General features: G+C 43.6%; 11 protein-coding genes, 2 long non-coding RNA genes and 1 pseudogene across 36 annotated transcripts; 7 read left to right on the forward strand and 7 right to left on the reverse strand.

The window, feature by feature from the left end:
• Positions 1–22,617: 22,617 nt before the first annotated feature.
• LOC120721359 (annexin A2-B-like) lies at positions 22,618–37,493 on the reverse strand. 2 transcript variants are annotated; one of them, XM_040011635.1, is made up of 16 exons: positions 37,490–37,493; positions 34,205–34,209; positions 31,113–31,124; positions 30,771–30,773; positions 28,938–28,999; positions 28,292–28,385; positions 26,640–26,734; positions 25,462–25,575; positions 25,244–25,334; positions 25,058–25,137; positions 24,553–24,612; positions 23,992–24,085; positions 23,542–23,637; positions 23,285–23,343; positions 23,070–23,192; positions 22,618–22,961 (listed from the first exon to the last, which is right to left on the reverse strand). In XM_040011635.1, the coding sequence occupies exons 5-16, from the start codon at positions 28,986–28,988 to the stop codon at positions 22,902–22,904; spliced, it is 1,017 nt and encodes a 338-aa protein (XP_039867569.1). In that variant the 5' UTR covers positions 28,989–28,999; positions 30,771–30,773; positions 31,113–31,124; positions 34,205–34,209; positions 37,490–37,493; the 3' UTR covers positions 22,618–22,901. The 2 variants fall into 2 exon arrangements, with proteins under 2 accessions (XP_039867569.1, XP_039867568.1); XM_040011634.1 differs by lacking the exons at positions 30,771–30,773; positions 31,113–31,124; positions 34,205–34,209; positions 37,490–37,493 and adding an exon at positions 31,764–31,902.
• Positions 36,276–72,928, forward strand: cngb1a (cyclic nucleotide gated channel subunit beta 1a). 2 transcript variants are annotated; one of them, XM_040011632.1, is made up of 40 exons: positions 36,276–36,846; positions 39,288–39,432; positions 39,992–40,031; positions 40,130–40,181; positions 42,217–42,319; positions 43,505–43,524; positions 43,640–43,654; positions 43,956–44,055; positions 44,553–44,577; positions 44,662–44,734; positions 45,317–45,423; positions 45,994–46,051; positions 46,402–46,431; positions 46,624–46,684; positions 46,783–46,810; positions 49,288–49,421; positions 50,364–50,461; positions 50,613–50,750; positions 50,939–50,980; positions 52,552–52,671; positions 54,193–54,207; positions 55,069–55,282; positions 57,254–57,290; positions 58,720–58,861; positions 60,985–61,086; positions 61,174–61,322; positions 61,571–61,795; positions 62,949–63,157; positions 63,246–63,296; positions 64,242–64,328; positions 64,408–64,472; positions 66,485–66,607; positions 67,463–67,604; positions 67,699–67,858; positions 67,956–68,053; positions 68,134–68,217; positions 68,301–68,419; positions 68,759–68,905; positions 69,847–70,039; positions 71,383–72,928. In XM_040011632.1, exons 2-40 carry the CDS (start codon positions 39,289–39,291, stop codon positions 71,641–71,643), a joined length of 4,011 nt encoding a protein of 1,336 aa, XP_039867566.1. In that variant the 5' UTR covers positions 36,276–36,846; position 39,288; the 3' UTR covers positions 71,644–72,928. The 2 variants fall into 2 exon arrangements, with proteins under 2 accessions (XP_039867566.1, XP_039867567.1); XM_040011633.1 differs by lacking the exons at positions 52,552–52,671; positions 54,193–54,207.
• A 6,873-nt stretch (positions 72,929–79,801) lies between these two features.
• On the forward strand, positions 79,802–118,145 carry kifc3 (kinesin family member C3). 12 transcript variants are annotated; one of them, XM_040011907.1, is made up of 22 exons: positions 79,802–80,075; positions 98,983–99,362; positions 100,771–100,891; positions 104,399–104,541; positions 105,216–105,372; positions 105,487–105,572; positions 105,997–106,062; positions 106,925–107,068; positions 107,150–107,431; positions 107,592–107,765; positions 109,687–109,834; positions 110,356–110,486; positions 110,681–110,792; positions 111,327–111,508; positions 111,684–111,788; positions 111,928–112,058; positions 112,599–112,722; positions 112,979–113,108; positions 113,551–113,780; positions 113,872–114,018; positions 114,155–114,284; positions 114,839–118,145. In XM_040011907.1, exons 2-22 carry the CDS (start codon positions 99,222–99,224, stop codon positions 115,015–115,017), a joined length of 3,063 nt encoding a protein of 1,020 aa, XP_039867841.1. In that variant the 5' UTR covers positions 79,802–80,075; positions 98,983–99,221; the 3' UTR covers positions 115,018–118,145. The 12 variants fall into 12 exon arrangements, 10 of the variants coding, with proteins under 10 accessions (XP_039867841.1, XP_039867846.1, XP_039867839.1 ...); XR_005693184.1 differs by lacking the exons at positions 79,802–80,075; positions 98,983–99,362 and adding an exon at positions 92,092–92,113 and having other exon boundaries at positions 114,839–116,275; positions 117,011–118,145; XR_005693185.1 differs by lacking the exons at positions 79,802–80,075; positions 98,983–99,362 and adding an exon at positions 92,092–92,113 and having other exon boundaries at positions 114,839–116,198; positions 117,011–118,145.
• Positions 83,723–88,323, reverse strand: LOC120721538. The gene is made up of 2 exons (XR_005693187.1): positions 86,301–88,323; positions 83,723–85,506 (listed from the first exon to the last, which is right to left on the reverse strand). It is a non-coding gene; the product is annotated as an uncharacterized LOC120721538 (long non-coding RNA).
• katnb1 (katanin p80 (WD repeat containing) subunit B 1) lies at positions 117,634–137,494 on the reverse strand. 3 transcript variants are annotated; one of them, XM_040011923.1, is made up of 21 exons: positions 136,030–136,859; positions 135,848–135,931; positions 130,913–131,065; positions 130,690–130,820; positions 129,806–129,923; positions 129,130–129,230; positions 129,002–129,043; positions 128,226–128,309; positions 127,254–127,369; positions 126,143–126,214; positions 125,915–126,065; positions 125,637–125,830; positions 125,040–125,188; positions 124,550–124,600; positions 124,257–124,321; positions 123,629–123,847; positions 123,398–123,547; positions 123,140–123,216; positions 121,791–121,865; positions 121,226–121,342; positions 117,634–120,460 (listed from the first exon to the last, which is right to left on the reverse strand). In XM_040011923.1, the coding sequence occupies exons 3-21, from the start codon at positions 130,959–130,961 to the stop codon at positions 120,319–120,321; spliced, it is 2,103 nt and encodes a 700-aa protein (XP_039867857.1). In that variant the 5' UTR covers positions 130,962–131,065; positions 135,848–135,931; positions 136,030–136,859; the 3' UTR covers positions 117,634–120,318. The 3 variants fall into 3 exon arrangements, with proteins under 3 accessions (XP_039867857.1, XP_039867855.1, XP_039867856.1); XM_040011921.1 differs by lacking the exons at positions 135,848–135,931; positions 136,030–136,859 and adding an exon at positions 136,908–137,494; XM_040011922.1 differs by having other exon boundaries at positions 135,848–136,859.
• Positions 137,495–138,792: 1,298 nt separating this feature from the next.
• On the forward strand, positions 138,793–142,876 carry cog8 (component of oligomeric golgi complex 8). The gene is made up of 5 exons (XM_040011925.1): positions 138,793–139,295; positions 139,780–139,987; positions 140,521–141,345; positions 141,433–141,601; positions 142,124–142,876. Exons 1-5 carry the CDS (start codon positions 138,967–138,969, stop codon positions 142,399–142,401), a joined length of 1,809 nt encoding a protein of 602 aa, XP_039867859.1. The 5' UTR covers positions 138,793–138,966; the 3' UTR covers positions 142,402–142,876.
• A 1,256-nt stretch (positions 142,877–144,132) lies between these two features.
• nob1 (NIN1 (RPN12) binding protein 1 homolog) lies at positions 144,133–149,871 on the reverse strand. 2 transcript variants are annotated; one of them, XM_040011926.1, is made up of 10 exons: positions 149,742–149,871; positions 149,071–149,203; positions 148,869–149,002; positions 148,534–148,605; positions 148,313–148,453; positions 146,894–147,034; positions 146,053–146,292; positions 145,813–145,910; positions 144,865–145,009; positions 144,133–144,726 (listed from the first exon to the last, which is right to left on the reverse strand). In XM_040011926.1, the coding sequence occupies exons 1-10, from the start codon at positions 149,808–149,810 to the stop codon at positions 144,457–144,459; spliced, it is 1,443 nt and encodes a 480-aa protein (XP_039867860.1). In that variant the 5' UTR covers positions 149,811–149,871; the 3' UTR covers positions 144,133–144,456. The 2 variants fall into 2 exon arrangements, with proteins under 2 accessions (XP_039867860.1, XP_039867861.1); XM_040011927.1 differs by lacking the exon at positions 146,894–147,034.
• Positions 149,872–150,066: 195 nt separating this feature from the next.
• Positions 150,067–166,313, forward strand: wdr59 (WD repeat domain 59). 3 transcript variants are annotated; one of them, XM_040011916.1, is made up of 27 exons: positions 150,067–150,181; positions 150,978–151,027; positions 152,426–152,561; positions 152,690–152,775; positions 152,853–152,933; positions 153,174–153,211; positions 154,909–154,997; positions 155,090–155,206; positions 155,555–155,632; positions 156,245–156,401; positions 156,497–156,576; positions 156,656–156,785; positions 157,015–157,136; positions 157,252–157,416; positions 157,577–157,672; positions 158,266–158,370; positions 158,548–158,669; positions 159,224–159,377; positions 160,989–161,042; positions 162,687–162,820; positions 163,269–163,350; positions 163,642–163,754; positions 163,867–164,023; positions 164,325–164,406; positions 164,499–164,619; positions 164,700–164,842; positions 165,278–166,313. In XM_040011916.1, exons 1-27 carry the CDS (start codon positions 150,128–150,130, stop codon positions 165,511–165,513), a joined length of 2,982 nt encoding a protein of 993 aa, XP_039867850.1. In that variant the 5' UTR covers positions 150,067–150,127; the 3' UTR covers positions 165,514–166,313. The 3 variants fall into 3 exon arrangements, with proteins under 3 accessions (XP_039867850.1, XP_039867849.1, XP_039867851.1); XM_040011915.1 differs by having other exon boundaries at positions 158,266–158,366; positions 158,544–158,669; XM_040011917.1 differs by lacking the exon at positions 160,989–161,042 and having other exon boundaries at positions 150,068–150,181; positions 158,266–158,366; positions 158,544–158,669.
• Positions 166,314–166,349: 36 nt separating this feature from the next.
• LOC120721536 (WD repeat-containing protein 88-like) lies at positions 166,350–173,448 on the reverse strand. Of its 4 annotated transcripts, XM_040011929.1 has the most exons (12): positions 173,161–173,448; positions 171,895–172,005; positions 170,769–170,857; positions 169,994–170,057; positions 169,692–169,830; positions 169,486–169,615; positions 169,092–169,279; positions 168,523–168,605; positions 168,362–168,430; positions 167,148–167,246; positions 166,876–167,041; positions 166,350–166,731 (listed from the first exon to the last, which is right to left on the reverse strand). In XM_040011929.1, exons 1-11 carry the CDS (start codon positions 173,248–173,250, stop codon positions 166,916–166,918), a joined length of 1,188 nt encoding a protein of 395 aa, XP_039867863.1. In that variant the 5' UTR covers positions 173,251–173,448; the 3' UTR covers positions 166,350–166,731; positions 166,876–166,915. The 4 variants fall into 4 exon arrangements, 3 of the variants coding, with proteins under 3 accessions (XP_039867863.1, XP_039867862.1, XP_039867864.1); XM_040011928.1 differs by having other exon boundaries at positions 166,350–167,041; XM_040011930.1 differs by lacking the exons at positions 166,350–166,731; positions 166,876–167,041 and having other exon boundaries at positions 167,134–167,992.
• A 25,414-nt stretch (positions 173,449–198,862) lies between these two features.
• LOC120721531 lies at positions 198,863–211,018 on the forward strand. Of its 2 annotated transcripts, none has more exons than XM_040011919.1 (2): positions 198,863–198,904; positions 207,835–211,018. In XM_040011919.1, the coding sequence occupies exons 1-2, from the start codon at positions 198,875–198,877 to the stop codon at positions 210,502–210,504; spliced, it is 2,700 nt and encodes an 899-aa protein (XP_039867853.1). In that variant the 5' UTR covers positions 198,863–198,874; the 3' UTR covers positions 210,505–211,018. The 2 variants fall into 2 exon arrangements, with proteins under 2 accessions (XP_039867853.1, XP_039867854.1); XM_040011920.1 differs by lacking the exon at positions 198,863–198,904 and adding an exon at positions 207,111–207,241 and having other exon boundaries at positions 207,842–211,018.
• On the reverse strand, positions 204,305–207,073 carry LOC120721539. Its single transcript, XR_005693188.1, has 2 exons — positions 206,725–207,073; positions 204,305–205,704 (listed from the first exon to the last, which is right to left on the reverse strand). It is a non-coding gene; the product is annotated as an uncharacterized LOC120721539 (long non-coding RNA).
• Positions 211,019–215,012: 3,994 nt separating the features above from the next.
• LOC120721252 lies at positions 215,013–216,949 on the forward strand (annotated as a pseudogene).
• Positions 216,950–219,825: 2,876 nt separating this feature from the next.
• Positions 219,826–221,546, forward strand: LOC120721537 (deoxyribonuclease-2-alpha-like). Of its 2 annotated transcripts, XM_040011932.1 has the most exons (4): positions 219,826–219,946; positions 220,040–220,213; positions 220,841–221,234; positions 221,265–221,546. In XM_040011932.1, exons 1-4 carry the CDS (start codon positions 219,907–219,909, stop codon positions 221,302–221,304), a joined length of 648 nt encoding a protein of 215 aa, XP_039867866.1. In that variant the 5' UTR covers positions 219,826–219,906; the 3' UTR covers positions 221,305–221,546. The 2 variants fall into 2 exon arrangements, with proteins under 2 accessions (XP_039867866.1, XP_039867865.1); XM_040011931.1 differs by having other exon boundaries at positions 220,841–221,546.
• A 1,037-nt stretch (positions 221,547–222,583) lies between these two features.
• Positions 222,584–232,677, reverse strand: gpatch1 (G patch domain containing 1). Its single transcript, XM_040011918.1, has 20 exons — positions 232,547–232,677; positions 231,226–231,360; positions 230,800–230,885; positions 230,347–230,507; positions 230,114–230,211; positions 229,564–229,622; positions 229,191–229,433; positions 228,963–229,110; positions 228,715–228,794; positions 228,418–228,634; positions 227,926–228,222; positions 226,403–226,581; positions 226,188–226,315; positions 226,005–226,093; positions 225,112–225,332; positions 224,629–225,034; positions 224,452–224,526; positions 224,056–224,171; positions 223,858–223,973; positions 222,584–223,431 (listed from the first exon to the last, which is right to left on the reverse strand). Exons 1-20 carry the CDS (start codon positions 232,614–232,616, stop codon positions 223,398–223,400), a joined length of 2,958 nt encoding a protein of 985 aa, XP_039867852.1. The 5' UTR covers positions 232,617–232,677; the 3' UTR covers positions 222,584–223,397.
• Positions 232,678–283,916: the final 51,239 nt, after the last annotated feature.

Consider the following 283,916-nt stretch of genomic DNA (forward strand, 5'->3'; position numbering starts at 1 on the left):
CAGTCTCTTATTTAACATTTTTTGCATGCTGGCCCGTTGATCACACTATCACACAGTGCTTTTTGCAAACTACCGGGTTAAAAAAATGCACATGAGAAATGTCACAACACTGTCCAGGGTAAAGGTACCAGCATGGATAATTCATTTTGAATATAATGACTAACTTTGCATTATGTTGTTGTGTTGCTGAACTTTGTAAGCAGTCCCCGAACACTTGTGTCACACCCATGTGACCATGTTAGAGGGCGCCTCAGTGGAATAAAATATGATTTAGTAGTTTGTTGTTGTTGGTCTGACTGAGCAGGTGTGGTGAGTTCAGCTCTATTAAAGGTTTGACTGGAGCTGAATATGTTTAACTAAAAACTACTTTTCAGTTTAACTACTCGGGTAATTTAAACAACGTGGTTAGGTTAAAGAAAAGGTTTGGGTTGACATGAAACAGTTCCCAGTTCTTTAAAAGATGATTTTCTTGGTTGCCATGGTGATGCGTCCCTGATGAAGAGCTGGATAAAATACGTTCTCCAGCCGTGAAATGTAATTATTAGAATGCGTTGCATCAACGCAGACAAACAGATTCACTCTTTTGTGACCGTTTAAATTTTGCTCTCAGCTCCGGTTGGAAATGCGACGCTGTGATGTCAGCTTCCTGTACCCGCATCTTCTTCTCCTCAGTGAGGACTGAGACTAAAAAAAGACATCTTCAGATCTGATTTTGTTGCAGAGACTCGTTATTCCTCCGTCTGTCCGTCTGCACATCACTGACAGACATGGAAAAATCCTCTTTCCCTCCAAACTGTGGAGGAAACATCCCTCCTCCTCCTCTTCCTCCTCCTCTCTCTGCAGGAAAGTGACAGCCCGTCTAATTGGGATTAATCAACTGGCAGCTCCAGTTGAGTGGCGGCGTCACGATCTGAAGAGAAATGGCATTGACCCAAAGAGAGAGGTGTATACCGCCCCGGGGCCGGCGCTTGTACCGATTCATCTTCCTCAGCATAACATTATTATTCCCAACTCCACCACAGAAGAAGAAGAAGGAGCCTCTTTAGCATTCCTGGGTCAAGAACAAAAAGCCAGAGTGGGAGAAAAGAAACTGAACTAATCAAAAAAGAAAGAAAAAGAGCAGCTCTTGACTTTTTTTTACCACCAAAAACAAAAAGAGAGGAAGCAGCAGCAGCAGGCGGCAGCGCTACATTATTCTTTTTTATTCTTTCTCTCGCAGCCATCGCTTTGAATTTCAGAGAGAATCTTTTTGCTGAGAGTCAGACGGTGAGGAGGAAAAAATCAAAAATTCATCTGAGAGACTTTCACGAGCGAAAAAGGGAGAGGAGGAGGAGGAGGAGGAGGAGTTTTTCATGCTGGAACCAACATTTGCAGAAAGTTCCAGCTCCTTAAGCAATTATTAGCGGTGATAGTTTGACATGTTCAAGAGTTGTCAACAACTGGCTTTAAACAAAAGTACAAAGCAGAAATAAACACGGCCCGCGGTGGAATTAACTTGAGGGACGCACGGGGCCGATGAATTAAACATGTGCTGCTGCTCTTCTTCTGCTGTGTTACAGCCGAGTGCGGCGTGCTGTTAGCGGGAGGATGAAGAGCAGAGAAAACACTGCGATAAAACCTGATCACAGGATATCGTGCTCAGTCCACGACACTTTCTGTATTATGTTATGTGTCACAGAATGTCCTCTACGTAATATTAGCTCAGAAAACCTAATGTTGTGGTGTCAGTCCAGCCTTTGCAGCTATAACAGCTTCAGCGCTTCTGGAAAGACTTTCCACAGATTTAGGAGTATTTATAGGAAGTTTTAACCATTCTTCCACGAGCACATTTGTGCGGTCACAGTCTCTAATTCATCCCAAAGATGTTCTGTCAGGACTCTGTGCAGGCCAGTCAAGTTCTTCCACACCAGCCTGGCTCATCCATGTCTTTATGGACCTGCTTTGTGCGCTGGTGTGCAGCCATGTTGGAACAGGAAGTGCCATCTCCAAACTGTTCTCACGGAGCTGGGAACATGAAATTGTCCAAAAAGTCTCAGTCTGCTGAAGCATGAAGAGCTCCTTTCACTGGAGCTAAGAGCTGAGCCCAGCTCCTGAAGAACACCCCCACACCATAATCCCTCCTCCACCAAACTTTACACTTGGCACAGTGAGGTCAGATAGATACGGTTCCCCTGGCAACCACCAAACCCAGACTCATCCATCGGATTGCCAGACCACGCGTCCCCACTGCTGTCCATGTGACAGCGTGCTTCACAACACTCCATCCAACACTTTGCACGGTGCTTGGCTTGGCACTGTTCTCGAGCAGATCTGAAGGCCACATTAAGTTCAGTAGTGATTGATTCCCCTCTCTGAGGTTCTTCTCCAGAGGTTTCTTCCTGTTAAAAGGGAGTTTTTCTTTTCCAGAGTTACCAAGTGCTTGCTCATAGGAGGTCATCTGATTGTTGAGGTTTTCTCTCTATCATTGTTGGGGCTTTACCTTGAAATATAAAGTGCGGTGAGGCAACTGGTGTTGTCATTTGGTATTATATAGATAAAGTAATTGAACTTAATAGAAGTGAATTTGTGGTTGAGTTGCTGTCAGTCCCGATCGCTTAGCAATGAACTTGAATGTGTTATTACACATTCCAATACTGCTTTTTTCACCTTTTCAAATCATATCGACCCTCACAAAGCATTCATGACTTCAGAGTGCCAAATAGGTCTGCAGACATTCTTAAAGACGTTATGATGTGGATGAGGTAATCCAGATCTCTTTCCAGGTGCAAGAACTTAATTGATTATTAATTTACTATCTCTGCGGATATCTGAAATTTATTTTGGTGACTGGTGTGTCGTACAAAGCTGTGTCCCTGACGCGGACAACAGTTTTTCAATAGGGTTGAGGTTGGAGCTTTGGGGAGCCCATCCACCAATCAGCTTTCGTCCACTTATCCTCTCTGCATGGAAGGTTTCGTCCCAGAAAAGCTGAAAGGTTAGGCACCTGTGACCTTATTCCTTCAGGTGGTACCCACAGCTCATGGCCATAGGTGAGATCAGTGTGTAAGTCCAGAAGACCAGTGCATCTCTTCTGCATATCTTCCCAGATATGTTTCATCTCTTATTCCCTTGTAGTTCAGCTTAGTACAGCGTATGTTCAGATAGTAGCCGAGTCCATCCGTCTCAGTATTTTTTATTATTTGATGGAAACCCTTATTTAAAACATCTCCTTATCAGAGGTTCAGTGTTTGGCGTGTTCTGTTATTAATAACAGTTCTTATTTAGTTGTTTAAATGACAAAAACAGCTCCATAATGGTTGGTTGTAATGTCAGCCACAGGTAGTTTAAATTTATTGACATTTGCTCAAATCTGTTCCGTTAAAAACGGCTTTATTATCTGCTGTAGCTGATGTGTTTTTGTAGTGTAGCAACTGGATTACTGTGATATTAAAGAAAATATAAAAAATTCTCAAGCAAATTAAAAGCTCAAGACTTGTTTTTGGTTTCCATGCAGGTTTACAGACCTGTAATCCTGAATGAGTGTTACACTTTAATAAGTTTAAAATGGTTTAGATCAGCGGTCCCCAACCCCCGGGCCTCGGACCGGTACCGGTCCGTGAGTCGTTTGGTACCGGGCCGCGAGAGTTGAGGCTCAGGTGTGAAATGTATAGTTTTCAGGGTTTTTATCGGTTTTCAGCGTTATTTTGTTATCGTTTTTATCGTTAACTCGGTTTTCCTGGGTCTTTTCACGTGTGTTATGAATAAATCTTCTTTTTTTCGGTACCGGTACTAGTTTTATTTTGTTGCATTTATCCGCGACACCTTAAAGGCCGGTCCGTGAAAATATTGTCGGGCATAAACCGGTCCGTGGCGCAAAAAAGGTTGGAGACCGCTGGTTTAGATTAGCTGTTAGATGTTAGTACAATGTTATGCACGTGACAACGTTTGTACTTTCGTATGAGTCGTCTCACACTGTGGTTAGTCCAGAAGCTCCCACCACGCAAAGCTTCACGATGTCTTGGCTCAGTGTCTCTGTAGTTGTGTTTGCAGTCGGACAGTTGTTTTTTGTAACACTCGTCACTTTGTAGTTGGTTTCACTCTACGTAGTAAATTTGTCTTTTTGGAGCAGTTTCATGTTTTTTCCTTTTGAAATTTTGTCACTTTGTAGTTGGTTTGTCATTTTTGTAGTTTGTATTTTTGTGCATCTTTGAAGTTTTTGTGTTTCCTTGAAGTTGGTTTGTGTCGCTTTTCAGTAGATTTTCTTTCACAGTTTTGTATTTTTATAGTTCTTCAGTCACTTAAATGAAGACAGCATTCCTTAACAAGCACAAGCTGGTTATTCACTGACAGCGGCCCTCCACATCTCCTAATCTCTGCATTCACTTACACTATGCTTATTATTTCAAGCACAAACACTGATGCCATTGTGATTTCTTTTTTCTTTCATGTGTGAATTGTAACCTGCACCTGTGTTCACACACACACAGTACTTCACGTGATGAGTGCTTCTTTAATCCTGTCAAGTTGCTTCTTTGGTGGTAGGAGGGTTAATTCAGGCGGCGCTGAGCGGAACAATTCGAGATCGGCGCTCTCTCGCTGCCCAGGAGTCACATCATTAACAGGAAGTGCTGGAGCAGTGGCGTCTCCTCCTCTGTGTGGCGTTCAGGTCTGGATTAATCCCACAGAGTCTGAGAGGAGTTATTATCTCAGCAGCGTCGTCTCTGCCTCTCTGCTCGTCAACCTTCGCTCTTCATAATCCATTACGCTGTGATCAGAATGCGCGCTGTGTTGATTGATTCAAATGTGTATTAGATCAGGGGAGCGGAGGTAGATTTAGAGTAATGGAGTCTCAGACCTCGTTCACTCAGCAGATGGATGACGGCAGCATCAGCGCTCCATCAGTCCCGACGCTATGAGATAATATTTGAAGTGCAATGGATGTTCACGTCCACCGCTCTGCGTTTCCCCGCGCCACCTTTATTTTTACCCCCCGCTTCTTCAGGTGATGTCGGCAGGCCGCGTTGTTGCTGAATCGCTGCAGGATATGACAGTAATGGCTTCTCACATCAGTACACGCTCAGCGCATCTTATGTTAACTCGCAGTGCTGCAGAGGAAGCATAGTTTGAGGTTCAGAGTCAAAATAAAGCACTTTGTGATGTGCGAAAATGTACATTTGGTGTCAATCCAATACCAAGTAAATACGGGGCCGGTATTGCTGATACCGAAACCAATACTGACGCTTTTAACCTGTAAAAGTAGCTTATGTTGGGGAGAGCAGTGTCTCATGTCCCTTATTTCCACTGGCTGAGATTTTTATTTTCCACAGTAATTAGTTAATTAGGTGTGGGTTTTGATAATCGATTTTCCGATTTAAAATCGATTCTAGCTTGAGTAACGCGATATCGATTCATTAAAATCCTGAATTCATTTTTAAATATAAATGTATTTTGCCCGAAACGTCACAATCTCAGGATAAATCCCACAAAATTTCAACAACCACTGAACAGCTAAAACAGTAAACGAGAGCAGGTACACGGATTCTGCACAAAGACATAAACACAGCGCGCGGACCCGACGCATCTTTTTTTGCGCTGGATTCTGGAGCTGCAGGTTTTGTGTCTCTCCAACCAAAATATCAGTCTGTACATGCAGAGAGCTTTTCTTCTAGTGATGGGTCGTTCACGAACGAAATGGCTCTTAGAGCCGGTTCTTTCTGCACACGAGCCTTGTGCTTTACGCTTGGCAGAGGGGGGAGGGGCAGTAGTTACACTCAGTAGCACCAGTGTTGCCAACTTAGCGACTTTGTCGCTATATTTAGCGAGTTTTCGGACCCCTTAGCGACTTTTTTTTAGAAAAAAAGTCGCTAAAAAAAGACGTGAAAGCGCGTATCGCTTTTACTCTCAACAAGCAGCGGGTGCTGTAACGCAGTCAGTTCTTCTTTTACTCTTTTACTCTTATGCTGTTTTGTGGATCACAAGGTTTAAAACTACTTATAAACACAAACACAAAGTAACTCCACCAGAGCGCCAATTTCGGGTCACTTTTGCCGGTCCAAGCCCGGGTAAAGGAGCAGGGTTGGAATTGTGACATTAAAAAAAACAATAATTGCTAAAAGAAATTTAATTTGTAGTTCTAAATAAACTCTAAATGCATTTAGGACGTTTTTTACTCACTTTATGTCTCTTCCACGATGTTATTTCTCTCTCCAACAACATAGGTTACAATTAGATTAGCATGACCAATTATGCAAATTAGGCGATGACGTCATTTAGCGACTTCTAGCGACTTTTAGGACAGCCAATAGCGATTTTCCTTACTGAGGAGTTGGCAACACTGAGTAGCACAGGAACAGAGCTGGAGGGAGACAGAGAGAAAGAGAGCCAGGGACAACAACGTCACATTAGAAAGGTATAGTAATCATCCACAACTATATTTCAGTTGCAGATGATAAAGGATTCAGAAAGTTCATGCAGGTCCATATGACAGAGAATATGCATGTTCTTTTTGTTTTCATATTATAATTTATATTTAATTGTGTTGTGGTTTGCAGTGTTTTGTGTTGTTTCACTTTAAATTTGTAAAAGGAAAAAGCTGAAAATTTAAATAGTTAAAAGTTGAAATGTGAATAGTTGATTTTTGTATTATGATTTATTTATTACATTTTATGTGGAGTGAATAAATAAAAGTATATTTACGGTGGCCCCTAGAGACAAAGCACGTAAAAACTCCAAAACACGTACAAACTCCAAAACACGTACAAAATCAACAGAAGTGCTCCAGGATGCTGGGCGCAGTGTTGAGCTTTTGTTACCTACTGGCTACACAAGCCAGCAAGTACCAACGACCGGATTTGGTGTGTGGTAGTAACAGGTAAATGAACTTTTTTTTTTAAATTATTTGAATATATATGAGTGCCTGTGTATAAATACACAAACAATACACACATGCTTTCAATTGTGTAATTTAAGTGATCTAGTAGCTCTGCTTTGGAAGTTCAGTTCATGCTAGAAATGTAAGCGTTTTCGGCTGTTTCAATGTGGACGCACAACTCTGTGAAAACAACTGAAAACACTAGTGTGGACGCGTTTTCAAATCTATCCAGGCTAGCTAGCTATCTAGGCTCAACTTTTTAAATTATGCAAAATGTTTAACTGTATCTCTAATAGAAACTTCTTTAACTTTGCTCTGCTTCACTTCAGCAGCATCAGGTAATGTTCAGATGTTGATTCATGGTTTTCTTCCGTTTCTGTTCGTCTGCAGAATATTTTTAAGGTTATCTGTTAGAAAAAGCCAGACCAGGAAAATTTCCTTCATGTTTTTCTGTTTTATCCTCAGTTACTTTGACACAAAGGCATCTGCTGTGATGCTCACAGCTCTGATAAAGTCTCACAAATGTCAGCTTTCTCTTTATATATGTAAAATATGTATATGTACTGATGAGTGATCAGAATTATAATATTTCTGACTGTCTGAGGCAAAATTTCCCAGATTCAAATCCAATTGAATTGAATTGATTCAAGAAATCAGTGATGATACCCAGCCCTATAGTTAATATAATAAAATACGCCTTTCAGCTTTTTATATATTTAGTTTTTTAGGAGAGCTGGAATGTAATTGTGCCCGCCTCTGAAGTACTCTGGGTCAAATGTGCTATAAACAAAACAGATGTAACAGTCAACACAAAAAGGTTCAGACGCTTTTCATGGCAATGTTTCATTTAAAAAAAACCAAAACGTATTTAACCCACTCAGTGGGCTACATCTGTTCATGCCAGTATCGATATCATCGATATTTGGCTCAATCTCTCCACCTCGAGTCTCGAGTTGAAAGATAGAGGAAATCCCCAAACAGCAACAACACACAAATGTTTTTATGTTTAACAGCCTGACGTCTGTCCAGTCATCAGGTTAGCATTAGCTGTAATCTAACCTACGTTTTTGAGAAATGCTAGTATTTTTTCGTGCTTTAATTAAAACGATCACAGAGGCCGAAGTTCAGGCTTCAGAGCGATGTTGTTTGACGTCAGATTAGCTCCAGTCGTCTTTTTATATACACTCTGTAGCACTGATTTCCTGGGTGAATCAAAACCCAACCTTGGACGAGTCACTAATGAGCTGCTGGTGTTGAGATTAACCACGTCAGGATTCCTCTTCTTCTGTGTGCAAACTCAAAGAAGGTGAAAAGCCATAAACTAGAACTGTTGGTGTTTAGGAAATTTGTATTGAATTTATATGTTGAGAGGAGCAGAGACTGGGCCAATAATCCAACACAGCAAAGAATCACGAACTCGTGTTTCTGGGTACAAACGGTCACGTTTGAGTTCGTTTTTTTCGTCCTGCTGGAGAGTCCAGAGAGCATAAATGCTGCAGACACAGAGTATACTTACTTTAGAAGTACATCCATTTCTGTGTTGGTGTCACTGATAGAAAAAAACTTGACATATCTGTGAAATCGATTTTCTTTTGTGGATGGTTTGATGTATAATTGATTATTTTTCCTCTTATGTACACAAATGCTACTCTAAAAACCTGATGTGTAACTCCAGGGGAAGAGGTGTGAAACTAAACCTGAACTGATTGGAGAATTTAATAGAGTTGGATGTCTAGAGACCACTTTTACGTGGTCTTGGTCTCGGCGGACTTTGGTCTTGGTCTTGTCTTCGTCTCACTGTCTCGGTCTCGCTGTCTCAGATCGACATAGTGTTCGGGAGATTTGGAGTCAACCATCGGCGGAGCGGTGCTCACTTGACCCATATTACGTTACTTGCTCTTCGAGTGAATCAACAAAAGGCGAAATGAAAAGCCGAACAACAACAATGCTGTTTTTTAGAGTCTTAGCTCACATGTGTTTGTTTCATATTTTCAGTTGTTTCCCTCCACGGCTGAACGAAACTCTCTAAATCGGTTTCAGTTATGTACTGGTGAACACAATGATGGACATAAGGAGCTTCTTTCAAAGAAAAAACTCTGGTAGATGTTATTTTATATATTATGCTTTGTATGTTGTTCAGTATATTTCTATGCAAAACAAGAGGAACTTCGATACACAGCAAGTATATTCACAGCTGAAACCAGATATTTACACTTTAGGGAAAAAACATAAAAACATTTTTTTTTTTTACTGTTGAACATCAATTTAGAGTAAACTTGTTTGTTTCAGATAAATAAATATTGAAATGTCTTTTGAATTAGTTAAATGTCAGAATAAAGAGAGAGAGAGCTGTCTATTTTTACCACTTTCATCAAATTTAGGTTTACATGTATACTAAGTTTATTGTTAATTAATAAGAAATCTCCGGACGATTCCATTCTGAGCTGAAGAAGCTTCTGATAGGTTCGTAGACTCCATGTGAGTAAATTGGTGGCTGCAGTTTAAAGACTCTCTTGTCTTGGTCTTGACTCGGTCTGTCTTGGTCTCGATAGCCTCTGGTCTTGGTATTGTCTTGGTCTTGGTTTAGGCGGTCTTGACTACAAGTCTAGAATTTAATAACAACAAAAACTCTTTGACTGTCAAATAACATCTAACTCTATAACCGGTTGATTTATATCGATGGTTTTAAGCTTTAAGAAATGAGAGTTCCTTCTAATCTATGCGGACGCTTTTATTAGTTTCTTTTCTGCTGCTGCTGTTTCCTGATAATTTCCTAAAAATGACAAATAATAATTTCCCCAGGGAGGGAAAACAATTAAAGCTGTTCAAAACAAAACCACATCTTCACTCCTGTCAGTCGGTAAATTAATATTTGTGGAGGCAGAAAATAAACCCAAGGATCCGGCGAGGAGTTTAGCTGCCGGGCTGCGTCTCCCATCGATCAGCAGAGCTAATTCGCACCCAGGATGAAGCAGTGCTGGCTGAAAAACAGCCATAATTTTGACCGTCCTTATGTATTTATCAAGATGAATAATCAGGATGAAATACCCCCCCACCACCACCACCCAAGCCCAGGAGCTGAGAGCGGAGGATCCTTCACTGCCGATCGCTCCGCCACATCAATATTCAGACGATCAGCGGCCCATGAGTAAACAGGAAGAAGCGCTGGCCTCGGCATATTTAAACGCAGCCAGTTTAGCGCGGCAGCTATTAACTGATCTGCCCGTTATTTATTTCCTTTCCTTGTTATTAACGCCGGACGTGATATTATTCTAATTATATCCGGCCCAATCAGCAGTATGGCCTGTCTGTGGCTCATTTCCATTAGCTTTGTCTTTCACACTGTGATACTAATTCAATGAGACATCAAACATTTAAATGGAGCTGAGATGCAGAGGTCAGGAGTTTCTCACTGGGTTTTTTTCCTCTCTTATTGCTTCGCTGTAATTGTGTTTGTCCCCCCGCCGGATGACTGATCGCTTCGAGCGGCCCGTCCCATCAGATGAGCCGCACACTAATGTGTTAGTTTGCTCTCTAATGCTAATATGTGTTTTGTTGTGGAAGAGGTGCTGCCGGACTCCGAGCACCATCCAAGGCTTCGGGTTCGACAACAGGACGGGAAGAAAAGCGAGAAGGAAAAGTTTCAGAGAAAAACGCCAAACCAGAGGATGGACGCTCAAAAGACACAGCGAGCCACAAGAGGGTTCGGGAGAAAAACTAAAACCAGGTTTTCCATCAGAGTGCTTCACAAGTTTCACCATCTAACTTGAATTAAAGCCCGTTTTCCTATCCTATAAATATTAGCTCGGTGGCCAATAGTCACGTTGATTTAAATGGCACTTTTAAGCACACCAAAGAGCAGCACAACAATCAAGAAAACAATCAAGGAAATGCAATTTTAAAAAAAAATGCAATTTAAAGCAAAATGAAAACATGAATAATTACAGATAACACCCTGTACAGTTCACAGAATGAGAGTGAGCTTTGGTGAAGCAGACGACCTGATTCGGAGGCTGTTCAAGGATGATTGTTGGTTGGCCTGGTCTGCATCAGGACGATTCGACAGAAAATAGAAGCTCAGCTGCAGAATTTATTCTGCAGAACGTAGCGCTACGGGGGTTTTATGTTCCTCATCAGCTCTATGTTGCAGGTAGTGACATCTCTGAGTCCTGGGACGGTAACAAAAAGAGCTAAATTGGAGTACTTAAAGAAACAATAAAATAGACGAATACTGGAGTGGCTACTTTTTAAGTCTACTTATTATCAACTAAATCAACTATTGTCCCCATGGCTTTTAAATATGGATTAAAAAGATGGTTTTACGTCTCGTATATACACATATTTGTCTCGATTCGACTCAGTTTTGGTTGTTTTCCATTACAGTGGTATTCCACCTCAATGTGCACGGGGTTGTTATAGCAACGTGGGACAAAAGTCTCGTAATGTCATTTGTATGCAAAATAAACACAACACAACAATGGAGGACATCAAAACAACGGTGTACCTGCTGCTAAACTGAGGTAAGTGTCTGCACCTTGGTATTGGACCATGGCGTTGGTTTGTGTGCAGCCTTTCACCTCATTGTGGGTGTCAGGAATGTCGGGTTGGACTCTTGTGAAGGAGTCGCTCTCATGATTCATCCAGTGATGCCACTCCCTGACCAATCAGTGGCATGCAGTCTGCTGACATCACATTCACAGCATTCATTGGAACCCCAATAGAGTAGGTGCTAAAAATGACTAGGTACAAGGTCCTGTCATTCAATTCAATTTTATTTATACAGCACCAAATGACAACAACAATCGCCTCAAGGCGCTTTATATTGTAAGGTATAAAGTACAGTAATACATACAGAGAAAAACCCAACAATCATATATCCCCTTATGAGCAAGCACTTTGGTGACAGTAGGAAGGAAAAACTCCCTTTTAATAGGAAGAAACCTCTGAAGAAGAACCAGGCACAGAGAGGGGCGGGGCCATCTGCCACGACTCACAGGGGACTGTTGTTGTGATTTGGCGATATATAAATAAAATTGAATTGAATTGAAAAAATTCGAACACGTGGTTTTAAAGGCAGACTGCATGGCTAGGAGCTCGAGTCCGTGACAAGAAGTTGTTGTGATTTTTCAGGCCAGATCTTTAAAAAAGTTACTTGTGAAGAACAAAGTCAAAATTCTGCAGTTACGTAGAAATCACTCCCACATGTGAAATGCTCGCCTGGCTTGTGGTCATGATAAGTGCTGGCGTGTTCGGTTTTCCTGTGTAGCGATGAAGCTGAAATGAGTGAGGAGGAAAAGGTGGGGGAGGAGTCCTGATAATAGTATTTAATTTATCACTTAAAGTGGTGGTCGACCTCTGGGTGTCCCGGTCCCTCCATCACCTCCTCAGCTGCTCCTTTTAATTGTTGAAGCCCAGAGAGTAAATGAAAATCAACTGGCCTCATAATGAATAGAGGCCATTACTCTACTGAAACCACACACACACACGCACAGAGCAGCAGCACAAAGCCAACCGAAGGCTTTCAGTCTGAGATCCAAGAAAACATTAAACACAAAGTTGTTGGTGAAACCTGTAACGTTACACTGAGTTATCGAGATGACTGAAATACAAAAATGAAGCCAAACTGTAGAGACTACTACTCCCATGATTCATAAAGGGTTTTGCGTCAGATCTTGTACCAAAAGCAGGAACAAATCAGTCATAAAGAGAATGGCCGATTTTACCTAGCAACAGCAAGCTTCCGCAACCACTCGCCGACTGGATAGCGGTGGGCGGATACCAATTCTGTTGCTGAAGAGCCAAAGGTAACACGACACTAAAAGGTACCGTCATTCATTTTTGAGGTTACTTAACAGAAAAAAATAATACTGTACTCATGAATATGCACTTGTTGGTGCATAATTACATCTTAAAATGAACTGAATTCCAGTTAACTAACAATGAAACTATTTAAAGTACCTAAGCGCGAGATTGCAGTTTGTGGTAGCCGTCATGTTCGGTCTTCCAACTAATCGCAGTTTGCGTATGTACCTAGAGACCAGCCACATATGTATGACACAGGCTGAGCAGAAGAGAAATCACAGGGTTTCACGTGGCGTGACATTTAAATTCATGGCTGCACCTTCAGGCTCAACATACGAAAGATCGTACCTATATTTTATTGTTGAAGAAGCGGTTCCCTTTACCAAAGAAACGAAAATGATCATGATAAAACATAATCCTCTTCCTCCTCACCTCAAGCTGCATCTCTTAAACTGCAGTCAGGACTCTAATACACGGAAAGATGCATAAACATGATTATTTATTCCCAATAATATCACAATTACTTATTCTCACAGATGTGTGACCCTCCAGTCTCTGAACAGCCTACAAGAGCTAAACAAACAACAACAAAAGCTGGTTATAGAGATAAGACAACAGTTTATTGTCATTGCACAGTGATGCCTAGTACAACAGCGGGCACTAGGCACAACTAAACACGAAACACAGTAACTTAAATTGTTTGGGGTTTTTTTAAGTGCAAGAAAGATATGAGCAAAAATAAATAAAAGAATGAGTGAATGTTTATTGCACATTATCATTATTGTTATTGCCCCCCCAAAAGTAAATCAACATTATGCCAGCTAACGTTAGGCTAACTTTCCCTCTCATAAACAGCAGTTTGATTACATACAAGCATCAGAGTCCAACAAAGTTACTAACGGAGGCTAACAGCAGAGCTTACCAGCAGTTCAGCATATCCTCAGCAAGCTTCACTGACACATCGACTCATATCGCACTCCTTTCACACAGTTTTACAGCCAAGTGAAAACTTCTCACCCGGCTTTGACAGCTGAGGTAAACAGCAGACTGACACGGATGGGGAAAAAGTCTGGGGTCGCGGTCATTTCGGGGTGCAGTCTAAATGTTTTTGATTTCTCTTGGCTGACTGAAACATGTTTGTCCTCTAGGCAACACTGTAGGGTTATGCTTGAATTGGGGGGGATAGAAAACAGAGCTGCAATCTACTGACATCTAGTAATAAAGACGGTGCACACTATACCTTTAAAGAAAACATAGCCAAATCTTAACTTCACTAATTATTCTGACCGTTATGTCAGGATGTGAAAAATGCTGCGTGGGTCTCATTTGTCAGTATTTAAGTTTTAAATGCTTTAGAGAATATTTATTTGTCTGTTTCTGTGTTTTTACGAGCTGTAAAAGTATATTTATTGTTATTAAATTCCTATTTAAATACAAGATATTATTCTTATTTAGGTGATGTACAATTATGGTTGCAAAGTCTCTGATTCAAATACAGTTTATAATCGTTGCTGTTCTGAGTGTGGGAGTCAAAATTATGGAGGCGAGGCTGAGATGGTTTGGACATGTGCAGAGAGGGAGAGTAGATTAAAAAAAAAGGATGATGAAGATGGAGCTGCCAGCCAGGAGAAAAAGAAGAAGACCTCTGAGAAGATTCATGGATGTAGTGACGGAGGACATGCAGAGGGTTGGCGTGACAGAGGAGGATGCTGGGATAGAGTGAGAGGGAGGGAGATAAGGAAGAAGAGGCAACAGTTGACACAAAGATACATACATCGCCTTTTCTCTCCCCGCGCACTGATGGAGCTCGTAAAAACACGATCACATGTGTGTATATAAACAGACTCTTCTCCCCGTGCAGACCGGGACCTGGACCAGAGGTTCATCGGTGAGCCGGTCAGGACAGATCCGTGGATCCCGAGCGTCTTCGCTCAGGACGGTGTAATGAAAAGCCTGCGAGCTTCCACGTGCTAAAGAGTTCATTACGCCCCGTCATCAATCCTTCCTCTTTCTGAAGACTTACATTCATCAGGAAAATTAAAAAAGTGTCATGTCTGCAGTGATTTGTATTCTTCCATCAAAAATACACACCGTCGCTCTGCCTCAATTTGCATATTCTCAGGATGTAATAATAACTCATTGGGGCCTGGCTCAGCCTGAAGAGCGCCAGGGACGAGATGGCGTCCCAGCAGGCGGCGAGACCAGGAGAGTCTCGTAAACCATCAAGATTGTAGAGCTAAAAAACCCCGAAATAAAGTCTGGTAAACACTGTGGTTAGTTCCGTTATTTACATGCTGTTTTTTTAACAGAATAGTTTAGTATACCCTGTGTTTTTTTCTTTGTACCGTGAAATTTAAATTTGGTAAGAAATAATGGATGAGCTGCTGCGAGTCCTCTGACCTTTTTCCTCAACACTACACCAAATAAACTAATCTTAAATCAAAGAAGCAGAGCTGGCCGAGATGTCAGAATCTTACGTCGTCGACGTGGGTTAGTGACATCCTGTAATGAAGCCTGTGCTGGATCCCCTCCATGCCTTTGGTAATAAATCCCAGTGGTGCTGCCAGTGCCTGAAGGTGGGTGGAGTCCTGTGGTCACCCAGGGGCGGGTGAGGGTGGATGAGGGTTATTATGTTGATGATATATATATAGGAGAGGAGGATCAGAGATGGAGGACACAGCTGACTGAGTCCATTTACATGACGGCTTTGTTAGGAAGTTCGGTGACAGATGACGATGAGGGTCTTGGAGTGAAAAGCTGTTTCTCAGAGACGAAGAGCGAGCACGTGGGAGAGAATCGCCATCTTCTGTGGAGATGGGCTGGACATACAAAGTATATACAAAACAAAAGTGAGAACTGTGACGATAGAGGAGGTGAAAACTGCCAACAGAGTCGGATCAAAGCTCAGCTCTGAATCACATCATTACCCGTTTCTTCTTTAAAGTGGCCGCACGGTGACACTCCCGTTAGCCATCATGCTGTGATGATGATGCCTTTGTTTGACTTTACATTCTGCATTTGTCAGATAGCGACACCGTGTTTCATAATCCATGAAGAAGAAGGCCCACGGACACACGGAGGCCTTCGGGACTGATCGTTACCAACGCTTCTGTTCAAAGGTTTTAATAATGAAACATTAAAGAAGACCAGAAACAGTCAACAGTGCTGAAGTTACTGTGTGATTTCCAATGTAAGTGTCGTAAACCTGCATCCTTTTAACGTCCAGCGGGGGCGGTGTCTCTGGTTGTAGTCACCAGTAATCACTCATCACATCAAAAGGCCAAGATGGAAAAATGCTCGTGCTGGGTTTTTAAAGCAGGATGTCTCAAACCATTGGTTGATGTCACAGTGACTACTGGGGATGGTCATGATTTAGAAATATAAATAATCTATTTGTTAGATCAAAATAGTTTGTAAAACTCTTTCTTGTCTTACAGTATATTTTTTGGTTTGTTGTTACTGATCACCAGACTCCATCGTGCCACTCTAAGAGTCCTGAGATGAAATCGATCGATGACTCTGTGAAGGCGGTTGTTGTTCCACCACTTTCCCCAAAGAACCAATCAACAGCCAAAGCTGGAATCATATCGACCATTCACACTGTTATGCATGGCAGGGCTTCACAAGAGTTTTATCTGTGTGGTGGCAGCAAGCTCGAGTGCCAAAAGCTGCAGTTCCTCTAATGTCCACCAGAGGCTCCAGCAGTGAGTCAGACCCCATAGACTCATGTTATAACCTTATATCATGAATATGTTAACGTTTAGGGAGCAGTTAATAACACACCAGTTTAAACTGTTTTAAGGCATATCGTTTTAGGGGTTATTAGGGGCGTGGCCTGTGACTGACAGGTGGCTGTAGCTGCTAATAGTGAGCTAGGTAATTGTTAAAAATACACAGAACCGCTCACGGTGTATATCACTCTGTGTATTTGGTTAAAATGCCAATTCCTACAGGCTACAGCCATCTTTTATATCCAGTCTATGATTCTGGAGTATTGCTCCTGCCTCGTGGCGGGACACCGACATTCTGGTTTCTGCACTCGTGGGATTTCTCTGGGTCACACGATGAGCCTCGATAAACTGGATTAGTCCAAACAAATCGGGGCCTCCGGTCGTATCTCAGGCTGCGTGTTTCTCTCGAGTTTTCGCCTTTTTCTTCTCGTTTTCTTTCGGTGAATGTTTCACTGGGGAGATAATCAGCTCCGATCCAACAGACGGCATCAAATAGTGAACGAAGAGCGTTTGACTGGAGTCGGCGGGCCGCGCGGTTTGTTTTGAAGTGCTGAGCGGTAGCCAGCGGCGGCGACTGGTAAAATTCTGTGCCTGCCTTTAATTTTAATGATGCTCTTCCTCCAGCTTAAGTAAAGTCTTCCACAGTGGGCACCGGGTTTCCACCCCCTTTGAAATCACATGTGAGTATATATTTAATTTTGCTGCTGGTGGCTGCGGGCGCTCGCAGACACAGAAATTAATTGGCACAACATAATGTGGCCTTATCACGTTCCTGCCTTCGTTTTCTCGCCGCCAACAACTGACGGAAAAGTTGCTCTGTGAGTTTTCTGCACTACTTACCTGAAAGTTTCTTGACTCTCTGTCGGCAGGGGAGCCGCGATTCCCTCGGTAAACTTCCAGCCGATTGCTTTCCATCTAGAATGTAAATAAGTTGGTGTGAAATACATAACGCGTACAAGTGTGGGGAGATTTGCATTTGCCTCGTAATCAAACTCTGCTCTCTTTGCTCCCAAATATGTTCAATAAAAGATTCCACAAAGGGTACATATGTTTGGCTGTTTGCCTCCCTCGCTTCATCTTTGTATGTTAACGGGGAGAAAAGTACACTTTACAAAGGTTTGCCGTTTTCCGGCAGCCTTTCAGCCGGATCCCATTTCAGCAGCAGCAGCATCAGGGCGGAAGGAGATCAAATATTTATGCTAATTGTTGCAAAACTTCCCACAAAAGACGACAAGAGGCGCGTGACGAGGAGCTGTCAGCAGCGCTGTCATTATGACGAGCTGAAAGCGGCGGAGGCGCGGGAATCAAAGGCCAACACAGGCGGGCGCCGGGTCCCGCAGAAGGTCGGAGCTCCTTTAAAGGAGCTTCTAATGAAGGGCTGCCATCAGGAGCACGTCAGCGCCGATTAGCAGACACGGGCGTCACGCGGCCCTGCAGGCGAACTCTGCTCCTACCTGACTCCTCAATCTCTGTCAGCGGCGCCGTCGACGTGCTGAGGCCCGACATGAAAGCCGGGACGCAGGCCCTGCTGATAAACTTTGCATGTTCCCCAAGAACAAGAGCAGAAGAAAAGGAATGAGGAACATTAAACATGCGCGAATCAAACTTTTACAGCTGCTCCATTTGCATTTGGCTTCGGAGAGCAGAGTTGCAGAGAGCAGCGGGCCTCTTTGTTTTCACTCATGATGATTCAACAAGCCGCGGCTTTCATGGATCCTTCAGCAGGAAATATTTGTTGTGTTTTCTGCCTCTGTCGGTTTTTGCTCCTCTCTCTTCTGAGTGCTAATCCGCGTTTAGCCAGCGGGGGAAACGCGCCGTCGCGGGGCTCGATCGCCGCTCGGGGCCTCGCTTTGATCAAAGTGGGCCCGGTGGAAGAAGCTCCTCGAGGGCGGGGAGAGAAAGGCGCTTGATCTCTGCGCTTAATTAGCAACGCGCTTCTTAATTGTTCATTTTCCAGATCGCGGCCGCCTGGTGCGCTCATCAGAATTCAGGACTTGAAGCTTTGATTCGAGCTGAAAAGACACTAAATGGTTTCAGTGAAATCTGCTGCTCTGCATTATGCATGAATCGTTTGTCTTTTTATCTCTCAAATCTTCTGTAATTGCTTCTTCCTGTAAATTATCCACGTTCACAGCTGGAAGAACGACTCAGGTGTCCACCTTTTTTTTTCTAATCTGGGAACATTTTGGTTGCTCAGTGACAATAAAAAAGAAATCCAGGAGAGACCGGTCTGAGACGAAGCAGCCGAGAGCAACGCCACCATTAAAACCAAACCTGCGGCGGGACCACGACCGAGGGGAGTCAGAGGTAAACCCGCCCCCCAGCAGAGAGCGGCTCCTTGTGAATCAGGGTTATGACTGAAAAACAGATGATTGAAAACACCTCAAATCATCAGTCATTCAAACATTATTCATTCAGCTGCTTCCACAGACATACAAGAAAAATATCAAAAATAAATATTTTAAACAGAATAAATTCAAATACATTTTTCTTTCAGAAATTATCTGAAGAACGTCATCTGAACAATTATATAATTATATAATTAGAAGATGAAGGAACAATGGCTATGACCTCATGACTTTACGTCATCTTTGAATGTGTTTAAGAGATATTGGCTTGAGCTGAATCAGAGCAGGGGCTGTACTTTCATGTAATACCAGCTTGTACCACACGATGGTGCAGTGAGTTAACCAGGCAAAGTACATATTTACACTGAGTACAGTTTCCTGTTAAAGGTAGAGCCTGGGAAAAGGAAAGATGAGTAAAAGAAACATTAAACATTAAAACCAGCTGCACACATCGAAAACACTCATCAGTAAAATGTCGTCGAAGTTTTCAACTACACAACGTATCTTTAAAATGCACATGAAACACCACATGTATAATGATACCGTCCACTGCACTGACTCGAGATGTTTAACGCCGTCTTGTGTCAGTACAGAACATGACATCACCGGGTTATAAGCAGATGATAGATAGATTTATATTAGTTTATGTTAGCCAAGCAGTCTAAGCGGCGTTTATTTTGTACTGCCCCGTCTGAGTTTTATGTTGAAAGACCAAAGATGTCCACTTTCACTCCGTCTCTGCTTTGGTACACTTGATCTTGTCTGATGATCTTGTCACAAACAGGTTGTCCTCCGCATTGCACTATTATCTACAAATCTCCACGTTAAGGCTAACAGGTGGATTTTCCTGTTGTAGTTTAGGTTACCAACAACGAATAACCACTTCCTGTTTAAGAGTAGGCGAGTGAAAGTGGACAGAATCTCGATGATTTTAGCCAGAGCTCCCTTAGACTGAGTTTTACTTTTAGTTTCTTTGTTTTGCTGTTTGCTGATCTTTTAGTTCTGCCTCCTGTTTCTAGTTTACCCGTTAACCCAACCATCGCCACAGGACAGCCGCTGTTGGACAGTAAAGGTAGAAGGTGTGTTGGTCTAAGAGTTTTTACTTTTAATTTTTCACTCTGGACCAAAATTAAAGGTCAGAGGTAGAAACAGAAGTGGTTAAACATGGTCACCATCTTTCTTTAATCTCAGCACAGGTTGTTTGTTTTTTATTAACCCCGCCTCCTCTGCTAGTTTCCCCTCCTCAGTCCTCCACATACATTTGATGAGCTGTGACCTATGGTAGAGCGGCGGCTATAATTTGAGGCTGACATTTGGTTCATGTTGGAGTGGCGGTCGTGGTGATTTCTGAAGTCTGTGTGTGAGGAGAAAGGGGGGAGGCAGTGGGATTCAGAAGGAAGGCCAGCGATGGGATTAGAGGAGCGTGACAATCGAGGATTAGCCGGGCTCTAAACAAATAATGCTCGCAGAGGTCAGCAGAGCGACACTCGGTCTGGAGAGCTGCTGCCGACTTCATTATCACAAAAACTCCCCACGGCTTTGATCCACGTTTGAACGAAGAGGTGATCTAAGAGTGGAAAGTGACACCTGTGAGCTGTTACTGTAGCTCGTGGCTGTTCACAGGTTGGAGAATCTGTGTTAGCAGCTCTGACTGTGATGAGCCAGTGAACGTTCAACAACTCCCACTGCAGTACTGAAGAAAGCATTAAAACCTTGGGATTCTCAGCCAGGTGCTGCCTAAGAATCCCTAAACCACCTTTTCCTCCACATTTACCTGTGGGAGGAAAGGTGTGCCTTAATTAAAAGCAGCGTAAGAGTCATTTTTGCATTTATTACCTTATGTGTGGCACTAGGGGTCACTTTTAGTGTTTGTAAACACTGATATTTAAGGTAGGCAGATTTCATTAGCGTCAAGTGTTGTTGGTTGGAAGGAGCAAAGAGTTTGTGACAGTTGTGATTCATGTTGGACGCTAAGAGAAACTGTCGAACAACTAATGCAACCGATGGTGAGCAATAAATGTGTTAAACGGACCAGATAAGTGCGGTTGGAGTTATTGGACTTCCTCTGTAGTTTCATTCATAACGGTGGCATCGCGTCAACGCCGCCTCAAACACCTCAGTGGCTTCAAGCGTAGCCTCTACAAGCAGTTTACTATTCACTTAAATTTGATCATTCTCACACCAGCATCACCTGCTGGTTAGAAACAGGTCATGCTATTAAATTATTAATTACTCTTAAAGAAAGTGACTCCGTGTGCATGAATGTGAGACGCCAGAGGCTCTGATAAAATGTCCGAGCATAAACCGTAACAGCAAAACCTATAAAAAGCCTTTATAATTTGTATGTCTGCCATCTTGGTTTTTAGATCTAATGGAGCTAATGCTAGCAAGCTTGGTTAGCAACCACAGACTGTCTGAGAGCTTGTTAATGCTCAGTGACATCATGCTCCGCCTTCTCAGACAGTACGGTGACCTCACAGCAGCCATATTATTGGTCACATGATATCCTTACAAATGCCCCCAAAGGCTCCAACAGCACAAACACAGTGCAGAGGTCCAGGAATCATAATTCGGAGATTTCTGCTAATTATGACATTTTAACATTGCAGTCTGTGGACACTGACTCACTGCTGGAGCTTCCAGTGGACATTAGAGGAACTGCAGCTATAGGTGCATAAACAAAAAAAGAATATCATTATTGCTTAGATGCTAAATTATATTCCTTGGAATGGAAGTTGGAAGTTGAACTGTTTGACTTCTTAGTTCAGGTCAGATTTCTTCACAATGAACATGGAGATTCAAATCTTTTTCTCAGCTCTCTGCTCTCTCTTTCTTCCTCCTCTTCTTCCTCTCTCTCTACACAGCAAAAGCTTTTTTTCCTCAGCTCCACAAATGCAAATCGGCGAGTGTTGCTCGAGGTAAAATCAGCATCTTTAATTAAAAAATTAGCAGCAAACAAACAACAGAAAACCTACGAACGATTAAAGGAAAAACAAGCCGCAGGAGCAGCGGAGCTGTACAAACACAAACACACACCACAAATATGTGTCTACGTCAGTCTGCCGGGGACTAATTAATAACCAATATTTTGACATCAAATACAGACTTTGATCCTACAAACACTGATCAATCGTCAGGAGAGCCAGCTTCGGATTTTATTTTCAGCGCGGCAGCCTGACAGAATCCAAACCAACGTGTTCGTGGACCAAACCGCATAATAACAGCGAAAACAGCTCAGAGTTATCCTGCTCTGTGAGTTAAAGGATCATTCAGGATGTTTATGGCTCAGTGGTTAACTTAAACCTGCTGCACATCAAGTCTCTCCACACGGCAGACAACCACGAACGAGCCATCGCTGATTTACACGAAGATGAAAAGCAGTGACTGTAATTTTATTGTCTATAAAACCTGAATACGAATAACTGCATAAATCAGATCTGATAAACGTGGCTCCAGAATAAAGGTCAGACACTTTGGTCCCCTTTCCAGAAAAAGAGTCAAATGGAATTTTTAAAAAAAAATAAAAGGACAGTAATTATCTGATGTCTTTATTTCAGTGACAAAAAATCAGCATGTCAGAGTATAAGAACAGTTTAATCCATAACCTGATTTGAGAACTGAGAGATGGACTTAAAAGGAAGTGATTTTTTTTCTAATTTTTATTAGAAAAAATAATTTTCTGTTTTTTATTTTTGGCGTTTTTATTTAAACTTTTATTTTTTTTTAGATTTTATTCTCAATGTGATTCTTCTAAACGAGGCCATCTGTGTGTGTTTAACACGGAGTTTGATCCTTCGTGGTTTCCTGTACTGCGGCCTGCGCAGTGTTAAACATGCCTCTGCTGCCCCCTGGTGTTCTTTCACTCAAACAACACAAAGACAAATCATTTCCTTTCCCGTTTTTTTATTCCACAAACTGACGTCGATCACAGAGACAAACATGTTTAACCCTCTCGAGGCAGGCGTTGCCGATTTGCAACAGTTAAAAACTAACAACCTGATTACCCCACATACATATTTTATGAGTTTTTTTACTCAGAAGTACCACTGCAGGTATTCTTTTGTGCATTAGCAACAAAAACTTAATTTGAGCCTGAGAGGGTTAATCTGAGCACCGTGAAGGATTTCATCTGACGGTTGAAGGCCCTGCGGCCCTCTGGGAAATGTAGTTTCAGTCGTCTCCTCCGCACAGACTGAGCAGAGCTTTCTGGTAGTCTCCTTTAGTGTGCTCCTAAACACAAACGCACACACAAAATTATCCATCGGCAATAAACACAAAAATGCCCTCTCCGTGGTGTGTTCGATGCCCTCCGTGTGTGTGGGATATTGCAGGACTCACAGTGATGGTCTGGTACAGCGACCTCTTGAAATGCTTCTTGAACTCTGTTCTGATCTTGATCAGGTCGACTTCACAGCGAGAAACGATGATCCTGGTCACCACCTTCTCCTTCGCTCCTTTACTCTGAGACACAAAATGTCAGCATGGACGGAGAAGGAGGAGGTGTTATGTTTAGTTCCAGGTGGAAACGTTGGACAGAAACGTGGGAAACTCACCTTCATGGCTTCGTTGAGTCTGCTGGCGAAGTACAGCTGCCTGTTTTCAAAGCACTCCACTGTGGACAAACGATACACACCTGCTTAATGTGTCCTGTCACCGTGAAGTAGAATTTCACTCTTACTTTGTTCTGATGGCGTCTATTTCTTTTAACGTGTGGCTGAAAATGAAAACGAGACTTGCCCTCGTGCTCGGTTTCCCCGTTAAAACTGGGTCTAAATCTGTGACTTGAATATTTGATGTTTCTTAGACGTACCCAGAGTGAGGAAGGACTTCTCCAGATCCCCCTTCACCTCCTTCCTGATGCTCTCCTTCATGTCGTAGGGGCTGTAGCTCTTATACCTCTCAAACACTGACACACAACACACACATTAAACGTAAGACTTTGCTTCAAACACAAGCTATGCTTTTTCACAGCACTGGTTTCTTTCAAGTATACAAATATAATTCCATATTATTTGTACATTTGTTGGTTTCATGGGTCTTATTTTGTAGGTTTCATTACATTTCCTGTTGTTTAGTATTTCATTTCATCTGTCCTGCTTATATTTATAGTTCTCGTGTTTTCTGGCCTATTGTTGGTGTCGTTTGCCTTTTTGTTTTGTTTTTATTGCTCTTAGTTATTGACTGAGTTTTACATTAGCACTGTAATGTGCTGTCTGTATAAATAAAGCTTTGTTGCATCAGTGTTGAGGATGCAGTTCACCTTTCTGCAGGTGGGGGACGCTTCTCTGAGACATGATTTCGATCCAGGTCACCACGTCGGTTCCCTTCCTCTTCACTCCGGCTTCATACAGAGCCTGGGAGGTTCACACAGGAGGACGGTTTAATGAAGAAATTGTGAAAAAAAAGGTCAGGTTTACATAAAAAAGAGAAAAAGCACATGTACAAAACTAACAGTTATACCTCTGAATAGATTATCCCCTCAGAGGACACCAAACCTCGTTTCAAGTCTTTAAAGGTGCTTTTTGTAATCATGTCCTGTAAGCTTTAACTTTCACCACCAGGGGGCACCGAGATGTTTTCAGACACGTTGCTTTAAAGTTTCATCATTATTTTTGGTCCTTCCCCATTTCCACCCCCGTTTATTTTACGCCATCGCTGTAACAATGATTACTCTTCTACCCCGTTCAATAACGGTCACTTTCTTTTGTTTTTTCATATTCTTTTGATAACTTTAACTCTTAGAAGGTTTCAAAGCATTTTTAAGTCACGTGAATTTACAAAAAAGTACCTTTAAAGAAAAAAAAAGTATATTTTGACCTACTCTGGCATCCTCATCAATCTTCTCATAGTCGACGACATTCGAAGGTTCATCTCGTCTCGTCTGTGAAAAAAAGAACAGATTAAATAAAAACAGGTTTTTGTCGACTAAAATAAATCAAAGCTCATTTTCTTATCCAAGCATCAAAACTATAAATATCCTAGAAAAGCATTCGTGTTTTCAGAGTGTCGGTGAGAAACCAGTGTAACTGACACTGTCTGACAAAGTCTATCAACTTATTATTAAATATTGTGAAAGTAGTTTCTGTAGGTTTTTTCGTATCTGTCTGGATATTTAACTGTTCTTAGAAAATATTTAGTTCTCTGAAATATTTTTACCAAATCCACTAAAGTCAAAATGAAGTCAGATGTGTTATTGCAGTTAAACACAGACCCGATACTCACAATAACATTTCCTGTGTTGTATGTGAAACATCATTTTTAGGATTTTATGGGAACCTGTCAGAGTTCTTATATTTCCTGCTTTGTGAAGATAAATGAAGTCCTACCTGAACCAGAGCCAGCAGCAGTTTAGCAAAGTTTCCCGACGTGTCTCCTGCGACGTCTTTCTCTAAGTCCTTCTTAAACACTGCAGAGAAAGTCAAAGTCACATTTTCTCACTTTTTGCCTTTAGCTCATGAAAACCTCTGTTATATATTTATTTAGTATTTTCAGGTTCCTGAAACGTGACTCACTGTCTCTGTAAACCGTCTTGATCTCAGCTAGTTCTTCATTGTTCCTGGAGCAGACGATCTCGATTAAGGTCTCCTCGTCGGTCCCCAGTCCCTGCATGAAAAAACCCCAAACTGCGTGAAACATCCAACAGCAGCTCTCAGCTATCAGAGTGAGTCTTTTCTGGAACGTTCAGATACCCGGTGAGCCATGTTTATTTGCTCTTTAGCGTGACACTGACCTTCATGGAGGCTTTGAGCTCCGAGGCGTCATACTGAGCGGTGCTTTTCATCAGACCCAAAATCAGAGCCTCCAGAGAACCGGATAGCGCCCCCTTCAGGGCACTGACCAGATCCTGACACAACCACAGACACAGGGTTAAAAATCACTTTAGAAATAATCATTTGTACAAAAGCAAAAAGTTCAGGATCTGTTGTATTTCTCACTGCCTTTTCTGTTTGTCAGTTTCCCTCATTTTTCCATCGACCTTCAGAGTAAAAGTTCTATTTTTGGCTCATGATTCGAAGCATGAGATGTTAGCTGTTGGCTGGATTACCACCATGGCTGCTTCACGGCCTTTGGGTTTACATCAGGCTCCAAATGGAAGGTTGTCTGTGGACTTCAGGTTTGTGCAAGTTTGGTTTGTGTACAGTTATTTTCCTGTCATTACAGAAATCTCCATTTTATTTATGATAATAATAATATCCCATTTATTAAAACAAGATTTAAAAAATAATCTCAGTGTTGCTGACTTTTGTTGTTCACCAAAAGTTTGTCGGTTCATGAAAAACTCTGAAGATAATTTATGAAATTATAAGTTTGCCAAAAATTAAAAGTAGTGGCAGTCGTGATTTGTTTTTATATTAAAATGAATGTAAATTACATCATCCAGCTGATTGATCTGTGCGATAATCTCTAGATCATGTTTAGCAAATTTCTTTTTCATGTTTCTTTTATTTCCTTATTTTTATCCTTATAAGTTATTATCCAAGATCATTGTTATTATCAATCAATCAGGGTCGATTTATTTCGAATGATTTATTGTTTAATTTATATTTAAAAGTTACTGAGTAAAAACTGGGAAAAAAAACAACAAATTTTTACGTTTATTTTTCATATTTAGGGAAATTACCAGAAACATTTTGGTGATTATTTTTTAATTATTCTATAAGACTACCCTTAAAAATTCTAAGCTATTTGGTCAATGATTATATAACATTTTCACTCACAACGAACAAAATGCAACAGAAATAATTTGACCTCAGTTATCTGGTTTTAATAATCACTGGAAGCCAAGATTTAAATTAAAACGTGATTAACTGATGGCCCTGATTAGTTTCTGTATATTGATTGAAATAATGAAAGTAACGTATACGTTAAAGGTTCATTTTTGTTCGTTAACAGAGAAGCATCTCTGACCTTCTTGGCAAATCGTTCGTATTCAAAGGCGATCTCTCTGCGCTGCTCGCAGCTCCGTCTCGTCAGGATGTCGATGATGGTCTGTTCGTCCACACCTGCAAATTTGTCAAAGAAACTAAGTTACTTACTGTTTTCAACTACCAAATACCATATACAGACGTCAAAACAACTTTCGCCTGTTGATTGCATACATGTCTTTATTATTTTTCTAAAGAATCAGAGATCACACATTCTCACAGGGCCAGTGGTTCAGGTATCCGTCATCATTACCAGTGACTTTGACCCTGATAAACTGTTCCTCTGATTATCTCCAGCAGTTTCTTTTGTTCTGATGCTGGAAGTCTCTCTGCCGAGGGACATCCTGCTTTTCCAGCAGCTCTCACAAAGGAAGCTGGAAAATGGAGGCCGAGCCTCGCTCAGCAAGTCCTCTGCAGCGTCTGAGTGAGTCACTTTCCAGGCAGATGAAATTATGTTGTACTTTGAAGAGGACAGATATGAACAGATGTGTTACCCTGTGATTCAGAGTGCTGGGAGCTTTTATTTGTTCAGATTTTATGTCCCCGTGTTCTTCCTTCTTTCCATCAGGATTTTTTTTTTTGTTGCTCAACCTTTTTGCTGTTTTAATATTACAATAATTAACCTCAGAACAAATTTGTTATTAACAAGACAAACACTCCTTTGCATTTACTGTAATGAGCATATTGACAGTGTAATGACTCCGAAGCTGACGTGGACGTGATGAGGCTACCTGTGTCTGATTCATGATGTGTGGCTCAGTTATAGCTGTAGGCATGTTGGATGTTACTGTAGAAGCTACATATTATACATTATGCATTTTGCTTTCTACCTGTACACATTTATTGATCATTAAAATCACTACTGTTTCACATTGTGCATGAATTTGCACAAATTAGCATTATGGGTCATATTAGCTGCTGAACAAATTTGGCAAACTAGCTAACGTTAGCTGATAAACTAATCTGAAAATGAGCAGCTAAGTTACTAGATCAGTTTGGTTGAATTAGTCACTCAGATCTATTCTAGACACCATTTTCCTGAGATAGCTTTAAGTTGATTTATGTTTGCAGGAAAGCTAGCATTAAGCTAGCAAAAAAAAAACTTTTCAAAATAAAGGTTTTTATTTAAATAACTTAAAAAACAACAACAACAACAACACTTTTTAAAATAACTTTTAAATAAAAAGATATATAAAATGTGCAGCTTTAAGGTCATGATTTAAAGTGCCTACTTTTTTTCTTCTCATGGTTGGTTATGGTGAAATCTCCTTAAAACTCGTTACCATAGCATTAATAAACCATTAGGCCCATTACAATACCAGTAAAACAGTAGCTAGTATCCACTTGAGCAAAGCCCTGAACCCCTGACTGTTGGCTATACCGATATCTTTTCCTCTTTTTGTAATCCGTTAATTGCTAAAAACCGGTTAAGAAGCTGAAACACCATCAGAAAACTCTGTTGCTGCAGTGTCGGTGATGTCCGAGTCGTGGACACTGTGTTTCCTGTGCACAGTTGAACAGTTAAACTCGGAGAGAGAAGTGGTGGGATCACAGTTACATAACTCAGTGGAAACTTCCTGACCGGTGGGCTTGGCAGGGAAATATCAGGGAGGAAGTTTTCCTGGACTCGCTCACCTTTGGTTTTAATGGCCGTGTCGATCCTGGCAGCATCACGGGCCGGGTCGAAGTCTCGGGCCGGAACCACGGTGGGGTATTTGGCCTCTGGTTCCTACAGAGGACAGAAACTGACCATTAGCTCCTGTTAGCTGCTTGACAGAAAGCACCGGACGAAATGCTGCTGCTGTGATTTAACCTCGTGATGCCCAACAGACTGTTAGAGACACACGCAGGGGTACGGGAGGAGTTCTCCATCAGGCAGCTTTCTGAGGTTGGAGTAATTCGTCTGTCAGCATCTGAATGAAGCACTGATCCGTCATCAGTTTATCTGCTTTCTAACTGTACAGATGAACTCCAGGTGGAGAACGACTCTTGTTCTCTGTTTATTGTTGACTTCTTTATTCTTGTGCTAATTTAATGAATCTGAGGTGGTGAAAATATGTCAGTTCACTGCTTTGTTTTTGTTTGGATTTTTTCAGGTGTGCAGGAAACATTGAATAACACAGAAATGCCTCCAGTACCTGAGACCTGTGTTATGGTACAGTACCAGTAGTGTGATGTAATGCTGCTCTAATTAGGGCACAGTTGGGTTCATCAGTAATTGGAGGAATAACCTGATATATCAAAATCATTTATGGTGATTGCTGTGTTATCGGTGACTCACCCCACTGTACGACAGCGTCAGCTGACCCAGAAACTCAGACACCAGCGCCATGATGGATTCACCTGCAACACACAGTTCAAGCAGCTTAAAGGTGAGTTTACATCATTTTCTGCAGTCATACAGTTTCTGTTATCGCTTACTTGATAGTTAAGAAAAAGGCAGTGAGAAAAGGTTCAGGATCAGAAAGTCTGCTGGCAGTCGAGCTTCTCTGGAGGAGTCTCTGGAGCTGTGATATGTCCTCTTTAACCTTTGAGTGGAAACACTGGGTTTCCTCCTCTGACTGTCTAAAAACAGACCAACAATGGCCTTCAGACTCCAGCAGGCTGTAAACACTCATACGCTGGAGGGGTGTTTGATTTATTGAGCGGGACGTGCCAGCGGAGGGCGTGTGTGCAGATAAGGAGCATGAATCAAACAGATCTGCAGGAATCTCGAGTGCGTTGTGTAACACGGTGAAGCTGAAGCTGTAAAGTGATTACTGCAGAGTTTCCTCCACCTTTGACCCTCTTACAGACTCTGCCAGCATCTCATCTCGCAGCTGCTACAAACAGTCCTGAAGTCTCGGCTCGTCCCGTCGTCTGCTTGCTGCCGTTCAAAGAGGAATTCCACATATCGAAATAAATCATGGAGCACAGAGAGAACACGTCCCGATTAACCTCCTCAGGGAACCAACCAGATTAATAGTTGAAGAGAAATTAATTTACAACAATCTGACAATTTCTACTTTCCCAGTTTTCTGTAGCAGCGTCTAAGAGACACCAAAAATAATCTGAATGTGTAAACTTCAAAGTTTTTTTTCTATCACTTCACACAAAAATGTATTTATTAAAGGTACTTTTTGTAGATCTCATCGCCATGTGTAACTAAGACATTCACCACCAGGGGGCAGTGTTTTACCCATCAGTGCATTGAAATTTGGGGGTGTTTTGTTAATATTTGTATAGTTTCTTAGTATTTGTAAAACTCGTAGTGATTTCTGTTTCTGCTGGTGTCTAATGGCCCAACATGGCAAAAGCATCTTTACATGAAGAAACAATATTATGGTTGTTTACAGATTCATAATTATATTTCCAGAGTCTCCTTCAACTCAACATCCAAAACTAGTTGATCAATCATTATTATCCTCAAATACTCAAAACTCCCTGAAAAGCCTTCAGTTAATCCAAAATGCTGCAGCAAGAGTCCTGACAGGGACTAGAAAGAGAGAGCAGATTTCTCCTGTGTTGGCTTCCCTTCATTGGCTTCCTGTTAAATCCAGAATTCAAAATCCTGCTCCTCACATACAAGGTCTTAAATAATCAGGCCCCACCTTATCTTAATGACCTCATAGTGACCTATCACCCCAATAGAGCACTTTGCTCTCAAACTGGGAGAGCCTTCAGCTGGAAACCAGCTCCCAGTTTGGATAGAGAAAACAATGCCGCTAGTTTTAAGCTTTCCTTTTTGATAAAGCGTATAGTTAGAGCTGGATCAGCTGACCCCGATGGCCCTGAACCTCTGCTTAGTGGAGCGATAGGCTCAGGGGGACTTCCAGTGATGCACTGAGAACTTCTCCTTATTTGTGTTCTTTAGATTTTGGTCTTTTCTGTCCCTCAGTTAGTTTTTTCTTGTTTGTTATTCATGGTTTCCTCTTTTTCTCCCCTCACCCTCAGCCAGTCGTTGCAGATGGTTACCGCTTCATCAGCCTGGTTACATTGGAGGTTTCTTCCTCTCTGATTGGTGGGTTTTCTCTCTGATACTGTAGTATCTTTACTGTACTGTATGTAGGACTGCTGTCATGTTTAAAGTCCATATCATTTTAACCCTTTTTCACTCCTGTGTCTTTAAGGTTACCAGCTTAATTTAGTCTTCAGGAGCTCCCACTGTCTGGAAAGCCTGTCCCATAGGGGGTGCTCTTGAGCTGGTCCAAAATGATTGGGGCTCTTTGGGGCTGCAGAAAAAGTAAAAGTCCTGGGAGAAATGTTGTTTTCACCTTAGATACAACAGATATAGCTCCGATTTTTAGATATTTTACAGGTTTATATTGTTGTAAAACAAGCTGTAGTTTCTACGACCCAAGTGTAAAATAAGAGCTTCCCTGAGCCTGAGGGTACATCTGTCATAGATAAAGAGCAGTGTGGAGATGATGGTCAGAGCTCCCGATGTTTCCCTGTGAAGCTGTTTTTACTTCCAAACATCTGGAAGAACCTAAAACTACCTGTTGAACCAAACTCAGGGTCAGAAATGAGCCCACGCACTCACTTTAGTTGCTAACATAAGTTGAGCAGCTTGAAGAATGAAAGGCGACATGAAAGCACAGCGAACTGCAGCCAGTCCTCATTTATCGCTCCGAGGCGGCGGCTCGGCTCCATGCACGACAGAACGACTCCATCTGCAGCGGACTTTGAGCTTTATAACCCCGCAGACATTTTACATCAACAAAGCACTTCAGCTTTATAAAATCACTGTTGTTTGCAGCTTCTCTGTCCAGCATTAATCACCGGTGGCTTTAGGTTTCACTCATTTCACTCTTATTTTGGCGGATTTTAGAGGAAGCGTTTGTAAAAACTGCTCATGCTGCTTAAAAAATTACAAACAAACACTTGAATTGATGGTTTTGTTTCTGAATGTTTGGTTAAAAAATACTTTAAAAGTAAGTGAAACTACTTCTCCATCCTCCAGGCTTCAAAATAAAAGCCTCCAGTCATTGCTAAGTAAGGAAACAAACACGATTCGTTCTTTTTTGACTCTTTGAAGTAGAAAAAAGAAGAAAAGTCGTAAATCGTTCCTGCTGCTAAAGCTCTCTGATATCCCGATATCCCCGCTCTCACTCTGATGAGTTCTTACCTTTAGAGACGCAGCAGCAGCTCCGTTATGAGCCAGGACGAGGCTGGGTGTGGTGTTTAAATACAGGCTGACTCACACACACACACGCACACACACACACACTCTGCCTTCTGACTGCCTGCATGACTCACTGAGTTTTACACATCAGGCTGAACACATGGGCAGAAATTCCTCAGCGAGGCTCAAATCGCCTCGCCAGGGGCCGAGAAAACACTCGATTCTTATTGGCTGGCTGGCTGGTGGGAGGCTTTAAAAGTTAGATACGAATTTTTTCTTAAATTCAATCTGAGCTCATGATTTAACTCCTTCCTGCATCGTCTGTGAGTGAAGTTCATGAAACAAAGCAAAGTGAACGAGGGCGATTCAGAAAGGTTTCTGCTCCGTGATCAGTCAGGTGAAGTCAGGCTGCTAGTTTTATATCATCCGATGGGCCTAACAAGCTGGTTATATAACCACAGAGTCAGTCTGCCTTTCTCAAGTGTCGTGGCAGAGCAGGGTCCACAGGAGGTCACCGACTTTAGTTTGTTATCTTTGTCGTCACCCCGTCGGGCTGGTGGGCAGAAGATGTGAACACCTAAGCTTTAAATGCAATAACTCGAGAAGGAAGTCACCTAAGATTTTCAGATTGATACCATAGATGCATCTGCTAAAAACCTCAAGGTCAGAGGTCAGGTTTTCTAAAAGTCTTCTGAATGCACTAACTTGAGAACAAGGTGACGTAGGATTTTGAATCCTACCAGGGCTACCAGCCAGCCCACTCAGGCTGTGCAGGTAGTCCTGCTCCTCTGTGATGGCACATCCACATCCAAGTGTCATCAGAAGTAGGTTTGCTGTGTCTGTCAGCCCAGCAGCACAGGTATCATCTTCTTTGTGCAAGGAGGAACAAGAAGAGCAGTACTCAAGGTCCAGTAGTGACCTCTAACTCATGTGCATGCTTCTAAAACATCCAGGGTCCATCTATCTGCTGATTGATGGACCTTGAAGAGACAGGAGCTAAAACAGCTTGTTTCATGGAGATGATGAATTAAGGAACTTAAAGATTTTTTTAAAATCTTTTTTTTATCGTGTTATTATGCAAAGCTGCTCTGATGCACTCCCACAATAAAAATACTAAACTCAAACTGAGCAGAATGGGTCGCCTTTAAATACAAAATCAATTTATACTTGCACACTTTTAATTATGAGTATTTTTTACAGTGTGGTGTCAGATCAGATTTAAGAGTCTGTATGTCATGATCACTCTTCAGCAGTGACACTTCCCGACTTTCTGTCCTCTTCTAAAGTTTATCGACAGGTTCACTGACAGTTTCTACGGCCCGAGTGAGACACAGCGTGGTTCAGCCCTGCTAATATTTATCCAGACAGTGTGTGATAAAGCAGGTGCGGCGGGGTGGAGCGGGACAGTGACGGAGTTTTATTGATCGTAACAGGGCCACGTGGTCTCAGGTGTGTCCCAGCAGGAAGTGACCTCCCTGTGGAGGGAGGGGGTGATGGTGGCCAGAGAAATCGGGGCCTTGACGGGTTAGTTTGTCTAAACGAGCTGCTATGGTGATGCTGAGCGAGTCATCACACTCATTCAGCAGTCATCCATGAGTCAGCCTTTCTGATCCCAACAGTTTTAATCCTCCCTGCATGAACAGAAACAGGCACATTCATCGTTACCACAGACGGTCACAGACGGTGACAGCTGGAGCAGGATCAGCAGGAAACCCTCCTGGAGAACAGTTAACAGCTGGAAAAGGTGACCAGGATTCAGGGAGGATTCAGGGTTACCTGAATTATGCTGCAATAGGTCTAAGATGCTGGAAGATTCCCATGATGCACTGGGTGTTTCTTCTTCACTCACTATGTGTTAATAGACCTCTCTGCACTGAATCATACCTGTTATTAATCTCTGTCTCTCTTCCTTCTCTCACCCCAACCAATCACAGCAGATGGCCCCGCCCCTCCCTGAGCCTGGTTCTGCTGCAGGTTTCTTCCTGTTAAAAGGGAGTTTTTCCAACTGTCGCCAAAGTGATTGCTCATAGGGGGTCATATGATTGTTGGTTTTTCTCTGTATATTATTGTAGGGTCTACCTTAGAATATAAAGCTCCTTAAGGCGACTGTTGTTGCGATTTGGTGCTGTGTAAATAAAATTGAATTGACTTGAAATTGAAAATATCTGATGCAGGAGTGCAGACAAAACAAAATGAATTAACTGTTGAGAAATTACATTTTTATCCCTCAGAGTCTCAAATGTAATTGGACAAACTAACATCATTTTTTTGCCCTGCATTTCTTTCCTTTGAGAAATTCTTGGGTTGTTTTTGCAGTTTTCTTTGACTCCTTGTCAGTTGGCATATGAAGCTCTGTCTGATCATCTTTGCAGCATTTGTCTGAGTCTGAGCAGAGACTACAGCCCCGTAGATTTCACAGCTCATCAGTGACCCACTGCAGCCACACACGCTCATGCCACAACAATACCTCCACCATGTTAGACACATGATATGGATGCTTCTAGATCATGAGGTGTTTCTCTCCTTCTGCATACTTTTCTCTTCTCATTATCCTGGTAAAAGTTCATCTTGGTTTCCTCCACCAAACAATTTTTTTTTCAGCGCTGTGTCGGCTCTTCTAGATTTTTTCGACTTCCTGTTCTTGAGTGTAATCCGTGGCTTGCACCTCGTTATAAACTCTTGATTGTAGACCTCGTTAATGACACCACAGTAAAACCTGAAAAAGAAGCTAAAGTTTTATCTTCCTTTTTATCTGCTTCTCTTTTATAAAAAGCTTTTATGTGAGAAAAGTTAATAAAAGAAAAAACAGACACAAAGCCCACAGAGCTTCATGCTGTAAGCAGTTTCACAGTCTGTGGTCGATCCTTTTAGTTTATCCCTTTCTGTTGAAATCTGTATGGCTTGTAATTTTGTGCATAGCACAGGCAGGTTGACCTGCACGGTGATGACACCATCCTCGGCTTTCTCCACAGCTGCTGGATAAAATCCAGACTCAAAGCCATGAGTCAGTGCTCGATTGGGAAACCCTGGGATGATTTACTGAACCACCCTGATGATCCTGACAATGTTGTTGGGATGTGACAAGTCAGATAAGAAAAAGATATCCTGGGAATGCTGGACTGGATTCACGGTACAGGGTTTGGCTTCTGTGTATTGGGGCTATAAAAACGAGGTGTGCAGTATGGGGTCATGAGTGAGATTAGCTTCTCTGAATAAGTTGTGCAAAAGATTTCTTTCTTTAAAGGTTTCATACCGCTGCATGCGTTTTATCTACAGTAATCTGTGCAGGTGTAAAACTCCCCTTTTTTTGGCTGCAGATATATTTTGTTTAGATAAACAACGTCTCTGAATATTACTTGTTCTAGAAAAATGTAAACATGTTATTCCTCCTTTGAAAGCTGTTCTCTAAAAGTGAAGAGTCCTGATGAAGGGTGTTTACTTGCTGGGAGGTGAGGAGCTTTACACAGTGGTGTAATGCAGAGGAATGCGAGCTGAGTTCAAGCTGCCCTCAAAGGGACGAGCTGAACTCTGAGGGGCAGAAAAAGAAAATAAGGGCTGTCTGCGTGGCGCTGATAACACAATCAGAAACTCAATGTCGTCAGAGATATGAGAGCTGAGAAACGAGAGCCAGGTCTGCTCGGTGTGGAACTGAGGGCGACGCAGATCATCCACAAGAGGGCAGCAAAGGCCCAGTTCACCCGAGTCCACTGCAGAGCATAAAGGCTCATTGTGTGACTGTTATTACACTTCATGACACAACACAAAGAAAAATGAAGCAAACAGGATGAAATTTTTATGATGCAGCAGAAATGAAGGTCAAACATCTGCCGGGTGCAGGAAAGGAGACAAGGGAAGGACAGAAGAGAAGATTACATTAAAAACAGAATGGAGACGGGAAAAGCAAAAGAAGCAGAGAAGAAGGAAGGAAGGACAGAAAAATGTCCGACCCTTATTTAAGGTGCACTCTGAGATGGCGCTCAGGTATCTGCAGTGCCTCATCCGATCCTCTGTTTTGCTGACACTGGACTTAACCTCGTTAGCAGCTAATCCTCAGGGCCACATTAACAGCTTTAACACGGAGTCGCCACAGTGTGCTGCAGCCCAGAGCTGTAAACAAGCTCCAGAACCAAAACCAGGCCCTTACCAAACCACCTTTATCCAAACCAGAGACAAAAAAGGCAGTGAAACGTCCACGGCTCTGAGGACAAACGAGGCCTCTGACTTGTGGAATCAAACCTGTAAATTAGAGTTATTAACAGCTTTATTACAACAAGTCAGCGACAGTGATGGTACTGAACTCGACATGTTAGTCACCGTTGGACCTGGAAGCTTTTTCCCTGACGTAGATTCAGTCATATGGAGCAGGTGGGATTCTAATAACAGAGAAATAAATCAGTGGATCGTTTCATTAAAAACAGAACCTCAAAAGAAAGCTTTTTAATTTTCTGCCCCTTCTCTGTTCTATGCCCAAAACACCTCAACTAGGAGTCATTCAGGACGTGTCCCAGTCAGATGGTCAAGCCGCCTTAACTGGCTCCTTTCGATATAGAGGAATAGCAGGTCTGCACCTCCTCAGCCCTCTAAGCCCAGAGGAAGCTTGTTTCTCGTGGCCATAGGTGAGGCAGGAACATAGACTGATCATCCCCAGTCCCATCAGCACTTCGGGCTCTTTGTTGTTCAGTGAGCTCTTCCTTAGCAAAGAGTGACTGACTGGGGGTCGGCTGTTGCCATTTGCACAGAGGGGATGTTCTTGGTCGGGGATAATGTTTACATCGATGGTACCCAAGGTTTCCCATCGGAAGATTGTTTTTCAGTTATTTATTTGGTGTCTGATTGCTGGATAGATCTGAACTTTATTAATAAACCATTGTGGTTTGGTTTGAGGACTGTGGTTCCCTTCATGGTTCAGCTTCTGAAAGTGTAACCCGATTCCATGTCTTGCCCTGCTCTGCCTTTCATCGGCTTAGTAATCTTGTTAGCAGAGTTCCTGCGTAATCCTCCCACAGTGTTCAGATCCCTGCAGGTCTACACGGCTTCTTCCCTGCAGCTCTGTGGGATGCTGCTGGACCCCAACTGAGCAACTCAGGTAGGACAGGAGACGCCCAACACTTTGACCACTGACACCTCCATGGATGCTGCGTAGCTTTGAGAACAATGAAATAAAGTCGATTAGGTGCCGTGTTTCGCTTACAGTTCAGGTGCATGCCCTGGTTTCGAATGGTAGTAGCTGGTGATTTGTACTCTTTAAATTTGTTTATACTTATAGTTCAATTTGAGCTTCCTGAACCAACGAATCAGGGCAGGAGACACAAGGCTGAACCATAACTATTGTTTTCTTCTTGGTCTGTGGTTTTATCAGGTTGTCCTGTAAATTTGATAAACTTGATTGCTGCTGATGCCGTGAACTTCTGCTAACACACACTCATTTGTTTGATATTGATCCCCAGTTTGGGGTCTTGAGGAGGTCTAACTGAGGCAGAGATTAATTAAACGTGGTTTCTGTTGAATTTTCAAAAGATGTTTTTCTTTTTTAACATTTTAGCATAAGCATCAACAGGAGAGCTCCCAAAGTCGCAAAATTGAACCGGGTGAGGGGTATATTTAAGTAACTTTGAGCACATGAAGTCAAAATGGTTTAAAACTCCGAGTCATGTCTGCTGTAAACTCACCAGAGGTGCTCTTCTGTGAGTTTTTCTTTACCTGAACTGAAGCTGGAGGGTGTTGGTGACTCTGAAATCCTTTGAGAGCAATTTGTAATTTGGGATGACAGAGTTAAAACTGACTTAACACAAATAATGAGCTGCAGTGTGTGAAAACAAAAATCGAATCTTTTAGTAAAAAGTGGCACTACAATAATTTTAAAATCCAAAAAATCAGCCTATATTAAAAATATATTTGTGTGAAAGTATTAATTAACCCAAAATATAAAGTGCAAAAGTAAAAATATCATTTATGCACTAATTCAATGTGTAAGTGTTCTGTTTTTAAATATTACACTCCTGAAATATAATAATGTCTTTTTATATGGTTAGTTGGTTAAGTTTACGGTTTGTGTAACGCATCATTATGAAACAAAAGGTAGAATATTTACCTCATAAATAAGGAGGTGATGATGCATAAAGAAGCATAAAATGAAAGTAACTTAAAAAATATACTTAGTTACTTTACAGGATGAAAACAATGGTCCAGATTAGTTTTGATAAATCTGGTTTAACCTGAGGGTTCGATCAGTTAGGAAGCTCTCTCTTTTGGCAGTTATCTGAAAGTCTAAAAAGAATAACCAGTCAATTCGAAAAGCTCTACTGCTTTCCTAAACCAGCTGATTCGCTCACCTGGCGAAAGAGCCAACTAGCTTAGCCGCTACTTTATAGACAAAAACAAAAAGTGAGAGAGACACAGACACCATGAAGACACAGACAGATGAATCCTTAAGTTTTACTTTTTAAAGCTAGACTTGCTTATATTTAAAAAAACAAACAAACATGGTGAGTCTGTGATGTTATCTGCTAATACAACCCGGCTTGATTAGCTTTGCGACGGTAATCAAGATGCTAATTGTAGCATATGAAACCAGGCTAGCTAACCTAGCTAAATATATTAAAACTAAATATAAATATAAAAAATAAACAGCTGATTCTTTAGTGTGACTTAGTCCAACTAAACACTGAAAAAGACATTTTTAGTCAACCAACCTTTAAAGTCCAGAAAAACAAAGAGACTTCAGGCTGTTAGATGAGTCCATTATTTCAATGCATGCAACATACTTTCACATTGCTGCGCCTTGATCCTGATGCCAGGTCGTCATGAGTCAGTCGGTGGTTTTTGTGGGACAGCCCTAAAATGGTAACATCTGTACTCTAAAAACACATTGCATAATGCTAACGTTGCATTTTATCACAATAATCATGCAGCTTTACCAGTTAACGCGTCAACTTTGTTCTGTGGTTGAAAACAAGCCAAATAGAGACTAATAACGTAAACACAATATACTTCAGTGTTAAATTTATGGTAATGTTGTTGTATTTCATTATCAAATGCAGTGTTTTAGAATATAAATATAACATGTTCACATCTTTCCATGTTGGCTTTCCTTTTTTAGAACTGGAAAAAAGGAAAACTGACTAACAAATTAGTCAGCTTCCCAACTGGTTAATTGGCACATACCCCAATTAGAAAGTAAAAGTGCCAAACTGGAGACCAGTGTAAATGAACGTATGGCTGCAGTGAAAAGCCGTTTTGTGCTGCCAGGCCTCCTGTGGAGGATTAGGGTCAGCATCGGTCTGATCTAATTCGGACTGACACTCAGCCAGACATGATCTAAACACCGTTAAGTGCAGCGGGAAGCGGGTCAGTTGTAAACTTAGCAGTGATACAGCTAATTGTGTTTGGTTTCCATGTGTCCTCATATCCACAGGCGTTTCCGTAGTGATTGTAAACACAGAGCCTGCCCTGACATGAAGAAGACGATAATATTTAGAAATAGGTTCACACTGTAATGGCTGACAGTGTCTGTTCTTCTTCTTTGAGGATGTTGAGCTGGGTGGTCAAAGTTGTTCCCCAGCCGCCTGAGCCCAAAAAATCAGAAGAACAGAAGGATGCTGCCCCGCCCCCTGCTCCTGCCCCGCCCCCTGCTCCTGCCCCGCCCCCTGCAGCTGCTCCGCCTCCAGTTACTGTAAGCTTTGCCCAACTAAAAAATGTTTTATTGTGTCATGTTTACGGAGCATTGTGAGGCAGAATGGGTTGTTTGCCTTAATAACTCAAATTTTTGTGCTGTTCTGGAAACCACAAGTCTGTGTGGTACGGCCACACTTTAACAAAAACACATGTTATTAACAATGTCTAATATTAAACTGAAACAACAATGTTGGTGATTGGCGGAGGTTACCGTTACTATGGAAATGTTGAGACCCATCATTTGAACCTGAAACTCATATCATCAAAATCAAATAATTTTTTTTAATAATCTTGATTCAGCTTGGAGCTAATTGGCTTGTTTCAAGGCTTAAAACTCTTTTTTCTGAAACTGATCAGAGAAAATGAACAGGAAATTCACTACGGTCACTGTTAAATCCATATGGACTATCATGATTCTGTAAACTATGGTGTTGAAGTGTGTGTGCTAAATGTCCATCATGATACTAATACTTTTATCCAGAAGTAGTATTTGCACTGTTACTTTTTATGCATTATTTTAGTTAAATATATATAAGATGACTTTGTGTGTTAAACAGGAGAAGAAAGTGAAGTTTCAAGATGAAGTCAAAAGTGAAAGTAAGATCATTCACATGCAAATCGTTTAACTTTGTGTAGCTCAGTTGGCATCTTTGTTTTTTAAAAATATTAAACATATATCAATGTTTGACGGACAGCACCAAAAGCTGAAAAACCAATGCAGGAACCTCAGACAGGAGCGGAGAATGGGTAAGTTATAACCTACAAATATACCACACAAGACACAATGTTTAAACTTAAACACAATGTTAAACCTAAACTATACAAAAGGAGCCAGCAGTGCAGCTCATATGTTCCTCCTTATTTCCTGAAACCTTTCCTCATAGTTGCATAAAAATGAGTTGTTATTTATACGCAAGTTACAACTGTATTTCCAGCAAATCCCAACACACACTGGTTTTATTTATAAGGACAAATATTTTTCCAAATGAGTTTATTTGTTTGGAAAAGTACACATGAACAGTATTATAACAAACATTATGGTACAACTGATAAATATACAACTCGGAGTTCCCAGTTCAAGCTATGGCTGATAGCTACAATAGCCTAAACTTCTGCTAAATTAGCTGAAATCTAATGCTAACCTAGTCCTTCAAAGATAACTGAAAAACTAATTTTCCTCTGAATTTTCTTAATACTTCTATAGAAAAAATAGCTGGATATTTATGACATTTTATAAAATGTTTTTTTTTTATTGTTTTTATTTTTATTATTATTTTTCAGTAAAACCTAACTTAAAGGTTTTATTAATCCTAAAACCTAATATTATACAGATTTACTAATGAGTACTAATAGCTCTAAAATTCCTGTTTGATTCAGCTGTTAGACTTTATTAACAGTTACCGTATTTTTCGGCCTATAAGGCGCACTTAAAATCCTTTAATTTTCTCAAAAATCAACAGTGCCCCTTATAATCCGGTGCGCCTTATATAAGAATTCTGGTTGTGCTTACTGACCTCGAACTGATTTTATGTGCTACACGGCACTCAAAAATCTTTCAAAAAAATGTTTTAGTACGACTTTGGTAAGCTATGAAGCCGCACCGCTTGATGGATTGTTGGAGCATTACGGCTGTCATAGTCAGGAGCCTCGCAGAGTACTCTGGATCCAAAACTCCGTCCGCTTCAGGTCCCAAAGTCAAACGAACACTGCAGCATCACTGAGAGTTACAAACTGTCTAAATTCTTTCATCTTTAATAAAATGATCAGCGTTGCTGCTTTACCAGGTGTAACAATTAAGTTTAAAATCCAGGCATCCATGAAAACAGAATTTATTAAATGTAAACATGTAAATTAAATGTATGAGTTAGAAGTTAGCAGGAAGTTAGCTCGCTAGTTTCCACCTAAACATGATATAGCATGTTCTGACTGAGAGATTTCTGAAACAGTTCAAACGTACAGCTCTGCTATCACTTCCAACATAAATGAAGACAGAAAACTAAACAGCAGTGACGTTTGTAGGGTTACTGAAGTTGGGCTAGCTGGTATATAATGATGTGCTACGTGGTGGCTAGCAGCACAGCTATGTTAGCATAACATAAACACCGTGAAGCTGGTGGATAAATGCTAACTTTTTTCCATTCAATAAAAGTTAACGTGAGGGTTCCCGATCATTAGGGACAAATGCCAAACTTCAGTCAGGAGAACAACTGAGATAATCCATCCACAATACGAGTTAGTCATTAATATACTGCAACAACATGGAATAGAGCAGCTGTTAGGGAATTCAATATTAATGAATCATTGGTACGGAAGTGGAGGAAGCAAGAAGAACTAGTTGAGTAAAGTGTTTTGTTTTGTTCCTTATAATCCGGTGCGCCTTATGGTCCAAAAATACGGTACTACACGATGGAAACATGATGTTAATGATGGATTCTTCACTGTGAATGTCTCATAGTTTAATTTTATCTGTGATAATACTCCCCTGGAGAATGCACCGTTAGCTTGCTAAGAGACTTTTCCCTTCTTAATGATTTTAGTACCTTTTTTCTTACCTCTGACTCCAGTGAGGGAAGTAACCAGTGACATTTTCCTTGTACACACTAAAGATTAAATATCTCTTTATGTTTTTCAGCCTTTAAACAAGCTGCATAGTTTCAGTAGCATTTTTGATTTTGAGCCCTGATTATATTTTGGTTCAGTGTTACTTTAGAAGGGAAAAAAATCTTTGCTTTGTTCCAGGAGAGTGAATAAAAAGCCTGAATTTAAACGTTTACATCCTCAGCCCAGCAGCTGGGTCTCAGAGCGGCATGCTGACGTGGATCAGCGGCGCTTTGCCTCAACCCGCAGTCTCACCGAAAATGAGCCGAGCAAACTCCACTGCCAAGGTGAGGTCCTGATAAACGACCCTGGGTCTGACGCAGAGTCAGACTCAAGCTACATTTTTCAAAAAGATAAGTCTGTGAGGTTTTCATACACATCAGATGAAATCTCTGTTGGTTTACAAGGTGGCAGTCCTGATTTTAGCCCTTAGTCAGTTTTTCAGTTTTTCAGATTTAGATTTTCAAAAAACAGAAAATTGATCGCAGCTTACACACACACAGAGCCACTAGTCACAAACACTGTTGCATGTCAAGGTAGAGATCGACAACAATGAGGTCAATAAATAAATAAATACATTAAAAGTAAGATAAAAACTAGAATACAAGGAGAAATGTCTAAAAATGATCAACTGCATAATCATTTTCTTTGTTATTGACACATTTAAGTCCAGATAGTTATCATCACACCACTTTACAAATTCAGGTAAAACAGGATCACAGTGCTCTGTTCTCATAAGACGTCCTGCAGATGTCGGTGTACATAATAAAAAGTAGATGTGCCAGAACAAAGGCCTGAGGTGAACCAGAGCTTCACACAATCCCACTGGACATTTGTCCGTTAACAAGGACCTGGACAGACTCGCGCTCTCGCACAAATATGAGGCTGCATCTTGTTAAAAGCAGAGGAGAAATCAGCAAACGGAAGTCTTGCATAATAATGATACTTTTTAAAATCTCACTAGTGGTTTAAGTGTGCTGTGAACCTTCCAGAACATAAACTGTTCCTTCTTTTAATAATAGGAGTCACAAAAAGACAAAAATAAACAGAAGCAGAGACACAAAGAGACCACTTACAGTCAGAAACTGATCTCTTTGCCTGTTTCTTCTGCTGACTTATATTCTCCAGGCATGATCAACTCTTCTAGTGTCCAGACCTGACCTGACCCTGAATGCTCACTATCTTTATAATTGGCTAACAATCTCACCTTAACAGTTTCCCAGGATTATACCTGTAGTCCTTCCTGAAAGCTTCATCTGAACCCCACACCTGCTTGATGTCTCTCTGAAAGCGCTCGTAGGGCCAGTTTGAGAAGTTAGTTTGTGATTCAGAAAACGCTGATGTTTTTACGAGTCTTGGTCTGATCGATTTGAACATCTGCTGCAGCTGGATCCAGCAGTTCTTTCAGGTCCAGCTCTTTTATTGTTCTGATAGTGTTTCCTTCTCTTTTCACTCATGCTGCCTACTCACAGGAGGAAGTTGAACCAGCCAGGTAAACACCTGTGTGTGAAACAGCTCTGTGTTCAGTCTCGTGATATTTGTGTAGAAGCCGGAAACGTCAGAACTGTTAGACTCAGTAATGGACTTTGCATTTTCTGCCCTGACAGTAAACCCGAAGACGAGTGAGTAACCACCATAATAAAAACTAAATACTAATCTGATTCATAAGCCGATCAGCAGGCATATTGCCAAATAGTGAGCAGCTTGAAAAGCCTATCAATGAGCGGAATGCCAAATAGTGAGCAGCTTATCAACAGGCAGGATGCCAGAGATCGAGATTCTTTACGAAAAGCACCAATAGATCAGATGCCAGATAGCGAGCTGCTGTTTAATCCTTCATTAAGCTTCGCTGGATCTTCCGCAGCGCCCCCTAGTGTCCCGTAAAATCCCTCTCACAGTTGTTAATGCGTGTTTCTTCCTTAGCAAAGGGATGATTGCCTGGATATCTCAGGGTCTGGAGAAGGTTGTTCCTCAGCCTGAGTTGAAGAGCAAAGAGCCGCCCACAGCTGAGCAGCCGGCAGAGGTACGCCAGCACTGACTGATGGACTCCAGCAGCTTCATCTGAAAGCTGTTCATGTCTCGGCCAAGTTACTCCTGGCCAGTCCTTAATTGCACCTAAGCAGTCAGCATATTTTGAAGGTCTCACTGTTGTTGTAAATAGTGTTTGTTTTAAGTATCTGACCAAACCCGGCCATCGACTGTCAGCTAAAGTTATTAAAGCTAATTTACATCTCTGATTTCAATTTTATTTTAAACAAAAACACACATCTGACTCTGGAGTGTTTAGATCATTAATAGTACTTTTTAAAAAAGTTCTGCTAAAGTCCAACATCCACCACAATCATTTAAAGAAATCCTGAACACAATCTGAAACCCCAACAGTGTGTGGAAAGCTAAAAGTAATCTTAAACATTGGGAAATCATTGATTACAGATTCTGCAGTGTTTCCATCTCCATGATCATATTTTTAGCTTTTACCAAAAATATTCCTGCCTTGGTTACATGCTTGTTTCTCCTCAGGTGCGTCAGGCTGCACCTGCTCCAGGTGAGAACAGACCTGAATATGTTTGCAGACACAGACTGGATTTTAGCTGCTGCTCAGTCAATCATCAGTTTCCTTGTCTTTCAGCTGCAGAGCCTCCGGTTACTGTGGTGGAGGTGAAACCGGACCGAGATGACAAAACTGAAAACAAGCCACCGAGGTCAGCGTCCTGTTTTACAACATTATCTTTCCTTTAAATAAGCGTCTGTGTTTTATTAAGATGCAGGGGCGGACAGAACTATTTATACATTAGATCAGCGGTCCCCAACCCCCGGGCCATTTGGTACCGGGCCACTAGGGCTGAGGCTCAGGTGTGAAATTCATGGTTTTCAAGATTTTTATCGTTTTTTAATTTTATTTTTTAAATGTCTTTATTGTTAACTCTGTTTCCCCGGGTCTTTTCCTTGTGTTATGAATAAATCTTCTTTTTTGTGGTACTGGTACTGGTTTTATTTTGTTGTATTTATCTTTGACACCTTAAAGGCCGGTCCGTGAAAATATTGTCGGGCATAAAAGGTTGTGGACCGCTGCATCAGATGTTAGAGGTGAGAGATGGGTGGGTAAATGAGACTCAGGTGAAGATAATTAAGCAAAACAAGAAGTAAAACTTGAGATAGACAGAGGAGAAAATGAGACAAACAAGACATAAACAGAAGGTTAACACAAAGAAACAGAGCTCAGCCACCTCACAGGAGCTAACTGTTCGTGTGATATTTCAATCTGCCTGTGTTCTTACTCACAGCATGATAGACTGGATCAAACAGGGCATCGAGAAGGTGGTTCCTCAGCCAGAGATCCATGTTCGCTCAAAAACGGAGGCTGAAGCTCCAGCTCCAGCTCCAGCTAAAGGTATCTTTACTTCTTATTCAGCCACAAATCATCATTATAGACCTATTTAACTCAGAGATTTTCTTTCATGTTGTGGTGGTAAATGTTTGATTTGAACTGCTTTGCTTGGTTGAGCTCACCTGAAGCATCGTGTTCTGCTGACAGCTGGAGAAAAGAGAGTACTTATTCTTTCTAAAACAAACATTTGGACATTTAATCACCTTCGACTGGCTGTACTTTTGTGATATTTGGTCCTGGTTGAAAACACAGAGGTCAGCATAGTTGTAGATAACCTTCACAAAAACCAATAGAATCAGCATTTTATGGAAATACATGTTTAGATATTATTCAGCAAGAAAATCTTTACGAACTGATGACAGCTTTCTGATTTTTTTTAACTATAAATGCAGTTGCTAACAGCAGTGTAAGCTAACACTAACATCCTCTGATTACATTAAATGTCCAACATCTGTAATTCTACTTAGCCTCTTTCTGCCAGATGCCTTTTCTTGGACATGTAAAACTTTAGGATTCAGTGGTGCCGTTTTGTAAAATTGTGCTAATATGATTTGCTCCTCCCCTTTTAAACAGCTGAAGCTCCGCCTCCAGCTCCTCCACCTGTCCCCAAACCAGCCCCAGAGACCGAGAAGTGAGTCAAACCTTTGTCACGGTGTTGTGTCCTGTTTTAAAGTCTTTAAAAGGGAATCAGGCCCTGCAGAATGATCTATTTTACTCTAAATTGGACCATAATTTACAAAATGAGCATCATGTTTCATTCAGTAAGATTTAAAACTAGTGATTGAGACCATAAACTCACCGGAAGGTGTTACTTAGCTCAGAGATCAGGTGAACAGGAAGTACATTTTCTCACAGCCTTCTACAAAATCATGCCAGAGGAGTCGCCCCCTGCTGGTTATTAGGAAGAATGCAGGTTTAAGGCAGCTTTGCTTGATTTTTCAAAGCTGGAAGCTCAGGTCTCTCCTACTTTTGTCCTCACAGGTCCACCAAGGAAGCCGAGGAGCCACCAAAGTAAGTGGAAACATGTTTATGTTGAGATAGAAAAGTATTTTGTCCTTGTTAGCAGGGAAGCTAGCGTTAGTCCAGACAGAAGAAAAGCAGTTCAGCGTCAGGTTTGGTCCTGAAAACCAAACAAACCATCCCTCCGTGATTCCATGCGGATGTTGACTGTAGTTTTCTAAAGTCTTCTTGTTGTTCTTCCAGCATGATGGGCTGGATCGTCAATGGGATCGGTCGCATGTTGCCTCAGCCCGTGCAGAAGTCGGTGAGTTGCTGCTACACGACGCTCAGCTCTCGCAAACATGCCATAAAATTCCAGTTAGGTCAGGTGACCTGAAGGTGTCATCTGTTTCCTTCATACAGGATGCAGGAAATGACGAGGTGCAGACCAGTAAGTACAACAACAAACCAACATCAGAGTCGCATCACACTCATTTGTGAGTTTTTTAGTGGCCTATTGTACGATGAGCAGCTTGGACAGAAAATACTGAGATACAGATAATTTACATCCATCCATCCCAAAGGGAACAATACAACAGGAAACGCAGCTCGATGATCCGATATAAATGCACGTGAAAAGGAGACTTTATGCTGTAGCTTGTTTTGAGCAGCCACCACTCACACATGAAGATCCCAATATAGACTTTCTGAAGTTGGCTGAAAGTTGGTTATAGAAATCATGCTGACTGAAAACCTGGTTTATCCTTACATTGTAAATGGCCTGCATTTGTATAGCGCTTTTCTAGTCCCTAAGGACCCCAAAGCGCTTCACACTACATTCAGTCATTCACCCATTCACCCAGTCACATTGTGACTCTTGGAGTGGGTGTAAAATGCATTTGGTTGTTTGGATGCCTTCATTAAATATACTAAAGTTCTGTATAAAAACATTTACTGATTTAATAGAAGTGAGGTGGGAAATTTCTCGCGTTTCATTGTTACAACCAAACTTTTCGATGACAAACACCCTAAACCGAGCTACAGATTTAAGTCAATTAAAAAGGAATTTTCTTACTACATCTATTTTTTTAGAAGACCCCATTTATATTATTCTGTGACACGTGCACTGGCGAATTGATTGATTGGTTAGTGGTAGGTCAGGGGTTGGTGTCAGTGATGAGGCAGACTGTAACTGGGCTGCTCTTCTCCTTCTGTTTCAGGGGGGAAAGGCGGACAGAGCCCCTTAAAATAAAAGGAGAAGGAAGAGCGGGACAGAGTCGCTCACACTGACACTGACAGCAGCAGACACTTTAACTGACTGACGGACACTCAGAGCTGTTTGCGCACAGCTACGGCGAGATTCAGTCCTGTAGCGCTCACAAAGCTGCACTGCTTTTGTTTTGCACAGCCATCGTGCGGAACTTAAACTTAGAAAAGGGGCACAATTGTATGATTTTATTCAAGGGGACTCATTCTGCTTCTGCTCCCTGTTTTGATTGTTTGACTCTAACAGAGTAGCTTTGCATGATTCAAAGTCCAAAATAATCCTTTGTCTCACACCGGGTCGTTGTTCATTCACAAAGTTCTTTCTTTGTCTAAAACATTATGTTAGCTCCTCCCCCTTTCTTATGATAAGCTGCCCTTTATAAGGTGGGCAGGGCATCCGTGTCTGAGATGACCATATTAGGGTTAATCTCACTCTTTGCCCATGTTTAATATGAACTTCCACCATCTGAACAGGAGATATTTGAAGGAAAACAAACAAAAAGCAGAATATGTCCCCTTTAATGAACACCAGTTATGATTAGGAAGTCTTTATTGCTATGCTCTGTTTAAAGTCCAAGCCTTTGGTGCCCCTTCATACTGGGAACTCTGGATTGCTGGTAGTCCACGTCAACTGCTTGCTTGGTAAAGGGGACCAGTTGTTCTCATTTCCAGCTCTTTAATCTTTTAATCCTGGAACTTAACCAGAGTAACTTGGCAAGATTCTCAGGTGAAAATAATTCTTATTTATCGTATATTGCCCCTTTATGTAGTTTCCTGTCTGAAACTAGCTGCTTTAGCTCCCGTCTCTTCAAGGTACCCATCTCTAAAAGCCCAATGCCTTCTGATTGCCTGACTTATGGAAGCCTACAGAGGGGCAGCACCTTGTGTTTTTGAGATGTACTGCCTGTACGTCATGAGCGTGCTGTTCCTGTAGCAAGTGACTTCTGCGTAGTCTTTGAAACTTTGAATACAAATAAACATAAATATGTTTATTCATATTAAAATGATACCAGCCAGAAACTGAGGTAAAGCACAACTGGTCCCCTTTGAAGGTTTTTGCTAAATCATTGCAGACAACTACAAAGGAAGCCTTTTGCTTAATATTTATTATAATAAAGACATTATTTGGAAAAAAGGTGTCTGTTGTGTTGTTGTTATAAACCTGAAAAGGGCAATAGACCTATCAATCAACCAACCAATCAATCAGTTATCAACTGTTCAAAAATCTAATCATTTCTAGCAACTTAAGCTTTTTTAGGACTCAAAGCACATTTATTTCTAAATTCTTCAATTAAAATATTTATTTCAGACATGCCAGTTAAGTAGCAGGTGCTTAAATACTTCACAATATGGACCAAAAGGAGCCATTTGAAAATCTAGACGTTCTAATAATTAAACCCGCACATCTAAAACAAATGAAAATGCAGTTACTCAGTATGAATTACCTGAATTACCCCAAACACAGTCCATTTCTTGACTTTAACTTTTTTAAAGCAAAAGTTTCATACTAGCCATCTGTTAGCATTACTAGATTGATGTATGTTTCTTATTACAACCTTTTAAATGAATACTCCAGCTTTTACTGCACCTTCTTGGAGACTTCTAAACACATAAATATAGAGAAAGTCTTCAGCCCTGTTCTTCCTGCCATGTGCCATTCAGTCAGTATCATACAGAAGAACACAGACCTGGTGCTGGAGGACATTGAACAGGAAGAAGTCAAGGAAACAAAGCCGGAGGTGAAGGAAGAGCCACAGCTGGAGAAGAAAGAGGATGTGAAGCCATCCAAAAAGGAGGTGAGCCTGACCTGACCGCATGATTGTAACACACAGCTCTGAGCCACACCAGTGTAATATGCTCACTATGAACATAAGTATTTTAAATCAAATTGTAGTTCTGCCACAGGTAACATGGTACTAACATGGTACTAACCCATGTGGAAGAGTGGTATGGTAGCAGCTCTGCAGTCGTAGTCCCAGAAAGGCATGACAGCACTTCAGTTACCAGTACATGTCCTTCAGGATATCAGTATCCCAATGCCATGGGACAATCAACATGGTAATACCAGTGTAGGCACTGTGTCTATTTATATGGTACCATGTTTGGTATTATGGTTTCACAGTAACTGCAGGGCACTCTACTATGGTAGCACCAAAGTAATGGCAGCACTTCTATTACCACTGTAGTAAAGATTATAGATGGTGTATAAACTTTTGTCCTTAAGAACAAGGGTCCAATAACCCCAGTGGCATTTGGAAGGATAAGTGTTAGTACCAGTGCTGGTACTGTGGCCATCTAAATGTTACCACGGTCATTTTTGAATTAACACTTTCAGTGGGAAACTGGTACTACCAGAATAAGTTATTTAGTAAGCACTTTAGGTACTGCAGCACTTCAAATACCACTGTAGTACTGGTTGTACCATAGTATGTTTTGCAGACCCAGGATACCAGTATTCCAGTACCATGGCAAAAGTGAAATGGCAGGAGAACTGTAAACACTGCGGTAAATAGTGTGATATATGACAGCAGTCCCCAACCTTTTTTGCGCCATGGACCGGTTTATGTCTGACAATGTTTTCAGAATCAGACTCCAGTCTCAGCACTATGGGGAAGGATAAGGTAATACTAACAAAGGCCTTGTGTAAATGTTATCATGGTGCTACCAGAGTTCATTAGGTGACTGATGACTGCTCGAGTGAACTGTTGCTACGTAACTAAAATCATGGCTGGTTGCAGACTGGAGATGCAGAATCACAGGTGGATGAGTTGAGTCCACTGATTGACAGCATCAAAAAGGAGGCTGGAGAGGCGGTCCTAGCTCACATGGAGGAAAGGTTAGCCTCAGTCTTTTGTCTCATATGTGCAATAAGGATGATGATGATGAGGTCTCTTGGGCGTTCTTGGGGAGCAATTTTAGCAAGATGTCTTTGTTATTTAAGTCACATAAATTCTTCTATCCATGACTACTGATTGATCTTGTTACAGGCTGCAGCAGGAGCGTCTGGAGGCAGCTCGTGTGGCCGAGGAGATGGCCAGAAAGGCAGCGGAGGAGGCAGTCCGCCAGCTCGAGGTGGAGCATTCAGCTAAGATTGTAATAGAAACACTACCAGAGTCCAATGAACAGTAAGTAACATCAATTCAAAACATCACGCATAAGCAGCGCCATGGCAAAGTGCTCTAACCTATGAGCTTATTGGGATTTATCAAAAAAGATCCTTGTTGTATCTCAAACATCTGAGCAGTAGTATGGTAAACAGAAAACAGTCCAACGTGACCTGAAACCTCGAATTGCTCCTATTTGCTTTGAACAGGCTGCCCAATATCCTGGAAGAAGAAAACGAGGATGATCCAGAGTAAGTTTCCTTTTGTGAAGCCCAAATAACAATGCTGTGGGTCTTACATGCTGCTTTTGTGCTCCTAGCTTAGGCTGCTGCAGCTTTTATATCACCTGAAAGTGATGGGACAGGTGAGACAATGTTCTTATCTCAAACACAATCCACATAGCACTTTATATTCCAAGTGTTGGGTTGAACAGTGTGTTAAATAACTTACATGCTACTGCTGAACTCCTATCAGCAACATGTACGTTTTCATGAAAAGAGAAATTTCCCAGCTCTCTTTGCTGCCTTTAACAACAGGCTGGTTTCTCTCATCTTTGATTGCACTCAAATCAAAGGATGCCACATTAGCTAGCAACATTAGATAACAATAACTAGAAAAAAATCTTTTTCATCTAATGAATGCTGTCTAGCCAAATTGAAGTGTGGGGAAATGAGGATTATCGTCAGCAGAGCATTTTATTGATGGGGGCTCTTTGATTGAAAGCTGTCAATCTTGGCTAATATAAGCAAACACTAGTTTACTTGTTAGTCTTAAAGATTTGTAAGCTACCTCACACACCTCACTCCCAGGGCTGTTTGTGCAGATAAATTAGGTTTTTCTAAGTTACTTTATCAGCTAACATTAGCTAACATATTTAGCTAATAGTGTTATATTTAGCTAATAACACAGCTAACATATTTCTGTAGATAGCTTACATAGCTAAGTTAGCTAGCTAGCTAACCATAGTGTCCTCAAGTTACTACTTGAGAAAATCGCTGGAATGTAAATGCTTATTGGCTAGTTGGCTACATCTAAGTTAAAAACAACTGCTAACACTAACTAGTACTACATGTAACGTTATACTGTACTGACCTTAGCCAACAGTAAGTCATGTAACAACACAAAGCCAAGGTGTATGGCATCAATGTCACTGTACAGGACATACAGGTCATACAGACCCCTGATGTCGGTGTGTCATTCATAACAGCTGTTTTTATGTCACGCCATCTGTAAGATCCTTCCCTGAACACTGACCTTCCACATCAGTCAGGTTCCGCAAACCAGTCGACTAGTTATTAAATGTCAAAAAAAATAAAACCTTGAAAAATTCCAACTTCTATATGTTATAATTATGAGAACATCTAAAACAATTAGAAGAGCACGAAATCGTAAAAATACTATACATTCAGGTCCCATTCAAAGAACAGGCTGTTGGAATAGGAAGCGTTATTGTTGGATTCAGCCTGTTTTTCTTTAAATTGATAGAAAATCGATTTGAGATCGCTGCTGTCGCTCTGTGCGACTTGTTTCTGTTCTTGTAGAGTTATGAAATATTTTGTCAACATTTTCCACATAAGGCCTCCAAAGGTTTGCTGTGTGCATATCCATGTGTCCATGGATAACAGTAGTGTAGTTTGTGGACAGTTTCTGCTGGCCTAGCCTCTTTAGTTTAACAGCAGGCTTCATCTTCACCTTCGCTGCTCTCTGCTTAGCTCTGTCGCTACCGCCTTTAGCTTCAGAATGGTTGAAAGATGAGCTCAGCTGTCTCAGGTGTCTGACTGGGACTCTCCATCTTATTTAACATTTGCTGCACGCTGTTCAGGTTACAAAACCTGCAGGAGGACAGTGAAGACAGCACAGAGAATCAGAGTCCTGAGGAAAATAAAGTGACAGAGGAAGATAAAATCAAGACCACTGTTGAGGAAGAGACTAAATCTGATCAGTAAGTTTGGTCATAGAATTTGGTCTGCTTGTAGAGTAAGAAACTAAAAGATACTCAAATAGTTTGCACACACAAGTGTGCACTAAGAGGCTGATGTGCCTGCTGGCATTATCAGATTTATGAAGCTTTAAACCTTTTACATCTTTTTAGAGCAAACTGAAGTCCTGCCCTGTTCCTGGCTGGTATCTCTTCTTTTTAACAGAAGGTGTTTGTTCGAACTTGACTCGCTCCACTAGGAGCTGAAATCAGTTTGGTCACTTGGAGAACATCCTGAAGGATAAAACCAGAGGGCCGCGCAGTCAGTTCTCCCATAGCTTTTTCCTCAAACTTGGTTCACAGCTCGTTTACTTTTCCATAGCACTAATGTTGCCTGGGTACTAAAGAGTCCAATGTATTTGCAGGAGTTGGTTGGCCAAATAAAACACTACCCGGTTTTATTTGGCTCCTTTCTAGCGCCAGTGAATAAGCCCTCCTAGCGAGAAATGGTCATTTCAAATCTTCAAGTTGTCATTCGGTTGTTAAACTAAAGCTTTCAGCGCCTTGAGGTAACTGGTGTTGTGATTTGGTGCTACAGAAATAAAATTGAATTGAATTAAACTGTATACCCAAGATGAATGTTAGAGACTTTTTTTTTAAAATTTGCCATGTAGTTAAAACAAAATCCAGCCCTTCCTATGATGGGTCACTGATGACGTCCAGCCTACACATTGTTTAATTTCCTACATGTGTTTTGGCCATACAGTGCTTCTGTGAAAACATTTTAAATGTGTCACATCAGTGACACCTGTACATAAATGCATATTTATAAAAAGTTCAAACCTAATCTGCACCAGCGTAGCCAGCTGTCATAACAGCTCGGCCCCAAAAAGCACAGCAGGCCAGACTTTGAACAACACAACCTCACACCACAGATTTAACCTAAGAAGAATCAGCTGATTCCTGTTGTTAACGGTGAATGTCAGACACAGCCAGCCGAAGTAGCTCAGTTGGGAGAGCGTTACACCGAAGATCTAAAGGTCCCTGGTTCAATCCTGGGGTTTGGTAAGCAGACAATGGGCAAGCTTTTGGCAGCTGAATAGTGTAGTGGTAAGTTTGATTCCTTCCAAGTATCCAGTAAGGGTCCTGGCTAGGTCCAAAGGAATGCCCTGGAATGGCGTGGCTACGTCTGCAGCTCGGACGCAACACATTTCACTGCATGTTGTACTTGTTTCGTTACGCTGACAAAGGCCTGACTTCAGCAAACTGGCATGATGGGTTCACGTGGAGTCTCCTGGTAAAGCTCTCTTTGGTCTCCAACAACTAACTTTCTGTTGTTAGATGTTTCCTTTGTTGTATGTATAGAGGGGCTTTCAGAGTTTATGGTTATCCAGAAATCAGGGCAGGACTTTGGTTCAAATAGTTTTTATGCCCAGACGTTTACTATGCACTACTTCTGTAGAAGTTGCTTCTTTCAGTTTTTCCAGTGATTACATTTACCTTTATTTTCTGCTGCGTCTTGCCTACTTTTCTTCTGTGAATCAGGGCAGATCTCAAAAGGTAGGTTGGATTTTTTTTATAGGCGGTATAACCACACAGAATAAAGCAGTTCTGTTTTTGTCAGCCAGCTACTGTGTTTCACCTGCTTCTGGTGGCTTCATTATGGTTAACTATAGTTGAAGATTCAGTCCAATATACAGCCAAGAGGGCACATTTTGCTTTGTATAATCGATTACCTTGATTACTTGGAACAAAAAAATACTAACAGGCCCAGACACGGCCCAGTGTTGTCTTCTTTAGCAATGTTGCTTGAACAGGGCAGGTATTGTAATCGATTATATTGATGTTCTCAAATATTGTTGACAGCATCCTGTTATTTCTAATATAACCACCAACAATTAACAAAATAAACCAAACTAAACTGGCTCACCATTTCTAGAAAGAATTTGATGTGTTTAAATGCGATTTGTGTCCTCTGTACACACTTACCCATAATAACAACGTTATCCAGTGAACGGCAAAAATGAGAAAAGATCTCACCTCAGATATTTGCCCCATGGGGTTCAGGGTACAACCTTATGTCTGAATGTTTGACCAGTTGCAAACATTTTGTCTCATAATTTAGAAAAACAGGACCCAAGAGTACAAATGTCAGTGTTTCCCTATCAGATCCTTCCACAGTAGATTATACCTCAAACAGAAGCCACTTGCATTGCAATTGTAAGTTTTCCTGTGCCCACGTGCTTCTCATAGGAAACTCACTGAGATATTCACCTCACACTGTAAACTCTGACATGAACGTTGCTGTGAATTGTTGCTTGTCAGTGCAGATGATGTCAGTGGAAGGATCAGCTCTGCAGCTTTTGTGGAGGTCTGGTTCGCTCTTCTATGATGTTAATGACAGCTGCTCCTCTTCACCAGGTGCATGGTAGACGTCTGCCCAGCTGAAGATGAAATCAAAGCAACAACTCAAGTGGAAAAGGTGGAGCCTGCTCCAGACGAAACCCACAAGCCCCCAACTCCACCCACTGAATCTGAAGCACCAGAGGAAGCCACACCTTCAACAGATGCAGAACCAGTCTCCCAACAACCTGAGCCACTGCTTCCAGAAACTCCACCCACTACCACCGATCAGGTGATGGTCTCCTGGATTCTGCTTCAGTAGATGGTAGTTTGAGCCAAGCAGAAGAGTTCGAGTATGTCGACAGGTGAGCGGTAGATTGACAGAAGGGCTGTTTGATCTAGTTTCCTACCCTCACCTTTGGTCATGAGTAGGGATGGGTATCATTTAGGTTTTATCCGATACCAGTACCAAACCGGTACTTTTGAAACGGTGCCGGAGCTTAAAGAATGGAGAACACACACTTTGTCCAAAAACCTCTCATGTTTAGCTGTTTTCCACTTTTTCTTTGGTCATTTTAGCCTTTTTGGCCAGGGTGAAGGGAGTATCTGCCATCAAACAAGAAGACAGCCGCATGTAACTACGACTGTGTTTGCTAGTTCACCTTACATGCATTAATGTAATAACGTGGTTAGCCTACTCAGCGTAAATTACACACGAACAACATTAAGCTACTCACGCAGAGAAGAACGGCTGCTGCTGCCATCATCATCCGTCATCATTTCTGCTACACTGGCAGGGCTAGGGGCCAGGACTCTCCTCTTCGGGTTTTTGGGGGATGTTGCTAACTCCGGGTCTGATAACAGGCACCACACCCGCAGTAGATGTGCACGGTGTGAGGTCTCGCAGCAAGCTATCAAATACGGCGCATTTCTCGGCTTTTAAAAAAACTCTATGCGTTGCCAGGTGTTTCATCGGATTCGAGGTGTTACCTCCTTTGACAGTATCACAGTATCAGCTTAAAGCACTTGTTGCAGGCTGCTGAGTTTGCATATTTTGCTGTGAAGTACAGCCAGACTTTGACCGCTTCGCCTTGGGCATTTTTAATCTGTAGCTCTGCTCTAAAAGAACGGACGTACCTGGCCCCGCCTACTACGCTCACAAAGGTAAAATGATTGGCTAGAATCCAAAGTGTGTGACATCTCAGTAAAAAAAAAAAAGGACCGAAATAAAGCACTGAAATGTGCGCTGCTTTTCGGTCTGGTTACTACTGTTTATGTCAGAACCATACCGGTACACATCCCTAGTCATGAGGTAGTGACCCAAAGAATGAGATCGAGGACACATCCTGTGGGAAAGAGCTTCTCCTGAAGGGACTCTGGACTCTCCTTTAGAGGAAGGGGAGGAACTCATTTAGAGTAGAGCCATGACTCCTACACACTGAAAAGGAGCCACCTGCAGTGGTTCATCATATGCCCAGGATGTCTCCTGCACGCCTGCTGCATGTCGAACCAGGAGGAGACCCCATGTGAGGTAGAACCAACACAAGCTGGAGAGATTGTCTCTCGACTGGTTGGGAATGAATCGGTGTCCCTCCATGAGCTTGAAGGTGGAAGAGCACAGAGGGAGGTGTAGCTGAGAACCTGAGGAATGTAAGGAGGAATGTACAAAAGACCGAGTCAAAGTGGCTCTGAATCTTTGTGGCTTCTTTCCCAGAGAGCAAGAGGAAGAACCTGGTGAAAGTCAAAGAGACAATCTAGGAACTTGAAGAACTTATTATTGGAGGACATATTAGAAAAAGTTCTGGACTTGAAAGATCTGCTGACCTGGTGCCAGATACCACTGGCACTGTTATTTATTGGTCTTAATTTTTACAACCTGAATTATACGTACTTCGAAGAGTTAATCTCTGATTAATTTCTTCTGATTATCTCAGATATTTCACCTAAAATGTCAGAAAGGAGTTCCAGCTGCTTGACTTTGTCCTGAGCTTTCAGTGTATTGAGTGGTCTCCATCAGAGGACCGAGCTGGCTAAGCTGTCGTGGAGATCAGTCTGTTGGTGTTAAAGGTCTTTAGCTCGTGTGGACGTCGGTGATAAATCCAATTCCTGTGGTTCCTTGGAAACAGTTGGAAAAGAGCATCTCTACTTGAGAATCACTCACTGGCTTTCTAAGGAAATTTCAACCATGTCATGTTCCTGTGACTGCAGGGCGGATTGACAGTTATATCTTGTTTTTAATAACTGTTTTCTTCTTAATTCTCAGACCAGCACAGCAGAAGCAGAAGAAGGTGGATGTGGAGGTGAGACTGAAAAATCAGGTTTTATCTGTTCGGTCTTCTTGTTTCTCTTGTTCCGACTTCTCTCTTCATGGATTTCTTTGCCCTTCGTTACCTTCACTGGTCCGGTTTTAGGACCCTAACGCTAACCCTTCTCACTGCTGTTTCTCTGTCTAGTTCCTGACATTTGCTCTCCGATAAAGAGCTTTCTGCTTCGATTGCCTCATGCTGCCGAGTGCCTGGAGAGCTGCACAAAGCTGATGCGTAACCATAACCTCACCCCTCCCACGCTGTCCGTGCCGGCGCCACCGCCAGAGCTCGCCCAGCTGACCCAGGAGCTGTTGCAGCTCACCAAGCAGGCGCAGCAGTGCTGTATGAGCATCTACAGCCGCTTCAGGGGCCTTAACTCCAAGTCCCAGGATCCTTAGCAGCCGTAACCCCCACCCCCCTCCAGCAGACTCCTAGAGACACCTTATAGATTATAGACTAGATAATCTGTGTAGATCGAAACCTTTGAAGTGCCAAACCAAACAAACACACTTCCAGTGCCTCCGAACGTTCCATTTCCCCCTCATCCTCACTCCCATCATGCTCTGCAGCTCCGCTGTGCTTCACCATCAGCTGCCAGCTAAGCGCGCCACAGGTAATCAGGAGGAGGTGGATGTCTGAGCTGCTGTAGGCTGTGTGCTTGTCCCTTTGCTGTTTTTAATGAGTCGTTTAGAGCTGAATCACCAACAAAACTGGGCAACAGAATCTCCATGTTTACCTCGCGATAGTCTGTGTGATGGGATTTGTTACTGAAGAGTTCTTTATCTGCCACGTTGTTGCCCCTGGTGATGGATTTTCACGAAGCAGCATGATGCAGATTTCCTGTCGAGGCCGAAATATTTAAGCAAGCATGAATCAGTTTTTGCTCCATTTATGTGGACACAGGAAATCAAAACTGGACTTCAGTCCTGTGATTCTCATTTAAGACTGAAGAAACTCTGTGACTTTACCTGCATCATATTTTCTGTGACCTGTTAGAATAAGAGAGGCCATTTATCGAGCTGGTAACATTAAATGCAGGGGGGCTTCTGTGGATTTGGGGTTATTTCCAGACAGTTTTACATATTTAATGCTGAATAACTCTTGTAAACACCACACATCTGTAAACTGGAGAACACACTTGGCCCGTAAACGTATAAAAATTAATATATTTATTTAAATACACATTTTTCTTACCATAAAACCTCATCAGTTCTTTTTGTTTTTTTTCTCTGGATGTGTCCAGAGGCAACAATCAGCATTTTATCATCTACAAATAAATGAAAGCAGAAGTTTAAAGTTGCGCTGGTGCTTTGGAAACAGCAGTTTAACACGTCGACCTGAAATGCGGTTCAGTTGAGGGCGAGTTTATTCGTGTAGGAAGACGTCGCCTGAGGTCCAACTGCATTTATTTTCTGGTCCTCAGAAAACTGCAGTAAACGTTTGGCTGAAGCTTCAGAGCTGAAGGTGGAGGCGATGGATGTGATGGAAGGGAAAGGTCTGAACATCCCCCAGATTATCACCACCCCAGAACCAGAACCGAACAATCTCACAGCCCCAGAGCTCAGGTAACACACGACGTGTATGCTGCTGCTCACGGCCTTCAGGGGGCGCTGTTACCACGCTAAGACATGTAAATGTATGAAAGCATCCATGTTTAATGTCTGTGTTATCCTGTCTTCATGTCCAACTCTGCATCCTTTCATGGTTGTTCTTGTCCTGCTAAAAGTTGCTGAGCGAAACGTCTAACAGCTCCAAATATGATTAAAAACACAACTCTGAGTTAAAATCAATGTAAATGGTTTCCTTAAATCTTTCTTTAGCGCCATCCTTTCTGAAACTGTTTGAACTGATTCATATCTTCATGTTCAGAGGCCTGCACACCAAAGGAAGTTTGACATACCCATGTTATCACTGTCAGGGTCAGAGGTCACCTGAAGGTGGTCTTCAGCTCCATAAGTTAACCCAGTTAACCTTCAGCACACAAACATCCAAGGAATTTTACAGGAATGGAGACGTGCTTTTCCAGAGATCCGATTGGCCAGTAGGTGGTATTTTTGTATCTGCTGATCTCAAAGATAACCAGAAATCTTCAGATATCAATGAAATTCCTCGACGTGTAGCAACAAGAGACGGAATAAACACGCAGTGGGCGGGTCCTAAGTCAATATTCTCGCAACTTTAATGAAAGCAGGCACCAATGGGAGCAAAGGATATTTGTAACTGACCAGTAGTGACAAACACTACTGGTCAATACACACTACAATATACACAACTTCGTCAGTATTGACAAGCAGAGCAATGCACGGTTGCTCTGCTTGAAGGGTCTTCATCCCAAATCTTCCTGCGCAGTATCGGCCTCCGATGGTCTTTGAGGTAAGTCGTATGTTCAGATGACGTCTCGGTGGAATAAAAATAAAACAGAGCTACACGAAGCCAAAATCTTTAAAGCAGTTTTAACCCAAAGAATTAAATTAGAATCACTTTTCACAGTGATTCAGTCTAAATATCAGGAGAGCAAATCAATATGCTTTCAGATGTGTGGCCACAACTGAAGATTAGCTTCAGAGACTCTGACAGTGTAAATGTAGGTGAGTACAGAGCTCGAATAAAAGCTTTGTGAATCTGAAACTGTGTTTGAAACCATTAATGAAGCTGACTTGTTAATTAATCTGGTCGAAATTAGAAGCTGGTCTCGCCGCTCAGCAGCCATGTGAGTAACGTCTTGGGTGGTTATTGGGGCAGTTATTCTAAGGCTACTATCTGAATGAGTCAGTGGAGAGTCTTGACTTTATTGTCATTGATCACTGAGACCAGTTAACAACAGTTTAAAGAGCTTTTTTCTGTTAGACAACCATCAGTTGATTCAGGGGCCAATGCGATGTTCTGTTGTACCACGATAAACACATCTTTAAGATTGTCTGTCTCCACAGACGGTATGTGAGCATCATATGGACACCTGCGCTTTTGGTGAACTTCTCTCACTATAGTACAATAGTACTGTGACCTCAAAGCAGCCATATTATTGGTCACATGATGTCATTAACCCATTTAATCCCACTGGCAAAAATTGTTGCCGTTTTAACCCTCTATGACACAAAAATTAAACATATTGTGTGTAGGGGAAGTCTAAGGAGTAAAATTATTTTGCAAAAGGCTCCAACAGCACAAACACGGTGCAGAGGTCCAGTTCAGGGTTCACCATCTCCCTCTCAGTCACAGAGGCCACGCCCACTAATATTGCAAATTTTAATCCCGATTGGCTCTCTGGAGAAAGAGCAGACAAATTTCTGTCCAGGACTCCCGTCTGGTCCCTGTCTGATGAAGATAAAAGCAAGTCTGAAGTCTGTGTTTGAACTCACAAGAGCTTCGGGCTCTCTGTGGGCCTTGAAACACCAACCGTCTCCTGGAAATGTTGAAAATGATTCACAGTTTCTGGGTTTGAGCTTTCTTGATTTGACTGAGCTCTCTTCAGTATTGTGATTGGTGCTGTTGTTGATTTGTTGAGCTCACTAACGTTTTAGAGGCATTTTTTATCGTGCTGTGTTCTGGATGGAGGGACTTCCTTTAACCTCAGTAAGAGCATCAGTCTCTGACAGCTTTAATGTGTTCTGCCATTCTGAATCTGGACTAAATGCAGGCTGGAACATCTTATTGTTTCCTCTCCACGTGTCCGTGTTGATGTCTGTAGTGTTGCAGGTGATGTGTCTGCAGACGAGGACGATCCCGAGCTGCTGAGGGTCGGTTTGAAAGTCTGGACCACTCAGGGAGACCACCTGTCTGCAGACGACGAGTGAGAGAAACCCCACAGACTCACAATGAGCTCCCTGCTTCCATCTGTCTGTCCACAATGTTTACCTTCCCGTTCTTCCTCCTGCAGGACACGTCCGCTGTCGGCGACCAGCGTCGGCAGCGTGGTGGTCCAGGACCGCCTCAACGAGCTCGTCAGACTGTTCAAAGGTCGGACGGAGCGGCAGAAAGAACGGCTGATCGACCCGGACGAATCGGAGGAAGAAAGTCCCACAGCCTGTACGTAGAAACCGGTTTCACGAGTCAGGTCGAGTCAGAAGCTTTGATAAGATAGAACCAAATCCTGCATCAAAACGCCGCTGCAGTGGTTTGCTCAGTGATTGTATGAGTTTAACAATATTCGTGCATGAAGGATTTGAATAAATGATGAGATTAAACAGTTTGCATCAAATACTGAATGATTTTCAGCTGCATCAGTGTAAAACCATCAAAATGATGTTCTCGCGCTTCCTGTCTGATCCCTACAGCTCCAAGCAAAGCTCCTCCTCCCCCGCCTCCCCCGGAAGAGGAGAAGAAAGACGCAGCAGCAGCAGGAGGAGGAGAAGAAGAAAAGGAGGAGGAAAAGGAGTTTAAATTTGAGCTTCTGGGATATGAGGTCAAAATTCCCAATCTGCCCAAACTTCCCCCGATGCCTGGCTGGCTCCGAGCCATCCTGGAGTACCGCTTCCCCTCGAGCATCGACCCGTTCACTGGTGAGAAATCGAGTTCTCCATCACCGCACTTTTCAGGACAGCCATATTCACCCACTGCTTCAGCTTCTGGAGTTGGGTGGAGATGAGTTTCAGGGGTAATTTGTGACAGAAGGGAAGGGGAGGTTTACAGGATGGCAGTGAGACCTGCTGTGATTCGTTGGCACAGACACAAACATGGGAAGCCGAGCTGAAGATGTTCAGATGTTTATTGGGAGCGAGCGTCCATCAGGGGGACAGCTCAGAGAGGCTCAGATGGTTTGGACATGTGCAGAGGAGGGAGGGTGGAGGATGAAGACGGAGCTGCCAGGAAGACCTCAGTGGAGGTTCATGGATGTAGTGAAGGAGGACTGCAGGGGGTTGGTGTGACAGAGCTGGTGTGGTGACCCCTAAAGGGAGGAGCCAAGAGACAAAGAAGTAGATTGTTTCCCCGTTGAACGGCAGTGCGCACCTTGCTTTGGTGTCCTTTCACCTTGTCGTGCACCTCTGGATCTTCAAACTCTGGCCCAGCAGGTGCAGCTCGGTCTTTAACATCTTTTCAGAGATAGATCAGTGAGGAGCTCAGAGGGTCCCAGACGAGTGAGAGGGCGATGCTGCAGCAGCATCAGTGCACCTTCTGGAGCAAAGTGTAAAACACAAGCTGTGCAGTCTCTCATGTATCCTGTGGAGGAGACACCTCAGAAGGTGCAGAGAGGCCAGAACACCGTAAGTGCCTGTATCAGGGGTCACAGGGATCTGATGATGTCACACTTGACGCACTGACCATAAAGTTTTAAGGTTGGATCGAAATTTGATTGAACTTGATTTTTATTTGTGGGACGTGGACGAAGTCAGAGGAAGTGAAATCTGGTGAGCAAAGGTCACGCTGGTGGCCAAAAAGTTTCTGAGCTAGTTTGAGATGAAACATGACGCGTCAGGTGAGGTCATCCCCCCGGGTCAGACTGTCACCTGGGGGGACGAATTTACGATGCGCTACACAAAGATCAGGTTCTTGGTTATCTGAAGTTCAGGTCACCACAAACAGGTGGCGCTGCAGTAAGAACGTGAAGTTAAATGATAGTCAGCTCTCTGCTACCAGGGTTTTTTTATGGGTTCTTCTTTTTCCGTCATGTACGAAGGTCAGAGAGACGTTTGACTGTGGATTTCTGCCCCATAGACCTGATCTACGTCATCTGGCTGTTCTTCGTGGTGGCGGCGTGGAACTGGAACGTATGGCTGATCCCCGTCCGCTGGGCGTTTCCTTACCAAACCCCCGAAAACATCCACCTGTGGCTGCTGGCCGACTACACCTTCGACCTCATCTACATCATTGATATCCTCGTCTTCCAGCCCAGGTTGCAGTTCGTCCGCGGAGGAGACATCGTGGTCAGCAGAAATGAAACGATAAATAAAACTTTGATTTTATCTCATAAACTTTCACAAACACCTTTGATCTGGAACTTCTTTTCCACAGTGCGACAAGAAGGACATGAGGGAGCACTACATGACCACAGAGAGATTTAAGGTGAGAACTTTGGGCCAGGGCCACCTGGTGGATGGTGAAGGTACTGCAAGCGGGCCACAGGAAGTTAGAAAATACAATGAATAATTTTAAAAAAAAGATGTTTTAATTGAGTTTACATTTTAATATTCCCTTTTTAAAAAACAAATCAAATCACTTAAAATAACAAACGTTATTCTCCCTTTGTGACCTTTTCTCAACCCGGAACTCTTTTTTTCAAATAGCAGGAAAAACTAAAATGATGAGATCAAAAATAATAATAAAGAAACACAGTTGTCACTAAAGCTTCGGCTGGGATAGAAAAGATTTTCATATTTCTAAAACTGCTGCATTCATCTGAAGTTTAGGATCTGCTGTTGTATATAAAAACCATAACTCTCTGTGGAAGCCTGCATTCTCTCTAACGTCCAGCAGGGGGCGAATGTAAAGTCTGACCTCAGTAAACACAGTTTATAGTCTCAGTCTCTAGTTTTAAATATTAGTACATTAAACTTGATCTTTATTTTGTGAATCATGGTCACATTACAGGGGAAAAGTGATAAAGCACATTTATGAGGTCTGGCTTCAAAAATCTAAGATGCCAATGGACAAGTCTTAAAAACAGGACCGGTGGGTTTATAAGATGTATAAATATAAACCGGTTTATAAAATCTGGCCTCTAGTGATGGCTGATGTATCTGGTAATGGTCATAATGTGGATGCTAAAATATGTGTACGCTGCTGGGAAAAAGATGTTATAATCCTATAGATTCATGAATCCTAACAAAACAAACGAGTCTGCATCTTTGATATTTTTGCGTCTTTACATTGTGCACACAGTTTTTTAAACTCAGCACAACCTCAGCTGTCTCCGTACTTTATATTCAGAGAACCAGATTGATTCAGATCTCTAGAACTTCTTTAACCCTTTGGTTTCCCCCTGGTGAGTGTTTGCTGTGTGCTTTGCAGATGGACATCATCAGCCTGTTTCCTTTGGAGGTATTTTACTACTTCACTGGAGTCAACTCTCTGCTGAGGTTCCCTCGCCTGCTGAAGGTCAGAAGGTTTTTCTGCTTTGTTCACAGCTGATCTTTGTGGTCGGGATGAACAGCTGACCTCTGTTTTCCTCTCTCAGTACATGGTTTTCTCTGAGTTCAACGACAGAATGGAATCTGTGATGAAGAAAGCGTACATCTATAGGTGAGAAGGTCTCCAGCCTCACTCTCCACTGTTTGTCCTGGACATAACATCACTCAGGATCACTGTTCAGGTTGGAGGTGTGAAGGTGAAAATGTAAAGAAAATGTTTTAAAGACCTCATTACTGGCAGTGTTGGTCAAGTTACTTGAAAAAAGTAATCAGTAACTAATTACTGATTACTTCCCCCAAAAAGTAATCCCGTTACTTTACTGATTGCTTATTTTCAAAAGTAATTAATTACTTAGTTACTTCTTAAAAACACGATTTACAACCTGAATAGGTGATAAAGCGATAGATCTTTCAGCCCAATTCTACTTTTCTGCATAATCCATCATACAAAATGTCTCTTTTTTTTAAACTTGTTTTATTAGTTTTAATCTTTTAACTTTATGCATCAAGTAAAAATTTAATTATATGCAACATTCTCTGACTTGAAGAAATTAGTTTAACATTTAAACCTATTTTCTGCACATTCCAGCACATAAAATAAAATATTTTTTGTGTTTACTTTCAAAGTAAGTAAGTAAAACACTGCAGAAAATAAATCAAAGTCAAAGACTCAGCGGTCCTGTTGCTCTATTTTCACCTGTAAAGCAGGAGCGGGGTAGGCGGAGATTTACCCTGGTGCAGGTGTGCCGCAGCGGTCAGTTGAAGAATCTGGGGGGTGATCGTGGCTCAAGAGTTGGGTGTTCGTCTTGTAATCGGAGGTTGTCAGTTCGAGCCCCGGCTCAGACAGTCTCGGTCGTTGTGTCCTTGGGCAAGACACTTCACCTATCACCTACCGCCTACTGGTGATGGCCAGAGGGGCCGATGGCGCGATATGGCAGCCTCGCCTCTGTCAGTCTGCCCCAGGGCAGCTGTGGCTACAACTGTAGCTGCCTCCACCAGTGTGTGAATGTGAGAGTGAATGAATAGTGGCATTGTAAAGCGCTTTGAGGCATCCCAATATAAATGCAATCCATTATTATTAATAATCCGCGAGTTTCTGTGAATTTCCCATTACGTCGCTCCGCACTCGGTGCTTGTTTAGGGGTTTTTTTTCGCTGTAAAAAGAAGTTTTCTTCCCACGCACAGCGGACACTAATGTTTTTGTCACTTTTTATGGAATCAAACTCAAAGTAAGGTCAGTACTTCCACGCTTTAAACGCTGCACGCTCATACTCTCTCTGCACTCGATATATGATCCACTGTTGATCTGCACACAGCTGTTGTCACGATCTTCGCACTCGCTTACGTCACTGTCATGAGACATTCTCGCAAAAAAAAATCACGGTTTTAGTAACGCAGTAACGCAGCGTTCCTATGGGAAAGTAACAGTAATCTATTTACCGTTTTTGCAATAGTAATCCCTTACTTTACTCGTGACTTGAAAAAAGTAATCAGATTACTGCCCATCTCTGATTACCGGAGGTTCCCAGAAGGTTGCCAGTCTTGTCTCTAGATCTATATGAATCTTCACACATCCAAACTGACAAGTGATGATGTCACAAACCTCGTTAAACTTCTTTTCTCCGATCAGGATAAATGTTTTTTTTGACTCTGCCCTGTAAGAAATATTTGCCTCAGAGATCATAGAAAATATGAAAATAGCAACATAAAAATGGTAAAATATTACATTTAACAGCATAAAAATATAAAATACACACCCAGAAAAACTATTTTATTCTTTTACTTTAGAAAGAATAATAAATTATGAAAGTTTCCAGTAGCAGGGACAGAAGTAGGTTCAGGGACATGGTGCAGTTTTGTCAGCTGATAAGAATGATCATCATTTTAGTTTTATTTTGATGGGAGAAAGTTTTGTCATTTAGGCACCAAAAAAAGGCCAAAAAAGTTTTTACCCAGAGCAACAAAAACAGTGTACCATGTGCAAAAAGCCTAAATGCATTCGTAGTGGCCCCAGTTTGGATCCTTGAGGAACGCCCAGGTTAAATCATTTATTTCAGTAGATCTCTTTCTTGTTGCTGTTCTTGAATTTTTGATGTTATTTTTGTTTCTGCCGCTGTATGTCAGGGTGATCCGAACCTCAATGTACCTGCTGTACTCCCTGCACATCAACGCCTGCCTCTTCTACTGGGGCTCCGACTATGAAGGACTGGGATCCACCAAGTGGGTCTACAACGGAAAAGGCAACGCGTAAGAATTCAGATTTATGTTTTTGCAATAAGAAGGGTTCAATGTTAACGATGTGAGACTGATTCTGTCTGTTTCTGGATGTCAGAATGAGGAAGAAAGAGGAAATCTGAATATAGAAGAGCCATAACTGTTTGCTCTTCAACAGGGCAAACAGACTGTATGGCAGTTACGTCATCTGTAAAACTGCAGCAGTGTGATCGTGCTTCATTTTCACTGTGTCTGATTTGGTTATAGTTGCAGCTCAGACATCAGTGGACAGATCTACTAACATCAGGGTCACCGACTTATTGTAACAAAACCTTTTATTCACTCTGTAATTGACAGGAAATTTCTGATGTGAATGTGTTATACTGTGTCTCTGATCCACAGGTGATGGTTAGTTTGGCCTCACAGCTGTGGCTGGGTTATTGATTGAATTTACCCATATAACTCTTAATTCTTACTCTCATGTATATATCTCATGTATATCTCATGCACATATCTTTCCACGTAGCACTTTTAATTCTTATCCCTACTTTTATTTTTTCCATGTCTATTTAAGTGTTATTTTATGACACCATGTTTGCACTGAAGCACCGCAGCAATTTCCTAATGTTGTAAACCTGCTCAACATTTGGCAATAAACCCCATTCTGATTCTGATTCTGATTCTGATAATTAAATTTTAACTATCACAGATTCATCAGCTTTATGTTTCATTTTGCTGAAATCCTTGAAGGAATCAAAACCCAGTAGAAGTTTGAATTTTAAAATGTTCTAGGTTCTTCAAATCAGGTTAGAATATCTTAAAAGTGCATTTCCACTAAACTAAAGCTGAAGCTCTTCATGAATCGATGGACTGTTTTCATTCCTGCAGGTACATCCGCTGTTACTACTTTGCCGTGAAGACGCTGATCACCATTGGAGGACTGCCCGACCCAACCACTGTCTTTGAAATCTGCTTCCAACTCATTAATTACTTTGTTGGCGTCTTTGCTTTCTCCATCATGATCGGTCAGGTCGGTAAAACCACCATTTACAGCTCTGCTTCTTTTTGGCCATCCATGACCTAACGTGGTTCCGCCCCCTTTGGTTTTTGGTGCAATGTGTCAGATGAGGGATGTAGTTGGAGCGGCGACTGCCGGGGAGAACTACTACCGTGCCTGTATGGACAGCACGGTTAAGTACATGACCTCCTACAACATCCCTCGCGAGGTCCAGAACCGCATCAAGACCTGGTATGACTACACCTGGAAGAGCCAGGGCATGCTGGGTAAGAAATGTCTGAGAGAAGCTGTCTGAGACCTGGTCCCTGAACGCCTCGTGTTGAGTTCAAAGTAACACTGAGCATTGTGGTGTCCCGTGTGCAGATGAGCAGGAGCTTCTGATCCAGCTTCCCGATAAGATGAGGATGGACATCGCCGTGGACGTTAACTACGCCATCGTCAGTAAAGTCGCCCTGTTTCAGGTCAGAAACGGCGAATAAAAAATAAAAACATTTTTATACACATGAATGCATAAATATGTGTGTGTGTGTGTGTGTCTCAGGGCTGTGACAGGCAGATGGTGTTTGACATGCTAATGAGGCTCAAGTCTGTCGTGTACCTGCCCGGAGACTTTGTTTGTAAAAAGGTAAGAACGCACCTGTCGAGCCGGCAGAGGTGTTACTGAGCTGATGGTGACACAGACAGTGTGTGTGTGTGTGTGTGTTTCAGGGGGAGATCGGCAGGGAGATGTACATCATCAAGCAGGGCGAGGTTCAGGTGGTGGGCGGTCCCGACCTGCAGACGGTGTTCGTCACCATCAGAGCCGGCTCGGTGTTTGGAGAGATCAGGTCAGAGCTGCTTCCCGTCATCCTGTTAAACAATTAAAAACCTGCACGTGGCGGCTGCAAATAAAGACGCTCAATCGTTCTCAGGATGTGCGGCTGGGCAGCGCGCCAGACTGAAATATATTATAGATATATCATCATATGATCATGTGATTATGTTTTGTTAAAATTAAAATTAAAAAATAAGACAACTTTTATACCACAGAGGGAGAATGAAATTTACCCAACAGGGTGTTAAATGTTTCAAAAAAGTGAAATCATGTCAGTAGTTTAGTTTTTCATGACCAATAATCATAATAAAGGATGTTTTGAAAAAACTCTCTGTGGTCTCTGATTGGTCAGTCTGCTGGCGGGAGGCGGAGGAAACCGACGCACAGCCAACGTGAAGGCCCACGGATTTGCCAATTTGTTCATCCTGGATAAGAAGGACCTGGCAGAGATCCTGGTGCATTACCCCGAGTCCGAAAAACTGCTGCGCAAGAAGGCCAAGTAAGACCGAGACCCTGTTAGAGCGGAACGCAGTTTAATTATTTTAATCCAAATCCGAGTCCTTTCACACCGAATTACGACATTTAAACACAACCAGCTCGTCTTCGAGTCAGCATCTTTACTCTCGCAGCAGCAAAGACTTCAGCTAGAACCTTCTGGTTTATGGCTGCCATCGTAACCCCAAGAAACCTTCTTGGCATTTTTTAAAGCATATTGTCAGGGTTTATTGGGAAGTTAAGGTGGAGAACTATTACAGAACCTGCTAACCTGCAACACGTTGTCCAAACCACGGCCGTCGGGTGGAGAGACAACGAGGTTAGTGTTTGCGTCCCACCAGCTCTGTTTTATAAACAGCAGTAAAGACTCTCACACTGAGCTGGAAGGGTTAGGTCCTGTTGTCCTGTCACAGTAGGAACACTATTATTAATAAATACTGATTCACTGCATTCATGACCTTGCAGAGTCTGTAGAGACACACTTATGTTACGACAGTTTACAGATGAATACCTGAGCACAGATTTGTACTTTAACCAGCCGGACTCTGGTCACCATCCGGCTGGAGGCGGATCCAGCATGTCAGTAAAGCAGCCCCACTTGCTAATAACAACCATCAGTTAATAGGAGGCTGATTGTTTCTGCTGCTTCCTCAGCTCGCCTTCCTCTCGTTTGTCTGATCTCTCTGTCCAGGACAGGATTAGACTCACCTCTAATCAGCTCACGGCGCTCGCTCTAGTTTGTGTTTGAGAATCGGGTCAGCTCATTGAGGTGATCCACCTTCCTTTATCTGCTCAGTCAGGCCATGGCGCTGAAGCAGACCGGCCGGATCCGCGGCAGCCGCCGGAGCTGCTGAATGTCGGATTGTGGAGGTTTGGAGATGTAGGAGCGAGGTTTTCAGTTTCTGAGCTTGTCTGGACTGCCGCCCTGTGTTTGTCTTTGTGCAGGAAGATGCTGACGAAGGACAAGAAGCCGGAGGAGAAGGAGGAGGGTAAAGGTGCAAAGACAGTCATCCCGCCACGACCGGACACGCCAGAAATGTTCAAGGCCGCCCTGAAGGTGACGGAGCAGGCAGGCATCGAGGGAACCTTCGCCAAGCTGAAGAAAGCATACAAACCGTCTGAGGCGGGAGAGGCACAGGTAGGCCAGCATCACCACATCACCTCTGTGCAGCTGCAGGGAAGGAAGGAAGGAAGGAAGGAAGAAAGGAAGGAAGGAAGGAAAAGGATAGATAGATAGATAAAGTGAGGAGACTGAAAGGTTCTTTTCAGTGCTTTATTCAGTGACTCCACCAGAGCAGCTTTGAATGATTCACAGTTTATAATAAGCCACTTTCATCTGATGCTGCACTCTTGTGGAGGCCCTGATGTTATCCCTTGTCTGAAATGAGCTGTTTAACTCCTCCTCTTTAAACCAGCTTTATTCTGACTGGGTCTTCTTCATGGACAGAAGGTTTGATCAGCAGGTGGGAGGGGCTACTGCGTCCACTGCCATATTAGGAATATCAGTAATGTGTCAAAACTGAAATGAAACGATTCATGTCCTAATGCGTGCTGATTGGTAAGAAACAGATTTAGAACATCATCCCTTGATAGAAATGTTCATATAAAAGCTAATTTGCTCGTTTGTTTTCGGGAAACATTCACCTCAATCACTAAAACTGCTTGACCTTAACTTACTTGATAACGTTAAGCGCTCTCAGAACCTGGACCAGCTTTTATTTTTGTGCCCACATAGAGTTTTCTCAAATTAGCAGACTCCGTTTCTTAGGTAGAGGTAGCTAACGTTAGCTAATGTTAGCTCATGTCAGCTAATGTTAGCTCATGTCAGCTAACGTTAGCTAATGTTAGCCATGGAGTTCTGTAGAGGAGCAAAGCACCTGGGAGACAGCACAAACTAGGAGGGAAGGAAGGAACAGTGGGGGGCGGTAAGGAATTTTAGAAAAAAAGTAGAAATGATGGAAGAAAGCAAGGAGGTGGTGAGGAAGGAAGTAACGGTGCAAGGAAGAAAGGAAATAATAAAGAAGTGAAGAAAGGAAAGGTGGAAAGAAAAGAAAGCAAGGAAAGAAGGGAGGAAGGAAAAGAGGAAGGAAGGATGTTTGTGAAGGAAAGAAGGAAAGAGGAAATAAAGGAAAGGAGCAGTTAGAAAGGAAGAAAGTGAGGAAGGATGGAAGGTAAAAAGAAGAAAAGAAGAGTGGGTAGGAAGAAAGAAAAGATGGAAGGAAGAAAGGAAGGGTGGAAGGACAGGAGAATGAAAGTTGGAAAGGAAAGAAGGAATAAAGAAAAGCATGAAGGAAGTAAAAAGAAAGACTGTAAAGGAAAGATGGAAAGGAAGGAAGATAAAAGGGATCAAAAATTAATCGTGGGTTTTTCAGGATTTGGATTTTTCCTGTGTGTTTTGGAGACGCCCTTAGAGACCAGCAGCAAAGGAAAGTCATTTTGTCCTCCATCTTTCATCCTGTCCTTTCCTTCTTTGTTCTTCAGGCTCCTCCCTCCATTTCTCCAATCCCGCCCCCTTCTCCAATGCACCGCCGGTCTCCGGTACCCCTGAGTCCAGCTCCGGAAGACGGAGAGGAAACGGTGGCAGAAACAGCCGACAGCTCGGTCATCATCAGGATGACGCCGCGGCACAAAGGGGAGGAGGTTCTCACCGTGGAGATGAAGGCAGGAGAGAGAGGGGGGGAGGAGGAGGCAGAGGAGAAGGAGGAGACGAAGGAGAAGGAAGAGGAGCCGTCAAAGGAGTGAGCTGACAGGAAGCTGCTGCCCTCCACCTGCTCCAAGGAGGAAACAGGACACTCTCAGGTGTAGGACATGCTTCTTCTTCTGTGGTGGATTTTATTGTCACAGAAAAACACATTTTCATCTAAACTGTCACATGACAGGAAGGAAGGAGAAGAATGATGTAAATGAAAGGAAGCAGGAAATAAAGCAAGGACGGAAAGAATACTTCCTTCTTTTCTTCCTTCCTCCCACCTTAATTCAGGTTTTTTCAGGTCTCAGAGCTTCAGAGAACTTTGATCTCACGGAGGTTACTGTCTGGCTGCAGTACCGTCTTTGGCCACACGAACTGACTTACATGTACCAGCCATTAGAACCCAGAGGGGCGCTGTTTCACCACGCAGGAGGAGTGTGTCTGTAACAGAAATGATTAAAGAAACTCATTTTCCCAGAATCCCCGGTTTTTGTCCTGCAGCTTCTTAACCACTGACTTTCTGGGGGCCTCCCTCAGCTGATTTTAGAGGCATGTGTTGGGAACTACAGGAAGCAGCCGGAAGAAGAAGAAGAAAGGCGTGAGCTGCGTCTTCTTCATGTAAAAACAGACTGAACATGTATTTGTGGCGTGTGAGAGATCTGACAGCCGCTGATTGATTTTTCCACCGAGAGCTGCTCGATAACGCTGTCTGACATCAGCTGAGCTCTGAGGACATCCAATGATTTTAGCCGGCAGCTTCCAGGTCATTCAGGGTCACCAGGATGACGGTTCAGGGTTAGCGGGTCAGTTTGGACCTCTGAGTCATGAGGTCTTAATCAGCACGCACAAAAGTGCAGCATGTATTTTAATGTCTGAACATGTTGCTTTTCCTATAACACAGTAAAAATATCATAGTTAGAACAAATGGTTCACTGTTTGAACTCTGGAAGCTTGTTTCTATCATAGAAAAAAGATTTTCTGCCATTTATGAACCAAAATTTGCCCAAAAAGTTTGACTAAGTAAGACAAAATTTGGGGATACTGAACCTGAAATTTTGAATTTATGATGTCAAAAATGTACTGAAACAAGCTTCTGTTCATAACAAAAACCGCACATGAAAAATCTAAAATAAGCAATTAAAAAATGAAATCATGAGGCAAGCTTTAATACAATAAAGCCTACAGTCATTTTAGCTGTAGCTGCTGGAGGGCGCTGCTGAGCTTTCTGATAGGATAAAGAGCCTGGGGGTAGAAGCTCCTGCCCACAGAGCTGCTGGAGTGTTTATACGGGACAGGAAAAGCTTCAGGAAGCACAGGAAACTGTGTCGGCCGAGCCGAGAAAAAGGCGGGAAAACAGAAACAATGCAGCACAGGAAGCTTCGTGATTACTGCTGATTGTCGAGCGTAGAAGAAGAAACATGTGACACTGCTGCTTTGGCTCAGAATTCAGGTTTTATTGTATTTGTACTGAAGCAACGACGTCACTGTAAGAATTAAAAACCAGTTTGTAAATAAAATGATTATAACGAGCGTCTGTGTTTCAGCTAAGATTGCTGCACATTTCATTTCTTCATATTTTGTAGGGAAACATGCAAACACACATGGAAATAAAGGCAAAATCAGAGTTTGCGCGACTCCGGTGAGCTTAAAGCGAATATTTGGTGTAGCACCTTTATTCTCAGGGCTTCTTGAAGGATGTTCAAAGCTCTTCTTTGGGTGTTTCTGCCGTTCCTTCTGTTCTCTGTCAGGATGATCCCACACTGCTTCAGTAACGCTGAGGTCCGACTCTGGGGAGGCCGACCCATGACCGATAGACCAGGTGTGCTTTTACGGCATTGTTATGCTGAAAATGAAGCTGCTGCCAATATGCACATAGTAATAAAACCAGACATAGCAATAAAATAAAAAATAATAATGAATCAGTTACCCACAGAGTTAAAAGCCAGGGAATAAAAATAGGTTTTTAACAAAGACTTAAAAACTGGCACTGATGTAGCCTGTCTAATATGGAGAGGAAGGTTATTCCAAAGCATCGGCGCAGCAACAGAGAACGCTCGGTCTCCTCTAAATTTCAGCCGTGACTTTGGGACCGAAAGCAGCAACTGCTCAGCTGACCGAAGGGAACGAGTGGGGACGTGGGGCTGTCAGACAAATAAACAGGTGCCAGACCATTTTAGAGATTTAAAAACCAATAAAAGGACTTTAAAACGGATCCTGAATTCAATAGGAAGCCAGTGTAAAGAGGCCAAAATCGGAGTGATGTGATCAAATTTCCTTCTGCCAGTTAAAAATCGTGCTGCAGCATTTTGCACTAATTGCAAGCGTGACAAACTGCCCTGCCCAACCCCTGTTAAAAGAGAATTGCAATAATCTAAACGTGAGGTAATAAAGGCATGAATAACACTTTCCAATTCATGCTTGGAAAGAAAGGGCTTAACCTTCGATAAACGTCTGAGGTGATAAAATGCTGATTTTACCACCCCGTTTACGTGGTCATCAAAGGTGAGTGCAGAATCAATTTTAACTCCGAGATTTGTGATCAAACTCTTTAGTTGGGAAGTCAAAGCTGCAAGATCAACATCCGGAGTATGAGAAGAACGATTTGGGCCAAATAAAATCGCTTCTGTCTTCCGATCATTAAAATTTAAAACGTTTTTTGCCATCCACGCTTTGACATCAGTAAGGCAGTCAAGCAGAGGTCCAGTTGGGAGACTATCAGAATGACTAAAAGGTAAGTAGAGCTGGCAGTCATCTGCGTATAGATGGAATGGCACTTTATGCTTTTAGAAAATCGCACCAAGAGGCAAAAGGTACAACGAAAACAATAACGGCCCAAGAATAGATCCCTGTGGCACACCCCAAAGCAGAGGGGCCACAGAGGATGAAGCCAACCCCAACTTAACACAAAAGGTCCCATTTAAGAGATAGGACTTTAACCACAAAAGTGCCGAACCAGAAATTCCCACACAGTGCTGCAAGCTGGAGATCCGCAAATCGTGATCCACAGTGTCAAATGCAGCGGTCACGTCCAAAAAGACCAGCACTGCATATTTACCACAGTCTGTCGCTATCAGGATGTCATTCATAACTTTTACGAGGGCGGTCTCCGTACTGTGGAATGGCTTAAAGCCGGACTGAAAGATTTCTGACAATTTAGAGTCATTCAAGTAGTCCATCAACTGAGTATAAACAATCCTTTCCAGAATCTTACTAAGAAAGGGAAGCTTTGAGATGGGTCTAAAATTTGACATGACTGAACTGTCTAAGCCTTCTTAAGTAAAGGATGCATGACTGCATGCTTAAATTACCTAGGTACCTGACCAGACAAAAGACAAGTATTAATAATGTTCAGAATATGTGGTCCGATGATAGGAAATACCTTTTTAAGAAAACGGGAAGGAACAACGTCATTTGGAGAGCCACACGGTTTAGCATTCAGCACAAGTTTCTCTGAATCAGATAAAACAATTGGTAGAAAAGCAGAGAACAGACTTGAACAAGAACCATGCATGGCTGGGTCAACAATAGGTAGAGTCGGAGGTCTCAAACTAGCAACCTTGTCCACAAAATAATTAAGAAACTTATTAGCCGTCAGTGATGTGTTTCTGTGACAGGCGGCTCGTAACAAAGAGCCTGAAGCTCGAACAGGTTCTTTGCTAACTTGTCTGTTACGTGTCGACACAACACCGATTCATCAGTTGGGAGCCTTTTTATGCTTGAATGATTCATAGATTGGGATTAAGAGGTTTAAGCAAACAAAAGCATTCCTCTGAGAATGGTCATCACACAGACTGGAAATGAACCTCGTGACACCAAGTCTGACTGCTTAATATCAGCATGGACTTTGCCTCCAAGTGTCGGTCCTTTAAAGCTCGCACTCTGTCACTCAACCATCCGGATGTGTTCCATCACTTCCATGACCACAGGTGTAGAAATGCAGATAGCTTCTACAAACCTGAAGGCACTGAGACCAAAGTCATCAGGTAAGTGTTCACTGAGCTGAGGTGAGGCTCCTTGTCTCATAGACGTCTTCCTCTCATTCCTGACGAGCCACAGCAGATGATTACCAGGTTTCTTCCTGTTAAAGGGGAGTTTTTGCTTCCCACTGTGGCCATGTGCTTGCTCATGGAGGGGTTGTGTGATTGTTGAGGTTTTCTCTGTGTTATTGTAGCCCCCTGCTGGCTGTTGCAAACAATGCAGGTCTAGGTCGTCACTCAGAGGTTGTGTGTCTCTTATAAACACTGCATGATGCAAACTGTTGTTTTAGAAAACAGGAAGGTATTTGGGGGGTTTCGGTTTGTGATCTCGAGTCGATTAACGATCTCGGCGTTTCCTTGTTTTCAGCACTGATGGAAAAACTATGAAACCCTTCAGTTTACTTTTAAAGAGGCTGCTGTCTTTAACTGCTTCACTGTTTGAGGCCTTGATGTGTTTCACGTGTTTGTGTGAGCGTAAGAGGTGCTGCCTTCAGGGTCCATGGGTAAACATAAACTCTCTTAACTGAAACTAAACTAAAAACTAAAACCAGATGTGAAAAAAATACTTTCTTAGTAGAAATAGAATATAAACTATACTTGCAAAGTAAAATGGGCGATCATGGCTCAAGAGTTGGCAGTTTGTCTTGTAATCGGAAGGTTGGCGGTTCTGACAGTCTCGGTCGTTGTGTCCTTGGGCGAGACACTTCACCTACTGCCTACTGGTGGTGGTCAGAGGGCCCGGTGGCGCCAGTATCCGGCAGCCTCGCCTCTGTCAGTGCGCCCCAGGGTGGCTGTGGCTACAATGTAGCTGCCATCACCTGTGTGTGAATGTGTGTGTGGATGGGTGAATGACTGAATGTGTAAAGTACTTTGGGGTCCTTAGGGAATAAGTAAAGCGCTATACAAATACAGGCCATTTACCAAAATCTAACATGTCAGTTTTAGTTTCTGTTAGTTTGATCAAACGTGAAGAAGCTGAAACTCAAAAATGAAACTGAAACAAACAAACCTGCACGTCCTCAAACCAAAGTGAACAAATGAACAATACAAACATAAAAAGCTTCCTTTAAACGTGGGTGTTGTGTGAAGTCTTTGGCTTCTTTAGACAGAAAACGCTGAGTTAGTTCAAAGGTTTAATTGTGCTTTGATTAAAATAAGACGATTTTAGATTTCAGACTTCTTGCTGGATCGCTGCAACTATTTCTAAGTGATTTTTGAAGCTTCCTGATGGATATCAGTGAGGAGACGAGGACAGGAAGTGGAAATGACTCTCAGCCCAAACACATGCGCTTCACATGTTCAGCTCTGACTGAGTAATGGTTTCATAACCTCAGAGAATATGGAATTTTTCTCACAGCAGAGACCTGCGGGTCATCCTCGCACGTCCTGATTGGCTGCAGTGTTTGAGACTCAGCCCTATAACAGACCCACAGGCCTCCAGCCTCCACGTCGCCGTCTTTTTCCACGAAGCCTGAGGTGGAAAATCACCAAAATGTCTGAAGCCACACAGACGTCTGTGGGATATGATGAAACTTCCACCACCAGTAAAATGAAATGCAGCAGCAGCAGAACAGACTGGGAGGCTTCCAGTTACTGGATGAAACTGGTGGGAGGTGCATTGGAGAGCATTTTCATGTGTTCATCAGTTTTCCTGTGAATCTTGAAACCTGCAGCTCAGCAACAGATGTGCCTGCTGACAGATGCTGAAAGATTTTTACACAAAGCAGCGACTGAAATAGCCGCTGACAACATTTTAAAGGTTAGTCTGATAAAACAGAATATTCAGGAGGAGGCGTCACGCTGCTGTTTGCATCTTCTCCCTGTGCCTGTTTGGGCTGTTAGATAAACTGCTGCTGGATCCAGAGAACACGTGGGTCAGTTTGCTGCTCGCTCTGCCTCATGGATAACTGTGCGCTCACCTTGGTAATGACAGGTTTCTGCTGTGGCGACAGTCTGAGGACCAGCTGCTTGTTTCGGTGCACACACGATGCATTTCTTTCTCCGAGGCTTAAAGATGAAGCTCTGCGTGACCTCAGGTCCTTTCCGTTTACTTGCATGGACAGGAAGCGACACATCCAGATGTTCAGAATGAACGTTCTCCTGTTCTCCTTCATATTGATTTGGGGATTTCTGCATGAAGGTAAACCTGGCCTCCTCATAAACCCCATGGCAGCACTGAGCCAGAGGAGCAGCACTATGCAGCGCACCGTTGCAGGGCAGGTTCCTGCATCTTTTTTCAAATGGGTAACATAGTGCCAGTTCAGTTTTATTTACACATCATCAAATCACAACAACAATCACCTCAAGGTGCTTTATATTGTAAGGTTAAGATGCTGATAATAGAGAGAAGACCCCCAAACTCAAACATCCTCCTATGAGCAAGCAGGAAAAGCCCGATTTAAACGAGAATCCTAAATCTTTAAATCTGCTTCCTTCACCAAGATGAAGGATGAAGATCACTGTGTCACTTTTTTTCAACTGAAGAAGTTAGAAACACTTTCTAAATTTGACTTTTTTGCATTTAGAATTATATATTAAATTCTATTTATCCTCAGCAGCAGAGGTGACTCCTGGTCTTCCCTTCCTGGGGCGGTCCTCATGTGAACCAGTTTCCTCGTAGTGCTTGATGGTTTTTGGGGACACATTCAAAGTTTTCTGGACTGACTGACCTTCAGTTCTTAAAGTAATGATGGGCTGTCGTTTCTCTTTACTTAGCTGATTGGTTCTTGCCATAATATGAATTGTAACAGTTGTCAAGTAGGGCTGTGAGCTGTGAGCCAACCTGACTTCTGCACAACACAACTGATGGTCCCAACCAGGTTGGTTTGCAGCGCTGCCAACAAAGCAAAGGGCGGCTACTTACAGGAAACTGAAATCTAAAACATATTTAGAGTTAGTTGTCATTTTTTTCAGTTTGTGTTTACATTTTAGAGAGAAGTAAAAATAAAGAAAAACCATTCAGTGAGAAGGTGTGTCCAAACATTGTGCTGGTGTGTACATTTACAGTGATGCATTCAGGAGGGTGGCACTGAGGTCCAAAGTCCGGATTAAGTCACACCCCCACACCTGTGTGGAAACACCTGTTATTTCTTCCTTTCTTCAAGCTTCCCTTAATGTGCCGCCCACCTGCATCTGCAGGTGGCTTCTGCCATCTATTATGGTGTGGTCTGCTGGGGCGGCAGCATCTCTGCTGGGGACAGGAAGAGACTGAACAGGCTGATCCGCAGGGCCAGCTCTGTTCTAGGACGCCCTCTGGACCCAGTGGAGGTGGTGAGTGACAGGAGAATGGCGGCTAAGCTGTCATCCCTGTTGGACAACATCTCCCACCTCATGCAAGAGACTCTGACAGCACTGAGCAGCTCCTTCAGTGGCTGCGGCACCCACGGTGGGGGACGGAGAGATTTCGCAGGTCTTTCCTCCCCACTGCTGTCAGACTCCACAACGAAGACTTTAACTGATCAAACACACACATCCACAAATGTGCAATAACACTAATGTGCAATAATCTTTTCTGGCATCGTTGTATTTTTACTCAGTTGTATACAGCATTTGTATTCTATTTTTATCTTATTGTATATTTTATTCTATTTTATTCTACTGTATATATTATTTTTTCTTTATTCTATTCTGTACAGTTGTGTACTGTATTTATTCTTATTGTATTCTAATTTTTGCTTCATAACTTTTGCACTGTCCACTTCCTGCTGTGACAAAACAAATTTCCCACGTGTGGGACTAATAAAGGTTATCTTATCTTATCTTAAATAATGCATAAATAGATGCATTTATATAAAGTCTGAAGTCTTATTGTCTTATTGTTTCACAAAGTGAAAACATGTCTCGCGCTCTTTTTGCGGGTTTTATGTAAAAATATGTCACATTTGCCCAAAAACACCAAGATGAGAGCTTCTGTTATGTAAACAGTTTCAGCTGCAGCGGGTCAACGTGACACACTGGCCACTTTGTACTGTCTGTAAAGATGTCTGTATCAGTCATATTACTGACATGTTGTCACCTGTTTGACTCTTTGCAGTGATACATACTGACACATGTGCGGGTCATGCTGATGTTTTAGAAAACAAAAAAGAATAATCATGAAATAAAGAAAATCTAAATTTTAAAGAGCTCATCTGAGCTGATGACGTATGTGTGCCAGATCTTAGCCTGATGTTTTTCACTGACAGTCTCACAGTCAGACCCGCCCTCCGTCTATAAAAGTGCCATTTTTTCCACTCCGCCCATGCGCGCTCAAACACACACGCAACCACAGAGTCACCGCATATCCCACAGTCCGTGAAGGCAGCAGCGCCAAGCAGGCAGTCCGAAGTTTCCAGCGGCGCAGGGCAGGAGGCGCACACGGATTCGGGGCCTCGGAGATCCGCAGGTTTCACTTTGAATCCGCGTCTGGTTGCTGGAGAGTCTGCCCGAGTCTGCAGAGGACTTCACTGCGAGGAAGGAGCGGGAGAAGAGGAGAAGGAGGGAGAGGAGGCGCTGCTCGGGACCGGGAGGTAAGGAGAAGTCTGCTTCCTCTAAACTTTTCCTTCCGTCGGGCTGTCAGCTGTTCAGAGTCTGGGTTCTGGGTGCTGTCCTTCACATGACCCGGGTCTGGCCCGGCTCGGCCCGCCTCCCCGCGGCTCTCTGCCTCTTTTCATCCGGCCGTCCAGCAGCTTCCACCGCTTCAAAGCTCTTTTCTTTCTCAGCGGTTTTTACGCGGACAAAAGCCCCGCGGCCTCACCTGGCCAGCTCTCCACGTGTTAGTTTCCATGGTGATGATGACGACAGGCCCGCCGGCTGTCAATACCGCTCCATCAGTTCATGCCCTGATCGATGGCAGGGGCTCAGTTTGACCTGCAGCACAGAGGTCCGAAACCTGCGTTTACGCAATCCCGCTGATCAGAGCTCAGCTTCACCATCAGCAGACGACCAAGTTTCTGTCAGCAGCAGCTTCTTTGCCTCACAGGAGCAGAAAGCAGCAGATCTCTGCTTTACTGCTGGGAAAACAAGTTTTCAGCTCATCGGAGTTTCAGTAAAAAGTCAGAAAAGTGAAATATTTGCACGCACGTGTTCTCGGACACTTTGTCCACATCACAGAAAACTTCTGCTTCGCGTCCGGTTTGTTTTTAGAGTTTATTCTCAGAGTGGCAGCAGATGCATGCTCGTGGAAACGACACAGACGGTGTCCACCTCATCGACTAATCGATTAATCGTCTGCCCTGCTGTTAGCTTTGATCAGCAGATCGCAGGTTTAGTCTGTGAGTGTACAAACGCTGAAGAGGGAGAGATGCAGGAGAACAAATATCTGGATTTTCTCCTTCAAAGATCTTAAACTTATTTTCAAACTTGATCTAAACGATCATCGGAGCAGAAAAATAAAAATGAATATTTGGTTCGGTTTGTTGTTGCTGTGGTTTCGTGTCCTTGAGCAGCAGCTCTGCAGAGCGGAGGAGGAACAGCGAGGAGTTTATTTACTGAAAGTTGCATTTAAACAGCAGCAGGCGAAACGGTCACATTTAAGCCAGTTTACAGACGGAGGGAATAAATTTGCCTTCTTTTATCTGATATCCATCAATAACTGGAGCAAGAACGAGCAAAATGGTCATAAGTCAGAACAACTTTAATTCATTTTTAAATATAGTGACGCGTTTAAAGAACTTCTGAGGAGAACAGTAGACTTACAACCTCACGTTTAGGACCATCAGGTCCGCCTGGGGTGGGATGGTGATCTATTTACATTTATTTCTGGAGAGCAGGAGTCTTCTGACTTCTGTTAAAAATGATCGATTATCGTTTTTGCTGAGACGCATCAATGAAAAATGTTCTGGATCTTCATCATTGATGTTCACAGTTAAATCTTAGAAAGCAGAACCAATAAAGGTGTCACGTTTTCACATCTGAGCACCTGTAAACGCCGAGTCAGCTGACTGTTACCACTCTGTGGTCGTTGCTGTTGTTGCTTTGGTTGCCGTGGTTGCATTGGTTGCAGGAGTTGCTGCAGCGTGTTGGTCTTGCTTCCTGGTCTTCTGCGGGTTTCTTTCAGCTGAATAAACTGTTTAAACCTGAAGTCAAACATTCGCCTTCGCGACGCTTTGAATCGGGCCAAGAGCTCGGCTCAGGAAAGATGCTGGAAACTTTTCAGCTGAGAGGAAGAAGAAAAGAAAGTGTGTGTGTGTGTGTGTGTGTGTGTGTGTGTGTGTGTGTGTGTGTGTGTGTGTGTGTGTGTGTGTGTGTGTGTGTGTGTGTGTGTGTGTGTGTGTGTGTGTGTGACAGTGACTGAGCGAGCAGATGGCGAGCATGTGAGGCCTGAAGCGAGCTGCACGAGAAGCTGCTGAAGTTTTTCCTCTGGAGTCAGACGCTTCCTGTTCCTGCAGCAGTGATGGAGGAGGTTGGCCTGCAGGGTGTGTCTGCACACGCTGACCACCGCAGCACAAAACCTTCTATAAATACAGTCTCCTCTCCGAAGAAGCCTCGTCACACTTCACTGGCGTGGACAGACTCCTTCTTTAACCCTTAAACTTCCAGGTTTCCAGAGTTCGGAGCTTCTTTCTCTCTCTGGAGCTTTCCGGTTTCTCCTGTGATAACTGAGAAAATGTCCTTTAACATGAGAGCAGGAGAAGCAGGAACCCCACACAGTGTCACCACAGGAGCCCGACTATGACCGGTCTCTTTTAATTTCACCAACAGCTCCAAATATTTCACGTAAAAGCAGGAAAAGGAACAAAAATTAAACCGTTTTGTTGTCGGGCGTCTTTCAGCACGCGTTCTTCAGAAAACTGTGTTTTTCTGTTCTTAGTGTTCGATTCCCCGTCACGTCTGACGTGACGTGTTTTTAGTCTGCGGCGTACACACAGCACCGCTTTTATCCAGCCGGCTACGACCGAAGCGTGGCCTACAAAAGGTAGATTGTGAAAGCCTCGCCAGGTGTGCTGCGTCACTGTGCTGCCACAATTCAGACAAGAGTGACCACAAAGCTTTGTTGGGTTTTGTAGCTTCCAGGTAACAGGGAGTTACACCTTGTTTACTGCACCGTTCCCAGGATGGCCTCTGCAGGCTCACGTGTGTTTACGCCGACTTCCTGCATCAGCCTAACTTCCACGTTTCAGAGCGACCGTCTCTGCGTGGATCCTTTAACGGCGCCCGTCAGAGCCAAAAAAAAAAGAGCTCGTCATTTTCCTTCTTAAATCTGTTTTTATGTTTTACTTTGTTGCCTGAACTCGCCCGGCCTAACAGCTTGTGGTTATATGAACTCTTTACCCCTTGAAAGTCTAGTAGTGTCTTTCATATTTCAGGCTGCTTACAGGACGAAATGATTGGGCGTGCATCAGAAGTTTGTGACGGTGAGCTCTGCCCGTGCAGCTACCCGTCAAAACACCTGGAAACGATTCTAATGGTCATCAAAGCACAACTTTATTGATATACACAGAGGTGTCAAAACTCGTCATTGAGGGCACAGAGGAGGTGGTCAGTCTTTTTGGGGTAGCGGGATAAAGGCGGGAGCTGCAGATGTGTCAGTGAACATGTTGGCAGGTCAGCAGTGATTTTACACTTCAGACTCTCAACTCAGCAAACAGCCGGTTAACCTTTAATGAGCCGAGCGGCTGAAGCTGGTTCCTGTAAAGCTGAGCAGCTGGAGTCAGAGCTAGTGTGATGCTCAGTTAAACCGGATACCAGCGAACGCCTCGTCTCAGCAGCTGTTAGCACATCTGCTTTATCAGGAAGATGACTTAAATGAAAGCTCACGTTTGCTCCTGTTTGGTGTCTTTCAATTGGTTTCTGCCGTCGCTGCTTCGGTTTGGTTCTAAATCTGATTTCTGACAGCAGAGATCACAGAGGAGTCGTGAAGGCAGCACGAGCTCTTCTGTTGTGTGAGGAAATTTAGTTTACTGCCGTTTGACTTGTTCGTGGACTCGATTTACTCGTCAGACGTGACGCTGCTGTGAGACGCCCGCGGGCCTGCAGGGAGGGAGTGGTGCTTAACGTGTAACGTCTTTTCAAGTATGATGATGATGATGATGATAGTTATTATGTCATCTTGACTTCACGCTGAGAGACTGAACCCAGCATGAGAGGGGGAGTGTGTGCACTCACACACTCCCCCTCTTGTTTGTGTGTCTTAGTGGGGACTTGAATAAATTTGAGACATTTTGAGGACTTTTTGTTGAACAAGACGGAGCCCAGATTCAAAGATTTAGTAGTTGTTTTTGTTTTTTTTCTTGTCATTTCTAACTTTATGTGACTCCATCACTCTGTATGCATTGGGGTGTCTTGCTCTGCGATACGACCAAAATCTCATACCCCGATATAACACTTCTTATCCCGATAACGATATATATCGCACAAATTTTACATTTTCGGTAAATTCCGTGGGTCTCGGGCAGCTCGACCTGTGTGAAGTGTTTTCAGCTGTGCGTCGTGTACCTGGAGTCGAGTGTTTTGTCTGATGCCTAAAGCAATACGTTTTTAGACAGAAGTTGTAACCGCCGTCATTTTCTTTGTATTTATTACACGGCGTGCGTCGGGGAAACGCCCGTTTTAACGTTTGAGTCTGAGGTTTATTTGGAGCACCTGACAGCTCGTTTTTGCTTTCATCCGTAAACTCTCTACAAACTCTTTCACGTGATTCTTGCGTCGGTGGTTGAAGAGGTTTGTCGTGTTTGAGTGTGTGGTGGGGGCCGGTTTGCGGCGTAATTTACGGAGTACAGTTTTCTGGTCCGTGTCAGACGTTTCATAACCAACCCATGTCCGTGCTACAGAGGCAGCCCCTCGTTTAGGAATAAGGTCCTCGATTTGCTTGGACTGGTCCTTCTGTTTGGAGCTCCCTGGTTCTGCCTCGTCGTCACTGGCTATGCTGGGATTCTCTGTGCGTGCATCCACGTGGTGACTGTAAGCGCCATTTATAGTCACGTCATGTTTGTATTTGAGGTCATTTGTTTGATGCATATTCTGAAATTTGATGATTGAGAATAATGTATTTTTCCGTCATTTCAGTTTATTTTGAAAAGTCTCAACAGGATCTTGAGCTTTATTGTGAAGGGTTTATATGGAAAATAAACAAGCGGACTCCGGAGCCACACGATAGTCTTACTGTCATTGTTGCTAACGACAACGCGTAAAAACAGTTGCTTGTCCGTCTGTAATGTGGTTATTTAAATCTTAGAGCGAACTTTAAGAAATGACCACAGCTGCTACAGTGACCATCAAAACCATGAAGCAATATTCTGTAAACAGTTTATTTTCTGACACCACGAAACAAACGGTCGCGTATAACATGAAACGATAGACGTTTTCATATCGTCGTATCGAACAGCGCTGTGTCCTGCCTGTGAATGCTTCAACATGCAGACTGGAGGGATCATCCACCAGCCTTCTGATTGGTCAATGATCTGTTTGACATCCTGAGCCAGAGCCACTCTCCTACTGCTGGTTTGCAAAGTGCACACTGTCAGATTCAGCAACTTGAGTTTTTCTACTGCAAAGTTTAAACAGTTTATTTTGGAAAAACTGAGAATCTGAAAGACATTTGTGCTTTCTTTCAGTCTTTGAGTTTGTATTTGTTTGTTATTCACAGTTGAAAATGTTGCTAACGTCTCGTTCAGTAAATGAAGTCACTCTGCAGGACTTGTTTTTGGATGCCGGGTCCCCCTAAGGAGATCAGCCACGAGGCCTGAGAATTATGTCAGCGGCAGTGCTCACAAAGATGTGTATACAGATGTGACTGTGTTATGTAAGGCGTGTGATTAAAACCAGACGGCTGTAGCCGGGCTGAGTCCAGCAGGCGGAGCAGCTGAGTCAGATCTCCCATGATGCCTCGGGGCATCTCTGCTGTACGTGTGATTGGGTCTGGGGACTTCATTTCCTGCTCAGTGGGATTCCAATAAAACAGAAAGCGAGTGGCTTCATGTCGGCCCTGCAGAGCTGCTGAAGCCAGCACGGGTTTATTGACTGAAAACAATGACAGGAAACACACACACACACACACACACACACACACACACACACACACACACACTAGTTTAACAGTGATATTTGGTCCAGATGTTATTTTTTTATTTGTGACGATTTGTTTTGCTGGTGTTTGGACTTTAAAGCGCAGCAGGTGGTTTGTGGGAGATTTGAGTGGTTTTTGTTTTTTGACTTCAGCTTAAATACTCCAGCTAAAAGTTTCAGGCCTGATGAGATGAAACTGAACCATCGCAGTAAGAAACGATCGCTGTAGATCAAAGACAGAGCTGGGCATCGTCTGGATTTCTATAATCGATTCGATTTCTGACACAGTCAGAAATATTCTAATTTGTGCCGTCGGGTGAACGATCCGCGCTCTGTGTTTACGTCTTTCTGCTCTCATTTACTGTTTTAGCTGTTTGGCAGCTGTTGAAATAGTTCTGTGAGCTTAAACTGAGATTCTGGCGTTTCTGGCAAAATTCATTTATATTTAGGAATCGATTCAGGATTTAATTTATCGATATCGCGTTATTCAAGCTAAAATAGAGTTGTTGTTTTTAAACCCAGCCCTAGTTAAAGCGGTCTCAGAGCCGTTTCTCTTATTTGGCCTAAAAGGGATGGCCAAATCAGAAACCCCTCTGTCGGGGGTCTGCATGCTCCTGCCTGTCTTGAATGACTTCTAGCCTGTCATATCCGGCTTTATCTTCCTCTGATAATCAAAATAAAAATCAGGAATGGGGGCTCCGGTGAGAAAGGAGCCGACGCCACGTATCCTGGTCCTGTTCCCGGCCTACCTTCATCCATCCTCAGAAATCAGAAAGCTCGCTGCTGAGTGTCAAACGCCTGACGAGTCTCACAGAGGCGAGAGCTGCCGGCTGTCGCTTCAGCTGTGATTCTGTTACGAACCGTTTGTGCCGCGAGTCTGAACATCGTTCCAAAGTCTCGTCTCTCTGTGAGGACGTGGGCCGTGGGATTCATCGTTTCATATTAAATATTTCAGTGGTTCTGCCCGTGTGAGAGGAGGGTCTGTGGTGAGCTTAACCTTCTTGTGCTGTTTGATTTTTGTCCTCTGGAGAAGAAACCATGACTGAGATGAAGTCATTGTTAAAAACAGGTTCTGATCCAGAAACAGTAGTTCAGTGACCGGTTGAAACTTTTAGACGCTCTGACAGGGCAGCACACCTCGTTTTAAGGATGTTGTGGGGACTCAGTGTCAAATAAAATGTGTTTGATCAGCCTGATCCGTGCACGGCGTTCTGCAGCGCGTGTGCAGCAGCGTTCAGTTCAAATACAGACAGATTCTCAGCTGCAGGACGATCCTGGCGTTTAATCAGGAGACCTCGCGCGTGCGCCGAGCTGACAGCTGTCTCACATGCCGATAAGAGCCTCCAGCTTACCCAGAATGCACTTCATCAAGTTCATCAGAAAACAAATGAAACATCTGGGACACCAACACTGTTAATTCAGACTGATGGATCCTTCACACTGATGATGAAGATGAGATTGTGACAAGAACAAACCAACGACAGTCTGAAAATGTTCAGAGTGTGAAGGTGAAGCTTTACTAAAATGTGCTGAAGTTACTGCAGAACAAAAATCACCCGACGTCCTTTACTGTCATAAAAATCTGCTGCTCTGCGTCTCTGAGGGTTGAAGTGTTTGAAGCAGGAAACATGGAGTTTAGTCTGAGGTTTGGAGCTGAGGAGAAACTCCTCCTCCTCCTCGTTGCTGAGTTGTTTCCTTCTCTGTTAGCTCTTTCCTTCCCTCTCCTGTTTTCCTTTTTTCAGCTGGTTGATGTCACGGCTCCGTTACTCAGACTCTGTGTGTTTCCACCCGGCTGATCTCTCTGTAATTTCCTCCTGAAATAGCTCAGAGCAGAAGAGGGCGTAAACCACCAAGCCCAGCCGCCCCCTCCCCCCTCTAAGTGCTGCTGCAGTGGTGAAAAGAGCAAAAAGGTGGGATGAAGACGGAGGGTGGAGGGAGACAGGAAGTGCAGTTCATGTGCTGGTTTCTCTGGTTTTCCTGAAACGTGTCTGATTCCTGACACATGAATAAATCATAAATGAGAGCGCACGTGCTCGGTGACAACAACACAACCGTTACCAGCTCCGGGTCTCCATCCTGAACCGAGGCTCATCCCGGTAACTTCGGGGTTAACCCCTCTTACCGTCGTGATCACCGCCGCTGCAGACCAACCTGTACGTTGTGTTTAAGGTCGCTTTGGTCCTGCTTTTGTTGCTTTAAAGCTTTAATACGATTTAAAAAGGAGCAAAGCGGAGCGTCCTGCACACGTCTAAGGTTAATTTGAGACGATATGTAACTGCTCAGCATTCAGATCCTCCCTCTGCTTAATGACAGAGCTGTGATGGCGGGAAGGCCGTTATCTTCAGTCAGGTTTTTTTGGTTTTCTTTTCTTTAAATAAACTGTTTATATCGTCTTTTTCTTCTTCACGCAGCTCTGTCCTCTCTCTGCAGCAGCTGTGCAGGGTGTTTATTCTCTTCATAGTTTCTAATCCTGAGACTTCGTCAGTGAATCTGTTTGTGGAAAGTCCGCCTCTCAGAGCTGAACTGATATTTCTGGGTCAGACTTCTCCGGCCGATAAGCCCGATAAGGAAAAATATCCTGGATGTGTTGAACTGGTGTCAGAATGAAGCCCATAAACCATTTATTAAAAAAACTTTGCTGAAGGATTGATGTGATTGGTTCAGCCGTGTTTGTTAGGATTACTCTGAGACTTCTGGACAGATGTGCTTCAAAGTTGTCACACAAATGTCTTCCTTTAAATACTAACTGGGAGGTTTCATCTGATGTCTTCAAGAAAATATCAAACTAAACGTCCCAAAAAACAAAAAACAAACAAACTTTATTATTTTAAGCTGAGTTTAGAAAGTCTGTGACGGGCAGATGAGCCTCCAAAGGAAAAAGCTCCTTAAATAAAAACAGCAGGTTTCCAGTAATCTGCAGCAGGTCTGAGCCTCTTACGGTCGCCGACACACCTGAGACATGAACGCATGCCTGCACTGCCCCCCACAGGACCAACACAGTAACTACATGTGTGAATCCTTTCACTCTGACCTCGCCGTTATCTGTAAAACATTCCTGTGATTCACTTGATATAAACATTACGTCTGAGCTTGATGTGGAGGGAGGGTGTGAGAATGAAACACCGGATTATTTATCCACGTTTATCTAATCAGCTGATCATGTTGCAGCAGTTTGGTGTGTAAACATTTTCCATTTTCCATCGTCTTATCGTGTGTGTGTGTGTGTGTGTGTGTGTGTGTGTGTGTGTGTGTGTGTGTGTGTGTGTGATAATAAAGGAGAGTCCGATCTGATAACTGACACTCCTCCGTGTTGGGGTCATTAACTCGCCACAGCCCGCTTTCTCTGGAAGACTTTATACCTCTGATTTGATCAGTTATTGTTTGATGGCGCGTTCAGGTCACCTGAAGAACAGGAAGTGGTTTCAGAGGAGCGCTGGAGGCGCGAGGCCGGGATCTCCTTGTGTAGTTTTCTCCTCTTTCTCTGACACGTTGTTTTCTCCCTCAGGCTCTGACTGAAGTTTAGAGAAAACAGCTAAAGGAAAATCCGCTCATCTCTAACACAGAGTCCCAGCTTGAGCACAATTAAATCACAATAAATATACATAAAAGAAGACACCGATAAAAGCAGTCAGCCTGGTTTAAAGCCAGAGAATAAAAACTGGCTTTCAAACAGGTGTTACAAGTGTCGGCTGATGGAGCGGCAGTTAGTTCTGATTTACTGCGGAGGATATGAGATTTTGGATATGACCAAAAGGTTTATGTGGAAAATAAACAAGCGGACACGCGATGGTGTTACCATCGTTGCTGGTAACGACAACGCATAAAAACATGCGCTTGTCCGTCTGTAGTGTGGTTATATTAAAGAGAGAACTTTAAGAAATGAATGTAGCCACTACAGTGACATCAAAACCATGAACAAATATTGCCGTAAACAGCTTATTTTGCGACACCACGAAACAAACGACAGCGTAAAATGAAACGATAGACGTTTTTATATGGTCATCAGATATATATCGTTATATCGAACAGCCCTAGTCTACTGTACAATATAAAGCACCTTGAGGCGACTGTTGTTGTGATTTGGCGCTGTGTAAATAAATCAGTTCAGAGGTTTTGTAAGTCTGAGATTAAAAACTACAAACAAACAAGAAAGAAAATCTGCTGATTTTCTAACTAACGCTCGGCAGAATATTGTTTTGGAGCCGCTGTGAGTTTAAAATAAAACTACGGGTTACAAGAAGAAAGTTGTGAAAGTAACGAAGCCAATAAAAATGTGTTAAATCTGAGTGGGTTTCATCTAAATTTACAATTAAATGTCAGGATGGCATTTAAGAGTGCATGTTTTCCCAGGCTGCCTCATTAGCACAGAGCCCTGAAATCCAGGGTTTGAGTCAAGCCCTCGTTCTTTGTTTACCATCAGCTGTAGAATAAACTGCGTGTCTGCGGAGCACGTTTGGACAGTTAGAAATTAAAACTAAAGTCCTCCTTGGCTCATTGAACTTCTGCAGGAACTCTTAAAACTCTCTGAGATCTCGATGACCCCTGGGTCTCCCTCGTGAGGTTTTTTTAACGTGTGACCCTGAGTTTGGACCGCAGCCCCGCCCTCCCCTCATTAGCGCCCTGAAAGGGGTCGGTGGACCGGAAACGCCCCCCTTTTGTTCTTGCAGGAACGTTTCCAGAAAAGGTCCCGGCTCTGTTTACAGTGAGCTGCAGGATGGATCGCTGCTATATGCAGTGAGGTCTGCAACCAATCAGAGGCGAGCATCAGGATTGGCTGGCTGTGATTCAGACCGTCAGCTCCCACTGGGTCAAAGTCCCAGCATGCCCGGCTCTGTCACATATGTCACGTATGGCACATATTTGGGAGAGGTGGTCGAGGTCCCCACGACATGAAAGAACGAGGTCACTCTGACCCTAAAACCCTTCACTTTACCAAAATAAAAGCCTTTGTGCCTCATCTACTTTCCCAATCAGCAGGTCGTTGTTCCCACAATAAAAGCCTTTTATGATTTTCCAGTCTGCACATTCAGAATGAGACGGTAATGTCAATCAGATTGTCCCTGTCACTAAAATAAAAGCCTGTTCTGATCTAAAATTATACTTGGACATTGGTCTTTTCAAAATTAAACTTTTCTGGACTATTCTACCAACTAGAACATCACTGCTGTCAAAATAAAAGTCTTCTGTCATCTAAAAGTGTAGTTGGGACAGCACTTTCCAAAATAAATTCTTTTCCTCACTCTAAAAATCAGCCTTTACTGATCTTTATGACCGGTGTGCTGCAGTTATGTTTACTGTTCTCTACTTTATTTCTACTCTCTCTTTATTGAATAAAAGTGCTCCAGTAAAGTGAAAGTTAGAGATGTGATCAGTTTAAGCAATGACTGCAAACGGATCAGTGATCAAAGAACTGGAAGTAATCCCGACTGTTATTAAACGTGAAAACCGGCACGTAGCTTATCCTGAAGATATTAACATAAATCCATCGTTTAGTGTCGTGCTGTTACGTCACCGCCGATCCTCTGCAGTTTTATCCTGCAGCAATAACAACAGATGGTCCCGGGACGGCAGAGAGAGAGGAGGGAGAGGAGGCCCCTCGAGCTCTTTCTCTGATCCACTCAGTCTGATGGAGGTGAAGACGCGACCTGCCACAGTGCTAATCTGTTCCATGCACACAGCAAGCAGTTTGCTGCACCTGCTGCTCATCCACAAACTCTGTGAGGAGAAGTTCTTGGACTCCACGCAGGAGCTGGATTCGTGCTTTTCTTGCAGGTCTGCACAACAAACTTTGTTTTTTCTTGCAGTGGAGCTCAAGGTCAGGATATCTCTGCAGGGAAAACTCTGCTGAAACTTTGCATCTTGCTCTGCGTCCATGTTGCACTTGGAATCACTTTTCTCTTATCTGGGGATTTTTGTTTTTGGTGCACGGCTCTGCAGCCTCTCTTCAGAGCAGGAGGCGTTTGCACAGTCTTGAGTTTCACTGAGAAACTGAAGCTGGCGGCTGCAGGCTCTGGTTACCTGTCTTGATAACCGTTGGCGTGACAGCAGAGAGGAGGACGGGACAAGGTTCAGAAGCTTTTTATCGTCTGTGGATGTTGGCGGGGCGGGGTTCGGGACAGAGGTGAACAAACACAGCAGGATTTAAACAGCTGATCCTTTTTAGAGGAAACATTCAGAGCGAGGATCGTCAACCTCAGCGGGACCCAAACGAGACGCCTGTGAGCTCCCACCTGGGCTGGAACAACCCTGTGATGAAACCAAACACCCACCCGAAGCACCCTAGAGTCTGAGGGGTGGGGGGGAGGGGGTCATGTATGTCCTGTGCACCCTGGCGGTTCTGACGCTCCACAACCTGATTAAGAACCGGAACAAACCGGAGCAAAGCCAGTCCACCGAGGCTGCGGGACAGGAAGGTCGTCGGAAGGATGGGGGCGCCGGCGACGGGTGCTGGGGGACGTCCGGGCCCCGGGATCGAGTGGATGGATCAATGAACCGCAGAGCTGAGGGGAGGAGGAGGCGAGGGGGCATACGCAACCTCCCTAACGGCAGGAGGCATGTCCAGGTGAGGAGGAGGTCGGGTTCAGGCAGCGTGAGGTTTCAATTCTTGAAAATATTAAAACATAAAAACTTTAAAACAAGTTTGGGAAACGGGGGGACTCACTCCTAATTTTAGAAGGAAATACAAACTTTTAGTTACTTTTAGTTACATTTTCGGTGAGTGTGAGTCTGCACTTATTAAGGATTGACCCCCTGATTTGATCTGAAACGCGCTCGATCAGTAAAGCTCTGAGTGTAAAGTCGAACCCTTGTTTACCAAACGGGTGACGTGCAGCCTGAGAGACTTCACAAAAATGAGCATCAGGATCTTTTCAAAGGTCTTAAAGTATTTTTATTTTACTGATTATTATTTTTAGACTGATTTGTTTACATGTAGAAATATTTTTACTTCATTTCAGTATTGTTGGCCTCACTGCAGCTGGACCATCAGGTGCACTGGACCATTTGTAGCCTGAAGCTTTTACACCTTTAATTTGGTCAAATTGGTTATACAATAGATTATAACACTGCGTTTAAACAAGTAAATCTTTTTTAAATTATGATTTTGTTTCCATGAAAACGTGATCAGTCTATTTTTAAATCAAAGAAGTAAATGTTGTTAAAACTGTAACCGTGATGATCACAGCAGCAGTTATGAGAGCTCGGTGTGTTTTTGTCCTCGACGTTTCGGTGTTTGTGAAATCTGCTTTGGTGTTTTGTTTTTTTGTTTTTTTTTTTAAATTTGTATTTTATTAGTGAACAAGCTGCTCTTATTTTGAAAAGTCAGCCACTGCTAACCAGTTAGAGGTTAAACATTTGAAATCCACTGAGGAGAACATGATGCACAGGATGCTTGAATCTAACGAGACTTCATTTGTGAGTGCCGGTGTTGTGCCAAAAAAAAGGTCGTCTACCAAAAACTGACTGCTTGTATTTAAACTGCTATAAATAACTGGTTGGACTATAATATGTGAAACATATGTCAAATGTATCCCTCATGAATGATATCAAGTCATTTTCAGCCACAAACAACATTCCTGTAACAAAGTAGAAGCTGCATCAGTTTTTGGCAGTCACTTTTATATATGCTTTATTTATCCAGTTAAAAAATATCTTGTTGTTATTAAAAATTTATTTTTTTAAGAGTAATCTGGCCAAGAGGACAGCTGACAGTGTAACAAATATAACAATAGTTATGTAAACTTATTTTAAGTGGACAAGAAGGACTGGATTAGTTACAATGTAAGTAAGTTACAAAGAAAAACGGGTCATTTTTAAATGTTATATTCAACCCCTTTGTGAACCCTGTTCAGTGAAGTCTATTTACAAACACATGTTAAGATATTTAACATAAAAAAACACACAAACATTGGAAATGACTTTTTGGCACAACACCGGCTCTGAGGCCCTGCAGGCACCAAAATAGAACGAGTCCTTTCTTTGAAGCGTCAGGTCTCGCTCATCTTTGCATTTCCTGATTAATCCTGCAAACAGTAAAACAGACATGGCTCAAACCCCACGGAGGGATTATACAACACTTACACTAACACTGCTAAAGTACGAGTTAAGACTTCAGTTTTCGTAATGAGCGACTCGTTGCACACGTACACAAATGGAAGGCGCTGACACGCATTCACAGACGGGACTTGTGTGATTTCTGTGGAGTGACTTTCACTTACAGCGGGGCGATTTTATTTTCCAACCCTTTATTGTTCAATAATCATAAAGTTGTGATTCAGCAGTTTTTACCTGAACTTGCTGACGGACTGAGGAATGTTTACAGCTGCACAGTAAAAGTTATCATATCTGACTGCAGCAGTAAAATGTCACTAAATGTTAAACTTTACGGGGAGTTCTGTTGTTAGGCAAAGGTGAGTCTGCTCTCTGATTGGCTTAAAAATCACCTGTCTGATACGAGAGGTCAGCTCAGCAGGGTTTACTCGGTCAGTGACTCAGACTTGGTGGAGCTCTGATACAAACGCAGATAACACTTGATTGTGGAAAAAGCCATTAAATGATAGCAGGGCAAACTTTTACTGCGGAGTTTATTTTGTGATGGACCGATGTGACGCATGTTTGGGTCTCATTGTCAGATTTGTGGTGTTGTGCGGTTTCTGTGAAGTTTGCTGCTATAAAAACTATAAGTGCACTTGTTTTACACTCAGGTCAGCTGGTGTGAAATATTTCACAGGTGATCAACCTGTGAGTTCACATTTATGTGTCGGCTGTCAGAAACAGCGCCACCTGCTGGTCTGATTGCATTTTTTTAACTGATTGCACTTGTGTAGACGGAGGTGAATGATGAGCTCGGGATGAACAGATGTGGAGTCTGAGCCGGAGGATGGACTGTAAGGATGATCTCAGGTTTCACTTCAGCTTCTTTGGTCCCACCCTCGGGAGGCGCTAGAGAACATGGAGCAAATATGTGATTTGAACTGCCTGTGAACATGCGAACTCTGTGCGTTTATTTTAGTCCCCCTGCTTTACTGTAAGTAATAATTAACCCCAGGAGGCATATTTGTATAGTCTGAATGTGCAGGGACAGGCGGGCACAGTGTTGTTCAGATATGGTCACTTTTTAAATGTTTTCCCTGTAACTCTCTAACACTCTGATGGGTCCCAGCGGCTCCTGTTGATGCAGGTTTTCATCATGTTTAGAGGCTTCATGCTTCCAGTTAAATCTGATGTTTGCTTGTTTGTCACAGGACATTCGATCGCATGATATAAATGTCTGAAATCCTCTGCCTCCTTATAGAGAGACGGCATTCAGGGTCGAGCGCGTCGGTCACATCAGTTATGTAACCAAATATTCATCAGCATCCTCTGATGGTATAATCTGTGAGCTCCCGTCCTGCAGGACAGGACAAGCTTCATTTTCCCAGAAGTTTGTATAACATATTCTGCAAAGTTCCCCAAAGATTATACTTTATGAAAGGCACAAACAGGATGTGTAATGTGTTAGTGGAATAAAAAAAGTAAAGATTTTACAGTTTAAGATGCGAATGACTTAAACAAAAACAAATAAACAACCTAATTTGATATCAGTTAGACAAACTTCATCAAATACATTTAATAAAAGAAACTTAAAAGCACAATTTTTTTTTTTTTTTTTTTTTTTTCCTTTCTTAATTTTGATTGGGTCCTTGAGCTGAAACCCTCACCTTCCCCTCACGTAAAGCCAACCTTGCACATTGTGGGGTCCTCGCATCTTAACTGTAAACTTCACGTCCCCACAATCTGAGTAATACGAGTACACACAGTGCTGAATATTTGAGGTGGGGGAGGAGCAGCCGCTCTCGCTTCAGTGGAGGCTGAAATATTCATCCGCTGCTGGGATGGAGCGAGGAGGAGGAGGGGCTACAGGAGGTGTGATGCTGCTGTGCTGTTGCTAAGGAAACGGAGGGAGGAAGCTGTGTGTGTGTGTGTGTGTGTGTGTGTGGTTAGGGGGGTTGGTGGGTGTCTTTGACTCTGATCCTGCTGCTGTGTGTCGGCGCGAAGCTGCAGCAGTCTGGGCGATGCGGCGATGATGATGTGGACGGAGAGGCCGCAGGGAGGTAAGAGCCGGGCGGATGGTGCAGAGAGGGAGGTGGGGAGGGATGGAGGCGCTGCAGGAGGAGGCGGACATGTTGAGCAGACATGGAGGTTTGGCTGTAACCTGATGCAGAGCAGACGCTCGTGTTTCATGACCTGAATACGAGCCGTCGGTGGCACAAAGCTTCATCCTCATTCATCTGGTTCCTCTCCTCCTCCTCGCTTTCACGCCGTTTTATCTCGCCACAAACCTCTTCCTGTCCATGGAGAGTTTACCAAGGGACCCGTAGATTGTCCTAATTGAAGCGCACGTCTGCTTTCACGCATTGTGTCCTTGCAGCATGTGTAGGCGGAGCCACTGCCAGGTATTTTTAGCCTCTTCATAATGACTTCAGCAGTTTGTAAAAAATAAGTGGGTCAAAAACGTGAAGCGTCTGTGGGACGGAGCAGGTGCGAGCGTCCTGATGATGATGTCACTCATTTATCTGCCTGTTGTCTGAAGCTTTATTTAATCCCGTTTAGACACCTGTGAGCTGAAACGGCAGCTAAGGTTGTGCAGGGAGTCTGCCTCTGCTTGCAGAGAACATCCAGATGTTTCCTGCTGTTCTTCAGCTTGCTGCGTGGAACAGATAAACGCTCTTATTTTGTTTGTTCTGCTCTTTTCTGAGAGCTTACAGATGCAGATGAACAGGGACTCAAAGGGCTGCGTTTAGATGCCAAAACAAAGCAGGTTGGATACAGATGTCTTTATCATGCCATCCTCTTTGTGAGACATGAAAAATTATTTCAGGGCATCAAAGATGTTGTTGTTGTTGTTTTCAGTTGTAGGAAATGGTAAGATTATTTGAGAGGTTATAGTCTGAACTTTGACCCTGCAGTTTTGCTCTGTGGGGCAGACTGGCTCTAAAGATGAGTGTGTGCAGCCGACGGAGAACAGGCTGAACAGACGTCCCCATCAGCAGGGTAAAATTCCCCACACAGCTAACCACAGTGAACACAGGTTAACATGGTGTTGTTAAACTTCGGGTTCCCTTTTAGCTGCTTCAGCTTCAGGTTTGAAAAAATGAAAGATGATAATGAGATCTGAGTCTGAGTACAGGGAGAGAAACGTAAAGATTTGACCCAGTTTGGAGGAGGCGGCTCTTAAAGTCTCTCCAGGAGGTAAACGGAGCAGGATGCTCACTTTGTTACTGTGACACTGAAGAGAAGCCGAGGATGCCATCCTTCTCCTTCATGCTTATTTTTTTCTAAGGATGTAAACGTTTGCAGCATAAGAGGATAGAAAGTAATTCAGAGGTTACAGTTGACAGAAACTGTATCTGCACGGTGAAATCTGAGGGTTAAATTACAGGTTTATCATTTTTTGTCTCAGTTATGACAGGATCAGTGTAAAAGCTGAGAAACGTGAAGATTTTCTTTCTGCTTTTGTCCAGTTTAATTACAAACTTTTTTTAAAATCACGTCTGAATCTTAGATTAAGGATTTTTATTTCCCGTCTAATTCGGTTCACTGTGAACTTGTTTTTTAGAGCCAAAAGTGAACGTGAGGTATCAGCCGATGAGGGAACGTTCACATTTTAAGAAGGTGCCTTGGTTAACATAACCTTATGTGAGGGTTAAAGTGGCATTAGCCTAAGGTTATATTAGCACATCGTGGTTAAAGTAAGGTTAATATTAGGTGTGTGTGTGTGTGTGTGTGTGTGTGTGTGTGTGTGTGTGTGTGTGTGTGTGTGTGTATTGTGATAACTGGCAGTGTGAGAGGTGAATGTGAGCTCTGCTGTGTGCAGGGAAAAATGTGTCAGCAGCTGTCAGCATTAATAAAGCTTTGATATAGTGTGTGTGTGTGTGTGTGTGTGTGTGTGTGTGTGTGTGTGTGTGCGCACACGCGCTAATCTGCACTTTCACCATACATTGCATGAGTCAGCAGCTCCAGCCGTGTAATTCCTTCCTAACTTGTAGGTTTGAAATATCAGCTCCACACACCAGGCAGCTGGAACATCTGTCTGTACGTGCTCTGCTGCTCTCTGTGAGCGGGAAAGCGTCGGCCTGGCTGCTGTCAGGAAACTGAGCTGTGGCCGGCTCTGGATTGGTCAGGCGCACGCCGGGATGAGTAAAACGCTCTCGGCCTAAGTGCTCGTTTATCGACCGCGTTTCCGCTCCGAGCGTCTCCTGCTGGCCTTTGTCCTGCAGTTTAACTTCATGTGTCCGAACATATGCTCCTGCCCAGATGGTTTCCATGTTCTTTTCGTTTTGTGTCTTTTCTATTCTTGGCGTTGATTTCTGGTTCGTGATCGCCTCTCTCTCCTCCTTCTTCACTTGGCTCGATTTACCTTCGAAAGGATCCTGTGATCATCAGCCTCTGTTTTCTCTGGACTTTCAGGCCTCTTCGTGCTGCTGAGCCTCTCTGTGACGATCAGCTGTGGTCCTGCTAACGTTCACGTCTCCTTTGATTGCATTTTGTGGGTTCAGAGAACCATTACCAAATCTAAATGCCACAGTCCAAATCCCCTTCATACGGTTTACCTGCTCAAATGATGAAGAAATAACAAAAGCAATGAAGCCCACCTGTGCAGGTTTTTGGGATGCTGCCCAGCTTTCTTTTGTGTAATGCCCTCAAATTAAAGCGGATAATCTGCACTGCGAGCCCACGTATCTGTAACTTAAATATATTTTTAGCAGTCTTACTCTGATGACCTTCCAGAGATGGGATTTGTGTCTGGCTGGAATCGATCCAGCGGCCTTTTGCTTTCCAAGAAGGTGTGCTAGCCGCTGGCAAAATATTATTTTTTTAATATTGTACATAATTGTAATAAAGATCTGTTAGTGATACCAGGTGCATCTAACCTTCCCCATGGTAGAATTAATCCATCACAGTGACCTTGGGCTATGAACAGATTACTGAGCAGGGTCAGAGGACCTGTGGACTACAGCAAGGGGTCCTGTAGAGTCTGTGCTGGAGACGGCAGGTAGTTTGTAGTTTAAGTGGACTTGAGTCCATTGAGTGGATGAAGTTTCTCCTGATAATGTTCGTCATCTCTTCATTCCTTGTAAGCAGACAATGTCGTCCACTCGATACTGAATCCAGCTGGATCCACATTAGTTTGTTTTCTTTAAACTTTTCCTTTCGATGCATTTGTGGTGAAAAAGAATGAAAAAGCTCGGCTAAAATGTTCATGTAGAGCTTTATGTTTAACTGCAGGATTCTCAATCAGGTAATAATCACAGAACCAGTTTGTGAGGTGGAGGCAAACCTGTGGTGTAAAATTTCTCCTGGAAGTTTAACGTAAACGAGCTGAGGTGTGATTGGTGCTAACGACGTGTGAGTCGCGGTCACTCGAGGGTTAACGAGGCCATCTGCTCTCAGGATTAACAGATTACGCTCATGCTTGGCTCATCCTGACCAGAGAGACTCCCGATCAGCTGTTCTGGGATCAGCTGCTGGTAATCCTGAAGGCGATGTGGCGGTGAGGCTGTAGGTGGGTTAACTGACCGCCGTGCAGCAGGAAGCTCTGACCACCTGTCTCACATGTCCCACCTGAGACTGCGGCCGGTCGCTGGTGCAGAGTGAATGGGTGACTGGGACCAGCTGTGCGGAGTGGCAGCATGCTGGGCTGGGTGGGAATGCTGATCAACAAGAGCTGGCTGGACCGACAGCGCTACGTCCAGCCTTCAGAGAGAAGAGCTCGCTGTGGACCGGAGGCTGTTAGAGAGGGAGGCTGTCGGCTGATTGGTGGAGTGCTGCAGGTGAGACGGGACGGGACACCGGCGGGCTGTGATGTCGAGGTCTGAACTGAGAATGCTAATGTAAGCAACTTAGCTTAAGCCTCAGGATGTTACCTAAACGAGTCAGCCAGGTGTGTGTTCGTCGTGTGTCGGCATCGCTGATATTTCCAGGAAGGATTCACTCAAAGACGTTTCCTGCTCGGCTCTGTGGAAGTTGCCAGGTGTGTTTCTGCTTTAGTGGTCATGACCCACTACACGTGCTCATTAGTCTTTTCTGGTGTTCATCCTGTACTGACGTCCGGATCGGCTGCTATCTGGCAAAGATGAAGTAAACTGACGTCACATCTGCTGTTGTTAGCCACCTTTTCTGCTCGTCGTGCAGATTCTCGATTCTTGTCGCTGCAGCTGGATCGACGACACGAGTGCACGGCTGTCGGATTTTACTGCAATTCAGTGATCATTAAAGAAGTTCGGAGATTCACAGATCAGTGTTTCAACAGTTTGAAAAGATGAGACTTTGTGGAAAACTCCCTGCAATTTCTGTACTTCCTGTTTCTGATGAATCCTCATCCTATATCAGCACTGATATATATTTTGTCTGAGTGGCGACACCTACTGTTCAGGAGAATACTGCAGCTGTAACAGCAAGCATAAATGGAGGTGGCTGTGCGATGGCGGCAGGTTTAGTCAGACCTTCAGTATTGGGTTAGTTTGGTTACTTTGGAGTTTTCCACAACTTTTCAGTGGTTGGTGCCACTTGTGAGCCCAAATACGCCACGAGTCACGCCACGCTGGTGAAGACTCAGGTGGGTGGCGATTGGTGACACAATGAGAGTCTCCACCTGTTGTTACAACCAGGTACTACAGCCAACCGGCAACTGCCGTCTGTTTGGCTCTCACACATAAACAGACGATTAAAGTCCACCTACCTGCTGCCGTTTCTTGAAACGTCTGGTTTTAATCCCAAAAAGTTGATTCTGTTCATCTGGACGTAGCGTTTCAGAAATGTTTCGTCACTCATCCAAGCGACTTCTTCAGATTCAGTTTCAGTTTTGAGATTTCCTTGCCTGCATGGTTGCTCCTGCATCATGACGTCTGGTTTTAACGTGTGTAATATTAAATAATATTTGCAAAGTTGTTTCACATAAACGTTCGTATCTACTAAAGCAGGAACGATGGAGCGGCTCTGATGGTGAAGTGGCAACTAAAGCGCTTAACATGTCAGGAAACGATGTGTGAGAAACGTTATGTGAAAGTGTTTGGCTCATAACCTGTCGGGTCAAACAAAAGGGGGTGGGGCTTATCTCAACCAGCCACCAGAGGGCGCTGTAGGGTAATCCATCCATCAAGAATAAACTTCAGAAGCTGCTCTTTTTATCTTCACATCTTCTTGTTTTTAACCTTTCTGTTTGTCCCTCTGTGCTTCCAGCCGGTCCAGCGGTCCAGCGCTCTGGTCAACCCGGCGGTCATGTTCGGCACACGAAAGACCTGGGACCTTGGCCACGCCCCCTGCCTGCAGGATCTCTGGAAGAAAGACCTCTCATTGGATGGTGAGTCAGCCGCCTACCTCGGGAAAGAAACAGCAGCGTGGCTGCATATTTTCTGTGTGTGTGGAGGAGAGGTGAGTCATACCTGTGTGTATGAATGAAGCTCGGCGGTCAGAGGGATCCTGGGACTGTCAGTGGGGGGGACAGGTGAGCTGAAACCGTCACGTTTGCTTTATTGACTGCTGCTCGCTGTGTTTTTCTCAGCTGCTCGTTTCTCAGCGCGAGTCCCCGGAGAGCCGGATCAGGTTAACAAACACTGCAGCTATTGTCTCTCCTGTTCACTCGTCAGACTATATTTCTGCCCCCTCAGCCACAGCCGTGTGTTTAAAGAGGCTCAGGGCTCCAGGTTTGTTTGAACGAGGGTTTAGGCGATTACAGGAAAGGGCAAACCTGCAGTTATTTTCATAATGTTGGTAAAACTTGTGTCTGAAACTTCAAGTTTCAGTTTATTGTGAGTGAAACCGGGCGAGCAGGTGGAAAAAGCTGAGGTAAGCTGCTTCACATTCCTGCTGCATAAAAACTTAAATGTCCTCTGGATTAAAATTAATATCAGCTTAAAACTTTTCATTCTACCTGCTCGCAAGTTTCATCACGTCCTTGGCACTGCTGCAAGAAAGTTTGGTGAATGACTTTTAAGTCATTATTGAACTGCTTAAAATAAAAGGTGGTGTGTGTGTGTGTGTGTGTGTGTGTGTGTGTGTATATTTCCTGCACTCTTCTGAATTTTTATGCACAGTTTTGATTTGTATCCCTGCTGAGTCGACACATCCAGGCGCTTCATTCGTCTGTCGCCTCCTCTTTGTGATTTCCTGACTTGAGTGTAATGAGTTGATCATTTGCTCTGATATCGGGGCGATTTTCAGTCTTTTGTTCGGGGAATCTCAAATGAAGAAATATTCTGCACACAGCATACGTCACATATTTAACACGTGCACATCTGAGCTCATTGAGACTTTAGAAGCCACTTCTTTTAAATTAGAGTTTTCTGTTTCATGGTTTGTGCAGTGCTTTCACTTTTAAAACTTTGAGAATCTTCATAAATTACTTTGGTGTCTGGGTTCTCCCTTAGAGATGTTACTCCCACAGTTCAGTTGGTTGTTCTGAATGGGATGCTTCACGAGTGCCTCCTAGATGAGGTGTTTAACTGGCAGGAGACCTCAGGGCAGATCTATATCTTGGCTGGTCTGGGAACGCTTCAGTGTCCCTGCTGGAAAGCTGGAGGAGGAGGAGGTGGCTGAGGGGAGGCAGGTCTGGGCATCTCCGCCCCTGAAAGCGTAAAAATGGATGGGTGGATTTCTGTTGTTGTTTTTTAAGGCTGGCTATGAAGACAGGGGAGGTATCATGTAAAGCACATCATACTTTTTTGGGGAGGGGGGCATTTTTACTTTAACGAGTCAGTAACTTCACCTTTTGTCATCTATTGAAAGATAAACCTGCAGTTTTTTTCTCTCTCTGAAAGTCCCACCCAAGGAAAGGAATCTCCTGGTGATGAAACTCTCTCCCCGGAGTTTCATTTGGACTGTGGGTTCCTCCTGTGGTGGAAATGCAGGTTGTCTGTTGCCAAACAACAAAGGCTTTAAACAAAGTGGTGACGAGCCGCCGTCTGTGAAATTCAGGGTGGATACTGACGTGGATTTGGTTACTGTGCAATGTCCTCTTCAAGGTCTCCATTAAAACTCTTTTGATTATTTAGCCAGAACAAAACTGGTCAGTGGGATCTTCTTTGCTGAAACGCTTTATAGAGGCTGAGGGTGAAGGCAGTGACGCTGCAGTATTTCCCTGTCAAACTGGGTCATACTCAAAATCGCAACCAAGTGATGAAATATGAAAGTGTAACTGGAGGCCGGAGGAATGCGGACTGTCAGACCTGTAATTTCTAACACGTCAGCAGCGCGTTGGACCTGTGAGCTGAGGTTTCAGCATTTTTTTTTTTCTTCCATGTGTAAACATTTACTGTGATGCAGGAAAAGCAAACGCGCAGTACTTCTGTGTAATCCTGTTTTCTAATCCGTCATTATTTGGTTTAAAGCAGGTTTTCTGCTCAGTTTGAGTCCACGATGCAGCTCTGAATGTTAAACTTGGACAAGGAAACACAAAAACAATGTCTGAAGGTCGGTGAACAGCTGACTTACAGAAGATAAGATTTAGACTGTTTTATGGGCCCTTTGTTCACCTGGAGCAAAAGCACAAATAAGAAAAACAATTCAAACAAAATCAGGGAAAAGGAGACGAATAGCTCGAGACTTTAGTTTCTGTTGTTTTCTATTGTAATATTGGGCGTCACACTGACCGTCAGTGCCCAATATTGCAATAAAGTAATACACAGTTTCACAGCACACTTGTTTTCATGTCTGCCAGCTGGAGTCATGTGAGTGATGAGTGCCATTATATTGTCAGATGGAGGCGGTTTGAACATAGCTTTGCTTTGCAGTGAGCTCCTGTAGCTTACAACAATAGTTTCCCCTGACAGTCTTTTTTGTCTTTTAGCGGTATTCGGTTTTACTTCCTCACAAACGACGTTTGGTTAACACACCACGGGCGTATTGTACGAGGTGTTGCAGAATAAGCGGAAATCTTCTGTGTCTTTCATTAAATAAGCGGCACATAACTTAGTCGTTTAACTCAACCGTCTAGATGTGTGAAATTCTCATCCCTGAGGAGCGGCCAAGTCAAGGTGTGACTAAGGGTTCTCACAAAGATGGAAAAACGGGTTTGTGTGTATGTTTGTGTACCTGTTTAAACACATTTGTGGGGACCAACAGTCCTGTCCTCACAAGTTTTAAGGCATTTTTGAGGCTCAAAATGTGGTTTTACTTTCAGGGTTACACTTGGTTATGGTTAGGTTACGGCTGAGGGTTAGTGTTAGTGTTAGGCATTTGTTTTTGAGGGTTAGGGTTAGGAAAGCATTCTCCCCATTAGATGTCTTCACTAAGATATGAAAGTGTGTGTGTGTGCGTGAGAGTGGATTGTTCTCAGGTTGATAAGATTTGAGGCCTCACACACTTAAAGAAACTTGTGGCAACGTGTACACACACACACACACACACACACACACACACACACACACACACACACCCCTCTGTGAGCAGGTTAATGTGTCAGTGGCTGTTATCAGTAGTTATCTGGTTGGACTGGTTTCCATGGAGCTGCAGGTTTACTCAGGAGGAGAACGGGAGCTGAGAGAGAGGAGCTCAGCTTGTTTCTCGCTGTGACCTCAATAATCACTGATCACTTACAATCTGCTTATAGATTACCTTACACCCACTCAGAAGGTGCTTTCTTCTGAGCTTATCAAGGTGGGACCATAGTTTAATTTCACAATGAGGTTTTAACACGTGAACTTTAACAATCGAGCCATTGTTAGATTTTTCCTCGTTCAGCCGGAGGATCCGTGTCTTCTTCTTTTGGACGATGCACTTTTAATTTCAACTTTAAAAACATTACTAAATGGAAATGATGCTGAGTAACACGTGACGTCGTATAACTAAGCTGTCTCCCGTGTCTCCGCAGCGAGCTCAGTGGACTTCCTGATGAGTGATGGTGAAGACGACGGCTCCTTCCTTTCTCTGCCAAGCACCGCCTTCTCGCAGCGCCCCTCTCTGACCGCCGAGCTCAGTGAAACGAGCGCGACCAGCCAGCAGCTGATTATCCAGGTAAACGACCAGCACAGACAATCGACTAATCAGGAGACTTAAAACGACCGTAAAAGCATGAACTGAGGCTCGACTGAGCGCGCTCACTTCATGCTGCACGGCGGCATGTCTGCAGCGACGGCGCTGACTCGCAGCTGACATCAGCATAAAGTGACAATGTTCAGCTGACCGAGCCTCTGTCTGTTTACGCCTCGGGGACGCTTCCTGCCGTCCTGCTCGTCACATCTGTGACACGACTGCTGACGCTCTCTGAGTGTTGTTGCTCCGTCAGGTGACGTTGGCGACACGCAAACGTTTGCAACAGACTGACGAATGAGGCCCAGACTATAAAAGATGTTCACTTTTATTCTTTGTCTTCCACCTGTCAGATTTCTGGTTTCCCTCGTTTATTGTCCGTCCATCATTCCCTCCGTTTTTGTTTTTCATGCCGTCTTCATCTGCAGAGGGTCACCTGGTCGTGCTGGTGGACTCCTGCCAACGTAAAAACCTTCACTGTCCTTGTTGCTCGCTGTAGATTCTTCTTCTTTTGTATTTTTCTGTAGCGTTTCCCTTTTTGTCTCTGACAGGCAGAGGTCGTAGTGACCGTGTAGACGTTGTTGTGAGCTTCTAGAATCAGTTGCACAGCCTGGATGACTGTTGCCGCTGATTGATTTGTGCTTGTCGTGTGTTTTCAGACCCTACAGGACAAAGTTTGCGAGTTTCAGGCTCGACTTCACTCTGAAGAAGTAGCCCGCCACCTGCTGGTCCAGCAGCTGCAGCAAAGTGTCAAAGAGAAGACGGGTGGAGGCGTTAAGACGCTACAGGAGGAGCAGACGTCAGAGACGCCCAACGGTCAGTGTTTGTAGAAAGACGATTCCATTCGATGCGACTGATCTTTCATTTTATTCCAAGATGGCAGGCCCTGCAGTCCTCTGCAGTGACGTAAACGCGTCTGTGTGTTTGTAGGTGTGAGGGTGGTGCAGCCCAGTGACCCTGCGGATCGTCTCAGCTGTCCAGAGGAAGAGCAGCTCGTTACTCGGCTGCGCACACAGGTACGTCTGCAGGAAACCCGCCGATCAAACAAGGCAGGCCTGACACTTCCCACAATGCTTTAGGGGGACACAAACATACGATATCAGCTAGCTTGTAGTCGTGAGTAACAGGACGGCCGACATCTGCACGTTGGCGTCAAACGTAAAGCGAGTCAGAAACGTTGACAGATTTGTTACATCAACGAAAACGAAGCTGCCGGTCCGATCTGCAGCTTCATGCTCAGCGACACGTCACGGTGCAAACGCAAAGATCCCAACTATCGAATCAGTGTCGTGACATTCAGCAGAAAGCTGATCCGAATGCGATCTGCAGCTGAGCCGGCGCGTTTTGAAATGGACATGTTTAACTGAGACGTGCAAGATATAAAAACAGGGTTAAAAGTTTGTTTTTTACCTTTTTAATGATGTTCTTTGGCATCTGCAGGTGGAGGAGCTGGAGGAGAAGCTGTTGGATCAGACCCAGGAGGTGGAGAGACTTCGCTCTGAACTGGTGAGACCCTGCTGGACCATGTTGGACCATGTTCCTCAAAAACGCATGCACGCGTCTTTGTTCTGTGTGGGGACACTTGCATGCTATAGTCGTAGGACCCACATCTTAAACTTTAACCTGACTCAAAACCTGAAGCTCGTCTGAAGGTTGTTCCAAAACGAGGGCTGGATGCAGTTTCCCTGTTGCTCCTGTTTGACAAAAACGACTCATTTTCAGTAAAATGTCCCAGTTTTGCAACAAAAGTGTTTGACTTTATGCAACAACATCCTGACTTTGGAAAAAATGTTCCTGCTTTGCAGAACAAATGTCCTCATTGTCCAGCCAGGAAAAGTGAGACAGCACTCGGTCATGTGGTCATGATGTTATCGATTAATGGGAAATTTCCCCTCCTGATTTATTTATTTATTTATTTTAAAACTCTCCAAGATTCAGGAGAATGTTTACTTCATACGTCTCAGTAAATGGAAGTGGAGCTTAATGAGAGAAACACTTTCCTAATAAAACAACTCAATAAGTGGTCAGCTTTAGAAGAAGGTCGGGTTTCACGTACAGGAAAAATGTTTTTCACTTGTTTCAAATCACTTTTGTTGATTGCCAGGTTAATGCGTCCCTCCTGAGGACTCTGCAGTGCTGCAGACATGCAAACATCAAACAAACGTCCTACTGCACAGCACCAGTTTCATTTTGCCCAAAAACAGTGGCCACAAGCACACGACTTTATTTTTCACATTTTTACATCATTTCAAATTTTGCCAGGAGGCTGGGCCGGCCTTTGTGAGGACCCTAATGTGCAGCTGTGTTAAATGTTAGTACACTCTGATTGACAGACATTAAGGTGTTTGTGTGTCTTTGTGTCCTTTAGGGGGCGACAGACCTGGAGAAGCAGCTGGAGCTGCTGGTGGTGGAGAATGAGCGTCTGAAGCAGGAGCTGAAGTCATGCAGGAGCTCAAAGCTTCAGAAGCTCGATGCTGCCGCAGAGACCTGCAGCCGCTGCCCCCACAGCCAGGTAACGTGCATGTGCGCGGGCTCGCTCAGCAGCCTGCTCCAGGTGTGCTGACGAGTTTAAACTCCTCGCTGTGTGCTGCAGGATGCGGAGGCCCTGCAGAGGGAGGTGTCCCGCTGGGAGACCCAGGCCCGGCAGAGGGAGCGGCGGCTAGCTGAGCTGGAGAGAGAGCTGCTGGAGAAAAGCTCCAGGACGGAGGCCCTCCAACGGCAGCTGGACGACTCCACCCGGCAGCTGGACGACAGCCGCAGGCAGCTGGAGGAGTCGAGGCGGAGGCAGGGGGAGGCTGAGCAGAAACTCACCCTCCGGCTGCAGGAGTGCGAGGAGGAGCTCGCCAGACAGGCAGCGACGCCCCCCAGAGTCAAAGTGAGGATGCTGGTCAGGTTGAAGGAGATTAGATTCATGCCTTCAGTTTTTCAGGAGTTCCATTAGATCTGAAGTAGCTGAGTAACTCTACCATGAGAATGCAGCATCGTCTTGGGTGGAAACTAAATCTAATCGGCTCTAATTGTTTGGTGTTCCTCAGTATGTGACGCAGACGGTGGAGGTGGAGTCGGCGGACTCTCAGAAAGCTGTGGCCGAGTTGCAGGTGAAGAACAACGCCCTGCAGGAGCAGCTTTCCGCGCAGAGGCAGCTGCTGCGAGAGCTCGAGACGCAGCTGCACGAGTCGCAGAGGACCTGCGCTCAGCTCAGGACGCAGGTAAGTTCACCTGCAGTCGCACGTCAGCTTGTCCGGTTACTGTAGAGGCTCCAGAAGTGCTGCATGACCCAACCTGCAGAAGCCAGCTTTGCCTTTTCCTCCTCGTCTTCCTCTTTAAAGTCTCCGGCAGCTCTATGAACGTGAAGGAGGAGACGAGCTGGAGAGGAGTTACGAGCAGAAGTCGGTTTTTGTTCAGTGCTTTTCTAACTACGCATACATGATGTTGGGTCAGAATAAATCATTTTGATGTGAACCAGACGTTTTCTTCACCTGTGGTGTGGTGAGGCAGGTGATGAGGTTCTCCTATGAGCAGACCTCAGATCAGCCAGTTTCCAGGTTAACCCCTACGCTTCACCTTTTCCTCTCCGCATGCATCCGGTTGCAGCTCCTTGCAGATCGAGGCCGTCTGTGCGGCCTCCTGTCCAAGGCCGTCGGCCGGCGCAACAGCGAGGTGGTTCGCAGGTTATCGAAGGTTGGCCACCCAGTCCTTTTCCCCGCCTACCCCGTGACATCATTAGTGTTCAGAGAACAGAGGTCACAGCGAGCGACCGCCCCTGACCGAGAGCGCCGGCACTGAAGCTGCCAGATAAACCAGACACGTCAGCCACTGACGCCATCGTTTGTTACGATGCAAAGACACGATACACAAGTTTTATTAAAACATGATTACATGAGGGCAAAACGGCTGTGCAACGATGTGATGGCAGAAATAAAGATCTTGTTTAATTGGATAAAAATTTAAATATGAAGACAAAGTGTGTGTGTGTGTGTGTGTGTGTGTGTGTGTGTGTGTGGCAGCTTATGAGAGTTTCTAAAATCGGTGGTTTGAACTGGTTTAACTGGGACGCTTCAGAGCCTCAGACCCTGTGTGATCACCCAGTGTGTGATTTTTAAACCATCCCAGTAACTGTCCCAGTGCTCCCTGGTTATTGCAGGCTGTGTTCACATTAAAATACAAAGCTTTTATTTTGGTTGTTCTAGTTTAGCATAAAGAAAGCGTTAGCCCAGCTCCACGTATCAGCCAACCTGGCGAGCAGCTGCTGGATGAACCGTTAGTCATCAGTGTGAAGAAGCCTTCCCGTATGTTCCTGTTCCACCTGTGTGATCAGATTTACCTGTGTGATACACCTGTGTGTTCTCCTGTGACACTAGCTTTTGTGTTAGCTGTTCGCTTTGACAGTGTGTAAAAAAAATATTTACTAACTGCTGCTTAGCTAACCGATGTTAGCTGATGTTTGCTGATGTTTGCTGGTGATCCTGAAGGTTTTTTCTCCTCGCTGCATTTGAAGCGTCACTAAAGTCTGAGATGTTTCCGTGGTCTTGTTAGCTTTGTGATCAGCTGTGTCTGGTACAGCTGATGTAATGTTATTCTGAATATAACTTTAATTAAACATGAAAACAGTCTGCTAATGGAAGTTATCCTCTAAGAAATTCCATGTTTGAAATGTAAAATTAAATTCTGAGTTCTTGTGAATCCAATAATTTTAGCTGTAAATGTGAAATTATATTTAAAATTTGAGTTTCCAAGTAACATCAGTAAGTCATTTTAGTCCAATCCTAATTAAAGATGCCTACAGTTTATTTTTCACTAGTAAAAACATTTTTCATTTCTTATTAGTGAAACTGTAGATCTGTAATTAATGTATTTATATTTTGAAATAACTGTAAATGTAATTTGGCCTTTTTGTAATTTATGTTGATATTATCTGCAGCTTAATTCTCATTGGTCAAAATGTCATTAATTAGTATCAACATTTCACATAATGTTTAACGTTATGGAAACAAGTCAAACTTGAATCGGGGATATTTAAAAGTTTTCCGTGAGGCTCGTCGTACAGATGAACGCAAAGGCAGAAACTCGATGATGTGCTCGGGTGTGTATTCTGACACTGGCCTCCACCTGTGTGCATCCGCCCTCCAGATCCTGGTCTATGAAGGAGAGATGGAGCGAGCTCAGGGTCAGCTGGAGGCGGAGATGCAGAACCTGGAGGAGGAGAAGAACCGTGTCATCGAGGAGGCGTTCATCCGAGCCGAGAGCGAGATGAAGGCCGTCCACGAGAACCTCGCAGGTCAGAGGCAGTTTCCTGTTGGTCTGAACCGCAGACTGTGTATATGGGCTCGGTGACCATTCCCATGTTGCATGTATCCATCACAGAGACGCAGGTATCCTGTGTTCTTGGTAACATCCAAATAAAATCACTCAGACATCTTGGAGAGTCTGTTAGCACAGTAACCTCACAGCAGCCATATTATTGGTCACCTGAAGACATTAAAAATGCTCCAACAGCACAAACATGGTCCAGTTCAGGGACTCTGGTTAGTTGAGGTGAAGTCTAGCAGAAAGCTACAGAGGCCACACCCCTAATAATGCAAATTTTAATGCAGGCGACTTGCCAGGCATTATAAAGGAGGAAATCATCTGCAGAGACCGAACAGTTTGTGTATCCGGCTGTAAACACGTTTATTTCTGCTGCAAAGTTTTAACTTGGGAGTCTATGGGGACCGACTCACTGCTGCCTCTGCTGGATGTTGGAGGAACTGCAGGTCTTGATGCTTCCTCGTTAGCTTCATTTGTTGTTGTTGTTTACAGGTGTGCGTATGAACCTGCTGAGCCTGCAGCCGGCCCTCAGGACTCTCACCTCGGACTACAACTGTCTGAAGAGGCAGGTACAGGACTTCCCCTTCATGCTGGACAAAGCAATCACGGAGGCCAAGCAGGAGGTGAGTCAGAGCCCCGCCCTCATGGTTACGCTCAGAGATGGGTCGAGTCAAGACGCCCTTTAAATGGGGATAAAAAAAAAAAAAAACCTACAAGTGTTAATTCATACAAATGATTTTGCAATCATTTTATAAATATAAAGTAAGTGTGTGTGTGTGTGTGTGTGTGTGTGTGTGTGTGTGTGTGTGTGTGTCAGATCTGCCAGGTGATCAGTGAGGTGAGCAGCACCAACCAGGAGCTGCTGCGTAAATACAAGCGAGAGATGAACCTGAGGAAGAAATGCCACAACGAGCTGGTTCGACTCAAAGGTCTGAAACAAGCTTCGTGTTTTCTGTCCGAACGTTTCATAGCTCCCGCTCTCACCTGCTCGCTCACACACCTGATCACAGATTTTAATACTTTAGTAAAACAGAAATCTTCTATTAAAGAGCTTTAAAGAAGCACATATTAGTCTGCAACATGGAGCATATAGCTGCATTTTATTTTGAAGGAGGTGAGAACCTGCTTTTCCTTGTTTCCTGTCATGTCTTACTGACGAGCTCATACCAAAAACTTAAGCATCAGGCTACTCCAAACATCAAACACAGGTACAGAGGGGCAGCCAATCAGAATAAAGTTGGCATAAAGAGGGCGGAGTTCTAAATCGGCTTGTTTCAGATGGAGAATGAACTCTGCGGAGGATAAAGGATTATTTTGAGCCATGATTCATGCAAAGCTGCTCTGGTAGAGACCGATAATCTCACCTGGCAGATGTTTGAGCACCTGTGCAGATGCAGGAAATGATCTCGTCTGTCAGAACTAAATGGTTTAAATTCACCGTGCTGCTGTGTTTGGTCTCCAAGGTAACATCCGTGTGTTCTGTCGCGTCCGGCCGGTCAGTCAGGAGGAGCAGGACTCCGCCGATGCCAAAACCATGCTGAGCTTCGACTCGGACGACGACGCCATCCTCTACCTCTCTAACAAGGGCAAGGTCATGACCTTTGAGCTGGATAAAGTCTTCCCCCCTCACGCCACGCAGGAAGAGGTGAGCGTCCTCGGAACGTTTAGATTGTTGAACTTCAAAATAATGAAGCCCGAAACGATCTCCAAGTCAGAGGCTCGTCTTGTGAGCAGATACCCCATCGGTCATGATTTTTGTGGTCATTGTGAATAAAGGTGTGCGTCTCATCTGCTGGTTCTCTCTCTGATTGGCTCATCAGGTGTTTCAGGAGGTTCAGGCTCTGATCACTTCCTGTATTGACGGCTATAACGTCTGCATCTTCGCCTACGGGCAGACCGGCTCCGGGAAAACCTACACCATGGAGGTAGGTTTTCATTTATCCGCTCAGAAAAGCTCAGTTTTTGCTCCAATAACAAGACACAAATTCAAACGTAAGTAAAATTTAATCGAGATGTCGCTGAATACACCTGTAAACTCCGCCTCCTCTGCCTGTGGACCTCCAGGGTGTCGCTGATAACCCCGGCATTAACCAGCGTGCTCTGCGGCTGCTGTTCTCCGAGGTATCGGAAAAAGCTCCAGACTGGGACTATAAGATCACCGTCAGCATGGTGGAAATCTACAACGAGACGCTGCGGTGAGGAGAGAGCTGTCCCGTCTGAGGGCCTCTGACCCTGTAGGCTGATGATGGCTTCATTTACATGTAAACTACAGTGTTTGTGTTTACAGCGATGAGGAAACATGAGGATGTGTTTCAGGGTTTGAAGTGTGGAGGTCTGTTATCGCAGGTTTTACTCCCGCCTCCTCGTATGGGAGCAGCTGCAGAGCAGTTATGTAAAGCTGGACCACTCCATCTGTCCAGCTGTTGTGTAACAAAACATCTGTGCAAAGAGTCAGAGCTCAACATGGCGAAAGGTTTTCTTGGCAGAAACATTCAGAGCTCTGAAGGTCAGATTAAACTCAGATTATCAGACTGAACAACACGAAACAGAAAAACGCAGAAATGGGAGAAAGGCTTCACGAGCTGGTGAAAAGTTAAAGGTTTGTTTCATGCTGCAAATTACGGATCTCTTCAGACCCCTGAGGGCCCCTGAGTTCTGTTTTAATCAGCCTTCGTTGTTGCACTCAAGCCCTGAGTCGAAACCTGCAGGCACTCAAACGCCTCTGTTGCCTTCAGGGACCTGCTCGGGGAGAATCCGTCTGACAAGCTCGACATAAAGATGAACCCCGACGGCAGCGGCCAACTATACGTCCCCGGACTGACCGAGATCACCGTGCAGAGTCCCGAGGACATCAACAAGGTGAGGACTTCCTGCTTGTCTTTTAGTGTAACATGCCTGATGATCATTTGCCCTCCTGTGATGATGGATGACGGCTTGTGTTTTAAATGTAAAAAAACAAACAAACAAAAACAACAATCAACTTTTGTGGATTTTTTTTTTTTTTTTTTTTTTTTTTTTTACTGTTTGCAAACATGTGGATCTAAAATTCATCTTGAGCAGGAATGATGTGTTTAGCTCCCAGCGGCTCATGGTTACTCTGTTTACCTGTCTGCAGGTGTTTGAGTTGGGTCACGTCAACAGAGCGACAGCCTGCACCAACCTGAACGAGCACAGCTCGCGGTCACACGCTCTGCTCATCATCACGGTGTCTGGATTCAACACAGCCACTGGCAACCGCACGCTAGGTACGTGTACACACACACACACACACACACACACACACACACACACACACACACACACACACACACACACGTTTGTTAAGGTGTCTGTGTGAGGACTTGTGTTAATGCACAGTATTACCAGGACACCAAACCATAAACAGCCCTTAAAAGGTACCAGAGTGTGGATCAGATCAGCTGTCTCCTCTTTCTAAAAAGAAAAACCTGACTTACAAAATATTTCGTCTTTCAAAGGCCTCTTTTTACAAAAAAATCATTTCCACATAAACTTTACTCTTCCTGTCCCAAAAATGTCTTATTTCAAAGATTATCTTTACAACATAGCTGTATTCCCCAAAACTTTCAATAAGGGGTCCAGATTTCATCAGTTTGCCCTCTGAAGAAACATCCTGGTTAGATTCAATGACTTTCCATGTGGTGCTCACTCTGCTGTGCTCCGGTTTAGGGAAGCTGAACCTCGTGGACCTGGCGGGCTCGGAGCGGATCGGTAAGTCGGGGGCGGAGGGCAGTCGGCTCAGAGAAGCTCAGTGCATCAACAAATCCCTGTCGGCGCTTGGCGATGTCATCAACGCGCTGCGGAGCAAACACTCCCACGTCCCGTTCAGAAACTCGCGCCTCACGTACCTGCTGCAGGACTCGCTGAGTGGAGACAGCAAGACCCTGATGATGGTGCAGGTGAGTCCAGGATCTGGCCAATAAAAGCAGCAACCTGAACAACCCCACAGGGCTTTGATGAAGGTGACGACTTCCTGTTTATCATCGTCAGGTCTCTCCGTTGCCCAGCAACATGAGCGAGTCGGTCTGCTCGCTGAAGTTCGCTCAGAGGGTTCGCAGCGTCGAGCTGAGCTCCTCGTCTTCCAGGAAACACGAGAACTCGTCCACGTCATCCTCGCCCACCCACGACAGCGTTGAGGTAAAGACGTATTTCTTCTTCTTTGGTTTATTCACGATCAGCTGTTGAATAAGGGCGGGGTTAACGGTGTGATGTAGGGTAGAAATAATTGGTTCTATGAGACGATTAACAAAAGTTAACTTTGACCTCTCTCTAGCTGGACTCCCCCCCGGTGACCCCGGTCCCTCTCCCCATCTCTCGGGCCAGCAGCGCCGGCTCCACCCTCTCCTCCGCCTCCAGAACTCCCAGCAGCTCCCGCAGGAGGTCCCAGTCGCAGCTCTCCACAGGTACACTGCGCTCAGAGGTCACATGATTAATTGGGATTGTTGCTAATAAAATTATTTCAGCTGTAAGCTCAGTGTTGTAGTTTTAGCCGCAGCTCGGCTCTGTGAGGACGGCTGCATCCCGTCTGAACTGAACCCTGCTTCTTCCTGAAGTGCCCCAGAGCGGCTTTGCATGATTCAGAGTTTAAAATAATCCTTATTTGTCTTACACTGAGCCTTGGTGCAGCTCATCCCCATCTGCCTGAAGAAGGCTGTTTAGCCCCTCCCCTTTTGAGCCAACTTTCTACTGATTGGCTCTGTTTTTTATTTTTTATTTTTTTTACTGATGGTTTGAAAAACAATCTGTCTGAGATGACCATATGAGGATATCTTCTTTATGACATCACACAGTGCCAAGAGTAAAAAAAAAAAAAAAAAAAAAGTTTTGTTGTAACACTGAGCAACCTTCATGCCATTTTTCTGCAGTGCATTGTGGGAAATGTAGGGCGCTGGTGCCTGAGCAGGGGAACAGCGGCAGCGTAAATAATAATAATGATGATAACTCCTGAACATCGCAGGTCTGAGCTGTAAGAGTGGAGGAGGAATTTTCCAGGAACGCCCGCTGTCAGTCTGTCCTCCTCCTTCTTCTTCTGTGTCCTCATTCTGTGGTCTGATTGGTTGGTTTGCAGACAGACAGGTAGACAGAGCCAGCCCATTGGTGGGGGACGGTGGGCAGGTAGGTGGGGGTGTATTCTGATTGGTGGACAGCTTGGCATGGAAGCTCTCAGCATGGCATGGTGCCCCCTCCCCCTGTCTCCTCCACCATCCATCTAATGCTCCTCACCTCTAACCACAGTGTGTGTGTGTGTGTGTGTGTGTGTGTGTGTGTGTGTGTGTGTGTGTGCGTGCGCGTGCGCGGGTGTGTCGCCTGTTCGGCTGCTGGAGTCTTGTATTATCACTCATCGGCTTCTTTTGGAATTCAAGTCACCAGAAATTTACACGTTTGAGGTTTCATCTCATCCCAGGACAGAGAGGTGCAGGACGAGTTGGATAAATTAAAGATGAGAAATGATTCTTACATTAACATCTGGGAATAATAAAGAAGATAAACGATGAAGGCACTGAGTGCAAAAGCAGCTTAAACCTGCATCCTTTCTGATGACCTGCAGGGGGCGACTCCTCAGTTTGAAAAAGAAGTGCTTTGAAAATATGATTTATATCCCAGGTAAATACTTTCCTGGTGAGTTTATGGCCTCGGTTGCTCCTTTCAGGTCTTATCAGGTGTTTAATTTTTAAAATAAAGTTGTCTTTAGTGTCCAGAAGGACGGACGATAAACCCCACGTGACGATCTCCAGTTTCAGTCAGGTCTGGTTACAAAAAGCCATTATGGAGACGTAAAAGCACTCAGAGGCTTCGGAAGCAGCTGGAAGGTTCGTTTTGTTTTTTTATAAAGCATTTAGTCCTTAATGGAGCGAGGCCAGCAGTGTGATCCCGTCTCTAATCCTGCTCCTCTCTGTGCTGCTCTCAGATGAAACTGATAAAAACACCTGCAGCTTTTTTTTTATTTACTCATATTTCTGAATCTGCAGCAGCTAAAACCAAACGAGCCGCCTCTCTCTGTTACGGTCTCGTGACGTCCGACTGTTGGTGGGTGTTTGAGTGCGCTGGTGTCCGGATAAATCCCGTCCCTCCCCCTCGCTGCTCTGTGGCCTGGCTGAGCGTCCTCGCTGATGAGCAGAGGATTGTGGGATTGCTTCCTTCCTTCCATGTCTGCACTGATAAATCTGAAAACACTGTTTGTGTCAGTTTGATAGGAACGCTTCTGGTTGTTGCTCGTTCACACTGCAGTCAGGCTCAGTCTGAGGTTTCAGCCTCGGTAGATCATCTCGACTGACTCCTGCTGGTTTTTCTGGGACCACGTTTGACAGAAATGCTCGGTGAGAGGTCGTATTGATTACCAGAAGCTAATTGAACAAATGTGACATGAAGACTTGGCCTCAGAGTCGATCTTCAGGTAACGTTAGCAAAGGTGCTGCTGTTTCCTGTATTAGCAGCGACCCGATGACTGTGGAGTAAAATCCTCCATGTTTCTGTGTTTTTGGTTAGAACAGGAAGTGTTATCATGAGGTTCTTGAACCATGACTGTAAAAAGCATGAAATTGGCCAGATTTAACTCTTTAACTTTAATTGTATGTTTCATGTAGAAGGTGGAGGAAGCCAGTGTGCTGAGCAAAGATCACGTCTGCGTTTGAACACCGACAGACGTGATCTTTGCTCAGGACGCACAACTTATCTTTAAAAACACACCTGAATGATTCTTTGACTTGAAGATTTCTGTGGTGTAGATGGAGACTCTGCTCTGAGCACCAGTAATAATTCTCATCTAAAAAGTTTCCAGACTAAATTCCTGGTTAAAAACTGGGAGGTGGTTTAAAAAAATGTCAGCGGTACACAAGAGAAATATTTAAAGCCAGTTTGTTTTCTTCTGAGCAGAGGTTAGTAAGGGCAGCACAGGTGTCTGTTTTATTTGTGGTCCGTGCAGAGGCGTTAGAGGACAGTCTGCAGGAGCTGTCGGGATGCTTTGTAAACTGCTGACGAAGTCGCTTCACTTCAGTGTAAGAACTTTGTGATCAGCTCTAGAAAGGAGCGAAATGAAGAGAAACATGTTTTCACATTTATTGTGAGTAGTGTGGACATGGTGAGTTCAAGGGTCACATGACTGCTGGCTGACGCTCTCGTTTCTCTGCAGGACGACTGAAGCTGACGGCCTGACGGACGCCACGTCGTCGCTGCAGGACGGGCTGCGGGGTGTCAACCAGCACCCTGAGGCCTCTGCCGCCTCCCTGCTGCTCTTCCTGGATTTATTTCCTTCTTAGCCAACGACAGGAGCGGCAAAAGCGATCAAAGACCGATGGAAACTTTACAGGACAGGACGGTCTTAAATCTGGACAGACTGTTATGAGACGATGGCCAAACGTCTGGACTGCTGTGACGTCTGATATGAGCTGACAGGAATCGCGCTCCTCCGTCGGGACTCAAAAAAATCCTTATTAACCCTGAAATCAGTATCTGCTCTCCAATCAGTATTTCTCATTGTTTCTTTGTTGCACTTTAAACTTTTAGATCATTTTCTAACCCGAACGTGGCTGATGATGTGCATAGATGCATAATGTGTTTGTATATTTATGTTTGACATGCTTTAATTTTTTTCTTTTGGAGAATGCGGGCACATGAATTTTTCCGTTTTTGTTTTTTTTGTGATCCAAATTTAATTTTTTTTGTCTCCATCTGTTTTTAATCTTTTTTTCTCTGCACCGTGTTCGATGGAGGATTTTCAGGCTGAAACCTTAAAGTGTACTTTTTTTTTTTTTCTTTTTTCATAAAGTTGAGATAAATTTTAAGTTTTCTTTCATGTGTGTTGTGTTCCCATCTGTAGTTTCTGGAGGCTTTCCTCCTTTATCCAATCAGGGTACTCCACTGATCCTAAGCTGTCCAATAGGACGTGAGCAATACGAGGAAATCTGTACGTCGATTCTCAGTCTTCTGCTCCGGTGGACGTTCCTTTTATTTCAAACTTCCTTCAGCTTGAAGAACAAAAAGACTCGAATCGTATTTAAACTCATTTCTTCTCTGTGTGCTTCTGCTGTCGTCTCTTCACCTGTTTGGAGAAAACAAAAACCTCCAGGAAGCCACTGGTGACCTTTGACCTGAGACAGAACACGTGTAGCTGTTGACTTGGTGCGAAGTGGACTGTTAGCTGTAGCTGTAGTAAACGGGAATGCTTAGAAACGCGATGAGCTGCTGTGTGTTGACCTGATGATCAAACTCTGCTTGCTGTTTTTGTTTTGTAATTACTTTTTAATAAACGCTCCAGAACAAACGCACACGTCGGCATCGTGTGGACACAAATATTTAAAAGAGCAGTAAAAAGGAGTGTTTGACACACCATCACTGTAGATTTGAAAATGACATGACCAAGATGTGAGTTGAGTTAATCTAAAGGGCGTTAATAAAATGACTGAATTAACCACTTCTTTTTCCCCCTAGCACCACTTTCAGAATCAAATAACTGGACAAACTGAGTTTGTGGATTAAACCTCACTTCCTGTCTTTGCCTCCAATGTTCCCACACAGCTTAAATCACATTTAAGGATCGCATCAGTCAGGAAGGCTTTAGACAAAAGGTGAATGATCATTTCTACCTGCAGTAATTGGCTCCGACTTGATGTCACCTGTTGTTGACACCTGCTCAGTTCCTCAGGCTGGCGGATTAGGAGAAGGTGGGGCTGCAAAGCGGCTTGCAGGTGCAGAGATTTGTTTAGGATGTGTAGATTTGCCAGGGCCGTCACAGAGTTTGGCTGGACTGGATTAATTAACTTTGAGGTGCTTCAGGATGTTTCCGCTCTCACCCAAAAGACTTTCACTCCTAACCGCTAACGGGGAGTCCCACGTATTTGACCCCTACTGGGGTTGTCCCCTTGGAGCTGGTCCTGAGAGTTTTCATATGACTCATTATAGACACGTGGTTAAGGTGCGAGTCTGGTTTGATTGAGGAATCTGGTAGCTGATCGCTGGCGCTTGGAAATAATTTCAGGTGGACACGGAGAGACCCAGGCGTTAAAGCAGCTGACACTAGAGATTAATCTATAGAGACGCCATCGTTCAGCGTCTAGATTTGAAAAAGTTTTTTAGATGTGAGATGGGAAAACCCTGAATGATCGGGAACCTACAGACTCGTTTTAATAATTCAATTCAATTTTATTTATGAAGCGCCAAATCACAGCGGTCCTCTCATTGGAAGAGAGCCAGAGAGAACTGAACTCAACCATGCTAACCTTCCCTCCTTTGCTTTAGCTGGCACTGGGTCTATCACCAACCCTCAGTTTGTGTTCAGGAAGTGAAAAGCATGATCAGCTGATTTGGAGTCAGCTGATCGACTCGACTGCTGAATATTCTGGGTCTTGGGTTTCTTTCACAGAACGTTTTTGGTTGTCCAGTCAATGATGCTGGAAATCTGTTTCTGTCCCAGTAATAAACACCGGTGACTCCGCCCACACGTCACACTCGGCTGTGTGCAGTTTTCAAACCTGTGCCAAGCTGTTGTCTGTATTTCAGTCACATATTTTACTATTTTAAATAAATTGTAGTCGTTTACAGAAGCAAAAGAACAAAAACTGCCCAAACACTCATGACCTGACCGTACACTCAAGAAAAGATCTTCAAATATGAGAGAGTCAAAGTGGTCTTATGTTGTAGAGATAATGCTCGATCATGTCTTTCCACAAGCTTCCTGTGCAAATGTCTAATTCTTTACAGACTTAAATCTGCGAGCAGATCACCCGACATGACTTTCACACGCTTGGCTCTAAACTGATGTAGAAATGCATGTTGCATTTGAGGTCTGCAGGAAATCTGAGACCGAGCTTCTGGTGCATTCACGAGTCACTCTGAAGAGTACAGTAATGTGAAGAGTGGTTTAAATGAGCCGTTTCCTGCTGGCTGATCCTCTGAAGTGATATTCACACAAAAGCAAAGTCGACTTTTTTCTAACCTCATTTTGTCTTTATTTAAATAAACAGAGCTGTACATGAACACAGTGGAGAAAGTGAACAGTAGAAAAGTGAAAACGTGTGCACAGAGTCCGAGCTGGAGTTTGTTTTTGGCGTTTTTAAATCTGCGTTGCTGGTTTACAGGATTAAACATGGCAGATTCAAACGTTCGCATCAGAGCGGTTTGTCTCTGTCCGCTGATCTTTACTCCGCCTTTCAAGAATCGCTCGTGTGGTGCAAACCTGTGAGCACTTTTTAAACATCCAAACCTCTGAAGGCACATTCCCGTCAGCGCCTCCATACGAGACCGAGACTCCTCCCCGATTCGAGTACCGACCTGCTCGTTTAGCAGCGGCGGTTTAATTTCTCGACTTCCTCTGAGTGTCACTTAACGTCTTCAACATTAAAACATTTCTTCTTCTGTGACGGAGGCCTCAGGAGAGAGTCGTGACAAAAGAAGGACACAAAGTGCGGGGTCTTGCGAGTCAGCTGATCCACGGCGCCGCCCTCAGGGCGAGTCGTCGAGCGGCGCCATGAGCAGCTGCAGCTCTTTGAAGGTGCTGCCGTGACGACCGACCTGCGTCGCCTTGTTCTTCACGATGTTGCTCAGGTTCTTCAGCTGCTTGCAGCACACTCGGCACTTCTGGTGTCTGGAAGCACAAAAACATCAGAGGCTCAAACGCAGAAGACAAAGACGTTGGCGAGTCTGTCCGATTAAAACGGTTTTCCTTCAGTGATCGAACAAACCGCCACTGATGATGTGTTGCTATGAATTATGGGACATCTTTGCTTCAGTGTCTCGCCTGATTTACATCATCTCCGCACAAACCTTTATAAGAGAAACTGACTGTCGCTGGTTACAGTTCAGTTCATTTTATTATGAAGGTTCCTGTCGTCTGAATACTACACCAAAGGTGGTTTAATGTTTCCTTTTTTACCTCCTTTGGAGGAGGAGACACTGAAGCATCCTTCATTCACAACAAATGCAGTGAGGCGCAGAATGAGTGCTGCCCCACCGCACTAACACGCTGCTCTCTCTGACGTCCTTTAACCTCAGCAGCCTGTGTGCTGCTGGCGAGGACGCAGGCCCTCGCCAACAGCACACAAGTGACACCTGCTGGACAAACAAACCTACTACAGTCACTAAAATACAGCTGTGGCTCCTGCAGATGCACAGAGTGCAAAGAGGAGACCTGGAAGGGAAAAGCAGCCGGCTGAGGAGCGATTACAGCAGGAATCAAGTCTCTGGGTTCGAACACGTGTCAGACATCTTTAAAAACGTCCCACACAGAACGAGAGGTGGAGTCAGCTGAGGTTTGGGGAGTTTCCTCCTCAGAGTAATCTGAGTAATCAGCAGATTGATTGACGGTGCTGCTAAATCAGTCAAGCAGCTGTTGGACAGATGTGAGACTCACCGCTCCTCTCGTGTGATGTCGACCCCGACGGACGGCGTGGCCTTTAGAGTGTCCGAGATCAGCGTCCAGAAGTGCTTCATGACGAGTTTCAGAGACGTGCAGCCGGTCTGTATGTAGCTGAGGAAACGCACAGAGAAGGAAGCTGATTGGATGATCGAATTACACGACATACCGACACACTGACGGCATCGGGGCAGGTTCAGGTTCAGGACGGGAGGAAGCGGAGATCTGCTCCACCTCCTGACAATCAAAGTACTCCGGGTGACCTCAGGTTACCAAACAGGAAATGATCTTTGATTCAGACATTAAGTAAAAACAGAGTTTTAAATTCACTTTGAGAAGACGAAATCATCCCTGATGCAACCCGAGCTGCCTCCCGGCAGTTCGTCTGAAGCATCATCAGAACTCATTTCTCTCATTGTAATGGTGAAACCCACAAAGTCATCCGTCACACTTGATGAAAACGCCCACAAAGATGCTGACGTTGTTTTAAAACGAACCCTCTGCCGCTGAACGCTCGCGCGCCGTCTCTGGACAACAGAAACTTTACCTCGGAGCCGCTCACCTCTCGTACTTGCTCTGCAGCAGTTTGTCGAGCTGAGGAAGGACGGCCATGCACACGTCCAGCTTCCACAGAGATCTGGAACAGCAGCACAACATCTGGTTTTATACGTTCATAAAGGTCAGCAACCCGCAAACAACTGCAGGTCAAAATCTTCAAAATTAAACTTAGAAGACAGATGCAATCAAATAAACAATGAAAACTTTTCAGTGATTGGAAACAGAAGAGACTGAAAATAATAATAATAAAGCTGCGTAAAACTATTCATCTGTCATCAATCGTCAGCTTCTGTCACTGTTTTTACATTTTTTGGGTTAAACTAACAAAGAACGGTTTTGTTTTTGAACTCCAGTGTAAATAAAGGTTTGTACTTGTATAAAATCAGAAGTGTGTGTGTGTGTGTGTGTGTGTGTGTGTGTGTGTGTGTGTGTGTGTGTGTGTGTGTGTGTGTGTCATCTTTGTCAGGACAGGAAATTGGCATGCTACTATACTTGTGGGGACAAAATGGCCTATTGTTGCAGAATAAGCAGATTTCTTTGTGTCTTTAATTAAACAAGCGGCGCACAACTTTAGGCTCTACAGCATAGGTGTCAAACTCTGGCCCGCGGGCCAAATTTGGCCCACAGACTAATTACATTTGGCCCACGAAGCCATACCAAATTACTATTAGAGCTGGCCTACTGGTATTATACAGCTAATATATATATTGTTTAGTATTAAGCTTTGCTTGTTCCATATTCAGTTTTTCAGCAAAACGTGTTTGAGTCCATAAGAAAAGATTCATTCTCATATCTGGAGGAAGATTTTTTTTTTTCAATAAATATTAACGTTAGCCCGCGACCTTGTTCCAGTTTTGAATTTTGGCCCACTGTGTATTTGAGTTTGACACCCCTGCTCTACAGTAATTAGTCATTTAACTTGACCGGATAGATGTGTGAAACTCTCATCCCTGAGGAGCAGCCAAGCCAAGGTGTGACTTAGGGTTCTCACAAAGATGTAGAAACGGGTTTGTGTGTGTGTGTGTGTGTGTGTGTGTGTGTGTGTGTGTGTGTGTGTGTGTGTGTGTGTGTGTGTGTGTGTGTGTGTGTGTGTGTGTGTGTGTGTGTGTACCTGTTTAGACAGCTTTGTAGGACCGAAACTTGAAATGTTACTATACTTGTGGGGACCAACAGTCACCTGTGAGGACAAAGTGCCTGTCCCCACGAGCTTGAATGCATTATTGAGGCTCAAATCCTCAGGGTTACGAGTAGGCGTTCATTTTTCATGGTTTGGGTAAGCTGCTCTCTAAAGCATGATGTCAATGAGATGTCCTCACTAAGATATGAAAACCAGTGTGTGTGTGTGAGACTCACGGCTGGGGGTTGATGATGTTCAGGATGTCCACGACTATGGACGGATCACTCATGGAGACGGCGGTGTCAAGAGCGATCTGCACACAAACAAAGAGCAGTTTGAAAATAATTTTATTGACACAAACGAACTGAAAACAAAACAATAAAAGAAGGAGCTGCATGAATGAGCTGCCCAGCTGTATCCGGGCAGAAGACCGCCAAACGGTCATGACCTTCACACACACGCGCCAGCTGCTGGTACCGGTGTGTCAGCCTCACCTTGATGCCGTCTCGGGTCCACACCCCTCGGACCGTCTGCAGGTTCTTCAGTCGGCTGCTCAGCATCACACACATGGTCTCGTGACCCTTCTTCATCTGGGTCAGGGCCTCCTCGTCACTCAGGGCTCCAGATCTGTGGTTGGGTGAAGACTGATCGACCACAGACGTTCAGCTTTATTCTCATCATCAAAGCTGTCGCGAGAATCTAAAAACACTGACGCGTGCACTCACGGGCAGGAAGTCGGCCACGTTCAGCCCGATGGGCTCGTTCCGGGCGCTCGAGATGATTTTGAGCTGCGGTTTGGATTTGGCCGCGGTGACGGGGGGCTGGGTGGGAGCGGGGTGGCTGGAGGACACTGTGCCCGCAGCTGGAGGGGACGGACGCTTCACAGCGGAAATGACCGTAGGCTCCACCCTCACCACGGGAGTGGAGGCAGCCAGCGGAGGACCCTTTAAAACAACAGACACGAGCAGTCACAGCCTTTAGTCTCTGATCTCAGCTGTTTTTATGGGCATTTGATTTTTGGAAAAAACTGTTAATAATGACAGAAACAAGAAATTATTACAAAATAATTTCTCACACATCGTTTTAGTTGTTAATTTAGACTCATAAAACCTCTCATAACCGCACTCAGACCAAAGTCACACTGCTGTTAAAGGTTTTAGATGGTTTTGAATTAAACTGATTTTCTGAAGACAAAGAAAAATCTTTAACTAAAGAAAGAAAACCGAGCGGCTGGAGGACTACTTTGTTGTAAACAGCAGGTATTTGAGCTCTGATAGGTTCGTTCCATTTATAGTCCGCTGTCCTAAGGCGTCCATGTTTCCACACAGACACACGGCTGCTGCGTTCACTGACCTGCTGTTTATCAGGAAAAGGAGACTTGATGTCCTTCAGCTGCCGGCTGATCGCCAAAATGGAGTCTGAGCAGAAGAAGAAATCATCAGGAAACGACCCAGTAACCACAAAACAGGAGCTGAAACACCTCTGTCGTGTTTTTGTGTCGTGTTTTTGTGTCGTGTGTTTTTGTGTCGTGTGTTTTTCACTGTCGAACACGTGATTTATTGTTCGTGTTTCATCTATAAACTGAAACGTGGGAGGCGCGTCGTCTCCTGATGTCTCACAGAAACGTGAAGCTGTGCTGGACTCACCGTCCTCTGGAGGAGCGGGAAAAGGCTCCGACATCTTAGGAGGAGTGCGAGCTGGAAGAGAGGAGAACGAGGAGCTCAGAGTGTAAAATAAATGTGACGACATGAAAACAAAAGGCATTAAAAGAAATGACGAGAGGTGCTTCGTGTCTTTGTCCTCATTAGAATGAATATTTTAAAAAGGCGAAAAGAACCAATCAGATCCTCCCATCCTGTTTGGCCCTTACAGCGAGTAATGTTTACTCCTCTCACTTTTCAAATATGGCCTGCTTCTCAAAATCAGCCAGAGCAGAACTGATGGCGATGCTGCAGGTGGATCAACAGGTGAGGAAATGGAAGCTTTCGGGGAAACTAAACACAGATTTTGTTGGTGCAGTGTTGATTAAAGATGAACTCAGCGTCCTTTTCAATAGATTTCACAGATCTTGTTCTATGTACGTATAACTGTATTCTTTATTCAACATCTGAGCTGCGATGCTCCGGGTCCACCTACAGATGGCGCTCTTTGGCTGGAAGATGGCCTTGTAGTCCTCGGCGTTGTGGATCTCAGCAGACGACAGCTTCTCGTCCGCCTCGTCCTCGCTAGGGCTCCGCCTCTCCCCTTCGGGGCTCCGCCTGTCAGACTCTGAACGGTGCTTCAACCTGATGACATCACAAACATTTGTTTGTTTGTTTTTTAGAAGAAAAACTGCAAATTTTTTACTTTATTTACTTTTATTAAAGAATCTGGAAGTGAAACTTTTCCACTGAAGTCAAATAAGATTTTTTATATATATATATTTGTTTTCTATATATATTTGTATCTACATACATACATACATACATACATACATATGTATATATGTATGTATGTATATATGTATGTATGTAGATACAAATATATCTGTACGCACATACGCACAGATATATTTGTATCTACAGGAAAAGCCGAGCTGTGATAAGAACCTTGTTTCGGCTTCAGAGAGGATGAACTTTCTCTTTGACATGTGATCTGAGTGTTTGATGAATGAAACCAGTGGCTCATGTATAAAACTTTAAATCCAGGAGTCAGTACTTGTAGTATTTTCTCCTGTCTCTCAGTGTGCTGTACCTCTGCGATCTGCAGGTGGTCGTGGGTCTCTCGTAGTTCTTTCGCAGTGCCGCTCCTTTGGGGTCCTTCTTCGGCTCTGTGAGCGGCTGGTCGTCCTGGATGATCCCCTGGATCACGGCGCCACCGCTCTTCTTTACCCTCTTCAGATCGACCACGTAGGACGACACACTCGACAGCTGATGAGACACGCCGATCTGACATGTGGAGAAGGAGGAAGATTAAGATTACCTAAAACTTCTGCACGGTACTGTTACTGAGCGGTGGGCGGAGCTACACACCAGCTGCTGGTTGCAGATGGCGAGGTCAGACACCTTTCCCCAGCTCACCGGCACCGCGTCAAAGCAGCGGTCCGGTTCCCAGCCGAAGACCCGCAGCGAGTCCGTGGCGCCGCTGTACAGGCAGGAGCCATCTGGGCTAAAACATATACACCTGAAACCACAGGGACAGGGGTCAGAGGTCAGAGGTCACATTCCAGTTACACCCTGCTGCAACGGGGAAAAACTCACCTGACCGGAGTCGTGTCGCCCTCCAACGAGCCGATCATCGTAAACTTCTCCAGATCCCACAGCTTGATGGTCCTGCAAGCACATGCAGAGTTCATATAGCTGCAGCTCATTAGAGACGCCTGTAGGTGTTTTATAGTGTCAGGTGAAGACGCTACAACACGGCTGAGGAACAGGAAGAGACCTCCAACAGATCCACGGTCAGCAGTGACAAGTCAGTAAATGAGGAGAAAGAGAAAAGAGGAACGAAACACGAACAAAAGAGGGCAAAGTGCACCTCTCAGTGCATCATGGGAAGTCCCCAGGAACCTGAGGGATGGTTAGGGTCGCCTAACCCAGCTCTAACTACAAGCTAAGCTAAAGATATTTTTATAATTAATTGAAGAAAGTATGTGTTTGAGTCACTTCTTATTCTCATAAATGAGAGTAAGATTTATTCCATCAATAAACTGTTTGAGATAAAAATGACCCTGCTCCCTGTTCTGTCACTAAAACAGGCCAAAACCTACAAAATGTCTCATTTCTTTGAAGTGACACATTCAAAGCTTTAACGGCTCCATCACGATCACATGACAATCGGAAAATCAGGCCACAAACTACAGCTTTGCTTGCTGGTGTAACTTATAAACTGTCTCTAACACCAGGTTGGTGTCCTCAAATTAAACATAATAATCAATTTAAGTGATTAATGTTGGAATACTTATTTATACTTCATATGCAAAAATAAAGAAATGATTAAATACTGAGTGGATTTGCTGGTTGTGTTGGAGAAAGGATGAGTTATTATTTCCATTTGCTTTTAGTTATAAATGCATGATTTAGTGGCACATGCAGAGGACATGTAGAAGACACAGGACATGTATGTGAAAAAAAGTAAAAGAATTTCAGACTAAAAGAAATGTTACATTTAAAAAAATGCCACAAACAATCAAACTCAGCACCAAAATAAAATCTTGGCGGCACAGAGAGAGGACAACCTCGCGCAGCCTCTGAGCTTCATGAAACAGAAAAACTAAACGAGCCACAAAGTGTCACAAACACTGATTCCACTCAGGAGTCGCTCCTTCAGCTCCGAGCTGCTGCGTCTCTAAGCGCTCGGCCTGCGGCGACGTACCTGTCGGAGCTTCCGGAGGCCAGCAGGTACTCGTTGGGGTGGAACTGGACGATGTTGACGGCGGCGGTGTGAGATTTGAATTCCGTGATGGTTTTGCCCTGAGCCAGGTCCCACAGCTGAGGGAGACAAGAGGACAGGGCTGAGGTCATCGAACAGGAAGAGAGCAGAGCTCACCTCCTTCAGCCAATCAGAATGAGCGATTTTATTACAGGATGCTGCCGGTTTGATGCTTTCACAGCATTTACAGAATAAAGACATCATGTTCACACTTTTAAATTCCCAAGATGCTCTCAAACACCCGAACATCCGACCGCTGCAAATGAAATGAAACTTAATTCTAAACATCGATGAAATGTTAGCCTAACGAGTCGTTACACATCACCAGCTCATTACTTTATTTAAATAAATGTAACTGAACCTGGGTCATAAAGTGTCCTGAAAACTATTTTAATAGAAAAGATGAATCTTAAAAATCCTAAAACACTGAAGTGATTCAACAGACGGACCTTTTAAAACCATTTTAAAATGCAGAAGAATCTAAAAATGTTGCGATTCAATCGCTCGTTTTATTTTACAGGAAGATTTTTTTTCTTCTTTTTTCCTGCCCGTCTCATTATTAGATATTTAACTAATGAAAGTCTGATCTCTGAGCAGCGCCTCGGTGTTTGTGGTGATGAGTCAGGACAGAGAGTGACACACGTGAGTACCAAACATGAACCAGGACCAGCTGGAACATCTTAACGTCTTCCAGCCCTTCTGCACAGTTTACATAACAACATCCTGCTGCTGATGTTCTGCTTCACAGTTTACATTCACAGCATCGTGTAACTCCTGCAGGTTATAGTTACTCTGAAGGCTTCTCAGCATCTACTGTTACAGAGTCAGAGTTACCACAACATGTAAGTACCGGGAAAAACAATCCTTAAAATATATTTTATTACATTAAAGGTGAGACGTCAGATCAGGTCGTACCTTGACGGTGCAGTCGTCGCTCGCTGAAGCTAACCACTTCCCATCAGGACTGAAGGCCAAACTCCTCACAGCCTGAGTGTGACCCTGCAACACCAACAGCAGCACTGGTCAGATTTTTGCTATCGAGACTCATGTGAAGCTTTTATTTTGAAGGAAAGTAGAAGCCCTGAGCCTGGTTCTGGAGTTTTTCCTTCCCACTGTCGCCAAAGTGCTCATAGGAGGTCATATGATTGTTGGTTTTTCTCTGTATGTAGATCTTAAAGTATAAAGCGCATTGAGGTGACTGATGTTGTGATTTGGCGCTGCATAAACAAAATGAAATTGAAGTCTCTCAGTTCTTTGAAATGCAATAATCCGTTTCCTGTAAGACTCCATAAAAGCTCCGACTGACACAGTTTAATCCGAATCATTCTGAGCGTCCTCGGCTTTGGCTCACAGTGACCACGTTTCTGTGTGTGTTTGTTTTGTATGTGATGGTACAACTGTGGAAAACAAGCATCAGAATGTAGAGCGGGGCTTAAACTTAAATCTGTCAGAAACCTGAAAACAATCAGGATTTAGCTTTTCACACGGTGCTGTTTCCAGGTCAGATGAGGTCAACTCATTTGCATAAAAGATCAGATTCCACTGAAGCAAATGTCCACATCACACTTTGTTAGGTCACCACAGGTGTGTTTACCAAATCCACCTGCAGCCACTGTCCACCTGTTAGAAACGTGCACCTGGATTCGAGCAGGATATTAGAAGCCGGCCTGTCACGCTGAGCACAAACTTACCTTATATCTGAACACGTATCCTTTCCTCCGCACGTCCCACAGCTGACAGCAGCGACAGAAAAGAAGAGACATTTCATTAGAGTGGATTAAGACTTCAAAGATGTTCTCACACAGGAAAGCACGCCTACCTTAATGTTTGTGTCCATGGAGCTGGAGGCCAGGAAGTCTCCAAAGGGATGGAAGCCCAGGCTGGTGATGTTGGCTTTGTGTCCCATCAGAGTCCTTAAAACTGAGCACAGGAAGCAGCAGGGTCACCTCTTTGCATCTCTTTCTAACTAAGACCCAGCTTAGGTGCATTAAAACGCCTCCGCATGATGGGACGGACGATTATTCTGACTGCGGGGTACAACGTCCTCCGTTACAGCCTGAGACTGAACACTGAGGAAGCTGTATCAATTTTCAAAATAAGAGTAGATGGAAAAACACTAATAATAATAACATATACTCAATCAGACCGATGTACTATATTACATCATGTGGTATGACGGATGTCCTGTCTGTGTCCTCGAGGCAGCAGAGGTGGAAGAGCTCATAGCTCAAACTTTACACTCAGAAATTTAGAAAAATCTCACCACACTAATAAAAAAAAAGCAACGTTGTTGATTTTAACACATTTCAGCTCTTTGTGTGTCATATTTCTAATCGACTGGTTCGCTCACTTCACTTCTCTTTGTCAGTGTGAACCTTACGCTGTCCACCGCTGATCTAAAGCACCTGTGCAGATAAATTACGCACACAGACAGTTTAGAGGCGGTGAAGCTTTGACTAAAAAGCCTCGTAGCCACAGAACAGACAGAGTCTTACTCTTGGCAGCCTCCAGGTCCCAGACTCGTATTGAACCTGACTGCGACCCGGCGACGACCTGCTCCTCCGACACGTTGAAGTGGATAGACTCCACTGGGTTCTTGTGACCAGTCAGACTCTGAGAGGAAACACAGTCAGAACAGACATCATCACCTAAAACTGCACCTCGCTCCTTTCTCAAAACACAGACTGTATATCAAATGTTAGTGTTAGTGTAGCTGCTGAGGGACACCACGTCACCTGTCAATCACAAAATAAGCCCACCTTCCTCTCCTGCTTTATCGTCCCCTGAACACTAATGGAAACCATCATTTCCAAAATGAGCTTCATCTTTTATTCAATAAGACCTGAAAACAGCGACTGAGACAATAAAGCCGTCAGGAAACTGTTTACTGAGCTCAGAGATCAGGTGAGGAGGCGGCTCGTTTTCTCACAGTCAGAGGAGTCGCCCCCTGCTGGACATCCATGAAAAACGCAGGTTTAAGCTTCACTTTTCAGAATTCAAATCTACATCCATCCTTTATATACAGTCTGCGCTCTGCCATGATGTAGTAGTGCACTACACACAACGTAAGAGGTCAGGCAGGTTAGTTTAGTTGGAGGAAGATGGCGAGCAGTGGAGGGGAAACATGAGTCTGTTTAATTCCCATGGAGCGAACTCTGTTTTCATCATTTAACAATCAGAAATGAATCAATAATAAAGATAAAAGCGTGAGGTGGTGACAGGAGAGAGGCAGGTGTGGGCGTCATGACCTGCAGACTGCAGAAGAGCAGTAGGTAAAGGATGGGTTCCTTTGAATCTGCTCATGTTTCAGGCCTAAAAAACCTCGACAGAAACCTTAAAAATTACAAACCCGTCGCATTTTGCATTGAGGGGGACTCACCATGATGCAGTTGGCCTTGCTGACGGCCCAGATGTTGACCCTGCAGTCCTCTCCTCCTGTGGCCAGCAGGCGGCCCGAGCTTTTCCCCAGAGCCAGACAGGAAATGGAGCTGGAGTGAGCCTCGAACTCCTCTGTACGGCAACAAAGGAGGAACAAATTCAGGTCGGGCTGGGCTGCTGGACAGGAAGGGTGTGATGATCGTTTGAGTAACTTTAATACTCACGAAGGCGCCATGCGATCTTGGTAGTGCTGGAGGCAGCCATACTGGTCATACTGGGAGACTGGCTGCTGTGTTTGACGACTGGACCCCGGCTGAGGTTAATTCATGAGATGGACATCAGCTCCTCATTTAGTGTTTGCACTGAGCGTCAAACACCTGCAGGAACACAACACAGTGATAAATAAGTGATAGAAGAGATAAGATATATAAAACCGTCTCAGTCTCGCCTCTCTGACGCTGAGCTCTCATTGCTACTCCCAGTGAAGATGCCAACGTCTTCAGCTCGGCCTCCCAACCACACATCACACACGTCTCACTACCACCCTGTAAACCCTCCTTTTCATGCTGGCTGCCGTCCTTCTGTCACAAATCACCCCTGAAACTCCACCAAGCCTGCACACTTCTTCATGTCTCTTGTGTGCTGTCCCTTGTTTTGGATGGTTGATCCCAAGTATTTAAACTCATCTATTATTGGAAAACACTGTATACAAGCCAGAAGCCAGATGATATAAGTTAGTTAAACTGCAGGAATGTCTTAAAGATATAATGGTAAATGGCCTGTATTTGTATAGCGCTTTTACTAGTCCCGCCTAGAGACCCCAAAGCGCTTTACACACCCAGTCATCCACCCATTCACACACTGGTGGAGGCAGCTACAGTTGTAGCCACAGCTGTCCTGGGGCAGACTGACAGAAGCGAGGCTGCCATATCGCACCATCGGCCCCTCTGGCCAACACCAGTAGGCGGCAGGTGAAGTGTCTTGCCCAAGGACACAGCGACCGAGACTGTCCGAGCCGGGGCTCGAACCGGCAACCTTCCAGTTACAAGACGAACTCCCAACTCTTGAGCCACGATCGCCCCACCCATATAAAAACCTTGATGACCTTTAATTTCCTACAAATATGGTATCTAAGCAGATTCTTACTCTGGATGGCATTAGCTTGGCCTCCAGTAACACTGTGAGGAACCTTGGAGTCATTGTTGACCAGGACATGTCCTTCAACGCACATATTAAACAAATATGTAAGACTGCTTTCTTCCATTTGTGCAACATCTCTAAAGTTAGAAATATCCTGTCTCAGAGTGACGCTGAAAAACTAGTTCATGCATTTATTACTTCCAGGCTGGACGACTGTAATTCATTATTATCAGGAAGTCCTAAAAACTCCCTGAAAAGCCTTCAGCTAATCCAAAATGCTGCAGCAAGAGTCCTGACAGGGACTAGAAAGAGAGAGCAGATTTCTCCTGCTATAGTCTCAGGCTGCTGGTGGATTCCCATGATGCACTGAGTGTTTTCTTTTCCTCCCCTCACTCCCATACCGGCCCCTCCCCGAGCGTGGTTCTTCTCGAGGTTACTTCCTGTGACAATAAGTTTTTCCTCACCACTGTCACCAAGTGCTTGTTCATTTTACCTTTATTTATACAAACAGTCCTGAGACTCAATGCCTCATTTACCTGTTTCAAACAGGCATAATAAAATAACATCAATAAAATATTGAATATTTTACCAAGTGTCTACACAGTCAAACTAAAAACAAGATTCCCAGTGATGATTTCACAAAACCATTTATGCGTCTTTTAAAGTCTACGAGCAAAATCAGCTGAGAGCCTGAAATCCTTCTGTCATGTAATCCATGAGGATGGGACAGAAAAGGAGAATACCTTCTCTCTGAGGTCTGAACAGGAGTGCAAAGAAGTCCTGAGACCGCAGATTGTGACTAAACTATTTGTCAGATTACAGGTAATCTGACAAATAGGAGACGAGCAAACCAGAAATGAATTTAGAGACAAAATGATATCAATGAACCATCCTGCATGAGGCTAATGAGGACTAATCAACCAGTGAATATAAAGTAGTGGTGTGCTAAAGGTTTACAGCCGGTGACAAATCTTAATGCCGTGATAAACAAAGTCCAACGATCCATTTCTAAGAAAAACAAAACTCCAGCTTCAGCCTAGCTTCAACAGGAACTCGATGTTTGTAAGAGTCCACAGCTTCAATGTTAATACCTTGAGAAGATACAAGAGAGGGAAGTTAGGATTAGGGTTAACCGAACCCTCTGAGAAGAACACAACCGTGGGGTTTTTTTTTTATAGATGCATTTCAAAGACAGCCTTAGCAGAAACAGCTGTGACTGTACGATCAAAAGCTAACTGCAAATGCTCGAAAACCATGTCGATACCAGGGTACCAGATTATTACCATAATTAATCATCTGCGTAAAAATAGGCAGTTGCACTTAGATTTTGTCCCACAGCACTGACATAAATAGTAAATAACGCAGGTCCCAAGACAGAAGCCTGTGGCACTCCATCAGTCACATTTAAAAAACTGGAAGAGAGACCATTAAACTGCACACACTGCTTATGGTGAGAAAGGTGCTTAGTAGGGCTGCAACGATACACAAAATTCACGGTTCGGTTCGGTTCGATACTTTGGTGTCACAGTTCGATATTTTTTCGATACAAAAAAAATGTTCATGCTTTTTTAATTTGTCATTTATTAAAATTATAAATATATATTTTAACTCAAAAGTACAGTTTTTAAATTTAATGTTGCTGAAACAACAAAGTAATAAAAAAATAAATCTATCTGATGGAGAAATCCCTCATCTTTGGAAAAGAGAGTTTATTACAGAGAAATGTCTCTTTCCAAAATAAAAGCTATACTATAGCTTCTTCTGGGCTATATTCTCAGCAGCATATTAAACATATCAGGTCCCCATAAGGAGAATCATGTGCTAACAGCTGTCTAAATGACTCGGGTAAAGTTTGTAGCATGCGTGCTTGTTGTTTTTGTCTGCTATCACTTGTCGTTGCACTAGGATGATGTCGGAGTAAATGTGCAGTCATATTTGTTGTGTTCCCACTAGTGCTGTCAGCGTAAATCCGAAATGACGTTAACGCCACAACACGGCATATCTCCGTTAACGAGCTACCGCGGAGCCCAGTGCGTGGGGCTGGACGGCGTCAACACGTTAACGAGCTAACTAGCTTGCGCTGCGCTCAGCGGATCTGCGCTTGACAGTGCAGCCTAGGCGGAGTAGTCGAGCGCAGATCCGCTGAGCTCTCAACACAGACAGCATCGTCAGAAGAAAAGTTGATAACATAAATTAAAATTTTTGTATTGTTCATACATATGCGTACCGAACCGAAAAGCACTGTATCGAACGGTTCAATATCGATACGAATATCGTTGCACCCCTAGTGCTTAGCTTGGTCTGAACGGCCCTTTTCCAATAACCTCTGACATAAAACCCCACGATCAACAGTGCCGGAGGCTTTCAATCAATAAAAAGAGGGGTGCAGTATTTCTTTGCTTCCAGGGCCTCGTAGATATCATTGAGAACGTTAAATTTTAAACCTTTAAGTTACAGTACTGGAGAGATAAAATATCACTTTCATTCTGATAGCTCTAAGGTTGATTATTCCTCAGCCATTAAAGAATCTCAGCTAAAATACAGAGTTTGCAGTTTGGTTTATATTATTAACATCCAAGAATCATCACCTTTCAGGAGGGCAGTACAAAGGCACACTGGGATCTCTGCTGAAGTGTTCAGTTGTATGGAAAGATTAAAAATACAAGACGCTGGCTCATCTATGATGTTTGCAAGCAGACGCAAGAAGAACGGAGACAGATTGTCTGGACCGGTGACTTTTTAATGTTAATGCTCTTCAAAGCTGTCAGAGAGAGAATCTATAGTCTGCCAAAACATCCCAGGGACTTTGAGACTGTCAGTGGTTAAGATCAGAAAGTGATCACATTTGGATTTCCTAATAGAAGCAGCGAAGCTATTACGCAGCTGCCAAACCTTAGCCATTGGCATCAGTGTCGGACTTTCTCGAAGCTGCTCAGGGCTGCTTCCTGTCCCGCCCTTTCACTCTGACCTGGCAAAAAGCAGCATGTTTGTCCACAAGGCAGATAAAACTCTCAGAGTAATATTTACAAGCTAAGTTAACCGTGGCTTAGGCGACCGTGGCTCAGGGGGTTGGGACTCGCATCTGTAACCGGAAGGTCGCCGGTTCGATCCCTGGGCTCTCTGTCCTGGTCGTTGTGTCCCTGGGCAAGACACTTTACCCTACTTGCCTACTGGTGTTGGCCAGAGGGGCCGATGGCGCGATATGGCAGCCTCGCTTCTGTCAGTCTGCCCCAGGGCAGCTGTGGCTACAACCGTAGCTTGCCTCCACCGGTGTATGAATGTGAGAGTGAATGAATAGTGGTATTGTAAAGCGCTTTGGGTGCCTTGAAAAGCGCTATATAAATCCAATCCATTATTATTATTATTATTATTAACACCGTCCATCAATGTAAAACTGACCCAATGTAAATTCATGAAGTCGTGACAAAAGGCTTGCTCATGTAAAAGCTTTAAATTCCCGTTTGTGATGATGCTCAGAGCATGAAACTGTTCCTCGCAGCAACAACCACGCAGCGATCAGTCAAGTCGCTGGTAAAAACTGCTGTGGAGAAATTATGTGGCACATTAATCAAAGATGATTTATCTGGGGAATAAGGTGTGTGGGGCTTTAATCATTTGTGTTAGATTAAAAACACTGTGCTTTAAAATAATCAGACACAGGAGAAAACCGATCCCAATTAAAATCACCTACCAGAATGATTTCATTATAATAGCTGAGCCAAAGAGGAGAACGTGCCAGGGTCGAAGTCAACAACAGTTAAAGACCTAGCTTCATAAAAAACTGCCACACTTCTGCCTTTCTGAGACTGCTTGAGCGATAAATTTTAAATCCATAATTTCCCACATCTCACGTCTCAGAAACAATTATTCATTCGGCACTACCTCCGGTGCTTGCATGTTAACCTTTCCACTCGTCTCTCTCATTGTGTGAATGAGAGAGAGACGAGTGGCACGTTATCCTCTTCGGTTCAGCTGTTTTCCTCCTACTGACTTTCATTCCTCTTGTGTTCAGAGCATACCTCGACCTGCTCCCACTGCAGCTCACGGTGTCATCTGCAAACATCACGATCCACAGAGACTCCTGCCTGGCCTCGTCTATCAGCCTGTCCCCATCACCACAGCAAACAAGAAGGGGCTCAGAGGAGATCCCTGATGTAATCCCACCCCCATCTTGAACCCATCTGTCATTCCTACCACACACCTCACCACTGTCTCTCTCCGTCCTCATACATGTCCTGCACCACCCTCACATCCTTCTCTGCTACTCCCGACTTCCTCATGCAGTACCACAGTGCATCTCGTGATCCATAAAGACACGGTGCAGATACATCATCAACAACCTCAAAGCAACCGCACAATTCAAACTCCTTGATTTTTTTTCTTTTTAATAAACAAATGAGTGCACTTTAATAACATAATTCTTCACCTGCAAACACAAGATTTCACAAATGAACAAACAGAATAAATCTTGTTTGGTGTTATCAGGTGATGTCGGTTGGTGTCTGATATTCATTTCCTGCTATAACAAAAGTCTCCCAAATATGGGATAAATAAGATATTTCTCATCCTCATCAGCACCTTCATCTACATCCAAACTGTTAGATAATATCTATTTTTCTAACACAAAAATAATATTTAAAATCTGCAAGAACCTTCATGTGTTACTGTCTGCAGACTGAAGCGAACATTTCTGTTCCGCTTTATGGAAACTGGCGCATTTTTCTCAGATCATAACGTGTATGAAAACACTGGTAAACTAACTGAGCAGTGCTGTTGTGGTCAGGAGTGTTTGCTCTGCTCTCCTGGAGCTTCAGCTAACTTCAGGTAATCTCATTAAGGTTCTTCATTAAGCTCATTAAACCACAGACGAGCTCATGTTCAGACTAAAACACCAGAGGAGGTCCGTCTGCTCCCCACTTTAACCCGTTAACTCTGTGGCAGGTGCTGACCTAACCACCCGCCGTACCGAGCTCCGGGCTAACGTTAGCCGAACACTGAGGCCGGGCATCGGCGTCAGGAGCAGCGGCTCCCCGGCGGAACTTGGACCGAGCAGACGCAGTCTGGCGTTGGGCAGCTTACCTCCGTCTGTCGGTCACCGACGGACGGCTTAAAGTTGATCCGGTGAGACGGCGACAGCAACTTGTTGACGGTCCGTTTACTGCTCGGCTGCAGCTTAGCAACTGAATCACACACCTCACTTCCGCTGACGTCATTAGCCTTTCCCCCCAAACAACTTTATTAACAAATACACTTCGAAGTCATGACTGTAGAAAACAATCACTAGGTTGAACTTTTCAGTAGCGCCGTTAACTTAGCGGTATTTATCTTAAATTTCCATTTCTAGGTTTCTCTTTGTTTTTATTTTTGTTACGTTTGCCAAACTTTTCCCTTTTTCTCAAATCTTTTCTGGTAAATTTAGATTATTTTCCTTATAATTTTCCCCTAAATGCATCTTTTATTTTCTTGTGATTAAGTATTTTCCCCTCACATATCTGTCCCTTTTCTAAATTTGGTTTGTAGTTTCTCATAAACCTGGTTACCCGCCCCCTCTAAATTTGCCTCTAATGTTTTAAGCTGCACTGAAAGAAAAGCAGCTTTGTAAGAAAATGAAAGCTATCTAAAATAACATTGTGTATTTACAAAACTAAAATAAAACAAAATTAATTAGGAAATTAATTCATTAGTTCAGGGCTGGATTGGGACAAAAAATCGGCTCGGGCATTTTGACTAGAGACCAGCCCACCAGGTATTACAGGAAAAGCCATAAAGCCTTTGAATGAAAACAAACGCTGTTGTGACAGTGATGTACAGTCTTGTTGGTATATGTATGATTTCTATACATTGTACATCAGATGAAAACTTTGGTTGTAAGATTCAGATAATTATTTATTAAAAGCGAGACATTTTAAATGAGAATAAGAAAGAAAAGTATTTCTTTGTGCCCCCCTCTCCCCGTTAATGCCCTACCTGCCCCCCTGGCAACACTTTGCTAGACCCGCCCCTGCACAGTTACCAGCTGTCAGCTACTTAGAAAAGGATCCTGGTGTTATTTGTCTCTCAGAAACAGTTCATAACTTCAACTCCTCCATGTCACCTAAAAGGTAAACCTGTTTCTCCATCACAGCTCTGATGGTTCAGTAAGGACATCTCCTGGTTTCATCTTCATGTTTCCCTCTCACCACATATCCAAACCATATCATGACCAGCAGATTTACAGCTGTGGCTCCAGCAAACATCAGCTGATACTAGAAATTAATATTAAATAAATTCTAACAACAGCTGATCAAGCTTAAACGTGCTGCTGTTGTTTAGCGCGACATCCGCTGGTTTCCTCTTTCTGGCACAAAGTGAGCGATAAACAAACAAGAGAGACGATCAGCTGATCATTGATCAGTTTCATGATTGAATGAGCGAAGAAGACGCAGCTGACAGCGTAAAGACGCAGAATAACTCCAGCTTTGTGTCTTTTTCATTATAGCTGAAGTCCGGGACAAACTGCGTCTCTTCTCAGCTCAACACGAAACGCGTAATATTTTCTCTGAATGAGGGACGATTCCGTTTTTACAGGACGGTTGACAACTCTACTAACTAACCTTATGAATAAAGTAAAGTTCACTATCAGTAACATCATAGCACCACCCAGCTGTATAGGAACTCTGTCAGTGCGAGTTATTGTAACTGACAGTCAGCATAACGAAAATAAACTCCACCTGAACTTGGTTTATATCTGACCAGACAGACTGCAGGTCATAACTTCTTACCTGAAGTTCATGAGGGCGTCACACATTTCAACAAATGTAACGTCACAGTTATAGAAACATGATTTAAGTGACCAAAAAGGACAAAATAGATATAATAACTCAATAAATCAGAGTCACAAATATATTCTATGTATTTCATATATACCTATTATTATAGTATACAGTCAAAACAAAACAAAAACAAAGAAACTTCGGAAATGATTTTTGGCACAACACCGGCAGGTGGCAGTATTTCACCTTTAAGCTTTTTTGACACGTGTCAGAAGGAGAAGAAGAAGAACCGGGACGTGTTCGTCAGCGCTGGATGTTCCGGTTGTTTACAACCAGGAAATCTGTCAGTTTGTGAACCGGGACTCCGTGAACCTGCAGCGGTAAACATGGCGGCGGTGGACGTGGAGGATGAGAGCATCCTGGCGTCCATCTTTAAGGACAGCTTCCCGGACAGCTGGAGGGACAACCCGGACTTCGCGGCCTACCTGTCGGAGCTCAGCTCCTTCGGGGTGGAGAAGCTGGGCCGGGAGCCGGAGAGGCTGGCGGAGGAGCGGGCTCAGATCCTGCAGCAGACCCGGGAGCTGGCCTTCTCCAACTACCAGACCTTCATCCGCACCGCCGACTGCACCGAGCACATCTACCGGGACTTCGGCCGGGTGGAGAGCAGCGTGTCCCGGCTGCTGGACAAGCTGCCCCGCTTCGGAGAGAATTGCAGGTCGGTGGCTCCCTGTGGAGGAAACTGGGGTCTATAAAACACCTGAAGTGTCATCATTTACTGTTAGGTTAATAAAAACTTTTTTAAAAAGCACACAGGATGAACTGATCAAGGAGAGAGATGCAGATTATTATTATTGTAGCTCACTGTAGGATCACAACCTGCCTTTAAATTCAAAATATTTAAATACAGAAAAATACAAAGAATCAAAGTGAATAACTTAGTTATTTTCTTAGGAATATGCCACAGAAGGTGAATTGACTGGGAATAAAACAGCAGCAGATTAATTTCCTTTGAGCTGGCTCGTCAGCGTCCTGTCAGAATAAAAAACAGGCAGCCAGACTTTACAACCAGAACAAAACTGGGAACATTAATGAAAGATAATAAAAGGTTCTTAGAGCTATAAAGTGTTACGTGTTACACATAGTTGTGTGTTTGCTGTTGTGCTGTCTCTCTGAGCTTTGGGGGCTCATTTTGTTTTCAGGCACTTCATGAAAGAGGCGGAGGAGATCGGAGCAAGCCGCCGGATGAACAGCCTCACTCTGAACCGCCACACGGAGATCCTGGAGATTCTGGAGATTCCTCAGCTCATGGACACCTGCGTCCGCAACGGCTACTACGAAGAGGCTCTGGAGCTGGCGGCATACGTGAAGAGGCTGGAGAAGAAACACTCGTCGCTGCCCGTCATCCAGGTGAGTCCAGACCAGGCTGACCAAAAAGCGGGTGTGTTTGGGTTTTTTTTTTACTGCCTGAATGAAACTCTAAATATTATTTAGGAAAACGAACTGTTAGGGCTAAATAAACGTTACTTTTCTTTGATTTTCTGTCGTGTTGGAGAAAAAATGTTCAAATAAACAATTACACGTGTGAAGAGAATTAAAGAGCTCAGGATCCAGACCGCTCTGAATACTCAGTTTTCTTTTGTTACGTGCACAGCTAGCAAGCTCTGCGTGTTGCCCCTCAGCAGGCTTCCAGGTGTTGGCCAGCTGGAATAAAGCAGGCTTTCAGAGAAGGTGAAAAGGCTCAAATGTGACCGCGGGAGGTTGTTGATGGGGCTCAGGTTCAGGTACAGGCTGGAAATCGCTAGTTTAAACTCTAAATTGACAAAAACTGGAGAAAAACAGTTGAGAAACTTTCTCTTTGCTGAGATATAAAACAGAAAAGGTCACTGTGGAGAACATCTAATGTTTCGGCTCCTCTAACCTTTGACCTTCTCCATCTTTAGGGTATCGTGCGTGAAGTGCGTCAGTCGGCTCAGCTGATGCTCAACCAGCTGTTGCAGCAGCTCCGCAGCAACTCCCAGCTTCCCGTGTGCCTCCGCGTCATCGGTTACCTGCGGCGTATGGACGTGTTCACGGAGGCGGAGCTGCGGGTGAAGTTCCTGCAGGCTCGCAGCACTTGGCTGCACTCCATCCTCGCTGCCATCCCTGAAAACGATGCTTACTTTCACATCACCAAGACCATCGAGGCCTGCAGGGTGCACCTGTTTGACATCATCACCCAGTACAGAGCCATCTTCTCTGACGAGGACCCGCTAGTGCCCCCCGCCGGTGGGCTCATGGCTGTGAACGAGGGCGCCATCTTCCACGGCTGGGTGGTGCACAAGGTGGCGGAGTTCCTGGAGACCTTAGAGAGGGACCTGCAGCGGGGTGTGGGCAGCCGCCTGGACTCCCTGCTGGGTCAGTGCATGTACTTCGGTTTGTCCTTCAGCAGGGTGGGGGCGGACTTCCGCGGGCAGCTGGCGCCCATGTTCCAGCGGGTGGCGGTGGACACGTTCCGCGGAGCCGTGAAGGAGGCGGTGGAAAAGTTCCAGGAGGACATGAACCTGTACACCCTCATCGCCCTGCCCTCAGTGCTGGCAGGGACCATCCCCGTCGTAGCCCCCGCCCCGCAGCCCGGCACCCTGCAGCCCCCAATGTCCCTGCTGGACTTCCAGCCGCTCGCCTGCTTTCTCAACAACATCCTGACGGCCTTCAACGACCTCCGCCTCTGCTGCCCCATCGGAGTGGTGGAGAATGTCACCAAATGCCTGGAGGAAGCCCTGAAGATGGTGAGCAGCTGGATCTTTGGTGTAATCTGGGTTAAAGTCAGACTGATGCTGGATTAACAGCTGCTGACGGTGTCGTTTTTTTGTCAGGTGACCCGTCAGATTCTGGTGTTTCACCGGGCGGAGGAGACGGCCTTCAGCAGCCGGGAGAAGGAGCTGTTTCTTCAGTTCTGCTGTGCGTACGCTGAAGACCTGCTGCCCTTCCTGAACCGCTGCCTGCAGGTCCTGTTTCCACCGGCTCAGCTCGCTCTCATCCTGGGTGAGGACTCGCAGCAACGTCTGAGTTTGTTTCTTCGTTTAAAACGGACGCGGTGATGCTGAAGACGTTTGACGACGGGCCTGGAAGTGAAGTCGTTATTCCAATAATGTGGTCTCAGTTTAAACTGTTGTCCTTGCCTTGTTGTTCTTGTTGGTCACCTTCGGTCTCGGGCTGGAAACCGCATGAACGTACATGGTAGACTGTGTATAAAAGATGGGCGTAGCCACTGGGACGTTTGTGAAACCGTGGTCTGAATTTGGAGTAATGACCGCTTCAGCCTGTAGGGGGCACTAATACAACCACAAAATCACCACACAAGCTTTTTTTCCTGTAGTAAAGTTAAACTTTTGGTCCAATCAGTCAATGAGAAGAAAACTTCACAAAATTAGTTTAAAAGAGAAAAATCTTTTTCTTTTTTTGCCCTCGACTCTTATCTCAGTTATTCTTTGTAATGGCTAAAACAGCTTAAGAAGTGCTGAGCAGCAGAGTTTGGTCTGAATCAAATCGGTTGTCTCTCCGCAGGTGTCCCTCCCACCCAGCTGCATAAGTACGGCCATCTGGGCTCCATCGACCTCGCCGCAGTCCTCGAGCCTCTGGACTTCCTGCTTCCTCAGAAGGAGCCGCCGGTGCCAGAGGTCGACATTACGGCTGAATTGAGCAGCCTGACGTTTGACATGGAGCCCAAAGAACCGGCAGCAGATCCAGACTCGGCGCCGACCCCGTCCGTCGTCAGAGACTCAAAACCCGGAGCTGAACTGACAAAGACGGAGTTTGAAGAGCCGAAGCAGGACGAGGAGTGAAGGCGAGGAAACGCTGGCTCTGTAAACTGTATCCTGTGACGGACATCTGTCAAAACTGAAGCATTAAAATATTTTTATATATGTGAGAAAAAGGCTTTAATGGTGACATTTCTTCTCTTATTTAAAGGTTTACTCGCTAACGTAGAAGGAAAATAAGCAAATAGTTTAGTTTGCTTCTTTTTCCATCGATGATGGAGTCCACCTGATTTTAACTCTGCTCTCAGAGATCTTCAGCTCGTTCTCGTCCTTTAAGAAGGAAAAACTGAATGTTTGTGTTTTCCTGGTAACGTGTCAGAAATGTGAGAAAACCAAAAGTTTGGTTGATTGATAGGAAAGTCCTGAAGGGCAGAAACTGACTCTGCATTTTCATCCAGCGTCGGCCTCATCTTTGAGCTTTTTCTGCTGAGGCAGCTGGGAGTTGTAGTCCGTCAGCTGGGAGTTGTAGTCCGTCAGCTGGGAGTTGTAGTCCGTCAGCTGGGAGTTGTAGTCCGTCAGCTGGGAGTTGTAGTCCGTCAGCTGGGAGTTGTAGTCCGTCAGCTGTGTCTGATTTACATGGTGGGTTTGTTAAAAACTGTCTGGACACTTAAATCTTTCACTTTGATTCAAAGATTCATTGGAAATCAATAAAGATCAATTATATTGACGAGTCAGTCTCATGTTTAAAGGAGCGTACTGCAGTTTCTGCACAGTCACGGTCAGTCTGAGCTGATCTCCACCTGTCTGGAATATCTGAAGATAAACTCAAGGATCTCCACCTTCACAGATCTACAGGTGAGCACCTCGTGGGCGCTACTTCCACCAACTAACAGCCTTACTACACCTGCCTGTTAGGACTTATTTTCCTGTTTAAAAATGTAAACCAGTGATCATGTTCTCCCTCTGCGTCGTGTTTGAATCGTTGGTTTTTGTGTGATTTTACTGTCAGACGGCGACGGGACAAATCAATGATGTAATGCTGTGTTACCATAGAAACACAGCATTTCTGGCACAACTTCAGTGACTCACGAGGTGCAACGAGAAGATAAAGACGTAAAAGGTCCAGCACTATGCGGCACACAGTGATGTTACTCACTGTTTAACCACACGTCAAAGCATGAAACTGTAATCAATAATAACGTTTATTTATGTCAAACATGTGGCTCTCGGGCCCAGAGGCAGCCCACTGAAGGGTCACGTTTGGTCCGACTTTACAAAGTGTGAAAGTCGGTTTGTGTTTTTCAGTGCAGGACCCCGACGTTACAGGACAGAAATGTTTCTCATGATGATGTTTTTATCATAAAGATGTAAAATACTGAAGATCAGCCATAAACACTGAGCTGGAAACTATAACGTAGTTCAAGCAGACTCGCTGTGAAAGGTTTCACTGCTCTCTAAAATAAATATTTTAATAAGAATATTACGTCTGGCAAAATTTGAAGGAAGGAGGATTCACACCTCAGTCATTGTTTAAACCCTGGACCTGATGTGCACCTGCACGCTGTAGCTGCGTAACCCAGAGTGACCGTGATTGGTCCGTTCAGTACTGCCGTTTGCTCTTACAGATGTTCAGCCACCTCTGCCACCCTTCATCTAATCGACCGGAGGAGAAACGTCTCCAGCAGCGAGTGTTTAGGAGCAGAGCTTTATTTCTTCTTCTTCACTCACAGAATCTCTGTATCACGCCGCCGCCCTGCAGACCGAGCGCGCTCCTGCCTCTGTGGTGGAGGTAATGAGCAGAAACAGACACCGATGTGAAATTTCACACACTTTTAATGTATTTATTATTCTGGCTCGTTCCATAAGGGATGCTATGTAATCTGTAATAATCTGGAGCTGGTACTGTTAGAGTCACTCGTGCTGCCAGCAGTTAATTCGCCCGTGTGTCATCGACTTCCTCTGGCTGTCACGCTCGTCTCTTCTGCTGTGAACACCGTGTTTAGAGCTGTAGTTAATCCTCATGTCTTGGATGTCTGACTGTCCATGAACGCACCAGAAGACCTGGTGAGTTAATCTGTCGCACGAGAGCTGATGGACGATTCGGTCCTTTAATTTAAACACGATGCATGCTCGCCATCTTTACTTCTTCTTGATGAACTTCCTGCGGGTGGCGTTGGGGTTGGCCCGCCTCCTGCCGCCGCCACACTGGCTGTCTCTGATCTGCAGGTTGGCGGCTCGGCTGTAGATGTCGTTCTCACAGAACGGCGACGCTCCGGCCACGTAGTCCGGGTTGAAGACATCGGTCTTCTGGCGAGCCTTCCGGGAGAGCCTCTGCTGGGGGAAGCGCTGGTCCTCCACCAGGTGGGGGTTGGTGGAGTGTTTCCCCCCCTGAGGCAGAGGCAGCGTGTGCTGAAACACAAGACGGCAGCGGTCAGGTTTAGGACGTTTAGACCCGACTCAGGCAGAACTGAAGCGGTCTGAAAAAACGATTTACGCTGCAGTGCGAACGCAGAGTCATTTTAGAAGTGATAAAACGCCGCGTCTCACCCGGAGCCCTCTGGGGTTCAACACTTTGGGGTTTTTGGAGAAATGCATCTGCACGCTGCCGTCCTCGTTCACCGTCACCGCCAGCTTCTTCAGGGTTCTGTTCCCGCAGTGAGGACAGAAAGCTTTGTTCATGTCGCTCGTCGTCCTGGAATCGAAACATTTAACAGGTCAATGCTCCTGCACGGGCGACCCCTCGCTGTATTCTCCTTACAGCCTCTAAGAACAGGACAGGTCACTAACATCTGTCCGTCTGAGGAACATCTGTCCTCTCATGTTAGGTTTGTTCCAACCCTGCACTCCACGCTCCATCGTTCTGATCCACTTTAACATCTGTGCTTTTTCTTAAAGCAGGTGTGGGCGAACTCCAGGCCTCGAGGGCCGGAGTCCTGCAGGTTTTAGATGCGTCCTTGATCCAACACAGCTGACTTAAACGTCTAAATGACCTCCTCAGCATGTCGGGAAGTTCTCCAGAAACCAGGTAATGAACTAATCATGTGATTCAGGTGTGTTGACCCAGGGTGAGATCTAAAACCTGCAGGACGCCGGCCCTCCCACCCCTGGTGCAGAGCCACTTTAATGGATTATATTCAGATTTTTACATGTTTTATTTTGACCTTATTTACATCTGTATCTCTGGAGCACCTTTATTATATTTTTCTATGTAAGCATCATTTTTACTGTGTTTTATTATTTTTATTTTAACCTACTCAAGCAGCAATTTAATACATTTATTTATTTATTTTATTCCTTTCATTGACTTTGTCCATTTTATTTATTTATGTATTAATGTATTTTTATTCTTTTAATAAAGCAGTCCTGACATTTTCACTTCAGCACCTTTATTCTATTCTTGATATAAATTTAAATGTTTTAAATGTCGTGTTTTGTATTTTTCGAGCTGCCTCCCTTTCAGCCTGAAGAGGTTTTGTTAACTTTGTTCGGACTCACTTGAAGCAGGCGTGACATCTCAGGATGTAGTTCCTCGCCTGTTTGATCAGCATCCCGTTCACAGAGAGAACGTGAAGTCCGATCTGAATGAGAACGTTCTGGGACACAGACAGCGAAAGCTTTGTGAAGTCCGGCGTAAAGCAGGAGAATATTTATTCACGCAGCGGTTTACTGAAACCATTCACACAAACCTTTAGACAGAAGGTGAAAAACAGCGAATGCACCGTCTGCATCCGTTACCTGCATGGCGAAGTCGGTGGTGAGACAGCCGACTTTGATGTCAGCTGGAGCCGTCCAATCAGCGGAGTCCATTTTCACCTCTTTGATGTTACCGGGAGTGATCCATCCTCCTCCATCGTCATCGTCCTCCTCGTCATCTTCGTCATCAGGCTCGTTCTCTTTGTCCTCGTCGTCCGATTGGCCCGCCGACGCCCTTTGCTCCGCCCTCTTCTCTGTCTGTGGTGATTCGTTGCCCTCTTTCTGTAAACAAACATCATCATCATCATCACTGCAGTCTGACAGGTGACAGAAGTTATGACTCAATGAGAGATGTAAAATTCCTCCTTTGTCTCCTTGCTTCCTCTCACATGCATCCTTTCCTACGGGGAGATGTTGAGGAGGAAACCCTGTTTATCCCACGCCATCAACGTCAGGAACGTTTTCCACACGATTCACTATTTACACATTACAAGAATAAGACCTCAGATCACACTTGAACTACTTTTTCTCTTGAAATGTGCTGCAGGAGGTGGAGGTGGAGGTGGTGGGCATGCACATGAAGTTCAGAGGCTGCAACACAACAACAGAAATAAAAGGGTAATGCACTGATGCACTAGAGTCTGACTGGCGTGTGAAACCATGCAAACACAAAGACGCCTGCAGCCCTCAAAGTCTCATGGAGGCTCCTTTAAATATGAACGAGGTCTCCTGCAAACTGCAGCCGGTGACACGAGCCGGTCACAGTCTGAACAGGGGCTGAACCGAGGCTCGGAGGAACACAAAGGATTATTCTGAACTGTGAATCATGCAAAGCTGCTCTACGAGACTCCCAGCATGAAAACATTCTTCCCTTTCGACTCACCAGTAAACCCAGCAGCTCATCGCTGAAGGTCAGGAGCGGATCCCTCCAGAACAGAAAGCTGCTGAACTGGTCTCCGTCCGAAGTCGTCCGTGTGTCCGCTTGTTTCTGTCCGCCGCTCGATTTTAAACCCTCCGCTGGACCCTGACAGAGCAGCAGCGATAACACACACGCTGTGTTTACGTGCACAACCTGGAGACACAATCTCTTTTCCAACAACACGGCACCCAACTCCATTCATCCACCCATGCCTCCGTCCATCCATCCACCCATGCCTCCATCCATCTGTCTGTCCATCCATCCTTAGTGGCCGGGGAAACAGATGTTCCTCTCTTCAGACATTTTCTCGGGAATTTCCACCCAGCTGTGAGCTTTAACCTCTCCAGTGTGTCCTGGTTCTGTCCTGGGTGAAACAGTTAACCTGCACCTGCAGGTTTTCTGGTCGGATCCCCAAAGCACCCTAGCTGGCTCCCTTCAGTGTGGAGGACTAACAACCACTGCACGATGTTCCAAACCAGTTCCACGTTTTCACAGGAAAAAAACCAGTAAAGACACAGCACCACAAAGCCTCTGTGCTCAGAGGTGGAACCACGCCACTGGCTGTGGGAGGGGACAGACATTCACACATGCAGCTCACAGAGTCCGTCCTCCATGATTTTATTCTGTGGATGTTACTTTAAACTCTGCTTCTTTGGTCTTAGAACAGTCAGAATAATGGAGCTGGTTTCATCAGTGGCAGAGAGATTGTGTATGTGTTTGTAACAAAGGCAGCTCGGCTCGGTTTCTGAAGCTTCTCGCCTGTTTTCTACGATCGCTTTAAGACACGTTCACAGAGGAAAGGTTCTGAGCATTGAAACTATCTGTGCAAACACAGACGTCTGTGTCAGCAGAGGGATTTAAAACCCTCTGAGGAAGTCGTTACAGCGAGAGTCGGTGAGACTGTGAGGTCCAGGTGCTCCTCGTCCTCTCGCCACGGCATGAAGTCTCAGACCGTCACTTATCGTGCTTTTAACGTTTGTCGCATCAAAAATACAAAAGAATAGAAAAAGTCTGAGGAAATGAAGACGAGCTCCGAAACAACATCAGAACAAAGCTCAAAATTGTGTATTTTAAAAACTAAGCACAGACGAAGGTCAGCAGAAGGTACATCGTCCCATTTTCCCCAATTTTAACTGACAGCGTAAAGAAACGAGAGATTTACAAGAAAGGAAATAACGTTTTTAAACACTTTGAAAGGAGTCGAGTATTTCTGCCTGTGACGTTCAGATTCTCCTAAATCTCTCAAATTTGGTTTCCTGATTAAAATAATTTCACGTTATGAGGAAAAGATGCAAAAATTAAACGACAGAAACTTCTTGTTTTAAAGCTACTGTCTCAAAACATCTACGATCGAACCAAAGAGAGCTGTGTTTCTTTCCTCACCAGTAAACCCAGCAGCTCGTCATCGATGGCCGGCAGCGGCTCCCTCCAGAACTGGAAGCTGTTGAACTCGTCGCCGTCGGTCTCGTTCGGCGTCTTCTTTTCCGTCTCCGTCTGTTGGACATTCGTGCTGTCCGCAGGTTTCTGAAGACGCAAACACAAAGTGAGAAAACGTTCCTGACTGCACGCCGGCCTGACGGCTGACACGAGCGTCCGACTCTCACCTTGGAAGGAAAGTGGAACCCGGCGACGTTCATCGGAGTCTCGGGGTGGCGCTGCGTGCTCTGAATGTTCACCTGGATCAGAAAATAACCAGAGGAGTCTGAGTTTATCACAGTGTGGAGTTAAACTTCTACATGTCTGCTGTACAGAGTCAAGAATAGAATAGAATAGAATAGAATAGAATAGAATAGAACAACCCTTTATTGGCATTGTGCAACAAAAGTATGGGTGCAATGAACATGTGAGGCTAACTGCACAGGAGTAAAAATATACATAAATATTAAACACATCAGGAATAAACAGCAAACAGGAGCGCGAGTCTGTGTGCTGCAGGTACCTTAACCTCCGGCTCCTTCCTCAGGTGCTGCGAGCCCACGTTCTCCAGCTCCAGCTGGTAGGTCAGAGCCAGGACTTTGATGTCGGTGGCTGAGAGACTCGGATAGTCCCCGGTCTTCTTGGAGAACTCTGTCACTGAAAACAGACACCAGGATGTTAAATCACACCTTTACAAGAGGTTTGGGATTCAGACGCCCGCTCACCGTGTCTGATGTGCTCTGGATGAGGTTCCTTAAAGTGCAGCTGGTACGGCAGGAAGGCCAGGCTCCTCCTGGTGGGCTTGTCTCGGATCTCTTCCACCACATCTTTCAGGGTGTAGATATTCCTGCCGATTTCCTACCAAATAAAACCAACAGAGTGAGATAACAAAGCTGATCGGGACGCTTCAGCCTCATCTTTATCGTGGCAGCAGCCAGAATTCGTTTTTAATCCGCTTCAAGCTGAAATCTTTATTAAAGTTCGAGTGAATATTTATTTTACTAAACAAGGTTTTTTCTCCTTCAACAGTCTGAGAACAGAGACCAGATCCGGACCAAAAACCCGTCCATCTACGTTTAAACCTGAACTACAGCATCCGGTGATGCTTTGAGCACCATTGATCCAGATCTCCTTTCTCTGGACGACATTAAAGATCCGGGACCAGATGAACACATTTAACTCCGTTTTATGGTCCTGGATCATTTATTGTCCCTGTGAAAGCAGAAGACGATCCGGTTTCTCGGTTTGTTGTCGGGGACCTGTTGGCCTCCGGCTCCACGCTGAGTCCTCTCCCCCCGGCTCGCCTCGCTGACACCCCCCGGTCTCTGAAGCCCCTCTCCCGGGTCAATCACACCCTCACAACCCGGTCCACCTGTATCAGGAGGGACAGACTCACCTGGAGAGGAGCTTTCCTTAAAAACGCTCCTGCATCTGCGACAACATGCTCTACCAGGGTGGTCGCCATCTTGGTTTGGCGACCAGCAGCGGGAGCGACCAATCAGAAGAGAGGGGAAACACTCGTGACACGGAGAAGCCGAAAACACGTCATTCATGTGGGAAAGTTGAACTTAACCATTAAAGTTGTTTTTAAAAAAGTGAAACGTTTGTTTTCTTATTTAATTCGTGTATTATTTTAATAGATGTATTAATGTAACTCATATTTTATATACAGTAATTAAATAGAACAGATCGCGGCTGTTATTGCGTGTTGTTCCCACTGTCCTGAACGTCACGTCACTTTAGCATCACGTGGTGTTTGTTGACGGTAGGAGAGGGAGAAAGATGGCGGCCCGCTGGAGCAGTGAGAATGTTGTGGTGGAGTTTAGAGACGCCCAGGTGAGTTTTTCTTTTTTTATTTATTTTTATTTTTATATTTTTTAATTTCATGTTTGTACGAAGCGCCTGCGCGCGCAGATCAGGGAGCGTTTAAAGTCTCGTAAAAGAGAAAACTGCTCAGTCCAAGTTGAATCACCCGGACTTCTTCTTAGTGTTTGTTGCAGATCGATCCAGTTGAATGTTTTTAATCGATTAATCGATGGAGTTGTGTATGTGGCACCGAATGTGTGGAGGATTATAAATGTAATAATGAATTACTCGGCAAAAAAAAAAAAAAAAAAAAAAAAAAATATATATATATATATATATATATATATATATAATCCAACAAACAAAGAGTAACTCCAGATTAATGAACGTGGATCAATTAGAATGAAAATTAAGTTATTCACAGCCTGAGTGATTAATCAGCCAATCAGGAAGTTAATCAGTAATTCAGGTGATTGAATAGTTGTTCTGGTCACTTTTAAAAGCGCAGACTCATCACAGTTTTGATAATTTTTGAAGATCTGTATATGTAATAGTAAAATAAACAGAAACAAGTTGATAATAAATGATCATATCGGGTAATTTAATATCACCTGAAAGCTTCAAAGCTTCGTTGTGTCAGCAGCAAAGGTTACTTCGTCTTTAATCTCACGTTTAATTCAGGGAAAAGCACATCTGCTCTGAATGAGAGGAAACGATTTTAATTCTGTTTGAATTTTGATTGTCACTAAAATAGGCACAGTGAAAATTACACGGCGTTAGCTAAAATAAAAAAACTGTCACTGCTGCTTTTGTCTCGTGTTTTCAGGCCACCGCCATGTCCGTGGACTGCCTGGGCTCCCACGCTGTGCTGTCCGGGTAAGTTTGGGTCACCTGAACGCGCCACAGTCCTTTTTCTGAAACAACAAATAATGAAATGTGTTTAATGTCACATCAGAGGCTCGTAATTATTCATTAGTCAGTTAATTATTCAGTTTCAGAGCAGCTCTGTCCGCTGAGCTACAATAAATGTTTGAGAGAAGGAACATAAGTGTAGTAATAATACATTAATAATAAGTTAGTATCAAAATGACAGGCTACTTAAATTATTAAAAAGTTAATAAAGATAAAAAAGTGAAAACGATCTATATTTAAATAAAAAATCAACTTCATTATGATTTATGACATGAAAACATTTGAAATTTGCAGCTATGAAATGTTTTATGTCATTATTTAGAGTTTCAAGAAAGTCAAACTTTGGTTAAGAAAAGTCAAATATTAATTTAAAAAATTATTATTAATAAGAAGTTAACACTGAGACAAAGTCAGCTGTAATAAAATTTTAAATGATCTAAGATTAAGAGATACGAATGAGATACAGATATTGAGATAATAATAAATAATATATTTTTCTTATCTTCAAATCAAATCACTTTTATTGTCACATCACATGTGCAGGTACACGGGCACAGCACATGCGAGTGAAATTCTTGTAGTGTTCAGCAGTCTGATGGCCTGGTGGAAGAAGCTGTCTCTCAGTCTGCTGGTTCGGGACCGGATGCTGCAGAACCTCCTTCCTGATGGAAGTAGTCTGAACAGTTTATGGCTGTTATGGCTCACTTCCTGTAGATGTCTTGGAGGGAGGGAAGCTCTCCTCCAATTATCCGTTCAGAGCACCGCACTACTCTCTGGAGAGCTTTGCAGTTGTAGGCGGTGCTGTTGCCATACCAGGTGGTGATGCATCCAGTGAGGATGCTCTCAATGGCACAGTGATAGAAGGTCCTGAGGATGCGGGGCTCATGCGGAATCTTTTCAGTCTCCTGAGAAAGAAGAGGCGCTGCTGCGCCTTCTTCACTGTTTTGTTTATGTGTCCTGACCATGTAAGATCCTCAGCCAGATGTACACCAAGGAACCGGAAGCTGCTCACTCTCTCCCCCATCACTCTTGATGGTGACGGGGGCGTGCACTTCTCTGCACCTCCACTATCAGCTCCTTTGTCTTTGCGACGTTGAGGGTGAGATGGTTGTCTCGACACCAGTGGGTCAGGGCGCTGGCCTCCTCCCTGCAGGCTGTCTCACCACTGTAGTGTCATCTGCAAACTTCTCAATGATGTTGGAGTTGTTAGTGGCTTTTTTGTGTTGTTCCTGTTCTCCAGCGCTTCATTTCTCCTGCAGCATATTTTTGTAATTTTTAAAAAACTAAAAAAAAAATCTTTATTGTGATTGAAGATTTTAAATTCACACGATTTTACCTTCTGTCGTCGTAATCGTGCCGCAGGCGTCGCTTCCTGTACCTGGTGAACCTGGAGTTGCCGTCTGAACCGTCGCGGAAAATCGGGCGACAGAGTAAGTGGGACGTGGGGACGGTCCAGTGGAACCCGCACAGATCCGACGCCCACGTCTTCGCCGCCTCTGTGAGTGAGACCTCCAGAATAATTCATCATAAAATCATCGCAACAGAAATAATGTCGTGTAGGTAAAGAAGGTGGAGGCTTTGTGTGTTTCCCAGTGTGTATTGAACGTGTGTGCGTGTTGTCCTCAGAGTAACCAGCGGGTGGATCTGTACTCGTGGAGGGACGGCTGCGGCGAAACGCACACCTCCCTGCAGGGGCACACCCGGGTCATCAGGTAACAGCAGATCAAATCAAACGCACCCATCAGCGGGTAAACGCGATCCGGCCTCACTGATGTGTTCGTGTCCGCAGCGATCTGGACTGGTCCTGGTTTGAACCCGAGTTCCTGGTCACCAGCTCCGTGGACACCTACATCTACATCTGGGACACCAGGTCAGAGCAAAGGAAGACCTTCCAGTATCATGTTTATTATTTATTATATATATAAAATGATCTTTATCCTGATTCGTGGCCTGGACTACGAAGCTGGTTTAACAAACCCAGGATATCTCTGTTATCTGGCTTCTCTTAGCCTGACATCATCAGTTGGACTAAGAGGTCACAGGAAACTGGTGATCGTCTGAAGAATCCCGACAATGCTTCTGAGTGATTTTTGATTCTTTGACCCCACAGAGACACTCGGAAACCCACGCTGGCGCTGTCCGCGGTCGGTGAGTATTTGAAGGGCCGGACTGTTTCCTCCGTCAGTGTCCACATGAATCACACAGCTGACACATTCAGTTTGAGTCTAACTGAGCTCCTCACAGTCAGTCAGAGTTAGGCTGGTTTGTGTGCTATAAGGGGACGCGTCCACGAAAGCCTGATGTCCTGATGGAGTCGGGCTCAGGATTAAACGAGAGGGCAGAGCAGAGAGCGCGCACTTTACCGATGTAAACACCAAACAAGCTTTTTGTTTGCTCATTTATTCATTCATATGTTTTTCTCTTTACCGTCCTCACTGCCTCGCCAACACTTTCAGTTTTGCATCAGCGTAACGCCTCAGCTTTCATGTCAACTTCTAAGGGGATCCTTGAAAAGTCTCCATTTAGATTTAGGCAAATGTGTGCAAGCTGGTAATTACTTCTTAATGTATATATCAGGTCCTAATATCTGCTAAAATTTAGAACCAGCGGGTCGAGGAAGTCACACCCAACAGTTTTACATGAAATGAAACCATAAATGATTTCAAACAGTAACAACGTCTGAAGTATTTTAGAGGTTTTACATTGTAATGATCAGTGTTGGTCAAGGTACTTGAAAAAAGTAATTAGTAACTAATTACTGATGACTTCTCCAAAAAAGTAATCTCATTACTTTACTGATTGCTTATTTTCAAAAGTAATTAGTTACTCAGTTACTTTTTAAAAACATGACACACATGAATATGTAATAAAGCGACAGACCTTTCAGCCCAATTCTACTGTTTCTCTTTATTCCAGCGCAGAAAATAAAATAATGTTTTGTGTTTACACTTCAAATAGATGCAAGTAAAACTCAGCAGGAAGAAATAAAATCAAACATTCAGGACTTTTAATCCATTACAGGACAGGACAGGACTGTCGATCTTAAATCTGTTGTCACCTGTTTAGCAGGAGTGGGGCGGGTGGAGGTTTGCCCTGGTGCAGGTGTGCCGTAGCGGTCGTGTCAGTGGGAGGATCCGGAGGTTTCTCTGTGAACTTCACATTCCCGTGGCAGCGAGCTCGCTGCTCGCTCAGAAGTTTTGGGATTTTCTTCGCTGTAAAAAGTTTTCTTCCCACGCAGAGTGAACAGCGGACGCTAATGTTTTTGTCACTTTTTCTGGAATCGAACTCAAAGTAATGTGATTACTTCCACGCTTTAAACGCTGCACAGTCGTACTCTCCCTGCACTCCATATTACCCGTTGTTGATCTGCACACGTCTGTTACCACGAACGTCGCACGCTCGGACGTCATCTTCATGGGACACTCGCAAACAACATCACGGTTTAGTAGTGCAGCGTGCTTACAGGAAAGTAACAGTGGTCCCTTACTTTACTCGTTACTTGAAAAAAGTAATCGTTACCACTGATCTCCGGCCTTTCATTGGTTGTTATTGTCATGTGCTGATGCAGCTGTGAGCAGAGGCGGAGACTGAGTTTAATCCAATCAGAAATCACATTTTTACTACATTTGCTTTGTTTTGTTTCTCTCTTTCTTTTTTTGTCTTTTGGATAAACGACAGCAAACCTGAGACGTCCAGATGGCCGAGTGTCTTTGAATGCACCATAACTGCTCTTAAATGCAATATTATGTGGAAAAAAAGCAACTGAATGTTAAAGTCAGCTGTAGTGATGGATGAACTTTGCTTGGTTAACTCTCTAATTACAAACTAGTTCTCCCTCCTGCCAGCTGGGGCGTCTCAGGTGAAGTGGAACAAGAAGAACCAGAACCTGCTGGCGTCCAGTCACGACGGTGACGTTCGGATCTGGGACAAAAGGGTGAGCGCTCCCGTCCTGACTCACTGGCTTCAGGCTGACGTGTGCACGTGAACGCACTCGGTCGTCTCACGGTGCGTGTTTCCTCTGAGCAGAAGCCGAACACGGCGGCAGAATACGTGGCCGCTCACCTGTCCAAGATCCACGGCCTCGACTGGCATCCGGACAGCGAGTTCATCTTCGCCACGTCCAGCCAGGACAACTCAGTGAGGGTGAGAGCAGAGAAAACCCAGAGGCCACAAATAAGCACGCGAAACACTCGAGAAACAGCAGATTCACATCCTGTCGCACGCACGTCCCAGCTGGAAAAACAGAATTCAGAGCTGCGTCTGTCAGTGTGACCTCTACTCTACCTGAGCACTCAAAGCTCTCGGAGTGTTACTGAACAAAACCAACCAGCTGATTCGCCCAAAACCAAAACAGAGGGATGAAAAAACGCCACAGAAAGACCCAAATCACCAAAAAGAGACACAAAAGCACCGCAGACATGTTTAAATAATTCTTTAAATGCACATGAGCAGCAAAACATCTGAAATATAAACTTTTCGTGTTTTGTGCAGTTTTGGGATTACCGGCAGCCCAGGAAGTACCTGAACATCTTGTCGTGTCAGGTGCCGGTGTGGAAGGCCAGGTACACGGTGAGTGTCGGCCTCCTGTTTGTGCTTCTGTAGTGGGATAAAAAGGATGAAGCTTCAGGGTCTGACAGGTGAAGCAAACATGGAAGTGCCTCAACCCTGCATTCATGTTAATGGTCAGCAGGGGGCGCCACTCTGGTTCCAAAAATACTGCAGGCTGTGTAGAAGTGAGGGGAAAAACCCTCAGATCCTTTGATCTGTGTCCACTTTTGTGATGACTTCATGGCCTCCATCATGGCCTCCATCATGGCCTCCATCATGGCCTCCACCCGCCTGCAGGGTGCTGCTCGTGGTGAAATGCACACAGACAGCTTATATTTCCTGGTTCGCCTGGGGTCACAGTTTCTGCTGCCTTAGCATCAGATCACAACAAATTGGGGGGCACGGCGCCTTCGCGTGCTGAGGAAATTTACATCACTCAGATGCAAGCGAACCTTTAGCACCCTGCTAACAAGCGCAGCGCCTCAGTAACTGCCCCGAGCGGGTTATAACCGTGGTCAAATCTGGATTTGTGCAGTTTGCTGTGCATCCTTCAGTCACATGCAGACTCGCTGGATTTGCGCTTGGTTATAAAACTGAGGAAAAAGCAGCTCAGTGTGTTTTTTGCCTCGTCAGCCGTTCTCCAATGGTCTGGTCACGGTGATGGTTCCTCAGCTGAGGAGGGAGAACAGCCTTTTACTGTGGAGTACGCTCGACCTCAACAGCCCCGTCCACGCCTTCGTGGGACACGACGACGTGGTGCTGGAGTTCCAGTGGCGGCCGCAGAAAGAAGGTGAAACTCGCCGCAGAGATGTGGAAAAGCAGAGCGGAGGTTTGTGGCTGTTTTCTCTCCTCTTCAGTGACGCCGTGTCGGTGTTTCCCCTGCAGGCTCCAAGGACTACCAGCTGGTCACCTGGTCCAGAGATCAGACTCTGAGGATATGGAGGGTGGATCCTCAGCTGCAGAAGGTCAGCACGCGGCGTCACGGGGACGAGCTCACACAGAGACTTGATTGGCTGATATCTGTGCTGTTTTTTTGTTGTGTAGTTGTGTGTCAGTGACGTGCAGGAGGACCTGATGGACGCGATGTCCCTCACCGCGGAGTCGGAGAAGCCTCTGTTGTCTCAGGAGTCGGAGGGCCAGCAGAGCGGGGGCCCCGCCTCGGAGAGCCTGCAGGGTGAGACGACGACTTCACACGTTTCACTGACTGCACACTAACTGACGGCTAACACAGACGTCACTACCGTCTCAATGTGAAACTATATGAAAGCATGCAAAAAGAAGTGTTCCAGGAACGCGCGAGGCTGCAGCAGAGGATATTAGAAAACTCTGACTGTAGGCAGATGTAACATTGATCCAGGTCCAGTCTGAGTCTGACCTCTGACCTTTCTGTACGCATCTCTCAGATCAGGACGGCTCTCTGACTGCTGGAGGTCTTCAGGACTCGGCGGCAGGTTCGGGTCTCGCTCAGACTCTGCAGCAGGAGTTCTCTCTGGTCAACCTGCAGATTAGAAATGTCAACGTGGAGGTGAGCTGGTGCCTGATGATAGTGAGGAAACGTTTCAAAGGAGGGCGAGCAGTCCTGAGCTCACTGATGGACGATCATTGAAATCAGACGGATTGGTGATGTTTGTTTTGTGTAGATGGACGCGTTGAACCACAGCTGCGTGGTGTCGGCTCATTTCGGGAGCCATCAGGTTCACCTGGTGGTAAAGTTTCCGGCTCAGTATCCAAACAACGCCGCGCCCACCTTCCAGTTTGTCTCCCCCACGACCATCCCCTCTGCCATGAAGACCAAGATCCAGAAGGTACCCGAACGCATCACGCTGTCAGTAAACCAGACCTGTGTATGCTGGAGGCTGCATGCAGCTCACGCTCAGATTTCTTCTGTATTTTTTAAATCAAACTGACTGTGATTGAAGCTGTAGTTCAGTGAGGTCGGTGTTTGAGGCGTCTCCCTGTGCTCAGATCCTCAGAGACACGTCTCTGCAGAAGGTGAAGAGGAACCAGAACTGCCTGGAGCCGTGCGTCCGACAGCTCGTGTCCTGCTTGGAGTCTGATATGGTGAGAATAACGTCACGTGTCTGTGTCTAAAACTGCGCCCTGAAGTCCTCCACCACCTGGGGGCGCTGCTCCACCACCACCCGTCTCGCTCTCGCAGGTGTAGGCTCTGTTTTGTGGGGAAACTTTGTTTGCTGTATTCTGGTGAGGGTGGTGCGGTGGTTAGCACTGTTGCCTCACAGCAAGAAGGTCCTTAGTTTGACTCCGGGGTCTTCCTGTGTGGAGGTTGCATGCTCTCCCTGTGTGTGCGTGGGTTCTCTCCGGTACGCCGGCTTCCTCCCACAGTCCAAAGACTTGCAGTTAGTGGGGTTGGTTCATTGGTGATTTGATTGTAGGTGTGACTGTGATGTGAATGGTTGTCTGTCTCTGTGTTAGCCCTGCGTCAGGCTGGCGACCTGTCCGGGCTGTACCCGCCTCTCGCCCTACGGTAGCTGGGATATATCCCAGCTCCCCCTCGTGACCCTGAGAAGGATAAGGGATATTCTGTTGAATTTCATGTACAAATTATTTTTGTTTTTGTTTATTTTTTTTACATAAGTTTATGTGACTGTAACAAAATCTCAGCCAATCACTGCTCTGTCTGTTTCCTGTCTCAGACGCAGGAGGACAGTCCGGCCTCCGGCCCCTTCGTCCTGTCCAACCCCGTCACTCCGTCCCTGCAGGCGTTTCCTCGAGTCACCAACACCTACGGCTCCTACCAGAGGTAACACCTGCGCCAGGTAACACCTGCGCCAGGTAACCTACTCTGTGCAGGACAGTTTTCTTCTGTCCGCTCCATGTGACAGCTGAAGGGTTTGAACTCTTCTGATAAATCCTTGAGGGGGACGTTTCTGCCTGACGCTCTCAAAGTGTCACAGGAGATTTCTGCTTCCTTCCAGGACGCCAACATCCCGTTCCCTCGGACATCCGGAGCTCGCTTTTGTGGCACTGGCTGTCTCGTTTACTTCACCCGACCGATAACCATGCACCGCTCTGCCCCGCCCACAGAGCCCACTCCCAGGTAAGATACCACACCTCTTTTTTTTTAACGATCATGTCAACGTTTCTTTAATTTTTATAAACAAGCATCAGATTTGTAGGAAACAGATGACGCAAAGTTTACAACTTATCTTGAAAATTCTTTGTGCAAAGTGGCGTCGGATCTCCTCCCGTGTCAGCGCCTGTTTTCATGGCGATGTGTTCATGTTTTGTTCTCATGATGGAGACAAACTTTAAAGTGTCCCTGCAGCTCTAATCCTGAAGGCTTTGAGCAGTGACTTTTGATTTTTAACCGACATGGATGTGCTCAGTTTGGTTTTTATCCAGGTATTTATGACATATTAAAGAAAAGTGCATTAAATTAACATAATCCAAACATTTTCCTTTTAAATGGATGTTTTTTGTTTCGTTGTATCCGTCTGATAATGAAACATCCAAACATGTCTGTGGATGCGAGCTGTGGTTATAAACTGTTGTGGTTCTGTTTGATGGAGCTCGGATAAAGTACACGAACCTGTGTGTGTGTGCGTGTGCGTGTGTGTGCGTGTGTGTGTGTGCGTGTGTGCGTGTGTTCAGGTCCCTGTCGGCTCTGTCGGCCTATCACAGCGGGGTCCTGACTCCGATGAAGATGCGTTCAGAGTCTCAGAGCACTCTGCGGCTTTACAGCGGCAGCCCGACTCGCTCGGATAAAGACACCGTCTCCATCTCCTCCTTCTACTACAAAGAACGGGTGAGACACTCTCACACACACACACACACACACACACACACACACACACACACACACAGGTCCCTTTAGTTTAGCCTCTAGTTTTCCCGGGAGTCTCTGGATCTCAGTCATAAAACTGTGTTAAGATTCGTCCACTCTGAAAACGGTCTCAGCACCGTTAGTTTCACAGCTGTCGCTGCTTTGATGTGTTTACAGTGACCTCAGCTTTCCTCTGTCTGCAGGCTGATTACAGAAAACAGAACATGTGTTGTTTGTTGTGAAATAGAGGAGTCTTTGCATTACAGAAATATCGTACCAGTCCTCTAATGTTGAGCCTTCTGGGTTGAGCTGGGCTTTTGTTCTGGCTGCTACACTCAACAAATCAAACACCGATTTATTTTTAAGGTTGCAGATAATCCAGAAAGGAGTTCCCTTTTAGATGAGCCCAGAATAAAGAGTGAGCCGACATGCATGGAAACAAATATCACATGACCGTTCCCGTACACTGGGCGTTGTTGTTTGTAGGCGGTTGGAGCATGACCTGCAGAGTTTAACTGTGCAGCAGCTTCTAGCGTTTGTGTCAGAGGACCTCGTAGACCTGTGGCTGCTTTAGCCTTTTATATGCACCACTTATAAAAGTGAAACTGTTCATCGTATAAAAGATGGAAACCGGTTGTTTGGTGAAGCCTGTTCTGGATGGCTCGAGCTGAGCGTTTGACGAAAGACGGGTGGATCTGAGTGACAACCCAAGAACACCGCACACTGATCGGGTAACAGCTCGTGATTGATCGCACCGTGCACACTGATTGGCTGACGGCTGTGTAATCCTCTCTCCTGATGAATAATTTATGTTTTACTCAGTATTACAGACAATAAGATCATCATCAGAGCACGGAGGAGTCGAAGACTGTTTCCTGTTGTCTGTATGGCTTCGAAGTCTTTTTGCATCCAGAGTAGCGCCCCCTGTTGGCCATTAAAATCAGAACAGTGGAAAATAAGCTGGTGGCTATCAGCTGAACAGCCATAAGGTCTGCCTGGTGTTTTTAATTGTTTCTTTGTGTGAAAATGGCTGAAAAGCTACGTGAGCTAAAATAAACATACACATCCTTGGCGCTTGGGCCTGGCGGGGGGCCGCGGGGCTTGCAGTGAACTGGTGGAAGCTCTGGCTAGCTTAGCGCAGCTGTGTATCCGCGCTGAATTAACCGCTGGCAGTTAAAGCCTGTGTATTTGTTTTCTTCTTGGAAAAGGTCATGTGACGAATCAGGGCGTGACATCTGATAAGCTTCGATATGGAAGGGAACGCTGATGTTGTCATTTCTAAAAGAATTCGTTTTTAAAACAATCTCTGCCTCAGTCACAGGCTGGTATAAAGTGCTGCCAAACAAACTCATGTGTAAGCGAGGTGTGAAGATACACTCCTGAGTCTGGACCCTGACAGGAAGTAGAACCCTCGCCGCTCGCCTCTGTCGAGCTGAACGCTGCTGCTGTTTCCTGTCCCGTCCTCTCTGATCAGTTTCTGTTTGTTTTGTTTTTTTATTCCTGTGTTCCTGTTTCTCTGCGGCCAATCACCCGCTCCCCTCCCCCCATGCCGCTGTGGGCCACTCCTCCTCCTTACTCTCCTCCAATCCGAAGCTCCCACTCTCTGCCTCCCGCCGCTGGTCTGTCCAAACCCTCCACGATTGGCCGGTACTGAGCTCCTCCATCCGAGCACCCACCCTCGTTTTCTGATCTCCGCCTCCGTCCTCTCCTCTCCTCGCTCTGGGCTTTTCCTCAGCGTTCGGGTTTAACTTTGGTTTTTTTGCATGTCACTGATTGGCTGCAGCCGCCTCGACTAACACATCCTGATTCTGCTAATTTAATAACAATATTAAATTATGTGTTCTGGATTTAAGTGTGTCATGAGAAACTCTCAGGGCTGATTTACGCTCTGTGAAAAACTGAAAGTGTCACAATCTGAAGAAGTTTTAACTCAAAGGTTTGAAAAAAGTGTTTTGTACATTTTAAAAGTGCTAAAAAAAACATGTCTGCCATAGTTAGTAAGTTTACAGCAGAGTGCTGTTCGCCTGTCAGCGAGGGTTTGATAAAGGCGGTGCAGAGGTGGAGCATGGGTGAAGGAAGAATCCGTGAAACTGTGGCGTGGACGCAGACGTGTTTCTGGACACGGGCCTCAGCAGCGGCTCACAGAGGTAGAAGCTCTCTGGGCAACGCTGATGTAAAGACGCTAACATCAGGATGGTGGCGTTTGAGCAGCTCGGGTTACTTTGCTGCACTTGGATTGGATGCTGCAGGGCTTTGGTGCTCGAAGAATTTAAGTTGTTTTATTTTTCAAAATAAAAGACAGACTTCCTCTTGCTTCTTGTACCGAGCAGCAACTCCAAAGGTTCACAGCAAAGGCAACTTCCCTCAGGTAGCGTGGGATGAAAGCGCAGTGATTTTAGGTTAATTTGCAGCGTTAGCATGACCGATAATTCTGAGCACATAACTGAACTTAAATCATGTAACGGTGCTGCAATAACCCTGCTGCCCGACTTCCTGTCTGCTCATCAAAGTGTCAAGCTTTGAATGTTCACTAACATTTAACACGACCAGGTAAGTCTCAGCGCAGAGCTGCAACTTATTATTGAAAATAATTTGGCCGCATAATCGTGTGTCACTAAACTGGAAGCTAACCGTGTTCACACTGCGAGCTGCCGAGGACGACGATCAAATGGAGATCAATCAATCAGCACTAATCGCCCTCTTATCAATAACAGAGTGAACACATAAACACACGCCGCCTGCATCTCTGCGGATCTTTGCGGGAAGGCTCGGAAAACTGCTGAGGTGAAGTTTATGACCCATGAAGAATGTTGTTGGGTTAATCCGGCCTGTCTTTGACCTTCCAGGTGAGATTTTTAATGTCAAGAGTTTCACTTCCTGGTTTAAGAGAGGAAAAAGGGCGCTGGCGTAGGTCACAGGTGACACAGGTGCTGAAAGATGAGTGCAGCGGCCCGAGTTCGATTCTGGTTTTCTGACTTTTTTTAGAGGTCACCAAAAGAATGTATCTGGTGTATCGGTGCATCTGACACTGCCTAACAGAGCTACAGACAGGAGCTTATTGATGCCGTCATCCAGGTCTGGGAGGAGAGCTCCCTGGACAAAGCTACAAAAAGTACCTTTAAAAACAAACAATCACTTTATCTCAAAGCTCGGAGTCTTTGGTCAGTCAGCGTCTCGCAGTGTGAACAGGCTCTTGAAGAACCCCGTCCTCCGGCCCACTTTTAATCAGGTGGTGCTCTGTTGTGTCTTCTCGGCTCGCTATCTGTCTGTCTGTCTCTCTCTGTCTGTCAGAAATCCCGCCGCTTTAAGACGAAGCGAGAGGGGACGGACTACGGCAACCGTCCGATCAAACTGGCCGGAAAAGTCATCATCCAGGAGATCTCCTGCCTGCTGCCCGTCCACAAAACTCTGGGAGAGAACTACATGTGAGACACGAGGCTGTAAAACAAACACTCACCCACTCGAGTCACATCACAGCTGATTCACAGAAACTCATTTAAACAGATTTACTGAGCGTAAACGCCAAAATAATCCTCTGGTTCCTCTGAAACAGGAGCATTTGATGCCTTTCAGTTGCATATGAAAGAAAACTGTGTCTCTGACTTATTTCTGTTATTTTATTTATTGAAAAGGTCAGATTAACTAATCAACAATCAATCGAGAACAAGAGAAATGAGCCTTTGCAGGAAGGTTTGGATCGCCCGACTATCACACAGACAGTCAAAGCCAAAGCATAGACTGTATATAAAAGATGGATTTACCCCCCCTCACCAGAAGCCTTCACAACATCGAGATGACGGCTGTTGTGATGTAAATAAATTCTTCACGTTCGTGTTTCGCGCTGATCGTTACAGGTTTATTTTCTCTCTTCAGCCTGAACATGAACGACATCCAGGAAACGTGTCAGAAGAACGCAGCAGCGGCGCTCGCTGTCGGACGCAGAGACGTGGCGAAGGTTGGTGCTTGCATCCTTTTTATTTTTAACTTGCATTTGAATCAGATTTTGAATGCTTTTGTTGATGCTACACAAGTAGAAACTATACAAAACGTGGAGCCAGGAAGGTTTTAGAGACGAGGTAACAAAATCACAAAGTTACAGAACAGGGAAGCAAACTGAGTTTAGTTAAAACTGAGTTTAGTTAAAACTGAGTTTAGTTTGTGGCTGAAGTGTTCCCCACATAAAGAGAGCAGAAAGTACTGAACCAGAGGTGCTGTCCGCCTCTTCTAAACCCGCCTCTCTGTGCAGGTTTGGGCTCTGGCGTCTGCAGCAACCAATCAGGACCTGAGCCCAGACTCTGACCCGGACATGGAGACTCCTTGGGCCAGACACCCATTCGGACGCCACCTGCTGGAGACTCTGTGAGTTACTGAGAGCAAAGCTGAGGCTCCTGATCGCCACGCCTGTGCCGTGTTGAGCTCTCGGTTTGGGTGACGGAGCAGCTGATTCACATGTTGATTCTCTGTGTTTCAGCCTGGATCACTACAGTCAGATAAGTGACGTTCAGACTCTGGCCATGCTGTGCAGCGTGTTCAAAGCTCAGGCTCCGCCTCCGCCTCCAGACTCTTACGCACTATTCGGGCACCATACGTCACGGGCCTCCGTGTTCCCCCCGCACCACGCTCGTTATGTGAGTCAGATTAAAGGCTGCTTATTGACAGAAATGGAAACAGCTGAGCTGCTGTTTAGAAACGAGGGAGCTAAACTGAGTTTAAAAGATGGACGAAGGTACCGTGATGTTTGGGAAATCCTGTTCAGAAGAATTTATTTTAGCTTTAGTTTTGGATGAGAGTTTATTTTTTAAATAAAAACTTTAAGCGCCCACTCGGCTCTTTGACTTCCACACCAGCTGACTCCACAGGGTTTGTTTAGGTCATTACAGTAAAATCAGCTACAGGAAGTGATGTAATGTGTGTGTTTGGCTATCTCAGCCCAGCTACACGTCCAGCTCCGTCACCTCGGGCTCCTGCTCCAGCACCTCTGACTCCATCACCACGACCACCTGGAACCCAGGTGAGGCTCCTCAGCTCCTCACACACGCCGCCTCTGGGAATGTTTGGATTCATCTCCGCCAACACGGTCGCCTGTTTTTGTTTAACTTCCAGGTCGAGACTCTGAGCACGCCAACCCGTGGGGCGAATCCTCTCCCGACGACTACCGCTATGTCAACCAGGGCTACACAGACCCGCGAGAACGCGAGCGAGAGCAGCACGTGATGAACAAGAGGTGACATAGCTCCGCCTCCAGCTGCGCCTAATCATATCTGCCCAGCTGTCAGTCTGATGTCGCTTCCTCTCCCTGTGCAGGCTTCTGGACCCGGCCAACACACTGCAGTTTGACGACTTTAAGAAGTGCTACGGTGAAATCTTGTACCGCTGGGGTCTGCGAGACAAGAGAGCCGAAGTGCTCAAGTTCGCCTCCTGCCCACCCGAACCTCACAAAGGCATCGGTGCGTCTTCTGGGGAAGAAGTCGCTGATGTGTTAGAACAATGAAATAACACGCGTGACTAGACTAACTTACACTGCAGCGACCTCACCTGCACCTCTGATTCACTTGTGCACTATCCAGCATGTCTCTGTTACCCAGCTTCAGTTACTCTAACATCATCATTCAAGCTAAGGAGTCACACGAAGAGTAAACCCAGGGTTTATCTAGCTACACACACGAAAGAGGCGGGGTTTGCAGCATCTGACCAATCAGAAACGTGTTCAGGTTTCTTTCTATAAAGGAAAACTGTAATGTTAGAAGAATGTGAAGAGCGTAAACAAAGAATAGAGGCACAGCTAAGTATTTAAAGCTCTGAGGAAGACAAACCTCACACAGGTGAAGACGCTCTGTGTCCGCAGGTGTTGCTGACGCTCTTTTTCTGTCGTCTCTCTGCAGAGTTTGGCGTGTACTGCTGTCACTGCCGCAGTCAGGCTCGTGGGACGCAGTGCGCTGTCTGCAAGCGCCTCACCTTCCAGTGCGCCATCTGTCACGTCGCCGTCCGCGGCTCCTCCAACTTCTGCCTGAGCTGCGGCCACGGAGGACACACCAGTCACATGATGGACTGGTTTCGGCGGCAGGACGAGTGTCCGGCCGGCTGCGGCTGCCACTGTCTGCTACAGAGCACCTTCTGACGCGGCGCGGACGCTCCACGTGATGGGGTCGCCATGTTTAAAACCTCCTCTGTGATCACATGATGGGAGATCAGCAGCTGCTCTGCTGGAGGCGACATCAGTCCGTCCGACACTTCGCTCCAGAGCGAGATCTCAGCATCGAATCCAGTCCAGGAGAGATGGCAAAGATGATTTATTAGCACAAGTGAAAAAACACGGATGTTTTTCTGTCTGTCAAAGCTGGAAAAGTTTGTACGTGGAAAAAAGCGCAAAGAAAACAGACTCATCGAACGCAGATTATGAAACACACGACTCGACTAAAATCGCATTTTTGTGGCAAATCAAGTCACTGATGTGACCTCACCTTTGGTGCTTTGTAACACAGCGGAGGAGTCGCGCTCAGAAGCGAATGATGCGGCGAAGACTCGCAGCAGCTCTCTGCCTCACTGCAGACGCCGTCGCGGACTCTGACGGATTTCTGTAGAAACTTAAAGACTGAATAGTTTCAAATGTTATAAAGTATGTTTGTGCATGAAATCTGAATCAGTTGTGCTTTTCTCCAGCGTCCAGTTTAAAACAGACGTCGCAATACAAAGGTCACTGTTCACATAACAGCCTGTAGTGTGTGTGTGCGTGCACGTGCGTGTAACTGAAGCTCGATGACATCAGATGCCTTTGTGCAACCAACCGCCTCCATTCAAGCATCTTCATCTCCACCACCGGCGTCCCTGCACTAATCCCGATCCCGCCGGGATTCAATGCCATCAGAGACAAATATCTCAAAATGAATTCTGTACTTCAATAAATCATATTCGCTTCCTTCCTTGGACCTCTCTTTATTGATATGCTGTGTGCAACCAACCGCCTCCATTCAAGCATCTTCATCTCCACCACCGGCGTCCCTGCACTAATCCCGATCCCGCCGGGATTCAATGCCATCAGAGACAAATATCTCAAAATGAATTCTGTACTTCAATAAATCATATTCGCTTCCTTCCTTGGACCTCTCTTTATTGATATGCTGTGTAACCACCTACGTGGGTCAGCTGGACACATCCTGGAGAGCTTACACAGGCGGGCAACTTCGAATCACCACACGCATGTCTTTAGACTGGGAAGGACCCACAGACACAGCAGAACATATGAAGTCCATCCAGAAACACCTCAGACTGGATTCATGAGCTTGGCAGCGTGGGTGGAGGTGGAGGTGATGTAAAGCTTATATGAGCCACCAAACACCTGGGAAGCAGACAGATGTGTGACTCCAGACTCAAAGAACTTACACATTTATTTATACAGCAGCATTATCAGAACCAGGGTTACAGAGTTTCATACTCGAAATCATTTTAATATCAGATTCGATTTTCAGTTTAAAAACTAGACCTTGCAAAACTTAGTACAACATTTCCTCCTGCACAGGAAGTCATGTAAGCGGTGGCGGCTGCGGTCGGTATCTGGGTGGCGATTTGAGGCGACAGAAGACGCACTGCGTGAGCAGCTCTGAGGTCAGCAGTCTGGACACTGGGAATGGCTTTCCACACTCTTCACACTGCAAACACACACAGTGTCGTCATCACAGACCACCAGCAGCTGTGGGGAGTCTGAAACATTTAAATCAGAGAAAAAAGGACACAGGATCCATGAACGACTCAGACCTTGAGGATGTGAATTCCCGCTCCCTCCGCGTTCCTCTTCTTCATGACCTCTGGGATTTCTTCCATGTTCTCTATGTCCCACAGCCGAACAGTCCCGTCCTGCAGAGACAGACGCAGTGAAATTGTTGTCGTCGTCTAACAGAGTTTCAAATTCCACCTTCAATATTTAAAAATGATATGTGCCCCAAAAACACCTTCATCTTCATCAGGAAATGAAGCAACAAACTGAGTGGAGAGCATCCTCTGATCCTGACAGAGGGTTGAATTGCACTGAACTTCACAGCCATGAGCTGCAGTCACGAGGCTTCAAATGTGACTCTGTTATATAATTACTGACACTGAAGGAATCACAGCTTGAAGATGGTCCTGGAGTCCAAATGCAGGTGAACGGGAGATCTTTCCATCAGTCCCACATGGTGATGTGACCCTGCAGCTAGTTTTCTTCATTGTGACAGATAGGAAGGAACTTTGACTCCACCCGTCCTGGGCCCATGATGCTGCTTACACCTGACCAGCTCAGAATACAAAACAAACACACCCTTTGGTGTCTTCACCCACTTCTTGCTCTGACGTCTTTCTGTGAAATGTGCCGGCATCAGAAAGTTTCTGCATGACCTGTGTTGTTCTCAGATGACGCGCTTTGGTCCGTCTCTGCTAAATATCCGCGTGGACGTCAAACTCTGCTCTGATTGGGCTGCCAAAATACATGAAACCTTCAGCACGTTCCAGCTGTTCACCACTATTAGTCAGACCTGTGTGGCGTTATGTTGATTTGCTGCCTTTTCTTAGTACTGATGTTGAGACCATCAGCCTTAGCATCCTGGCTACGTCTGTTTGTCCTGTACCTGGTTACAGGATGTCTTAGGTGAGATGCAGGAGACTAAACACTGTTTGCTTTCCAAATTTCCATAAAATGTTTTTTAACATTTCTCTGGTGAATTATCAGAAAACAGATTAAACATCCAGGGTACCAATGATATTGTAACATCCAGACCCTGCAATAAAACAGAGAAACCCCCCTGTGAACAAGCACTTTGGTGACAGTGGGAAGGAAAAACTACATTTTCACAGGAAGAAACCTCCAGCAGACCCAGGGTCAGAGATGGTGAGCACGGTGAGGGTGAGGGGAGAAAGACAGGACAAAAAAAGAAAGAAAGAAAAGCTCAAGGAGCAAAAACTTCTGGCCGGGACTGTGAGGGAAAATACTTGTGAACCTTGGAGGAAGAAGCCACCAACTTCCTGTCAGCACTCACTGACACATCTGTCACCCAATCACTGTGGCCCTGATGGGGGAAAAAGCAAAATCAGGAGTTAAGTGTCTAAAAGAACACGACCAGAAACATCAGGATGTCTTCACACAGCCGAGTTTAATCACCTTCAGCACGAGAGTCTGAGAGAGAGACGACAAATCCCAGAGAGCAACAGTCCTGTCGTAGGAGGCGGACACCAGGAGGTTCGCTGAGGAAACACAACAGGAAAACAAGCATTATGAGGAAGAACTGAGCATGTTCCAGTACCTGCAGAAAAACACATCAGCTCATCAGTGAGCAGTGCATGCTTTCTAAACATAGTAAACAGCATGACGGACGCTAAGGTGCTGACATTTCTTACAAATCTTAAGCTGTGCAACCACCAGAGGTCTAAACCACCTGACCTCTGATCCTTTAGAGGTCTGCTTCTTAATGAGGGCAGAAAACATGCTTACAGCACACGACACGATGAGCTTTGTTCATTTTCATTATTAGCTAACATCCTAATGCATAAATAATTAAATAGTTAAAAATACACATTAAAAGAACTCTCTTGTCCATACGTGGATCTAGAAAGTGTTCATCGAATCAAACTCCGCCTCTTGCTCGTAGTTCAGCACAAATGTTACTGGAGAATCTGAGGACGTCAGCTGAGGACACCTGAACAGGAATGTGCCTTGCTCAGAGGTCTCACCGTCAGCAGCGGCGAGGCAGCAGGCACTCACGCTGCCTGCGTGGCCTCCCTGCAGCGGCGTCCCGCCGTGAGATCGGAACCCCCCCGCCTGCAGGTCCCACAGCTTCAGCGTCTTGTCCCACGACGCCGTGCACAGGAAGTGCCCGTTGCTGGTGAAGCAGCAGGCTGAGACGACGTTTCCATGGTTACTGATTGCGAGAATGTAAACAAGAACAAGTGCACAGGGGGCTCCTCTGAGGGTCTGAAAATTGTCATCAAACTTTTGTGAATCTGATAAATATCTGAGACTTCAGAGTGTTTTGGATGAATAATTTTGTACCATCTCACACTGAAGACAAAAGCCACACAGCGTGAGAGGAGCTCAGAGCATTTACAGGTCACTGAAATGCTTCACCTGTCGATGGACACGGTGGTTTTCTGCGCCCGCAGGTCCCACAGTTTGATGCTGCGGTCTGCAGAGACGGTGGCCACTCGCTGGCTCTGAGGGTCGAACCGACATCGAGTGATGCAGGAGCGGTGAAGATCTGATCAAAGCAAACACACGCTCACTGACGCTCACAGGAGTATTATTGCCGACCGGGCAACATTGACCTGTCCTACCGCTGACGTGGTGCAGCATCTGTCCGCTGGCGGCGTCGCAGACGGAAACGCCATTCTGAGGATTTACAGCGCAAACGACCAGCCGGCCGTCGGACGAGGAGCTGCAGGAGGTCAGCAGGCCGAGCTGCCTCGATTTCCACTGCGACAAAGATCATAAAAATGAGTCAAACTCAGAAAAGCAAAAAGACCAAATTTATTCCATGTGTGTGAAAGAGCAGAAACACCAGCGCAGAGAAATGTGTGCAGCGAATCACAGGAAGGTTGCTGGTTTGAAACTCCAGGAGCGTGACGGCAGACGTTACCAGAGTGAGTCCGGTCTCCAGGTCCCAGGCCACCATCTTCTTATCCCAGGACACTGTGACCATCCTGACACACACAGAGCAAACGTTTCATTCACAGCTGCACTCAGGCTACTACATGGACGTTTCTGCATTGTTGTTTTTTGTGAACTCTGTTTTTTTCATGTTGATGTCATCAGCGTGAGAGATTACATGAAGCCTTACGGGTCCATGGACGATGAATAAGTCATCGATTAATTCACAAAGATGTTTTTGGTTTTTATTTTATTTGAACAACTTTATCATCAGATAAAGGTGCAAAAATTGCTACTTTTTGTTTTACAAATCTCAGAAAGTCAACTTTTACAAGTCTACTTGACTTTACAGTCTTGGTAACAGCGACTCTTCACCAGCTGGTGGAGCTTACAGTTCCAGTGACAGTGACGGGGAGCTCACGGGAACTCATTTTTCCAAATATTCAGACATTGCAGTAATCGACTACAAGGCCAGCTGCACAAATAACTGAAAAAATGTTTTAATGTTGACCTGTACACCGCCAACTTCTAACGCTACTTCTGTAAATGTTGGCACAAGTTCATCTCACCCTTTCTTTTACACCAAATCACTCCTGCCTCACTTGAAAAGACCCGACAGCTCAGCTTTGACTAAGACAAAAGGAATACAGGTGGAAAGATTTTGGCTTCCAGGGCATAATGTTTGCAAAATTCAAAAGAGAAATCATCTGCTCTCAGCTGCAGGATCATAACCTAGCTGAATTTAGAGCTAATGTGGAACCCACCTGTTGCTGTTTGGGATCAGAGCACACTCAGTGATGGCTTTACTGTGAACTCCATCAAACGTCCTCAGAGGCTGACAGCTCCCCACATCCTACACAGGTCAGAGGTCAACCAGGAAGAGTGAATATGGAACAACCTTCTGATGATTTATTCCTAAACCTTCTGTGGAATGAATTCATCAGAAAACTGATCTACAGAGAGGCTGTTCAGTCAAACACAGATTCTGAGATTCTACAGACTGATGTGGACACACAAAAACACAAATACGAGGCTTTTCTCTCGGGGTTTGCAGAAGAGCATCTCTCAGCACACAACCTTGAAGAAGATGGGTTAAAGCAGCAGACCACACGGGGAGCCACGCCTGTCCGCTAAGAACAAGAAGCTGAAGCTACAGTTTACACATGCTCACCAAAATAAGACGATAAAAAAAACTGGAACTGTCTGATCTTCTGTATTTCTAGTTGGGACATTGAGATGGTGGGATTGATCCATCCTGCCTTGTGTCCTGATTTCAGGCTGCTGGTAGTTTAAGAGTGTAGAGCTATGTTCACTTTGGCACACTTAGGTGTCAACTTAACATCATTTAAACATCATTTAAACTCCACAGCATACCCGAGTGTTGTTGCTGACTATTTCCATGCCTATTTGACCACAGTGTACCATCTTCTGATGGCTCCTTCCAGCCACAAAGCTCAAATCGTCTCACACTGGTTTCTTGAACATGATGATGAGTTAACTGTACTCCAATGGCCTCCACAGAACTTTGGGGATGTGGTGGAACAGGAGATTCAAAGTGCAAAGTATCTCCTGGTCGCAGCAGATGGCCCCGCCCCTCCCTGAGCCTGGTTCTGTCGGAGGTTTCTTCCTGTTAAAAGGAAGTTTTTCTTTCCCACTGTCACCAAAGTGCTTGCTCATAGGGGGTCATATGATTGTTGGCTTTTTCTCTGTATCTATTACTGTAGGATCTATCTTACAATATAAAGCGCCTTGAGGCGACTGTTGTTGTGATTTGGCGCTGTGTAAATAAAACTGAATTGAACTGACATTAGAAACTCGAGTGTAAACCAACCCTAAAATCAAAACAGGCACATCAACTCATAAAAACTGCCGACCATGACAGCAGCTTACCCAGAGGACAGCGGTGCAGTCTGAGGAGCAGCTCAGGATGCAGCGATTGTCGCAGCAGACTCGAGCTGTGGTCACAGCATCGCTGTGAGCTTGCAACACCTTCACTGGGACCTACAGACACAGGTTATACAGCAAACTAGCAGAAGACCATTGAGGAGAAAGACAGAAGGCTGACATCTACTGTACAAAGAACATCCATGCAGTGGTTGCCCAGTATAATTATGGACCAGCTTCGGATAGCAATATATTTTGGGCTATTGGAGCTCAAATTCTAAGCTTTGGTTTTAAATGAATGCTTGTTTTGCAATAGCTGAGAGAACAGGAGAAAGTGGGATCTTACCACACATAGAACCCAGACAGAGAAATAGAGGTAAGATTTGGTGCTGCAGATAAACATATAGAGTTGATGATGTGCATTTCCCTACTTTAAAATGAGGGTGGAATGGCTCAAAGCCAGTTTGCATGTTTGGCCCTCCCCTCTGACTCACTCAATGACCCGTGGCTGCCCTATCACCTAAAAGCCTTTTAGGTTGGGGTTTCTGGGTCTTACTGTCCCGTGAAAGTCTTTCTTATGTCCCCAGATGATTTTTAAGGGAAACTTTCCTAACCAGCTTAGAGGCATCAATGTCAAACATGAAATAAAGGCAGGCTAGTGCAAGATAAGCCATTTTACCTGGTTTTGCAATACACATGCAACTCTGCCCATCAGTGTCACTTTTACAAATAGTTTTCAGACTCATCTTACAACATTAATCTGCGTATAACAGTCCACACTGACAGCACAGATTTTTAAAAATTATTTACAGATCCTTTATTATGACGCTCACGCTGGTGAATCCTAATTTTGAAACGTTCATTTGGTTGATCCAGTGGCGCCTTGAGGCCGTTCACTAATCTGCCCATGTTTCTATGAGCTCTTCTTATGTTTTGTAAATGAAATCTTAAGCTCGATAAAAACGTCAATACATCAAAGATAAAAGTAGCGACCTCAGTATTGCACTGTACTTAGACTCTAGGAATTGTAATGGTGCTTTATTATTACCTGAACTTTATAATAACTGTTACAGAATTACTGGAAGTTACAGAATAAATATGCCTGCTCCATCTCAGTCAGACTGTCGGGATCAGACGCTCTAAAATAACTTTGCTCTCGTGAAGCGCTTCAGACCAAGAGACAAGATGCAGGATTCTAACTTTGCACAAACCTCACATGCAAGTGAACGCATCACGCTAACGTTAGCCACCGAGCTAACCGTTTCGGTTTACCTGAGACTCCCAGCTCCACGCTCCTCTCTCCTCTTCTCCGCCTTCTGAAGGCCCCTCCGCTGACAAAGGGTCGATGTTCCTTGACGCCATTTTTCGGAACAAATAAAACTTGTCGTTTAGCCAAAAGCCACATTAGCTGATGACAGTTACCGTGGCAACAGCCTCACAAGCGAAATTTGGTGCATTCGGGGGCGGTGGGAGATAAGATAATTAGTTGATAATTAGATTTTTGATGGAAACGGAAACAAGCAAAATGCGCACTTACTTTGACAGTTAATGATAATTATACTACTGTTTAACACCGCGTGTTTCTGTTTGAGTTAATCTAATTATGGTTCTGTGAAATAACACTCAGTGATTTTCAGAGTTCAGTCAGACTGATCTCAGAGTTATGTCCGTGATCACCACTGTATGAAAGCTTTAGTCATATTTAAGGGCAATATCACCAAAATACAGTAAAAGATCTCCTCCTTGAATGTTTCAGATAAAATGGAAAACAGACTCATGCAGTAAATATTCTTTTATTGGAGAGAAAACTGTGCAGTATAATTTACTTGAGATGTTGAAGATATGAGCGCATTAAACAGGCTGATGTTTGGGTAAGAGGCTCTGACAGGAGAGAGATGATACAGAAACATGACATCCTTATAAAATACTGACACACTTTATGAACGGACAACTTTTCACAGCTCTTTGAACTTCATATTTAAATGAGCTGCATACTTTCCCCACTGAAACCAGCACAATCCCTCTGTGATGGAAACAATATTTGAACTAAATATACTGTGGATAAATCAAAGCATTATCAAAGTTGTCCGTGGTTCCCTTATTTTTCCTTCTTTCCCTGTCAGATCCTGTCCTGCAGGATAAACATGACTGAGTGGTTCCCTGTATGTAGCTGTTACAGTTTGTGTTGGAGATACTTCTGCAAATACAGGAAGCAAATATCTAAAAACTGTTTTCAATGTTTTTACCAGTCCGTCAACTACAGAGAGCTGTCTGTTGTCCCCCTGTTCTCCTCTATATCTCTCAGCTGATGCTGGCTCCTTTTTCTCCTCCTCTTCCTCACACACTGTCCTGGTGTCTCATCAGGGGTGGAGAGCCTCTGTCACGTCTCACCTTCTCAATTCTGACTCTGGACACTTGCAGAAGGAAATCAACCATGGCAGTTAGCAACTAAAGCAGCACAACTAAAACAGGATATATAAGTCACTTTGATAACTTCAAAATGTTCTTGTTTGGCTTTTCCAGTGTTTTACTTGTTCGTGAGTAAATCGTTTTGGCTGAGATTAAAGTTATTCGATTAAATTTAACTTTATTAATCCCTCGGGAGGGGTCCTCTGGGGTTTTCACAAAGCTGAATAAACGTCAAACAGAAAACTGATTAAACAAAGTGTGAGACGGTGGAGAATTGACGCCAGCGCCCGGTTATATTTTAGATAGCAAGGAGCAGACGCAGTTTCACTCCACCGAGGGAGCTCGTGACGTACTACCCGGCTTTCTTTAGACCGCGAAGGCGGGTCCTCAGGTGGAAGCAGCCTCTGAATTTGGACACCCCCGCTGTTTCCGGCCAGCCAATAATAACGGTGACATTTAACATATTTTGTCCGATAAATAAACACTGTAAAATATATTTACACCCCCAAACAGCCGTTTTGAATGTTGGCAAGTATGAACCGTCTGCTCGGTGTTTCCTAAAACGTCAACGTTTGGCTTCACACCGACAAACAGACCCAGCTTCGGCACAAACCTAAACTAACTAACCGACCAAAGAGCCGCGTTAAGTGGCGATATCACTAACGTCACGTAACTTAGCCGAAGGTTAGCTAAATTTGACTTTGTAAGACTTTTTCATTACGCTAACATTTGTGATATGACTGCACTATGCTGTTGTTGTTGACTCCACCTAATTCTACAATTCTTTCATTATGCTGACATGTGTCCTGGTGTATATATTGTAATGTTCTTATTCCTCTATGAATAAAACATCAAGAATTGCTCCTGGTGCTAGCTTCAGCTAGCTGTTTATTATTCTTTCTACCACGATCACTTCTTCTTCTATTCTGTATATCTTATTGATTCCAGAGCGCCCCCTGTGGGTAGCTTCAACAATAGCAACTATCATTACATATATGAAGTGAGATAAAAACCCAGAACTAACTTTTAAGAGTTTATTTCTTCTCCGCTTCGACCGTCGGCCATTTCCCCCCAAAACTTCCTCCAACCTATGATTGTAATGAATCCTGGTGGGTCACGAACTGCTTATAAGCATCTTGTCATCGTCGTTCCAACACAGTGTGTTTGTTTTGATTCGTAGACCCCGAAAATGGTGCCGGGCTCCCACAATGCATTGCGGCGTGACGTCAACTCCAAAGCGTCATTCAAATCTGTGAGCGCGGGCAAGGAACGCCGCCTCTCCGCGTGCGTTTCTTGTGACGTCACTGGCAGATCAAAGGCGTTCGCGCTTGCTGTGACCTGTCAGTAACGTCACAGACAACCGAGTCTATAAATAACGGCTCTCAGACAGAAAAATCAGAACTCGATGCTCATCTGTTTGCAAAACGTTCAGCAGTCGGCGCTCTGTAATACAAGAAAATTCTCACAGGCTCAGACGAAGAAAATCACATTTGTGACACAACAATGGAAACATTAAATGAAAATTCAATCGTGGTCACACCAGACCAGATTATGCCCCCAATCAACAGGTGCTTTGAAAGGCTCTCTGAAGTTCAGTGGAGCATTATAGAAAATGGAAAATGCGACTCCAGCGTCCATGCCGTGCTCGCTGAAATGATTTCTGAAATCATTCAGATCGCCTCTGCCAGCATCCTGGAGATTGCCCTTCCTGTTATTCAGGAACCCATGATAAGGGAAGAGCTTATGGATGAGGGGAAAATAAGGGTGTCGCTCGGAGACTCGATCTCAGCTGCCATCGCCGGCGCTCTTAATGTCTCAAAACAGCAAGATAAGAGCGCTGACAAGCTGACGCTGATGGTTGAGGAAGAGATCGCTGAAAAGGTCAGCTCAACCATTGCACTGATTGAAGCAAGCCCTGATTTCCTGCAAGACCCTGCGGTTTATTTTAGCGGCAAACTTAGTAATATTAAAAAACTAGACCGCATGGTTTGTTGCGCTGCCTCATGCCTGAAAAGGTATGCAGCATGTAAGCTGCCGTTCCAGTGTGGGACAAGCAGCTCTGATTCCGGTACAGAAAATCTAATTTGGGACACAACAATGGCAACACGCAACAAAAACAAAAATTCAATGGTGGTCACACCAGACCAGATTATGCCCCCAATCAACAGGTGCTTTGAAAGGCTCTCTGAAGGTCAGTGGAGCATTATAGAAAATGGAAAATGCGACTCCAGCGTCCATGCCGTGCTCGCTGATATGATTTCTGAAATCATTCAGATCGCCTCTGCCAGCATCCTGGAGATTGCCCTTCCTGTTATTCAGGAACCCATGATAAGGGAAGAGTTTATGGATGAGGGGAAAATAAGGGTGTCCCTCGGAGACTCGATCTCAGCTGTCATCGCCGGCGCTCTTAATGTCTCAAAACAGCAAGATAAGAGCGCTGACAAGCTGACGCTGATGGTTGAGGAAGAGATCGCTGAAAAGGTCAGCTCAACCATTGCACTGATTGAAAAAAGCCCCGATTTCCCAGTAGACCCCACCGTTTATGTTAGCGGCAAATTTAGTAGTATTAAGAAACTACACCGCATGGTTTGTTGCGCTGCCTCATGCCTGAAAAGGTATGCAGCATGTAAGCTGCGCTGCCAGTGTGGGACAAATGGGTCTCATTCCAGTACAGAACGCACTGGTTCAAAAATATCAGTGCAATCAGCAATCGCAGAGATTTCTGTTATTCTGTCAACAAGGAGCTCAGATGGAGAGATGACAGAAAAAGATAAAGATGAGCTCCCAGAAGAATCACAAAGCAAAATAAAACCGACTGCAGAAACGCAAAGTATCCAGGCTCCAACCCCAGTAGAAATGGTTGCAGCTGACATCGTAGGTGAGATACTTGCTAACATGGATTCAAGCAGTGAAGAGCTCTGTGAGAAATGTAACTTGCCCAAACCTGCCTTTAATGCAGGCTTAATTATCCACAAGGTGAGACACCACTTCTCCAAATGTGTGCCATCCACCTCACACGCCAGGCTCAAAACACGCAAACACAACTTCTCCATGTTTGCAAAAAAACAATTTGAAAAAATGAAAACAGAGCTGAAAAAAAGAATAAAGGCAAACAGGAAACATTTTGTTTGTCTACAAAACATTTGCAGCCACCCCAAGAAGGAAACTGCGCCCTCCAATGAAAGTATAGTTTTCATTCTCCCAGGGTCAGTACCTGAAACAGCTGCTCCCCAAAGTACAGAGGCTCATCGCTCCCCTTCTCGACATACGGCAAGCCTGGGAACCGCAATTAAACGTTCTTCTTCAGTCGACTTTAACGTCATTAGATCAGACGTTAATCAGTTATTTGACAAATTAACAAAGAAAGAAGAACTCTTCCTCATCGATAACACCTTGGGGGACTTTAAAAATAGTGGGCATATCAGGAATTTTACGGAGGACTTAGTGGCAAACCTGTTTGATCTACTTACGATGGATCGAGGCTATCAAATCCCCATACCTCTAATGGGTAGGTCCCTCTCAGATACAGTCATCTCCAGGACGCCACAATCAGTAGAGGGCTCAAAGCGTCCCATTTCTGCTGAAGTCCTCTATGTCCTCATAGATGACACAGTAGAAAGGTTTTTGCAGAAGCTTTTACTCTGGGTGGAGAATGAAGAGAAAGATCAAATGATTCAAATGGACAAGATTTCTGGGGCCCTGGAAGACATCCACAACTTTATTAAAAGAACACAGACCACAACACAGGAAAAAAGCCCTGCTTCAGATGGCAGAGGAAAAGAATCTGGTGCATCACTTCCAACACCAAAACCTGGGAGCATTTCTCCAGATAAATGCTCTGTGGCATCTGAAAAACCACCTCAAATGCCAAAACCTGGGAGCATTTCTCCAGAAAAATGCTCTGTGGCATCTGACAAGTCACCTCAAATGCCAAAACCTGGGAGCATTTCTCCAGATAAATGCTCTGTGGCATCTGAAAAACCACCTCAAATGCCACAACCTGGGAGCATTTCTCCAGAAAAATCATCTGGAGCCTTGAGCCTGAAACACTCTCTCAAAGATTCCTCCAAAATATCAGAGATGGATTCTGTGTCAGGTTCATCTTCTGATGTTGAGAAAATTTCCAATGACCTTGCGTTGCTCCTTATCATGAGAGTCATCCATAAATCTAAACCTGAGACCCAAAAGTCTGCTGTTCGGATCGCAACTACTACAAAAGAAATAGACACGGTCATCAATCGTCTGAGCAATCTAATGCAGCCTGAACTCAGCAGCACAGCGTTTGCCACAAGTCTGACAAATGACAAGACAAAGTTCATCAAGAAAATAGCCAAACGCCTCATCAAGGAGTTTGGCTCCCCAGACAATGTCTTAAAGGCTTCGATGGCAAATGATTCATCTTTTGACGAGGCTCTGATTAGACATCTAAAAATCAGCCTCGGAGTCATCCCGGGTCCCCCAAAGACGTCCAAAATATCCAGGTTTTTTTCTGCGGTGGGAAAAACATTGCTAAAACCCTTCAGGTGGTTCACTAAAGCCAGAGATCATTAAAATGACCATTTTGGCTTTCCCCACTGCCCTGCTTCTTTTAAAATCTTGAAGCAGACTTTTAGCACCAAATCCTTTTTTTAAAAACATCACCATAAAATTTTGGGATCAGCCCTCAAATCCAAATTTTAGAACTGTAGTTCACGCCATCTCGTCTCCTTTTGATTTCCATCCCCCCAACCGGTCGCGGCGGATGGCTGTCCCTTCTGAGCCCGGTTCCGTTGGAAGTTTCTTCCTGTTAAAGGGAGTTTTTCTTCCCCACAGTCGCCTCGTGCTTGCTCAGAGGGGGATCATTTGATTGTTGGGGTTCTCTGTAGTACAGTAGGGCTTTGACCTTACAGTACAAACAGGGAGGAGACTTTGTGATTTGGCTTGATTTTTAAAATATCTAATTCGGCATGAAATAAAAAAAATCCAAATTAAAAATACATTCCAAGTTTGTTTGTGTTTTTCTTCTGTTGTCAAATATGTAGAAAGTGTTACACGTGTGATTTTAGTCATTTTGCATCAGTTTGTAGCCGACGTGCCTGTTTGTGATCATCCTGCATCTGTTTTTGTCTGATTTGTGTCTTAGTTTGGTCAATTTACATCACTTTTGTGGCCCAATTTAGTTGTTTTGCATGTATTTGTGGCAAAATGTGTGGACCCTGTTTGACGTTGCTATGTTTTGTCTCAATGCTTCACTTTGGTTGTTTATGTATGTGCTCATTTTGATTCTAGATGTAGACCTGGCATCTGAAAATTAGCAGAAAATTAGTTTAAATGCCAGCCTCCCCAGATTCAGAAGAAATTTCCTTTCAGCCATCTCACTTGTTTCATGTCCTCCCACATGTTTGTTCCCCTTCTTCATCTGAACCAACAAGAAGTGTGAGTACATGTCAGTCAGGGTCTTGGGCAGCTCTCCTCTCTGCTCTGTAGTCAACATGTGCTCCAGAACTGTAGCAGGGATCCAGCAGAAGACTGGGATTCTACACATGATGTGGAGGCTCCTGGATGTCTTCATGTGGGAGATGATTCTGGACAGCTCTTCATCACTGAATCTCCTCCTGAAGTACTCCTCCTTCTGGGCATCAGTGAAGCCTTTGGCAACCCAAAACATGAAACCCAACACTTTGTCCCGTCAATTCTCAACTTCTGATGCCATGGCAGAGGAGACCATTATTTTCCTGCCTTCCTGCATTGTTTGTTTGCTGTACTAAGAGATTGAGTCATTTTCTGCAATGCATAGCGGGACACATGTCCCAGATGTTGAACTTCACATCATATCATGCTTTGTAGATACTTGCAAATCTCTATAATATTAAAGCTTGGTATTCTACAGGGTGGGCCATTTATATGGATACACCGTAACAACATGGGAATGGTTGGTGATATTAAAGTCCTGTTTGTGGCACATTAGTATATGTGAGGGGGCAAACTCCTCAAGATGGGTGGTGACCATGGTGGCCATTTAGAAGTCGGCCATCTTGGATACAACTTTTGTTTTTTCAATAGGAAGAGGGCCATGTGACACATCAAACTTATTGGTAATGTCACAAGAAAAACAATGGTGTGCTTAGTTTCAACGTAACTTTATTCTTTCATGAGTTATTTACAAGTTTCTCTTTGTTCACAGCCATTGACATGTCAAAGAGGTTAACACGTGAGGAGCGGATCGAAATTGTGTTGATATCTGGTGAACGCAGTAACCGGGTCATTGCAGCACATTTCAATGCAAGACACCCTACGAGACCACCCATCTCCCATGCTACAGTTAGCAAACTGCTTCCTAAGTTTCGTGAAACTGGTTCAGTGTTGGATTTGCCAAAATGTGGACGCAAGAAAACTGTCACTAATGAAGAAACATCAGTGGCTGTCCTAGCTTCATTCAGCAAGAGCCCACAGCGTAGCACTCGCCGCATGTCACTGGAGAGTGGCATTAGTCGAACATCCCTTCGGCGGATATTACCTGACCTGAAACTACGGATACTGGACGCCTGTGCTGGCATTTCTCCTGCATGTTGCTATCAGTGTGTGAAGAGTGGGAGAAGAGGGTTGCATTGACAATCCAACACAATGGGCAGCACATTGAACACATTTTATAAGTGGTCAGAAACTTGTAAATAACTCATGAAAGAATAAAGTGGTTGCCCAGTATAATTATGGACCAGCTTCGGATAGCAATATATTTTGGGCTATTGGAGCTCAAATTCTAAGCTTTGGTTTTAAATGAATGCTTGTTTTGCAATAGCTGAGAGAACAGGAGAAAGTGGGATCTTACCACACATAGAACCCAGACAGAGAAATAGAGGTAAGATTTGGTGCTGCAGATAAACATATAGAGTTGATGATGTGCATTTCCCTACTTTAAAATGAGGGTGGAATGGCTCAAAGCCAGTTTGCATGTTTGGCCCTCCCCTCTGACTCACTCAATGACCCGTGGCTGCCCTATCACCTAAAAGCCTTTTAGGTTGGGGTTTCTGGGTCTTACTGTCCCGTGAAAGTCTTTCTTATGTCCCCAGATGATTTTTAAGGGAAACTTTCCTAACCAGCTTAGAGGCATCAATGTCAAACATGAAATAAAGGCAGGCTAGTGCAAGATAAGCCATTTTACCTGGTTTTGCAATACACATGCAACTCTGCCCATCAGTGTCACTTTTACAAATAGTTTTCAGACTCATCTTACAACATTAATCTGCGTATAACAGTCCACACTGACAGCACAGATTTTTAAAAGTTATTTACAGATCCTTTATTATGACGCTCACGCTGGTGAATCCTAATTTTGAAACGTTCATTTGGTTGATCCAGTGGCGCCTTGAGGCCGTTCACTAATCTGCCCATGTTTCTATGAGCTCTTCTTATGTTTTGTAAATGAAATCTTAAGCTCGATAAAAACGTCAATACATCAAAGATAAAAGTAGCGACCTCAGTATTGCACTGTACTTAGACTCTAGGAATTGTAATAGTGCTTTATTATTACCTGAACTTTATAATAACTGTTACAGAATTACTGGAAGTTACAGAATAAATATGCCTGCTCCATCTCAGTCAGACTGTCGGGATCAGACGCTCTAAAATAACTTTGCTCTCGTGAAGCGCTTCAGACCAAGAGACAAGATGCAGGATTCTAACTTTGCACAAACCTCACATGCAAGTGAACGCATCACGCTAACGTTAGCCACCGAGCTAACCGTTTCGGTTTACCTGAGACTCCCAGCTCCACGCTCCTCTCTCCTCTTCTCCGCCTTCTGAAGGCTCCTCCGCTGACAAAGGGTCGATGTTCCTTGACGCCATTTTTCGGTACAAATAAAACTTGTCGTTTAGCCAAAAGCCACATTAGCTGATGACAGTTACCGTGGCAACAGCCTCACAAGCGAAATTTGGTGCATTCGGGGGCGGTGGGAGATAAGATAATTAGTTGATAATTAGATTTTTGATGGAAACGGAAACACGCAAAATGCGCACTTACTTTGACAGTTAATGATAATTATACTACTGTTTAACACCGCGTGTTTCTGTTTGAGTTAATCTAATTATGGTTCTGTGAAATAACACTCAGTGATTTTCAGAGTTCAGTCAGACTGATCTCAGAGTTATGTCCGTGATCACCACTGTATGAAAGCTTTAGTCATATTTAAGGGCAATATCACCAAAATACAGTAAAAGATCTCCTCCTTGAATGTTTCAGATAAAATGGAAAACAGACTCATGCAGTAAATATTCTTTTATTGGAGAGAAAACTGTGCAGTATAATTTACTTGAGATGTTGAAGATATGAGAGCATTAAACAGGCTGATGTTTGGGTAAGAGGCTCTGACAGGAGAGAGATGATACAGAAACATGACATCCTTATAAAATACTGAAACACTTTATGAACGGACAACTTTTCACAGCTCTTTGAACTTCATATTTAAATGAGCTGCATACTTTCCCCACTGAAACCAGCACAATCCCTCTGTGATGAAAACAATATTTGAACTAAATATACTGTGGATAAATCAAAGCATTATCAAAGTTGTCCGTGGTTCCCTTATTTTTCCTTCTTTCCCTGTCAGATCCTGTCCTGCAGGATAAACATGACTGAGTGGTTCCCTGTATGTAGCTGTTACAGTTTGTGTTGGAGATACTTCTGCAAATACAGGAAGCAAATATCTAAAAACTGTTTTCAATGTTTTTACCAGTCCGTCAACTACAGAGAGCTGTCTGTTGTCCCCCTGTTCTCCTCTATATCTCTCAGCTGATGCTGGCTCCTTTTTCTCCTCCTCTTCCTCACACACTGTCCTGGTGTCTCATCAGGGGTGGAGAGCCTCTGTCACGTCTCACCTTCTCAATTCTGACTCTGGACACTTGCCGAAGGAAATCAACCATGGCAGTTAGCAACTAAAGCAGCACAACTAAAACAGGATATATAAGTCACTTTGACAACTTCAAAATGTTCTTGTTTGGCTTTTCCAGTGTTTTACTTGTTCGTGAGTAAATCGTTTTGGCTGAGATTAAAGTTATTCGATTAAATTTAACTTTATTAATCCCTCGGGAGGGGTCCTCTGGGGTTTTCACAAAGCTGAATAAACGTCAAACAGAAAACTGATTAAACAAAGTGTGAGACGGTGGAGAATTGACGCCAGCGCCCGGTTATATTTTAGATAGCAAGGAGCAGACGCAGTTTCACTCCACCGAGGGAGCTCGTGACGTACTACCCGGCTTTCTTTAGACCGCGAAGGCGGGTCCTCAGGTGGAAGCAGCCTCTGAATTTGGACACCCCCGCTGTTTCCGGCCAGCCAATAATAACGGTGACATTTAACGTATTTTGTCCGATAAATAAACACTGTAAAATATATTTACCCCCCCCCCCAAACAGCCGTTTTGAATGTTGGCAAGTATGAACCGTCTGCTCGGTGTTTCCTAAAACATCAACGTTTGGCTTCACACCGACAAACAGACCCAGCTTCGGCACAAACCTAAACTAACTAACCGACCAAAGAGCCGCGTTAAGTGGCGATATCACTAACGTCACGTAACTTAGCTGAAGGTTAGCTAAATTTGACTTTGTAAGACTTTTTCATTATGCTAACATTTGTGATATGACTGCACTATGCTGTTGTTGTTGACTCCACTTAATTCTACAATTCTTTCATTATGCTAACATGTGTCCTGGTGTATATATTGTAATGTTCTTATTCCTCTATGAATAAAACATCAAGAATTGCTCCTGGTGCTAGCTTCAGCTAGCTGTTTATTATCCTTTCTACCACGATCACTTCTTCTTCTATTCTGTATATCTTATTGATTCCAGAGCGCCCCCTGTGGGTAGCTTCAACAATAGCAACTATCATTACATATATGAAGTGAGATAAAAACCCAGAACTAACTTTTAAGAGTTTATTTCTTCTCCGCTTCGACCATCGGCCATTTCCCCCCAAAACTTCCTCCAACCTATGATTCGCAATGAATCCTGGTGGGTCACGAACTGCTTATAAGCATCTTGTCATCGTCGTTCCAACACAGCGTGTTTGTTTTTATTCGTAGACCCCGAAAATGGTGCCGGGCTCCCACAATGCATTGCGGCGTGACGTCAACTCCAAAGCGTCATTCAAATCTGTGAGCGCGGGCAAGGAACGCCGCCTCTCCGCGTGCGTTCCTTGTGACGTCACTAGCAGATCAAAGGCGTTCGCGCTTGCTGTGACCTGTCAGTAACGTCACAGACAACCGAGTCTATAAATAACGGCTCTCAGACAGAAAAATCAGAACTCGATGCTCATCTGTTTGCAAAACGTTCAGCAGTCGGCGCTCTGTAATACAAGAAAATTCTCACAGGCTCAGACGAAGAAAATCAAATTTGGGACACAACAATGGAAACATTAAATGAAAATTCAATCGTGGTCACACCAGACCAGATTATCCCGCCAATCAACAGGTGCTTTGAAAGGCTCTCTGAAGTTCAGTGGAGCATAATAGAAAATGGAAAATGCGACTCCAGCGTCCATGCCGTGCTCGCTGAAATGATTTCTGAAATCATTCAGATCGCCTCTGCCAGCATCCTGGAGATTGCCCTTCCTGTTATTCAGGAACCCATGATAAGGGAAGAGTTTATGGATGAGGGGAAAATAAGGGTGTCCCTCGGAGACTCGATCTCAGCTGCCATCGCCGGCGCTCTTAATGTCTCAAAACAGCAAGATAAGAGCGCTGACAAGCTGACGCTGATGGTTGAGGAAGAGATCTCAGAAAAGGTCAGCTTAACCATTGCACTGATTGAAGCAAGCCCTGATTTCCTGCAAGACCCTGCGGTTTATTTTAGCGGCAAACTTAGTAATATTAAAAAACTAGACCGCATGGTTTGTTGCGCTGCCTCATGCCTGAAAAGGTATGCAGCATGTAAGCTGCCGTTCCAGTGTGGGACAAGCAGCTCTGATTCCGGTACAAAAAATCTAATTTGGGACACAACAATGGCAACACGCAACAAAAACAAAAATTCAATCGTGGTCACACCAGACCAGATTATGCCCCCAATCAACAGGTGCTTTGAAAGGCTCTCTGAAGTTCAGTGGAGCATTATAGAAAATGGAAAATGCGACTCCAGCGTCCATGCCGTGCTCGCTGATATGATTTCTGAAATCATTCAGATCGCCTCTGCCAGCACCTTGAAAATAGCCCTTCCTCTTATTCAGGAACCCATGATAAGGGAAGAGTTTATGGATGAGGGGAAAATAAGGGTGTCCCTCGGAGACTCGATCTCAGCTGCCATCGCCGGCGCTCTTAATGTCTCAAAACAGCAAGATAAGAGCGCTGACAAGCTGACGCTGATGGTTGAGGAAGAGATCGCTGAAAAGGTCAGCTCAACCATTGCACTGATTGAAAAAAGCCCCGATTTCCCAGTAGACCCCACCGTTTATGTTAGCGGCAAATTTAGTAGTATTAAGAAACTACACCGCATGGTTTGTTGCGCTGCCTCATGCCTGAAAAGGTATGCAGCATGTAAGCTGCGCTGCCAGTGTGGGACAAATGGGTCTCATTCCAGTACAGAACGTACTGGTTCAAAAATATCAGTGCAATCAGCAATCGCAGAGATTTCTGTTATTCTGTCAACAAGGAGCTCAGATGGAGAGATGACAGAAAAAGATAAAGATGAGCTCCCAGAAGAATCACAAAGCAAAATAAAACCGACTGCAGAAACGCAAAGTATCCAGGCTCCAACCCCAGTAGAAATGGTTGCAGCTGACATCGTAGGTGAGATACTTGCTAACATGGATTCAAGCAGTGAAGAGCTCTGTGAGAAATGTAACTTGCCCAAACCTGCCTTTAATGCAGGCTTAATTATCCACAAGGTGAGACACCACTTCTCCAAATGTGTGCCATCCACCTCACACGCCAGGCTCAAAGCACATAAACACAACTTCTCCATGTTTGCAAAAAAACAATTTGAAAAAATGAAAACAGAGCTGAAAAAAAGAATAAAGGCAAACAGGAAACATTTTGTTTGTCTACAAAACATTTGCAGCCACCCCAAGAAGGAAACAGCGCCCTCCAATGAAAGTATAGTTTTCATTCTCCCAGGGTCAGTATCTGAAACGGCTGGTCCCCAGAGTACAGAGGCTCATCGCTCCCCTTCTCGACATACGGCAAGCCTGGGAACCGCAATTAAACGTTCTTCTTCAGTCGACTTTAACGTCATTAGATCAGACGTTAATCAGTTATTTGACAAATTAACAAAGAAAGAAGAACTCTTCCTCATCGATAACACCTTGGGGGACTTTAAAAATAGTGGGCATATCAGGAATTTTACGGAGGACTTAGTGGCAAACCTGTTTGATCTACTTACGGTGGATCGAGGCTATCAAATCCCCATACCTCTAATGGGTAGGTCCCTCTCAGACACGGTCATCTCCAGGACGCCACAATCAGTAGAGGGCTCAAAGCGTCGCATTTCTGCTGAAGTCCTCTATGTCCTCATAGATGACACAGTAGAAAGGTTTTTGCAGAAGCTTTTACTCTGGGTGGAGAATGAAGAGAAAGATCAAATGATTCAAATGGACAAGATTTCTGGGGCCCTGGAAGACATCCACAACTTTATTAAAAGAACACAGACCACAACACAGGAAAAAAGCCCTGCTTCAGATGGCAGAAGAAAAGAATCTGGTGCATCACTTCCAACACCAAAACCTGGGAGCATTTCTCAAGGAAGATGCTCTGTGGCATCTGAAAAACCACCTCGAACGCCAAAAACTGGGAGCATTTCTCCAGATAAATGCTCTGTGGCATCTGACAAGTCACCTCAAATGCCAAAAACTGGGAGCATTTCTCCAGATAAATGCTCTGTGGCATCTGAAAAACCACCTCAAATGCCAAAAACTGGGAGCATTTCTCCAGATAAATGCTCTGTGGCATCTGAAAAACCACCTCAAATGCCAAAAACTGGGAGCATTTCTCCAGATAAATGCTCTGTGGCATCTGAAAAACCACCTCAAATGCCAAAACCTGGGAGCATTTCTCCAGAAAAATCATCTGGATCCTTGAGCCTGAAACACTCTCTCAAAGATTCCTCCAAAATATCAGAGATGGATTCTGTGTCAGGTTCATCTTCTGATGTTGAGAAAATTTCCAATGACCTTGCGTTGCTCCTTATCATGAGACTCATCCATAAATCTAAACCTGAGACCAAAAAGTCTGCTGTTCGGATCGCAACTACTACAAAAGAAATAGACACGGTCATCAATCGTCTGAGCAATCTAATGCAGCCTGAACTCAGCAGCACAGCGTCTGCCACAAGTCTGACAAATGACAAGACAAAGTTCATCAAGAAAATAGCCAAACGCCTCATCAAGGAGTTTGGCTCCCCAGACAATGTCTTAAAGGCTTCGATGGCAAATGATTCATCTTTTGACGAGGCTCTGATTAGACATCTAAAAATCAGCCTCGGAGTCATCCCGGGTCCCCCAAAGACGTCCAAAATATCCAGGTTTTTTTCTGCGGTGGGAAAAACATTGCTAAAACCCTTCAGGTGGTTCACTAAAGCCAGAGATCATTAAAATGACCATTTTGGCTTTTCCCACTGCCCTGCTTCTTTTAAAATCTTGAAGCAGACTTTTAGCACCAAATCCTTTTTTTAAAAACATCACCATAAAATTTTGGGATCAGCCCTCAAATCCAAATTTTAGAACTGTAGTTCACGCCATCTCGTCTCCTTTTGATTTCCATCCCCCCAACCGGTCGCAGCGGATGGCTGTCCCTTCTGAGCCCGGTTCCGTTGGAAGTTTCTTCCTGTTAAAGGGAGTTTTTCTTCCCCACAGTCGCCTCGTGCTTGCTCAGAGGGGGATCATTTGATTGTTGGGGTTCTCTGTAGTACAGTAGGGCTTTGACCTTACAGTACAAACAGGGAGGAGACTTTGTGATTTGGCTTGATTTTTAAAATATCTAATTCGGCATGAAATAAAAAAAATCCAAATTAAAAATACATTCCAAGTTTGTTTGTGTTTTTCTTCTGTTGTCAAATATGTAGAAAGTGTTACACGTGTGATTTTAGTCATTTTGCATCAGTTTGTAGCCGACGTGTCTGTTTGTGATCATCCTGCATCTGTTTTTGTCTGATTTGTGTCTTAGTTTGGTCAATTTACATCACTTTTGTGGCCCAATTTAGTTGTTTTGCATGTATTTGTGGCAAAATGTGTGGACCCTGTTTGACGTTGCTATGTTTTGTCTCAATGCTTCACTTTGGTTGTTTATGTATGTGCTCATTTTGATTCTAGATGTAGACCTGGCATCTGAAAAGTAGCACCTAGCCCACTTTGATCATTTTTTTAGTCCATGGCTTAACACATTTTTTTTATTTCGCCGACCTTGTAGAGCAGTGGTTCCCAAACTTTTTTTGCTAGGCCTCCCTTTTTTTTATAAGAAAAATGTTCGCTAAAAAATATTATTAGCCAAAGCTTTCACTGGAAGTCAGTTATGGTGTCAGGCCAGCTCCCACTTCTTCTTTTGTGTTACTTCTGCATATAAGTATACACAAAGAGACATTGAGACCTGAATTACAAATAAAAGCCACCTTCAAGATTAACAAACACTGTTTAAAGATCTCCGTATAAACTTCTGTGTGCAACAAGGCCTCAGTAGCATCCAGACCACACTGATCTAGGTCTTCTTGGTAGAAGAAGGTGTTTCCTTTTTCCAGATGTTTAAATGCCAGCCTCCCCAGATTCAGAAGAAATTTCCTTTCAGCCATCTCACTTGTTTCATGTCCCCCCACATGTTTGTTCCCCTTCTTCATCTGAACCAGCAGGAAGTATGAGTACATGTCAGTCAGGGTCTTGGGCAGCTCTCCTCTCTGCTCTGTAGTCAACATGTGCTCCAGAACTGTAGCAGGGATCCAGCAGAAGACTGGGATTCTACACATGATGTGGAGGCTCCTGGATGTCTTCATGTGGGAGATGATTCTGGACAGCTCTTCATCACTGAATCTCCTCCTGAAGTACTCCTGCTTCTGGGCATCAGTGAAGCCTTGTACTTCTGTTACCCTGTGAACACGTCTAGGAGGGATCTGATTGGCTGCTGCAGGTCGGGAAGTTATCCAGACGAGAGCCGAGGGAAGCAGATTCCCCTCGATGAGGTTTGTCAGCAGCTGGCTGACTGATGACTTCTGTGTGACATCAGACACAAGCTTCCTGTTGGTGAAATCCAATGAAAGTCTGCTTTCATCCAGGCCGTCAAAGATGAACAAAAGCTGAGAGACAGCCAGCTTCTCTGCTGTGACCTTCTGTAATATTAGATGGAAAACATGGAGCAGCTCCAGAAGACTGTACTGCTCATCTCTGATCAGGTTCAGCTCCCTGAATGAAAGCAGAACCACCACACTGACATGTTGGTTCTCCAAGCCCTCTGCCCAGTCCAGAGTGAACTTCTGCACTGAGAAGGTTTTTCCGACACCAGCCACGCCGTTGGTCAGAACCACTCTGATGGGTCTCTGTTGGTCAGGTAAGGCTTTAAAGATGTCGTGACACCTGACTGTAATGTCATCAAGAGCCTCCATCTTGGAAGCTGTCTCCAGCTGCATCACCTCATGTTGGTTATGAACGTCTTCATTCTGTGCCTCTGTGATGTAGAGCTCAGTGTAGATCCTGTTCGGGAGGGTTCCACTTCCTGTATTATCAGTTTCTTCAGTCACACTTTCAAACCTCCTCCTAAGACTGGTCTTATATTCTTCTAAAACCTCTTCCAGACTCGCATCTGCTGATTGACAACAAGAAACCAAAAAGAATGAAATGTCTTTAGTGTGTGAAACTGCATGAAAAACAGATTTTTATCTTTTGACGGGAGGGATGGGAATGGTGTTAAGCATTGTAAATTGTAAATAAGCTTCAGAAAATAGTAAATCATGTAACATGACATTTTCAGCATTAAGCTATAACCAGTGTGTGACTTATTTAAAACATTTTGATTCATAATCAGAACCTTTTTTGTCACAGCAGAGACAAGAAGCAACTGTTAAAAATGTTCCTAATGAGACATTTTAAGAGGAGGGAAAATCCCCCTCATACTGGCTTCACATCATTGGCTCCTTGTTAAATCCAGAGCTGAATTCAAAATGCTTCTCACATAAAAAGGGCCATAATAAAACAGCCCCATCTCATCTGAGAGGCCTCACAGTATCATATCAGATAGATGGAGCACTTTGCTCTCAGGCTGCAGGTTTTATCCTGCCCTCCTCCCCTCATTCCAACCAGTCGTGGTGGATGGCGGCCCGTCACTGAACCTGGTTCCGTCTCAGTGTTCGACTGTACAAAGAGAGAGTTTTTCTTTCTTAATGTCTCCAAGTCGTTGCTCGTAGGGAGTTGTCTGAGGCTTTATTACTGAGGCTTTACCTTACACTATAAAGTGCCTTAAGGTGGCTGTTGTGACTTGGTGCTATATGAATAAAATTTAAGCGATAGCAGCAAAGTAACAAAAACTGTTAACCCAAGAAAATAATGGAAGGAAATAGTTCTGAATATGCTTAATATGCGAATCCTCATCTTATCATTTAATCTACTACATGTAATTTCATTCAGTGTAATGTTATATGTAATCTGTGTGGGGAAAACTAGAGTTATTGTCGTCTTAGTGAGCTCTGTGGGTCAGAAGTTTCTGGCTCTGTACGAAGTGAGGGCTCGTGAGCGCGCTCCATTTGTTCTCCATGTGATCCTTTACTCTCTCTGTGCTATTGCGTCTCTTTGCCTGCTGTGCTACACCCTGGGATTACTGTTGCTGTTGTTTGGCCATTTACATGATTCTGTTCTTGTTGTACAGTAGCTGCTTAATAAAGTGTGTAAATGAACTCTGCTCTTCTTTAGATGATCTTTTGTTGAGTGTTTTTTTTTGTTTTTTATTTCATCTAAAAATCTACAAATGACCAGCTAAAATTTTGGCCCAGCAGCACACGCAGCCATACAAACTATTCATTTTGAGCTGCTGCTATGAAATCAGAGCCAAATGGAAAAGCCTGCTGCAGCGTTTTTCACTCTGATTTTCTGTTTGTATTTGGATTCAGCCAGTATCCAGTACTTTGATCATTTATTTCCAACAAACAATTGAATCCTTTAGTTTCTAACACATCACCCAGTTTGCATCAGTATTGATCTCCAGCATGTTTTTCTCCGCGCGAGAGCCATTATGTTTTCAGTGTGTTCCTCTGATTTTTTTGAGTAGTATATATTGAGGATTGCCTGATATTGTGAGCAGGTGGGGAACATGACAGCTGAACTTTAGCAAACCAGGTGAAAAATAATTAAGACAGGAAGTAAAACTAACGTGAGACATGAAAGGAAACAACATTCAAAGTAAAACAGGAAAAAAACCTATACCATAAAAAATCTAATGAAATCTTTTTCATGCACCTACAAAACAAGAAGTCAAGTTTTCAAAAATGTGTTCATCAGCACACCGATACAGACTCTTACTTTGGACAGAGATGCCACAACTGGTAGCGACTGAATCCTCTGAGACATCTTGACCCAAAGCACAGCAGGACAACTGCTCCTCCTCCTCCACACCAACATCACTGTTCTCTCTGAGGACACAAAGGGAAAATTATTATTACCAGTACAACTGTCAAAGTGACCAAAGTGACTCACACGCAGGTGTTTACAGTGCATTCATCTGTAGTGAATAGTGAAGCACAGTTCAAAAAGACAACAGGACGAGTTGATGCAGGAACTTGCCTTAGTTAAAGGTACAGCTGCACAAACTAAGTTCAAACCTGATCCTTTTCTATGCAGAGCTCTTCTCTAAGGTCAAAAGTGTTCTCCTCAAGGTTTCCCATCCAATGACTGCTTTCAGTTTGTCACGTTAGGTGCAGTGTGGAAGATTATTCCATGATCAATGGTCTTTGATCAATGATTGTTGATCAATGGTCATGACAATTTGCATATTAATGATCAAGGAACTGACGTCACAGCCAGTGGGCTGGTTTCAGTCATTGTGCAAATGTACTGTTTATAAGACTGGAAAGCTGCAGTCAGCTGTGTGTGGCCACCCAACAATTTATCGTTGATGGAGTTCATCTTGTTCCAGAACAAGGAAGGGAAAATGCAGCTTTTTTCCTTCTGCTGTCTTTCTCGAACTGAGCAAAACTATGACGTGGGAGAAGTGGAACTGCTAGCTGGCGGGAGGGAGCACAACACCTGCTCATTGTTCATCGTTTGACTGACCACAAGCATCTTGCATATCCCACAGCAGCCACTCAAGACAAGCCAGGTGGGCCCTCTCCTTTGCTTGGTTCAACTGTGTTATGATCTATAGACCCGGCAACCCAAAACCAGAAACCCAACACTTTGTCCCGTCAATTCTCAACTTCTGATGCCATGGCAGAGGAGACCATTATTTTCCCGCCCTCCTGCATTGTTTGTTTGCTGTACTAAGAGATTGAGTCATTTTCTGCAATGCATAGCGGGACACATGTCCCAGATGTTGAACTTCACATCATATCATGCTTTGTAGATACTTGCAAATCTCTATAATATTAAAGCTTGGCATTCTACACTAAAAAGCTATGAAACCCTGAAAAAGAACCAGCTGTTTTTCTGTGTTCTTTAAATTAATATATTGACCATTATTAGCTGCAAAGGCCTTTGAAACGGATTTGCACAGGGCAGATGTATTCAGGTGAAAATGTATGACTATATTATGCCAAGCTTTTGAGGAGCTTAATGTCTTTTTCCTTTTTGGCAGTTTTGTTCGCTGACTGTGGCAGATCACTACTGAACTATAGGTTAAAAGTCTTCATATAACAGGAAGGTTTTTCAGCTGCATTTTTCACTTGGAAACTCAATCTCTGATTTTCAGAATCCATTTGTTCCATTCCAATCATATTACCAAATCATACACTTTTGTTGTTGTTATAAATGTTATTTTGGTTTTAGCGAGAGCAATTTTTCGCTTCTTTTTCACTTTTTAAAGATGCATCTTGTGGGCTTCAAGTATTTGGAGTTTCCATCCAAACTTCTAAATTCTGAAGCCTCTACAGCTCTGAAGATATTCAGAGATGCTGAACCAAACAACCAACCGTGTCTTCTAAGCCTACATTTTATTTCTTTTTAGTTTGATGACAAAAAGTAGCCCCTCACTCAGCCGTACATCTCTGGGCTCAACTCTAAAGTCCAACCTCCTCCTTAGGTTTGTCCTTAAGGCTAAAAGTCCAAATTCTTGAGACGTAACAAAATTCAGTTAAAATGAAGTCTTTATTTTAAACTAATCTTACAAACCAATACCAACTAAAAATTGGCAACTAATATTACCAAAGTCACTTTGTCTATTCTCATAAACTGATCTGACTTTATTCATTTTATATATAAAGCTCCAGTCACCTCAAAGTGTTACTGGGCACTCCACTGGTATGGAATGACTGATAAACGTCTGTACAGGTGTTTTTGAAGTAATAATCATCATAATCTCAAACTTCCAGGAGTAAACTCCACTGACACTAAGTCCACCTGTTTGTCCACATTCTTTTAAAGATTTCAAAGTGAAACTTTTTGCACGGATACTGTGGAATTTTCTCTTCTTCCTGTTAAACCAGTCCTCTCTCACTCAATCTTACTTGTCCTTTTAAACTTGTAATTGTTTCTATATACTGATTTTACCTATGTTCTCTATTTCCTTCGTGTACATTAGAGACAGTATCTTACTTTGTGTCGGTCACAGACAGACGGCTGGATCCTGGAGACTCCAGATCACTCATCTTCAGTCAGTCTGAGAGAGAAACCAGCAGTACTGACTGTGAAAGGAGAACCAGAATCATGGTGAATCTCTTTTCAGGACTCACATCCAAGACTGACAGAACAATAAATGAAACACACTCATGGTCTCGTAAAAAGTGACTGTGAGGAGAAGGAGGCAGGCCTTCATCAACACAAATAAAACAATTATTAATTATTAATTAATTAGATTTTGATGGAAACGGAAACAAGCAAAATGCGCACTTACTTTGACAGTTAATGATAATTATACTACTGTTTAACACCGCGTGTTTCTGTTTGAGTTAATCTAATTATGGTTCTGTGAAATAACACTCAGTGATTTTCAGAGTTCAGTCAGACTGATCTCAGAGTTATGTCCGTGATCACCACTGTATGAAAGCTTTAGTCATATTTAAGGGCAATATCACCAAAATACAGTAAAAGATCTCCTCCTTGAATGTTTCAGATAAAATGGAAAACAGACTCATGCAGTAAATATTCTTTTATTGGAGAGAAAACTGTGCAGTATAATTTACTTGAGATGTTGAAGATATGAGAGCATTAAACAGGCTGATGTTTGGGTAAGAGGCTCTGACAGGAGAGAGATGATACAGAAACATGACATCCTTATAAAATACTGAAACACTTTATGAACGGACAACTTTTCACAGCTCTTTGAACTTCATATTTAAATGAGCTGCATACTTTCCCCACTGAAACCAGCACAATCCCTCTGTGATGAAAACAATATTTGAACTAAATATACTGTGGATAAATCAAAGCATTATCAAAGTTGTCTGTGGTTCCCTTATTTTTCCTTCTTTCCCTGTCAGATCCTGTCCTGCAGGATAAACATGACTGAGTGGTTCCCTGTATGTAGCTGTTACAGTTTGTGTTGGAGATACTTCTGCAAATACAGGAAGCAAATATCTAAAAACTGTTTTCAATGTTTTTACCAGTCCGTCAACTACAGAGAGCTGTCTGTTTGTCCCCCTGTTCTCCTCTATATCTCTCAGCTGATGCTGGCTCCTTTTTCTCCTCCTCTTCCTCACACACTGTCCTGGTGTCTCATCAGGGGTGGAGAGCCTCTGTCACGTCTCACCTTCTCAATTCTGACTCTGGACACTTGCAGAAGGAAATCAACCATGGCAGTTAGCAACTAAAGCAGCACAACTAAAACAGGATATATAAGTCACTTTGATAACTTCAAAATGTTCTTGTTTGGCTTTTCCAGTGTTTTACTTGTTCGTGAGTAAATCGTTTTGGCTGAGATTAAAGTTATTCGATTAAATTTAACTTTATTAATCCCTCGGGAGGGGTCCTCTGGGGTTTTCACAAAGCTGAATAAACGTCAAACAGAAAACTGATTAAACAAAGTGTGAGACGGTGGAGAATTGACGCCAGCGCCCGGTTATATTTTAGATAGCAAGGAGCAGACGCAGTTTCACTCCACCGAGGGAGCTCGTGACGTACTACCCGGCTTTCTTTAGACCGCGAAGGCGGGTCCTCAGGTGGAAGCAGCCTCTGAATTTGGACACCCCCGCTGTTTCCGGCCAGCCAATAATAACGGTGACATTTAACATATTTTGTCCGATAAATAAACACTGTAAAATATATTTACACCCCCAAACAGCCGTTTTGAATGTTGGCAAGTATGAACCGTCTGCTCGGTGTTTCCTAAAACATCAACGTTTGGCTTCACACCGACAAACAGACCCAGCTTCGGCACAAACCTAAACTAACTAACCGACCAAAGAGCCGCGTTAAGTGGCGATATCACTAACGTCACGTAACTTAGCCGAAGGTTAGCTAAATTTGACTTTGTAAGACTTTTTCATTACGCTAACATTTGTGATATGACTGCACTATGCTGTTGTTGTTGACTCCACCTAATTCTACAATTCTTTCATTATGCTGACATGTGTCCTGGTGTATATATGAAGTGAGATAAAAACCCAGAACTAACTTTTAAGAGTTTATTTCTTCTCCGCTTCGACCGTCGGCCATTTCCCCCCCAAAACTTCCTCCAACCTATGATTCGCAATGAATCCTGGTGGGTCACGAACTGCTTATAAGCATCTTGTCATCGTCGTTCCAACACAGCGTGTTTGTTTTTATTCGTAGACCCCGAAAATGGTGCCGGGCTCCCACAATGCATTGCGGCGTGACGTGAACTCCAAAGCGTCATTCAAATCTGTGAGCGCGGGCAAGGAACGCCGCCTCTCCGCGTGCGTTCCTTGTGACGTCACTAGCAGATCAAAGGCGTTCGAGCTTGCTGTGACCTGTCAGTAACGTCACAGACAACCGAGTCTATAAATAACGGCTCTCAGACAGAAAAATCAGAACTCGATGCTCATCTGTTTGCAAAACGTTCAGCAGTCGGCGCTCTGTAATACAAGAAAATTCTCACAGGCTCAGACGAAGAAAATCACATTTGTGACACAACAATGGAAACATTAAATGAAAATTCAATCGTGGTCACACCAGACCAGATTATCCCGCCAATCAACAGGTGCTTTGAAAGGCTCTCTGAAGTTCAGTGGAGCATAATAGAAAATGGAAAATGCGACTCCAGCGTCCATGCCGTGCTCGCTGAAATGATTTCTGAAATCATTCAGATCGCCTCTGCCAGCATCCTGGAGATTGCCCTTCCTGTTATTCAGGAACCCATGATAAGGGAAGAGTTTATGGATGAGGGGAAAATAAGGGTGTCCCTCGGAGACTCGATCTCAGCTGCCATCGCCGGCGCTCTTAATGTCTCAAAACAGCAAGATAAGAGCGCTGACAAGCTGACGCTGATGGTTGAGGAAGAGATCTCAGAAAAGGTCAGCTCAACCATTGCACTGATTGAAGCAAGCCCTGATTTCCTGCAAGACCCTGCGGTTTATTTTAGCGGCAAACTTAGTAATATTAAAAAACTAGACCGCATGGTTTGTTGCGCTGCCTCATGCCTGAAAAGGTATGCAGCATGTAAGCTGCCGTTCCAGTGTGGGACAAGCAGCTCTGATTCCGGTACAAAAAATCTAATTTGGGACACAACAATGGCAACACGCAACAAAAACAAAAATTCAATCGTGGTCACACCAGACCAGATTATGCCCCCAATCAACAGGTGCTTTGAAAGGCTCTCTGAAGTTCAGTGGAGCATAATAGAAAATGGAAAATGCGACTCCAGCGTCCATGCCGTGCTCGCTGATATGATTTCTGAAATCATTCAGATCGCCTCTGCCAGCACCTTGAAAATAGCCCTTCCTCTTATTCAGGAACCCATGATAAGGGAAGAGTTTATGGATGAGGGGAAAATAAGGGTGTCCCTCGGAGACTCGATCTCAGCTGTCATCGCCGGCGCTCTTAATGTCTCAAAACAGCAAGATAAGAGCGCTGACAAGCTGACGCTGATGGTTGAGGAAGAGATCGCTGAAAAGGTCAGCTCAACCATTGCACTGATTGAAAAAAGCCCCGATTTCCCAGTAGACCCCACCGTTTATGTTAGCGGCAAATTTAGTAGTATTAAGAAACTACACCGCATGGTTTGTTGCGCTGCCTCATGCCTGAAAAGGTATGCAGCATGTAAGCTGCGCTGCCAGTGTGGGACAAATGGGTCTCATTCCAGTACAGAACGTACTGGTTCAAAAATATCAGTGCAATCAGCAATCGCAGAGATTTCTGTTATTCTGTCAACAAGGAGCTCAGATGGAGAGATGACAGAAAAAGATAAAGATGAGCTCCCAGAAGAATCACAAAGCAAAATAAAACCGACTGCAGAAACGCAAAGTATCCAGGCTCCAACCCCAGTAGAAATGGTTGCAGCTGACATCGTAGGTGAGATACTTGCTAACATGGATTCAAGCAGTGAAGAGCTCTGTGAGAAATGTAACTTGCCCAAACCTGCCTTTAATGCAGGCTTAATTATCCACAAGGTGAGACACCACTTCTCCAAATGTGTGCCATCCACCTCACACGCCAGGCTCAAAACACGCAAACACAACTTCTACATGTTTGCAAAAAAACAATTTGAAAAAATGAAAAAAGAGCTGAAAAAAAGAATAAAGGCAAACAGGAAACATTTTGTTTGTCTACAAAACATTTGCAGCCACCCCAAGAAGGAAACAGCGCCCTCCAATGAAAGTATAGTTTTCATTCTCCCAGGGTCAGTATCTGAAACGGCTGGTCCCCAGAGTACAGAGGCTCATCGCTCCCCTTCTCGACATACGGCAAGCCTGGGAACCGCAATTAAACGTTCTTCTTCAGTCGACTTTAACGTCATTAGATCAGATGAGAGAAGAAAAAAACGGAAGGCGAGTAGCCCATCTGGCTACAACTGCACTATGCTGTTGTTGACTCCACTCCATGTAAATACAGGCCATTTACAGGCCATTTACTTAATTCTACAATTCTTTCATTATGCTAACATGTGTTCTGGTGTATATATGAAGTGGGATAAAAACCCAGAACTAACCTTTAATAGTTTATTTCTTCTCCGCTTCGACTGTAGGCCATTTCCCCCCAAAACTTCCTCCAACCTATGATTCGCAATGAATCCTGGGATTATGGTGGGTCAACGACACGATACACCTGAGGCGTCATTCAAATCTGTGAGCACGCGCAAGGAACGCCGCGTCTCCGCGTGCGTTCCTTGTGACGTCACTAGCAGATCAAAGGCGTTCGCGCTTGCTGTGACCTGTCAGTAACGTCACAGGACAACCGAGCCCATAAATAACGGCTCTCAGACAGAAAAATCAGAACTCGATGCTCATCTGTTTGCAAAACGTTCAGCAGTCGGCGCTCTTGTAATACAAGAAAATTCTCACAGGCTCAGACGAGAAAATCACATTTGTGACACAACAATGGAAACATTAAATGAAAATTCAATCGTGGTCACACCAGACCAGATTATCCCGCCAATCAACAGGTGCTTTGAAAGGCTCTCTGAAGTTCAGTGGAGCATAATAGAAAATGGAAAATGCGACTCAGCGTCCATGCCGTGCTCGCTGAAATGATTTCTGAAATCATTCAGATCGCCTCTGCCAGCATTCCTGCAGATTGCCCTTCCTGTTATCAGGAACCATGATAAGGGAAGAGTTTATGGATGAGGGGAAAATAAGGTGGTCCCTCGGAGACTCGATCTCAGCTGCCATCGCCGGCGCTCTTAATGTCTCAAAAACAGCAAGATAAGAGCGCTGACAAGCTGACGCTGATGGTTGAGGGAAGAGATCTCAGAAAAGGTCAGCTCAACCATTGCACTGATCGAAAAAAGCCCCGATTTCCCAGTAGACCCCGCGTTTATGTTAGCGGCAAATTTAGTAGTATTAAGAACTACACCGCATGGTTTGTTGCGCTGCCTCATGCCTGAAAAGGTATGCAGAGGTAAGCTGCGCTGCCAGTGTGGGACCAATGGGTCTCAGTCCAGTACAGAACGCACTGGTTCAAAAATATCAGTGCCATCAGCAATCGCAGAGTTTCTGTTATTCTGTCACACAAGGCGCTCAGATGGAGAGATGACAGGAAAAGATAAAGATGAGCTCCCAGAAGAATCAGCTCTAACAGCACAAAGCAAATAAAACCGACTGCAGAAACGCAAAGTATCCAGGCTCCAACCCCAGTAGAAATGGTTGCAGCTGACATCGGTAAGATACTTGCTAACATGGATTCAAGCAGTGAAGAGCTCTGTGAGAAATGTAACTTGCCCAAACTGCCTTTAATGCAGGCTTAATTATCCACAAGGTGAGACACCACTTCTCCAAATGTGTGCCATCCACCTCACACGCCAGGCTCAAAGCACATAAACACAACTTCTCCATGTTTGCAAAAAAACAATTTGAAAAATGAAAACAGAGCTGAAAAAAAGAAATAAAGGCAAACAGGAAACATTTTGTTGTCTACAAAACATTTGCAGCCACCCCAAGAAGGAAAGCGCCCTCCAATGAAAGTATAGTTTTCATTCTCCCAGGGTCAGCTGAAACGGCTGCCCCAAGTACAGAGGCTCCATCGCTCCCCTTCTCGACATACGGCGCCTGGGAACCGCAATTAAACGTCTTCTTCAGTCGACTTTAACGTCATTAGATCAGACGTTAATCAGTTATTTGACAAATTAACAAAGAAACGAAGAACTCTTCCTCATCGATAACACCTTGGGGGCTTTAAAAATAGTGGGCATATCAGGAATTTACGGAGGACTTAGTGGCAAACCTGTTTGATCTACTTACGGTTGGATCGAGGCTATCAAATCCCCATACCTCTAATGGGTGTAGGTCCCTCTCAGACACGGTCATCTCCAGGACGCCACAATCAGTAGAGGGCCTCAAAGCGTCCATTTCGGCTGAAGTCCTCTATGTCCTCATAGATGACACAGTAGAAAGGTTTTTGCAGAAGCTTTTACTCTGGGTGGAATGAAGAGAAAGATCAAATGATTCAAATGGACAAGATTTCTGGGGCCCTGGAAGACATCCACAACTTTATTAAAAGAACACAGACCACAACACAGGAAAAAAGCCCTGCTTCAGATGGCAGAGGAAAAGAATCTGGTGCATCACTTCCAACACCAAAACCTGGGAGCATTTCTCCAGATAAATGCTCTGTGGCATCTGAAAAACCACCTCAAATGCCAAAACCTGGGAGCATTTCTCCAGAAAAATGCTCTGTGGCATCTGACAAGTCACCTCAAATGCCAAAACCTGGGAGCATTTCTCCAGATAAATGCTCTGTGGCATCTGAAAAACCACCTCAAATGCCACAACCTGGGAGCATTTCTCCAGATAAATGCTCTGTGGCATCTGAAAAACCACCTCAAATGCCACAACCTGGGAGCATTTCTCCAGAAAAATCATCTGGAGCCTTGAGCCTGAAACACTCTCTCAAAGATTCCTCCAAAATATCAGAGATGGATTCTGTGTCAGGTTCATCTTCTGATGTTGAGAAAATTTCCAATGACCTTGCGTTGCTCCTTATCATGAGAGTCATCCATAAATCTAAACCTGAGACCCAAAAGTCTGCTGTTCGGATCGCAACTACTACAAAAGAAATAGACACGGTCATCAATCGTCTGAGCAATCTAATGCAGCCTGAACTCAGCAGCACAGCGTTTGCCACAAGTCTGACAAATGACAAGACAAAGTTCATCAAGAAAATAGCCAAACGCCTCATCAAGGAGTTTGGCTCCCCAGACAATGTCTTAAAGGCTTCGATGGCAAATGATTCATCTTTTGACGAGGCTCTGATTAGACATCTAAAAATCAGCCTCGGAGTCATCCCGGGTCCCCCAAAGACGTCCAAAATATCCAGGTTTTTTTCTGCGGTGGGAAAAACATTGCTAAAACCCTTCAGGTGGTTCACTAAAGCCAGAGATCATTAAAATGACCATTTTGGCTTTCCCCACTGCCCTGCTTCTTTTAAAATCTTGAAGCAGACTTTTAGCACCAAATCCTTTTTTTAAAAACATCACCATAAAATTTTGGGATCAGCCCTCAAATCCAAATTTTAGAACTGTAGTTCACGCCATCTCGTCTCCTTTTGATTTCCATCCCCCCAACCGGTCGCGGCGGATGGCTGTCCCTTCTGAGCCCGGTTCCGTTGGAAGTTTCTTCCTGTTAAAGGGAGTTTTTCTTCCCCACAGTCGCCTCGTGCTTGCTCAGAGGGGGATCATTTGATTGTTGGGGTTCTCTGTAGTACAGTAGGGCTTTGACCTTACAGTACAAACAGGGAGGAGACTTTGTGATTTGGCTTGATTTTTAAAATATCTAATTCGGCATGAAATAAAAAAAATCCAAATTAAAAATACATTCCAAGTTTGTTTGTGTTTTTCTTCTGTTGTCAAATATGTAGAAAGTGTTACACGTGTGATTTTAGTCATTTTGCATCAGTTTGTAGCCGACGTGCCTGTTTGTGATCATCCTGCATCTGTTTTTGTCTGATTTGTGTCTTAGTTTGGTCAATTTACATCACTTTTGTGGCCCAATTTAGTTGTTTTGCATGTATTTGTGGCAAGATGTGTGGACCCTGTTTGACGTTGCTATGTTTTGTCTCAATGCTTCACTTTGGTTGTTTATGTATGTGCTCATTTTGATTCTAGATGTAGACCTGGCATCTGAAAATTAGCAGAAAATTAGTTTAAATGCCAGCCTCCCCAGATTCAGAAGAAATTTCCTTTCGGCCATCTCACTTGTTTCATGTCCTCCCACATGTTTGTTCCCCTTCTTCATCTGAACCAACAAGAAGTGTGAGTACATGTCAGTCAGGGTCTTGGGCAGCTCTCCTCTCTGCTCTGTAGTCAACATGTGCTCCAGAACTGTAGCAGGGATCCAGCAGAAGACTGGGATTCTACACATGATGTGGAGGCTCCTGGATGTCTTCATGTGGGAGATGATTCTGGACAGCTCTTCATCACTGAATCTCCTCCTGAAGTACTCCTCCTTCTGGGCATCAGTGAAGCCTTTGGCAACCCAAAACATGAAACCCAACACTTTGTCCCGTCAATTCTCAACTTCTGATGCCATGGCAGAGGAGACCATTATTTTCCTGCCTTCCTGCATTGTTTGTTTGCTGTACTAAGAGATTGAGTCATTTTCTGCAATGCATAGTGGGACACATGTCCCAGATGTTGAACTTCACATCATATCATGCTTTGTAGATACTTGCAAATCTCTATAATATTAAAGCTTGGTATTCTACAGGGTGGGCCATTTATATGGATACACCGTAACAACATGGGAATGGTTGGTGATATTAAAGTCCTGTTTGTGGCACATTAGTATATGTGAGGGGGCAAACTCCTCAAGATGGGTGGTGACCATGGTGGCCATTTAGAAGTCGGCCATCTTGGATACAACTTTTGTTTTTTCAATAGGAAGAGGGCCATGTGACACATCAAACTTATTGGTAATGTCACAAGAAAAACAATGGTGTGCTTAGTTTCAACGTAACTTTATTCTTTCATGAGTTATTTACAAGTTTCTCTTTGTTCACAGCCATTGACATGTCAAAGAGGTTAACACGTGAGGAGCGGATCGAAATTGTGTTGATATCTGGTGAACGCAGTAACCGGGTCATTGCAGCACATTTCAATGCAAGACACCCTACGAGACCACCCATCTCCCATGCTACAGCTAGCAAACTGCTTCCTAAGTTTCGTGAAACTGGTTCAGTGTTGGATTTGCCAAAATGTGGACGCAAGAAAAACTGTCACTAATGAAGAAACATCAGTGGCTGTCCTAGCTTCATTCAGCAAGAGCCCACAGCGTAGCACTCGCCGCATGTCACTGGAGAGTGGCATTAGTCGAACATCCCTTCGGCGGATATTACCTGACCTGAAACTACGGATACTGGACGCCTGTGCTGGCATTTCTCCTGCATGTTGCTATCAGTGTGTGAAGAGTGGGAGAAGAGGGTTGCATTGACAATCCAACACAATGGGCAGCACATTGAACACATTTTATAAGTGGTCAGAAACTTGTAAATAACTCATGAAAGAATAAAGTGGTTGCCCAGTATAATTATGGACCAGCTTCGGATAGCAATATATTTTGGGCTATTGGAGCTCAAATTCTAAGCTTTGGTTTTAAATGAATGCTTGTTTTGCAATAGCTGAGAGAACAGGAGAAAGTGGGATCTTACCACACATAGAACCCAGACAGAGAAATAGAGGTAAGATTTGGTGCTGCAGATAAACATATAGAGTTGATGATGTGCATTTCCCTACTTTAAAATGAGGGTGGAATGGCTCAAAGCCAGTTTGCATGTTTGGCCCTCCCCTCTGACTCACTCAATGACCCGTGGCTGCCCTATCACCTAAAAGCCTTTTAGGTTGGGGTTTCTGGGTCTTACTGTCCCGTGAAAGTCTTTCTTATGTCCCCAGATGATTTTTAAGGGAAACTTTCCTAACCAGCTTAGAGGCATCAATGTCAAACATGAAATAAAGGCAGGCTAGTGCAAGATAAGCCATTTTACCTGGTTTTGCAATACACATGCAACTCTGCCCATCAGTGTCACTTTTACAAATAGTTTTCAGACTCATCTTACAACATTAATCTGCGTATAACAGTCCACACTGACAGCACAGATTTTTAAAAATTATTTACAGATCCTTTATTATGACGCTCACGCTGGTGAATCCTAATTTTGAAACGTTCATTTGGTTGATCCAGTGGCGCCTTGAGGCCGTTCACTAATCTGCCCATGTTTCTATGAGCTCTTCTTATGTTTTGTAAATGAAATCTTAAGCTCGATAAAAACGTCAATACATCAAAGATAAAAGTAGCGACCTCAGTATTGCACTGTACTTAGACTCTAGGAATTGTAATAGTGCTTTATTATTACCTGAACTTTATAATAACTGTTACAGAATTACTGGAAGTTACAGAATAAATATGCCTGCTCCATCTCAGTCAGACTGTCGGGATCAGACGCTCTAAAATAACTTTGCTCTCGTGAAGCGCTTCAGACCAAGAGACAAGATGCAGGATTCTAACTTTGCACAAACCTCACATGCAAGTGAACGCATCACGCTAACGTTAGCCACCGAGCTAACCGTTTCGGTTTACCTGAGACTCCCAGCTCCACGCTCCTCTCTCCTCTTCTCCGCCTTCTGAAGGCTCCTCCGCTGACAAAGGGTCGATGTTCCTTGACGCCATTTTTCGGTACAAATAAAACTTGTCGTTTAGCCAAAAGCCACATTAGCTGATGACAGTTACCGTGGCAACAGCCTCACAAGCGAAATTTGGTGCATTCGGGGGCGGTGGGAGATAAGATAATTAGTTGATAATTAGATTTTTGATGGAAACGGAAACACGCAAAATGCGCACTTACTTTGACAGTTAATGATAATTATACTACTGTTTAACACCGCGTGTTTCTGTTTGAGTTAATCTAATTATGGTTCTGTGAAATAACACTCAGTGATTTTCAGAGTTCAGTCAGACTGATCTCAGAGTTATGTCCGTGATCACCACTGTATGAAAGCTTTAGTCATATTTAAGGGCAATATCACCAAAATACAGTAAAAGATCTCCTCCTTGAATGTTTCAGATAAAATGGAAAACAGACTCATGCAGTAAATATTCTTTTATTGGAGAGAAAACTGTGCAGTATAATTTACTTGAGATGTTGAAGATATGAGCGCATTAAACAGGCTGATGTTTGGGTAAGAGGCTCTGACAGGAGAGAGATGATACAGAAACATGACATCCTTATAAAATACTGAAACACTTTATGAACGGACAACTTTTCACAGCTCTTTGAACTTCATATTTAAATGAGCTGCATACTTTCCCCACTGAAACCAGCACAATCCCTCTGTGATGAAAACAATATTTGAACTAAATATACTGTGGATAAATCAAAGCATTATCAAAGTTGTCCGTGGTTCCCTTATTTTTCCTTCTTTCCCTGTCAGATCCTGTCCTGCAGGATAAACATGACTGAGTGGTTCCCTGTATGTAGCTGTTACAGTTTGTGTTGGAGATACTTCTGCAAATACAGGAAGCAAATATCTAAAAACTGTTTTCAATGTTTTTACCAGTCCGTCAACTACAGAGAGCTGTCTGTTGTCCCCCTGTTCTCCTCTATATCTCTCAGCTGATGCTGGCTCCTTTTTCTCCTCCTCTTCCTCACACACTGTCCTGGTGTCTCATCAGGGGTGGAGAGCCTCTGTCACGTCTCACCTTCTCAATTCTGACTCTGGACACTTGCCGAAGGAAATCAACCATGGCAGTTAGCAACTAAAGCAGCACAACTAAAACAGGATATATAAGTCACTTTGATAACTTCAAAATGTTCTTGTTTGGCTTTTCCAGTGTTTTACTTGTTCGTGAGTAAATCGTTTTGGCTGAGATTAAAGTTATTCGATTAAATGTAACTTTATTAATCCCTCGGGAGGGGTCCTCTGGGGTTTTCACAAAGCTGAATAAACGTCAAACAGAAAACTGATTAAACAAAGTGTGAGACGGTGGAGAATTGACGCCAGCGCCCGGTTATATTTTAGATAGCAAGGAGCAGACGCAGTTTCACTCCACCGAGGGAGCTCGTGACGTACTACCCGGCTTTCTTTAGACCGCGAAGGCGGGTCCTCAGGTGGAAGCAGCCTCTGAATTTGGACACCCCCGCTGTTTCCGGCCAGCCAATAATAACGGTGACATTTAACGTATTTTGTCCGATAAATAAACACTGTAAAATATATTTGCCCCCCCCAAACAGCCGTTTTGAATGTTGGCAAGTATGAACCGTCTGCTCGGTGTTTCCTAAAACGTCAACGTTTGGCTTCACACCGACTAACAGACCCAGCTTCGGCACAAACCTAAACTAACTAACCGACCAAAGAGCCGCGTTAAGTGGCGATATCACTAACGTCACGTAACTTAGCCGAAGGTTAGCTAAATTTGACTTTGTAAGACTTTTTCATTACGCTAACATTTGTGATATGACTGCACTATGCTGTTGTTGTTGACTCCACTTAATTCTACAATTCTTTCATTATGCTAACATGTGTCCTGGTGTATATATTGTAATGTTCTTATTCCTCTATGAATAAAACATCAAGAATTGCTCCTGGTGCTAGCTTCAGCTAGCTGTTTATTATCCTTTCTACCACGATCACTTCTTCTTCTATTCTGTATATCTTATTGATTCCAGAGCGCCCCCTGTGGGTAGCTTCAACAATAGCAACTATCATTACATATATGAAGTGAGATAAAAACCCAGAACTAACTTTTAAGAGTTTATTTCTTCTCCGCTTCGACCGTCGGCCATTTCCCCCCAAAACTTCCTCCAACCTATGATTCGCAATGAATCCTGGTGGGTCACGAACTGCTTATAAGCATCTTGTCATCGTCCGTCCAACACAGTGTGTTTGTTTTGATTCGTAGACCCCGAAAATGGTGCCGGGCTCCCACAATGCATTGCGGCGTGACGTCAACTCCAAAGCGTCATTCAAATCTGTGAGCGCGGGCAAGGAACGCCGCCTCTCCGCGTGCGTTCCTTGTGACGTCACTAGCAGATCAAAGGCGTTCGAGCTTGCTGTGACCTGTCAGTAACGTCACAGACAACCGAGTCTATAAATAACGGCTCTCAGACAGAAAACTCAGAACTCGATGCTCATCTGTTTGCAAAACGTTCAGCAGTCGGCGCTCTGTAATACAAGAAAATTCTCACAGGCTCAGACGAAGAAAATCAAATTTGGGACACAACAATGGAAACATTAAATGAAAATTCAATCGTGGTCACACCAGACCAGATTATCCCGCCAATCAACAGGTGCTTTGAAAGGCTCTCTGAAGTTCAGTGGAGCATAATAGAAAATGGAAAATGCGACTCCAGCGTCCATGCCGTGCTCGCTGAAATGATTTCTGAAATCATTCAGATCGCCTCTGCCAGCATCCTGGAGATTGCCCTTCCTGTTATTCAGGAACCCATGATAAGGGAAGAGTTTATGGATGAGGGGAAAATAAGGGTGTCCCTCGGAGACTCGATCTCAGCTGCCATCGCCGGCGCTCTTAATGTCTCAAAACAGCAAGATAAGAGCGCTGACAAGCTGACGCTGATGGTTGAGGAAGAGATCTCAGAAAAGGTCAGCTTAACCATTGCACTGATTGAAGCAAGCCCTGATTTCCTGCAAGACCCTGCGGTTTATTTTAGCGGCAAACTTAGTAATATTAAAAAACTAGACCGCATGGTTTGTTGCGCTGCCTCATGCCTGAAAAGGTATGCAGCATGTAAGCTGCCGTTCCAGTGTGGGACAAGCAGCTCTGATTCCGGTACAAAAAATCTAATTTGGGACACAACAATGGCAACACGCAACAAAAACAAAAATTCAATCGTGGTCACACCAGACCAGATTATGCCCCCAATCAACAGGTGCTTTGAAAGGCTCTCTGAAGTTCAGTGGAGCATAATAGAAAATGGAAAATGCGACTCCAGCGTCCATGCCGTGCTCGCTGATATGATTTCTGAAATCATTCAGATCGCCTCTGCCAGCACCTTGAAAATAGCCCTTCCTCTTATTCAGGAACCCATGATAAGGGAAGAGTTTATGGATGAGGGGAAAATAAGGGTGTCCCTCGGAGACTCGATCTCAGCTGCCATCGCCGGCGCTCTTAATGTCTCAAAACAGCAAGATAAGAGCGCTGACAAGCTGACGCTGATGGTTGAGGAAGAGATCGCTGAAAAGGTCAGCTCAACCATTGCACTGATTGAAAAAAGCCCCGATTTCCCAGTAGACCCCACCGTTTATGTTAGCGGCAAATTTAGTAGTATTAAGAAACTACACCGCATGGTTTGTTGCGCTGCCTCATGCCTGAAAAGGTATGCAGCATGTAAGCTGCGCTGCCAGTGTGGGACAAATGGGTCTCATTCCAGTACAGAACGTACTGGTTCAAAAATATCAGTGCAATCAGCAATCGCAGAGATTTCTGTTATTCTGTCAACAAGGAGCTCAGATGGAGAGATGACAGAAAAAGATAAAGATGAGCTCCCAGAAGAATCACAAAGCAAAATAAAACCGACTGCAGAAACGCAAAGTATCCAGGCTCCAACCCCAGTAGAAATGGTTGCAGCTGACATCGTAGGTGAGATACTTGCTAACATGGATTCAAGCAGTGAAGAGCTCTGTGAGAAATGTAACTTGCCCAAACCTGCCTTTAATGCAGGCTTAATTATCCACAAGGTGAGACACCACTTCTCCAAATGTGTGCCATCCACCTCACACGCCAGGCTCAAAACACGCAAACACAACTTCTCCATGTTTGCAAAAAAACAATTTGAAAAAATGAAAACAGAGCTGAAAAAAAGAATAAAGGCAAACAGGAAACATTTTGTTTGTCTACAAAACATTTGCAGCCACCCCAAGAAGGAAACAGCGCCCTCCAATGAAAGTATAGTTTTCATTCTCCCAGGGTCAGTATCTGAAACGGCTGGTCCCCAGAGTACAGAGGCTCATCGCTCCCCTTCTCGACATACGGCAAGCCTGGGAACCGCAATTAAACGTTCTTCTTCAGTCGACTTTAACGTCATTAGATCAGACGTTAATCAGTTATTTGACAAATTAACAAAGAAAGAAGAACTCTTCCTCATCGATAACACCTTGGGGGACTTTAAAAATAGTGGGCATATCAGGAATTTTACGGAGGACTTAGTGGCAAACCTGTTTGATCTACTTACGGTGGATCGAGGCTATCAAATCCCCATACCTCTAATGGGTAGGTCCCTCTCAGACACGGTCATCTCCAGGACGCCACAATCAGTAGAGGGCTCAAAGCGTCGCATTTCTGCTGAAGTCCTCTATGTCCTCATAGATGACACAGTAGAAAGGTTTTTGCAGAAGCTTTTACTCTGGGTGGAGAATGAAGAGAAAGATCAAATGATTCAAATGGACAAGATTTCTGGGGCCCTGGAAGACATCCACAACTTTATTAAAAGAACACAGACCACAACACAGGAAAAAAGCCCTGCTTCAGATGGCAGAGGAAAAGAATCTGGTGCATCACTTCCAACACCAAAACCTGGGAGCATTTCTCCAGGTAGATGCTCTGTGGCATCTGAAAAACCACCTCGAACGCCAAAAACTGGGAGCATTTCTCCAGATAAATGCTCTGTGGCATCTGAAAAACCACCTCAAATGCCAAAAACTGGGAGCATTTCTCCAGATAAATGCTCTGTGGCATCTGAAAAACCACCTCAAATGCCAAAACCTGGGAGCATTTCTCCAGATAAATGCTCTGTGGCATCTGACAAGTCACCTCAAATGCCAAAAACTGGGAGCATTTCTCCAGATAAATGCTCTGTGGCATCTGAAAAACCACCTCAAATGCCAAAAACTGGGAGCATTTCTCCAGATAAATGCTCTGTGGCATCTGAAAAACCACCTCAAATGCCAAAAACTGGGAGCATTTCTCCAGATAAATGCTCTGTGGCATCTGACAAGTCACCTCAAATGCCAAAACCTGGGAGCATTTCTCCAGAAAAATCATCTGGATCCTTGAGCCTGAAACACTCTCTCAAAGACTCCTCCAAAATATCAGAGATGGATTCTGTGTCAGGTTCATCTTCTGATGTTGAGAAAATTTCCAATGACCTTGCGTTGCTCCTTATCATGAGAGTCATCCATAAATCTAAACCTGAGACCAAAAAGTCTGCTGTTCGGATCGCAACTACTACAAAAGAAATAGACACGGTCATCAATCGTCTGAGCAATCTAATGCAGCCTGAACTCAGCAGCACAGCGTCTGCCACAAGTCTGACAAATGACAAGACAAAGTTCATCAAGAAAATAGCCAAACGCCTCATCAAGGAGTTTGGCTCCCCAGACAATGTCTTAAAGGCTTCGATGGCAAATGATTCATCTTTTGACGAGGCTCTGATTAGACATCTAAAAATCAGCCTCGGAGTCATCCCGGGTCCCCCAAAGACGTCCAAAATATCCAGGTTTTTTTCTGCGGTGGGAAAAACATTGCTAAAACCCTTCAGGTGGTTCACTAAAGCCAGAGATCATTAAAATGACCATTTTGGCTTTCCCCACTGCCCTGCTTCTTTTAAAATCTTGAAGCAGACTTTTAGCACCAAATCCTTTTTTTAAAAACATCACCATAAAATTTTGGGATCAGCCCTCAAATCCAAATTTTAGAACTGTAGTTCACGCCATCTCGTCTCCTTTTGATTTCCATCCCCCCAACCGGTCGCAGCGGATGGCTGTCCCTTCTGAGCCCGGTTCCGTTGGAAGTTTCTTCCTGTTAAAGGGAGTTTTTCTTCCCCACAGTCGCCTCGTGCTTGCTCAGAGGGGGATCATTTGATTGTTGGGGTTCTCTGTAGTACAGTAGGGCTTTGACCTTACAGTACAAACAGGGAGGAGACTTTGTGATTTGGCTTGATTTTTAAAATATCTAATTCGGCATGAAATAAAAAAAATCCAAATTAAAAATACATTCCAAGTTTGTTTGTGTTTTTCTTCTGTTGTCAAATATGTAGAAAGTGTTACACGTGTGATTTTAGTCATTTTGCATCAGTTTGTAGCCGACGTGCCTGTTTGTGATCATCCTGCATCTGTTTTTGTCTGATTTGTGTCTTAGTTTGGTCAATTTACATCACTTTTGTGGCCCAATTTAGTTGTTTTGCATGTATTTGTGGCAAAATGTGTGGACCCTGTTTGACGTTGCTATGTTTTGTCTCAATGCTTCACTTTGGTTGTTTATGTATGTGCTCATTTTGATTCTAGATGTAGACCTGGCATCTGAAAAGTAGCACCTAGCCCACTTTGATCATTTTTTTAGTCCATGGCTTAACACATTTTTTTTATTTCGCCGACCTTGTAGAGCAGTGGTTCCCAAACTTTTTTTGCTAGGCCTCCCTTTGTTTTATAAGAAAAATGTTCGCTAAAAAATATTATTAGCCAAAGCTTTCACTGGAAGTCAGTTATGGTGTCAGGCCAGCTCCCACTTCTTCTTTTGTGTTACTTCTGCATATAAGTATACACAAAGAGACATTGAGACCTGAATTACAAATAAAAGCCACCTTCAAGATTAACAAACACTGTTTAAAGATCTCCGTATAAACTTCTGTGTGCAACAAGGCCTCAGTAGCATCCAGACCACACTGATCTAGGTCTTCTTGGTAGAAGAAGGTGTTTCCTTTTTCCAGATGTTTAAATGCCAGCCTCCCCAGATTCAGAAGAAATTTCCTTTCAGCCATCTCACTTGTTTCATGTCCCCCCACATGTTTGTTCCCCTTCTTCATCTGAACCAGCAGGAAGTGTGAGTACATGTCAGTCAGGGTCTTGGGCAGCTCTCCTCTCTGCTCTGTAGTCAACATGTGCTCCAGAACTGTAGCAGGGATCCAGCAGAAGACTGGGATTCTACACATGATGTGGAGGCTCCTGGATGTCTTCATGTGGGAGATGATTCTGGACAGCTCTTCATCACTGAATCTCCTCCTGAAGTACTCCTGCTTCTGGGCATCAGTGAAGCCTTGTACTTCTGTTACCCTGTGAACACGTCTAGGAGGGATCTGATTGGCTGCTGCAGGTCGGGAAGTTATCCACAGTGTAAAGCGCTTTGGGGTGCTAAGGACCAAGGTTATTATCGTTAACGAAAACTAATGAAATAACGAAAACTAGAAGTAAAAAAACATTTTCGTTAACAGAAATAAAAATAAAAACAAAAAAAGGAAAACTAACTAAAACTGTAATGAGTGTTCACAAAACTAACTAAAATTAACTGAATTTATAGCAAAAATGCGTTTAGTTTTCACTGATGTGTGCGTGTCATACAATAGTCAAGGGTGAAAATGAAGTTTAGTTTCCAGATTTTTTCTTGCTGTGTCTCATTATGCCAGCAGGTGGCAGCACGTTAGTCGAGTCGTCTGTGTCGCTGCTCCGTCCACGCGCAGAATCATGTCAGGAAAAGTTGGGAGAAAGCGCCAGAGTCCAATTTGGGATTACTTTGAATATGACTGTGTTTTGGATAAAGCAAGTGTCTTGTAGTGGAAAGAGACAAATTATGAGGGACATTTCTAAAGGGAAAAAAATCCCACAAACCTTAAAGTGCACTTCAAAAGCTCACACAAGAAGGCTAACCTAGCTTACCTTGAGAAGGCAAGGGAGCACACTCAACCCTCATCCCCAGAAACAGAAGCTAACCCCAGGCAAGGCAGCGTGATGCATCCCGAGACAACAGGACGGGGACATCTACATAACTGTGTGAGTCAATTGCCTTCAAAAGGTTTATTAATTCACTTGAACCAAAATTACGAACACCCGGTGCTGCAAGAGTTAATAGTCTCATTGGGGCCAAGATATACATTTTATAGTTGCCTGGTGTCAATGGTTGTTCACCTGCCTTTATTTATTTATTTAAAGAACCCATAGGTGGGAATGTGAGTTGTCTGTCTCTGCGTGTTAGTCCTGCAGCAGACAGGCGACCTGTCCAGGGTGCAGGGTATGGTAGCTGGAATAGCAACATACCCAAGGATGAGCAGAAGAGCATGACTGATATGATGAAACTGGGATTTTGTTGCACTTAATTATTGCAAACACAACTAAAACTATAACTGAAACTAATCAAAACTAAACTGAAACTAAGGATTTTCAAAAAAAATAAAAACTAAACTAGCAAACAATTGGTAAAAACTAATTAAAACTGATATAAAATTGAAAATCTGAAGTCAAAACTAAATAAAAATAAAAACTAATGAAAATTGCAAAACTATTAAAACCCTGCCTGGATGACTGAGAACCTTCACAGACAAAAAATATAAATTTTCATGGTTTTTCATGTTTAATTTGTGCTTCTCAGGCTGTCAAACGTGAACTTTTGGTATTCATGAAGCAGTTTTATGAAAGATATGTCTCATTTCTTCTGTTAAGGAGTTACACGTTAACAAATGATTGATTGCACATTAATTTGTCTAAAGGTATTTCAAATCGTTAAAACTTAAAACTATTTTGTTTTTACATCACAGGGTCAACATAATGACCTCTCGACTGCACTGACTTTATGTCCAAAGCATTTGTTGATTTTAGAGATATTAACAAAGTCAAACTGGAGCTTTTCTTTCTTGTAATACTGTTTTGAATCAGGAGATGGCGCCGTGATTAAATTTAAACTTTAACTGTTAAATTGGTCACCAAGTAAAAGCAAAAACTATTGGTGAAGCGAAGCCATAGCGCGACTAAAAAGGGAGAACATGTCTCAGCTAGCGCTGCCCCCTAGTGGTGAAGGTTTTAGTTAAAAGCTGCAGCGAGTGATTTAAAAAAGTCCCTTTAAATCTGGAGCCAATAACAATCATAATAATAAAAACAATGATAATAATAATAACAATGACTGTCAGGATTTTGTGGTATTCTTCATTTTTTTCTGGGTGTCTTGTGGTGTGGTTGTTTTTGGGCTAATGCAGGAATAATTCTAGTGTTTTATTTGCCGGACAAAAAAAAGTTGCAAATTTCTTTTAAAAGGGGCCGTAACATCAGAAACATTCATCAGAATCAGAGCCGCCCGGTACTGTCAGCCACCAGGGCCGTGAATCATAACCACTCGCCGCTGCCTTTAGGAAACACACGTCTTTCACTCGTCTCCCACAGAGAGAAACAATTAAGAGCCGGCAGGCTGAGGACGGGGGGCGCTGGAACGCTGCCACTGCAGGATGTCCCGGCCTGTTTTCTCGCTCCTCCTCCTCCTCTCTGCGGAGTGTTTGATGTGACTGTTATTAAAGGTAAAACAGAACCAGATCAGCTTTCAAAGGCGGCGATTTACAGGAAATATCTGTATGCATATAAACCCAGGCCGCCTGTGTGTTCTGCTCTGGATATTTTTATTATTCAGCAGGAAAAGCTGAATGAGAAGCGGCAGCTCAGTCATCAGGCTTCACTTACTCAGTTTGCTGTATGAAGCAGGGGGTGGAGGAGGGCATCACGGGAACCTCTGGTATCTCCTGCTGAAGCTGTTTGTGTGCTCACACACCTGAAGTGTCTGGGCGGCGTTGGCGCTCAGCAGTGTGCAGCCTCCGACCTGTGTCCGCTGCTCTGTTAGTCTCAGAGACTCGCAGTAAAGCAACATTGCGGCGAAGCCTGAATCCCTCACAGCTTTGTAGATCTTTCATTTATAAAACTTAACAAGTTTCAGCATTTTTGAGATTATACCTCTGTGCTGTAAGAGGGGATCCATCCTCGAACTGAGACCTCAGGTAACCTGCGTCACCGCGTAACTCTAACTCTACGTTGCTGTAACAGATTTTTTTGCCACAGTTTTTGAATCAGTGAGAGAATACAAGTCAGTGCATCAGTATGAAGAGTAATTATCATAGCCTCAGTATAAGGACTCACACATGTCAGCATAGTCCTGCATGGAGCTCACAGGAGGTGCTGCAGTGGATGTGAGGTCAAAAACCTGAGGGGCAAAACAAGAGAAAGCAAGAGTCATAGATAAAAGCGCTGTATGAATGTGTGTGTGTGTCTGTCTTCGAGTGGTATGATGATCAGCTGAGTGGAAACAGGTCCATCTACCCTTACGCACCATGGAAAGCAAAAATCCTGATGTCAGTCAACTTGTAAACCTAAATCAGCTGTTACCCCGTGTTGCGTCACAGCAGCCCGCCATCACTGTGATTCGTCTTGAAAAAAGTGGATGAACTTGAGGAGAGAAACTTAACTAGTGTTGTGGAGGTGAAATTGTATAGGCTCTGCTTGGATTCAGCAAGTTGGTGGTTTGATTAAACCAGCATGAAACTGCTTGTTAAAAAATGAGATGGATCAAATTTTAAGCTTAAGATGTTTTAAGATGAAAGTTGAGTTAAACGGGTGAGTTTTAAATATGTGCTCCCTGGTACAGGTGTTATGAAGGAGGAAATTATCCACGGACACACCGTGTTAGGCTGTAAACTCACTGCTGGAGCCTCTGCTGGACGTCAGAGGAACTCCAGCTTCATTTTTTAGGCCTTCATTCTTCAAACTGTGGAGTTTTAACTGTGGCGCTGCTGCAGTTGACACTAAACGATCGTAACTCTCGTGGTGTTTTTGCTGACTTGAGGACTGAACTCCTCTGATGGGTTTTCAGCTAAAATCAGAGTCGATAGATTTATTATGACTCACTTTTTCAGTGTGGAGGAATGTGCAGCTTCATTTCAGAATCACAGCAGCTTTTTTTTCCTTCACCACATTTAATTGGCACAAAGTGTTTGTGGCAGCAGTTTTTGTAATCCCTCAAGGGTCTGAGTGCCACGAATGTGCCGGTTAACATCCACGCTAATGAAGAGTGAAAGCGTTGGCTGCGCTCATGTTCATCTAAAAGGAGAGAAAACCCTCCTGGACCTCCTCGCAGGGCGGGGATCTTCTGTATCACTTTTAAAAGGCTTGGAAAGCAACGGCACGGCTGTGGTTTGATGAATCAGGTCATTTCTCTGCATGGATGCAACAGCGCTGTCCAAAAACAACTGGAGAGGAAAGACAGCAGTGAAACCTGTGTTCAAGAAATGCCGTCGAATTTATAGGGAAGAATTTAAAGGAGAAGAAGGATACGGTTTCTCCGGCTGCTCCATTTCAAACTGTTTGCCTGTGCTGCCCTCTGCTGGTCAGTCAGGTCAACACTAAAATGCCAAAAGTATGTGGACAACAGGGAGAAACCCAAAATAATGCACATGTGTTTAGCTTCGTCAATAAGCCTGTAAAAACAAATATTAGACCAAATTTTTCAACAATAAAAATATTATTTTCTTTTGCATTGTTCAGTTTGAAGTGCTTCCTGTGGTGTAGATGGTAACACTTTTGATTCCAGCCAGAGTCACAGGGTGTTTTTATTTAAGGAGAAACCTGCACAGATGAGCTCTGAAACATTTAAAAGGGCGTTGTTGTTGTTTTTGTTTGATTGAAAATCTTTTAGAACGATGAAAAGCTTCATGTAAACAAACCTTCTCTCTTTCTTCTGTTCAGGAAACGATCGGTGAGTCACGCTCAGCTGATGCACGACAAAGGCCGGATGATGATGGAACATGAGCGTGTTTTACTCCTGAAGGCACTTTTGGACGAAGTCCACACGTCAGAGATCTGTGACCTCCCCATGCGGACCACAGGGGGAGGCGGGAGCAGCAGCGACGCCGGAGTCGGGATGCCGGGGGTCGGCCTGGGAATCAACCTCAGCACCACCGGCAGCACCCTGCACTCCAAACCCCCCGGAGGCACCAAGAACCTCCCCATCAGCTTCCGGCTGGAGGAGGAGGAGGGCACCAACCTGCCACAGGAGACCAACAAGTCGCAGACATACAAAGACGGCGTGAATAAAGTGTCGGGCAAAAAGAAGAAGAAATCGAGGGCTGGGAAGAGGAGGGAAGGGGAAAAGAGGAAGAGGAGGGCACGCTATTTGGGGTGGAGGCTGGAGGATGGGTAGCAGACTCCTCCTGGAGTGGAGGTCTCTGCTCGGCCTCCAGAGGGCGCTGCATTAAAACGCCGTCAGTCTCTGACGAAGGTGAGTCCAAACAGCTGACCTGGTTTTCAGAACACGTGTGTGCCGCGTTACAGCCGCAGATACTGCAGAGTGCACTGACTCTGTGCTGTGTCAGTGTTGTGGAGCTGAGATGATGATGATGTCTGAAAAATAGGGCGGTATTGAGAGTGGAGAGATATTTTGCTGCTATTGTTAATAATCATCATCATTACCATTGCATTAATAATATAATCTACAGAAACTGATATTGCATTCAGATGTTTAAACAGTGTGTGTCTTTCAGAAAGACTAAGTTGTAGGCTGACAGGAAGTTGCAGGTTTGCAGAGCGCGCGTTTGCAGAAGTGAAGTCTAAGTGCAGGTTATTCTGAGGAGCTGTTTGGACTAGGTTATTCAAATTGTCTTTTATTTCATTTATACCTTTTATTAAGCTTTTAGTAGAGGTTCTTGATTATAACATTTATTCAACATAGTACATATCGTTTCAGTTAGGTTGTTACACATAAGGATGAGCCTCTGTTCTGGTAAAAGGTCAGAAGTGCAACGGGTGAGATGAGAGAGAGACACATACAGTTAGTGAGCGTTAGTAGGCGAGAGGTGACATAGAGGCCGAGTGAGGTCGTGACATATACACACACACACATTAGTTAGACTCATTTATAGGTGAGAGGTTAGTCATGTTTGTCTCTGCAAAAGGGGAACAGTGTCTTGCAGGATGTGGGGCTCGTGTTCCAGACGAGACAGAGATAACGTTCTTGTGACTGTGTTAAAAGTCATTGTGGTTTTGATTTGACGTATGCATATATTCTGTCTGTGACGTATGAAGGGGCGTCATTAATTCAAACCCTGATGCTATAAAAATCTGTGTATGCTTTGATTAAGTCAAAGATCAATCCCTGTCTGCGTACAGAGTGGTCTTCCCACACATGTATTCATTAAAATCAATTGTTTGACCAAGATCTTCTGGACCTGGTGGTTTGTACTCTCCTTCCTCAATATTTGAACCTTAACAGCGGACAGTTAGAGCTCTGTGAATAAACCCTGATTCACCTGTTTTTCTCCGTCTCTGTGTTGCAGAAACCTTCGGACGGCTGGAGTGGACTCCTAAATGCTCACATTACAGACTCCGTAACTGTGATTGTTTGGAAAGAAATTGGAAAATATTTATTGTGTGTAAATATTCTAAATATAGCAGAGTAGATAGCAGAATATGATAAGAAAATAAACCTTATTGACGCTCCGCAGGGCGACAGATTTTACTCTTTGTGAATCCTTGCTTTTCCCTTTTTAAAATTCCAATTATGTTCAGTTTTTTGCATTAATTTATTTTGTAAATGTATCGAGGTGCTGCTGACCTTCTATATTTTTGTACCATAATGCACTTTAGATATATAAATATATATACCATTAATTTTGCTCATTGACTTGTGTTTGTGGGTGATTGAAATGAAGAAAAACGACGGTTGTCTCTCTGTGTTACCTTTCAGTCAGTCTGTCCAAGGGTCCAGTTTTGTTTTGTTTCTCTGCTGTTGTTTGTTCGATTGTTTTCATTTTTTTTTCATTGTTTGTTGTCTTCGAGCCGCTCTGCTTCTTACGGCCAAACTTCACATGTGTACATAAACCAAACACAGCTCCATATTGTTGTTTTTGGCACTTGCAGTGAGATAAACAGCCTGTACTGAATGGATTAAGCATTTGACAGTGTCTTTCTCTCAGCCTCTCGTATCTTTGTTTCATTATTGCTAACACTTACCATTTTTGCTCCACACCCACACTGAACAGCTCTATCTAATAAGTGGTTCATTATGGGTGTGGAGGAAAAATCATTCCTATGGATTAAACTTTAAAACTCCTCCTTATGACTCATGGACTGTTTTTTACCTGTAATATCTTGTCTATACTGTAAATAGTATTCTTCAACTTGGAATACTTCATTTTAATTTTACATCTCAGTTTATTTTAGTTTTTATGTACTTAACAAGTGGTTGACGAGCATATATGACCAATAGTTCACATCGCTCCCCAATGTGCCTTACAAACTTTTTTTAATGAGTAACCATAGACAATGAGAATATAGCTATGTAATACAGTTAGCATGATTCCCTGAGCTAACAGATCATCTGCAGAGGAATGGCTTATTTGAAGAGTTTCAGTCAGGTTTCAGAGCTCATCACAGCACAGAAACAGCTTTAGTGAAGGTTACAAATGATCTTCTTATGGCCTCTGACAGTGGACTCATCTCTGTGCTTGTCCTGCTAGACCTCAGTGCAGCGTTCGATACTGTCGACCATAATATCCTATTAGAGCGATTAGAACATGCTGTAGGTATTACAGGTACTGTGCTGCAGTGGTTTGTATCATATCTATCTAATAGACTCCAGTTTGTGCATGTAAATGGAGAGTCCTCTTCACACACTGAGGTTAATTATGGAGTTCCACAGGGTTCCATGTTAGGACCAACTTGAACGATAGGCTCAGTATATCATATATACAGTATAAAGTTATCCACAGAATAGGCTCCACAGGTGAAAAACTACATAAAAATCGGATTCAGGGAATTTCAAACATGGACACAACGCACACAGAAAACTACAGACAGCTGTTAGCGTGCTATCTGGCACTGCACTCCTGTCAGCACTTTCGGAGTTATAGACCATTTATCACACATACTGGACTGCCCGATCCCTCTACCCCCCAACATTTGCATCCTGGGTTACTTATCAACACTACAGTTACAACCCTCCCCTGCTAATGTAATCTCCACATGGATGACCTTTGAAAGTTTCAGAGAGAGTCCCATGGGAAGGGCCCCAGGTCTGAGTGAGCCAAAAAAAAAGAAGTCATCATCAGGACCAAAAATTATTAGTTGTTGCTCATCCACCACCTCCTTTTACACAGCACACCAAAATTCCCCTTATGTGATGAAAGCAATAATTTCTATCCTAAAAATGGGAAATGTAATGCACAGATATTTATGTGTGTAACACTGAAAGCTACAGAGTCTGCAGAAATAGGTAAGAGCACGTCCAAGTTATTTCTTCATGTCTAGAGTGTAAATGAAGTCTTAACACAGTAACATGTACATCCCTCATTTTGATGTTTTTCAGCTCAACATCTTAAAGATATCAAAGCTTATACATTTGAAGAACACAATGCTGGCAAACTCACAGATTTTTCCAACGTACCACGAGCGCGGCCCTATAACAAAGACTTGCGGTCAGCTGGTAATTCGCAGTTTAGACGCTTTGTTAAACAAATCTCTACGGACAGGAATCCTGAAGGTGAGATTTCTGCTTCATTCGTTTAAGAAAAAAAACCTTAAAACCACACTGTGAGTTTCCTGTGTGAAATAATTGTGACTTTCTGTAGTTTTCCCACCAAAGAGCTGAGAATCTTATTTACAAGGTGTGAAACGTCCAACCTAACACAGTCCTTTATTCTAACCCTCTAATGATTTGCCCTGTGAAACATCAGCTGGGTTATGAGTAGATCTAACTTTACAGAGTAGTTCTGTTCAAAATTTACTTCATTTAGATTTTAACTCTAAAAATAACTCACATTTAAAATTAAAAAATGATCCTGGTATGAAAATGTTGTGGAAGCTGAAAAATAAATCCTGTGAACACACATGTTGTGCTGTAAGTTTGTATTGCCATGGAAACCTTTCATTAAGGTGTCAGCGTGACCCAGCCTCAGTGCAGAGTTAGTGCAGGGGAGTGTAGCAGCAGGGATCATACGAGGTCTGATGTTTGTAAAAGAAATGATTAAATAAGAAGAGCTGGAATTTGCCATAAACTCTCAGAAAGCGAAAGTAGAGTCAGGGTTGTTGTAAGCAACACTTTTCTTTTTTTATTCTGTTATTTTAAAACTATCTGATGGTTTCTTGGTGTTTGTCTTTCCTTTTGCAGCCGGAGATCTTTATGTCACCATTGCTGACACACTAAATACCAATTTATACATCCAGACCTGGCGCAGCGACCCTGAAGACCCTAATAAACGTCCACTTTCTAAAACTGGAAAAGGCAAAGAACTAGTCACCATCATGTCAGTAGACACTGCCGCAGGTAAATGGAATCATGGATGTGATCATTCCAAATGGTGTGTTTCTGACACTGAAAACTGGATGTGTGTTGGTGACTCAAACAGAAAACCATCACAGTTCGAAAGGCCTGGTGGTGCACTGTGCATTAATAGCCAACGTGTGGCAGAAAAATTTAGGGAAATTAAAAAACTTGAAAAGATTAAAGCCGGTGCCACAGCCGGTGCCACTGACAGTGACATTGACTGTGTCACTGACAGTGACAGTGACACTGACAGTGACACTGACTGTGGCACTGGTCCACCCCCTAAAAAACCAAAAGTACATGGTTAACTGCAGCAGACAACCGCCTCGGTCTTGTTTTCTATCTACGTTCACCAGTTTCATATTTATTGTAAATTAATTTCAGATTTTATCAAAGTGAAGCTGACTTGAACCTGGTGCTGACATCGTCACTCTTGTCAGTGTTATCTAATGTTTCTGTGAACGATATGAAATTAAAAACATTTGATGGATATTTCACAGTGTGCTTCCTTTGCTCATGGAAACCATAGAAATAAATGACTTTGCATGAATCTGTCTTGTTTTTACTCCGAGGTCCTGCTTCTGTCTGATGACTTTTAAAATTATTCAAACTAGCCCCTGCAGTCAGACATCTTTATTTTTATGGTTTAGTAGATTCTGATTTGCTAAACCAGGTTTTATACTGAAATTTTTCTTCTGTAACAGGTCTTCTTTTATAGGCCCAGTCTTTTGGCCTACTCTTTTTAGTTTTGTTATTGGCAATATTGAGAAGTGTTATTGTTGATTTCGAATATATTCGATATAGTCTATCCAATTAAGGTTAAAGTCGTGTTTTTAGCTGTTAGAATCTGATGAGCCATATTTTATAGCTGATTCAAATGGCTAAATTACCTCCCCAACATGTCTTAAAGTTCTCCAGAGGCCTGGGAATGAACTAATCACTTGATACAGGTGTGTTGACACAGGGTGATTTCTAAAACCTGCAGGACACGTCCAGGCCTCGCGTTCCTGCAGCATACCGGAACTCGAGGCCTGGACTTGTCCACCGCTGCTTTAAACACTTCAAGCTGTAAGCTGCAGTTCCTGTATGAACTGAACAACTCTGAAAATCTAAGAAACAGTTGAGTTTCTGTCCTCGAAAGCTAAGATGGACAGACTGAACATGCAGACTGGACTTTGTCACAGTGGAGCATGAAACAAGGAACAAGAACACTCATGCACAACTTTTCTCCCTTTCTAAAGTAAAACAGCTGAAAGATGTATGAGAGACATTTTCATTTGCATTTAAAGCTGTGTTTGACAAAGGCTGCATCCCAGTTCAGGGTCTGCAGCCTTTAAGGCCGCATCTTAAGGCAGATTACGTCACAGCGGCGCAATGAAGGCTGTCCCAATTCAAAGGCTGCTTGAAATGCGGCCCTGATATGCGTCCTCCATTTTCCTGAATTTTAAGGAATCCGGCTGTATCCCAATTCAGGGTCTGCAGCCTTAAATCTATAGATTTACAGTATAATTTGAAATGAATAAATCCTGATTATTGATCCTGATCAAAGACTTATAGAATAATGAAACTCTTTTATTACTGTTTTTGTCCATGTTTACTTTCACCTGTCGACTGTGTAGCTCAAAGTCACAAGTGACATTTACACAACATACACTTGATTCCACAGTTTCACAAACTGTGAAACAAGCTAACAAAAAGCTTGTTTGTGCTGCTTCTTCCTCCGGGTCTCTCTTGGAAATGAGGATATTTTTCCTTCTGATTAAATAAAGATGAAAAAAAAATATAACTGCTTCTGTCTGAGATGTGGTGAAACGTGGAATCCAGTAATTGTGACACATTTCTTACCAATCTGTAATCTTGGATTAATGTTTGTAATATTATATCAATGTCAAGCTTAAACGACGTCACACACAGAAGTCTCTGAAATCATCAGAATATGTAGCAAAAGTTCTAAAAGATCACAGTTTTCTCTTTGTGTCAATATCAATAAACTTCTTACAATGTAACTGGTAACGAAGGAATCTGTACGGGGCAGCAGGAATGTTACCACAGCAACCCAAATCAGCTGTTCCTTTCCTTCTCCATAGTAATCGTGGTTACACGTCTTTTCTGTCCAATGTGGCCTTTTTGATCTCGAGTGTAACCTAAGGTTTCATCGTTTGTTTCCATTCATCGATTGCAGACTGTGACAGTGACATGTTCACCTCCTTTAAGAGAGAGTTCTTCACTTAAACACAAAACGTCAGTTTTTCGTGTGATTGAAGGTTTCCCAGCAGGTCAGTAAATACAGAACACCTGGTTATAAAGATTTTATGTTATTACCTAAAACTACACAGCAGGTAATCTGTCAGGTGAAACTATCAGCTGACTGACGGTCCTCACAGAGGACAGACCAACTGATTCACCACATCTGATGGGAGCGGACGCTCTTTAGTCTGGAAGAGAAAACAAACACACAGACAGTGAAGAAGACGGTTCGAGGTGCTTTGCATACGACACTAAATTCAGGGTTTAAAAATAAAAGCATCTGTTTATTAAACGTGAACACAACACAGACACTGATTTATTACCCCTCTAAGAGATCTGATAGATAAAAATGATATCAGAAACAGAAGAGCAGATGAAAACAAACTATGTTCTTAATTGAACGCAGTGCGTTTCTGTCGGTGAGCGATGGATTACGGATTTAAAACGTTTTGGTGGAAACAAAAAAAAGAGAGAAAAACTCTAAATATTGTTAATAATGATTGTTTTGCATACGCAGCTTCTGACTTACATCAGCACTTTATAACAAACTAATTTCCAAGTGTCTCCCACTCCATCAGGGTCATCTTTCGATGCTCTGACAGGTGACCTCTGACCTTTTTAGCAGCTCGTCTGTCGACACCTGTCCGTCTTCACCTTCCTGCTCGCCGGCTCCTCCTCCTTGCTCTTCTTCGGCTGCTTCTTTGTGCTTGTGCTTCTTGTGTTTCTTCTTCTGCAAAGAAAAAAGAAGTCACAGCTTCAGCGTGAGGAAGGAGCCATTTTATCTGATCTGATCCTTATTCTTCGTTTTCTACCTTCTTTTCCTTCTTGTGTTTGTAATGCTTCTTTTTCTTGTGTTTCTTCTCTTTGCTCTTCTTGCCCGTTTTAACCTCCTTGATTGGAGGGCACATGGAGGCGGCGCCTCCTCTGACTAAACACAGGAACAACAGGCAGAGGTTATTAATCCTCCAGCAACGCTTTTACGAAGCAGGATGCACTTAATGAAGTAGAAGCAGAAGAGGAGCAGTGAAAGCGTCGATGAACAGACGCTCTAGTTCTACACACTGAATGTGGATCGATTCACACGAATGTAACCCAGCGGAGCGATTGCTGTATCTATAAAAACAATGTCCACGCAAGGGAAACCACGTGACTGGGTCACGGTGAATAAACTTGAATTGTCTGTTGTTGATCTGGTGGGTGACACTCACTCAGAGCAGCCGAGGGAGGCGGCAGCTTCGGCCCAAACTCCTCCTCTTCCTGTTCGGAGGCCTGAGTGGAAACTGCTGCTTTTGAAGGAGCAGAGAGGAAAAGAGTTAACAGAGTTACGCTCGACAGGGACGTGAGATTAGAGGAAAGGTTAAGGTGATTCAGCAAACTCAGAGTACCTGCTTGGTGACTGGAGGAGGTGGTGGCTGAGGAGGAGGTGGTGGCTGAGGAGGAGGTGGTGGCTGAGGAGGAGGCGGTGGCTGAGGAGGAGGCGGTGGCTGAGGAGGAGGCGGTGGCTGAGGAGGAGGCGGTGGCTGAGGAGGAGGTGGTGGCTGAGGAGGAGGAGGGGATGCTGAAGAGGTTCAGTGGCTCCGAGTCCACTTTTCCTTCATCCTCCTTTGTCACCTTTTCTTCCTCCTCATCGCTGCTCTCCCCCTCTGATGAAGAGGAGGACTTCTCATCAGAGGAGCTGGCAAAGATGGCCTTAAACAGATCCATGGGAGGCCTGCTCTCCTCTTCCTCCTCCTCCTCTTCTTCATCACCTTCTTTCTTCTGCTCTGAGCTTTGCTGCTCTGATGACTTTATCTGTAGAAGGAAGGATAAACTCTTTAGATTTAAGGACTTCCTCGCCTGCTGGTTTGGACACTTTGCTCTTTCACTACCTCCGGTTTGCTTCCTGGAGCCTGATCGCTGCTGCTGATTGAGGCAGGTAAAGCAGGTAAAGCAGGTAAAGCAGGCGTGGGGGTGTGCTCCACTTTGGTCTCGGTCTGGTTGCGTGCAGCACTGAGAAGCTCACCCAGCGGGTCCTCCTTCTTCTTCTCCACCTTCTGCTCAGAGACATCCCACCTGGACTTCTTCCCGGATTCTGGAGGTTTTGGAGGTGCTGAAGAGAAACAATGAGCTTAATCTGTGAGCACAAACACTGTGGTGTTAAACGGAAACTAAGAAAACATCAAATTTGTGTTAAGGCTACAAAGAAACTTAAATTCATGGAGGAAAAACTAAACGGAAAGAAAGTATCAATTTAATAAAAGCAATCACTTCAGTTTTCCTGTCTTTACTTTTTTATCCTAAATAAATCCTGATTGGTCAACAAACCTCAGTCTGAGGAACAGCAGATTTAACCCTTAAAACATCGAAATAAATTCTTACATAACTCTTCAGTCACACTGAGATACTCTTTGATAAAAATGGCTCATCGATGTGTAAATGGAGCTTGGGAGCTCGCTCACGTCTCGCTGTCAAAGCTAACTCTGCTTAACTGCTTCGTGCACTGACAGCTGCTCGTGTGGCCGACAGAAACAAGCCAAGCAGGCAAAAGTTGATACTGAAGGTCTGATCTTCCCTCTCAGCACACCTGGGAACAGCTTTTATGTTTAAAATAATACCGAGCATTGTTACAGGTGGGTGCTGTGGGTGGCAGTAAAGACAACATGGATTCAAACAAGCTTTTAAGTTAAAGAAACAAGAAAAAGGGCTTAAAGTTCTCTTACAGAATATTCTACTGCTTGCCTGTTAAAACTCTTTAGCGCCTCCTGTGTGTGAATGAAGTTACCTGCAGCCTCTCTGCTCTCAGTCACAGTCAGGAAATTGAAGACTGAAAACTTGTCTCTCTTCACTTTGGGCAGACCCACAATGCCGCACCTGCAGGACCAATCACAGCGAGACTTTAGCTCAGCAGAGTTTGGATTTAACCTCGACGTTCTGTTTAGAGCCGATTCAGATCTGTGTGCCGTACCCGGGGTAGGGGTCGGGCACGTTGAATCTTTTGCAGAGCAGTTTGTCAGGATACCACTCGAACGTTTCTCTGGTCAGTTTTCCAAACATCTTCATCTTTACTGCAGACTGTTTGTCATCCAGGTCTCCCTGACAACCAAAAGAAAGCATCAGTGACTCCTGAGCTTACCTGCAGTGTAGGGGTGTGGTTTTTTACAGCACCAGGTGGCGTCCTACCTCTTGGTCCTGGCTGACCTCCACGCTGTCATCGTCCTCCTGGTCTTTGGCTCTGGTGAAGCGGGAGGACAGCGAGGAGGAGGTGGGCCGGTACAAGATAGAAGCTCGGACAAACTCCTCCCTCTCCCGGCTGCGCTCCCACTCTGTCATTCCCGGGTCTAGACTCTGCTCCAGAGCGTCTGAGGGACACACAGAAGATTTTTACATTTCAATATCCAGGCGGTCTCTAATGTGGGAGCTTTAATGTTAGCCAGTAATCACATATACGCACGTGCTCAGACACGTAGGAGCATTAAGCCTCTGGGGTCCAGGGTATAATTGGCCATTTTTGACTACTTTTGATTTTACTTCTATATTTCACCGTTAAAAACTGTTTATCTTGCCTTGTTTGGTATCATTATTTTCAGCACAACCTCAAATATCTGAAATTTGAGTTATTTTTTCATTTTGGCAAACTATATTAGAACAAATGATCTAAATTCAGACAAAAAATTCAAAATCTGAGTAGAAAAAAAGTTATATTTTTTACTGTAAAACCCACAAACATGTTTAACGAATCATTTTCATAACTTGAAATGCAAATAGAAATTGTACATTTCTAAAAATTATGCACAAGTTTTGCAAACAACAAAGTTATATGGTACTATTCACCTAAGAATGCAGCCAAGGCCTCGGGCGTTTATATAACCATTTAAATCTATTTACAGAACAATCAGCTGTGCTGCATCGAATAAGAAGACACAAATTATTTGTGCCGGTCCAAAAAATGTAGTCTGTGTTCAGTATAAGACAGAGGAGAACAGCACCGGCCTAAACCTGCAGGTCTGACAGCAGGAGGAGCATCAGTCCTGTTTTCCATGTGGGAACAGCGTTTACACTGGAATCTGCCTGTGACATTCAGCAGTCTCACTGACACACAATACAAGACAATAACTACACAACACACTAACTACAGCCTCCAAACACGCTAAACGTCACTAATGTCTCACATATGAAAACTCGCTCTCTCTCTCACAGGTGTCACTCCTAAATCTTCCCCTTCTCCCTAAGCAACCAAGTGCCCCATGTTACCATATCATTTTGTTGATTGGCTGACATGGTAAACTCTAACATCAAATAGGGAAGGGGTGTTTTTTCTTTCTTCACTCGTAAGCGGAGAGTGTTTGCGAGCGCTGTCTGTAGAAAACGCTGTTTTTACCGTTCTTCCTGCTGTAAACGCCGCTGTTTTGTTCAGAAAAAAACATCGCGTGTATTTTTTATCATAACTCTGGTTTTACGTGGCCCATCGACACAATTCAAAAACTGGTATATAGTTTGAAGTCCGCACTTTCGACCCAAGTTGAAATGGCGACTCAGAGTCGCTGCATCTTGTAGCTGTGACGTCTTAAATTGGTCATGTGATTTTGACGCGTTCGTCGACCCCAGAGGGTTAATGATGGTTTTTGTGGTTTAACTAAAACTGTACCAACTATATCAAAGGATCCTGCAGTGCATGATGGGACCTGCAGGGCGGAGCCTCGTACCATTGTCTCCCTGCTTGAGACGGCTCAGGTAGAGTTCGTAGCGTGCCTGCTTGCTGGGGTTTTTCTCAAATGGTTTGAAGGTCTGTGACGATGTTTGGATGCCTCTCCACGCTGCCAGAGCTTCCTGCTGGAGGCCGGAGGAGGCAGGCAGCACTTGTGCCGACTTCCCTGATGTCTGCGAGGCGTGACCGGAGACGGGGGTGGAGGTTTTGGCCGAGGGCGGGTTAGAGGAGTTGCGGAAGCTGAGCAGGCGCTGCCTGTCCTCGGGCCTCAGCAGCTCCATGACCGAACTGGGACCTGATCGGGATGAAGTTGGGAAAACATCACCAGCAGCATTAACGCACTCGCCATCAGAATGGGACACGATGTCCTGATTATCCTACATTTTTAATTAATCTAGAAAAACTACATATAGTTTCAACCCTTTTTGATTTTCCTCATTTGTTGTTTTTTGCACTTCTGTGATTGCTTCATTTTTCAGCCATCTCTTACCTTGCAGGGCGTCCTCTCCCAGCAGTGCCCTCCTCTGGCCAGAGTCCAGCTGGTGGCGTCCTGCTTGCTGGGGCTCCTCTTTGACCATGTGGCCTTTGGACACCCGGAGAGCCTCGGCCAACGCGGGGCTGACCCCGGAAAGATGCGAAACATCGACCGAAGGACGGAAATGATGGACTGGACGATAATCGCGAGGCAGACAGGGAGGCGGGAAGATCTACAGAGAGATACAGAAACATGAGGGGTGTGTCCAGGTACCGATGAGGACACGTGATCAGATATTTTGAAGCTCCTCACTGTTTTTTCCTCGAGGGGTTTCTGTGCCAGAGTGAATCCTTCCAGGATTTTGCCGAGGTATGAAGCATCTTTACTTCTGACTGGAAGCAAAAAATAATCCAAATAATTTTCCATCTTACTTCATGAATGCTTTCATTTCAGTTTTTCATGGACAAAAGAGAGACATTACTCTTTAATAATTAAAAAAAACTAAAAAATACGCCTCTCAAAATGCCTGGAACGTTCCAGGTTTTCCCAGGAAGCATTACCTTTCTTCTTAGTGTACTGCTGCGGGGCCGTCCAGCCGTACAGGCTGTCGCCCGGCTCCTCTTCTCCCAGGATTGTGTCGTATCTGGACATGGAGTCTCTGTGGTACACGTCTTCATCGTCATCCTCTAACGCACCCACGCCAAAGGCCTGCAGGTCAAAGGTCAGCAGCCAAACACTTTGTATTTAAAAAAGACAACCAAAAACACTTCTGGGTTTTGTGGGCTCACCTGTCCGACCACTCCTCCTCTCCTCGAGCTGCTCTTTGTGTCTCCGAACAGGCGATTCCTCGTCTCAGACTGAGGTTTAAACAGATCGATGTGTTCAGCCGTGCCGTGACCCAGCAACGCCAGGCTCGGGTCCAGACCGCGGTACCCCAAACCCTGAACTCCCAACCTAGGGTTGAAGTCCACCGGAGTTACATCCTTCGGGGCAAAGGTCACGTTCTCTGGAGCAAACTCCTCATCGTCATCCTGATGAGGCAGAGATTTCATGCACGCACAGGTGAAAATATGCAGCATGCATTATGAATTTCAGATTCAGTTTCGATCGTCCTCCATCAGGTTCTGTGTTAAAATATTCTGTCTAAGCAGCCGCACTCACTTCCGATTCCTCCGAACCAGCAGGGGGCAGCGTGCAGCTGTAAACTTTACCTCCACCGTCTGTCAGGAGGACAAAGTGTCAGTATTTACACATTATAACTAACACCAGACAGATACAGGATTCATGCTGAAATGAAACACAGCATCAGATGAAGTAGGAAAAACAGAATTTAAAAAACCGGCATCAAACATCAAAGCTGCTGCGAATCTTCACTTGAGACGCTGAGTGGACTGATTCAGGATTTCATTTTTTCAAGTTCTGGTTTTAAATGATCCAAGACACCAAAGCTAACTCCACCTCCTCATCGGCAGCCTCAGAGTGAATGTGCTCACATGGTTTTTACTGACACAGTTTATTCTGTGTGAAAAGAAACCAAAGACGGGAAAAAGCTTCAAGTTTCCAAACTCACACGAATCAGATCACAGTGAGCAAACTACAGGTGTGAAAACGCCCTAAGTCAAGTGTCACAGGGATTATTTTACCCTTTACAAACTCCTGAATTTCTCTTATTGGTCAAGCAACCTTGTGCCTGTAAAGATGACACACTTACCCATCTGCTGCCTGCGAGCTTTCCTCTTCACACGAGGCCCGACGCCCTGACCTTCCTTCCAGCCCATCTTCATCAGCAGCTCCACCCCGATGGAAGACCTGAGAGACAAAACAAACACACCTCAGAGCAAATTCACCCTGCAAACTGTTAAAGAGGGAAGGATGGACCCGGCGGTGCTGCAGAAGCAGGCTGCTGGGACACAGTTGGTGGGATGTGGGTGTGGCAGCAGTTACCTGGCAGGTGCGATCAGCTCCTCCAGCAGCGTGTCTCCGGGGATCAGAGCCGCCTGAGCGCTGATGGCTCTCGCCTTCTCTCCGGCCTCGTCTCTGCGGCTGGACGAGAACTCCTGACTGGTGGTGATCTCTCTGGGAGCGATGCCGTGTTCGCTGAAATCCTGACAAACACCAACAACGATGTGCATCAGCTCCACTAAACCTGAACCTCAAACCTCCTCACGTCTCTTCTGAAACATGTTCTGCATACCGGAAAGACCAAGCACTCAAACGCTGCAGCGTAAAAACTATAAAATCAGCTTTAGATGATTTCCAGACATCAGACAGCTGCTCTGACAGAAGCGTATAAAATGTTATTTGATATTTTAGGATATTTAATGCTATTTGGATAAAGTCCCAGATTTTCTTTTACATGTGAATAAAAAACCTTCCCCTCTCTCTGGGTGGTTGTACCTCCTCGTCCATGAAATCTTCTGGCCTGGCATGGTGTTTCTCAGCTTTCTGTTGCCGTGACGACACAAAGGCTGACGGGGTCCAGCCTAAAAAGACACGGGGACGCCAAATGGCAAGATATGGAATCAAAATTAAAATGCTTGAGCTGAAAAAATGGTTTCACTGTTTGCAGAACAACATCTGCGACGGACGCCAGCATCGCAACATGGAAGAAAAGTGGAGGACAAAAAAAAAAAGAAAACAACACGCAGCTACAAAGCAGCCAGGTCTGCTCTAAAGCCAACTTCAAAATCAGAGGATGGACTGAACCAAACACCGTTAGCTTTACGATGAGGGGACACCACCTCCCCTTACACGTCTGCATGCAGCGCTCCATAAATATCACGTTAACTAAAATATGTGTGAACTCTACAGGAGGTCTCTCACCTTCTTTTGAGCCGACAGTGTTGAAGTATCCGGCTGAAAAGCCTCCAGTGAACGCTCCGTGGAACCTCTTATATCGTCCCTTCTCATCTTTGACTGTCTGATCGTGGAGCGGGACGGGCTTCTTCAGCGGCTCGTCTGTGAAAACACACGGAAATTTTTAAATGGTAAACATTGAAATGGGAAAACATTTAAAATTGTTGTCAATTCTGTACAAAACAGAGGTCGTAGTAAACTATAAGGATTTGGAAGTAATTTATTGCTGATTTATACACTGGTCAAAAAGGAAGCAAAGGCAACAACAAGACAACCCCCCAAAAAGCAGATGAGGGCACAGTCCATTGCTCTCTCCTTTTCTCTCCTCTTTCTTTTGCTAGTGTCACCGATGATCACCACTTGTCACTGCTGGCAGCCTGAGATGGTGTCTGTATCCTATTTGGGTTGCACAGGTAGTCCAGCTCCTCCAGGATGGCTCCTCCATGTGTATCATCTTTGTCTCAAGAATGTGGAGGAGATACCAGGAGATGGAGCCGTAGAAGGTCATCACCCAAGATCGGCATCTGCTCCTTTGTGTGAGGAGCAGGATGAGCTCTGCTATAAGATGACCTTCAGCCGGTTACCCGTTTGCATGTTTCTGACCAAACAGTCAGAAAAAGACTTCATGACGGTGGCTGGAAGGTCCAATATCCTTCAGTGGGACCCGCGCTCACAGCCCAGCACCATGCAGAACCAGCGGGTCCACCGCCGGAGCCCAGGGTAGGCTCACACTGCGCTATGAGTTAACCACTACATCAGAGTCTGTGTAATACAATTTCTTTTTTCCTCCAACTAGTAACGACATTTACGGATATTCTTCTTTTTGTTTTCCCGCATTAAATACACTAAAAATAATCTACATCCTGTAACGATATTTAAGACACACAATGTCGCACAAAGCCACAGTATAGTCTTTACCGCAGTAAGCACACAAATCACACACTGCAGCTTCAGATTTGAAGGGGAAAAAAATAAATGGCAGCTTTCACTACAACTTTGAGGCCGAACTGAAGACCTGATAGTACTGAAACGTTAGAGATGAGAAATGGCACTGTATTCAGTAGTTATGTTCAACTACTTTAATCAGCAACATTAACATAAAGGATTTTTGAATGAGGTCTGGGTTTCAAACTAGGAGGCTATGATTGCGCTTAGCTAGCTGCTCGTTAGCTGAACTCAGTGAAGTAGCGCTGCGAACGGCGCAGCTAGTAACGCTTTGCTTTAAACACCTGGGAGATTTTTTTAAATGCAAGTAAACAGATGACCGAGATCATAAAATTCACCCCACCTTCTTCCAAAGGTTCCAAAGGAGTCCCGTAAGTCACAAAATCTTCATCGCTGTCGCTGTCGGACGCCATGATTTATTTTTTTACTCCGTTTACGGTATCCGCAAAAGGACAAACTTTGTGAAGTGTACTTTCGCGCTTCACAAGAACAGTTGGGGAAAATAGCGACACCTTGCGTTAGCTACAAATAACTACATCAGCTGTAACTACATTCACTCAAACTTTAGTAAAATATTTATTTGAGACACTTTCCCTGTTGTGAGGATATCTATGCAGATATAGCTTGCCTTAAAATCAACAAATCAACAATTGTAAATATTTCATATAATTCATTTAAGATAAGATAAGGCATATTGAAACATATACTTATTATTAAAATAAAGTCTAATATCTTAAAGTCTAGCAAAATAACAGAATTAATGATGGCTTACCTATTACTAGTTTGTGTTATTATGAGTTATTTATAAGGACTTAAAGTCGTTAGTGTGAGACAAACTTTTACAGTGACAACATTTTTTCTTCTAGTTCACTATGATTCTGTTTCTTTACTGGAAATAAATATTCCTGTCTGAAATGTCATTAGTGTGTTTAATGAAGAAGGTGGTTTCTCCCTTGTTTGCTATTAAGTGCTTGCTTTAGTTGTCTTTTCTTCTTGTTTGGTTTGTTGGTAAAACAACCAGATTTATTGTTTCTTACTGAACTGTGTAATTTCCTCTGCAGCCTCGGAGGAGCTGAAGTGTTGGCTATCGAATGTCCATCCAAAGCTCACAGCAGTTTGTCATTTGTTTTCTTTGAGCCTGAAATCACTCACACCCCCTCAGTGATCCATAAAACCCCACGCTCTTGACAAAAGCCAAACGCCTGGCTCAGCAGAAAGCCAAGACCCTGTAAAGATCCAAATCTGAGACCCCCACGTCTCTGCACAGAAAACACAGAGCCTCCCTGCTCTTTGTAACCCGACCGAACTGCTAAACTTCAGGGGGTTTAAACTAACTGAATCTGGACTGAGCTCAGGGTGGGGGGCCACAGGGTCAGTTTGGTGGTGAAATCTGTGGGCAGGATGAAGCTGTGTGGAGTCTGAACCATGACGGCGCAGGAACAGCCACAAAAGAACCAGGTTATCAGAAAAGAGCCCGGACAGAGCCGAGGTAGAGCCGGGACACCAGAGTTATAACAGTTTTGTTCCCTGTTGTTATTTTATATTTCATTTTCAATACAGTTTAGTTTCAGTTATTTTTCAGTTCTTCTAGTTTTTTAATCATGAGCAGTATATTTGACTAGGAAATGCTGAACATGGACTTTACAATCTGAACACAGAACTTTAAAGGCAAGATACTCAAAGTCATGAACAAATTCTTTACCAAAACCACCAAATGGACTAAAATTAGAACATTTTTTCATTTGAGTTTGACACAATATCTTTGTGTCCATGTGTCCATCCATCCTAATCTGCTTATCAAATTCAGAGTTGTGGGGTGAGGTGGGGGCGCATGGACCCTATTCCAGCTGCCATAGGCCGAGAGGTGGGGTACACCCTGTACAGGTCACCAGTCTGTCGGAGAGATAGCTTTTAATCCATTTTTTTTGTCAGTTTTTACTGAGGTTGAGTGAACTATAATGAATAATTGAACGAACTATGCTTGGATAAGAATTATCATATAAAAAAAATAAACTTTTAACCTGACCTTGAATAGTTTTGGAGACCTCAGCCTGTTGACTTAACGAGTCCCTTCCTCCTTTTGGCCACTAGGTGTCAGTGTCTGCCTGCAGGTCACGGGTTTGTCTCACAGCTGGGTTTACTCTGCACGCTCACATTAAAATAACTGACAGAAATATATATTTGTATAATTTAGACTTTCACTTGCAGGATGAACTTGTAAATGCGATGCATTAACAGGTCAGAGATGGAAAATCCACACGAGGAGGCACCGCGTCGAGGCACCAAGGTTACACTCCCCAAAAGTCTGATGATCAGTGAGGGAAAAGTTGTTCCTATCTCCAGAAGACAGATACAAACATTAACCATGGCTTCATAGTTTTCCAAGATAACGGCTTCAAATGCATAATAAAATTAAAAGATTGTTATTGTTTGTTTATGCGCTGTTTTTCCTCCCTTGGTTGCTAAGACTTTGCAGGACATTTCTTGAAAAGCCAGAAATCTTTGCAGACATCTCACCATGTGGCTGCTCCTCATAAATCGTTGCATATGTTCATAAAAGTGGATCCGTAGAGTTGTGGTTCACACATTTGCTTAACAAGTGTCCCTGGTTTGATCTCGGCAGGAGACACAAGTCCCTCGGGATTGGAATCACTTCATTCAGATCTACCTGCTGTGGTGACCCTTTGTGAAAAAAGTAACTTTAATTAAACTGTATACAAACATTTAACATGCAGATGTAAAGTGAGCATAGACTGCATGTGAAAGACGGACGTGTCTGCCACTTCTGCAAAATGACACCAGTGCATAACTGTCCAAATCATGCATTCTTTCTAATCTCCAACAGGGGGCGACTCCTCTGGTTGCACAGAGTGACTGTATGAGAAAACGACCCTCAGCTCCTTCCCTCACTCACACTTTCCTGATAACTATATATATATATATATATGTGCTGACGTTTGATTGAGGATTTATGTGTCTGATCTGTTTGTCGTTGAACAGCTATGAATGAAGTATTTTTGGATGCAGCTGCACACTTTTGTTCGGGAAGACTGTGGAGCTCGAGTCTGACGTTGTTTCTGCTGTTCTGTGGTGGAACAGTCGATGAGGGCAGCTTAAGTAAGAGAAGCAGGTCTCATTATGAGGCAGGCTGACCAGCAGCACAGCCTGCAAAAGTTTCATCATGAGTCTCTTTGACAGTTTCAACAACAGCTGCACGTCATCGCCTCCACAAAGAGGCCTGTTGGAATAGCCTGCAGTAGTTTTAGTCACTTTGAGTTAAAAATGGAGTAGGCACCATGTTTTAGGTGTCAGTGGACAAAAAAACCACAACAATTTCTCAGCATGCTGTTAAGGAAGTGGTCGGAGAAGGAACTACGCTTCTGCACCTCCTTGTGACTGTGTTCGTGCTTTAGAAAATCTCACCTGTGACTGGAGACTTTGGTTAGTCACTGTTGTTTGAAGCAGGATAAAGAAGGTCTGCATAGAACGATGCGATGGCATGCACGTGTGTCTAGAACAGAGAGCTGCAGGATCTACTTTCAGTAGAGTTTTCTGTATTTCTGAGGGACACGTTTACATGATCCACCATCTGAAGCCTTGATCTGAACCCGTGAACAGTTTGAACTCTGTCAGCCAGATGTGATACTGTGTGAAATGGAACAATATGAGTTGTTACACCAGAATGAAGGAAGGTCTCTTTGTTGTAAAGCACCGGATTTTTTAAAATAATCATTCTTGTATTTGGATGATTGTTTGCTGCACTCGAATTTTCATTCTTTCATTTCTTTCCCTTCTTTGTGTGCTTTTAGGGTCAGTAGGGTCATGCAAAAACTGCATGGTCAAATGTAACTGAACCACCTTTTCAGTTATTAACTGGTGCATGTGCAAGAAAGAATTTTGGACTGTTATATATTTTTCGCTGACTGGTCTTGGTGACGTCTGTGCTCTCTGCACTGGCGTTCTTTGCTGTTCTGCTGCTCCGTGCTGTCTAAATTTCATTGCTCCTCTAAACAAAGGAAGTTTGGTGGAGTTACATACTGCTGTTTGTCACAGCTGCTGGTGTCCCCAGTTTAAGGTTTCCTTCAGTATCTGTACCTGCAGCACTCGGTTTAGGCAACAATCAGATGGATCTGTCACTCCCATTTCTTGTAAAGGACTCCTTCACTTTTAACCTCACTGGTTAAACGTGTTTTCTTCAGGACGCAGGGTTAAAGATGTGAAAGGGGAATGTTTGAACCCAAATCACCTTTTTTGAAAAAAAGAAAACAAAACAAAACGTAGATTTCAAGGACATCTTGTGCATAATTTGCCAGAAGCATCTTAGGGCGCACTCACACTAGGTTCTGTGTCTTTATACTATTAGAAGTGAATTAGAAAGGGATGCCTATAAAGCACAGTTAGGTCAATAAGTTTATGCATACTTAATCATGACCAGCAATCGCAGTACAGGCTTACCACCTCGACTTCTGACCTGTGGTATGAAGCGACCATATGCAAACACAAACATGCTTGTGGATGGTACGGCACACCTGATACGAGTGCACCCGACGCCCCGCAATAGAGGTTTGTTTGCTAAAAGCAACCTTCAGACTTTACATCAGAACCTTCCCTACAGAAACATTACGTAATGCGTGCGATTCATAATACAGAATGCATCTGGTCATCGTTTGATAGGTTGCAACATCACCGGCTGGTGTTGTGACAAAATTAGTCTGTGGTGGCAAAATAAGCAAACCACAGGGAGACTTTTCTGCAAGGTTGTAGTAACCTTCTAGAACAACACAAATACTGTGCAAACCCGTCATTTTTATATAACTGGCTGGAAAAATGGGAAGAAGGTGCTGTGATTTATTGAAACATGCACATACGTACACGGAGATACGGTATGGAAGGCAAAAATGACTCTCACAAGCTTAGAAGTTAAAATTTGACACGATCACCTTTCAGCAGCTTTCTGTCATTTCTTTAAGTATCTTCAGGCTTTTTGAAGAACACCGAGACGTCCTCTTTGGCTGTTTCTGCCTTTTGTTCTCCATCAGGATGATCCCACACTGCTTCAGCCATGTTGACGTCCGGCCTCTGGGGAAGTCAATCCATGACTGATGTGTGTTTCCATCCAGGTGTACTTTTACTGTACTGGCAGCGTGTTTGGGATCATTGCTAAAAAATGAAGCTGCTCCAAATCAGATGCTTTCCAGATGCTCTTGCACGGTGGATCGAATCTGACTTTTCTGCATTCATAATTTCACCAATTTTGACAAGATCTCCAACGCGAACCATGACACAGCCTCCACAGTGTAAAGCGGGCAAAATAAAAAACGTATGTAAGTCCTTATAAACACGACCTTCATAACTACGAATGTTACCAGTTACCTGCACTCAAACACTTTATTCAGACAGTTATGTTTGATGATCAGTGACAGCACATCATCAATAAGTATCGATGTTAGAAGAGCCATCAAAAGAGTGAAGCATATCTTGGCCCCTAGCTCACACTCACAAATGTGTTCCCGCAATCTTTATATGTTCATGTGCATGTAGGCAAATTACAGCTAGTTTCTGGTATATTTGCACTGCGTGCTTCTAAAAACCAGGTCATGTGTATTTAATATTGAATTTCTGACTCCTGCTGCACTGCCTGTGTGAGGAGCTTTATCAAAGTGAAATCAGCGTAAAAGGTATCGTGTTTCCTCTCTCCTCAACCTGAGGTGACCTGAAGTGAAGAAGAGCTGACATCCTCTGCTGAAGCAAAGGATGTGACTTCTTCTTGTGCTGCTGCTGCTGTCATTTGTGTCCTCCGGTCTTGTCTGAGCAGTGTTACACCTCCTCGGCTCCAAATGTCATCATGGTGCGATAACGCCTGAAATATTAAAGAGACGAGCGCTCAGGCTGCTGCACAGAAACTCATGACTAAAGCATTAAGGGCTGCTTCTGATCTCTCTGTGCACGTCTGCTGCATGAGGCAACACGCTGCAACTCACTGTGCACGTATGTGTGGATCCAAAGAGGAAGATGAAGAGGAAAGAAGAGCATGGAGAAGAGGATAAAAAGTTACATAAAAGAAGGTAAATGAGTGAAACAAAGGGGGAGATGCAGAAGAGACACGGGAGACAAACTGCAGAAGCAAAGGTGAGAGAAAGAGAGCACGGGGGAGGAAAGGAAATAAGGAAGAGAGGAGTGAAAAATACAAAGAGGTACAAAGTGGAAAGGAAGCAGGAAAGGAAAGGAAATAAGGAAGGGAGGAATGAAAAATACAAAGAGGTACAAAGTGGGGAAGGAAGAAGGAAAGAAAAGAAAAGGAAAGAAATGGAAAGGAAAGGAAATAAGGAAGGGAGGAATGAAAAATACAAAGAGGTACAAAGTGGAAAGGAAAGGAAAAGCAGGGAAGTTGGCAGGAGACATAGAAGGAAAGAAGAGGACATGAAGAAAAAGATGTAAAAGGAAAAAAACAGTAAAAAAATAAACTGAAGAGGAAAAAGCAAAGTAAGTGGTCGCTATAGGAGAGAAAAAAAAAGAGATTTTATAGGAAAACACGAGAGGAGGTAGAAAAGAAAAGGATGTGACAGGAAGGAAGGAAAATAAAGAAAGAGGGCACAGTATTTTAGGCTAGGAGGTACAGAAGGAAAGAAGGAAGGAAGAGAATGAGAGAAGGAGTTGGAGAAGGTCTACAGCATTTTAAGGAAAGGACATGACAGAAAAGAAGGAGGTAAAAAAGGAAGCAATAGTGTAGGATATGAGAGAAAGTGCTCGACAAGCAAACAGCATGTTAGGAAAGTAAAGAAAGGATTGAAGAGAACTGAGAACTGAGGAAAAGGATTAAAGTGGGAAATAAAAAGAGACGTAGGAATGTGAAGGACACAGGAAAGAAAGAAAGAAGGAGGTGGAAAAGAAACGGATAAAAAAGAAGTGTGTCTGATAAGAATGCTGGCTGTTGTGCTGTATTCTCACACCTCCCCTCGCTGCTGCTTATCGCATCAAATTCTCTGCAAATCAGATTAAGGCACTTGGACTTTGTCCTGCTGGCTGTAGATACAGAGTGCAGACCGGCCCGGGACCAGAACTATCACAAACCAGATCATAAATACACCCGGCATAGAACCTAAACGTGCAGAATAAACCAAAGACATTCACAATAAAATCTCCAAGGATTCTGAGAGAAAGTGAAACGGCGGTTAACAAATGCCGACACACTCCCGCCCAGCCGGTGAAAGTAACTGAATATTGTTTTGGGGCCGTGAGCAAACGAGACGTGTTCTCCGTGTGAACAATGCGCCCGCTCCTGGTTTCATTCGTCTTTGTCTCAGCATGAAAACCCGCTCGGCTTCCTCCCAGCAGAGCAGATAGAGCTGCTCGCTGTTCGTCATCAAACCCTCTGTGAGTAAATAACATCCAAAGCAAGCAAGCTGCAGCTGAGCGCTGAGACCTGGACCTCTTCACGACGCTGGGAGGGTCAGGAGGCCTTTCTGGAGAAGTTTGGAGGGCGAGAGGAAGCCAGTTTTAAAAAAGCCCAATCGAAAGGAGAAAAGAGAAAAGAGAAGGAGGAGATGAAGGCAGAGCAGCAGATTTAGAAAGCATCAGAGAGAAAGGAGCCTGTTCGGCACTGTGTTTAACTTCACATCACAAAATCAAACCTTTATTCTAATCCCAGAAACAAAAGACAGACGTGTGCTATCAGAGCACAGGACGTTTGGCCCAAATAAGAGATGAACGTCGGGGCTGTGAAGCCTCATTTACTAAAATTCAAGTAGTGATCAAAGACCATAAAGTATGAATAGATGTCAGTTTCACAGTTAAGCAGCTTACCTGACAGAAAACACACAGCAGCAGGTTCACCACCTTTACAACTCAAGCAAAAGCAAACGAGGACATGTGCGCGTATGTGTGGTGATATTGTACAACCTGCCATGTTTGCCTGTTTTTTGTGTTTGCCTTTACACAGAAAGAGATAATTAAATTATGTATTGACACAGAAAATAGCAGAAATGAGCATGTTTAACTGACAGGAATGCAGAAAATAAATTATCTGACGCTTCCTTTAATAGGGGGGTGGTGATGGCTTTAATAACGTTTGAATGGGAACAATCACATGTATGAAGTATATTAAAGCTTTTTAGCTTTTATTAATTGCTGTGCAGTTTATTTAAATACATCATGCTCTATGTACACAGAACAGACAAACGGCTGCAGGTGAAGCATGGAGCGGACTTACAAAAAACTAAAATCGTTTAAAAACAGATAAAATATAACGATAAGAACAACAATGTGACTTAACTCATGACAGCTGAATACACAGAAAGCCTTTCTCCACATTTTCCTTCTGGGTGCTGTAACCTGCTCTCTGAGGGCTGCAGCGTTGCTTAAAAGTCATTCTTAATATTTCTTGGAAGCGACTGCAGCGTTTTATGAGAAATAAAGGGCGGGACTTTGATGAAACTACAGACATTTTGAGCATTTTAAAGTTTCTTTGTGGACCTTCGGAGCCTCCCGACCTGCTGCTGTCCTTGCTCTTAGTAATAAAAAGTGATGTGCGGTTGTAATAAAGGGAGGTGGAGTTACTGCTCAGCTGGGACAGATACAGCCAAATCTGATCTCAGAACAGCAGGTCAGCATGACCTCAGAGTCACAGGACCACCCGAAGCTCATATAGACCTTGGATATAAAGTCATTAAATCTAAACCACAATGATGAAAAAAAAATGAGCTGTGTTCTCTTCCAACGTTGAGCCGAACATTCAGGATTTCTGCCTGCATCACTTCCTTTTTCACCCCATCTGCAATAATGACTGAAACTCTAGCTCCTGTTTACTGAGTGAACTGGGTGCAATTCAATTTAAAAAAAGATGAAGTATTTCCAAGCTCCTCAGACTACCACGACCTGGATGACTGAGAACCTTCACAGATATATATACATGTAGTATACAGAAACATCTGTGCCGAGTATGGCCTGCAAGTCTCAAGGTAAAATAGGAGAAGAAGTACCAAGGGCTCAGAGACAAGCTCGAGAAGATGTGGAGGGTGAAGGTAACAGTGGTCCCAGTTGTAGGGACCCCCAAACTGGGCGAGTGGCTCCAGCAGATCCCAGGAACAACATCGAGATCTCTGTCCAGAAGAGCGCAGTCCTAACAACAGCAAAGATACTGCGCAGGACCCTCAAGCTCCCAGGCCTCTGGTAGAGGGATAGAGCGCCCGCGGGGGCGAGTGGAGAGTTTACATATACAGCGGTCCCTTGTTTATCGCGGGTGTTACGTTCTAAAAATAACAATAGGTGAAATCCACGAAGTAGCCAACTTTATTTTTTACAATTATTATAGATGTTTTAAGGCTGTAGAACCCCTCACTACACACTTTATACACTTTTCTCAGACAGGCACAGACATTTTCACACTTTTCTCTCTTGTTTAAACTCTCAAAGATCAAACCTTCGTAGAAAAATAAGCCCAGTATTATAGAATGAAACCAAAGGAAGCCGCGGTTGCCTCTGATGGTGCAAAACGTTTTACGTTGTCAGACATAGAGTCCAGCACTTCAGAGTCACAAAGCTAGCGATCGAAGATTTATGTAAATTTGATAAGCTTCTGTACTGGACAGGAGACACGACACAAGATTGATTGACAATAGTCTACACAGCCAATCAGGATGCAGAACACAATGCGCTGTAAAAAAACAACAAACAAACAAACAAAAAGAAAAACATGCAAAATTCCACAAAAAACAAATCTGCGAAACAGCGAGGCTGCGAAAGGTGAACCGCGTTATAGCGAGGGACCGCTGTATATATTTCAACGAATGATCAACTAGTGATCTTGGAACTTGGTAGAGTTAATTTATCATGTTGCTTTGAGAAGATGATTTGTGATTATATGAGGTGCTGTCCTGTTCCTCCTGTGTGAGACAAACACCGTTAAACATGAGTTGGAGCTTCATATTCTGCTGAATTTAGGGACCCACATACACTCTGAACCCTTTAAAGCTCGTCACTCTCGGAGGGATGGATGTAGTCAGGCGTCTCACACCCTTTGGTCCAGATCACAGCTACGTGTTGACCTCTGTTTGACCAGCATGTCACTGCTGTTTGTAACTCTTAATTCAGCTTTATTGTGAAAGCAGGTCAATGTAAAGCTGGTAGATTACTCACACCGCTCCTTTTCGCTCGCATTAACCAGCAAGCATGAGGTCCAATCAGCTTCCACTGATCCCAAACCAGTTGACCTTTGTGTGACCTGTTTAAGGTACGTTTTTTTCTTAGAAAGCAATAACCGCAGTGGTCATATGCAAAGACTGGAGCTGTGAAAACGTCACCAAACACAAACACGCCACTGTAGGTCTCCCTGCAGCCTATGCAATCACATGCTCATTTCCCTCACTTTACTGCAGATTAAGCTGGAGCAGGGGATAATCACAGCTTTCTGCTGGAAAGGCTTCATATAGAAGAACGTACACAGCTCAGAGGGGAGAAATTCTTTACAGGAATGGGCCTGAACATTGACTATCATGCCTAACATCCCCGACCATGTGCTCCTGAGCCAAGGCAGTGTCAGGCACCCCCTTCATGGCTCTCTTAAAAGTGTGTGTTTCTGAAACACACAGCACGGCATACAGTTATTTGTTCATACTTGTCGCACTCCTCCCACACAATCCTCTTATTTCAACCTGCAGGTTTAAACTTTTTATCATCAGCTGTTATTTTAAACTACACGTCGCTGGTGATGGTGGGCAAATGTTAAATATGGCTTTAAAACTCAAATAGTTGCTGCTATAAAATAGCTGTAGTTTTCTTCATTGCATGAAATCACCCATTCCCATAAGTCTGATTTAGACGAGGCAACTATATTTTAATTAGGAACAAAACCCCATTAAAATCTTACAAGCTGAGAGATATAATCTCTCCAGCGAGTCCAGATTCTGCCCGAGGGCCTGTAGGATATGCCTGGATCACCTCACCTACAGAGTCCAGGACCCATCATGCTCAGATGCTCAAACCAGCTCAAATGGCTCCTTTCCATGTGGGGGAGCAGCACTTCTCTGAGTCCCTCTTGAGTGATCGAGCTCCTCATCTTATCTCTAAGGGAGTATCCAGTCACTCTTTGAAGGAAACTAATTTCCACTTGTATCCAAGAACTAATTATCTCGGTCACTACCCAGAGCTCAGGACTATAGGTGAGGGTGGGAATGCAGACTGACAAAGCACAAAGCAAAGACCAGATGCGGAGGCTACTTCAGAGGCTAACGCTAGATATTCTATCCATAAAAACTATGAACAAAGGGCAGCCCTGGTGGAGTCCAACAACTAAAATGAGTTATTGCCGACAATACGAAACAAGCTCTAGCTATGGTTGTACAGGGACTGATTGGGCCTTAACAGACCCCTCCCGAAGCGCCTTCCACAGTTTACCCCAAGGGTAACCTGAATGCCTCCTCCAAGTCCACAAAACACATGCAGATAGTTGGGCAAACTGCTACGCGACTCTCAAACATCCTCGAGAGGCTGAAGAGCTTATTCAGTGGTTTCACTTTTCAAAAAAATACAGATTTTGAAAGTCATCATCCAAACATATGACCAGTTGATGTGATCTTACTTTTGTTGCATTGTGCCGTTTAGCACGAGGATAACGGCCTCATAAAGAGGAAATCAAGATGGAAAAGGAGAAGTAGAAAAAGTAAACAAAAGGTAGAGAAGGAAAGGAAGAAAGAGGTAAATATATATGAAAGAAGGCGCCGAAGGTATCAGCTGTTAAGTGATGACGTATGAACCGTGCTTCGGGGTCCAAACTACTCTGAGTTTATTAAGGCTGTTACGTTTATAAAAAAATATGTTTTAATGTTTAGTATCTTGTTCCGTTTAATCTGAACAAGCCCCTAAATAAAGTTAGTGATCGCTGTCGGCCTCTCTGGGTTTTTATTACCGCTGTTCATCGGCAGCACTTTATGTTGTAACTACAGCCCAGCAGCAGTGTATTAATGACTAACCTCATATTGTGGATCGATTATCTCAGTTGTTCTCCAGACTGAAGTTTGGTCCGTTTACAGCATCTTTTTCTGCACGTTGATTTTTATCAAGTCGAGAAAATTAGCAATAGCAACCATAGCTGTGTAGCTAGGCACCACATCATTATATACCAGCTAGCCCAACTTCAGTAGCCCTACAAACGTCACTGCTGTTTAGTATTTAGTCTTCTGTACGAGCTGTACGTTTGAATTTTTCACAAATCTCTCAGTCAGAACATGCTATATCATGCTTAGACGGAAACTAGCGAGCTAACTCTCTGCTAATTTCTAACTCCGTTAAACTCCATAAATCCTGTTTTCATCAATGCCTGGATGTTAAAGTTAATAGTTAGACCTGGTAAAGCAGCCACACTGATCATTTTATCAAAGATGAAAGAATTAAGACAGTTTGTAATTCTCAGTGATGCCGCAGTGTTTGTTTAACTTTGGGACCTAAAGCGTAGTTTGGACCTGGAAACGGCTAATGACGTCAGACTTGAAGACCAGATAGAGGAAGCCAATAAGGAAAGAAGAAAAAAGTAGAAAATGAAAGATAGATGCAAAGATGGAAAGAAGAAGGGAGATGGAACAGATGAAAAAATGAGGAAAGGATGATACAGAGAAGAAAAGGAGGGGGTAAAGAAGGAAAGAATGAGACAGAGAAAGGAAAGTAGGAGGTAGAAAAGGTTGAGGAACGATGTTCTCTTTTAAAAATCCAGCCTCAGTACTTCTTCCATATCTTGATAGTGTTTGTACTTGATGTCCACTTCCTAAAAGATATTGAAGCTAATATATTTCTCAGTCAGAGAAACCTGCAGGAAAACAAATGTTGAGTTCGTTTGAAGCTGAATTTGACCCTATAAAAACTGTGGAAACATCAGAGAGTGATTAGAGGAAACACTAGACCACATGTTACAGTGAGCTGTGACTCTGTTTGCTAATGTCTCCGGCAAACTTTATTGAACTGTGCGATCGATGGTGGAGGACAAAGTGACCTGTCAATGGAGCCGTTTTATCTTCTCAGATAAGTTTTACACACAGAGACATCGTGGGGGCCGAGGGCCTCCCACAAAGTTCCTAAAACAGCGAACTGTACTTTTCACCAGATGGTCTGAGGCTACACTGTGACATCACATGGTGCAGCCAATCAGAGGTCAGCCAGGTGAGACGTAAATGGATTCAAATTTACATTTCAGATTTTGAACATCAACTGATAACAAGAACAGAAACAACAAGAGTGACAGATTTTAATGAGGTTCTTATCAGTAGTTCGTTTTATCTACTGAAGATTACAGCTGGCGTGACGCCAGTGCTGCTGAGGAGCTCACTGATTTTAGCCATCTGAAAAAAATCTATATTAGTTTAAATGTAAGTCAGTATGTCAGTTCAGTTTTATTTATACGATTTATTTATTTATAATCACAACAACAGTCGCCTCAAGGTGCTTTATATTGTAAGGTAGATCCTACAATAATACATACAGAGAAAAACCCAACAATCATATGATTGGTTGTCCTTTCTGATAGGAAACACATGTTCACTTCTCAAATGTACACTCTGTTTGCAAAAACAATAACTTTACATCACAGAATATGGGTCGGTACATGGACGGCTCATTAAAATATCACATTTAAAACCAAAGTCTCTAAAAAACAAATAGAGGAGTAGTAGACCGTGTGGTGTGTGAGGCAAAATAGTTCATCAAAATGTGTCTGGTGCACTGAGTTAGTCTTTCACCTTCAACTCATCACAACTCAACTACATGGTTCTGTAGGTGTGTTTGCTGAGTCCCCTCATTCCTGCCCGTGGCCATCTAACTGTACACACTGCGATAGTTACACCCTTTGCACACGCTCTACAGTGAAATAACAAATGATTAAGTTTCACAGAGTTAAATGTCAATCATGCATATTTCACCTCTGTAATATGCTTGATATTTATTATTGAGCGATTGTATAATTTAGTGCTATTTCTTATATTTGTAAACGTTGTAATATATTGTATTATTTAATTCGTTTAGTCTGTTTCTGTTACTGTCTTGGAGCAACTGTAACCCACATAATTTATTAAAGTAATCTGACTGAACTCCAAGTGTCAAGTCCACGTGTCTTAGTCATGTTCTCAGCGTTTGTACTTCCTGTTTTATTTTGATAGTCCCCTGTTTCGTGTGTGTTATGTTCAGCTTTGCTTCCCCTGTCTTGTCAGTCACAATACTGCCAGCTGTGTTCCCACCTGTGGCCCGTTTCCTCTGTCACGCTCTCCCTCGTTGTAGGTGGCGGTTCTGTCTGACAGCGGTGCTTCTGTGACTTCCCTGATGTTTACGACTGTTAAGTTGCGTTTCTCTTACCTTTTGTTTTTTGTTTTCTGTGATTTTTAGTTTAGTTCTGTGTTGCTGAGTCCTGCATTTTTGGGTGCATAACTCTGCCTGCCACCCACCTGCAGCTGCAGCTGTGACCGAGCACTACGGTGGTGTGTCACGCTACAGATGGCGAACGACTTCTTGTGCCTAACGTAGAGAGGGTGACGTCTGACAGAGTGACAGGATTTGACGCTTTGTGATAAGAAACAGAGCTTTTTAAAAAGTTTCAAGCAAAAGAAAAACTACAAACGACATTATAGAGTGCAGCGAGGCAGCTGTTGTTTGGTGCTTTGTAGTACGAGTGAACTGATCCAAGTAACTAAAGTCACAAACCATATACTAACTGGCCACTTTATTAGGTACCTTCCGAGCATCATTTTGGACCTCCTTTTACCTTAAATATACTTTTCACGTTACAAAGATCAGAGATCATGATAGCATCACACAGCTGCTCCACATCAGTGACGTGAACTTCCCGCTCCACCACATCCCAAAGGTGCTCTATTGCAGTGGTCTCCAACCTTTTTTTCACCACGGTTAAGGTGTCGCGGATAAATGCAACAAAATAAAATAATACAACCAAGACAAAAACTGTGCTATTTTGTATATATAGTAATTAAAGCAAAGTCACTGTAATTGTGTAACTTTATCAGCAGAGTCTTCCTGAAATGCGCCAACAACACTGAGACAACAACATTCTGCCTCTTAATGCTCTCTGGTCGCTATGGTAATGTGTAAATATTTCTTTCAAAATAAGACGCACAACTACAACTACGGGAAAAGACTCAGGGAAACAGAGTTAATGCTAAAAACCCTGAAAACCATAAATTTCACACCCGAGCCTCAACTCTCACGGCCCGGCCCCGAACGACTCACGGCCCGGGGGTTGGGGACCGCTGCTCTACCGGACTGAGATCTGGTGAACTCATGGCCGTGTTCAAGACCAGTTTGAGATTATTTGAGCTTTGTGACACACAGGTTATCCTGCTGGAAGCAACCAAGGGATGGACATGTTCAGCAACAATACTCAGGTAGGTTGTGGAGTTGAAACAATGTTCATTTGGTACTAAGGAGCTAAAGAGTGCCCAGAAAATATCCCCCACATCACTGCACCACCAGCATCAGCCTAAACTATCGATACAAGGCAGGATGGAGCCATGCTTTCATTTTGTTTATGGCTAATTCTGACACCAGCATCTGAATGTTGCAGCAGAAACGGAGACTTATCAGACCAGTAAACCTCTGTTGTCCAGTTCTGGTGCTAATTGTAGCCTCAGATTCCTGTTTTTAGCTGAGAGCAGTTTGGCCCTTTGCTGCTGTAACCCACCTGCTTCAATGTTTGATGCATTGTGCGTTCAGAGATGCTCTTTTGTATTCATTGGTTGTAAGTGGTGATTATTTGTGTTACTGGTGCCTTCCTATCAGCTCGGAGGAGTCGGGCTGTTTTCGTCTGACCTCTGGGATCAACAAGGCATTTTCACCCAGAGAACTGGACACGAGATTTTCTCTGTAAAGTCCAGAGACGGTTGTGTGGAAAAATCCCAGCAGATCCCAGCAGCAGCAGTTTGTGGCTGAGCCACTTAAATCATTTTCTTCCTCATTTATGTATGACATATTGGTTTGTCCACCTTCTTTGACTTCTGATGGATTCCATTACATTGAATAAATAAATGAACAGCTTTGTTGCAGATGGAAAAATTCTTTTGAATCCTAAAACTTTTTTAAAATCTTCGTTCTCACTTGATTCCTGCAAGTGAAAAATTTTACATGGATTGCTGAGCTGAATCAAAATGGGCCTTTAAAGTCTGGAGCTGCACAGCATTACTCCCATCACTTTGATGTACTTAGAAATGAAATATAACTGCTTCAGTTCCCCATCAGCAGATATTTTACTTTTCTCTTCTTTGTCTGTTTTCAGGTTCAAATTGGGCTGACGACCTCGAGTCAGCGAAGCCGAGACTCCTGAAAGTCTGCAGCTAGCACACAACAGGAAGCAAACAATCACGGGACAAAAGGTTCCTGCATGAATGAGTGAGACCTGATCGCTTAATTCCTGCTAAACTGCAGGCTGTTGAACCCACACAGGCTTTTTGTTTATTGTTCAGCAGTGGAACACAAACCAGCTGGAACAACTGGCTGCGTTCGAGAAAACTTTATTTATCACCAGTTTGCACATTAACATGTAAGTACATGCTCAGAAAGCTCCTTGAGCTGTACTCTAGCATGGAAGCACATCTGCTGTCAGGAAACAGAGTATTGCATATACACTTTAAACACAGATCCATCTGCCATTATAAGAAATGTAGTTTTTTTTCTTTTTCTATATTTTTGAAAACTTAAACTGCACACTAAAACCACAGACTGTATATCAATGATTGTTGAAGGCATCACCAATGACCCCCTGCTTTAGACTACAAGGCAGTAAGGCCACTTGGCTGTATCCATCTTTAATATGCAGCTTATGATAGTTACTGTGTTTATATTAGCGATGACAGTCAGTGATGCAACAGCGGTTTTGTTAAGCTCCCTTGGAAATCATTATGATTTCATCCGGCTCAGTTGTTCCCAACTTTTAAAAAGGTCTAAATCAGACCTGGCGTCCCAAATGAGGTCGATGGGAAAATACGATTCTAACATAAATAAGTATTCATCATGTAATCCATGTAATCCACAGCGTGTCTTCTATCCTGTCTTCCTTCTCTCACCCCAGCCAGTCGAAGCAGATGGCCCCGCCCCTCCGTGAGCCTGGTTCTGCTGGAGGTTTCTTCCTGTTAAAAGGGAGTTTTTCCTTCCCACTGTCGCCAAAGTGCTTGCTCATAGAGGGTCATATGATTGTTGGGCTTTTTCTCTGTATGTATTATTGTAGAGTTCACCTTACAATATAAAGCACCCTGAGGCCCCCTGTGTTGTGATTTGGCGCTGTGTAAATGAAGTTGAATTGAATTAAGTTGAATGTAATTTCAGCCACCAAAAGCACAAAACAATTTTATTGCTTTTATTTTGAAGGGTCACTGCTTTGTGTGTGTGTGTGTGTGTGTGTGTGTGTGTGTGTGTGTGTGTGTGCAAGAGAATTCAGAATTTGCGTTGGAACTGATGTTTTTGAGTGATGTGAGTTTGCTCTGAAAGCTGTCAGCTCACACTAAAAAGTAAAGATGAATGTAGGATGTAGATTTCATAACAAGACATGAATTTCTAACTATTTATTTACTGGATTAAACCGTGCACTTAGTTTGTGACGGGGAGATTAGCATGTCATAGATCACAGTTTGAATTTATTTGCAAATACAAATACTTGACTGATGCAGAGCATCAAGGACTGTTTATCAGCATTTTACTCATGCAGGGACGAAGCTGTTAAGATCATTGTTGAGCTTTCCCACAAATTTGCAAAAAAAAAAAAACATTTGTGGACTTTGGTGGAGTCTTTGCTAATATGCCCTGAGGAAAACGAAGCATTTGAGTATGTGCTCTCTGTTCAGCAAAGCAGACTGACTGAAGACACTGCAGGAAATCCGGAGCTTCTGATGGAAACTATTTTGACTTCTTTTAGGTTTGTTGTATAAAGATGTAGCTGACCTTTAAAAATGTTACTGCAAATCTAAAGTGTGGTCAAAGAGTAAGCGATGGTAGCTCATTTGTTTTTAAGTTGTCACAGTTAATAAATGTTTGGTCAGCTTGTGAATCCCACTGCTGCAGGTGTAGGATGCTTACAGCTTACTGCACGATTTCTGCAAATATTTCTGTGAAAAATGTAAAAATGAAAAAACTTCAGTGTTATACAATTTTTTAATGAACCATTAGCTCTGCTTTATCTTTCAGGGGCTCCCTGGCGTCTGACGTAAAATGCTCCAGGTTCCACCCGGAACAGCTGAAAGCCGGAGAACCTGAATTAAAAACCAGGCAGGTACAGATTTGTTTCAGCACTGCTGACAAACTGGTGGCAAAACCACTGTGCACATGTTTGCTGCCAGTGACAAATGTGGCTGAAGGTTTGTCAGGATCAGCAAAAATGCACCAACATTAACTTCTTTCACTCGACCACCAACATTGTAGGATTATAAAGAACTGTTCTGTCACAGTGAAAGCAAACAATGAATGCATTGACATCACCAGAACCCGCAAAGGTTCCTGCATGATTGTGCATAAACCTTAAAGTTATTTAAAGTTACGAGTTCACAAAGACAAATAAATACCTCTGATGACACAAAATCAGCACAAAGAGGCTCAAAAGCTCCACAGAGACAACCTCAAAATTCCTCACAGACACCCTGAAATACATTTCCAATATCACCATTTAATTTAATGATAAGTGAAAATATAATGTTTAAGTCTATAGCAAGCAAAAAAAGTCTACTAATAATTTTGCAAATTAATTTTTGACATCCTGTAAGATTTTTGTTTGATGAATGCTGATATTTTACTCACTGTTTACAAGACTTTTTAAACCAGCAGATCTTATTTATTTTACTGCTGTTACTGTTGTTCGACTAAAGAACAGGACGACTCTTCCAGAACTGAGGAACATAAGACAAAGAAAAAAAGAAGAAGGAAATAATCTTTGTTGCAGTTTAAAGGTCACTAAATGTGTATTCAAGTTCTGCAAAGTTTTCTAAAGTGCCTGTTTGGTTCTTATTAAAGGTCAAAGGCTGGAGAGATGAGTGGGCTGACCAGTATGCACAATCTGATGCTGCTACAACAAACAAACCCACGTTAGCGGTCACAGGTCAGTGCCCACCCACAGACTGGTGATGGACAGCTCATCGTGACAGCAAGTCTTTCAGACAGAAGACAGACAGATTTTTCTGACTGGCCCAGTCTAAAACAGGAAATGGTCACAAAAAACCCTTTTTTCTAATTCAAACTACGGGGAAAAATGTCTTTTGCCTGTCTCAGGATAGCACAGGCCTGTGAACAGAACAACACTCACGATCAACAAGTTTTAATGAACAAGACTTTCAGACGGCACACAACAGTTAACTGTCACAGGTGTGTGTTTCTGCTGAAACTCAGATAAGGTTTTCAGGTAAGTATCTGAGTCAGGTTCACAGCCCGGAACATTACGCAGGCAAGACTGGTCTGTTACCCAACAGTAAACACAGTCCCTTTCTTTCCTAGCAGGCTTGGGCAATACTCAGGTGAGTTCCTTTGAGAGAGGAGGAAGGGGTGCTCCTCCTCTCTGTTTGGAGCCGAGTTCCAGTAGTTGGAGTTCTTGATGGGGGTTAAAGTGGGTCAGACAGTTTCACAGATAAGTATTAGGCAGCTTTATCTACAGGTTTCCCGCAAGGAAGGAGGAAAAGGTACAGAGCAGGGGTCACAGGTTTCCTGGTCCCCCTAAAGTCTACAATCAATTCTTTGGTCTTTGTCACGTTGAGCTGCAGATGATTCTGCTAGCACCACTTGACAAAAGAGTCAACCACAGCCCGGTACCCAATCTCATCACCTTCATTGACGCATCCAACCACCAGAGTCATCAGAAAACGTCTGAAGATGGCAGGTCTCTGTGCAGTGGCTGATGTCTGTGGTGTAGAGGGTGAAGAGGAAGGGGGAGAGGACGCTCCCAAGTGCTGCCCCAGTGTTGGTGATCACCTTGTCAGACACACAATGCTGAAGGTGCGCATATTGTGGTCTTGCTGTCAGGTAATCAACAATCCAGGACACAAGAGATGCATTCACCTGTATTGCTGTCAGCTTATCACCCAGGAGGGTCGGCCTGATGGTGGTGAATGCACTGCAAAGGTAAAAAAAACATGCCCATCACAGTGCTCACTGGCTGGTCCAGATGGGTGTAGACACGATTGAGCAGGTAGATGATGGCGTCTTCAGCTTTGCTACGCGCACTGAAGGTGATCCTGATGTGGTCTGATAGGTGGGTCTATAGGTGGGTCAAGGATGAGGACGAGTGCCACAGGCCTGTAATCCTGGGGGCCACTCGGCCTTTGGTATCTTTGGTACAGGAACGAGGCACAACGAGTTCCACAGCACTGGGACCCTCTGAACCTGGTCATGAGTGAAAGTGACAAGTGGGGGAGGAGTGTCAGGACTTTTACAGGAGGCTGTGGTGCAAAGTGGATAGAGAGTGGTGTGGCTGTGGATTGCAGGCTGACTACAGGGAAGTCAGTACGAGGGATGAATATTTACTGAAGTGTTGAATCTGTTGAAAAACACAATCAACTCATTGAATCTGTCCTCACCGCCCCAGCTCCTCTGCTGCTGGATGGCCTGAATCCAGTGGTGGTCTTCGTGCCACTCCACTCCTCCTTCATGCTGTTCTGCTGGAGTTTCCACTCCAGCTTCCTCCTGTAACTGTAACTGTCTTACAGTGGCATGTTGGCATATTGTCACGTCTCGCTATTTTACTAAATTCATGTTCATTTAAGTAAAATGGGTGCTCTTGGCTGCAGTCCTTGGGCTACTTTGAAGTCCATGGCAAAATTCAACCACAAGTGCAAGTCAGGGGAAAATGAGATTTGCAGCAAGCTTCAGTGTCTCTTGTGGAAATTATTAAATTCAGATAACAACATCATATGTATCCATGTTTATCGAGGCTTACGACATATCAAGTGTTTAAACAGCAGAAGAGCTAGGGGCTGTAAACACTTATGAAGAACAGCATACTGTACTAACTCCTGCCTCTTAGAAGTCAGAAGTCCTCCTCCGATTTCTGCACATTCATGTTGCAAATCTCCAGTTTAACCACTTCTCAAAGCAGTTAGAAAGAGACGTCATCTCAGTTTGCCTAGCCTTTATGTCAGCTCCAACCAGAATCACCTCAGACCTCTGCTATCAACACAAATACAGAAACAACAGAAATATGGACAAATTCATTAAACTCCCGCAAAATATGACTATCCAGAGTTGGGACCAGGAAGCAGAGTTGCAGTCTTACACGCCTCTCTGCAGCTTCTCTCCTCCTGCTACCCCCCAAAAACCCATCTCCATAGAGACTGTGTCAGCTCACAAACAGGCAAAAAACAAACTAAAAACCAGCAACAAACAACTTAAACATAAACAATCACAAAGAAAGAACAATAAAGTATCCACATCTGAACCAAAGAGTAAAACAGTGAAATGTGGATTATTAAATATTAGGTCTCTCTCCTCCAAGTCTCTGTTAGTACATGACTTAATAAGTGATCAACAAATTGATTTACTCTGCCTTACAGAAACCTGGTTTTAGCAGGATGATTATGTTAGTTTAAATGAATCAACACCCCCGAGTCATTCTAACTACCAGAAACCTCGAAGCACAGGCCGAGGGGGCGGTGTGGCAGCAATTTTTCACACCAGCCTATTAATCAACCAAAGACCCAGACAGACTTTTAATTCATTTGAAAGTCTGATGCTTAGCCTCGTCCACCCCAGCTGTGAAACTCAGAAACCAGTCTTACTTGTTATCATCTATCGTCCACCTGGGCCTTACACAGAGTTTCTGTCTGATTTCTCAGACTTTTTATCTGATTTAGTTCTCAGCTCAGATAAAATAATTATTGTGGGTGATTTTAACATCCATGTAGATGCTAAAAATGACAGCCTCAACATGGCATTTAATCTGTTATTAGACTCAATTGGCTTCTCTCAAAATGTAAAAGAACCCACCCACCACTTTAATCACACTCTAGATCTTGTTTTAACATATGGCGTAGAAACTGAACATTTAACAGTGTTTCCTGAAAACCCTCTCCTGTCTGATCATCATCACAAATTTAGAGGATCATCATTTTGCCTGGAGAAATAGTTTGCTGCTTTATAAGAAAGCCCTCCGCAAAGCCAGAACATCTTACTATTCATCACTGATTGAAGAAAATAAGAACAACCCCAGGTTTCTCTTCAGCTCTGTAGCCAGGCTGACAAACAGTCAGAGCTCTGTGGAGCCAACCATCCCTTTAATGTTAACTAGTAATGACTTCATGAACTTCTTCACAAATAAAATTTTTATCATTAGAGAAACAATTACCAATAATCATCCCACAGATGTAATATTATCTACAGCTACTCTTAGTACCATTGATGTTAAGTTAGACTCTTTTTCTCCAGTTGATCTTTCTGAGTTAACTTCAATAATTACTTCCTCCAAACCCTCAACGTGTCTTTTAGACCCCATTCCTACAAAACTGCTCAAAGAAGTCCTGCCATTAATTAATGCTTCAATCTTAAATATGATCAACCTATCTCTAATAATCGGCTATGTACCACAGGCCTTCAAGCTGGCTGTAGTTAAACCTTTACTCAAAAAGCATCTCTAGACCCAGCAGTCTTAGCTAATTATAGGCCAATCTCCAACCTTCCTTTCATATCAAACATCCTTGAAAGAGTAGTTGTCAAACAGCTAACAGATCATCTGCAGAGGAATGGGTTATTTGAAAAGTTTCAGTCAAGTTTCAGAAGTTCCACAGGGTTCAGTGCTAGGACCAATTCTGTTTACATTATACATGCTTCCCTTAGGCAGCATCATTAGAAGACATAGCATACATTTACACTGCTATGCAGATGACACCCAGCTCTATCTGTCCATGAAGCCAGATAACACACACCAATGAGTTAAACTGCAGGAATGTCTTAAAGACATAAAGACCTGGATGGCCGCTAACTTTCTGCTTCTTAATTCAGATCAAACTGAGGTTATTGTACTCGGCCCTGAAAAGCTTAGAAATATGGTATCTAACCAGATTCTTGCTCTGGATGGCATTACCTTGGCCTCCAGTAACACTGTGAGGAACCTTGGAGTCATTTTTGACCAGGACATGTCTTTCAACGCACATATTAAACAAATATGTAAGACTGCGTTCGTCCATTTGTGCAACATCTCTAAAGTTGCATTTATTACTTCCAGGCTGGACGACTGTAATTCATTATTATCGGGAAGTCCTAAAAGCTAGCTGAAAAGCCTTCAGCTAATCCAAAATGCTGCAGCAAGAGTCCTGACAGGGACTAGAAAGAGAGCAGATTTCTCCTGCTTTGGCTTCCCTTCATTGGCTTCCTGTTAAATCCAGAATTCAAAATCCTGCTCCTCACATACAAGATCTTAAATAATCAGGCCCCATCTTATCTTAATGACCTTGTAGTACCATATCACCCTATTAGAGCACTTTGCTCTTGCTCTGCAGGCCTATTTGTTGTTCCTAGAGTATTTAAAAGTAGAATGGGAGGCAGAGCCTTCAGTTTTCAGGCCCCTCTTCTGTGGAACCAGCTTCCAGTTTGGATTCAGGAGACAGACACTATCTCTACTTTTAAGATTAGGCTTCAAACTTTCCTTTTTGCTAAAGCATATAGTTAGGGCTGGACCAGGTGACCCTGAATCCTCCCTTAGTTATGCTGCAATAGACGTAGGCTGCCGGGGATTCCCATGATGCATTGAGTTTTTCCTTTCCAGTCACCTTTCTCACTCACTATGTATTAACAGACCTCTCTGCATTGAATCATATCTGTTATTAAACTTTGTCTCTCTTCCACAGCATGTCTTTATCCTGTCTTCCTTCTCTCACCCCAACCGGTCACAGCAGATGGCCCTGCCCCTCCCTGAGCCTGGTTCTGCCGGAGGTTTCTTCCTGTTAAAAGGGAGTTTTTCCTTCTCACTGTTGCCAAAGTGCTGCTCATAGGGGGTCATATGATTGTTGATTTTTTCTCTGTATCTATTATTGTACGATCTACTGTACAATATAAAGCGCATTGAGGCAGCTGTTGTTGTGATTTGGTGCTATATAAATAAAATTGAATTGAACTGAATTTTTCTGAACACAGCGATTTTTCTTTGGATGTTTTTCTCAATTCTGAATAAACTAAAAAGATAGCTGTGGTGAAAATGGCATCAGCAGCTTTAGAAAACACATCAGCTCACTTTATTTAGAAGCTGACTACTTTCCATATTAACGCTTCAAATATACAAGAATATAGACGCAAAACGGAAATCTCACATTATAATGAAAAGCAAAGATTGCAATGATAGCAATACGTATAAAATAAGACAACATTTCTGGGTGAAACTGTTAAAAACGAATCAAAACTTTCAACAACTAACTAGAAAATCACCTCAGGCACCTCAGTATAGTAAAGTACATGAAAATGTGGGTGATTAAGGGTCAACTGCTGGAATTTATTGGGACCGTAGACTATTCCAGAACTGGGCATGGTATTCCATAAAGAATGTTCACAGTAAGTCTTGTTTTTAATGTGAGGCAGGCAGAGAGAAGCTGTTTGGAAGATGGCCTAAGAGAGCTGGATGCAAAACATAAAGTAACTCAGCAAGATGTTTTGGTTCTGATCCAGATATTGCTGACATGTGACTGACTGAATGTCCCGGCATCAGTGGGACAAGTTTAAGTGGGTGTGGTTGCAGGGTGTGTAGTTACAGAAATGCTGGTTGAGAGGCCACCTCAGGTCTCTGGGGGGGGGGGTCGTCGCAGGTCCTAATGGTGCTTTGTGTGCACTGACCTCACTTTGGTGACGTTGAGGATTGTTTTAACAGCTTTTCACGCTGACTGGAGGTTTATTAAGCTCTTTACAGCTCCGAGGCCTGCCGGCAGCTTATATTGCTCTTATATAACTCACTGTGCTGAACTCAGTGTTACTTTGCAGCGATGACAAACAGCCACATGCTCCTTAAGAGGATTCGGCATCCGTGTCTGCCAAGCTGGACTCTGCCGAGTTTGTTGTTTTTATTTTCTGCTCCTTCATCTCGCGTCTGTCCATCATGTGTCTCGCTGACTTCTCTTGGTAAACCCGAAAGAGGAAGTCGCACAAACCACTTCTTGCTTCTTGAGAGTTTTAGATTTTGTGCTGATTCATTACTGGTGTCCAGAGCGCTCAACGCTACAGTTTCCAACACAAACCGGCTGAAAAACACCAGCATGCCGTCACTTTGTTACTGAGCCTGTTTGTAGCCTCCTTCACTTAAAGGAGCCTGCCTGAGTTTTTCTGAGTATATCCTGTTTTTTTTTATATTACAGATAAAATTGCACTTTTTCCCACTTTTTTTTTTTTTGCAAGAAAATTATCTGAAATTTGATATAAACACACACACTGTAATTGCATGTATGTGTTGCTGAGCTGATGCTGTACAGCGTGTCAGCAGCGGTTATCTTTGCAGAAATGTGGCACCATGATGTTTCATCCAGGCCTGTGTAGGAGTCACATGAACCCATTAGTGCTTCATATAGTCATTTTTTTTAGTTCGGCTAATATCTACTCAGAAAATGTACATTAATTAGCTGCAACTGACTGAAACATCAAGAGAGTCTGATTCATTGAGCATCCCAGAACAGCTTTCTTTTCTCACAGTTTTAATGCTTCGAGGACTTTACATAAATAGCTAGCAGGCCCCTGAGGCCCCAGGGTATTTGACTTTACAATCAATGCCAAAAGGGGAAGTGAAACAAAAGCTAGAAATACTAAATGTAATTTCAAAACTCAATGTCTTGCAGCTAAAAGCTGAAAGCTGATGATGATCAAATACAAACTATAAGCTCAAAGCTATAAGTTAAAAAAAATATATTAAAAGCTTTATTTATTTAGCTTTACTTGAATAAGGATATAAGGATACACACATGACCTGGTCTCATCTCAGCAGCTTCTATTAATCTGTGGTGCTGAGCAACTTGCAACTGTTTTTCTGATCCTCACCAAAAATTTCCCAACATTATGACCTTTCATGCCCCCGAGCATCACTCTCATACGTGCTGATGAAAAACAAAAAGTCTGTTTTTCGGATGTTGGAGGATTTTAGAGGAGTAAGTTGTCTTGATGTGTTTGACATCACAGTTTTTGTCATATCATTTTTAATTACAAATATGTAATTTGGATTTAGTTTCATTTCAAAACTAACTAACACTGTAGTTAAAAAACATGATTTAAAACATAGTTTTCCTGGTCTCCATGGTGCTCCCTGTTTTCTCTACAAAAATATGTGCTCATGACATGAAATGTCATTGAAAAGCATTACTTTCAAATTCATGCTCACCAACATGCAGAGTACATTCATTTTTAACACAAGACAGCAGGCAATGAAGTTAACGGGCAAACAAAAATGCTAAAAAAACTGACAAATGAAGGATGGCAAGCTGGGGCTATAAACGCTGCAGGGCCTGATTTGTGAAGTGGAAGCAGGTGAATGAGCTGAGTATAAGCAGGTCAGGTGACTCTGCATGCACGTAGGAGTAACGAGGTCTGAAATAACAGAAAAGTTAGAACACGGGAACCAAGAGAACCAGAAAAATGAATGAAAAATAAATATATGAGTGAAAAATTGACATAAAGCAGACTTGTGCTCCTTGAAAGCAGAGCTAGAGACGAGATAAAAGCTTCAGTGACTGCAAGCTGAGCTGAACATATTTCCTGGGCTGCAGTTGCATCACGAGCTCTGACGTTTCTCACCGGCTGTAGAGCTCCAGCCTCTCTTTCACCTTCCCAGTGAATTTACAGCTCAGATAAAGAAGCGCATTTAATGCACGTTGCGACATTTCTGCTTAATCTGTTATCCTGACCCCTGACCTCTGAACGCCTCTGTGCAGCAAGCTGATGGCGGCGAACTGAAGGTCAGCGATAACGCGCTAACATAAATCGCAACGATAGTCACGGAGCCAACAAAGCTTTTCCTCCACTGCAAGAAATATGATGATGCGTCCCCCTGTGAGGGATCAGAGCGTTTCCTCCCAGCAGTCAGACGGACTTAACATTTCTGCAGCTTCATGATGGACTACACAAACGCACACACACACACACACAAGCAGGACTGTTTCATGACGTATTATCCTCCACATTGTCTCAAACTCAGTAGTTTCAAAGTAAAACTGGCAGATGGTTCAGTAAACGTCTCTGGCTTGAGTTTGTGTGCCCATCGGTTGTATTTTTATCGGGAAGTCATCAACAGCAGACAAACCAGTGTGGTTTATCTTTTCAATAATGTTATTTCGGTTTCAGTTTGCTGTTTTAACTTCGTCTTTTGGTTGTTTTTATTAGTTTCTGTTTAAGTTTTTACTCGGTCTCAGTTCTGCTTCTATTTGGTCACACTGCTGTTATTTTTAAAGCAGAATGAAGAAGTAGAAGATGCAGTTTGTGTAGTGATATTCTGTTAAAAAAACACAACAAATGTCTTTTGTGGTTGGGATTCTGTTCTGCCCAGAACGTCTATGGGAACACTTTAGCTTCCTGTTGTCTGAAAAATAAAGAAGAAGAAGAAAATGTAAGTATCTAAATTAATGTATTGTTTTGATAAGATGGTGGAAAAATCCATCGCAGTGCATTTTAAACTCGGCTTGATCCCAAAAATCCCGACACACCCTACTTTGGATTTTTATATTTACAGCAGGTATCCTCTATTCAAAGGTTGTAGGCATTAACGCATATGAAACTTCAACATGCTGGTGGTGCTAGAAAGCTCGAGGAAAAGACAGATTAGCAAACAATCAGTTGAAACAATGTCACAATTGTTTTTTCACAACACACTTCTATAGACTCTCTGGGACTCCAGAGGAGGAGGAAGAAAGAAGATGAAATACATCAAATATTAGATATATACGCGTGGAGTTTAAGGTGTGTAGAGGCTCCACTCGCTCATTTTGGGCCTCCTCTCTATCAGTATTAGTATTTTCTTTGTTAGTGCAGCAGTGCAGCCTTTGCAGGATGATGTTCTTTATTTCGTACAGTCATCCAGAAAAAGCTGAAAAAGTGAAGAAGAGGAAAAGCAGCTTTTACACTTTTTTAAATCAACAGATAAGTTTCAATTTAGTATCAAATGCTACTTTTATGAGCTTGTGAGCTGACAGTAATAACTTTGGTATGTTATTGTCATGTGGTAATGTAGCTGTAACCGCAGTTGATTTAAAAAGGAGGAACTCTGTGACCACAGTAATGTAACTCTGAAAAAAGGAACAGGCTGAGCTGCTACGTTAGAATGATGTTGCGTTGTTTGCTGTTTGCTCTAATCAGTAGTTTTACTGGTTAACAGTAGATGAAATGAATGTAAAAAAAATAAAAGAATACAATATGTGCAGCTGCGTGCAGCTTTTCGGCAACTTTTAGCTCTATATTTTGGTGTCGACGCACATTTCCTGTCTGATTCAGTAGATGAGCACAGTTAGTTTAGAACGAGCTGTGAACTCAACGGGACATTAAGAGCAAAAAGGTATATCCTTTACATGGTTACAGAGACAAAAAACAGAAATGGGGAATCCTGCACTTTAGTGCTGTTTGCATGTGACTGATGCTACTGTGGATGGAGGGATCAGCTACTCCCATCCAGCTTATTCCATCGCAAAATTATGAGCTGTGATCTGCAATAGACACAGAATTTCACCTGCCTGAGATTATTTATGTTTTTAAACTTTCCTCATTGCACAGTTCGAATGATAATGCATTTATCAGACAAAGGCTCACTTCAAATGTGCAGAGTTGAGAAAACAAGGTGTGGATAGTCTCCTTGCACTGTTTACATCCTCACAGATATAAGTGGCCAATAAGGTCTCTTTATTTCATGGGAAGTGCCATGAACTCCCGTTTGGCTCTTTTGCCATCAGAATTATTGTCTAAAGGCGAAGAAAGATGCCCAACGGATTTACTTTACCAAATGGACCATCCCAGCCTTGCTCTAATGGTCTATTTGATTCACCTTTTATTGTTTATTTTATTTTTTATTTTAACTTGTTAACACGGGACAGATTTGAATGAGGAAAAGAAAGGGGAGAAAGAAAGAGGGAAAGAAAAACAGCGGAGAAGAGGGACGGGGATAAAGGGCAAAAACCAAAAACCAACAAAATAAGCAGAAAGAAATACAAATATCAATCACCTGGATCACCTGTTGAGAAAGAAAAAAGAAAACAAGCATTTAACAAGGGATAAACAACATCATGATGATCTATGAGAATATAACAGTAAATACTAAATATTAAACATTATTGTGCAGCACGTAAGATCGACAGCGCACAGTGTGCTTTGAGGTAGGAGCCAAAAAGGGTGTAGTTTGTGTGTGTGAGCACCCGTGCGCACACCTGTGAGCATGAACGTGTTTGTTTTTAAAAGGTTCCTTCATGTAATGATCTGCTAGAGGGTGTGGGGGGGGGGGGGGGGCACAGCCCCGGCCAGTTTTTCACCTAAAGATTTTCCAGTGTAATAATTAAAGTTGAAGGGCTGAAGAACAGGTGCTCTGCCACACCCACACACACCCACCTACACACACACATAAGGAAACAGAGGACAGAAACACCAAAAATACACATGTCCATGCTTATTCACAGACCGTGGGTCCTTCAGACCCAGGTCCGTGACACACATACAGATATTAAAAAAGTGAAATTACTCTTTGATGAAGCTGTGTTAATATATTCATGCTTATTAATAGATAATGATGATATTTGTTTATAGCAGTGATGTTTAAGCAGAGTCCTGACGTCTGCTGAGCGGACATATTTACATCGTTTTTCATCGTCATGGCTCTGGTTAAGCTTTAAAATGATCTTGTTCAATAAAACTAAATGCTCTTCATTAAAAGGGCCTTAGATCTCCAAGACCAGATGTTTTGTCCTCCAAACCCTCAGATATAAAGTATCTTCTCCATACTAAACCCGAAAGCAGCTGCAGGTGTAGCAAGTCCACCAGACACTCTGCTGCATCACTGTTTAGGCCTTGAAATTGCAAAGTGTCCCTGCCACGCAGACTGTTAAGCAACAAACCTCTGTCTCTACGTTCACCAAGTCGGTGGCGTGCACTTTTCAGCTAAAAAGTTAAAACATGGTTCTGGATATTCTTCGAGGAAAAGGTCGGCCCCTCTCCACTCCTCCCAGTCTGCAGGAGGTGAGACTGTCGGAGCAAAAACAGTGTCTCAGGTAAACTCGCTGCTGGATTATTCCGTCTCGCCGTCTGTGCTCTTACACCACATCATCAGCGAGGCTGAGCTCATAATGACGCTGCATTAATCTGATGTGCCGTGCCCCAGCGGCATGCACCTGTGCAGTGACATCACTCCTCCCACACATCCAATGGCAGGTCAGAGCGAGCAGGCCCCGCCTTATGCATCCACGCGGACTTCTGATTGGCTGGCGGCAGCAGTCTTAATTAAAGTGTGGCGGCAGCATTATAAGCTCACCATCCATCAAAAATTCCCCTCTGTGTTATGACAAGGTAATTACTGGTTTGAACATCACACGGCAGGACTTTTATTGATTCAATCAGTCAGCAGATTAAAGAGCTTTTCAAAGAGGTTTGAGAAGGCGGAGAGGAGCTTCCGGGCCTCGCACACAGCAGTTTATTTGTTTTCCATAGATTGTTTCTGCGCCACAATTACAGCTCTGGGCTGGAGAGAACACTCGGGTGATTTAACAGGACAGTGGTGAACCGCAAAGCAGCAGATACAGCCGATTACAAGATCATGGAAACACTCGGAGCAGCTCAGAGGCGGGCGTTCGAGCTGTAACGAGAGCCGTAAACAGCCCAGCCTGAAATCCTTCCAGCGGCTTTCAAATTTACTCCTCATTTTTTCAAGAGTTTTACAATTTGAAGGCTGCTAAGTGCTTCTGTGCTCGGTGCTGATTACAGTCTGGCAGTCAGCAGCGCTGGATTAGCAGAGGTTCTAATTCCAGAGCAGGTAGACGCTGAATCACAGCAGCGATCAGGCTGAGTGGGATTAATGACGACACGATGCATATATTCCCATACAGATGAATCTTTGAAGGTTTTGAGGTTTAACAGCTTATTGAAGTTAAAAGAATATAAATTCCTAATAAGGAGCTGTTGTATGGAAACTCAAATATCCACAGCTGCGGTCAGATTATGATAATGACACTTGCACGCGACATGTAAGGGCCCCTAAGACCTCGGACAGAGGAGAAAAAGCCTCTCTTTGTAGTTCTTTTGTGTCTCGTTGTGGTCACCGTGCAGCCACTGACCTCCCTCCTCCCACCTTTGTCACGAACGACCGTACAGCAGCTCTTATTACAATGAAACATTAAAGTTTTTGGTCCTTTGTAGAAGTCAAAAACAGATGCTTGTGACAGTTTAATGAGCTCTGAATATGCTTCAGCATCACTGTGTGTGTCAGCACGGGGCCAGTTATAGCATCTTAGTCATTCTTGCCATGATGTAAGATGGAGATGAAACAACAAAAAGAACTAACATCCCAGAAACGTTGCTCATGATTTTAACAGTTAATTTGACCAATTGTTCCGGGTGCAAAGATGCTATTTTTAAGCCGTCCGCTGTGCTGCACATCGTACAAACAAACATCAATCAAACACTGTTATCCTTGTCCACCGGTTAAGAGGAAAAGTTGCACATGTTTCTGCTCGGCGCTGCTTTAGTTCCTGTCTTTATTTGCAAATTAGACGTACAAAGATGCAATGATCTGATACAATATGATGACCAAGGATTTTTTTTGTGTGTGACCGAGCATGTTTGAGCGTGTAGCTGTATCTGTGTCAGCGCTGTGTTGCTAATGTAAAGTTGCGAATGAATGTTGCATTTGTGTGACAGACAGAAATACTTTCACTGCTGCAGGCAGGTTGGGGATTTCACCTGACAAAATGTCCTTAGAAAAACTTTAGGACTGAAGCTTCAAGAGGCCACGCCGACACGCCAGGTCGCTCCGCGCTATCAGACCCGTGGAGCCTTTGGATCCCACCGTGGCCTGTACGTGACCCCAAACTGAAGGAGCAAGTTTCACCTGCAGCCACTTCGTGTGTTGAAACGTTGCAACTGTTGTTGCTTCAGTGCAGCAGATTTTGAAACCTGCAGGGGATGAAGACAGTTGTTCTGTATTGATGTCCTGTGGTGAGATAGTTCTGCAAAACCTGAGAGCCACTTACGGAATAAGGCCGAGACGAGCGGTTAACAGCATTAAACGGGAAGTTGCAGGTTTTTTCTTTTTCTTTTTTTTTAACAGTGTTCGTTAAAATGTTTTTACGTGCTGGTCGACATCTCCGACTCCAACGTCACCGAGGAGAAGATGGTTACCTAACCACTCTGACCAGCTCATTGACGGTGGGATCATTGAAATTCTTTCCAGGTTTTATTCACAGTGATTTTACGTCACGCCAACGTTAACCCTTCAGACACAGACGGATTGATGCCTTTGCCTTTTGAAAAGCTTCAAATTTTGCACGAAGGTTCTCTTTTTTGTGTAAAAACTCCCTTTTTCTTTTACCTGTAAGAGCCCAGGCCCATCTTTACTGCCAGGAAAACTACATGAGCGGCAATGTTGAAACTTTTACAGGAACTTTCCTCAGTGTGCGAGGGGCGGTGACACCTGTGTCACTGTGGGTTCTAAGGCTGCTTAGTTTTTAACTAAAAAGATGAACATCTCACACATCAGCAAATCCCCAATCATAACAATGATAAATACAGCGTATAACCTTTAGCAGAAGGCTGCTAATAGTCAAATGGCAGAAGAAATAAAGCAACTGGACCACCACATATATAGTTTACATGACTCGTCTCTGCACGATTTTAAATAAAGTTATAATGTCATCAATCATACTCAGTGTTGGTTTCACTGATGAATTAGGAAACTCCAGAGGGTTAAATTATCCATCAAAGAATTCCCAAAGATCTTAATGCTCTTATGTGTTGTGTTTAGTACCCAGTGCCAGCCAACCACTGAAACCAATACAATACCAGGCCATGCCAGACCACGAGTGACTGCCACGCCGTGACGTAGACATTTCTAACCCAGGAATTAAAAATCCAAAGTTCAACTCTGCAGAGATTTTATGTTTGAAGTTTTCAAATAAAGCTGGTGAGGAGTATTTGGATTAAATGATGTAGTTATTTTTGTCGAAGATGAGGATGGATTACCAGAGCAGCAGAGAGGGGAGGGCAACGTGCAGGAGCTTCAGACTGCAAAACTACACACTGCTCTGCGTATACACATGCCAGCACTCGGTCACAATGACACGATTTCAGCTCCTTGCAGATTCTTCTGCTAAAGCCATAACACACTAACTAGGAGCTGATACGAAGGAAGCTTTCCTTCGTATAAAGTTATTGGAGTGGAATCCAACAGTGTCTGAAAAAAACATGATAGTGATGGCGACAAACACAGCAGGTCTTTCATACGACCCTCTAAGAAACTCTCAAAAATGGAGATGAAGCCTGAAGGTCGGCTGTCACCACACTCTGAGAACTTTGTTGTTATATCCTGACAGATTTCAAAGATCCCGGTCAGGAGAAAGTTTCGTAAACTGTTACAGCAGATGTGGTGAATGTTGTTCGTCCGGTGCGATGATGCAAACTTAAAAACACTGAGTCTCAATAGAGCTGCGCATTGATTTTAATAACCTTCAAAAGAGGCATTAAAACCGGGGCAGGCAACATGTTCTTTAGCATCTCATAAGTCAAGCAGCCTGAAACGTAAATCCCGAGTGGACCTAAGTGCAAGCATTTTGAAATCCCACCAGGTGAGGAAAGAAATAATCAGGGAAAAAGGACTGATGGGTTGCACCTTCACCTGGAAAATCCTGTGTGCACCCCTAGCTGTTGTCCTAAAGCTGCACTCCAGGGCACTACCTTACAGACTAAACACACAGTTCAGAGTAAATAGCATTAAGATTGTACAATAATAGGCACTTGTGGATACATTTGCTTTAGTCTATTCATTAGATTCATTGTATCTTCTATCATTTGCCGTATTTCTTACAGTTTTTTTGCTGCAGTATCTGTTTTCGCTCAGGAAGCAATAACATCTACATGTAATGTCATCAGCTGAATCCATGAACCGACCAATGAATGCATCCCGGTATGTTCTTAACTGTTTAAAGATATTAACCGTGCAAAAGTGAAATTAATGATGCTGTGTGATAGTAAAATAACAGGGTGTTGGTTTGAACTCAATAACCTCTACAGGAATAAGGAAGAAAGCAGAAAGCGTTCTCACTCTGAAGGATTAAATTTTTCTTCCTCTGATTGTTGTGATGACATTGCCCCCCCCCACCACACACACACACACACACACACACACACATACAAAAACACGCACAGCTGTGCACCCCCCATGATGACTCCTCTCATGATTTAGGTGACAGACTGTGCTGATTGATGACTCGGCGCGCTGGAGGTTCATTCGCTTCGTTCCTCCAAAACCACCGAGCACAAAAACATCCCGCCCTGCCAAACCCGCAAGACGGGGCGAGAGACACCCTGCGTAGGTGAGAGAGCCTGGAAGGGTGGGGGCAACTTGCCTCAGGGGTGAGGCACGCAGGCGAGGAGAGAGGGAGGAGGGTTAGCAGAAAAAGAGAAGTTAAAGAGAGGAAGACAGAAGGAGCCGAAGGTGTGGTCTGACCTCAGAGCAGTTTTCTGTCTAATGAGAACGATTACTGAGCTGTCAGCCTGAACTCTGCTGTTCCACAACCACAGCTCATCATTACAGCACCTAAATGCTCTCCGTGTGCTATATACGCTCAGGCAAGATTGATTCGTCATTTTAAATGCCTTCAGAGTCACATGGGTGTGATATTTTGGTGATGGGAGTCTGTTGACTCCTCTCTGCTTTACGTTTGAATCCCGGATCAGGAAAGCATAGCTTGAACAAACTGTCTTCACCTATTGGCCTCCACCACAAAGCAGCAAAAAGAAGCTGCGGTGATGATCGTCAGAGAGGACGGAGCCATGACGGCACAGCTGGAGGTTTAGCCAGCGAGACCAAAACAAGAACACAAACCACGGTGGTTTTATAAAAAGAGGCCCTGAACAATCCAGCTGTCATTTACTGCACAGAAATGAAGACTGAATGCAATGAAGCCAAAATATCTGGGTCGTCTGCTCGAAGCGGCTGTTTGGCAATAACCCATCATGTTAGCTTTAGCTCCTGATTTTCTGGGTGGAGTGCTAGCAAGTTTGGCTAAATGTGCATCACAAAAGTGCTTTAATGAACATTTGACCATCGGAGGCAACTCTGAGTTTAGCAACTTGCTCAAGGACACTTTGACAGGGAGACTCAAGGAACCAGGCATCAATCTACCAACCTTCTAATTAAAAGACAACCCAACCTCTTACTGGAGACACAGCAGCCTTTATTGACAACGACACAAATCAATACCAAGTAACATAAAATACTTGAATTCACACCAAAACTGCAGCACGGACGTCTTTGTTGCTAGTTTCACGTTTCAAGTTTTATTGTCATGTACAGATACACAGTGTAGCCACATTTACCCATCAGCTTTACATGAGCATATAGAAAGTGTGCAGTTGTATTAGGAAGAAAATAACAGAAAACAGCAACAATAATGATAAAAGAGGAAAAAAGAGAGAAAAAAATATTAAAAATTTAGAGAAATTAAGACAAGTTGGTATTTAGAACACTAACTGACACCAAGCCTGACTATTTGTCAAATAGTTATATTATTTAATATAAGTATATTATTAAAAACACCCCAAAAGGCACCAGAAGTACAAACATAGTGCAGTTAGTGAGCTGAATAGCAGACAGCTGTTCACAGTAACAGTGCCCCTAAAACATATAGATCTGAGCTTTAATAGAGGTTAAACAGATTAGTTATATACATACAAAAATATCACCAGCTGTTATTGTGGAGAATTTATCTGAAACCAACTAAAACAGTTTTGTGTAGCAGACTGTAAGCGTGTTTGTTTTAGAGTATTTTAAAGTCTCTGAAGGCTGAAGTGGCCGTCAGAGGATCTGTAGCTTCATTTTTAGTCCCAGAGGTTCTCGCTGAGATGGGACAGGAGCGTCTAATTTAAAAAACATTTTGACAAATACTTGGCAGATATAATTAAGTCATATTCACTTTTTTTTTTTATCAAGTTGATAATTGCTCCAGTTGAACAAAGCGGTGGTGTCGTTTGGAGTCTTTGCACAATTAGTAAAGTGTACAGAAGTTAAGTAGTTATATAATATGATAAAAATGTGCAGAAGACTACTATTTAATACTTGACCTTCTTCTTTAAAGACTTGATTGACATCTGTAGAAACTAAGACGTCAAATAAGCCTTTTATTTTTTATTCACATCAATCATTTTGTAAGCTCCTCTACAAAGTAATGATGACTATGTTCTGCTGGTTTATACGAATCATCATGACACGTTTTATCTTATCAGCTTTGATAAAGTGAGTGAACATATAGAAGTGAGCAGGGAGGACGAAGGTCCCAGGGTTCGTGTTAAACTGCTGTGTTTTTTTTTAACCCCACAGCAGCGCTTACCAACCTGTAATTCCACACCGATGCAAACCTCAGTTAGTTTAATAACTCGTTTTAAGTGGAAATGAAATGCAAATTTAAATCCACACAGGAGGGGGCGCTGCAGAGAGCTGAGCCCTGAGTACAGCGAGGGGTCTGCACACAAGTCGGAGACTCACAGAGCTGGTCAGACCGAGTCCCACAGGAGTCTGTGGGAGGACTCTCGCTGTTGTTAAGCTGAGTGTTTACACTGTATGTGGGAGACAATAGTGGAGAGAGAAGCCTGTGATTATATTGTATGTTAGTCATATCTGTACATTCTGTGACCAGGACCTTTTCTACAAAACGAAATTATGGTGAAATGAAGTTATTCCTCCTGAATGACCCAGAGGTCCAGAGGCTGACCACTCTGACAAACACTGCGGTGGACACTCAGCACATTTCTTCTGTTTAGGAGGTCCTTCTGTAAAACACACAGCAGAAAAAAATGCATTTAACTACCTCCCAATGTAAATGAACTCAAATGAAGGTTTATACTGTTTATACTGTCACCAGGTGCTTATAAATGACCTGATTATATCTTATACTGAAGTGCGTTTTAATGGCTATTTTTTGTGTTCTTCCCTGTGTCAAAAGTAAATCATGATAGTTTTCATTTCTAATGCAAAGAGATTTAATACCAAGGAAACAGTATCTGGTTATCTGGGCTACAACATGGCTGTCGGCCGTGGTTACTGTCAAACTGCGTGTACTTCACTATATCTCTGAATCTTGTTCTGGGTCTGTTAGCCAGGGTTCACTGAAAAACATCACAATGTAGCGATTAGAAGTGGAAAATTGCAGTTAAATCAAAGCGTATACGATTATATAAATGATCCCAAACAGTTTTCCATTATCCTTGCCACACCAGCGGCCAACTCCTGTAAAAAACACGTGTAGGAGACAGAAAAATTCAATGGTAGGAAACATTGCTGCAGAAAAATTACACACAGATGATCCCAGGAAGCAAATTTAAGTTCAAGTGAAAAATGAATAATTACATTTAGGCTAATTGGGATTTTCCCCAAGCACCGAGCTTTGATGATGTTCTCAGAGTTACTCTGCTTTATTATCTCTAGAAAGAGCAGGACAATTGTGGTGTTTGTTTTAAGAGTGCTGGATTTAGAGAAAGTTAGAAGCAGATGCACGTTTTAGATCTAGAGAAAGCAGATGGTAGGGTGCCGAGAGAGGAACTGCAGTTACTGCCGGAGGAAGTCAGGAGTGGCAGAGGAGCATGTGAGGGTGGTGCAGATCATGTATGAGGACAGATAGTGGCGAGGTGTGCAATAGGAATGACAGACGAGTTTGAGGTGGGGGTGCGATTACATCGGGGATCTGCTTCTTGTTTGCAGTGGTGATGAACAAGCTGACAGATGAGGTCAGGCAGTGAGAATAGTGAACAAGTGGAAGAGAGCCTGGAGAGGTGGAGGTGTAGGCTGAAGACAGAATATATGTGTGTGAATGAGAGAGAGACAGGAGGACAGATGAGGATCCAAGGTCCATAGGAGGCAGAAGGTAGATGAGTTCATCCAAAGTAAGATGAGTCAGGAGAAGGAAGGCAGCAAAGGGTTTCGAAGACGGTAGTGAGACCTGCTAGGATGTGAGGTTTGTAGACAGCCACACTGACAAAAGGCAAGGCTGAGATGGTTTGGACATGTGCAGAGGAGGGAGAGTGGATGTACTAGACAAAGGACAATGAAGATGGCGCTGCCAGGCAGGAGGAAGAGGAAGACCACAGGGAAGCTTCACGGCTGCAGTGAAGGCCACGGGATGTCATTGTCTTCCTATTACTTACTTACCATCAGTGGAAGCAAGTCCAGGCTACAGCTGATGAAAAATTAACTCAGCAGTAACAAGCACTAACCTGGCTGCCAGATTTAATTACTCATTAACTGAAGAAGCAGAACGATGCACACTGGCGTTCCCACAGCGCTGCTGAGCCGTAGCATATGTTCAAAAGTAAGATTTAAAACACACCCGACGCACTTGTTTATATGTGGCTGTGCGTTGCAAGGTGAGCTTACTTGTACCAGACTCTGAGGCATTTAAATGTATTGTGTCTTGGGTGGTGTCTGTTGAACACGATGGAGACTTTGCCACTAAATTGAGACATGAAGGGAAGTCTTTTCAACAGTGTGAAAAGACAGATTTTCATCTTTTTTAACTGGTAAAATATTGTAGGTTGTTTATTTTTTCATTTCAAAAATCTCCGACTCAATGACTTAATGCTCGAGCGCCTTTGTCCTGACGGCTGCGCTGTCATGTCAGAAACTGGAAAACAACAGAGGAACAAACAAAAGGGTGAGAAAGACACTTTCACCATACAGAGGGGGTGTGGATGATGTCATACAGGTCATATAAGGCACAGTTTTTTGGTCTCATATGACTCCACCAGGACAGGTCTGACACATCCATGACAAACATATGAAAGCACAGCGGCGCAGAACAGTTTGGTGTCTGGTCGGTCGTCAGGGCTCGCCAAGTGACGTTGGAGAAGCGAACTGATGTTTGCTCAGCGTTTCCAGCTGTGGTGACATCATCATGGGTGACAGCAGGAGGGTTAATTTTAGATGAGCGTGCTGCAGTCAGCAGGCAGTGACTGGGAGTCACAGGAGAGGAAATACCAGAGCCTCGTGGTGGAAGGATGACTGACGTGCATCGCTGGTGTCGTCCCTGCACGTCCTGAACAAACACTCATCTTCAAAGTTTCCAAAACACACAAAGAATTCAGGCTAAATTTTTTAATAAAATGACGCAACAACTCTTTGCAAGTTTCACAGACTCTCGGTTAACCCTTCCTGTATTTTAATAACAGCTTCTCACAGAACCCGGGTTAGGTTCCCTCTCTTGTTCCCTCTCCTTGGTTCCTCTCCTCTGTCATATTTCCTTGGCTTTGGTTTAGTTTCCAGTTGGATTTTAAGGTTTGTGGCAGCAGTGAAATAAGGACGCCCCACTAATAGATTTTCTGCTTGTTCATATTTTAGTGTGTATATTTATGTGTGTGTGTTGATGAGTGTTTATGAAAGCCAAACTCCAGCAGAGAGGAGGAAGAGGAGGAGGAGGAGGAGGTGTGAGGATTTATTGCAGGGCTGAAAAACCTTATCGTCCTTCAGAGGGAGGACACAAAGTCCACATTATATAAAAGTCCCAGAGGACGTGTGTGTGCATATACTCGTACAAGCATCCTCATGTGGACCAATAAGAGTTTTACTGTCTGTAATATGAGGACATTTTGTCCAAGCCTCACTCGGACAGACCTGAGACTGTTTGATCAGGTTTAAGGTCTCGATTAGAACCGGGGTCTACAGTAAGTATGGATAACGGATCTCACAAAGGCAAATGTGTGTGTGAGTCAGCTTTGCAGTACATGTATGTACGGCTTGTTTCTGTGGTCACTCCCAGCAGCATTGTCCACATGCTGCTGAGCGCACATCAGGGATTCAAACACACACATTTGTCCATCTATCACTGCGAGGCCTTTGATTAACAGGATGCTTTCCTGGTTGCTTCTGGGTTTTATTCATGGAGGTTATTTCTTAAGTAATACACTATGTTCACTGGAAAAAAGTCCTTACATGTCTAATACTTTCCAGATTTAGATGATTCTTGTCTGCTACTGATTTACATAAGGCCCTTTATGGATTCGTTTTTTCTTGTTCTTTATCTTGGCATGAGTCAAACTGACTTCACTGACTCCAGCTAATCCAGAATTAGTGCTGCCCAGACTTAACTGGCAATAAGGAAATATGAATGCAGTTCTCTGGTACTGGCAAGTTTATCTGGCTGCATGCTGAAGTCTTTATTGATTTAAACATTTTGTTCCTCAGGTTTAAAGTATTAGATTCCCTTGCTCTGAAGTACATCCACTGCTGCTGAAGTGTTTGAGCGATGGCTTAGTCTTCGCTAGTTATTCTGTGGTCTCGGCTAGCAAACAAAGGTGACTGGACCCCCCCAAAGTTGATTCTGTTCATCTGGATGTAGCTTTTTCTTTTAGCAGGAGAAACATTGAAATACTACGTTTAGATGAACAGAATCAACGTTTTGGGATTTGCTTATTTGGAGGATTTAAGCATCGAGACAAAGATGACTGGACCTTTGCAATCTTTTATTAAGACATTGTTGTAACAAAGGCTCTTATGAACATTTGATCCATGGATGTGCTGCTTTTTTTATTTCTCTTACTTTCTCATCATTGGGTTTGATGTTTGTTTGTTTTTTATAAATAAAGTCTTTTAATAAATTTTCAATTTCGTCAAATCGTTTTGTAAAATTGATATAAATGTAAATGTCACTCTTGTACTGTTATTAGTGTAAATTAAGCAAGCAAAAGAAAACTAACAAAATAAACTCATTCAATTTAGGTGAAGGGTCAGAATGAGCTGTCAAATCGAGTCCTACTGCAGATGGTAGGTCAAATATCTCTAATGGCAATTAAAATCGAAGTAATTAAAAAAAATCTTAGCTGTCAAAGACGTTGTTAAATTCCAAACGAGTGCCCCTTAAACTGAAAGATGAGTTTTACAACACTGTAATATTGTCATTTATTATGACTTCATAAACACAGCTGTGCCTGCAGAGAGCAGCTTAATACAACAGAACGTGCAAGGCATGCAAGGACTCGTTCAATTTACACAGTGAGTCGAAATAATCACTCTGTCATTAAAGTAAAAAATGGGCTCATGGCACAAGATCTGTCCTGCAGGGTGTTTTGGAGCACAAATGCCAGTTTCACACAGATGAAGGCACTGCAATACTTTCTGAGGCATTGGCTTCACTCACTGTTGTTCTTTAACAGATATTAATGCTGCCAGATTTTTTTCCACTGAAGACAAACTCTTCTCAGCCGGCATGCTACAATATTCATGGTGCTCCGTCTTTTCCTGTAGGTGTTTAGAAGATCATTATTATGTCGACAGGATTTCAGTGAACAAGCGAGAGAACATTCTTCTGACTAAGGTGCTGAGAGAGGTCTGTTTTTTAAAAAATCCATCTGTTGCATCGCTGCAGAGCGCAAGGCCACAGCAGGCGACATCCCTATTTTTATCCAAACACATGTGCTCGTCTATCGCAAGTTGATTTTGTTGGTTTTGGAAAACATAAATGTTGAGCAACTGTAGCTTTACTGAAACATGGAAGACTTCAGGACAGACGGCATCTGTACACAAACTGTCAGACGAGAAGAAGCAGGCATGTGCTTGCAGAACACAAACGATCGCATTAGCATAATGAGCAAACTAGATACAATTACAGCCCATTACACGTTGTTTAACAGAGATATTATCATTGAGTTATACTGTGTTTACACCGCACATTGCTACCAGACAAACCATAGTTGACGTCTGTGCTGCTGCAACGTGTTCTGGGAATGTGCACTTCAGCCACAGTTGGAATTAATGGATTTTAATTTTACTTAAAACTAGCATGTGGAATATGTTGCTTTTCCACTTTTAACATTGCTAAAAGGGAAACTCGAGTTGTGACAGAGCAGGACACTAAGAAGGCAGATGGTGACCCCAAAAGAGAAGAGTCAAAAAGAAAATGAGAAAGTGTTTAGTTTTTGCAACGAAACCTTGCAAACATCAAACAATTTGTGATAGAATGAAGCAACGTTCATCATTAGAGCCTCTAAGGCCTAACGGGTCCTATAACAACTTCACTGCTGTTGGTCTCAGAGGAAGTGCTGACTGAGCTGCAGACCACTGATCTGCCTTTATACCTGCTGATTCTGGTAGCTTTTCTTCTCCACCGAGCTACTGGTGTCATTAAGTTATCTGCTAATGTTCAGTTCAATTTAAACAGCACCAAATCACAGTAACAGTCACCTCAAGGCGCTTTATATTGGAAGGTAACAATCACATGACCCCCACTAAGCAAGCACTTTGGCGACAGTGGGAAGGAAAAACTCCCTTTTAACAGGAAGAAACCTCCGGCAGAACCAGGCTCAGGGAGGGGCGGGGCCATCTGCTGCGACCGGTTGGGGTGAGAGAAGGAAGACAGGATAAAGACATGCTGTGGAAGAGAGACAGAGATTAATAACAAGTGTGATTCAGTGCAGAGAGGTCTGTTAACACATAGTGGGTGAGAAGGAAACACTCAATGCATCATGGGAATCCCCCAGCAGCCTACAACTATTGCAGCGTCACTAAGGGAGGATTCAGGGTCACCTGATCCAGCCCTAATGTTCTCACACTACCAGAGCTATGGATGGACTAAACGCTGATGCAAACGTACCTCTTTCTACTTAGTAACAACAGGTTTGTGTTGATTTTGACTCTGCAGTGATGCAACAGTGAATGTAAGATGTCATTTTTTTCAGTTTCATTCTGACTAAGATAAATATTTTCGACGATGAAACACAGCTTTCAGTTTTGAGTTAGGAGAAGGAAAATAAATCTGATCACTGCGTGTAAACACTAAACTGCAGGTCAACAGTCATTTTCTCTTGCTCAAGGACACATCAACAGATGTGTTTTCTATAATACTGTGCAGCAATGAACGGCTCATTTTGTTGGTTTTATCATTTTGTTTTTGGCACAAACTCAAATTTCCGACTTTTACAACCCGAACAAATTAACGGGTGAGAGAAGCTGCAGGTGAATTTTAAAACCTGGCGAGTGACGTGACTTCAGGGTGAAAAAGAAAAGCCTCCCAAACCAAGAGTTCTCTTCACTCTCCTTTTTCATGACATAGTGCAACCTGTCAAACTTTCAGACTTTCTCCTCCTTGTCTGAGCTGAGCAGCGCTGCAGTCTCAGCTCAGATGATGACAGCGGCTGAAATCCAGAAAGAAACTTTCCCAGGTTTCCCTGAAGCATTCTTGGGCACCATTCACCTCCCAAGCAACAGAGGAGGAATTATTTTCAGAGCGCTTCTGGGAAAACTCAGCCTTAAAGGATTAGTTTTCAAGATATGTGTGTAATGTTCCTGTTAGTTCGGGACATGTGTGTTAATGTGAAGTGTTCGGTTTGAAGGCCGGGGCCAAGAAAAACTTGCAGATGGACCTGTGCCCACAGTCTGATTGTTGTTGTGGTGCAGAGGAAACTAAAGTAAATAATGTGAGGGGAGTTAATTCAGAGGTTATTTTTACTGGATGCACAGCAGGAAGAGAAGAAGAAGAAGCCAACGAGTCTGTAAAAGTCACTAACATGTTAGAACAGACCATAATGGCGTTAACTCATCCATTCCCATATGATCATAAACAGGAGCGCCATGCGCGTTGTGACCTACAAACACAAACACCACGCCGCATTCTCCAGATGTGCTGCAGGCTTAGCATAAAGCAGATATTCAGAGGTGTGTATCTGCTAGCATATAGCACTGCCTGTGGAATCACCTAACACAGCCACAGACATCAGAGGTCACGCTAAAGAATCGAGTTCATTATAATCATCATCACCTGGGAGCTTTGTAATGTACTTGATGTGCTTGGGCCACCGTTTGGCCTCCCTGGTCTCTGTCATCGCGTTTTTCATCATGTCTTAACGTGAGTTACTTTACTGTTGTGACTTACCTGCACCTGTGTGTGACTGTTCTAATATACACATACACTGTGCACACTTTTGACTTTTATAGGGGAAGACTGAATCCTGCCTTTCTCTTTGCATTTGTTAGGCACAGCAAGTGTTCCAATAATCTTCCCCATCCTCCTGGTTTTTAGATTCCTGTTTTGTTCTCCCTTGTTGGACTGTGTTTCTTTGAATCTGTTTGGATCAGCTGAGAAAGCTCATTCTTTGTTAATTAAGTCTTCAGCGGGTCCAGCTTGGCCAAAGCTGCCAGAGAGTCCTGCGAGCTGATACCGTCCAACCTGGACTCAGCACATCTTAAACCCGAGCCACCTGCTCCTGGGTTGGCTCTGCTATTAGAACCCAAACCCAAGCTGAAGAGGTTCAAACCCCAATGAAGATAATATTTATATGGCATAAGAAACTCCACCCTGGCTGAGGAGAAACAACAGTAACATGTGTCACTGTCTGGAGAATAATTTATAATGCCATGGGACGGGGAGACCAAACACACCTCAGAGCTTTGAACGTGTACTGGAAGACTGGGCTGACTCGTGTGGCCTAACCTCCCTACTCAACTAACCACAAACTAAATAGTCTGAGAAATCAAAGAAGCTCTCTGACAGGGTGGCAAGAGATCCTTATTTACCGAGGACTGCAAAGCATTTCTATCAATTCTTTCCTATCCACCGTATTCAACACATCTCCTACATTTTTATTGACTCTGGTTTTCAAACGTCAACACTAAAGGAAAGACGTTTTTTTCTCTGGCTTTAATTTAGTGACCATAAAGAAACTAGGGCAGGCTGACGTCATGAGTCACAGACTACGTTTTTGCTGCCTAATGGGGAAATGTTGCAGTACCACAGAAGTTACAAACTATGATGGAAAAATAATGGAAACTATTACAAAGAAAAGGATGTATGGCTTAAATGGAGGTTTGCTGATATATGGATGCATCTCCACTGAAACCCAAAGATGATTATCAGACAGAACAAGTGCCAAAACAGGAGCATCTGTTATTTGAATATTTGAAAATTAGAATTCATCAAAATAAGAGCAAACTTCAGATTTGTCTTCACTGAGTTAGAACAGCAGGCCTCTGTTTGTGTTTCCTATACTAAAATCACGCATGGTCTCTGTGTGTTTATCTTTTATTTTGTATTATCTGTCACATGTTAGAAATGTGTCCCGTTGTACCCCCACCCCGACCCCCAACATCTAGTTTTATGGCATCTGGCTATGTCAGAGAAATAACACGAGCCATTATCGATGAAGGAGGTTTGTTACGTATTTTCATTCTTTAGTTTAGTCTATATGGACTTGTTAGTGTTCCCAGTTACTATTTAAACCCCAGGGGCTTTCTGAGGTGCCTGCTTGAACAAGACCTGCCCAAAATGAACCAGCTATTTCTCTGCAGTCACAAACTGTGTGTAATCCATCTTGGCATCAACGTGTCAAAATAAAGCTAACACTAGTGATGTAATAAAGAAAGATATGAATTTTTTACTAGGCTATTTATTGTTTTCTTTTATAACATATAACCTGTTTGGTAAATATGCTGCAGTTCATCAAAAACTGAATAAAAACCATGAACCAACATATGGACATTACCTGTGGACAGACTGATGCTGCTGAAGCGAAACAGAGACATCGCTAAGCGTTTTGCTGTTTGGTGTACATTTGTTAGGTATTTAATAGCAGAAATTAGACCGCCTTGTTGGAGGTCATTTTTGCATAACAAAAAAATTAAAAAGCGGACGGCCACACTGTACACAACGGTCGGCTGGTGCATAATGCATCTGCTCGTAAACAAATAGAGACGTATGAAGGGAAACTGCTCTTGAAGCATACTGGGAGATGGAACCAAGACAGCAAGGGTAAGACAGAATTCATGCTAATGTTTTTCTAATGTGAAGCATAATTTTGGTCTTCTTTCGCTGCAGGTTTAGTGAATTTTGATCGGATGAAACTTGCAGTTCTGATATCTGAGATCTGTGCTTTCAGCTGAGACGTTGTTCGTCCGTGTACGTGCCATCGGGTGAACGTGGGAATCCACGCTTTGTGTTTACATCTTTTTGTGAAATCTGTTTACCTGCTTTTGCATTGTTTGTTGTTTTAGCTGTGTTTGGTGGTCAAAGAGTTTAGCAAGCTTTTAGCTGAGATTCTGATGTTTCTCTGGATACCGTACGTGTCTATGTTTAAACAGCTGGTGGCACAGCCTGTGAAACTACATGTTCCCCTCTGCCCGGGGTACCAGGGGCATTGGAGGTCAGCAGGTTAAAACTATTTGGTTTATAAGTTTTGGTATTGTTTCTTAATTATTATAATATGGTGTACAGGAAAATAATCCAATCCAATGAAAGTACTGAAAAATTCCACTTTAGGAATTACAAACAAACTTTGTGAAGAAACCGAGAGTCTGTTTGCTGTGTGTATCAATAAATCTGACCAGCATGACCAAAACATTTTCTCCACATGCAGTTTTAAATTCATTCAAAATTGAATTCAGTTTTATTTATATAGCACCAAATCACAACAACAGTCACCTCTCTGTGCTTCATATAGTGAGAGCCTACAATGATACAAAGAAATGATTTTTAGGGTTGCACCCAATTTAGGCACATATTGTGACCTTCAATGATATATTTAACAGTAAATCAGTCCTTTCACACACACACACACACACACACACACACACACACACACACACACAGAGAGAGAGAGAAATGTACTTAAAATCAGCCAGCATGTGCACCAAAGTTAAAAATAAGCTACCTTTAAAGTTTGTTTAGAAAATTCCAACATTTGTTCGATTGACATGATTCACTTCATGTCAAGTTTGAATGAATCAGACCATCAGATCCAAGGTCATAATAACTGACTGTGACCATCTTCTTTTACATAACATGCCACCCCAAAAGGATAATTATCATTAATGATTCCTCCACTTGATCTTATTACTTATTATGAGTAATAACTTGCTCTCACATCTGCACGGAAGTCTTCAGTTTTCAGTTTGTCACTTGCATCATGAGCAGATATGCCCCTGATGTTTCACGTATTGACATCTAATTTGTAATCCTCAGAAACATTGTGTGGTGTGACGAACGTGGAGCACTGCAGAAAAACCAGCTGTACCGCAGCTGAGAAACAACATAAACTACTGATGAATGAATCTTCCTAGAAGTTGTGCACAGGTGTGTCACTTATGCTTCCAGTTCCTTGGAAGTAAAACTCAGCAATCTGCTGGCTCTGTGCCAGAATACCAGTTTATTAAATGACTAAAACTTCTCTGAACTGGTGGCTTCAGTCCAACACACATTCAAAGCGCAGCCATGACACTCGCCACTGACATATAGGCGGCCGAGGAAACGAGAACTAAGTAATCAATAGTAAAAGTAATCAATTTACAAGTAATACTTGAAAAAGAGACAAAAAATAACCTGGAAAAACTACTTGAGTAGGCAACACTGACTTGAAGAGATTATTGTTTAATGGGTTTTTATGTTAACAGGCGGCTTTTTAAAAAACATCCATCCGTGCTTTTAAATGAGGGACATCCTCTGAAACATAGAGGTTTGCCTCAAGTGAAGATACAAACACACAGAGGTTACAGAAGTGTGACTGTTGTCAGCGTATTGCATACAATTATATATAAGACATATATGAGAAGAGAGTCAGCTGTATGTAAATACCAACATTGTTATAATCGTAACACTCAGATTACACAATGTTCAGTTTTACTGAAAACAGTTTGTGTCTGAGAAACATAAATTCAAAGTGATGCTCAGCCAATCAAAACAGTTTGTAGCTGCTTTATTCTGACATGATGTAATGTGGCTTTGTTTTGAACATGGTAACATAATCCAGCAACAACTTATAAAATATAGTTTTTCAATCGATTACATGTTTAAAACCAAGATTAAGTTTGGCACAAATGTATTTTAATTGGACAGGAGGTACCAAAGTTCAGGCTTGTGTGTTATTCTGCATGTACGTAGGATTACACCCAGAGACATACTTGATTTCAGACCAGCACTCACAGCTGGATTTAACTGCACTCTGTGTTTTTTAAAGCGCACATATAAACTTTTGCCTAATTTTACTTCCTTTTGGTCTAAATTACTATCGGGACAAATATGTTTGGAATCTGTTCAACATCAGGAGAGAATGCATTAACCGTACAACAATGTAATCCCACAGGATGATGATTGTCCGTGTTATACGTTTTTTTCACTAATAAACTGGCTGGTGGGTTTTCGTCTGTACATTTTCATGTATACTTTCATGAAGCAAAGTGTGGAAATGCACAAAATGTGAAAAAACAGCTGGAAGTTCAAACAGATTCAGTTTCCTGAAATATAAAACAGAGACATTATCCATCAGATGTTTCAGCTCCACTGACTGAGCTCGCTCTATGGCCAGTTCATCTTCGTCGCATGTTCCAATTGCTAGTCCAGGACACGTTCTAGGAGGACACGAACCTGTACAGATACTTAAAGATCTTCAGCACACCGAGTGGTCTCTCTTAGGAAGACTCCTTCCAAGCTTACAGAGAATTAATAATAGAGTAATAAAACAGTCTACGAGTATTCACATGTGCATCTTTGAAACGGACCCACTTTCAGAATCCACATATAATGTTGTGTGTGTGTTTTACATCACACTACATTTAATATTAGAACAGCTCGTCTGTGGAATTTGAAGCAGCTTCCTAGCTGTTTAATTATTGACCTTTTTTTCTGGATTCTGAGAAACAGCTTGAGATTTTAAACCTTATTCTGACTTCACTGACTGAAACTTCCAGAGAAAGACACAAAGATACAAACAGACCAACAGATGAAGCCCACAGAAATGTCCAATTTTCATCATGTTTGTGTTTTCTCTTCGTGAGTTTCATCATCTCGCATTGAGCTTTTCTTCTGCACAGACTGCTCGTCTAACCAAACAATGAACTCTAGTTTTAAAGGAGAATTTATTTTAAGAATCTTATTATGATACAACGAGGTTCTTTTCTCTATTATACATTATGACATGATCATGTCACCAAACAACCACCTACCAATGGGCTAAAATGACATTTACTGCAAAGCATTTCTCACCTAGAAACAACTTATAAAGGAATTGTATCATCTTCATGTCATTACAGTAACATTTGTATCCACAAAACTTGAATTAGGCATTTTTGTAACTATCATGTTGCCTAGCAACCGCCTAATAGCAGCCTAAAATCATTTGGAATTTAAACAGACGTTCAGCTCCCATAATCCTGCATGCACTCTATTTTCTTCTATCTAGTATCATTGTTGGACTGGGATGAAAAATTGGCGTTGGCACATTTTTGGTCCAGGCGGGTCAGTTCTTAGTTGCACTGTACTGCAGCACGTGACAATTAAAAGCTACACTTTAGCTGTTAGAAGTGGCACGTAGTGAAATCTTTCCCTTATGTTCCTCCATGTATTTTCTTATCACATTAATGTCACCTTCCTCTGTCTCTTACTCACTCTGTTGTTGGGACTGCTGTCCCTTCTCCTTCACTTCTCTATGGCTGGTGCTAGCAGGAGCCTCCTGTGCTAGCAGGAGCCTCCTGTGCTAGCGAGGGTTTGTTACTAGTTGTTGGTGGATCTACTGTTGTACAGCCACCATGTCAGTTAATTTTGCTGTGTTTATTTTTTGCTTCTTTTTCTCTCCATCGCTCCACCTTTTCACTACTTCTGCCACACTGAACTCTGTTGTACGAGATGTGTAGCAAAGGTAGAGGAGGCCCTGGTTGTGTTTTGAGATTTGATTGGGCGATACATTGTCAGTAATGGAAATGTCAGTGCTTGTGAGGCTGGGAAAATGACAGGTATGCCAGATTACCAGTCCAGCCCCGTGTAGTGCCAGTGCTCGGCTTGAATACACATTCCAGGAATACATACCGAGTGGACTGATGAACATATGTCCTTATATAAGAACAAATGTTTGGACCAATTTGGCAAGTTGGACAATTCTGAGATGCAGAATGAACGTCAGGCTGAAGTGATGTTATTTTCTCATTTTAGCTGTGTGTTGCAGCACCTTGGTTTTGTCCTTGTGCCTCAGCTGTGGCTGATGCTAAATGCAGGAATCATGTTCTGCTGTTCATGTGCATGCTACGAAATTAAGTCCCATCGGTGCCACTGCCTGGGGACACATTTTGCATAGACTGACTCTCACATCTAAACCCGCAAAACTTCCAAGAACACCTACACACACCTCTCATCTGTTGCTAACAAACCAGTTTGTTTGCTTTGTTCACATTTCATTGGGGCATCTGTTAGAATTTGTTCTATCTATATTTACAGTTACATTAAAGTGTTTTTGGAACAATCTAAATGAATCATATTCCAGAAAGAATCCCATATTTTGCTGCTTCTGATGTTCTCTTGAGCCAGGCAACATTTCTGCCAAGTCGAGCTGCAGAAGAAAAGGCGCAGATAGACACATGCTTCCAATTATCCGTCACATACACAGATGCACGCACACATCAAAACACACTCATCACACACTGGTGAGTGTGTGCGTGTGTGTGACCTCACCGAAGCACTTACTGGCAGCGCGTTCTTCGACTGAGTGGTTTTCTAAGGAAAGAAACGTGTGTATGTGTTTGTTTGCACTTGAGCGTCTATCTTTGTGAAGACCAGTTAAGAGTGGGATCAGCTTTGCTTTAAGACGGCGTTTTAAAGAGCTGTTAAATGACTCAGACCTGGTTATGTGCTTCAAATTAGAACCAGATGCAGGTTTAGGTAAACCACTTATTTTACGATGGTTGAAGTTTGTGTTTGGGGTCTGAAAATGCATTGTGTCATTACAGGTTCTCACATATAAAGCAGTATGTTTGGGTAAAGGTGCTTTTGGACGTCAGTTACTCAGAAAATCATTTTTTGCTTGACATCAGCATTCCAGAAAAAATGCTGAATTATTGAGGCCGAGTCTGTTTTCTACAAGATTAGTCACGGTCAGGCGTCATTTATTGTTATTGTCATAATAAGTCTGATTCCTCAGAAGTGCCTTTAATTTGCACTACACATGTTTGAGGACATTTATATGGTGCAGTGAAAAAGTAGTTTGCTCATTTCTTGCATATTTGTCACATCTGTTTCAAATGATCAAACAAATCTTAATATTAGACAGCTATAACACGACTAAACCTATCCAGACCTATCTGGCCCTGTGTGAAAAAGCCTTTTCTCCTCAGGTGATTAACCACATTTTTTTGAAAGTTGAGTTCAGTTTCACTAGCCACACCCAGGCCTGATTACTCTTACTGTTACTGTAGACCTGTTGAATCAAGAAATCATACAATCAGAACCTGTCTGACAAAGTGAAGTAAGCTAAAGGAAGCACGTCATACCAAAGAAATCGCTGATTAACAAATTCATTGATATTTATCAGCTTGGAAAAGGTTACAAGGACATTTCTAAGGATAGGGGACTCTACTGAACCAGGGTGAGAACCATCATCCACAAATGGGTAAAACCTGCAAGTGTGTCCCATTACATCTGGTGCAAAACTAACACAACAGTCAAACATGGTAGTGGTAGTCGGTCTGCTGTAATTGATGGAATCACGAATTTCTATCAGAAAATCCTGAAGGCTGCGATGTTCAAGCTCACTAATGTTAGCGCACACACACACACACACACACACACACACACACACACACACACACACACACACACACACACAGG

This window comes from Simochromis diagramma, unplaced genomic scaffold (assembly GCF_900408965.1).
Source record: "Simochromis diagramma unplaced genomic scaffold, fSimDia1.1 OVJJ01000603.1, whole genome shotgun sequence".
Classification (NCBI taxonomy): Eukaryota; Metazoa; Chordata; class Actinopteri; order Cichliformes; family Cichlidae; genus Simochromis; species Simochromis diagramma.

Excerpts from the sequence above, each read along its gene's own strand:
- LOC120721359 (XM_040011635.1), bottom strand. The coding sequence starts at position 28,988 with ATGGCGCTGGTGTCTGAGTTTCTGGGTCAGCTGACGCTGTCGTACAGT. Across the intron at positions 28,386-28,937 it reads TGACGCTGTCGTACAGTGGG|GAACCAGAGGCCAAATACCC; the intron begins GTGAGTCACCGA and ends TGTCCTCTGTAG. Across the intron at positions 25,138-25,243 it reads CAAGACGGTTTACAGAGACA|TGTTTAAGAAGGACTTAGAG; the intron begins GTGAGTCACGTT and ends CTTTCTCTGCAG.
- cngb1a (XM_040011632.1), top strand. The coding sequence starts at position 39,289 with ATGTTGAGCTGGGTGGTCAAAGTTGTTCCCCAGCCGCCTGAGCCCAAA. Across the intron at positions 50,981-52,551 it reads GAAAACGAGGATGATCCAGA|GTTACAAAACCTGCAGGAGG; the intron begins GTAAGTTTCCTT and ends CACGCTGTTCAG. Across the intron at positions 67,859-67,955 it reads GAAGAGCCAGGGCATGCTGG|ATGAGCAGGAGCTTCTGATC; the intron begins GTAAGAAATGTC and ends TCCCGTGTGCAG.
- kifc3 (XM_040011907.1), top strand. The coding sequence starts at position 99,222 with ATGCTGGGCTGGGTGGGAATGCTGATCAACAAGAGCTGGCTGGACCGA. Across the intron at positions 107,069-107,149 it reads GCCGCTGCCCCCACAGCCAG|GATGCGGAGGCCCTGCAGAG; the intron begins GTAACGTGCATG and ends TGTGTGCTGCAG. Across the intron at positions 112,059-112,598 it reads ATCTACAACGAGACGCTGCG|GGACCTGCTCGGGGAGAATC; the intron begins GTGAGGAGAGAG and ends TGTTGCCTTCAG.
- katnb1 (XM_040011921.1), bottom strand. The coding sequence starts at position 130,961 with ATGACCAGTATGGCTGCCTCCAGCACTACCAAGATCGCATGGCGCCTT. Across the intron at positions 125,831-125,914 it reads CCATCTGCAACCAGCAGCTG|ATCGGCGTGTCTCATCAGCT; the intron begins GTGTGTAGCTCC and ends TCCACATGTCAG. Across the intron at positions 123,848-124,256 it reads CTTTTCCTGATAAACAGCAG|GGTCCTCCGCTGGCTGCCTC; the intron begins GTCAGTGAACGC and ends GTTGTTTTAAAG.
- cog8 (XM_040011925.1), top strand. The coding sequence starts at position 138,967 with ATGGCGGCGGTGGACGTGGAGGATGAGAGCATCCTGGCGTCCATCTTT. Across the intron at positions 139,296-139,779 it reads CGCTTCGGAGAGAATTGCAG|GCACTTCATGAAAGAGGCGG; the intron begins GTCGGTGGCTCC and ends TTTTGTTTTCAG. Across the intron at positions 141,602-142,123 it reads TCAGCTCGCTCTCATCCTGG|GTGTCCCTCCCACCCAGCTG; the intron begins GTGAGGACTCGC and ends GTCTCTCCGCAG.
- nob1 (XM_040011926.1), bottom strand. The coding sequence starts at position 149,810 with ATGGCGACCACCCTGGTAGAGCATGTTGTCGCAGATGCAGGAGCGTTT. Across the intron at positions 148,606-148,868 it reads GGAAGGAGCCGGAGGTTAAG|GTGAACATTCAGAGCACGCA; the intron begins GTACCTGCAGCA and ends TTTCTGATCCAG. Across the intron at positions 148,454-148,533 it reads GGTTCCACTTTCCTTCCAAG|AAACCTGCGGACAGCACGAA; the intron begins GTGAGAGTCGGA and ends TTGCGTCTTCAG.
- wdr59 (XM_040011916.1), top strand. The coding sequence starts at position 150,128 with ATGGCGGCCCGCTGGAGCAGTGAGAATGTTGTGGTGGAGTTTAGAGAC. Across the intron at positions 157,673-158,265 it reads CCTGCTTGGAGTCTGATATG|ACGCAGGAGGACAGTCCGGC; the intron begins GTGAGAATAACG and ends TTCCTGTCTCAG. Across the intron at positions 163,755-163,866 it reads CGCCACCTGCTGGAGACTCT|CCTGGATCACTACAGTCAGA; the intron begins GTGAGTTACTGA and ends TCTGTGTTTCAG.
- LOC120721536 (XM_040011929.1), bottom strand. The coding sequence starts at position 173,250 with ATGGCGTCAAGGAACATCGACCCTTTGTCAGCGGAGGGGCCTTCAGAA. Across the intron at positions 169,280-169,485 it reads ACCACCGTGTCCATCGACAG|TAACCATGGAAACGTCGTCT; the intron begins GTGAAGCATTTC and ends TCTCGCAATCAG. Across the intron at positions 167,247-168,361 it reads TGGTGGCTTCTTCCTCCAAG|GACGGGACTGTTCGGCTGTG; the intron begins GTTCACAAGTAT and ends CTGTCTCTGCAG.
- LOC120721531 (XM_040011919.1), top strand. The coding sequence starts at position 198,875 with ATGGAAACATTAAATGAAAATTCAATCGTG. Across the intron at positions 198,905-207,834 it reads TAAATGAAAATTCAATCGTG|GTCACACCAGACCAGATTAT; the intron begins GTCACACCAGAC and ends AATTCAATCGTG.
- LOC120721537 (XM_040011931.1), top strand. The coding sequence starts at position 219,907 with ATGTGTGTAACACTGAAAGCTACAGAGTCTGCAGAAATAG. Across the intron at positions 219,947-220,039 it reads TACAGAGTCTGCAGAAATAG|CTCAACATCTTAAAGATATC; the intron begins GTAAGAGCACGT and ends GATGTTTTTCAG. Across the intron at positions 220,214-220,840 it reads TACGGACAGGAATCCTGAAG|CCGGAGATCTTTATGTCACC; the intron begins GTGAGATTTCTG and ends TTCCTTTTGCAG.
- gpatch1 (XM_040011918.1), bottom strand. The coding sequence starts at position 232,616 with ATGGCGTCCGACAGCGACAGCGATGAAGATTTTGTGACTTACGGGACT. Across the intron at positions 226,316-226,402 it reads AGGTCAGCCAGGACCAAGAG|GGAGACCTGGATGACAAACA; the intron begins GTAGGACGCCAC and ends TTTGGTTGTCAG. Across the intron at positions 223,974-224,055 it reads AACACAAGAAGGAAAAGAAG|AAGAAGAAACACAAGAAGCA; the intron begins GTAGAAAACGAA and ends TTTTCTTTGCAG.